A 288,358-nucleotide genomic window follows, 5' to 3' on the forward strand; every position below is an offset into this window, starting at 1 on the left:
CCTCCCTAGCTTCATCTTCCCGCCCCCAGCCTGTCCTGTGTCCCAGGTAATTCCGAGCCACCCGAGAGGGCGGCGGCTAATCCCACGCTGCTTCACAGCCACCCACGGTTCTCCTCCTGGTCGTCCCCGTCTGTTTCCGGTGGGCCTACACACCTTCACGACCCGGCATGGTGCCACCTCCCACGTGCTGTCGTTCCAGGGTGATGGCCGTGGGCCTCCTGGGGCGCCTGTCCAAGGAACGGGCTTGTGCCTCCACGGCACCCCTTAGTATGGAACAGGTCACTCGTTGAAGGCTCTGGCCTCTCTACATTGGGAGTTCTTGAGGCTAAAGGATCCTTTCTTTTTTGTTCCCAGCATCTAGCACAGTGCCAGGGACATAACCAACACTCGATGTTTGTTGCCTAATGGAACACAATCCCACTTGAACTTCCCTACACCTAGTAGAAATAGACATATTATTATCTTATTTATGGAGGTGAAAACAAAGGCTTGCAGAAGTTCCCTGGCCAAGGAGCTCAGCGTTAAGCCTTCTTCCTTCTAAGGTCACACACAGGACTTTCAGCTACATTATGAGGGTTAAATTAAATGGCTTTCTTTTTTTTTTAAGGAGTGTTCTATAGCTGTGAGTTCTGTTTGAAGAACAAGGGAACAAGTAGTTCTCACTCTGAAGCTGTGGAGCAATAGTTACACACTTGGGAATGGTCCTTGAAGGATGACGATTGTTTTTGAACCTTCCCTTTGCATAAAGTTGAGTTGGTACCATTAGCTGGGAAATAATTACAGAGCACTCAGCCCTCAAGAGTATTTATTTATTTTTTTTTAAATCAATCCTTTACAGGAAGCTGGTTTTCACCCAGGTAACTGCTGCAAAATATTTATCCACGACAGAGAAACATTCCTCAGCCAATCGGAGGCATCTCTGTTGTGTGACTTCAATTGCCTCAGTCCCCTTTACTACACCCACCGTGTAATTACCTTCGGTGTGAAATACATCCTGTTTCTACTTGCTCAAACACTCCAGCTGACATTTTCTCTGACTTTCCAGAGCTCTGCTGGGAAGTCTCAGTCAGACAGGTAAAAAGGAGGTCTGACTGGCTAAGCCCCAAACCTCTGCCTCAGAGCATGTTGGGACACAGCCAAACTTATAACCTTCCCTGAAGATACATGCACACCTCATCTGAGGAGGTCTCTTGGTCCTTGAGGGAAATGGTCACTGAAGGAGGAGGTGGCTCCAATTGAGGCACAGAAAATAACTCCCTGGGGTTCTCACATGTGCCGGTCCTCCGGGTGATCCTGGTTCACCTCTTCCCAAAAACAGACCTGAAAATGAGCAAAAACTGTCAGAACATTTAGGTGGAGCCTTACATGGCGCTAGTGGTCAAGAATCCGCCTGCAATGCGGGAGACCTGGCTTTGATCCAGGTCTGTCTGATTCCAAAGCCTATAATGCCACATTGGGTTTCATTGTACATTGACCTGTCAGGAGGGCTTCCCAGGTGGCATTACTGCTAAAGAACCTGCCCGCCAATCCCTGAGATGGGAAGATCCCCTGGAGAAGGAAGTGGCAACCCACTCCAGTATTCTTGCCTGGAGAATCCCATGGACAGAGGAACCTGGCGGGCTACGGTCCATGAGATCACAGAGTCAGACTGAGTGACTACCACTTTCACTTTAACAGTGATGAACCCCAAAATCTTTGATAAGCTAATTTTCTCTCCTTTGGCACTATCATGAGTAGGTTAGGTGTTCTAAATAGCCAGCATCACTTCCCTGTTCTGTCTCTCTGTAGTGGCATGTCCTGGAGCAGTTTATTCAACTCATCAAGGTTGCTTCACCATTTGTCATACACATCTTGCATTTTGTATTTGAGGATGATAGTACACACAATACCTCACAGCTACTGTGAAGGTTAAATAATACAGGGCATGTAAAGTACAGAGCACAGATGTCTGGCACAGAACCGGCCAGTCACCAAATATTATTTCTCTGTCCCCTTCATCCCTGGAAGCAGTAGACAGGATCCCTAAGGACCTGCTCAGAGAACAATGGCTTAATCTCCATGAAGGAACCTTGAAGACTGGCAATCAGGGAAGCTGCAAATTGATTCCCCCAAGGGCCAGGCAGGAGTTGTAAATAAATGTGGGAGGAGGGGCATGACAAATAAAAGAAAGCCTGACCATCCAGAGGACCTCCTAGGATTATCAGAATACATAGGATCTGGTCCAGTGTTACCAGAGCTTTGATTTTTTTTTTTTAAAGGGAAGCAAGAAATCAAGGTATTTATTTGAGAGTTCCCAGTTTCTAAAAGTTGAGTCAGTTACAATAAATCAGATAGTTATTAACACAAATAGGTAACCAAAGAGCCCTTACCTGTGTCTGCGTTACCTCATCTAATCCTAACAATTCTATAGTGTAGGTGTTAAGGTCACGTCTTTGCAGATGAGAAAAATGTGGCTTTAAGATGTTTTCCCAAATCATCTATTTGTTAAGAGGTGGAGTTGAGATCAGCTAAGTACCTCAAGTCCAGTTTCCTTAACGCTACACAAGGTCTAATTTATAATTGGACTTGAAGAATCCAGGGAGAATTGTAACCAACAAATTATTGCCACCATGTCTTGTGGGCACAGATTCTTAAGAAACATTGCTTTTTTTTTTCTTTTTCTTTTTTTTTTAATGTGGGCCATTTATTTTTACCTTCTGAGCTAGAGGGAAGTCCTAACGTGGACCATTTTTTAAAATAGTAAATTGTTACAATATTGCTTCTGTTTTACGTTTTGGTTTTGTTTTTGGCTGCTAGGCATGTGCGATCTTAGTTATCTGACCAGGAATCGAACCTTCATTGGAAGGCGAAGTCAACTATTGGGGCACCAGGGGAGTCCCAAGAAATATTGCTTTTATCCGGAAGCAGGAAATCTTCCTCCAAGGCCCTATGGCTGGAGGCATTTTCTACTCTACGAACTCATCAGGCTCCTAAATGTCCCCAACCAATTAACAGAGAGAAACCTACACTTAAGAAAATTGGGGTCAATATTTGTTATGGTCTTGCAGTCCTGCAGACTAACAGGATGTGGGAACAAAGACAGTCATCAGCCTCAGGACAGGACACACCTCCCACACAGGCTGCGGGCCACACCCTAGCCTGCCGCCACCTCTCCATCTGATGCAAACACTGAGGTGATGATGGAGGGCGGATAGCGTGATAACAAAGCCTGGGAGGCCGAGACTTGTGGGGCCGTGGTTACAGGCCATTCAGATGAGCCCTGATGCTTGTCGGAAGTAAAACCTCACCAATAAATTAAAACAACAGTTACCATTTCCCATTCATCAGATTTATAAAATTTGAAAAGTTGACCGATACCAAGTGTTATTGAAGACGTGGGGCAATGGAAATTCTCACATATGGCTGACAGGAGTAGAAACCAACCCAAACACTGGAGAACGTTCGGCAATATGGAAAACGCAGATGGCCTGTGACCCAGTTAACCATTCTAGGTGTACACACTAAAGGAAACGTCCCTTATGTGCAGAAGGACATTGACTATAACATTCTGTGTGTGGGTGTGCCTAGGTGCTCAGTCGTGTCTGACTCTTTGTGACCCCTTTAGAGTATATATAGTGCACTTCCCAGGCTCCTCTGTCCACAGGATTTTTCAAGCAAGAATACTGGAGTGGGTTGCCATTTCCTACTCCAGGGGATCTTCCTGGTCCAGGAATTGAACCCAAGTCTCCTGTGTCTCCTACACAGCAGGCAGATTCTTTACCTGCTGGGCCTTTGGAAAAGCCCTAACATTCTATATAATAGCCAAAAATAGGGAAATTGATAGATTTTGTGGTATAGTCATACTATGAAACAATAAGCAGAAGTTGAAATGAATGAACTGGATTCATACAAACCAACATGGCACACGGTGACATCTTTGGAACATAATGTGAAGGAAACAAAGACATTCATAGGATGATAAATATAACACGCCACCATCTCTGCAAATGTTTTAAATATATATTATTATGTTAAGTAGGGCAAACAAAGAGACACACTAAATTCATGATGGCAGCAACTGACATCTAAGGAAGGAGGGAATGGAACAATGGGACTGGGAAGGGGAACAGAAGGGATTTTGGCTTCTCTGAAGCACGTATGGTATAACGTGGACATCTGCTGCGTCTGGCTAGTGGGCACCGGGTGTGTGTTATGTTCTCTGTTGTTTCTGACTTGCAAACTTTTCCTCCACAATAAAAATGGCATCATGAAGAGGCACTGCCCTGGGACGCTGCCTGCCTCAGCCCCTTGGCTGTGGCACCCAGGAGTCTCACCACCGTCGCGTCTCTGGAGTGGCCTTCTCTCCACTGAGGGCAGAACATGCAGTCCATCTATAGGAAGAGACCTCAGCAAATTGGTGTCTTGGATCTAATCTAATTCTGGGGCCAGACATCCAGTGCAAGTCAAAGGTAACTCATGATTTTAAAAGCAGGATGGGGCTTCCCTGGTGGTCCAGAGGTTAAGACTGTGTTTCCACTGCAGAGGGCACGAGTTCAGTCTCTGATCTGGGAACTGAGATCCCACGTGCCATGCAGTGCAGCCAAAACAAGAACAGAATAAATAAATAAAGGGAGGATTGCTTAGGGGGATACAATATTGCCAGCCAAACATTTCCTAGCCTTAAATTGCCAAGAGAACAAATGAAGCATGCATGGTAAGTCGCTTTAATCGTGCCCAACTCTTCGTGACCCTATGAATTGTGGCTGGCCAGGCTTCTCTTTCTGTGCGATACTCCAGGCAAGAACACGGGAGTGGGTTGCCATTCCCTCCTCCAGGGGGTCTTCTGAACCCAGGGATTGAACCCGTGTCTCATGTTTCCTGCATTGGCAGGAGGGGTCTTTACCAGTAGCGCCACCAAGGTCAAGGTACAATGAAACCTAATGTGGCATTATAGGCTTTGGAATCAGACAGACCTGGATCATAATTCCAGCATCACTATTTATCAGTTGTGGGTCATTTTGCAGAGTAACCTGTCTGCATCTCAGCCTGCTTATCTGTGAAAATGGGCAAAAGAATACTTGCCTCTTGGGTCTGTTGAAAGAATTAAATGAATAAAGAAGGCACATCCTTGTTCATTCCTTGGATACAGTAGACACTCAGAACATTACCATATTTCATCAACTCTGTCATACAGTTTCTCTTGATTTAAAAGTTCTGAAAGCAGGGCCTGCTTTCAATCGTTAATATCTTAAAATTATAATTGGTGGTATTTAGTGTTATTTCTTACAGGAAACAACATAAAGACACGTCTTGGAAGCAATGGGATCTTAGAGTCTATTAAATATGACGATTCCTGATCTTCCTCTTTCAAATAGTAACTGTGTGTAAATCAAGATATATCAGTTAACATTATTAGGCTATTTCTGAATATATCTTGTCAAACCTAAAGGAAAGCACTGATAAGAACTTACCTCATTCTAATCCATCATCTTAGTCTCCTTAGGAACAAGATGGGGCTCCCTCCTGTATCCCCCAGATCAATCAGTGTACCTCCAATGCACTTTCTCTTTGTCCTGCAGGGCTGCTGGGAGAGAGAGAGGCATTTCAGAAGAAATTATTAAGTGCACAGTAACAGCTGTAAATAAGCTCCAAGCTCATCTCCTTAATAAACAACAGAACTCTTTGCTGAGCATTTCTAAAAGATAAGAGGAAGTTTGGAACCAGTAAAAAATGTGATAGGGAAAAGGTGTAAATCCCAGGAAAAAGTATTATATCTAATAAGAGGATATTTTATAGTTTAAATTTTTCAAAGATTTTTCATCTATTTTTTTAAAGTAATCATCACAACCACTTCATGATTTAAGAGAATAAATATTATTATGTTATCCTTGTTTTACAAGTCAGACAAATGAGGCTTGGGAATAAGTGGTGGGTTGAGATCGTATAGCTGAAGGAAATAGAAGAACCTAAATATTTGAATTTTCAATCTAACCTCCCTCTTTTAATTTTTAAACCATTTTTTAAAAAATTGAAGTATAGTTAACCCACAATGTTGTGTCAGTTTCATGTGAACAACAGAGTGACTCAGCTATATATATATCTGTTTGTATGTGGGTATACATTATACACACACACCTATTCTTTTTCAGATTCCCCTCCATTACAGGTTATTACAAGATAGTGAATATAGCTCCCTCTGCTCTACAGCGGGTCCTTGTTATTTCTTTTTTTATACACTGTAGTGTGTGTGTGTGTATTCAGTTCCTAAGTCATGTCCGACACTTTGCAACCCCATAGACTATAGCCCCCAGGGGATTTTCCAATCAAGAATACTGGAGAGGGTTGTCATTTCTTACTCCAGGGGATCTTCCCAACCCAGGGGTCAAACCCATGTCTCTTGGGTCTCCTGCATTGGCAGGCAGATTCTTTACCACTGTGCCACCTGGGAAGCCCTACATAGGTAGTGTGTATATGTTAATCCCAAACTCCTAACTTATCCCTCACCTCCACCTTGCCCCTTTGGTAATTGTAAATTTGTTCTCTATATCTGTGAGTCTGTTCCCCTTTTTTGCAAATAAATTCATTTGTATCATATTTTAGATTCCACATAAAAGTGATATCATATGATATTTGTCTTTTCTTCTTGGTTCCTCTAACGGTGACCTGGAAGAAATCACAAGATTTTATTTTGTAGTCTGTTACAACAAGCTGGCATGCCAGATCATTTATTAGATTTCTTGCTCATCTGATCACTGTTTGAAACTATTTCATTAAAAAAAAATACCAGCAACTCAATTATCTTTTTCTTTCTTTCCATCTTATGAACCCATATAATCATTTTTTAAAAAAGAACATTTGACATTTTGTCATGATAGCAAAAGCCAATGTATTCACTGCCATCATATCCCAGCCTGGCAATTTGCCCGTGTCTTCTGGCATATTCTGATGAAATTACTGCTCAACTTACAGTGTACTTCCTCACAGCCCTGAAAGAATTCCCCTACCCATTAATCTGTAGTTGCATTCATCCAAGATGTCAGCTTGATAGCTTATTTTCCATCCTGTCTAACTCACTAGTAACACGATCTGGGAACCAACACATCGAAATGGAAATTCCTCCTAGAAAATGCAGCCATAGACACGTGTGAAGCTTATCATATGGTAGATTTTTTTTTAATACAGTTCAGAAGGATTAGGATATACATAATCAAGAATGCATCTGTGTTTTTATTTTCAAACCAGGAAAGTGAGATCACAGAGTTCTTTGATGTGTGATTTTGATCTTCAGAAAGTTTGTTATTACGACCCATTGCTGATCAATCATCCACTTTTCCACGTGCTGGAAGGACACAAGATGGATTTGTTTTCTATGAAAACTCCAGCCAAAACAGCTGGTTAATAATCATAATATTCTCTTAGAGCAAAGGACATTGTCTCCAGCTCTTCTGGCTGAACCTCAGTATGTTTGAAACAGCACATCCTGTTGACGACTTGGACCCAGAGGGTGAAGGAGTGGGGGAAGAGTCAAGGAGAACTATGAGAATGTAAATATGGGTAACTAAGGATGGAGCCTGCCACCCCCAGTAGTAGAGTTGAAGAGCAGCCAAGGTTTGGGGAGATATTAGGGTTGTGGTTATATATTCCATTTTAGGCAGAGATTTCAGTGATGATAAATTATCCAAGTGGAAACACCTTGCAAACTGGAGAAAAAAGATAAGAACAAAATACAAAACTGGGGCTAAGACTGGAATTTATCTTCATTCAGTAATGACATCTCACTATGGAAAAATAACACCTCGTTATAACTACATGATAATCAATGTCATCCACATGCTTCTTACCACGTGTCTGTGGTTTAGTCACTAAGTCGTGTCCAACTCTATTGCCACTCCGAGGACTGTAACCACCAGGCACCTCTGTTCACGAAGCGAATACTGAAATGGGTTGCCATTTCCTTCTCCAGGGGATCTTCCCAACCCAGGGATTGAACCCGTGTCTCCTGCATTGGCAGGCAGATTCTTTACCATTGAGCTACAAAGGAAGCCCTACCCTGTGTCTACAAATACATTCATTGTTGAAGTCTTAGAACAAGCCTGCAAAGTGGGTTTCATAATCATTGCCATTTTTTCAGATCCAGAATCTGAGACAGGGTTTAAGAGACATGGCCAAGGTTCTCACCCAGGTGAGCTGGTCCCCGAGGCCACATCCCTAACCACCCTAACATCTCCCAACATAGCATTACAGATCAAAATGCACCTGGACATCCTAGCCCATGCGTAATCCTCATGGCAACCCTACAAAGGAAGTACTGTTATGTTTATTTTTACAGATGAGCACACCAAGGTCTTTCTGGGTGGTAAAGTTCCAGAACTCAACCCCATGTCTTCTGACTCCTAATGCAGTATTCTTTCTGCTCCACCACAGCTGCCCCGAAAGCTCACGAGCCCCTGCTTTAGGTAGCATGGACTGTGGACAGAAGAAAGGAAAACCCCACACATGTTGAGGAGAAAAGAAGGGTAGGTGATGATAAAGAATGAGAACTCAGAAAAACAGAAGTCCAGAGAGCTCACATCAGATATTGTTCCTTCTAGGAACAGTCTCACCAAATTAAGGTTGACCACCTTCTGTGGGCAAAATGCTGTTTGGTGCTTAAAGAAAGCTAGCTCCAGGGCAGATGCAATGGTAAACACTTTAGAGAAGACCTGATTCTTGTCTTTGATGAGTTTATAATCCTATTAGAGAGTAAATCAGATATTAAACACAGACAATGGATGGCCCCCATCAGATGAATGAGACCGAAAAGCACCTGAGGGTTGCAGAGGAGGCAAAAGCTATAGGTCAAATTGTCAGCTGACACTTCCTGAGGGAAGATGGTGCCTGAGCATTCTAGGAGAATCATTTTGTGCTCTTGTTCTTATTATTTTTAAGCACATCTGCACATTTATCTTGATCTTCTGGAGCAAGATGGGAGAAAACGAGTTCAAATCCTTTCCTCCTTCCTACCTTTCTTCAAAAACTAAAAAATGATGACAACTTCTCTAACCAGAACACTGAGATGGCTTACTTGAGCACCTGCTTCAGTTCTAGTAGCTATCCTGTGCTGCGCTAAGTCACTTTAGTCGTGTCTGACTCTTTGCGACCCTATGGGCTGTAGCCTGCCAGGCTCCTCTGTTTACCTGGGCCAAGAAAATAGGTGTTATTTACACTCTCACCCCAAAGGCATTGGAAAGTGCTCTGAATATGCCGAAGGATCCACCCTCTAGCTGTTAACTAGGTCAACAGTCCCTTGAGGAAACAATCTCCCTTTTAGAAATCAGCTAGTTCTGCCTATAGTTAAAGAAACATAAACCATCTGATTTCCTGATTCCTAGAAGCAACTAACCCAGTATGAGCATTAGTAAAAGTAAAGGAACCTAAAAAATCTGATATTTAACCATGAACCCCAAGTTGTAAATCTCTGCAAGTCCAGCTGTGTCACAACAGAAGTCTAAAATAAACTCTAGAAATTTAACAAGCCCGCTTCCTCTTGATGTGGCATCCCATTTCTGCTGTTGAGTTGGATTTCTAGACATTGAGTCAATTAAAGGGAATTACATGAGGCACATAGAATAGGCAGATGTGTAAAGATAAGAGGCCAGAGGAGAGGCAAATGGGGTGCTTGTGTTTAATGGGTACGTATGGAGTTTTGATTTGGGAGGATGAGAATGTTCTGGAGATGAATAGTGGTGATGGTCATACAGCAGTGTGAATGTACTTAATGCCTCAGAACTGTGAGTTTTAAAATGGTGAGTTTTATGTTCTATATATTTTATCACAGTTTTAACAAAGGAATATGGGGGACCTGTTTTAAAACACATTATTGTCATTTGCAGCAAGATGGATGGACCTGGAGATTATCATACTAAGTGAAGTAAGTCAGACAGAGAAAAACAAATGTATGATATCACTTAAATGTGGAATATAAAATATGATACAAGTGAACTTATTTACAAAACAGAAACAGACTCACAGACATAGAAAACAAACATGGTTACCAAAGGGGAAGGTGGGAGAATAAATTAGGAGTAGGGAATTAGCAGATACAAACTACTATATATAAAAGAGATAAACAACAAGGTCCTGCTGCATAGCACAGGGAACTATATAAAATATCTTGTAATAACCTATAATGGAAAAGAATCTGAAAAAGAATATATATGCAGGTACATAACTGAATCACTTCTGTACACCAAAAACTAACACAACATGGCAAATCCACTATAATTCAATTTCTTTAATGTTCTTTAAAAAAATGAAGAATTAAAATCTTCTAGGAGCAATGACCAGGGCAATTGTCAACTTTTAATGACAAGCCAGTTTCTAGTAAGCTATTTGAAAAGTACCATGAAAGAAGGGAAAGGAGAAAAGAAAGCTTTTAAAGAGGATACAAAGGAATGTCAGACTCTTTGCTACGAGCCATAGTATGAGTAATTCAGGTGAACTGTGGTTGTTTCCTGGATTATTTGAGGGAAGACTCAGTCCACCAGATGGTTCGTTCCACAATCTGATAGAAGTGTGCTGGGGTTTTGAGCCAACTGTTATCCATTTAAGGATGCTAAGACTTCAAAACTGTGTTTCAGTTCCTAAAGAAGCAAATTCATAGAGACAGAAATAGAATAGAGGTTACCAAGGGCTGGGGAAAGGGTGGGGGAGCTTAGTGGGTATAGAGTTTCCATTTGGGATGATGAGAAAATTCTAGAAACAGTGGTGATATTTAATGCCACTTTAAAATGGTTAACATTTATGCTATGTATTAAATAAAATGTCTTTACATTATATGTTCAGTTTTACATATTTTCTATCACACACACACAAAACCTAGAACATCTCCAACACTTGAAATAAAAATGAAAAAAAGAAAGTGAACCCTAAGGGAAATAGCTGGTAGACACTAGCAGCGGGAGGGGAATGACACCGCTGGGCTGCGCTAAGTCGCTTGTCGTGTCCCACTTTTTGTCACCCTATGGACTGGGAATGACACTACATTTCACCAAATGGGCTGCTGCGGTCACGAGGCAGCATTTAGCCAGACTCTACAGACAGCTATCCCAGGTCTTTGGCTGGTGAGGTCTTATTCAGCCAGAAGTTTTCCAAATGGCCCATCCCTCTTTCTCTGGCCTCCTCTCCCCTTCCTCCCCCTCCTTCTAAACTATTCAGAGCTCTAACCGGTCATTTTCTTCCTTTTATATTGGCAACCGCCTACATTGGCTAAACAAAATACACAGGATGGAGGGGGTGGGTGAGGCGGAAGCACACTTCAGAGTTAGGAAAACAAATAGCCAAGGAAGCAGGAGAGACCACAGTTCGACTGAGACAAGTTCAGCTGTGGAAAGAAGTGTCAGACGAGGCAATTGTTTCCAGATCTCAACAGGCAGAGAGCTACCCACCCCATTTATAGGAGTGAGTTCACGTGGTGTGCAGTCAGAGTCAAGGAAACGGAGGGAGAGAAACAAAGAGGGGAGTCAGGTCCCTTTTCATTAAGTTGTCACTGAGGAAGCCAGCTCTGTAATAAGGCTTGCTGGGTACTGATTAGACTCTGTGGGTTTGGACAGGAGAGGAAGAATACAACACCAGTCATGACATGACACCTTATCCCTGACTCTCGCTGGAGCAGAACCAAGAGTTGGACCAAACTAAGCTCAGAAGCCACAGAGCCACACAGCTGCAACAGGCCACCCGGGTGTGAGCATCTCAGGAAGGATGAAGGGAGCTGGGGAGACTGGGATCATGGGAAGGCAAAGAGGCTCCTCCTTGGCACTCAGGTTTTGCTATAGTTGGAGTTCATTAAGGCCTTGTTTTCTCAATCAGACTAGTAGACCCGCAGAATGAACTAGATGAATTGCTTGTTAGTAGAGGTTTCCCTTGTGGTAGATAACAGTACGAAAATTCAAGGACTTCCTATTGCATGGAGTCTAAATGTTGAATGTGCATTCAAGCAATACCATTCCAATACAGGACAACTTTACCCATTCCAAGTCCACGGGCCTGAATGTCCATGCCATTGACGTGTCTACGGTACAATAGAACACGGTGGAAAATGCTGAAGAGAAAGAGGAAACAGATCATGCAAATATGAACCAAGAGAACACACTCATGGAATATCAAATATGGCAAAGAAAAAGCACAGAAAAGAAGCACCATGGCACTAAACGAACAATAACAACAACAAAAGATAACGTCTGGATGGAATGAATTGTGATAATGTCCCAGAGAACTGGGCTCACCAGGAAAAGAGGGAACTTTTGTTATTAAAACAGCAATGCTAATATTAACCAGAATGAATCTGAAAGAAGAATATTTCTGTTCCTTCAGAGCAAAGGAACAAAAATCCCTCAGTCGAACCAATCATGTTTCCATTCCTTCTAGATTGTGTTCTTTTCACTGCCAAAGTCTTGTGTATGATTTCTACTCATGAATGATATTTGTGCATGTGTGTGCTCAGTCAGTCATGTCCGACTTTTTTCAACCCCATGGACTGCAGCCCGCCAGGCTCCTCTGTCCATGGAATTTTCCAGGCAAGAATACTGGAACAGGTTACTATTTCTTTTTCCAGGGGATCTTCTCGACCCAGGGACTGAACATGAGTCTCCTGCATTGGCAGACAGATTTTATACCACAGAGCCACCTGGGAAGCATTAGCTGAGTTAAAATGATGGAACGTATTTTAACTGTATGTCCTACACAGTACCAAAGTGATAGAGAAAGCAAAAAAAAAAAAAAAAAAATGAGCCCCCCTCTCTCTCCACACTCACACACACTCAAATTCATTGAGTACAGGTTTTGCATATGAAAATGATCGCTCTCAGTTACCAAGCAACCGTCTGGATGAGTTTTTCTCTTTTGACATTTGTTTTGCATCACCTTTATTTTTTTATTTTTTATTTTTTTTGCATCACCTTTAAAGGAGGAGTTGGACTGAATAGCTCTCAAGGTCCTTTTCAACCCTGAGGTCCCCTGAGTCTGTGCAGGAGGTGGGCTCAGGGATTTTCAGTGGGGAGCTCTGACAACACAGAGAGGGGCTGGCAACCCCCTCAGGTTCAGCAACCTGAACCCTTACCCGGTGCCACCACTGGTATATAAGTGACAACCCTCTGGCAAAATCACGTCTGTCACGGTGGGCCATGCTGGTGCCAAGGAGACAGCTGGGAATAGAAGCCGTGTATGCTCCAGGTTTTCTCAATTCTATAAGAATGCCATGCAAATAAAATTTCAAGACACACTCCTATAATTCAAAATGATAGGTACACCCGTATTTTCATAGCAGCACTATTCACAATAGCCAAGACATAGAAACAACCTAAACGTCCAGCAAAGATGGATGTATAAGGAAGATGGGGTTCATGTATACAATGGGATACCACTCAGCTATAAAGAAGAAAGCAAGCAGGCCATTTGCAGCCACACGAATGGACTGGGAGATGGTCACACTCAGTGAAGTGAGTCAGAAAGACAAACACCATATTATATCAAGTACATTTGGAACCCAAAACGTGACACAAATGAATTTATCTACAAAACAGACTCGCAGATGTAGAGAACAGACTTGTGTTTGCCAAGGGGGAGGGGGCAAGGGGAAGGGATGGACTGGGAGTTTGGGATTAGCCGATGCAAACTGTTATATACAGAATGAATAAGCGAGATCCTACTGTATAGCACAGGGAACTATACTCAATATCCTGTGACAAACCATAATGGGAAAGAATATGAAAAAGAACATATTGAATATATATAACTGAATCACTTGGCTATACAGCAGAAATCAACAAAACACTGCATTAATAAATCAACTAGGGACTTCCCTGGTGGACCAGTGATTAAGAATTTATCTTGCAATGCCAAAGACTTGGGTTCAATTCCTGGTCAGGGAACTAAGATCCCACATGCCATGGAGCAACTAATCTGTATGATGCAACTACTGAGCCCACGTGCTCCGGAGCCTGCATGGTACAACTAAGACACTCTGCAGCCGATAAGTAAATAAACTATACTTCAGTAAAATAATTTTTTTAAAAAAGGTACATTCCTACCACGGGCCCCTCTTCCCCACTTCTAACCAGATTGTTGACCCCAAGGTCCTTTATTTCTGGGAATTTTGTCACAGTCACCATCTGTGTGCTAGCTTCTCAGCTGTAAACCTGGGATAATGATGATGTTGACCTATCTCCCAGTAGTGGTGTGGGGGTTGGCTGATCAAGCTTGGTAAAATATCTTAGAAAATAGACAAAAGAACAGGACTTACTTCCCAGGAAGAATTCAGCCTACTGGATGCGGTGACACCTGTCACTCTGTGGCGGTATTTCATCCTTCTTGGACAAAGGGTTCTGGATTAAAAGGCGGGCTTGAACTACACACCCTCCCAATATTATGCTCAGAGGAATTCCTGGGAATCAGTCTGGTGAGGAGGCTTGCCAACTGCTCTGAATCACTTCCTTTCTTCCCATAGATTGGCTCTTTCCTGATTTCTGCTTCTAGGTGAAAAGGGTGTGCGTGTGGGTGTGGGAGTGACACCATGGCTCTGGTCCAGGCGTGTATCTCCACGTGACATGAGGGGGCTGATGCTTCTAGGTGACCGGGAGGGGCTCCCTTCAAATCTTCCTCTTCCTTTCCCTTACCTATTTTTTCCTCATCCCAGCTCAGATTTCACTGTGATATTCAACAGCCTTGGGGCAGCCCCTGCCTAGGACACAGTTCCACCCAGACGAATGTGGAAACCAGAATGGCCCAGAGCTTTCCACATACAAAGTCACCCGGGGATGTTGTGTGATTCAAACGCTACTGTGGTTTTGGTGCAAACAGTTTCATGTGAACGTCTGAGCTTTCTGCAGATGGTTTACTAATCCATACCCATATCATTGCCAATAAGCTCTTTATGAAATCCTTTTAAAGTATATTAGATGTGACAAGTTTCTAGAAGCCGGGATCCTTGGTTGAATGTGCTGACGTTCAGAAAGGCCGAGAGCATTCTTCATCATCTGCAAAGCTCCTTTGAAGCATTTGTGTGATGACATTATTGAAAGGACTGAATTTTGAAAAAAAAAAAAACTTCAACGTGACACATAAAAATAACAACTATAATGAGGAGTGAGTGATCCGGACCAGTAAAACATGTATATTATTCTAAATGGTGATATAACTTTGAATTTAAATCAAAGGAAACTAACGTAAGCAATGAAAACAGGGGCTTACTGTTATCTATAGATGGCTGGGTTTCAGCTTGGAGTATGAACTTGCTCTGCATATCTAACACAAGTTGACATGTATTCTGAATGAATGAAATACAAACTATATAATACACTACATAGATATTCATTGTAATTAATATCCAAATCTCCCAAATTCCTTCTGTATTCACTGTTTTTTCATTCAGTATTCACTTAATCTGTCATCAGACACCCTCTGGGGATACCATAATGAACATCCATGGTCTGTGTCTTGAAGGAGCTCACAGTCTATTAAAAGCAATTTCTGTACAATCAGGATTGTTCATAAATATAAGTCCTTTATCTCTAAATTGTTTAGAGCTCTGTACTAGATATAAACATGTCTTGGTACAGTGAAGCTTAAAAAGCAGAATAATATTATTTTTAAAACATTTAAATTTTTTGCTAATTCTCTATTGTTAGGAAGGTAGACTCTAAGGAAATCCAGAAATGGTCAGGAATATTGCCCATCTGTCCATTTTCTCCTCTAGTCCCTATTGTGACTCACCGACTAGGAAAGTACTAACCTTGATGGAGACAACAAAGCTGACTGCAGAGTGGACAAATTCATGACCGTGGCCTCCTTACAGCACTCACTCTCACTAGGAAAGTCTATAAAGAAACAAAAAGAAGCAATGCCACTCACCCAGAGTGCTTGCCCAGTGCCATATAACTAAGAAAAAAATACCCTGAACCCATTCGCATACATTATGGAGGAAGTATACAAATTGATACAATGTCTCTGAAGGATAATTTGATAATCTCCATGCACTTTTCAACACATAACTTTTGGCCCAGTAATCACACTTCTGGGAAGTCCTCCAACAAATATATGCACGCATTTTTGCAAAAATATATAGGCAAAAAAAAATTAAAAAAATATATAGGCAAAGCTATTTATTGATTTTTGTAGCAATAAACTGGAAACAATCTAAATATCTATCAATAGGAGACTGGTTAAATCAATTATGGTTTCTTCACACCTGAAATATCATGCAACCATGTTAAAAGAATGATATACGCTTAGATATAATGATGTGAATCAATCTCCATGATACATCAAGTGAAAAAAAAATAATAAAATAAAGTACAGATCATGTTGACTAGCAGGATACTACTTGAGATTTTTTAAGGGGGAATTAAGAGGATTTTGTAAATAGTTTATTTAAAAATATTATACATAAATAAGCATATATAATACATGTACACATTTTAAAATGTATTATGCATACATACTTGAATATGCATAGACAGGTAGAAATTGTTTTGAACTTATTGGAGTCAAAGGCGAGAAAGTCTGACTTTTCTCTATATCCCTTCAATGTGGTAATGCTTGGATTTTTTTTTAGGTTTTTGAAATAATTTAAAAGAAAAAATGACCAAGAAAGATTCTGTCTCTTAATGCAATGGCTCTTTGGGTTCATCTGGGCCTACAACGTTCAGCACTGTTTAAGAACCTCAAGTAGACTCCGAACTATGTGAGGGCGATGACCATGGCTCATTGTCTTGACCTTCCTTAGACAAGATGCTTAACTTCTATAAACCAATTTCCTTAGTGATCTATGGAGGTATTAGCAGAGGCTGACATTTACCAAGTAATGACCATGGATCTATGCTCTGCGTTTAATGTTCTTAACATGAATAATTTCGTCTAATCTCAAAAGAACTCTAATAAGCATTACTGCTATATCCCCGCTTTATAGATGAGGAGAGAGACTTATATCACCCAACTAATAAGTGAAGGGGCCAGGATTTGTCTGTTTCCGGGATCCACGTACTTAAGAGGGTTGTGTAAGAAGCGAGAAAGCGCGGGTAAAGCAGTTAGCAGTGTCTGGCCCTCAGGAAGTGCTTAGGAAATGTTAGGTATCACTGATGTTATTTCTTCCCTACCAGGAAACTCTTCCAGCCATTAAAAACATGCACCCAACTGAACAGAAACAAGGTGGCTTTGTGCTAAATCACAGTTGAGATTTTAGCAGGGCACGGGCAGGAGTGTGACACACGGCACGGCTTGACTGTTCAAACGTGTGGCGACACTTCGCGTCCCTGCAGCCCGGGGTGCACTGCCGTGGGAGGTCTTCAGGGAAATGCTGTGATGGGGTACTGTCCCTCGCCCCGCGGGATAGGATGGTTTTACTGCTATTAATAACCGCTGTGAGCAGGCAATTACAGGCTGGAGATGGGTAATCACATCTTCCATTTTAAAGCTTAATCTGATCACCTGTAGGGTCAAGGAATGACAGTTATCATAATGTTTAAAGTCTGTCTTGTGCCGTCACGTAGAGACCAAAGATCAAGGCTTGTCTGGAACATAGTTTATTCTTGTTCTGCAGTATGCGTGTGTGTGTGTGTGTGTGTGTGTGTGTGCACGTGTGTGATTTATTTCAGAGCATGTAGAGGCTACTCCAAATCTCTCAAACCTGCACGCTGGCTCCCACTCAGATTTGCCTAGTAAATGTTCCTTCCGAGAAAACAGGAAGCCAAGAGGCCTCCTTGCTGCTTTCAACCCCGCCACAACTCCCTCTGCAATTCCAAGGCCTTTGCTCATTTGTGAAATGAGGGCAGTCTCCCAATGTTTGCTCTCTGTCTCTGCCATAAAACTTAGCGCTTTCTAAAGGCAGAAACTCTTGTATCAGTCATTGAATCCTCAGTGTCTAAAATAGTGTCTGGCACATAGTAGACACTCAATAAACATGAAACAAATGACTGAGTTCTCCTCCAGTTACAACGTGATATAATTCTATAAAGTCATAATTGAAGGCGTTGATTCTAACACGTGCAGCAGACAGTGATGACTGTCAGTTCTATTTTTCTCTGCCTACTGTTGACACATCATGAACATTCTTATCAGAACTTAACATGTGCAAAGGAGATGACGCTGAGATTTGCCAACTTTGCCTCTTCTCCAGCAGTATTGGAAACGGTTTGGAGGAAGAAGAAACCGAAAATATTAATTTAAAGCATCAGCGATCTGCTAGTTTTCCTTATGTAGGGGGTACCTGTCACCCTCATTCAGTATCAAGAACTGGCCACTACAGCACCTGCCATTAAGATCTCTATGCCCAGGTCCCCTTGATGAGTTAGGCTGAGGGGAGGCCACTAGTTGTCAATGTCTGAAAACTTCAAGTGAGATGGCCATCATTCCAGATCTGGAAAGGGAAATGACCAACGGGGACATTCTGGGGTTTTGTCTGTTTTCACATGCATTCAGCAGGGTTTTTGGTTGTGATTGTTCTTGTTTAGTTGCTAAGTCATGTCCAACTCTTTTGCTAGCCCATGGACTAGCCTATCCTCTGTCCATGGGATTCTCCAGGCAAGAATACTGGAGTGAGTTGCCATTTCCTTCTCCAGGGGATCTTCCCAACTCAGGGATCAAACTCACTTCCCCTGCCTGGCAGGCAGATTCTTTGCCACTGAGCCACCTGGGAAGCCCTCTTGATTGTGAACAACACATATAAACTCTGGCCAATGGAAGCAGGAGAAGAATTTACTGTAAGGATTGAAGAATACGTGAGATACCACCATTGGGCTCACCACCACCGTAACCATCACCCTCTCCACTAGACACTGCTGGTGTCTTGGACCTCACCACCAAGGCGAAGTGGAACCTATCCCATTGTTCTTGCACTATCTGCTCAAGCTTTAAAGTTCCAAACAGCAGCATCGCTTGGCCAAGCCTGGTCACACACCCTACTGGGCTCCCATAGTGGGAGAGAAGGTCCTGAGGGTTACACAGTGAGGAGTCCCCTCAAAAGACACAAGGTTTGCATGTTGCTCACAGAAAAATGACAGGTGTCCAGTACATCCCAGCTCAATAGGGTCACATCTGTAAGCTTTGATTATTTGTTGTTACTTAGTCACTAAGTCGAGTCTGACTCTTTTGTGACCCCATGGATTGTAGCCCACCAGGCTCCTCTGTCCATGGGATTTTCCAGGCAAGAATACTGGAGTGGGTTGCCATTTCCTTTTTCAAGGGAATCTTCCTAGATCAGGGGTGGAACCCGTGTCTCCTGCATTGGCACGTGGGTTCTTTACCTGAGACAGCAGGGAAGCTGCAGCTTTGACTATACATGGTTCATAAAGATGGGTAAAACCCAGTCTCTCCAGTACAAAACCCCGTGCCCCACATGGGGCAAACTTAGGATTAACGGTCACAGGCTTGTGATGAATTCTTGCTCTAAAGGTTGAAAAACTTACCAACCCAAATCCAATTTTAATCAGTTAACAGCTTCCTGCTTCTTTACCCAAGGGAATTTTAGAAGTTGCAGTTGAGCACTACATACTACCGGTGTGACATAAAATTCCTGCCACCAGCACGATTAACCCAAAGGAACTTTCTCCTCTTGATCGAGTTTCCATTCCCCTCCTCAATCCTCCCACCTCATAAAAGCACGATGACTCCAGGCCTCACTCCTTCTTAGCACAGTGGTTACTCTTGAACTCCAAGGATGCAGCTTCAGACATCGGACCCTGCTCCCCAGCAGAACGGCTTCTGGCATGAGCCAGCTCGATCTCTGGAGTATGGAGGCTGTGGGGCCAAGGTTGCTTCCCCAGTGGCTCAGCGGTAAAGAATCGGCCCACAATGCAGGGGACGCAGGAGACGTGAGTTCGATCCCAGGGTCAGGATGATCCCCTGGAGGAGGGCATGGCAACCCACTTCAGTATTCTTGCCTGGAGAATCCCATGGACAGAGGAGTCTAGCAGGTTGCAGTCCACGGGGTCGCAATGAGTCGGACACAAACGAAGCAACTGAGCATGCATGCATGCATGTGGGGCTAAGGAGAGGAAGGGACAAGACCCATGGTGGAAGGGAAAACTCTTCTTAGTAAATAATGGCAATCCTCAGGACTTCCCTGGCAGTCTGGTGGTTAAGACTTCACCTTCCAATGCAGCGAGCTGTGGGTTTGATCCCTGGTGGGGCAGCTAAGATCCCACATGCTTCAGGGCCAAAAAACAAAACATAAAACTGAAACAGTATTTAACAAACCCAATAAAGACTTTAAAAATGGTCCATATTTAAAAATATTTTTTAAAAAACAATAATGGTGATTCTCTAGGTCTAATAAAGGTCTGAGACTTATAGAGGGCAAAGAGGGAGTGGGCAGATATAGTGGAAGTCACAGTAGTAGTGGTGCTAGAGAAGACTCTTGAGAGTCCCTTGGACAGCAAGATCAAACCAGTCAATCCCAAAGGAAATCAGTCCTGAATATTCATTTGAAGGACTGATGCTGAAGCTCCAATATTTTGGCCACCTGACGCAAAGAACTGACTCCTTGCAAAAGACCCTGAAGCTGGGAAAGACTGAGAGCAGTAGGGAAAGGGGAGACAGAGGATGAGACGGTTGGCTGGCATCACCGACTCAATGGACATGGGTTTGAGCAAGCTCCAGGAGTTGGTGATGGACAGGGAGGCCTGGTGTTCATGGGGTCGCAGAGTCAAACACGACTTAGCGACAGAACAGCAAGAGCAGGAGACTACCTCACCCCAAAAGAAAGCAGTAACTCCACTGAAGCCATGAAAGGTACAACAGCTTCAACTCTAGCAATCTATTCCATACATATATACATGTGTCCTGCACAAGTACATAAAGATACATGCACAGGGATGTTCACTAAAGCATTGTTGGCAAACACACACATGTACACAAAATAACTGGAAATATCGGTCCACCTATCAGTTCAGTTCAGTTCACTCAGTCGTGTCTGACTCTTTGGACTGCAGCACACCAGGCTTCCCTCTCCTTCACTAACTCCTGAAGTTTACTCAAACTCATGCCCATCGAGTCGGTAATGCCATCCAACCATCTCATCCTCTGTCATCCCCATCTCTTCCCGCCTTCAATCTTTCCCAGCATCAGGGTCTTTTCCAATGAGTCAGTTCTTTGCATCAGGTGGCCAACTATTGGAGTTTCAGCTTCAACATTAATCCTTCCAATGAATATTCAGGACTGATTTCCTTTAGGATGGACTGGTTGGATCTCCTTGCAGTCCAAGGGACTCTCAAGAGTCTTCTCCAACACCACAGTTCAAAAGCATCAGTTCTTCAGCGCTCAGCTTTCTTTATAGTCCAACTCTCACGTCCATACATGACCACTGTAAAAACCATAGCCTTGACTAGATGGACCTTTGTTGGCAAAGTAATGCCCACCTATAGTTCAATATATTACTATATAACCATAAATATGGAAGACTGTGTACCTATTAGAAAAAGAAGGGATATAAAAGTAAATGTGATCATATTGCAATAAACTGAGAAAAGCAAGTGGCAGAACAGTTGGCATATGTTGGCTTGTTTTTTAAAAGGGAATATATAAGAAGACTTCTATAGGAGTAAAAACTACTAGAAGGGTAACCTAGAAACAATGGGAATCAGTGGGGAGGGCAGGGAATGAGACCTTTGCTTTATCACTTTATATCCTATTTCTGTTTGAATGTTTGCTGTGAGTATACCGTCTATAATTAAACTAACTTAAAATATTGTGAAATGAAGCATAGCAAGAACAAAAGAGTAAAACTGGTCAGTGTCAAGCAGGCACGCATGCGTGCTTAGTCGCTCCCGTAATGTCCCACTCTTTGTGATCCTGTGGACTGTAGCCCGCCAGACTCCTCTGTCCATGGGATTCTCCAAGCAAGAACACTGGAGCGGGTTGCCATGCCCTCCTCCAGGGGATCTTCCCAACCATGGGATTCAATCCATATCTCTTGCGTTGGCAGGTGGGTTCTTTACCACTAGCACCACCTGGGAGGCCCCATATCAAGCAGGAGTCATGGGTCAAAAACCAATTTTTTTCCTAAGCAAGGCAGCACACCTGAGCCTGATGGAAGGCAGATCTCTGACCTGAGGAACGCTTTTCTGCTCACAGGCCCAAATGGAAAACCACCTCTGTCTGCATCTTTCCCTTCATGTTTCTCGGAGCCAGGTCTGTGCCCAGCTCAGGCGGGGTCCTATCTTTTCTCCTCTCCAGGTATGTGGATGAGATCGGAGGAAGGCGAGTCACGGAGAGGCCGGCCCTGGACCTCACAGCCAGATCCAGCAAGTGTGACTGAGCGGGAGAAGGCCTCTCACCCTTCCCGCCAAGAGTCTTATTTGCAAAGCGGAAACAGAGACACACACGTAGAGAAGAAACGTATGGACACCAAGGGGGAACCGCAAGGGGGTGGGAGGAACTGTGAGCTTGGAATTGACACATATGCGCTACTGATGCTATGAATAAAATAGGGAACTAATGAGGGCCTACTCAGCGCTCAGGGAACTCTACTCAGAGCTCTGTGTGACTTAAGTGGGAAGGAAATCCAAAAGGGAGGGTATGCATGTATCCATGCAGTTGATTCATTTTGCTGTATAGTAGAAATGAACACGATACTGCAAAGCAGCTATTGTTGTTCAGTGGCTAGGTCATGTCCAACTCTGTGACCCCATGGACTGCAGCATGCCAGGCTTCCCTGTCCTTCACTATCTCCCGGCATTTGTTTAGACTCATGTCCACTCATCCAGTGGTGCCATCCAACCATCTCATTCTCTGTCGCCCCCTTCTCCTCCTGCCTTCAATCTTTCCCAGCATCAGGGTCTTTTCCAAGAAGTCAGCTCTTTGCATCACCTGGCAACTATACTCAAAAAAAATTAATTCTTTTAAAAAGAAAGAACTCAATTGTTATTAAAAGCGCAGTATTAGGGTTGGGCCTACTTGGTTTGTGGTCCTTTAATAATGGTGGCGGTGGGTAATGGTTAAGCCAATGGAAACTAGTGTGGAAACTCAACTCTTCTTCAGAGTAGAAAAAGAATGACCAGACTTTACTAATGGTGCTAGACAACTTCTTGCTTCTTCTTGGTTACCCAAAGCTGCCCCTAAACTGTCCATATTACCGTTTGATTGACAAGAAATGGGGAGGGACATGAGGCTGAGCTCAGCCCAGTAGCCCCTGCCAGTTATGAGGGCACAAAGGGCCCCCCAAAGAGAGAAGGAGCCCTCCCTCACCTCCCCTGGACAGAGGGGAACCTCACTCCATAGAACCCGGTGGAAACCCAGTCACAGATGCCCCAAAGGGAAGGACTGGGGTGCATGAGCCAAAGCTGGTCTAACTCTTCTTCCCACCACTCCCCCCAGCCCCAGAACTTCTGGGCTGAGGTTCCCCCTCTTCTGGTCTTCTAGGGGCTACCTCCAATCCATCCAGCACGTGGGAAAGTGAAGGACTGGACCCCTCTCCCCGCCCTGTCCCCACAGTAGACAATCTGTAGGGCCTGGTATCAACGGTTTTGAGTCAGGAACGTTCCATTTGTACCCTTGAACCGCAGGGAAGCCCCCAGTCCAGATGCTCCTGGAGGGTTGGGGTGGGGAGCTGAGGCAGGGGGTGGGGGCGGATGGAATTCTCTAGAGGGGATGCAATTTGCCCCTGGTGGCCCAAGTTACCCACATCCGGGCGGTGACCACCAAACTCCGCCTGGGCAGCAAGCCTAAGTCTTTCCTCCACTTTTCACTCAGATGCGGCGCTGTCCGTCTTCCGAGTAACCCGGTAACCGCCCAGGCAGGAAGGCCTCTCTCCGCTCCATCCTCACACCCGCTTCCCATCCCCGGGAAGATCAGGTCCTTTCTGCAGCACTACAGAAAGCTCCTGCGGCGCCCTTCCGTGCGCAAGCCCGTCCCCAGACCCTCGAAGGGGAGGCTCCTTCCCACGGTCCCCCAAAAGAGCGGGCCCAGCCCCGTATTCCCTCGTTCAACTTGTGTTTTGAGGACCACGGGCCGCCGCCTCCAGCCCTGCCGTTGGCCAGCGGGCAGCAGTGCCGGGGAGACTGCGCGACCCCAGCTCGAAGCGCAGCCGTCCCAACCCTTTCCCCGGGGCCTCGGTGGGTCCCGGGCCGGGGAGCCCCCGCCCGCTGTGAGCGCACAAAGCCCGCCGCCGCCGGAACCCTGGGCCTCGCCGCGTTCGGCCGCTGGATCCGATTCCCCCGGGGTCCCCCGACCGGAGCCGCTCCGCGCGCTGCGCTCCGGCCGCCGGGTGCGCAGAGGACGCGCCGCAGCGCCCGCCTCGGGGCTGCGCTGGTTAGGTAGCTGGGGGGACCGGAAGGATGGCGAGGAAGTAGGAGAGGGTTTCCTGAGATGAAAGATTACTTCCGTCCGGGCTCTGGCCTCTCTCTGGAGCCAGCTCGTTGGGGGTTGGGGAGAGGGGTACCCGGGGCTCGGGGGCCGCGCCTTGCCACCTGCAGCGCCCGGGGCGGGCGGGACAAGCTCGGCCCTGTCGGGGGGCTCACGCGGGGGGCATCCTTGCAGGTGGGAGTCGAGAGCGTTTCCTGGCGCCCGAGCCATGGTGGCCAAACAGCGGATCCGGATGGCCAACGAGAAGCACAGCAAAAACATCACCCAGAGGGGGAACGTAGCCAAAACCCTGGTAAGGCGGGGGCGGCTTGGACCCGGCGGCGAGTGGCCGGGCCGGGGCGGGGCGGGTGTAGGACTGCGGGCGCGGGGCTGACCCCCGCCTCCTCCGCTCCCCGGGCCGCCCCTCCCGCGGGGTCCGGCACCCCGGGGGCGCTGAGGAATGCGCTCCCCCACGCCGGGGCGCGGACTTGGGCTCGCGTGGGCGGAGAGGGCCCTGGTTGGCCGTGGCCCCTCTGGGAGTGGCTGCCACGGAGGCGCAGAAGGGCCTCCCCAGGAGAGAACTGAGTCTTTGTCTCTGGGAAAGATCAAAGTCACATCCTTAAGGGAAGAGTTAAACCCACTGCTTGACACAAGGGACAGGAACCTAGTAGGTGCGAGATCGTTTGTTGAATGAATGAATGAATGAATGGGTAAATTGAGGCCGTTTGCCATCTCTCCCTCCTAGGCTTCACCCCTGCCCGCCCTCCCCAGCAAACACATCCTGATAAGGTTTTTCTTCCTGCCTTTTGTAATGCTCTCCTTGTGTATATTGGGAATTCAAAGTGCGATTCAGCCTGTATTTCCTTCCATCTTCCCTTCTTGCCTTTTCTCCAGGGGCTTGGAGGCCAAATTCTAAAAGCAGCATTCCTCTTACTCATTTTGTGAATTCAGGTTCATCTTGATAATATGTTCCAGAATTTCAGAAACTAGTTTATTGCTAGGCATTCTACGCCTCCAAAACTGTAGATTAAAGCTTTATAACAATGTTTAAGTACAATCTGTGCCTTATGCACAGTGGGCTGTGTGTGTTTGTGTGTGTGGTGTTCCTTTGTTTTCAGTAAAACAAATGATCTTCAGCAGAAATTGCCAGGCCTGTATTTCTGGACATTCGGTGGCAGGCCTCAGATGAGTTGTTGGGTAGTGTTTGTCTCCAAGTGCATGAGCAAAGACACTTGGAATCTATCAATATTATCTCAGACACTTCAGTGGAAGTTTAGCTGAAGCTTGGAGTTTGGCTGGAAGAGTCTGCTGACTTGATGAGGCAATTGCTTCTAGCCAAAGAGACAATGCTGGTTTGATTCACTGAGCAAAAAGCTAGATTTGCAGTCACTAGACCAGAATTCTTGCAGAACCAAGCAGTACTATGTCAGAGAAGCCTTAGGATCAACGCTGGATCTTTTTACACAGCTACAGGCTTAAGTAGGCTTCTCTGGTGGCTCAGATAGTCAAGAATCCTCCCGCAATGCGGGAGATCCAGGTTTGGTCCCTGGGTTGGGAAGATCCCCTGGAGAAGGGCATGACAACCCACTCCAGTATTCTTGCCTGGAGAATCCCCATGGACAGAGGAGCCTGGCAGGCTACACATCATGGGGTCGAAAAGAGTCAGACTCGGCTGAAGTGACTAAGCGCAGCACAGCTACAGGCTTACTTTGTGCTGGAAATGCTCTCATTTGGGAGCTAGATCATTTAGTTGTTGTTGGGCCACAAAATGGCAACATGCCATTGAATTGAAACTATTTTTCACAAAGATCTGTGTTTTTCGTATTTTTACTCGGGGAAAAAAGAAATCTTACTGTCCAAATTGATGCTGAAAAACAATTTTTAAGGATATTAAAGCATTCAGTGTTTATATCCGTAGAAGATCAAGTCTTCCAAGGATGATATACAGGCTAGCTAATTTACTGAAAATTTCTAGCTGTGTGGTTCTTTTTAATGAACTAAAAAAAAAATCAGACTTCACTTGTTAATTCTCTCCAGTTGACAGCTTGTCTGACTGCAAAAGTAACAACAGAACAGAAACTTTTGCAGAGCTGTGTTATCCATTTGTTGTTATTAGGTCGCTCAGTCAGGTCCACTCTGTCACAACCCGGTGGACTTAGCCCCCCAGGCTCCTCTGTCCATGGAACTTCCCAGGCAAGAATACCAGAGTGGGTAGTCATTCCTTTCTCCAGGGGATCTTCCTGACCCAGGGATCGAACCCATGTCTCCTTCCCTGACAGGCAGATTCTTTACCACTGAGCCACCAGGGAAGTCTGTGTTATCTGTTAGGCTTGGTAAAGTCAGCATCTGCCACCTTGAGCTTTTCAAGACCACTTGAGAACATTTGGGACCTGAAAAAAAAAAAAAAATGATTGTCTCCAAAGTAAGAAAAGACAATGGAGCAATTAGAGAAAAAACTGTTTAAATATCTAAGAAATGTAGTCAACTTGACTGCAGTTCAACTCAATTCAACTTTCAGAAATATTTTCAAATAAAGTTTAATGTGTGTTGTGAGTAGATTTTTAATAGGTTCTGGTATACCATGGAGCAGGCCCTTCAAAAGTGCCTGGCACCTACGAGGGTATGTAAATTGTCCTACTAACTTTGTAATGAAAGATTTCTAAACCAAGCCACAAGGTATGTTTCTTTTCCCTTGGTTAGAAAGGCTTTTTTGGTTAACTTTATTGTACATGGATCAGCATCCAAAAAGAAAAATGAAATTCTCTTTCAGAAAAACAAAATGAAACACTTTAAATCCTAAATCTCATTTTCCTAATTACAGATCAAACATGATTATACTTAGAAAGAAGTAACTTGCAAGGGGTAACTTGTTCAGAATGAAATGCAGACACATGAATAGATTCTAAAGGAAAATCCAGATTAGTCATTTAGAAATAAACTCCTTTAATTGTATACAGGTATTTCATTATTGGTGTACAGCTATGGAGTGAATCAATATTGTTCTCCCAGATAACAGAGTAATGGGATGATCATTTCATAATTATACAGTAGTAACTTCTTCAGAATAAAGGGGCAATTTACATTTCAGAGTTCTCCTGCTGGTATCTTATCACAGGGAAACACATTCTGCAACAAAGTGAAAGTGTTAGTCACTCAGTCGTGTCCAACTCTTGTGACCCCGTGGACTGTAGCCCGCCAGGCTCCTCTATCTATGGGATTCTCCAGGTGAGAATACTGGAGTGGGTTGCCATATCCTCCTCCAGGGGATCTTCCTGACCCAGGGATTGAACTCAGGTCTCCTGCATTGCAGGCAGATTCTTTAGTGTCTGAGCCTCCAGGGAGGCCCATTTTGGGGCCCAGGGACTGTCAAACTCCTACTGGAAATGAACCATGTCATTTGCACAATTCTACTGTTTTTTTTCTTTTTTTAAAAAAAATCCCAGCAATAGATTCAGGCTTGAGTGAATTGTCCCGACAGATTTGTGCTGGGCAATGTTTCCAAAAATGAAGTAACTCAAAGCTCTCAGAAAAGGATATATTGGAATAGAGGGTTTTTTTTTTTTTTTTTCCCCCTGTGCTGCAAGTCATGTGTGATCCTAGTTCCCCTACCAGGGATCGAACCCATGTCCCTTTCACTGGCAGCATGGAGTCTTAACAGCTGGACCACCGGGAATTCAAATCTTTAGAAAAATGGTATAGATGAACTTATTTGCAAAGCAGAAGTAGAAACACATATAGAGAACAAACGTATGGATACCAAGGGAGGAGTGGGGAATGGGATGGATTTGGAAAGTGGGATTAATACATTGGGTTTGATCCCTGGGTTGGGAAGATCCCCTGGAGGAGGGAATGGCAACCCACTCCAGTATTCTTGCCTGGAAAATTCCATAGACAGAGGAGCCTGGCCGGCTTCGGTCTATGGGCTTGCAAGAGTCAGACGCTACTGAGAGACTAATACTTTCACTTTCATGCGTAAAATAGATAGCTAATGAGAACAGGCTGTATAGCACAGGGAACTGGGAAGGAAATCCAAAGAAGAGGATACACACACACCACACACACACACACGTGGCTGATTCGCTTTGCTGTACGGCAGAAGCTAACACAAGATTTTAAAGCAACTGTCCTCCAGTTTAAAATATATATATATACATATATAGGTATTATGACCAACCAAGTTCTTGAGCTCTGAAAGCCCCCAAGTACAATTGATTCACTGTGAAAGGTCATCAAAAAGATTTCTGTGGTATATGCTCCAAGTTCTGCATCCTGATAATTTGAGTGGAGTTTCCGCAAAGGAAAAATAAAGGACTCCATTTGGTATCTGCCCTAGACCAATAATCCCATTTACAGCCTCCTGAATTCACTTGTTGACTTTGCTGGAGATAGAACTAAATGGTTTTTTTTTTTAAATATAGCATTAGTGGGATGACAACAACAGAATTTGTTTCTGGTCAACTGGGACAAATGATTAGGAAGTTGGTGAAGGGGGGAGGAGTAAATGTTACATTCTGTTCAAATAACTATTTATTTGCTCTCATCTTGACTTAAGTCTTAAGTGCCAAAGAATGACAGTGAAAACGCTGATTAAAGAGTTATTCTGTGCAATTATTTGACTGATTTTGTCCTTGTTCTAGTCAGAAGAAACCATCTATCCCTTTTCAGTGTGATTTGCTATCATACAAGTGTTGGTAGATACAAGTTTCTCAAAGTCAGAGAAGTGAGTTGTTTTGATCCTTAGTCAGATCCTATCTGCCCCTGACACTAATGTATACTTCTCTAGTAAGAGAAATCCTGGAATAACCCTATCACCAATTTGGAAGAATTAGTAAAAGAGCCAATATCTTTTCTAGATCCTTCTTTACTCTAGGTGACCTACAAAGTAGCGAAAGTGAAAGTGTTAGTTGCTGAGTCATGTCCAACTCTTTGCAACCCTATGGTCTGTAGCCTGTCAGGCTCCTCTGTCCGTGGGATTTCCCAGGCAAGAATACTAGAATGGGTAGCCATTCCCTTCTCCAAGGGATCTTCCTGACCCAGGGATTGAACCTGGGTCTCCTCCATTGCAGGTGGATTCTTTACCCCGTCTGAACCACCAGGGAAGCCCCTAGGTGACCTAAGACGTCATATTTAGTGAAACTTGCATGCTTATTCATTCTTTGATGAACATTTATCAAGCATCATCTATATTTAAGTTCTGGATCAGGCATTGGTATGCACTGATACATGAAAGAGACACAGTACCTGCCCTTGTGGGGCTTACAGTCTAGTGGAGAGACAGACATTAAGCAAAGCATCACAAGAATAAACATCGCAATACAAATCATGCTAAGTGCTATCTAGAAAAAGTAGTTGGTGATAAAAGTGCCAAGGGAGCTCAACAGAAGTAGAAGAGAGAACGTTCTCTAAGAATGGAACAAGTAAGCTGAGAACCAGAGAATTGTTGCCTTATCTATGATAAAATAAGTTTGTTTTGTTTTAATCTATGTTGACTACAGCCTATTTTTGGTTCATGCCAGTGAGGAAATATTTAGTGAGTTCTTTCTTTTTTTCACTCTACCTTCTCCCTTAGCATTTGAGAAATTCTCCACTTTCAGATGCCTCTCTCAGAAAATATTGGTTTTCCATTGATTGATTGGATTGTAAGGACCAAGCCCTATCGGCACACAGACCCAGAGGGGTTGCAGAGGGACTTTCTGTTCTTTTGGTTTGAGATGAGCAAGAGGTTCGCAGGACTCATCTGTGTGGGAACCACAGGCCCCTTGTGCTTCCCAGAGAAGTAGAGATTTCTCCAAAGAGTCAGCTTCACTGAGAATTAGGAGGTTTTTTACAAAATGCTGCTCCTCTCACCTCCATATGTGGTTGCTTTCTACTGTTCCCTGGATTTGCACTGCAGTGACTTCCCAGGTTTCTAGCACTTAAAATTTTTTTCTTTTTTTAAACCATCATTTTTTATTTTTTAAAGAGTTGTCTTTATTTTTTTGGCCATACCACGAGACGCATGGGATCTCAATTCCCCAACCAGAGATAGAACCCCTGCTTCCCATGTGGCTCAGTGGTAAAGAATCCACCTGCCAATGCAGGAGACACAGGAGACCCGGGTTCCATCCCTGGGGTGGGAAGATCCCCTGGAGAAGGAAATGGCAACCCACTGCAGTATTCTTGCCTGGGAAATTCCATGGACAGAGGAGCCTGGTGGTTACAGTCCGTAGGGTCGCAAAGAGTCAGACACGACTGAGCTTATAAGCACCCATGCTTTGAAAGGTAGAGTCTTACCCACTTGATCTCGGGGGAAGTCCTGGCACTTGGAAAGTTTTGAGAAAATAGCTGTGCTTTGTGACTCAGCTTGGAAGCCACAGATGCAGGAATTTGAGGGGAGACTGTTGGAGGCAAAACCCCTGGCTCTGTAATGAGGCAAATCTAAACTTGAATCCCAGCTCTTGCTGAAGTTAACAAAGCATGAGCCTCAGTTTCTCCGCTACAGAAGGGGGGTGAAAAGACTGACCTCGTGTGGAGTTGTGAGCGCTGGAAATGGTGAATATCGGCTGCTTCCTAGAGTGCCTGGTATGAAGTGTGCTTTCAGCCAACAGAAACAATGATTAGTAATGGCATTTTTTGGCTCCCAAACCACTGTACTGATTTATATATTATACCTCATCTGTCTCCAGATTATTTAAGAACCACCAAGTTCATTGAGTTACAGGGATGTAAATAAGGTTGTTGATGAGTTTTTCCAAACCAGTCTTGATTCTTTAAATTGACTTTGTTCATCTAGATCTCTGGTGGCTCAGACAGTAGAAAATCTGCCTACAATGTGGGTAACGCAGGTTCAGTCCCTGGGTCTGGAAGATCCCCTGGAGAAGGCAGTGGCTACCCACCCCAGTATTCTTGCCTGAAGAATCCCATGGACAGAGGTGCCTGGTGGGCTACAGTCCACAGGGTCAAGAAGAGTCGGACATTACAGAGTGACTCACACTTTCACTTTCATCTAGATCTGCGTTAAGACTGGATCTGTCTTGTTCACAGATGGGTCCCCAGCCTCTAGGACAGTGTCTAGCTGTACTCAATAAATGTTTCTTGAATGAATGAACCTCATCTTACTTTCTCCCACTCACTTTCAGAGGCCACAAGAAGAGAAATATCCTGTGGGACCATGGCTGTTGGCACTGTTCGTTTTTGTTGTCTGCGGCTCAGGTATGGGCTTCTCACTGTCCTTACTATCCCATGGTCTCCTCTGTCCCATAAAAACACATGTTTTATCCACAAGGTAAATATGCCAAAAATATATTGGTCTGGGATTCAAGTTAATCGCTGCCTGAAGCCTTCCTCTTAATGGGTTTTGATTTCGTTTTCATTCCAGCAAACCAAATAGGAATAGAGACAGAACTGATATGTTATCAAATCATAATCATAAAGTGATTACACTGAGCAATTAAATTGGCTGGCTACACTTCAGAGTTCAGTTAAAGCTTTCTCTGAAGACCTGACCTAAAAAAGGGCATTTGGAACAGAAAGTGGAGCACCTATCTGCCTGAGATAAATTCATGTTCCAGAAAGAGGGAGGGGCCTTATGTCTTAAGAGAAGCTCTGCAGAGATGCTAGGGAGAACGGAACCTTGGACCTGAGCCTCACGGTATAATCACCTGATGCCAGAAGGTGGCAAGTTCAGAGAATGGTCTTTATACCCACATTCAAACACATGCCTTCCCTGGTGGCTCAGCAGTAAAGAATCTGCCTGCAACGCAGGAGACCCAGGTTCAGTCCCTGGGTGGGAAAGATCCTCTGGAGGAGAAAACGACAACTCACGCCAGTATTCTTGCCTAGAAAATCCCGTGGACAGAGGAACCTGGTGGGCTAGTCTATGGGATCGCAAAGAATTAGACACAACTATGCAAGCATGCACACATAAAGCTTCGTGAACATTTCTATTGTAATTTCATTGTTGGTTATAAGCCGGTTTTCTACAGAGTAGCCAGAAAGTCTGGAAGCATAAAAGAACATCTATAATAAATGGCTTACTGATGTTAAGTGATAATGTGCCATACGGTTAGTGATATTACATGATATATTCAGTGTGTTGCCCTGCATTAGCAATGCATAGTTCAGAGCACTGGTGAAAATTGCAATGAATATGGTGCACCAATGCGGCATTTCCCTCACTGCCTGTATTCTGTGACATGTTACCTCACATGATCTGCCTCTGATTTTCCCCCCAAAGCAAAGCAAACCAAAAAAAGAAAAACACATGCTGTTAGCATGCCACAGAAAAATCAAGGAGAAAAATCCATCTATATAAAAACTTATCTATGTTTTCAGGTTTTATAGTCAACCAGGGATTGAACCTTGAGCCTTTTATCTAATTATCTTTCTCTCTCAGCTTTATGGGTTCTTGAAAAAATATTATTCCTCCAAGTCACTGATTAAAGTCTAGCCTTGGAGAAGCCCACAGAACATGATTAGAGACAAATCCCCTCAGGCTGATTTTGAACCTCTCAGCAAGACTCCTGCAAACAGTCCCAGTGACGTGAGGGTCCCCAGTGTGCCTGGCACTGGGCAGGCTTTGGAAATAGAAACTCCTCCAGGAGGCAGCAGGCCGTGGGAAGGCAGATAAGGAAGCTGTCCGTTGCAGCCCAGGGGATGAGCACTGTGATAGCAGAACGTGCAGAGGGCTTGGCAAGCGCGGATAAGGGACTGAGCCCGTTCCGGCTGCTTTAGCAAAACACTATAGACTGGGTGGCTTAGGAATAGAAGTTTATTGCTCATGGTTCAGGAGCCTGGAAGTCAGAATAGGGTACCAACATAGTCAGGTGAGAGCCCTGTGCCCAAACACAGACTTCTCCCTGTATCCTCACATGACATCCTCACGCGGCAGACGGGGCTTGGGAGCTCGGTGCGGTCTCCTGTATAAGAGCTCTGATCCCATTGATGGGGCTTCCCTGGTAGCTCAGTGATAAGAACCCACCTGCCAAAGCAGGAGACCCAGGTTCCATCTCTAGGTCAGGTAGATCCCCTGGAGGAGGAAATGGCAACCCACTCCAGTATTCTTGCCTGGGAAATCCCAAGGACAGAGGAGCCTGGAGGGCTGCAGTTCATGGGGGTCTCAAAAGAGTCAGACATGGCTGAGCAACTACATGAAACAACAGATCTCATTTATGAGACCTCCACCCTCAGGACCTAAGCACCTCCCCAAGTCCCTACCTTCTACCACCATCACATTGGGTACTAGGATTCCAACGTGGGCATCAGATTGTGGATCGGGGCTCCTAAATCATACTGAGCAGAAGAGAAACTTTCCCAGAGGAGCTGCCATTTGAGCTGAGTTTTGAAGGACAAACAGCCAGACAAAGAGAAGGTTATTCCGCATGAGGGAGCACCGTGTGACAAAGGCTTGGAGACCTGAGATAATACCCCAGGCTCAAGAATGGCCAAAGCCCAATCAGAGGGATCTCTGAGCCTCGGTCATCATACAGCCTGTGTTGTTAGGAACTAAATAGATACAGAGCTGTTTTTTTGTTGTTTGTTTGTTTGTTTGTGCTTTTTGTGCTTCAAGATGCACGGTAACTGAGCCCTTTCTGGCCTGTGCCCTTAGGTAGCATATAGGGGAGTGTTCCTGCTTAGTCGCTTAGTCACGCCTGAGTCTTGCGACTCCGTGGACTGTAGCCCACCAGCCTCCTCTGTCCATGGGATTCTCCAGGCAAGAATACTGGAGTGGGTTGCCATGCCCTCCTCCAGGGGATATTCCTGACCCAGGGATTGAACCTGGGTCTCCTGCACTGCAGGCCAATTCTTTACACTATGAGCCATCAGGGAAGCCCATGTAAGGGAGAGGGCAACCCAATCGTCTGGCTTATTTTTCTCCAACCTGTGCTAGTGTTCAATACCCATCCTTTTCAAAGGGATTTAAAACCTTCTTTACATCTTAGTTAAAATTTTGCCAGGCTTATTGGTTCACAGAGTAGGAACTGTATCTCCCCCTCCTGCGTGAGAACATTGGGACGTTTGCTGGCAGTAATCTTTTGGAAACTTCCCAGTCTCCATTAGTTTTTTCAGGGATCAAGTACATTGTCTCTGCTGTCCTATCTGTTGGTTCGTCCAGGGGCCTGAAATGGGAGCCTGTAGGGCCTGGAGATTTGGACTTAAAATGATTCAGAGGACATACCAGTCAGGGCGTGCCACATCCCCTGCCCACATTCCTGAGGCTCTTCTAAGGATGCCTCTTTATTTATTTATCTTTTTAAATACTTTCACCATGCCACATGGTATGCAAGATCTTAGTTCCCTGGCCAGGGGTCGAACCTGTGCCCCACGCATTGAAAGCACAGAGTCTTTACCACTGGACTGCCAGGGAAGTGCTATAAGGATGCTTCTTTACCTCTTCCTAGTTAAGACCACTGGCTTCCATGGAAAGGCTAGACAGCAAACAGGGAGTTGTGTCATCTCAACTTCATTCTCTGTTAACATGCTGTTGTGATCCAAGCAAAGAACCTCATCCCTTTTTTAATCATAGCTAAAAATAATGTCCCTTTTAACATTTTCTTTTCGGATTTCTTTTGCCAACTTTAGCTTTTTTTTTTTTTTGCAAGCTTCATTTCAGGCCTCAGCACTGTTCTCACAGAAATGTGTCACTCTTCTCAATTCGTCCTTGGTACTGTGCCGTTCCTTCTATCTTTGTCTGTGTCCTTTTCTAAACCAAACATGTCATGAGAAACACAATAGCTCCTTTAGCTCTGTCCCTGTTGCCATCTCTCTGGGATTAGTCACGATTCAGTTCCTCTTGCAGCTCCCACTTTCCCTCCAAGTCCCTCCCTGTCTAGAGTCACAGGCCATAGGCACCTACCTGTCTTTTTTCTCCTTGATTTTATTAAAGTAGAGTTGATTTTACAACATTGTGTTAATTTCTGCCTTACAGCTAAGTGATTTGGTGATCTACCTACCTTTTCTCTATGTTTAAAAGAATTTGAGGGAGAGGACATATGTATACCTATGGCTGATTCATGTTGATGTATAGCAGAAACCATCACAACATTGTAAAGTAATTATCCTCCAATTAAAAATTAAATTAAATTTTAAAAAATGCAATTTCCTCAAACCTAGCCCTTCTCTTTATCAGTTCCTTTGCTTTACATCATGAGCCTCCTCAGCGCCTGGATGGCTGAAGCCCCTCATCACTGCTCTCTCTCACCTCTGTTCAGTTTTGCAAAAGCGAAAGTGTTAGTCACTCAGTCGGGTCCGACTCTTTGCAACCCCATGGACTGTAGCCTGCCTGTCCACGGGGATTCTCCAGGCAAGAATACAGGAGTGGGTTGCTATGCCCTCCTCCAGGGGATCTTCCCAACCCAGGGGTCGGACTCGGGTCTCCTGCATTGTGGGCAGGTACTTTACCGTCTTCACCATACTTTGCCGTTCTAGCACAACGTAATAAAGACCCCTCACATCCCACGTCCTGCTGTCCTGCTGTCCGTCTGTGACGTGCGAGGCAGCCCTCTCACCCCGCCTCGCCTGTCACGCTCACACAGAATACCCTGGCGTTTCCGGTGGGGTGTCCATACCCCTGCAGACACGCCGCTTCCTGTCCCTGTCCAGCGGGCCCCTTTCCCGTGGACAGGATATACCATAGGCCAGCCTTAAGTTTCCTTTCACCAAGTCCCGGGGATATTGAGGAGGCCATTCGCCCTCTCTGAGTTCATATAATTAGTTATTCATATTTTGTAAAATTTTTCTGGCTACGCAGTCTCTTCAATTGCAGTGCACAGGCTTCTCTAGTTGTGGCGAGAGGACTCAGTCGTTTTGCAAGCTTAGTTGCCCTGAGGCACGTGGGCTCCTAATTCCCTGACCAAGTATCCAACCCGAGTCCCCTACATTAGAAGGGGTCTTAACCACTGAACCACCAGGGAAGTCCCTGGATTTTTATACAGAGACGAAAAGTGTGATCTAATTCTCTTACTTTCATTGCCTTACTCTGTTAATTCACTTTTCTGACTGATGGTTGGGCAAAGGGCTCTTTTTAGGAATAGTGTCACATAGAAAACAAACTTAACAGCTACCAAAGGGGGATGAAGAGGGGGAAGGGATAAATTAAGAATTGGGGATTAACAGATATTATTATACATAAATTATAAACAACAAAGACCTACCATATAGCATGGGAAACTATACTCAACATCTTTGTAATAACATATAATGGAAAAGAATCTGAAAAAGAATATATATATATATATATATATATATGTTTGTATCACTGAGTCACTTTGCTATATGGCAGCCCACTCCAGTATTGTTGCTTGCCTGGAGAATCCCACGGACAGAGGAGCCTGATGGGCTCCCCTCCATAGGGTCGCCAAGAGTCAGACAGGACTGAAGTAACTTACATACACACACAGATATATCTGTGTCACTGAATCACTTTGCTATATGGCAGCCCACTCCAGTATTCTTGCTTGCCTGGAGAATACCACGGACAGAGGAGCCTGGTGGGCTCCCATCCATAGGGTCGCCAAGAGTCAGACAGGACTGAAGTGGCTTACAGACACACAGACATATCTGTGTCACTGAATCACTTCGCTGTACACCTGAAACATTATAAATCAACTGCACTTCAATTTAAAAAGTCACAGCAATACTGTCAGTGTACCGGGGTAAATAAATACTCAGGTCAGAAGTCATACGCAATGCCCGTTTTATTTGTTTTCCTAGTATCTTCTGGGAAAGAATGAAGACTGGTAAAAATATTGACACTTAAGTAAATGCTCACTTGCTGGTCACCCTTACTCCATTTTATGTGGGAAAACAAGTTAACAAACCTCCAAGAGGTTCCGGGACCCCTCATCGCGGGGAGTGACATGTCACAGCACAGTCTTGACCCCTCCCTCCTCAGCTTCTTTCCTGTGGCCTTCCTCATTCTCCACACATGCCTTTCGTGCCAGCGGTGCTGGGCGTTGACAATAGTCAGATGATGAAAAGGACGGGAGAGGAGCCAGGGGAGCAGTGAGGATGCAAAGCCCAGGCACCCAGAGAGTCCCCTGGTGCAGAAACATGCGCCCAGGGAATGCCCACTCCTCACCACGGAGGCCCCCGGGGGTCCCAGTCCAGCCCGAATCCATGGTTGTAACCAGTCAGAGGACGTTACCTAGCACACCTCACTTCAGAGGAAGGAAATTTCCACTTTCCAGGATTGCAAAAGATCTCTCCAGCAAGACACTTCTTTGAAAACTGACCAACTGGCTGTAAAAGGAAAAGAGGCTTCTGAGGGGAGGTTCGTTTGGGGTGCTGCCAGATGTGGGTTCAGAGCCTGGGTTCGCTATCCGCTGAAAACCCTTGGACCAGTTCCTCACTCTGTATTGATTTCCTTATGAATTAAACAGGGGTGGGAAGAGCCCTTCTGGAGGTTGTCCAGGCACTGAACGGCTCCCGGGATGTATGTGCTGGCCCGCAGCACGCTTGAAACCTGCGGCCTCAGCCACTGCCACCTCCGTCCCCAGGACCCTCGTGGGAAGTCGTGGCACCATGGGTGGGCCTTACGTGCCAGGGCGGTTTAGTCTCCCATCGCCCCCCTCCCCCATCCTCCCAGGCCGTGCCTCTCCTTGGCCGTTACGCAGCCACTCACGGTGGTCTGAACCTTCCAGAGAGCCGTAGACCCCACCTCTTCACTCCAAGGAGGAGGGGACGCTGTCTCGGTGATAACACTCCCAGTGTGTGAGACTTACGTTCCCACGAGAAAGCATCAGAGCCTTTTAGACAGACCCAGGCAGGAAAAAGGAGCCACCCACAGGCAGACTGAAATCCGTGAACAGGGGTTTGTACTTTAAAGTTGAATATCAGAAGTGACCGGTGAGTTTCTTCCCTTTGCTTGTGTGTGTGCTCAGCCACTCAGTCGTGTCCTACTCTTTGCAATCCCAGGGACTGTAGCCTGCCAGGCTCCACCATCCATGGGGATTTCCAGGCAAGAATACTGGAGTGGGCTGCCATTTCCTCCTCCAGGGGATCTTCCTGACCCTGGGTTTTTATTTTCTTAAAGCAACCAAAATACACCCCTGTTCTGTTATTTAAAAAAAAAAAAAAAAAAAAAGTTTCCCTTGTGAGATACAAGAGCTCACGGGAACAGCGTGTTCTTTTGAGACATGGAATTGTCCACATAGGCCATCTCAGGGCCGTGTCTTACTTGGTCAGGTATAGTTTGGAAACTAGCCTTATTGTTGTTAATATTACATACCTTCCATCAGAAATCGATAACCTATCTCTTAGTCACATCCCTCTTCTGAGTCCCTTCAGATGATTATTTCAAATGGGCCAGAAACTTTTCTTGTTCAAGTCTTGACCCGAAATTTTTCCTGGGGCCTTTTTAACTGGGTTGCATTTGTCTTTGTTCAATCTCCTAGACCTCTAGACAGACACTGAAGTCCCAAGGCTTTCAACAGCCCTCTTTTAGAGACTCGGCTGTTTTATTCTCTCCCATTTTTATTAAAAAAAAAAAAAAAATCATCTTCCATTTCTGCAGGCCGGGGGTCCTCTTTCCAGATAAGCAGCTCGTCCCGACTCTCAGTCCCGTTTTCAAAACCCTGCCTCTTTAGGGAACTGTCTGGTAGCTTCTGTCTTTATCTTGAGACTCAGAGATGAGCGTGACCCGGAGTGTCTGTCTGAGGCGGCAGAGATGCCGTCACACAGATATGCCGAGCGCTATCTGCTCCAGACACTTGCTGTCTGCGGTGCTTCCCTGGACCATTGACGACGTCCACACGCCGTTTGTGCCCACAGTTCTTGCCCTGGGCTTCCTCTCTCCCTTTTGTCTTGGGCTCTTTCAAGAGCCTCGTGGAGGAGGGTTCCAAGCCACCCTGGAGCTGTGTGGGGAGCCCGCTGCCGTGGGTCAGTAACGCCTGACCTGAACGCAGCAGTGACATCGGGGAGATCAGCCCCTGATGTCCGTTCTGCAGTGTTCACTGGACAGCCGTCTTGAGCAGTTTTAAAGCAGTTTTTAGTGTGCAAGTTCCGCACGTCTTTTGCTAAGTTTATGCCTAAGCATCAGCGTTTCTGTTTTTGGCGTGATTGTGCATGGAGTTGTTTTCTTGCCTGCTTGCTTTCTCTGGCTGTGTCTTAGTTGCGTCGTTCGGGACCTTTCCTGGTGCCGTGTGGGCTCAATAGTTGTGGTTCACGGGCTCAGCTGCCCTGCAGCACGTGGGGTCTTAGTTCCCCGACCAGGGATCAAACCCGCGTCCCCTGCCCTGAAAGGCAGATTCTCAACCACTGCACCACCAGGGAAGTCCCTGTCTTCCGCACTTTTTCCCCCCTTTTGAGTCTTTTATTTTTTATATACCTAGGATCTTTCCATAAGTGTTACTGTCTTCAGCACTTTTAACTGTCCTCTTGAACTATAATTTTCACCTGGACCTGGGAAAATGAGGTCTTTTTCCTCACAGGCTAGCTGACCAGACAGTTTGGTAGTTCAGTCGGTGGTTCTATGTTCCTTGGGACCCTGTGGTGTCATTCACCTCTCCGGGGCCCTGGTGTGTCCCTGGACCTGGGCAGGAAGCAGCAAGCTAAGAGCAGCGAAGAGCAGAGTCTGTCCTCTCCCCTCACTGAGGTTTCAGCCAGGTCGCTGGAGCCGCCGTTTTCTCCCCCGTTGTGCTTACGCCTCTCAGAAGGAAACTTACACGCCAGCCAGCCCCGCTTCCTTCCCTCAGACTAATTCTCTCATCTGTCCCTCATTTCAATTTCATTTCTCTCTCTCTCTCTCTGGCTGAACCTGATACTCACTTCCTAATTAGAGATTATGCGCATTTTCGTGGTTCTTGAAGCCTGGGTTTTCTTGAAACTGATGAGTTTATATCCCCCATCAAAGGGAAACCTCGAGGGTAATAGGATTAACCAGTGACTTATTTCCTTCCTAATTTTCTATATTTTCCAATTCTGTCAATGAGCATATATTACTTGTATAATCAGAAAAAAATAAGTGTATTTTGAGGACAAAATGTCTAGACTCTTGGTTTTAGCCTTTTCTTGCTTTCTGGTTTTTTTTTAAGCAGTAGACCTCTTTGTTCAAATCTTAAAGGGAAACAAATGAGAGAAAAGCTCTTCTCACTGAGGCAGGATCTTCAGTGAGATCCTGTGTATGTGTGTGTATGTGTATGTGTTTATGCCTCTGTGTGTGTTTACGTCTGTGTCTGTGTATATTTGCACGTGTCTGTATGTGTGTTCATGTGTATGTGTGTGTCTGTGTGTGGGCTTGTCTATGTGTATTTGTGTGTCTCTGTGTATTTGCATATGTGTGTTTGTGGGTTTATGCGTGTGTCTCTGTGTGTTTGTATGTGTCTGCCTGTTTCGTGTGTATGTGTGTGCGTGTCTGACTATGTGCATGTCTGTGTGTGTGTGTGTGTGTGTGTGGTGTTTAGGGGATACCTCCTGTGTTGCTGGATATTCTGATTTTTTTTCATCCCCAGAAGGGAATACACATCTGGACCCTCTTTGCACATCACATGGGAAATGATGTCTGGCCCAGCGCTGGCCTCTGTGATTACAGAGTTAATGCCTTTCCCACAGAGCCTGCACCATCAGTTGTGAGTAGCTGCACTGCTTCTGGGCAGGAACATTCCCTTTGTCTGGCAGTTAACAGACTGTACTTTTCTCCTGTCTCCTGCAGGCACTCTGCCTGCCCGGGTGGAACGGAGTAGAGATAATGTATCACAGGCAGGGCCGTTTTCTCAGGACAGCCTATTCAGAACAGATAGGAAGAGTGATTCCCTGAGTTGTTCTTGGCTGGGCTTGAAGTCTCCTGTCTTCCCAGCCTCGTTTCAGGTGGTCCAGTAGTCTCCCTTTATGAATACACCTCTCCACTTCTGGAAGCGCCAATACCCCTTCCCTCCCTGGGACTGGTTGTTCTGTTAAGGACGGTGTGGAGGAGAGAAAGGACCAAGTCCTGCATGTGCCAGCTCCAGCGCCTCCTTGGGTTGGAAACATGCTCTGCCATCTACTAACTCGGTGGCCTTGTCCGAGCTACTCACATATATACCCACTCTAAGCCTCAGTTCTCCCACTGTTAAAAGCGATAAGAGTCTATCTAAAAACTCCTCAGATCCTCATGAAAATGAATCCTGGGGATTATTAAATGAGACAGTGTGTGCAACATGTTTAGTTGAGTCCTGGTAGTGGTTTTACAGATGTTTGTTGTTATTGTCATTTGCCCTTAGTCGTGCTGTGTCCCCACCTCTCAACACTCCGGGCAAGGTTCAAACCAAGTTTCTGAGTGTTTACAAGGAAAGAAAGATAACGCTGTGACTCTTGTGAAGGTGAGAAAATTTGTAGTGGGGGAGCACAACTCTGTGATATTGGGGAAGTCAGGAGCCCCAGTTCCTACCTGGACAGGTAGAGCTCAGGGTTTGCCAGCCAGAAGTCGGTGGTGTCATCTCTGCAGGGGCAGCTAGAGCTAGAGCCTCTTCTCTCCTTCTAGAAAGAACTCTTTGAAGACTAGTCCATGGGGTGAGCAGGATCTATTCATACAACTATTTTGACTACTGTTTCTTGAGTACTTACTATAATGCCAGGCCCTACATTTTTATTTTATTTTCTTATCACACAGTCCCTACAAAGAAGCTATGGTACTCATTTCTCCGAATCACAAAACAGGTCCGTAGAGGAAATCAGCCAGCGTCCCATAGTTAAAAAGAGAGCTAGTTCCCAAAACTAAACTCCAAACCCATCTGCCTTTATCACCCTACATCCTTTTCTCTTATCATTTCCCCCAAACGACCATGGAGCAGAAGTTTTCCACCAACTACAGGCATTTAGCATATGACTGGGTATTGAAAAGAACTCCTGTTAAAACATCTCTTACTTTCCCTGCCAGAAAAGGTGCACAGTTCAGAGTTCCAGTTGGACAGACTCTCTGGGTTTGTTCCCAGGTGGGTAAAGCCCTGACCCAGCCATGGGCTGTTTCTTGACTGGGCCACGAGGCTTCTCCGTCACCTTGCTCTTTCCTGGACAGTTGCTTCAGGATAGATTTGAATTCACCATGTTTGCAGGTTGACCACATAAACACTGGCCTTTCCTGAAGACTACCTGAACTATCTTGAAATTGTGATACCCAGAGGGTGTCACAGCCCCAAGACTGGAAAGTGGGATGTTTGAGGAGCTGAACCGCCCCGGAGAATCCCTTCTGTTTCACCACAAAAGAAAGCTTGAGGACGTGCGTCTGCTCTGGAACTCCTGCCTCAGGATCTGAGATGAACAGTCTGGAAAAAGATGTCTCATCACCCATTGGCTCCCTCAAGGTGATCTTCACACCTCCCTTGTCTGTGCTTCCTTCTTCCCCATGCCCTTTGGGTCCTCTGGGTTTCTTTATGGGTTCCTTCTCAGAAGAACGCTTCTATTGTCTGTCATTTTACTTTAGAGAGCGCGCACCCCATTCTTTGCTAATATGATCCCTTCTTCTAACATCATCCTCCTGCCCTCACCTGTCCCAGGCTTCCCTCTCTTTCCCCTCTGGGAAATGGCATCTTGCCTTTGACCTTCTTTGTGCTGATTCTTTCAAAGAAAGAACCACCTCATGATGTCTTGTCTTCTAACCATTTCTGCTTGTCTTTTGTGGGACCCATACTTTTCCTACTGGTGCTTTAATTTTCTAAATTTTTTAAGTGAAAAAGAATAAAAGTTGTGTGATTTCTAAAGTTGACTTATCCTCCTAAAGGGGATTCCCTCTGGCCTCTCTTGATCTCTCTTCTCAGCAACTTCCTTGATCTCTCTTATCGTCAACCACTTGCTTTCAATAAACATCATTTTTGGAAGCCCCCATTGTCTGGTAGGGTTCCAGCTTTCCGACAGTCTCCTAGGGGATCCACTTGTGTCATGCCTGTGTTCTTCAGCCATTTGCAGTTATCTGGGGTCAGTCAGTCCCCAGGAGGAGAGTGGATTGGGCTGGCACAGCCCCCAACCTTAAGGAAGTTTATGTTCTTATGACTTGACTTCCCCTCAAGGACTAAGCTCTTGGACCAATTGAATTTCAAGGTTGCCATATGATGCTGATTCTTTTGGTTGGCAGAGTAATCAATTGAAGTTTTTAAATGCATTTTCCTCCATGCTGTTTGCAATTTTTCATCTTTTGGTTCTTCAATAAATTTGTACTGAGGACCTACTATGTTCCTGGTGCTGAGCTTAGACCCAGGGGTTGATCTGGGAGCAAAGTCATCCCTGCTCTCCTAGAGCCTGTGGTCGAGTGGGGAAGAAGGATGAGTCAGTCAAATAATTATGTTGAAATGTGTAAAATTTCAGCCATGAATATGTTTGAAGGAGAGGCACATAGGGCTGTGAAAGCATGTACCAGCAGACCTCAGAGATATTGCAGGTTTGGGTCCAGGCCACTCAAGTAAAGTGAATATCTCAATAAAGCAAGTCATATCAGTTTTTTAGTTTCCCAATGCATATAAAAGTTATATTTGCACTATACTGTAGCCTATTAAGAATCCAATAACATTACACCTTTTAAAAAAGTGTACATATGTTAATTTAAAAATATATTTTTTTATTGGTGAAAAACACTATTCATCATCTGAGCCTTTCAGCAAGCCACAATCTTTTTTGTAACAGTAATATCAAAGATTACTGATCACAGATCACCATAGCCAGTATAATAATAATGAAAAAGTTTGAAATGTAAGAATTATCAAAATGTGACACAGAGGAAAGAAATGAGCAAAGGCTGTTGGAAAAATGGCACCCTTAGACTTCAGCCATACAGGATTGCCACAAATTTGTAAAAAAAAAACAAAAAAAAAAAACAATAAAACAAAGTGTGCCTGTAATGCAAAGGGATGGTGTGTTCTGGGTAAGTGGCTCTCCAAGCATGGTCCCTGGACCATCAGCCTCAGCATAAACTAGGATCTTGTTAGAAATATACATTCTCAGTTCCCACCACAGACCCACTGGATTAGAAACTCTAGGAACGGGGTTCAGCTCCTGTTTTCAGACACGTTCAGGACACTGTGATACACAAGTTAGAGAACTCTTGCTCCAGATGGTCAAAGTCAGCTTCTCTGAAGCAATAACTTCTGAATTACGAAGAAAAACTAGGCAATAGGGTAGGATGGGGAAAGTCTTTCAGACAGAAAGAATGGCATGTGTAGAAGTCCGATCGTGAGATCAGGGAGCTCCTGAAAACAGGAAGATGTGCCATAAAGGAAGAAGAGAATGGAGAAGGTGAGTATGGACAAGATGCCCGGGGCCAGGAAATGCTGGTCATTTGCAAGGGATTGGGCAATAGAGAGCTTCTGGTACACTCGGAACTCAAGGATGGTGTGATCTTACTTATTGGGCAATACAAAGCCTCTGGTATGCTAGGAACTCAAGGATGGCATGATCTCACTTGCTTTTATCTAAGGAATAATTCTAGCTACAGTGTAGAGAAAGGATTGAAGAGGAGCAAGAGTAGACCTGCTGGAGATTGTCCCAGGAATCAGAGGAAAGCTGATGGCGGTTTCTGGAAGGAGGAATGAAAGACACAGATTCACAAGATTATTAGGTAATGCCCACAGGTCTCGGTCGTCAACTAGACATGTCCAAGAATGAGTCTGGTGTTTTGGGATTACGTGCAAGATGGAGGAGGATGCCAAGCTTGGCAGTGGGAAGAGACCATGAGGCATTCCTATTGTGTTTGATGAGCCTTTGAGCCACCTGTGTGCAGGTATCAATTAGATGGTAGAAGGTGTGGGTCTGGAGCTCCTAGGAGAGGTCAGGGCTGACAGCACATCTTGGTGAGTCATTGAAAACTAAGCAACCATTGATAAGATCACCCAGGAGAAGGAATGTAATGAAGAGAAGCAAGCCAGAATACATACTGGGGAACTTCAGCATTCTTGTTGACTGGTCAGGAAGAGTCGGGATGACCCCCATACACCTGGTTTAGTGTAAAGAGTAGAGAGAAGGAAGAAGACTGGAAGCCAGGAGAATCGTGTGTCACAGAAGCCAAGGGAGAGTTCCCAGGAGGGAGCGCTCAGTGACGGTGAAGAGCATACGGCAAGAGGCGGCTGAAGGATGCTTGTGGCTTAGGTGACTTGGAAGGTCATTTGTGGTTTTAGCAAGAGTTATTTCAGTGGAGTGCAAGAGAGCAGAAGCTAGAGTGCAGTGGAATAAGAAATTAAAGGTAAGGAAATGGATAAAGTGAGGACTACAGACAACTTTTTGGAAATGGTTGTAAAGAGGAGGGTATCGGTGGATGGAAGATGTGGAGTCAAGAAGATTGTCCTGGTTTGTTTGATTTTTGAGTTGCAAGTGCTTCTCACATGTTAAACCCTAAGGACTTCATTGAAAGGGAACAGTTGAATAAAAGAGATGGAGCCAACCGAGGTTAACAAGAACCAAGATCCTAAACAGATAGGAGAGCACAGAGGCTCTCGGATTCTGGAGTCCTCACTCTAGCCTGGATTGTTTCTGAACCTCTGTGACCTTCCCAAGGCCGGATCCTCTGACCTTGAATGCCCGCCACCCCTCCCTTTCTTGGCATTCTCCTCCTGCTGACTTGCCTGCCCACAGCCCCTTTCCTGCAGCCCACTCAATTGTTTTGTCTGCTTTGTTCACCCACTGTTAAGTTATTAACTTGTCAGGGTCTAGACTCCCCACTTCCTTTCCCACTTTGAACCCACTCTTGGCTCCCTTCCCGTTCACTGCCTCGGAAAGTCAGCACTAGGGAGGCCTGGATTGCTTGGCGGGTCATTACTGGCGTGCACACAGAAATACAGTTAATATAATTGGTATAAGATGGTAAAGCCTTTTTAAAGACCTTGATGCAACTGAAAAAAAATCATAAAATACAACCATCTCTCCATTATCTTAGCAGTGGAGGCAAATGGTGAACTTAAAGTAGACTTTATTCAAAGTAATTTCTCCAAGAGGACTCTATTTTAAAGGGTCACCTATAAACATATTAAAGACCATCAGATTTTACATGTTAATTCATGAATTCAATAAGGGTCAAAAATGACCTTTCCTTAGTTTTTAAAGCAGACACAGATAGGTAAGTTTTAATATAAGTGTTGCTACTCTGAGGCAAGCAAACTTTGTCTAAGATTCTTGAGAGAAATTTGCAGCAGTTCCTTAGAATTGAGTGGTTTTATCATTACCCAGCACTTTCGAAATCATGGAATAGCTTAAATGGGATCGGATGGACTAAGACACAGACTGTTTCCTAGTCATCGGCCTACATACTGCTGAAAATGATTTGTTGTCTAAGAATAAATATCACAGAGAAACAATATTTTGGAGCATCTATTCTGAACATCTTTTATTTATGTCATCATAGTCATTCCTTGCAGTACATATTATCTACAGTTTTATAAATTAGAGAAATCAGGGCTCAGAACTATTTAGTGAATTCCAAAAATTCATACTCTGGCAGGTGGTAAATAGCCCTTGAGCTCTGGTCTTCATGGGCATACCTAGAGAAGCTGCAACCATCATTGTAGTAATAGTAACTACATAGTTACCAATAACTCCCATGCACCAAAACCTTGATATGTGAGGAACCTCATCTATATCATATGTTTAATCCCTATATTAACACAGGAAGCAACATGGTCCTCATTTCACAGCAGAGGCGACGAGTGTGAAGAGGTTAAATTATTCATATAGTCACACAGCTGGTCAGTGAAGAGTGGAGAGTCAAACCCAGTTCCCTCTGACCCTAACACTCTCTTCTAAAGTTAAGCCCATTTGTCCAAATTAGGGATATTTTCCTGATCCCAAGAACAAAGCCTGAGGCATGGTGGATGTAAATATTTTTTTCCTAATGTACTTGAATACACAGCTGCCTGCTAGGACTCCTATGTGAAGCCAGAACACAGAATGTTTATTTAATTTTTATTCCTTGTTAGCTTTGCTAGAGGAAGATGGAAATGTCCATATTCCAGCAAGCTTATACATTTGGGTGAGTACTTCCTCATCCATCTAGCAACTTATCCTGTCAAAAGTCACCCCAAAATCATAATAAGCCAAGAAAACCTCTGAGCACAGCCAGGGTTAAATATCACGACTTGTTGAATTAACTCCTTTATCTAGAAAAGAGTCCAACCTTCACATACAACCAATTGACTCTAGTTTTACACATAGTTCTACCAGTTTTCGTTTTTGACTTAGTCTGCAGGTCATAATAATAGAAGAGGGCCCACTGCAGACTGGTGTAGTAACACCAGAGATGTGACCAGACACAAGAACCCTTGAGTCCAAATAACCACTAAGAAGCATAAAGGAGAGCCCAAGATGTGTAGTTGACTGGAGGTATTTGGGGATCAGATCGAACACTGTGCATCTGCTATAACAACATCACAGCAGAGCCTTATCAGTTATCACTTCTTATTATGGTCACACTGAACATTCATGAAAACCTAATATTAAATCACGCTGGATGTATATCCAATTTAGGAAAGTCATGATGATGTACACAGTGATCTTTTTTTTTTAGTTTATAAAAAACCAACTACAGGGACTTCCCTGGCAGTCCAGTGGTTAAGACTATGCCTTCCATTGCAGGGGCTGTGGGTTCAATCCCTGTTCGGGCAGCAAAGATCCCATGTGCCTCGTGGCCAAAAATCCAAAACATGAAACAGAAACAATACTTTAACAGATTCAATAAAGACTTTAAAAATAGTCCACATCAAAAACAAAAAAATCATAAAAAAATAAAACCCGACACCCAACTTCATTCGTGCTTAATCTACCCTTCAAATCTAGCTGTCCAAGAAAAAGCCCCTGTGAATTATCTTTGGGTCCCCAAACACAGTGCCCGGCCCATGGCATATGCTCACTAACGTTAGATGATAAAAATCTCAAGCCGTTTGGTTTTTGAAGGTTCTGAGTAGCCCCTTTCACTCTCGTTACTTAGGATACAGCATTCCTGGGTGTATTCCAGGAAGACTTTATGAAGGGGAGAGGGGTAAGCCCCTGAAATGACCTCTGCTTGTTCTGTGTTCACAGATGATTACAGGGTACCCAGATGCTCCTAAAAAAAAAAAAAGAAAAAAAAAATCATTCCGTACATGTTCATTGCTGTTATCATCATGATTGTCTTCATCTCGATGGACCCATATTGTATATTTTACATCTGGGGAAGGTGTGAAAAAGAAGTTGGATGGACCTTCCTCTCCTGGGAACTATCAGGAGATAATTAAACTATTACTATAACTATAATTATAGTTTAAACTAACATTTAAACTCTTTAGGCCAAACCAGACTGGGAACTATCCAATCAGCTCTAACCCAAATAAGGAGGGGATGGGCCCCAGCAATTGTTTGTTGGACATTCAGGCTACCCACCCCTTCAGTTTATCAGGAAGGTGTTAGTTCCACTTAGTGAGGACAGCACCCTGAATAAATCAGTGCAGCTCTTGGTGTATTTCAAGTTGAATTTCAGAAAGTTCCAGGCCGCCTGAAGATGCACTTGTATCAAAGGTTATCCACAGCCAGGGGGGCCCACCTCCACATGTCTGCTCCCAGCACCTGGCCTTCCTTCCAGTTCAAGGGCAGCTTCTTTTCCAGGTCACAGCCGTTGGGAAGAGGCAGCGTCGATGACCTGTTAAATGAGTGCCCCGCCCGCACGCAAGCCCTGCTCCCCACTCCCCAGCAGCATGAGAACCTTCTGGGGATGGGGGCCAAATCTCTCAGCATCTGAGGGCTTGCTGGCCTCCACTCTCGGTGGAATTAGCAGGAGTTATCCATAAATCCCCGCGGCATCCATCAGCAGACAGAGCAAGACTGCCTTTTTAAAGAAGTTCACTGACCTCTTGTTAACTTAACTCCTTGTTAGGAAATCTCTAATCAGCTGTGTGCTAACAGGCCCAAGGCCCCGGGTCAGCAGAAGTGGGGCTGGCGTGGGGTTGGGTTTCCAGCTGTGTGCTGTCGGGGTCTGAGCAGACTGTTTTGTTTTCCTCGTCCAGCTATCTTCCAGATCATTCAGAGCATCAGAATGGGCATGTGACCCGGCCCTGGGGGTTTGACACCGCCCCCTCCCGCGGGAGGGTGGAGGACCACTTCAGCTCTTAGCCGGCTATCTGTGGGAAGCCAGCAAGTCAACCAGAAGAGGAAAAAAAAAACAACAACAACAAAGGCTCCCTCAGCTGTTCCTTGATCACTTCATCGTGGACGTCAGACCAAATTGCTTTCTCACAGGACATCTCGGTACATCCGTGTTCTTGAGCGGAAAGGACATTTTGCTTTGCAGTTGGCAGGATGGGGAGCTTTCCGGCGTCTGCAGCAGTGCTGTCTGTCTGGATTCGCCCTGGGTTTCACTGATGTCTGCATGTGGGCCCTCATGATCACTGCTTTACTTTCTATGGATACAGTCTCTGCTCCATTGGGAATTGCTTTTACAAATAAATGTCTTTGTTCAACCTTATCTCCCATGCGGCTTCCAGTGAGAAAACCGAAGTCAAGGGGTCAAGATAGCTCGGGAGGAGGATGGGTAGGGTGGGGGACTTAATTATGTAACAGGGGAAGGTCAGGGAATCTGTGGCCCTGGAACCAGGGCTAGATTTACCCACCCTCAAGGTCTACACCTGAAAGGAAGACCTGGGCAGTTCTTAAGGACTTAGGGTTTTCCACACATTTGACAATTTGCAGAGGGGATATTTGGACCTGGCCCCTGATTGGGACTTCTAATTTTGCCTAAAGAGATCACAGATGCCCAGATCACCTGCAGGATAAAAGAGGCTCACCATGAAACTTTAAACAGGCCTTTGCTCTTTTTTTTTAAATTCCATTTTTGCTTTCTTAGTCATTTATTTCATCCCTTAATAATTAGGTATGTTAGTCACTTAGTCACTCTTTGCAACACCGTGGCCCATAGCCCACCAGGCTCCTCTGTTCATGGAATTCTCCAGGCAAGAATACTGGACTGGTTAAGCTATTTCCTTCTCCAAGGGATCTTCCTGACCCAGGGATCAAATAAGGGTTTCCCACATTGCAGGTGGATTCTTTATCATCTGAGCCATCAGAAAAGCCCTAGTAATTGTGAGAGTTTTAAAAACGAAAATGGAGGAAACAGTTAGGACCTCTAGTTACCACTTAAGGGGCTTTGTTATAAGTGGCCCTTCAGAATAGAGGGCGGGGGCTTTTGGTCCACAAGAGTCCTTCACCCCAGACCTTTTAGTGATGTTCTTGAAAACTTTCTTTTCTCCCATCCTCCGAGTTCCCCTCCTTCCTCTTTGTTTCCTACTGAGGAGAGGGTGGCAGGGCTGTTCTGAAATTAGCGGCTGCAGGGACAGGCTACCATCCTTGTGCCCACCTCCACCCCCACCCTAAGCCCTCCGGAGCTGGCCAAAGACATTCCCCCCCACTTGAGGGCTGCACTCGGTAGGTGCTCTACTAGTGTGCTCCTTCATTATCTGGGCTCTGTCTGGCCACCCTCTTCTTGGTGACTAAGATCAGTGTGAGATCAGACCCCATGGCTTCCTGCCAAGAAGCCAGCCGAAGGCCAGGCCCCTTGTTGTAAGGTTTCCCTGGTCTGCGCTCCCGTTTACACCCTCGCTGACTCCCACGGGGCCTAGACTTGATCTAAGAGCCTTCCTCTTCCCCCGCTTAATGCCAACAAAAGCACAGCCATTAGACATCGTGAAAAGCCATGGCTGGGTCTGAGCTTTGAGGTTTATCCTTTACAGGAAAGAGTCTTTTCCCCCCCTCATTTGGTCTTTCCCACAACAGTAGTAATCAATAGGGTGGTTATCCCCATTTCAAGGAAATGGAAACTGAAATTTGGCCAGACTGGGCTCTAGGTAAACCCAGCTGTTGCCAGGTGACAGGTGTGGTGGGCTGAGTCGTCTGCCATCCGTAAAACTTCCTGTGGTGGAGTTATCTCCCCAGGCTATGCAATCGTCCACAAATTGGCTTTCTGTTAGTTTCCAGGTAATCTCCCAGAAGTTCTCATATATGACAGTCTGCCCGCCCTGGTGACTTCTTCCATGAGCCCTCTACTCATGGAGACCAGAGCTGCCCTAAGTAAGTTAGGGTCACGGCTGTACAAGGGAGATTTCTGAACATTTTTTGCCATGACCCATGGTAGGGACCTCCCTGGTGGCCCAGTGATTAAGAAATCACCACCTTCCAATGCAGAAGACGTGGGTTCAATCCAAGGTTTAGGAACTAAGATCCCACATGCCACGGGGCAACTAAGCCCATAAAGCAACTACTGAGCCCTCGCATTCTAGAATCCATGCTCCTGCAGCAAGAGAAGCCCTCATATCAAAACTAGAGAGTGCCTGCTCACTGCAATGAAGACCCAGTGCAGCCTAAATAAGTAAAATAGCAGAAAAAAAGAAACATATGGCAACTGGATATACAACACACCTACTAAAGCAATTATCACGGAACAACACTTATCCTTAACACATATGATGCACTCTGGTTTTTTCCCAGTCTTTTTTTAAAAAGCTGGTTGCACCCTCATTAAAGGACTTTATAAACCATGAGTAGATTGCAACCTACAATGTGAAAAACACTGCTCTTCAGGAGAAAATCAAGCCCTTCATGGGAAACAGAGAAGCAGGGCTTGTGAGGTGAGAAAGTCAGAATCCTGAATCATGATGAGAACCTGACCACTCATCTCGGTCACCGCCAAGCAGCACCTCCAGGAGCACATTAAGCAGCAGCTTTGGGGATTTAAGGTACAGAGCCTACAGAGAAAGAACTGGCACGTCCTGAATCCATTGAAACATTGGGACAAAAACACCAGATTCTGCTTGTCAGCATTCACTTGCTGTGCATCACAGTTATTGTGGGGTGGGCTTGGGTGGGGGATGGGGTATTTTTAAAAGCAATATCCAGATGATTTCAATGCTGCCCATCCACTCATTTAGCCTTTGGGAACCAATTCACCAGCAGACTTAGTTTAATTAAATCAAATGGGGACTCAGAGGCAATATTCCCAAACCTAACACAGCATCAACTTTGATTCATGAGAAGGCCTCCCTCCTCTGACACTGGAAGCATCTGGGACCCTACGCAGAGTTCAGTGACCCTAGGACACTGTGTCTTATTTCGCTCCAGGTCCTGCGCATCTCTGTCATTAAGAAGAACACAGACAGGGGCACAGGGTGCTTATGACTTGACCCTCAAAAGCTCTGTAAGAGGGAATCCATCTGCAGCGGAAATGCGAAGGGCTCTTTCCAGATTCTGGCTCTTTCCAGATTCTCGCCTCCCAGGGCATCACGACAGATCAAACACTGTTTCTGGGAAGGCCGTGCACAGAGAGTGTGCTCATAGCTTCAGAGGGGACGAACGCACACAGAGAGACATGTGGGCTGCACAGGGCTGGAAGAGAGTTCTCATCCCTTCCAGACATGAGAGCGTCCTGACGTAACAGCCTGCGGTTACTCCACCCTGGATTACGTTTGCTTTGGAGGCAAAATATCATTTGAGTGATCTCCTTTATCATACACAACTCATCATCAGGCTTCAGCTGCAAATTGTGAAGACATAGCAGTAAGTCTCAGCTCCTTTCTTTGAAATCATCCAGTCCTCAGGCTTCCATCTGCCACCTGTGGGTCTGCCTTCCTCCCTGGGGGTCTGCAGACTTTCTCGGCAGAGGCCAGAGAGTAAATATTTTAGTCTTTGTGGGCCATACAGCCTTGAGACTACTCAGCTACAGTTTTGTAGCTTGGAAGCAGCCATAGGTAACACATATATGAATGGACAGGCTTTGTTTCAATAAAACTTTATTTAACAAGCCGGTGAGTCCTGCCAATCCCTGCTCTTGAGTGGCAGTTCTCAGATTGTCATGTAGAGATGTGAAAGTTGGACCATAAAGAAGGCTGAGTGTTGAAGAATTGATGCTTTTGATTTACGGTGCTGGAGAAAACTCGAGAATTCCCTGGACTGCAAGATCAAACTAGTCAATTCTAAAGGAAATCAACCCTGAATATTCATTGGAAGGACTGATGCTGAAGCTGAAGCTCCCATCATTTGGCCACCTGATGCAAACAGCCAACTCACTGGAAAAAAGGCTTGGAAAGATTTAAGGCAAAAAGTAGAATGGGGCAACAGAGGATGGGATGGTTAGATAGCATCACTGACTCAGTGGACATGAATATGAGCAAATTTCAGGAGATAGTGGAGGACAGAGGAGCCTGACGTGCTACAGTCCATGGGGTACTAAAGAGTCAGACACAGCTCAGCAACTGAACAACAACAAATCTCAGATTGCCCTCATCCCCTGGAACACTGGATTATGTTGGGAGGTTTTGCATATCCACAAGCCCATTGCTCTTGACAGAAGGCAGACTCTCCTAAGAAGGAATTTAGAATTTAAATAATAAAAGTAATATAGGCAATTGATCTGCCTTGGTAGAGCTGTGAGGGAATCTCTCAGGATAAATAGAAAGGATATTAATTCTATCAGTGCCAAGGTATGAGCGGAAAGTTGGAGTGATAGGGTGAGACCTTGAAGGCAAAGCCAAATTTAAGGTGGAGCCGGGGAGTCAGCTCTTTCTGAGAAGTAACTGGAGATTCTCAGCTTTGAATGTTCAAAACAGAGGCACAGACTATGTTACAACATCTCGAAAGTCCCCAAGATAGAAGCCGGTACACAGAGACTTCTAGGTTATCTCACTGTGACAGATACAAACTTTAAATATTGCATTAGGAGAACAAAGAGACCTGAGCAGAGCTTCATAGAGCTCTAGAAGAGAATTCCAAATGAATAGTTTAAAAATTGGCCCTGGGGACTTCCCTGGTGGTCCAGTGGTTAAGACTCCTTGCTTCCAATGCAGGGGACACAGGTTGGATACCTGGTCAGAGAACTAAGATCCCACAGGCTGCTTGATGTGGTCAAAAAATAAATTTAAAAAAAAAAAAAAACACACAAACATTGGTTGGTCCTAAGATGTTTATAACTCATCCATTACTTCTTGATGGGAGCAAGATGGAGATCAACTATGGGGGAGACAAATATGTTACTACTAAGAAGAAAGTCCAGGATTTCCCTGGTGGTCCAGTGGTAAAGAATCTGCTCCCTTGTCCAGGAAGATGCCACATGCCTTGGGGTGACTGAGCCCTCCCGCCAAAACTACCCCAACTAGAGAGTCACCGCTACTCTCTGCAACTAGAGAAAGCCTGCACGAAGACCCCACTCAGTTAAAAATAAATAAATAAATAAAATCTGGAGGAAAAAAACAAAACAGAAGAAGAAAGATCCAGAAAGAAATGAGCACTTGGAGTCATCACCCCAAATTTGCTGAAAAACATTCTCTTTGATTTTCTTTTTTTTTTTTTCCAATTTTTAATTGGAGGATAATTGTTTCACAATGCAGTGTTGGCTTCTGCCACACAAAAAGAATCAGCTGTAAGTAGACATATGTCCCCTCACTGTTGAACCTCCCACCAACCCCCACCCTATCCCACCCCTCCAGGCTGGCAGAGTGCCACGCTGAGCTCCCTGTGTTACGCAGCCACTTCCCGTTAGCTATCTGTTTCACATCTGGTGATGTGTGTGTTTCCCCCACACCCTCAATTCCTCAATTCCTCCCACCCTCTTCTTCCCGCCCCCCAACTCCCGCTCTGTCCACAAGTCCATTCTCTACATCTGTGTCTTCATTCCTGCCCTTCAAATAGGTTCATCAGTACCATTTTGTGTATATATATATATATGTAATTAATAGACAATATTTGCTTTTCCCTTTTGCCATGAAGCATTCTCAAGTGTTTAATAGTCTTGCACACATGTTTGTTGTCACTGTGCTATTTCAGTCTCCCCATAAGGTAGGTTAGACTCATGACTAACACATACGGCTTAATGTGGGCCAGGTCCTCTTCTGGTATCTATGAGTATCTGTTCATTGAAGGTTCACAAAATGCCCCTCGGATGGAAGCTATAATTATCCCTGTCTTACCCATGAAGTGAAAAAGCTGGCTTAAAACTCAATATTCAAAAGACTAAGATCATGGCATCCAGTCCCATCACTTCATGACAAATACATGGGGAAACAATGAAAACAGTGACAGATTTATTTCTTTGGGATCCAAAATCACTGCAGATGGTGACTACAGGCATGAAATTATAAAGATGCTTGCTCCTTGGAAGAAAAGCTATGACCAACCTAGACAGCATATTAAAAAGCAGAGACATTACTTTGCTGACAAAGGTCCTTCTAGTCAAAGCTATGGTTTTTCCAGTAGTCATGTATGGATGTGAGAGTTGGACCATAAAGAAAGCTGAGTGCAGAAGAATCGATGCTTTTAAACTGTAGTGTTGGAGAAGACTCTTGACAGTCCCTTGGACTGCAAGGAGATCCAACCAGTCCATCCTAAAAGAAATCAGTCATGAATATTCTTTGGAAGGACTGATGCTGAAGCTGAAACTCCAATACTTTGGTCACCTGATGTTAAGAACTGATTTATTAGAAAAGACCCTGATGCTGGGAAAGATTGAAGGCAGGAGGAGAAGGGGACGACAGAGGATGAGATGGTTGGATGGCATCACTGACTCAATGACCATTAGTTTGAGCAAGCTCCGGGAGTTGGTGAGGGACAGGGAGGCCTGGCGTGCTGCAGCCCAAGCTGTCTCAAAGAGTCAGACACGACTGAGCAACTGGACTGAACTGAACTGAACCCATGAAGAAACAGAACAGAAGGTTTGAAACACTTGCCAGAAGTCACGCTGCAACTAAACGGATGAGCTGGACTGCAGACCCAAGCAGGCCAGCCCTTCATCTGCACTCTTCACCACTACACTGACCTTAACCACCACCTGATTCTGCACCACAGGAATGGCTGACTTTGTTCTGATTTTCAATACAAAAAAAAATCTGTATTGAAAATTTGGTGCTCAATATTGTTCATGTGCATCAACATGTTCATGATGTGGAAGGAAATGGCAACCCACTGACTGAGCATATATGTTCATGAGGGGCTTCCCTGGTGGCTCGGTGGTAAAGAATCTGCCTGCAATGCAGGAGATGTGAGTTAGATCCTTGGGTTGGGAAGATCCCCTAGAGAAGGGAATGGTAAACCACTCCAGTATTCTTGCCTGGAGAACCCCATGGACAGAGGAGCCTGGCGGGCTACAGTCCAAGGGGTCGCAAAGAGTCAGACAACAACTCAGCAACTAAACACCAACGGATGTGTTCATGAAATGAATGAATAAATAAGTCAGCGAACAATAGCTTCTTGGTGAGGGCACAGTTCCAGTGAGGCTGGAGCTGTGGAAGGCAGAGCTGAACCATAGAAAGAGCCCAGGACCAGAAATCAGGCCCCCGAGTTCTGGCTTCTGTTCATCACTTTGTTCTCTGGTTTGATTTCCTCCTTCATCCGTTTGAAGATCTCCTGCCCTCCCACATCACAGGGCTGTTGTGGGAAGCAAATGATATGATGTATGTGACACTGCTTTGAAAAAACTGTAGAATGCTATACAAATTATATATATAATTATATATACGTGTACGATTATATGTAATTATTGTTGGCAATCATATAATACTATAAGAGTAATTGCTACTCAGGACAGGTGGAGACTGTACAGAGAAACGCTGCTACGTTTTCAAAATCCTACCTCTGCCAGGGCCCTATCTGAGAACAACATGCTCCAACAGCAAGAATGCCCAGAAGGGGAAGTGTGGAATGGGTCAACACAACCCATCCAGGCTGTTGAAGAAAGAATTCAAGATGTATATGCTATTGTCTTTGCCCCTGTTTCCTCTATTACTACTGTTGCGCATAGTAATTCCTGTTGTTTTAGGCAAGATTCTAAATTCATATATAGAAGACAACTATATCTGTGGAGGGGTTGACCTGCTGCTTCTTTCCTTCTCATTATGCTTGTTATCCTCAAACCTCCTAATATGTTAGAATGGAGACTGGACACGCAATTAATTCCCATAGCACTTGAGATTCCAAACAGACGGAGAATGGCGGGGTGTGGGGGGGAGATGGAGGGAGGGGAGGAGGAAGGGAGAGAGGGAGGGAGGGAGGAGGAGGAAAGGACTCTCCTGACATTTTAGTGAGTTACTTTGTCATTCACACAGTATCTCCACATCTGTTGTGCCTGGGCCAGGTCACAGGGTCTCGCATGTGACCCCCTTCCACACACTCAATCTCCACTCTCAGAACCACATCCCGCAGGGGTATGTTTCTAAGGAGGGATGGTAGAAATTTGTCCAGGTTTCCCTGGTGGCTCAAACGGTAAAGAATCTGCCTGCAATGCAGGAGACCCGGGTTCGACCCCTGGGTTGGGAAGATCCCCTGGAGGAGGGCATGGCAACCCACTCCAGTATTCTTGCCTGGAGAATCCCATGGACAGAGGAGCCTGGTGGGCTGCAGTCTATAGGGTCACAAAGAGTCAGACACGACTGAGCAACTAACACACACAAGACCTGTATTATTTCTACAGGAGAAAGGGGCTTAATTTTTTCTCCTATTTTTCCTCTGACTAGTGTTTGTATAAACCATTATTCAGACTGGATAAGCTGCAGTTTGGGAAGGGACAAGCTAGAGTAAAATAAAGATACATTTCTGGTGACAAGGTGTGAATAGGACTGTCAGGGAGCCAGACACACATAGAAGAAGCATTCTTGGTCCCATGGACAAGGGGAATGTGTCTTGGGAACCCAGGAAGAGCAGAGAGTGGGGCGGGTTGGGGGCTGCCGTCTCTTGCTAGTCTCACAGGCTCCTAAAAGCTCCAGGGTACAAAGTCACCTTGGGCATTCTCGATGCCCTTCCTTTCACTCAGAGGCTGGACACACCATCTAATTTTCCACCTGAGGATGCCAGGTGGCTGCTGAAATACAGTGGCATCCACTACAAGGGAGACACGAAGCTCCGGGAGTTGGTGATGGACAGGGAAGCCTGGAGTGCTGCGGTCCATGGGGTCACAAAGAGTCGGACACGACTGAGCGACTGAACTGAACTGATGAGGGGGACCCAGAAAGTATCTACATGTTAGACATACATCCACAAAACTGGCATTGTTGCTCTCTTCTGAAATGTGATTTGGGAGAATGAAAGAAAGGAGAAAGGTTGATGACATTGATCCGTGGTCTGCATGTGGGAAAATGTGAGCTCTTTGCATAGGAGGAAAGCACTTTATTTATTCCCTGCCTTTAGGGCAGGAGATCCTAGTTGGGTGTTTCTATTTTAGAGCAAATACTGCGAATAGGCAAAGGATGGCAGAGAAGCAGAAAGACTCCCCCATGAATTAAGGGCACTCGCTGTCAGAAGTCACCAAACCTGTATTTCCAGAGCCATCTCTGCAGCTCTGGGTCTCCCAGATTGGGCCTGGGCCGCAGCCCTGAAAGGACTGGGCTTGGCTCCCACTCCTTTCAATCTCAGTGAAACCCATACGGTGTCTCTCCCTGTTTTCTAATATTAGCGCTATTACCTGAGATCAACATTTATTTGTGTTGGAAAAGGTTCCTGCTGCTATCCAACCTGGCGGGGCTCCCAGGGGGCCAAGGAAGGGAAAAGTCGCTGATGTAATAACTCAGCTTGGGTTTTGTTACCCGTGGCAACGGAGACTGGAGGAAGCTGGCGCATGGCCTGGCTGCCCGGCGTTACTGCACAGGGAGGCCGGGCTCAGGCCTCGGAGGACCAGCCTTGAAAATAGCCTTGAATCTTGGGCTTTTCCCTAGGAAGCGCCCCTTGACAACACATCCCCAGTGGATGCCGGGCTGTCTCCTTATGCCTTGGTCTCAGTCTCTCTCTCAAAGGAGCAGCAATTTCTACTCTCTAACAAGATGATGTATTCTCTGCCCTGGCTTTCGGGTATTTCATAGCATTGCCTCTGCATGCTCCTCCGGCCGTGCCCCCAGCATCTCGCCCTCAGTCCTGCCCTGGGCTGCACCCCGACCTCCTCCCGGGCCAGGCAGCCCTTGCATTCTCTCACCAGGGAAGTCCCTGCCCTTTCCCCTCTCCCTAGATGCTGCTCACTGATCTGCCTGCTGCCTGAGGAAAGTGAAAGTGTTAGTCGCTCAGTCAAGTCCCACTCTTTGTGACCCCCTGGGCTGTGTCCGTGAGGTTTCACAGGCAAGAATACTGGAGTGGGTTGCCATTCCCTTCTCCAGGGGATCTTCCCAACCCAGAGATCAAACTCGGGTCTGCTGCATTGCAGGCAGATTCCTTACCACTGAGCCACTAGGGAAGTCAGTTAAATGAGGTACCTAGAATTGTCAGATTCCTAGAGACAGAAAGTACAGTGATGGTTCTCAGGGGCTGCGGAGCAGACGAAAACAGAGCATTGTTTAATGCATATAGAGTTTCTGTTTTGCAAGATGGAAAGTGCTCTGGAGATGGATGGTGGGGATGGTTGCACAACTGTGAATATACTTAATGCCACTGAACTGGACACTTAAAAATGGTTAAGAGACTATATTTTGAGTGATATATATTTTACCACAATTAAAAACAAGTTTTAAAATCCTTGAGCCTATTGGTTTTAAAATGGTGGCCAAGGTGTGGTGTGGACTGGAGGGCAGTTTTCCCTTAGTATTTCCTTGGCTCAAATCCACTCAGTTCTCTTCTCAAATAGCCCTCACTGATACCACTAAAATGGTGCTCCCATGTGTGCGTGTGCACGCGAACACACACACACACACACACACACACACACACACACACACACACACTGCCTGGCACACACCTTAGCTGGATTTATGGAGAATCTCCATTCTCCATTACCAACATTTTGTATGCTGGTATCTATGCATGCATGCATGCTCAATCACTTCAGTCACGTCCAACTCTTTGCGACCTCATGGACTATAGCCCACCAAGTTTCTCTGTCCATGGGATTCTCCAGGCAAGGATACAGGAGTGGGTTGCCATGCCCTCCTCCAGGGGATCTTCCTGACCCAGGGATCGAACCTGCATCTCCTGCATCTTCTGCATCGCAGGCAGATTCTTTACCAGCGAGACACTGGGGAAGCCCACTGGTATCTATACACTGGCTTATTTGTTTCTTTTCTGATTCCCCTGCCAGGATATCGGCTCCACCAGGACAGGGACCCTGTCCACTGTTCTCTCCCCCATGCCCAACATATCCTAGGCGCTGGGAGGAATTTTTAGAAAGAATGAAGACAAACAAATATATGACAGTTAACCTGTATCACAGGGCAAGCCTCTACTTTGGAGCCCACATCTGGGCTTATCTTCTTGGCATTTTTCTCTCTCAAGAACTTTGAAGGGAGGTGATGTCCAGCGCAAGATGGGGTTTGAGGATTTGATACCAAATCACAGCTAAGTAACATCTCTTACCATCTTCCACTCTTCCAAGTTGGCGTTACAGTTCAGAAACCAAGAGAATGACAGATGGTGAATTGGGAGGGGAGAGTCAATTTTAGAGAACATAAAACTTAGTTTTTAAAATAGAATCATACAATTTTTGAGGTGGAGGGGACCACAGACTTGGGCTGGGTTTGAAACAGGAAGACAATATCCAATTGCAAGTGGATGGCATGGCCTGCTGACTACCAGCCCCAGATGGCCCAGGACTGGCTGGTGGCACCTTCTTAGTCAAGCTTTACATATGACCAGGCCACTAAGATGGGCTTCCCCGATGGCTTGGCAGGTAAAGAATCTGCCTGCCAGTGCAGAAGACATAGAGTTTGATCTCTGGGTTGAAAAAAAATCCCCTGGAGGAGGAAATGGCAACCCACTCCAGTATTCTTGCCTGAAAAATCCCATGATTTTTCAAAGGAGCTGGAGGGTTACAGTCCACGGGGTCGAAAAGAGTGGGACACAACTAAGCCCAGCATAAGCCACTAAGATGTGCTTTTGCTGAGAAGGAGACGGAGGTGCTGATGGCAGCAGGTGACAGAGGAGAGGTGCAGGGTCCCCTAGACAGGCCTACAGGGTTAGCTTTCCTCTTCACCTTTCTCAAGCTCCCAGGCCTGTGGTCCCCACACTGACTTTATGAACACAATGCTTAACATCGCTCACACATATCAGGCTGTTATAAGAGCTCTCATCCACTCCTTCCTCCAAATTAGTCTCAACATTAAAATGCTAACTTTGAGTAAGAATTCTATGAAAAACAGAAGATAAAATGGAAGTTTTGTTTGATTTTTCAAAGCAATGAAGCCAATTCTCACGAAATGCATTGCCCCTATGACACTATTACATTGTCCACTGTGCCTTAGAATTCTCCCTCTGGAATCCCAGAGTCTCCAGCAGGGAGTAAAGGCTAAATGCTACTGGGATAGTGCTTCTTAAGCCGTGGTTACAACCATTTGGGGGAAACAAAAGACAATTTAGCAGACCATAACGAGTCGATCCTAAAGAATATTCATTGGAAGAACTGATGTTGAAGCTGAAGCGCCAATATTTTGGCAATCTGAGGTAAAGAACCAACTCACTGAAAAAGATCCGGAAGCTGGGAAAGATTGAGGGCAGGAGGAGAAGGGGGCAACAGAGGATGAGATGGTTGGATGGCATCACCGACTCAATAGACATGAGTTTGAGCAAACTCCGGGAGATAGTGAAGGACAGGGAAGCCTGGCGTGCTGCAGTCCATGGGGTCACAAAGAGTCAGACACAACTGAGTGACTGAACAACAGCAAATGAGAATTTGAACTTGAAACAGGAAAGAATTAAATGGAAAATACCACAGTGCATTGCAAATCATGAAAGTAAGCATTGCTTCACAAAACTCACTCAGCTATATAAAAATACATATGTGTCCACTGCACTGCAATCTGAGCTGAGTTTCTGAGTCCTGACCAAAAAATATTTGAAACGTATTCCCCTGATCCATTTTCAATATGGAACTCAACCCTCCTAGATCTAGCCAATGCTCAATCATTCCTTAATTCCTGAATTTATTAAGTGCCCATGGTGTGGAAGGCTCAGTGCGGGTCCTGGGGAAACAAAGATGAATAGAGCACTGTGTTAGGCCTGGTCTGGCAGGAACCAGGTGGCACGCTTTAATTGGGTAATATGAGGAGAGTTTAATAAAGGAGCTATTTATCTGGTGTGGAAAGGGTATAGGGAAACCTAAAGAGATAGTGCAGAACCCGGGGCTGTGAACAGCAGAGCAAGGAGCCAGAGGGACAAATATCTCAGCCTCTCTCCCCCTCATCTCCTGCTGGGAGATCCCTAGGCCAAACTAGCCCCAGAGGCTCAGTGATACAGTCCAGATGGGCAGCGGGGTGAAGAGGGTGATGAGTGAACATGGAGAGTAGACAGAAGATGACCAGTACAAACAAAATCCCTGCTCTCTCGGAATTTACATCTGATGAGCAAGAAGGTTATACAACCCAGAAAACCATAGTGATACAACCCGTGCTGAGAGTGGTGTTCATGAGGACTTCTGAATGCACTTGGGAAGAAGCACTTGATTCTTCAAAGAAGGTGAGGGAGGGCTTGGAAGAGAGTAGACATGGTGGTCCATCTCCCCTGCATCCCTTCCTTTCGGAACTCCTCCTCTGCTACGGTTCTGGGTCCCAGACACTATGCCCCGCCCCTCTCTGTTGCAGGAACCAATCAGAGTAAGGCCCCATACCCTGATCACAGTGATTGGCTCAAGGAAGGTTTTAAAGCCCAGGCCCTCAGAGTTTCCGCAGGGTGGGGTCTTCAGCTGAAAAGGAAAACGGTCTTTTGCCTCTGAAATCAGGATGCTGGGCGGTTATAAAGTTAAAACTATCTGCTGCCGTCTCACCCTTCTCCTCAGTAAATGTAAATATTCAATTGGGGGGAAAATTGAGTCAGGGCAGAGAATCTTCTTACTGGAAAATATTTTATATTATGGGTTACTTTATATTCAGGCATTTATTATATTCATGATACTTTCTCTTGTTGTTTGTGAGCTAGAGTTGAGTTTCTGTCTCAGCTCACTGTGGAGGTGAGACCAGATGTACAAAAGTGGAAGATGAGAAAGTACATGGCCTATTGGAAGACCTGTTGGGCCTGTGGCCTGGCCAGAGCTGAGGGTGCTTGTGACTTGGAGAAAATAGGATATAGCTAACAGTGGGCTTGAGTCAGGTGCTGAGTGCAGGCGTGTTTATTAGGAATTTTCAGCAGGGAGTGGCACAAACTGCTGTGCATTTTGGAAAGCTCGCCCTGACAGTCAGGTGGAATATGTAGAGGTGAGCAGGCCCAGAGGGTGGGGGCTGCTGCAGGGCCTCAGGAGACACAGGGACTCCGGAACTCAGCTGGGGACACTGGGGAACACAGAGCAATGCCAGGATCCAAGAGGGGCTGAGGGAGGTGAAATAGTCTCAAGTTAGTATCAAGGTTCCAGTTCGGATGAATAGGGGAATGAAAGCATAAATGGAATCATCATTTGGTTGTTTCCTACATTTCACAACTTTGAAGCTCTTTTCTCTCCTGGCCATCATTTCCTGAATCTATTCTGGGTTTATCCATCTTCTATAGAAGACATGGGGCCCAGAACAGAATTATGAATGCAGCCTTCAGATTTCCTTGGAAGTCATTTCATAGTGATGACTCGCATGGAATATATTACTGTGTAAAATCCCTGAGTTTTTTTTTTTTTTATTGTTTTTTTTTTTTTATTTTAACAGAGGCTCTGGGTCATTTTTTTTTTTTTAATGGGGGAGTGAATAATTTTACAAATAAGTGATCCTTTGTAAGCCATCTAAAGTACAAGCCTATACTATTAAGCTTAGCATGACTTTCCTACATCTGCAAACCATGCCTTTCTAATACTTCTAATTCAGTTTAATTCAAAAACCAAGTATGGTATGAAGATTCTAGGGCAGATATTGTGGGAAATGCATGAAATGGACATATTCTTACTCTTTTCAAATAACTTAGAACCCAATGATTGATATACACACACATATGTATATATAATTTAGATAAGGCACCTATATAAATGTATTGGGTGCTCATTCGCTCAGCCATGTCAGACTCTTTGCAACCCCATGGTCTATAGCCCACTATACTCCTCTGTCCATGGAATTCTTCAGGCAAGAATACTGGAATGGGTGGCCATTTCCTGCTATAGGGGATCTTCCCGATCCAAGGATCAAACTTGCATCTCCTGCATTGACAGGTGGATTCTTTACCACTATGCCACCTGGAAAGTCTATATATGCCTAAGATGAGGCACCTAGATATAAAATGATTAAATATCCAAATATCTTTGGACCAATGTCTACTTGTGAAATGTTAGTGTGGACTGTTGTGGTTCTCTGATTTTTCCATGAAGTTCACCACAGCATCTTCACAGCTCAGCAAGTCTGAAAGGTTTCACTATGTGAACTCATTGCCTGGATAATTCAGATTAGTCACTAGCCTTTCACCTCTGTGACCTTTGTCCTAGAATATGTCCTCTGGGTCTATGGGTTTGTACCATCCTCTGCCTTCTCTTTTCTGGGGTTGATCTTTTGTTTATTTTCAAAAATCTCACTAATTTCTACAGATCCACCTTCCAAGGGGTGGTCATAGAAAGCAGGCTCCCTAAAATGCCCTCTGCAGGTTTTCTGTAAACTACCTTCAGCTCACTCTTCTCCCCTTGCCTTCCCTCCCTTGCAGGAAACTCCCACATCAGTTCTTATCATCTGAGATTCCTACTGGAACCACTACCATCAGCCTCTTTCCATTTTTGGTAGATCACCACTTACTCAGTCCAGCCAACCAGGCTGTGAGTCATGCCACCAGGGTGTCCCCCACACCACAGGACATCCTCTTTCTGAAGATCCATGGGGGAGCCTGACACACAGATCTCAGGACTGTGCAACGTTTAGCAGATCCATTCATTCTACTGATAATTACTAAGCATCTACTGTGTACCCAGTACTCTGGAGGGAGGGAGCCAAGGGGAAGGAGATGGGTTACCAAGAGAAGACAGACCAGCAAGTACAGCGAAGAGGTGCAGGACTCTTGGGGAGCAGACAGAAACACTCTCACCAGCCTTGGGGTCAGGGAAAGCTTCCTAGAGGAAGAGACGGTGAGCTAAGCCCAGAAAGAAAGAATACAAGAGCAGGAACATGGCTGGCCCAAGAAAGAGTGAAGGTGGGCTGCTCTTTGCCATAGGATGTGAGCGGCTGTTGTGAGCAGAGGAAGATGTGAGGTGATGAAGTGCCTGGCTTCTAAGGGCAGTGGGAGACCACTGAAAAATTCTAACCAGAAGTGATATAATCAGGCTGATCATATTTTTTGCTTTCTTTGACAGCTTAGAAGCTCAGAACTGAATTTGCTGCCTACTGCTAGCAACTACAAAAGGCCATCCATGTGCCATTGGAGATTAATTTACCTTTCTCTCATCTTATTATCCCTTTGCTTCCATGTCTTTATTTATTAGCTTCTGTTATACTCTATACAGGCTTCCCAGCTGATACTAGTGGTAAAGAACCTGCCTGCCAATGCAGGAGACATAAGAGGTGTGGGTTCAATCCCTGGGTTGGAAAGATCCCCTGGAGGAGGGCATGGCAACCCACTCCAGTATTTTTGCCTGGAGGAGAATCCCATGGACAGAGGAGCTTGGTGGGCTGCAGTCCATAGGGTTGCAGAGAGTCGGACATGACTGAAGTGGATTAGCACAGCACACACATACTGTATGCATCTCTGCAAATCCCATCAAAAATCAAGGGAAAAACCCATGCTGAGGCAGTTACTCTCATAACACCCCTTGAGTAAAGTGTCTGTATCCCCATCTTACGGAGAATCTTGAAGAGACTGAGGAATTTACCTGTGATCTTAGCATCATTTCATTCATTATTGAGACTTGTTCACTATCTCACTTGCCCGACAGATTTTAAATGCAATGGAGGCAGAGATAGTGTCTGATATGGTCGTGGGGGGTGGTGTCCACCTCCAGCACATACAGGGGCCCCAGCCTGAGTTGCTCCCCTCCCAGCTGGGGCAGCAGGATTCCCAGACCCCCAACCACTGTCCTCTCCCCAACTGCTTTGGCATCCTGCCTGCTGTGGATAACCCCTCCCACCACATATAGATGTTTTTAAAGAAGATCCACCACTTAACTTTCAAGTACATCAAGTAACTTGTTGTTTAGTCTGAGTTGTGTCCTACTCTTTTGTGACCCCATGGATCACACATAGCCCACCAGGCTTCTCTGTCCATGGGGTTTCCCAGGCAAGAATACTGGAGGGGGCTGCCGTTTCCTCCTCCAATATCAAGTAACTACAATAGACAAATAGCTGGCTGCCTTTAGACCTAGACTTTTGGGACTGGAAGAAACTTGAGCGACGATTATCATCTGAGTGACTCATTTTACAGTAACTCGGATTCAGAGAGAGTGGATGTCTCCCCAAGGTCACCCTGCTGGTTAACAGCAAGTCTGGGATCAACCGCAGTTCCCACGCACCTTAAAAATGCCATCTATGGTATTTACAGTATCACTTTGTTCTTCTTGCAATATAAAGAGTAAAGGTTTAATTTGGCTCACTCATAAAACTAAATGGTTTGATATATTTAGAAGGCCCGATGAGAACTTGTGTTTAAAAGATTTTAAACCACAGCCCCGTGATTTGTTCTGACCAGTATCCTGACTCAGAGACACAGAAACTGGTGAAGTAAGAAAACATCCTTACGTGCTCAGGGCCACGCTGTCCTCAGCCTCACAGCGCTCTCACCCTGAGCCGTCTCATCCATTCACAAGGCTTCAACCACCTCTTAATATGTGAGGGGTCCCAGGCAGTCCTGACACAGTAGCTGCCACGCCTTGGGTGTGTCTGTGTGTTGCATGCATGCACGTGCGGCAGGCATTGTTCTAAGCACAATATATAGGTTATACCATCACATTCATACCACTACCCAATCCAGTGGACAGAAGAGGAAGGCAAGGCCTGAGAGGGAAAGGACTTGCCCAGGGTCACAGGTGGCAGCCCCAGAGGCCCCTTCACCGGCTCTGTAGCTGGTCTCATTGATCAGGACAAGACTGTGCGAAGCTCAACTCTGGTCCAGGGTCCTCCACTCTCCTGAACTCCAAATTCCAACCAACAGCTGTGCCCAGGATCCCCCATCAGGCACCCCAGAACTCGCTCAAAACTGAGCCCAGCTTCCTGTGGCCAAACACGTGGGTGACCCGGCAACAGGCCCCGGCCCTCCCTTCTCCCCTCGGCTTCCTTCTCCCTCCATCTGCTACCTGCCCATGTTTTTCTAGACGGTTCTTGGATCCGCCCCTCCTCCCAGGGTCCTGGGTGGGCTCAGTGCCACAGCATCAGTCCCAGCCCAGGCCTGCCCCCCCAGCCAGCCCTCCCCATGGGCGTCACTCAGGCTTTCTGAAGGCCAGTCTGAGTACATCGGGTTGGGCCCCAGCCCTTGGTGGCCCTGAATGTGACCACGCTTCTCCCTGCCAATCAGCCGGCCGCCTCTGAGGCGAGCAGCCTGACTCCGGCCGAACTACCTGGTTCCGGGCCAGGCAGTCTTGCCTCACACCTCTCTGCTCCTGCTTCCTTGGAATCCCCTCTTCTCTCCTCCCTGCCCTTCTGGTAGAGCTGGTCACTTCCTCCTTTGCTCCAAGGCAGCCCCTCTGGCTGAGGCTTACTCGGTCCTTTTCTAGGTTCCACCCACTGACTTTCCTGTCTCTCCTCTCAGGCGGCAGGGGCTTGTATTTGGCACTCAAGGCTGCGTGGAACCTGGAGAGGGTACACAGGTAGAGAAGGTCTCTTTAGATGTACGTGGATGGATGGATCAGGGGAAGGAATGAGTGGCATAAAGCCTGCCAATCAGCGTCGCATGTCAACCAGTTCACTCCCGCCGGGCCACAGCCCGGCCCGCCCCCCACAGACCCCACATGGGTTCCTTGTCACTGTGCTCACATCAACGCTCCCCACCACAGCCTCATCCTCTGACACCCTCTCACCTCCCGGCAGGCCCTCAGTGAGGCCCCCGTCAGCCCAGGACCAGAATCTCTCCCCTCAGTGCTCCTCATCCGCACTGTAAGGGCCTCCCTTAACCAAACTGGGAAGAATGTTTGGAATCTACCCGCACGGCAACAGGCCCCACGGTCCTGGAGGGAGCATGGATGGTTTGCTCTTGCTGACGTGAGCACTCGGCAAATATTTGTGGACCAAAGCCATGAACTATACGATGATAATCATAAAAAGGGACTATAAATATTTGTTACAAGGGAGATGCAATCAACCTCTGAAAGAAAATGCTTGTAAAGGCAAAGCATCACAGATGTTCAGACATTTCCAGAAGCCTAAAGTTTTGCAGAAGGAGTGTGTGTTCCTTGGCCAGAGTCGATTCGGTCCCTGTCTCTTCGAGGTGAGAAGAGAAAGTGAGGGCTCGGGAGTAAGGAGGGATCCACTGAGTCCGGTGGCCCCTAAGCCCCTGAGACACTCAGCACTCCCAGCCCACGTGTCCGTTTGCCAGTATCATGTTCACTTGTGGGCAGCCGAGGCAGCGTAGACCCTGTCTACCCGTCAGCATCACTGCTTCCTGGTGAGGGGACCTCAAGGGGATGGTCATGATGCCACCTCCCTGCCAGAGAGTCCCACCTTGATGATGAGATTGGCAAATACATCAGTTTTCCTTTCCCTTCTTTCCCCCCATTCCTTTCCTTTCCTTCTCTCTCTCTCTCTCTTTTTTAAAGTTATCCTCGTTGAATTCACACTGTTAGGAGATGTTGAGTTCCGATTTTGTCGAGAAATGCTTTTTGAAATAAGTGCGGTGGTCATTAAAACAAACAAACTAGAAAGAATTAATCTATTCCCTTTCAAAGACTGTAAAATCACAAACAAAAAACAAAGCTAAAAGCTTGCTCTGAGAAGGGATCGCTAAGCACTAAGCAGATCCAAGGCATAGGAAAGGATTAAGAGGCCTGGGAGAAGAAGCTAAGATTTGGGTCCTCTGGGTAAACGAAACCTTCTGTTTTATAGTCCCAGAATTACCAAAGATGAAGTCCTCCCAAATTTTTTCTTATCACTCTTTCCCATTTATTCATTCGTTCAATAGGCATTTATCTAACTTCTACAAAGTACCAGGCAAACGGGAAAAACACAGCACCTATTCAGAGCATCCCTGACCCCAGCAGGTAAGAGGAGGCGGGCTGGGCAGACACAAGGAATCAAGGCTCGGAGGAAACGCGGGTTCCAAGGCTTCCCTGGTGGCTCAGCGGCAAAGAATCCGCTTGCCAGTGTAGGAGACATGGGTTCGTTCCCTGGTCTGGGAAGATCCCATGAGTCTCGGAGCTTGTGCTCTAAAGCGGCAACTGTGAGCAGCACTCCAGAGCCCAGGAGCCGCAGCTACTGAACCCATGTGCTGCTATAACTGGAACCCACGCACCCGAGAGCCCATGCTCCCCAACACGAGAAACCCCTGCCGTGAAAAGCCCAAGCACCAAAACCAGAAAGTAGCCCCCGCTCGCCACCACTAGAGAAAAGCCCGAGCAGCCATGAACACCCAGCACAGCCAGAAATAAACAAATAATTCTGAAAAAGAGAAAACACAGCTTCCAGCTGTTGATTGCTTTGAAATCCATGGCGGCTCCTCCCTAAGGTAGAGATTCCATCAGAGTCATTCAGAGGCCCCCGCCCAGCCTTGCTCTTCTCACTCCTTGACTCCCCATCCACTCTGTCAAAATCCTGCCTGCCGCAATATTCCTGACTCTGCAAGCCCCTTCCAAGCTAAAGGTAATCACTCCTCCCCCAACGCTCTCTCCAGTGGATTTTAGCACTGTCACTTTTTATTTGCGTTATTTACGAGTCCACCTCGCCTCCAGGGTCCTGGCCCTCAGCCCGTGGTGTCTGGCGGCTGGCGGTGCCATGGAGCCGGTCCCGGAGCCCAGGGGTCCACTCCCGAGTGCCCATTCTTAGCTGAGGGAGGGATGCAACTTACTCCCTGCTCCCCTGGCCAATGTGCACTAGCCAGACCTCCGAGGGGCAAGGCTGTAACATGTGCTACCCCGTTGCTCTCTGACCTTTCCTCCCAACTCCCCCACCATTCAAAACATGATTTCCAAGAAGCACTGGCTTTTGCAGCCTGAGGGCGGCCTTGGAACACAGCTTGCTTTCTGGCCGGGTGTCTGACACATCCTTTCCACTAGTCTACCTCATCCTGAGACTCAGTCAAGTTGTTCCTTCTGGAAGCTTTTCGTGATACTCATCAACCACCCACTTCAACAACCCAGGCACACATGACTCCTCCTTCTGTCCCTCGGTATCCTGTGTGCTTCATTCCAACAGCCGTCGGCATCCCCTCCCTGGCTAGAAGCTCCTTAGAGGCAAATACCAGGTCGTATTCATATCTGTGGCCCCAGCATCTAAAAAGCAATACTCATTTGTTGAATGAAAAAGTGGACGAATGAATGAATGAATGAATGCCCCTCCTCTCTTCCTCTTTCACCAAGTTTTCCCTTTCCTTTGCAATTACATTTTGGTCCAGGGCTGTTTTGGCCACTAACTCTGTGATCATGGAGAAGTCACTTCATGTCTCTGGGACTCAGTGTCCCCTCTGGAAGTGGAAAGGGGTGGAGTAGAGCCAGAGGCTATGTAGAAACCCCCCTCCCCTCGATCCTATTGTGTGCCTCGATCCTCGATCTATTGTGTGACTCTGTAGGCGTCAGCACTGCTGGGTTAGAAGAAACTTCTGAGGCCATGCTCTCTGCCCTGAGATTCCTCCCAGGAACTGTGTTATCTAGTTGGTCATGTTGTCCTCTCAACTCTATAGCTTTCATGTCTTCAAATCCCTTACACCTGCCCCCGAAGGTCTTCCCTGGTGGCTCAGATGGTACAGAATCTGCAATGTGGGCAAACCAGGTTTGATCCCTGGGTTGTGAGGATTCCCTGGAGAAGGGAATGGCGACCTACTTCAGTACTCTCACCTAGAGAATTCCATGGAAGAGGAGCCTGGCAGGCTACAGTCCAGGGAGTCACAAAGAGTCAGACACAACTGAGCAACGAACACTCACCCAGCCCCTTCCACAGGTTGAATCCCTTCTCCATTTTCTCCCACGTGGACTCAAAGTCACTGCCCCCAGGACCTCCTGTCTCGTTCAAGCCCATCTTCTGCACAGCCCCAGACCACCAGCCCCAGAGCCTGGGACGCATGCCACTTGATCTGGGGGCAGAGGCTTCTTCAGAAGCCTGCAAGGTCTAGATTTCCTGTTGGAACCCAAAGTCCTCAACATCGACAGTTCCCTTCCACAAGGCTGTGTGATTCTACCTCCCGTGTTTTTCTCAAACTCCCAGGATCTGCTGTTTGTACTTTCTGTTCAAACACCCTCTTCCTAAGCCACAGGGGACAAATTTGGCTAGCAGGAGGGACATTCAGCTTCTCAACACCTGCGAATCCATCTGTATTTGCCTCTACCTTCACTCTTTCCTGCCCCTTTTCTGAGAAGACCTGATTCCTCCACCTGTGTTGTGGTCCAGACCAAACCTGACTCCATATTGGATCTGTTCCTTTAGCTCTAAACTTTGTGCTCTGTTGCCTGTGCTTAGTCAGGCTGGTTCTGCACATTTTGTCCAAAAGATGTTGCTGATAGCCCGAAATACACACGACAGCCCATTCTCAAGGCTCTGACCTTTAAAGGTATAACATTTTTCCATTCATACAGAGATAAGAAGTTGCAGAACAGAGAATACCATTTGTCTTGTTGGAGGTTTATAGGAACACGGTGACCAGACTTACATGGACAAGTGCAAGAACAAGGATTCAGGCACCAAGAAGTTTGCAATAAACAGCCACAACCCCTTCCCTTTTAGTATAAAAGAAGCCTGACTTCTAACTCAGTAGTATGGTTCCTTGGACAGTAGATCACCATCTCCTCCATCTGCTGGCTTTCCGAATAAAGTCGCCATTCCTTGCCCCAACGACTCATCTCTCGATTCACTGATCTGTGTGGGCAGCAGTACAGGCTTGGACTCGTTCACAAAAGGGCTCTCAACTCACTCTCTTCAGCTGCCATGGACAAGGTGGGCTACATGCTATAATGACTCCCCTAACCCCCTACGACGTCTGGGGCTCAGCACAGTTTGCAGCCCTCCCCACGCCCTCACCACCCTCCCCCTCCTCTTGGGGGTGCATGCTGGGCCACGCCTACAGGTGTCACACATCCCTTCTGCTCGCCATCCATGGGCAACGCAGGGTGCATGTTACAGCAGGGAGGTGGGAAGGTAGTCTGGCTGTGCCCCGAAAGAAGAGAAAAACGTGGGCATGATGAGAACAAGAATCTCCACCAGCCAGCCCCCAGATCACCCCCAGTCCCGGCCCTGAGGTGGGGCTGGCTAGAGGAAACCTCCACTTGGATTCCCTACAAGTTCCCCACTCTGCACATCCAAAACTGAACTGTTAGGTTCCCAGACTGGTTCTGCCTTCCTATTACCATCCCAGGGGTGGTGCGATCACTCACCCTTCCAATTTCCTGAACCAGAGGCTCCCACACTCTTCCCCCACCCCACCCTGACTAGTGTCTACGTCCTGGTGTGTTTCTTAGACTTCTCTCCTGCACCCAATCTATTTCAACAGTTCAATAACAGATTTCTCTGTGTACAGTCCATCCCTCCTCGATTTTTTTCTAAAATGTGTTTCTTGCTGCTCTTGCTTAGCGTGATTATGGGACCCTGCAGGTGTGAGCCCACCCTCTCCTGCCTCACATCCCACCAGCCTGCGCTTCAGTTATAGGAAACCAGCCTGAAGTTGCCATTCCTCTCAACATGTTCACAAGATGCCTCCAACACTGCTGCCTGCACCCTCTCGGCAACCTATCCTATTAATAGAAGGCACAGCTCAAGGATCACATTCCCAGGGAGCCTTCAAGGTCCTCCCCAGTGGAGCTGAGCACCACCTCCACGTAGATTATAGTTGGTCATTCACAGAATGGACTCAACCGTGTGGACCAGTTAAACAGTGTCCTTCATCTACAGTACAAGTGAAATTTTTACATGCTAATAAACTCAATTTGAAACCTTGGAGGTGGTTCTTTCTTCCTTCCTTCCTTCCTTTCTCTTTCTTTCTTTTCCTCCCTTCCATCCTTTATTGTGAGACAGATTTACCACTCCTATAGAATTTTGAGAATTCAAAGTATACAGCAATAATTATTTCTTCCAAAATTCAAAGTATACCACAATAATTATTCCTATGGGGAAAAAGAAAGTAAGCAGAAGTCCAAATTGTTGACAAGGAAACAGAGGAAAGGTCTGTACTAGTTGGGGACCCTCTAGTTTTCCAGGTGGTGCTAGTGGTAAAGAATCCACCTGCCAATACAGGAGATGCAAGAGATGTGGGTTAGATCCCTGGGTCGGGAAGATCCTCTGGAGAAGGAAATGACAACCCATTCCAGGATTCTTGCCTGGAGAATTCCATGGACAGAGGAGCCTGGCAGGTTACAGTCCATGGGGTGGCAGAGTTGGACACGACTGAGCACACACACACACGCAGTCTGCACAGGAAACATAACTTAAACCAGCTGCGGAGAATAACGCAACCTCTGGGGATATAGACTTGTCTTCAGATCTAGTTGAATGCAGGGTTCAAATGAGGTCACAAAGATTCACGTGTTGGCCCAGCGCTCTTTAAGCTGCCTCTCATCTGGATCTGTATAGTGGCTCCTGCCAGTGTCCAGAGCTTTCCGCTCAGGGCTGTGGCACTTCTGAGCATTTCATTTTCAAATGGTCACCCCTAGCAGACAGAGGCCAGGGCCAGATTCTGAGTCCTTTGAGGGCTAAAGTCCACTCTGACTTACTAGATTGGGTCATGGTGACCAGGGGAAGGCAGATGTGGAGTGGAGAGGGCAGATGTCAAGCAAGACCATTTCTGTGGCCACCTTGGGGCTTCCCAAAGGAAGGATAAAGAATGAGTGCTGGGCAGCCAACAGCAGACAGTATTCCAACACCTCTTCCCAAAACAAGCATGGCGTGAGACCAAAATATCCTCTGCAAACTTGTGTCTCTTTCCTCCCTCACTCACCCCCCAGACAAAATTCATTTTCCCCACATCTTTGTTCCGTGAGCCTTCTGAATACATTGGTATTGAAGGAGATAGTCTCTCCTGTTATAATAATTCTTAATATGATCTGTCTTTGTCACCGGACTGAGGCATCTCCAAAGTGGAAGTATTTTCATTTTTGTACCCACAGGATGGGTGGGGGGACTCCTAATGTTGGCACATCATGGGTGCCTAATAAACAGGGTGTGTTTTAGGAGTGAATGAATAGTAGCATCCTCTATAGGATCATTTCATTCTCCAGTGATGGCTGGGTCAAGAGGTGGTGACACTGGTGTGGGAAAGGTAGCCCTCCCATCTATGCTGTGGCTCATCTGGTGCCACGCTGGACGGGGGAAGGGGCATCTACTTGCTTTGGTACTGTACGTGCACCTGCGTGCGTGTGTGTGCTAAGTCACTTCACTTGTGACCAGTGACCAACTCTTTGCGATCCTACGGGCTGTAGCCTGCCAGGCTCCTCTGTCCTTGGGGATTCTCCAGGCAAGAATACTGAAGTGGGTTGCCGTGCCCTGCTCCAAGGGATCTCCCCACCCAGGGATCGAACCCAGTCTCTTAATGATCTCCTGCATTGGCAGGGGGGTTCTTTATCAATAGCGCCACCTGGGAAGCCCACATTCACCTATGAATCCTCAATTCATACCTGCTCTTCCCTTTGTGGTATAAAATTCCCTTCCAAGAACATAGAATTCCATTGGGTTTTACTAGCCAAGCAGCTTGACAAGGTGGGAAGAGTTTGGGGGCAGTGTGTTGTGTATTATTGTTTTCTGGAGGAAACAGGATTCACAGGCCAGCCCTGACCTGGGCCACCAGCACACCCCAAACACACTGAGGGAAGGACAGATGCTAGCACTGGGGCAGCCAGGGGGCCCAGACATGCTTGACAGGCTGGGGCTGCCCATCTTTGGAAGCGGCCAACATGGAGGCTAAGAGCACTGACCTTGGTATCAGATGCCCCTGGTTTGCCTGACACTTATCGCCTCTATTACACTTGACTTGGCCATTTATTTCTGCTCTGTTCTGTAATGTGGGCTGATACCTTTCTCAGAGGGCAGGTGCAAAGAATAAATGAGATACCATATCTCAAGTGCTTAGCACACAGTCGGCTCAGTACCATGTAGTAATAATGATAACAAATGGGTTCCATTTTCCTTTCCCCAAAAGGAGGCTGAAGGCTTTCATGCTGTGGCCCAGTTCAATCATTTCACATCCGTGAAGGAAGGAGCATAACTCTGCTCCTTTCCAACAGCTTGGATATCTAGGAAGCAAAATAAAACCCAAGAGAGAATAGAACAAGTTCTCTTTTTTTTCTTCTTTAAGAGTTAACATGATATGAAGTTTAAAAACAGGGTTAAGTAAATGGGCTTCCCTGGTGGCTCAGACGGTTAAGAATCCACCTGCAGTGCAGGAGACTCAGGTTTGATCCCTGGGTCAGAAGATCCCCTAGAGAAGGGAATGGCAACCCACTCCAGTATTCTTGCCTGGAGAATTCCATTGATGGAGGACCCTGGGGGGCTGCAGTCCATGGGGTTGCAAAGAGTTGGACACAACTGAGTGATTGAACCCTTTGACTTTGATTTTTCTCAATTTCTGTACCTTTTCTTCTCTTTCCTTTTTATTGAAAAACTGGACTCATTCTTTCCTGAGTCAACCTTTTTCTTGAAAGCCTCTATCAAACATGGCAAAGAACCACAGGTTACTAACTTTCTGACCCTTCAGAAATACAGGCTCCCTGGGCACCTGGGTGGTTATGAGCACCAATTTTACAAAACACGTTGCCACTTCCAGTATGGATCTCAACCTCTCAAACCTCCAAAGGTTTTATCACCGGCCACCGTCAATGCCACAGTCAACATTTCTGTTCTGACGGCAACACCCCAGTTCAGCATCATTTCTATGTTAGCCTTGGGTCAGCCCCCGAGACAAGCAGATTCTCAGATGTCTGAAGGCTGACACATTCCAGCTTACGGAACTGTGCTGGCTGGTTCCCGATTAATGGGGGAGGACACTCGGTCATTCACACACCCAGGCTGACAGAGGCTCTGTCACACCCAAGGGCCCCAGGTCTTCCCCACTGGGTCAGTGGAACAAGCATGGCAGATTGTGTTTTTGTTTTTTTATTTTATGGCGCATCACGCAGGATCTTAGTGCCCCGACTAGGGATCGGACCTGTACTCCCTGCTGTGGAAGTGGAATCTTAACCACTGGACCACCAGGGAAGTCCTCAGATTGGTTTTCTTATGGCCGAGTGTTCATCACTTCAGCTCTCTATCTGTTGGCTAAAACTGAGTTCCAGGTTGCACCGACTTTCAAAGGGCTGGGAGGTATGATTCAGCTGTATGTCCAAGTAGAAGAGGAAACGGTTTCTAGGGAGACCAACTTCTCCCAGCTTGTCTGGGACTTTCCTGCTTGTAGCACTGAAAGTCCCACTTCCAGGAATCACCCTCAATTCCCCAGCAAACCAGGACAGTGGGCCGGTCTGCCTCCACTTCTCTCTCCCCTTAAGGGGAGAAACACAGATTTCTGCTTTCTTGGTCTCCTAGTCTGCACTGACTACAGACCACTACCCGGACACGCTTGAGTATGCCTGACACAATAGGGCAGATTGTTTGGTTGAAATACAAGTTATTCCTGGCACTTTGAAGCAGGTGTGATATAACCCTGTAGTACACACATCCACAAACATCTTTGTCCTGAAATGAGTCAGTTGTAAACTGTAGTGGAGGGGTCATACTCCCCTGAGGAATCGCTACCGATTTAACAACAGTTCCTAAAAGAACTCCCAGAAATATTTTTGCTGAAGGATTCATCTGAAAGAGGAGTGATTCAGGTATTTTGTCACATAAGGCAAATTTCTCCAGAAAACAAAGTACCTCATTTTTCTAACAGGTAATATTTGGCCTGCCCTTTAGGGCTGAGACTCTGTACTCCTTTCTAATATAAAGAACAAGCCACAGGGGACTTCCCTGGCGGTACAGCGGTTGAGACTTCATCCCTTAATGCAGGGGGTGAGAATTTGATCCCTGGTCAGGGAGCTAAGACCCCCATATGTTTCATGGCCAAAACACCAAAACATAAAACAGAAGCGATATTAACAAATTCAATAAAGACTTTCAAAAATGGTCCACATTGGGAAAAAAAAAAAAAAAGCCAGGAGGGTACTCGGGAAAGGATCTTAGAAGAAATTCACACATAGCTTCCCAGACAGCTTGTGACCATTTTTTCCACTCAAAAGAGAAGTTTTCTGTTTTGTTTTGTGCTGAAGGGATGAGCTGCCATTTAGGAGTAGGAGTCTGGTTCTTGCAGATCTAGAAAGTGGGGAGCGGAGACTCACAGTCTGCGGGCCAGATCAGCAGAGTAGCTGTGCTTTTGTTTGGTCTGCACGATGTCTAAAATCAGGAATTTTCAGACGGAGCCTGGATTTCTGGATCTTGAAAAATGTGAAGATCTGGTAACACAGAGCTTGAGTTCCCACACAGCACCACTTGCAGAGTTGAGCAGCACAGGCTTCATGTGTGTGTGGATGGAGCTTACTCTCGAGGCCACGGTCATCCTATTGTCTGGCCTCACTTCACTCAAGGGATTTCTCTTTCATACCCTACAGACATCTGGGTCCAAAACACCGGAATTAAAGCACAGATTTATGCTGTAATAGTGCAGTAATTTTTGCACACTTTAAAATGGCCGCTAAACCTTTAGAACAGCTGTTGATAAAGCCGGATTACCGACCCCAGTGACTGGCCTGCCTGACCATCCATAGCACTGTTTTACCTAGAACTTCTTTCCATAAGGAAATCAATCATGTAAGATATACATTCCACCTGTAATTGTGTATTTACTACTACCAACATGACTTTCAAACAATTCCCAATAAATTCTTTCTAATCAAATAGCTGCCTTAAGTATAATCTCTTAGATATAGAAGGAATGGTATACTTCTGTCCATATTCCAAGAAAAGGCATTTTTTTAGTGCATTTTTGTAATAAAATTTTAATAGCCACCACTACTATCCCAATGTTAAATAAAAGTTATTAGAAAATAAAGTGAAAGTCACTCAGTCATGTCCAACTCTTTGTGACCCCATGGACTATACAGTCCATGGAATTACCCTAACCTTAATCTAACCCTAACCCTAAATTCTCCAGGCCAGAATACTGGAGTAGGTAGCCTTTCCCTTCTCCAGCGGATCTTCCCAACCCAGGAATCAAACCGGGGTCTCCTGCCTTGCAGGCAGATTCTTTACCAACTGAGCGATCAGGGAAGCTCAGAAAATAAAACTGCCACACCTTTATTCCTGCAAAAAAATACAAAATTAAATAAACATATACATATACAAATAAACATAAACAAGAGGATGAATGACTCAAAAATAAGAGAGAGGCTAACATTTCTTGAACCATTTGCTTTGAATCAATATCTGTGTTTACAGCGTTCCCTTACCAAAAAAAAAAAAAACCTATAGAGATGGCATGTCCCCATTTTAGCATGAGGAAACAGACCAGTATGTAAAGGAACTTGCCAACATCACCTTGCTAGTAACCGGGAAAGTAAGGATTAACACCAAATTAATTTAGCCCATGAAGTTAAACAAATAAACAAAACGGCACACTCTCCTCCCAAAAGTTCCAATGAAATAAAGTCACTGGAAAAAGCGGAGGACTGTAGCATCTTGCGGCAGGACAGCATCTTCGTAATCTGATCCAGCTCCATATTTTACTGATGAGAAAGTGGGTAGAAGTTCCCATTGAAAAGGTCGAAGAGCTAGTTTCTGCAGGACCAGGCCTGGCAGGCAGAACTCTTCATCTCTGCTCCGTGGCAGGCGCTCTTATCTAAGGGGGAGGAAATTTAACCTTCTCTGCCTCCATTTCTAATCTTTGGGCCATGATTGCTATTAGAAAGGTTGTGAAGTTGATGGCCAAAGGCTGCCAGGCCCCTGGTAGCTTCAGCAACTCATTTTACATAAAAGTAAGGGCAGAGCAGTGTTTGTGGAAATTAAGTTTTCATTTCTAATCTGTTATGTGTGTGTTAGTCGCTCAGTTGTGTCTGACTCTTTGCGATCCCAAAGACTGCAGCTTGCCGGGCTCCTCTGTCCACAGAATTCTCCAGGCAAGAATACTGGATTTGGTAGTCATTCCCTTCTTCAGAGGATCTTCCCAAACCAGGGATCAAACCCAGGTCTCCCACATTGCAGGCAAATTCTTTACCCATTTCAGTTATAATGAACATTTATACATTTCTTCTATCAATTTAAAATTGATCCTGGCATTATGTATTTATCACATAACGAAAAATAAATTTTTGTTTTTAAACTATGCAAAAAAAGAGCAGAATTAATGAGTTATAAGCATTGTGAATTTCAAACAGAAAGCATTCATTAAAATCACATAAAATTCCTTGTCTCTCCTTCCCTGAATGGTGGTTTCTCCTGCTGCAATTGATGATATCGGGCACACCCAAGGCTGAACAACATTCCATCCCCCTTAAAAAATCTCTCCCGCCCCAGAGAAACTAAGTATGATATAATCAATTATATAACAACCCACAGGCCAACAAAGGCCTAATCAGGTCTGTAAGCAGATCGTAAAAATGCCCTTTAAAATTACTTAAAATATGTTTAGTAATAACTAAAATGAGCATGCATGAAGAAACATCTTTGGATTTTAATAATTCATTCTTATTTCACGTACAACATTCAGCTCCCAAAACATCATGGGAGTCTCCCATCTTTAATAAAAAAGGCCCCCAATTCCATTAAATAATGAAGAAAGTTCTGCCTTAATGATACATTGACATGAATTTTTTCAAATTTCCCACAATTATGACCTTTGCTATTGAAGAACTTCATTAAAAATATAAAAGATGAAATGGTTAAGGGTTTAGAATCAGCATAGCTTTCTTTTTAAAGGAAATGGGATTACTACATGAGTATCCCTTTGACAAAGTTATTAATATATAACCTTCACGTGAGTATGACAAGGATTGTTTTAAGCCCTCTCCAAATTTCCCCAAACCATCTTCATGGCCACCGCCACCTCCCACGGCAGTTGGCAGTTCAGTGCTTCAGTAGGAGCCAGGTCGCCCAGTGGGTCACTTTGAGCTCCATCACACATGCACCCAGTCCAGTTCTTTCCAGGAAACTCTGAGGTTCCCTCCATCCACCCATCAATCTCCCATCAGTTCTACATTAGAGAAGGATTCAGAAAAGTTGAGTCCTGTCCTGCAAGGGCCTGAGAAAATCTCAAGAGCTGAGGAACGCTGCGTCTCTCTAGTGGAGGGATAGTTACTGAGGTGGTGGGGCAGACCACAGGGCTGAAAACTCACCCTGTTCATCTCTGCTCACCGGCATGGCTTACAACAGAATGGGACCCCGCAGGTTCACTTCTCAGGTGCCAACTTGCTTTAGGATTCCATGTTTAGAACTTTGACTTATTTTAGTCTTAAGGAAACAAGTGGGAGGGGACTCCCTTGTTCATCTGGTCCTTCCCCAAACTCAGTATAAAGGAAACCACTGGAATTATCCTATCTTTTGTTTGGGCGTCCCTAGGAGCTGGGAACTCAATCCACAGTAGGAAAGGCATCCATTCTCAGAGTTCTTCAAGCGGAAATCAGATTCTCTCTCTAAGCCCCATCTTCTGATCCTAGAGCTGCTTGTTGGGATTATACACAGAGTAAGGTTCATTCCCCTCAGCTGGTAAACACTAGAAGATTAAGACTTCCATGGACTCCTAGAGTTTTAAAGCCACAGAGGCTTTCTTTCTTTCAGTACCCTCCCATCAGCTGTGAGTGGGGAAAGCCACTTGTCCAGATCATACAACCAGTCTGAAGAACCAAGCTCTTGCCTCCTTGTCTCTTCCCTTACTACCTGAAAGAATGCAATGTTAGATTCCTTATACTTCTCCAATCAAACCATGAGCATCACTACTTTGCCCAACCCTTTCACCCCCCCTTCAGAATTTCACCAAATTGTTTGAACTTTGCCTGGAAATAGTTGTGCAAATGACTACCATTACGTTAACACTGTAACATAGAAACACTTATTTATCAACATTTTGTATGCTTTATTGAAAGTTGACAAGTGCAACAGTTAAATACAGTGACACCTTACAACTGTGTAGAGAACATGCACAGAAACATATGCAGATAACTACTATACAGGTAATATGCAGAAACCCCTACTGGGAAATCCATTAGCTACAACTCCGCATTTTTCAAAGTATTCAACCAGTTCAATCAAAGGATTTCAGTGAACAGGGAGTGACTTCAAGATACTCAGCAGCTAAAAGATTGCAGATTACACAAAGTGACTAACTGTGCCAAATTCTTAAAATCTCTTTAGGGAGGTGTGTTTTGCTTCATGGGTTTTTCATGGAGATCGCTATAGAAAAGACAATCCACACCTCTTCAGACAGCCAATGAAACATCTAAATTGCAATCTGTACAACCTAAATAGTAGTTATAGTCCTCTATTGTACAAAATAGTTACACTACATACACAAATATACAATAAGCAAAACAACCTTCATGGTAAGAGAGCTTAGGTCCCAGCTACCTGTCACCATTTAGTCACGCTAATAGTTTTGTGTCATCCACTGTTTCGGAAAGAGGCACAATTTTTTTTTTTTAATGGAGTCTGGTGACAGTCGTCGTTTGTACAATGAACTGTGTTTTCCCCTCATCTTAGGTGAGACTAAGCTTCACTCTTGACCTTCACCTCCCTTTCCAGTTCCTCTCGGGGGAGGAGAGGAAAGTCCAGTGGCAAGCTCCTCTGCTTCGGAACCCCATGGAGTACACTACCATGCAAGCAGGAAGAACTCTTGGAGATGGGGAGGGTGGGGAGCAGGGGCGGGGGGTGGAAAGGCACAACAGCTCCTCAGAATGAATGAAACCATTTCTCACGATTCTGCCAAGCTGCATGAGGTCCCAGTATATCCATGCTAATTCTCTGATTAACCTTTAACTCACCCAACTAAGAAATTTCTTCAAGCCGAAAGCATGAGTGTTTTAATACTGGAAAAAAGAGAAAACGGCATGTGTCAGTCTCACATCTCTTTTGCAGCGAGCAATGAAATGGGTGGCGGTGGGGGCGGACCCCTCCCCTAGTACATCTTCTCAGGTCTCTTCAGTTCAGACCACAGCAGCCAGTTCTTCGGGGGCCGGGATGGCTACGCGGTTGGTCCTGAGCCCTGGGACGCTGGCTGGGCTGGGGGCTGTGTGGTCCCCTGTGGCTGTGTGGTGGCAGGGGGCGAGCCAGTCTGCAGCTGGGCCTGGAACTGGGCAAGCTGCTCGGGACTGGCCAGTGTCTTCAGCAGATTGTTCTCCTGCTCCAGCTGGGAATTTTTCTCTATGAGTTCCTTGATCTGTTCCTTGAGGACCTCCACTTCCTCTCTAACTGCATACATCAAATGGCTTTTCACCAGATCCTGAAAGGGAGAGAAGGAAGGAGGGGGGGGGGGGGGGGGGAAGGTTTAACGTTCTATTGACTGTTTCCCGGACTCTGAATTGTTAAAACATTTTGCATGTCTCTCCCTAAAGACGACATATCCTGCCTTTAGAGGTTCATTTAACAGGCTCCAGGGGAAAACGACGGAATACCACCTTAACTGTACTTCAGTTTAACGTATAAGTGATCAAGGTTTTGCTTTCCTTGCAGCCGTTGGCCAGAAATGCCTACGCTCAGGTTTCCTATTCGAGATGGCAAAACGCAGCCGGGCTCCAGCTCGGTGCAGAAAGAAGCCGGGCTCAGAGATGTCCAGCCCCGGAGCAACGGGAGCCACGACCCCGCCCCCAAGCCCCTCCCTCCGCCCGCCGGACCGCCTCCCTCAGCACCGGCTGCAGCCAGTTCCTACAGAGCGTGTTGCCGCATTTTCCTTCCCCCCACCCCCCCCCCCCCTTTTCGTGATTAAGCTGACATCACAGAAACCTGGGCAGCCGTCGCAGCCAATGGGCGCTCGAGTTATTTATAGCTCCGAATTAAAGGTTCGGAGTTTGCCTAGCAACAGTGGGCAGAGAATCCCGTGAGAAGAGCCACAGGCGCTGCTCCAATAACAAAGAACGGCCAAGGCGGAAATAAAAAAATAGCAGAAATCCAGGAGCAGGCTGAGACGGCGAAACTTTTCTCCGGCTCTTCATTGTGCAGGAGCCTCCACAACTGGGGATCCGTTTGGCCCCGTGTAGGAGGCTCCTTCCCAAGACCCCCACTTCTGGGGCCCTCCCCGCTCCCGGCACCGCGGTAAACCTTACGATCCCTAGGAAAGCCACATCACTAGCGATGTGCCCGAGACCGAAGGACACGCTGGGTCAGCGCTTTCCCAGCAATTCCCCAGCAAAAAACGGGCAGGCACCTCCGCCAAAATCTTGACGGTTGTTTGAAATCGGTCCTGGAAAGAACATCGAATACCCGCAGGGTCCCTTTCTCTCTCCTTAGCAGCCCTGGTATGTGGCTTCATGCTGGCAGAATGGAGACAGTGCCGGTATTTCTAAATGTATGGAGAGCAGTCATCGTCTTCTACGGATGCGCTCCGTTCATCCCAAGATACCCTGCATTTTGTACTGTGCCCACATTTAGTACAAACGATTTTTAAAACAGTACATACCATAGCTTGCTCGATTTTGTTGTCAATAGCTACCACGCTTGCACCAGATGAGCTGAAAAAGAAAAGGGAAAAAAAAAAATCAATAAATGGGATCTTTTTTCTATCCCAGACAAAAAGAATTCCCCAATTCTGTGGTGTTACTAACATCATTTTCTGAACATTCTTTAATGCTATGTAATATATCACCCTCCAGAAAACACCAGCCACTCTCTTCCTAACGAATATCCAGACATTTCCCTATTTAAGTGAGCCACAAAGGCTAAATTACATAATGTGGTAAATCCCTGTGCTCTGGCCAGACCTGCAAAAACAAGGCTATTCGGAACATTTCAAAAAGCAACATCCATGTCACCGTAGCCTCTCAGCAATGGACAAAGGAATTCGCCGGGCTATCTTTCACCTGCATTATTACAAGGATCTCACGAGTAAATTTTTAAAAGTATCCCAGCCGACATTTACCTATTGTCAAGTCTCACAGAGGCGTTTTCGGTCCCGAGCAAGGATGACAAGAAAGAAATTGAAAAATGTCTCAGTTGGTAAACTCCTAGATCCATCGCCACTGGTCTACACCATTGGGATTTCATGCAATTGCAGCCAAAAACACCCTCGCAGGAAAAAAAAAAAAAAAGAGGGAATACTAGCCGCCTTGTTGGGGCTAGATAAAAATCTTCCAGCTTTACGCTGCTCAGGGAGAAACCGAAAACGGCAGCACTAATTGAAAGAAGCCTGGCTTCTGGGGCTTGGAGGTTCCGGGAAGACGCAGCTCCCACGGCTGTGCGGAGAAGGCTCCCTGGTCAGCAGCCGGGCTCCACTAGGCTCTAGCCTAGGGCGCCCCGTCTCCGTGCAAAATATATGCAGGGAAGAGCCGCGCCGATTGGCCAGCGTGCCGCTGGATCCGCCCCCTCTCCTCTTCCCCGCCCTCCTCCCGCTGCCCCGCCCCCCTCCCCACTCCCACCCCGCCCCCAGCCTCCCGACCGGCTCCTCGGGTGGGCTGGCCCAGGCCTCGGCCTCAGGGGCTGGGAAGCGGGCCGCAAGGGGCCTCCAAGATAAAGCAAAGACCGAGCAGTGCTCGGGCGGAAAACGCCGAGGGGTCCTGAAAATGCGATTAGGGCTCCGCACGTGCTTACGTTTAAGGGAGTCAGACCCCGTCCCTGGAGCTGCCTGTCCCCGTGGCTGCTGAACGGCGAAAGCTGCTTATTTGCAACCAGAACCCTCTGAGCTACTGGGCATGCCCAGTCCCAGCACTTAAAGACTCGCAGGAGCTGGAGTATCTCGATTTCAATTATCTCGTTCTAACAGGCAGCAGTAATTGGAGGACTTTAAGGGTGGTTTTATTTATAAAGATAACTATACTGTAATAATACTTTTTTCTAAGCTAGTGAATTTTAGAGGAAAAAAATCATATTTCCTTTGAGAGATTCTACCTTTCTATGAATTTATCAATTATGTGTAGAAACAAAAAACAGTACATAGTCACTTGCTACGCACATATAAATTGAAGCCAAAAGGAATCTACCAGATGAAATGAGATCTCAAAAGTTCCCATTGCCATAAACCTTAAAATTGCATTTCCTTCCATGTATAGCTAGGGGAAAAAAAATCCACAGGTTGAATCCTTCCTACATAGATCTATTTTCACTTTAAGTCCCTAAAGCAAGTTTTTAGATGTTAAGTGCAATTTCTATAAGAGTCAGTCCTTTGAGCCTTCTTACATCAGCGGAATTGAGATACTGTAAAGTCTGTATGTCAACCTTATAGCCACACTGACCAAATAATTCCCTTCTCTAAACCAAAATTAAAATATGAGTGTGAAATAGCTTAACCCGTTACATAATTTTCTTCTATTAATTTAAAATATTGCAAGAATGTACTAACTGAGTTTAAAGTTTAATATCCTATAAGTCTAAGGCCTTAAGGTCACTTGATTATTATAGGTTATAAACAGCTTGCAATTCAGTATGTTTAAGAAGGTGCATTTAAGCCTCTACAATACTGCCCTCTAATGGCGTAATCCTATAAAGACAGAAACAAAAAACTACTAAGAAAAGACTTTCAAATAAGCAAATTGTACCATCACAAATAATTCCAACATAAAACTTGACCACAGAACATATATAGGTACGTATTCTATTTACATACACACACACACACAAACCCACATATAGTCTTTCCTCTCTCAAGCATTCTCTCTTAAGCAGAATCCTTTAATTTAGGAAATTTTAAGTTGCTAGTGGAGCCTCTTAGATAGTCTTTGAAGTTGACCCAATGTTGGCAGAGTGTGTTTGGTTTTAGAAACTGTCCAAAATGGTTAGGTGCCAAATCTGGTGAATGTGGAAGCTGATGAAAGGGCAATTAATTCTCTTTGGGGTTAAAAAACCAAGGCAGTATCATTCTTCGTTATTGTAAGGTTTATATTGTTCTCTAAGCTTTAAGGCTTTGCTTTTGAATAACAAATAATATTCAAGTGATATGCCAATAATTTACAAAAATTATATATTATGATACAAACTTATTTTCAAAAGGAAAACAGTAAGTGGAAGCTCAAAAATCACAATTTGGGAAGCAGATATGTGGTCTGTATGTCTATGAATCTAGGCACAATTATTATTTACATTATAGTTTCTATATATTTTGAAAGTTACAGTTATCATTATGTGATTAAGTCATTTACAAATTTAAATGGAATGTCAACTGCACAGGAAAAAGTAGAGCATCACTTAAATTGTAAAAAGAGCTTAAAAAAACCAAAACTCTAAGATCATATATAGAAAAGAATTTTAAATTCCCACTGGTTTAAGAAGATTAATAAATTAACTGAATTTTATTTATTCATGATGTTCTTGAAAATAGAAAGTTACAAGTTGGTCATGTTTTCATTTCATTCATTCCAACTGATCATTCAAGTATTAAGCTATAGAAGCCAATATCCAAATTGCAGTCTGTTTACCCCCATATCTCTACAGTGGGACTTTATGATCATCACCAACACTTTGCTATTTTAGATACACTTGCAAGAAACATCCTTGCACATATACCCTTGAACATCTGTAATATATTTCTGGAGAATCTGCTGGGTAAAAAGATAATTAGAAATCTATTTCTTTTCTTATCTTTTCCATAAATGTGCTAGGTTCCTTTAAGATAGATTTTCTTTTTAACTAGAAAAAAAATTTTAACCTCTATGAATGTTATAGCCTTTGTTAGATTTGTTAAGTTTGATTTTCATTTCTTTTTTTAACTTCTTATTTTGTACACACACACACACACGATTAATGATGGTGTGATAGTTTCAGGTGAATAGCAAAGGGACTCAGCCATTCATAGACAAGTATCCACTCTCCCTGGGGGAAAGAATGGGGGGAAGGGATAGTTAGGGAGTTTGGGATGGACATGTATACACAGATATATTTAAAATGTATAACCTACAAGGAACTACTGTATAGAGCTTGGAACTCTGCTCAATGTTATGTGGTAGCTTGGATAAGATAGATTTTAAATTGAAAACTGAAAAGACATAATTTCAAAAAGAAGACAACGAGATTACAGATCTCTACAGAGGAGAGTCCATGGGTCAGGAATGTCTGAGGCCCAAGGGACTAAAATTACTTTCCAGCTATTAAAGTTTCTTCCATTTGCAAAATAGAACATCTGTGAGTTTAGTGCCCAGAGTTTAACCAAGGACAGGATAAGCACTCGCATGCCTTCAGGAGAGACCCCTGAAGGCATGGATGATACTAGTCCCCTTCAGACACTAGGCAGAGGTCAAGAGGTCTCACTCCAGTGGGGAATCTGGATCATAGGAAAAAGCCCGAACCTTTAAGGCTGGGTGGTTATTTGTTGTTGATTTTGTTGTTCTGTTCTGTTTTGCCTAAGTGTCTTTTTACCTGGATTCCAATTCAATCACTTCTGCATATTAGTAGCACGTATGCTAATTCAGTGACATGTGCTCTTCTCCCAAACTTGATAGTTTGTAGGTAAAGACCTTGATGCTGGGAAAGACTGAGGGCAAGAGGAGAAGGGGGAGGCAGAGGATGAGATGGCTGGATGGCATCACTGACTCAACGGACATGAGTTTGAGTGAGCTCTGGGAGATGATGAAGGACAGGGAAGCCTGGCGCTGAAGTCCATGGGGTCACAGAGTTTGAGCAACTGAACAAGAGCAACACAATACAGGCACAGTTGGTGACCCACCACTCAAACAGGATAACCTGTTTGTCCCTCTGTCCAAACTCCTTGCAAATCTAAACTGACCGCCGCAGAAGAGGCCAAAGCACGGAACCCCACGCTTGACCGAGCCACTGTTGTCCAGGGGCTGCTCGCTGCCTTCCCTCTGTAGTCCACTCTCACTAGATGCTTGGGGGTTGTCTTACCAGGTTTAGCAAATGAAACTACAGGACTCCAAATTAAAGCTGAATTGCAAATAAACCACGAATAATGTTTTAGTGTTTGGGTCCTGCACACTGTTGGAACAAGAAAGAATGTAAAAAAAAAAAAAAAATCAAGAAAAATTTAACCATACTTTAAATTTCCTTGATTTCCACTGAAAAGATGGAAGATAAAGTAGAGAAAATCTTCCCCAAAATAACAGAACAAAAGAAACAGAGAAAGAAACATGGGATACAAGACACTAAACGGATCCATCGAGGAGGCAGTCCAAGAGCAAAACAGAATGAATTCCAAAGACAGAAAACAGAGGGATAGCAATTACCAAAGAAATAATTTAAGAATACGTCCAGAACTGAAGGATGCAAGTCTCCTGATCATATGAGATGACCAAATGGCTACCACCATCAATGAAAAGAGCCCTACACCAAAGCCCGTCATGACAAAACTAATGATCACATGGGACAGAGAAAATCCTAAAAGCTCCTGCGCAGAAAAAAGCAAGGTACAAACACAGATAACAGTATCAGAATGGTTGTTGTGGCCACTGGGAAACAATGGGGAAACTGCTTATAAAATTCTGAGAGAGAAAAGTTTTTTACTTCGTCAAATCATTTAAATGTAAATGTATCAGGAGAACATTTTCAGACATTTTAGACACCAAAATGGAGAAGCAAATCAGGGAAAGGGGTTTAAAGCAAGAGGAATAAGTTCTAGAGATCAGCAGTACAACCTTGCACTGGAAATCAATACTACGATGTTGAAAATGTAAAACTTTGAGAGTGTGGGTCTCAGGCTAAGCCTTCTTACCACAATAAGATAAAAATTAAAAAAACATAAGAAATACATTCTCCCAGAAAGAAAAGATGGCATGAGAAGCATGAACCAGGAACTCAAATGGTGGAGAGAAGGAAGGGAATCAACAGGATAACAGGGGCCGTTCCCGGCTGTCCAGTGGCTAGGATTTCATGCTTCTACTGCGGGGGGCATGGGTTCGGTCCATGGTGCAGGCACTAAGATGCTGCATGATGCACTGAAAAAAACCCAAAAGAAGATGATGGGGAAGGAAATCTGGGGATGGCAGGTGCTAATAAGCAAACCTTAGCAGCAACGGGTATGTAATCGTGGGGGGAAGTGAGAGCCTTTGGGAGGCAGCGCTTCGGTGCAAGTAAACAGAGACATGACCTAATAGATCTAAGCATTTGTGCAGGGCAGGGGCTAAAGCCAGGTATGAACCGGATCTAATGAAACAACTAGGTAAGTTCAAAAGCAGTTTTACAGTTTTGCAGAAATCAAAAGTAAATGAAAAGAAAAGAATGTTCATAGATAAAACTTGACTATAATAATTCTTAAAATTGTTTTACTGGTTTAACTTTAAAAAGTTAAGGTTACTGGCAAGGTTGTGGGAAGAAGAAATGCATGGTAGGAAAAGAATAATGTCTGTTAAGAATGGTATAAAAGTGCTAAATCCTCCTCTACTATGGCTTGATTATATAATACCTACAATTGACAGAGCAAGAAATATCAGTATAAATATATTATTACATGGACATGTGTGGGTAAATATGAGAAATTAGAAGTGGCTGCCTGCTAAGGCATAAATTCATGGACTGAAAAAGGAAATTGATAACTTTTTTTCTATTCACTCTATTTTTAGGTATGTACAGGTATTGCTTTGATTAAAAAATATTTTTAAGAGGGAGAATGGGGTCCTCAAGGGGCTCCTCTGCTCCCAGGTTTCAGTCGAGTACTTAGCACAAGTGAGGAAACTGCCTGAGGCTCAGTGAGGCCACCCAAAAGAAGCAGCAGAACAATTTTTGGAACTCACACAGGGTTGGTGTTACCACCAGCCTGGGTAAAAAAGAAAAAAAAAAAAAAACCAAACTTGTAAACACAGGATGCCAGGTATTTAGAAGGATAGTGCCAAAGTGATGATGAAAAGTTAGTTCCAGACTGACTGGTGTTTGGTCTTGTGTAAAACAGTTTAAAAGGAAGCCTTGACATATATCCAAATAAAACTACGTGTCCATCAAAAGATGAATGGATAAAGACAATGTGGTACATGTATACAATGGAATACTACTCCACTATAAAAAAAGAATGGGATAATGCCATTGCAGCAACATGGATGCAACTAGAGTTTACCGTTCTAAGAGAAGTAAGTCAGAAAGAGAAGGACATATACCATGTGATATCACTTATATGTGCAATCTAAAATACAAGATAAACGACTTCTATTTCTGTGGTGGTTGCCAAGGGGAAACGGGGTTGGGAGAGGGTAAGGGTAGGAATTTGGGGTTAGCAGATGCAAACTATCATATATAGAAAGGGTAAACAAAAAGGTCCGACTGACGGCACAGGGAACTATATTCATATTCTGTGATAAACCATAACGGAAAAGAATATGAAAAAGAATGTGTATGTGTATAACTGAGTAACTTTGCTGACAGCAATAATTAACACAGTGCTGTAATTCAACTATACTTCAATAAAAATATATAAATATAAAAGGAAGCTCTGAAAAGATCAAACTGTTTCCAAGTAAATTAATTTTTTCTCAAAACAAGGCTCAGGGATATTAAATAAAATACGGCTAGCAACCAATAATTCACAATGTCTGGCATCCAATGAAAAGTACCAGGCATACAAACAAGCAGGGAGATATGACTCATGATGGGGAGGAAAATCGATCAATCAAAATGACCCAGATATGACAAAGATGATATAATTCGTAGACCAGGACACTGAAATTATTATAATCTTGCTTTATATGTTCAAGAAAGTACAGGTAAACATTAGCATATTAAGTGCAGAAAACCCAGTTTATGAGGATGAAACATATGATTTGGGAAAAAAGATAGGCTGATGGGATTAACAGCAGATTAAAGAGGGCAGAAATATTAGTGATATATTAGCAATAGAAACTAACCAAAACAAAACAGAGAAAAAAAAGTTATTATTGCTCTGTATCACTGAACCGTGGAGCAATTTCAAACAACCAAATAAATCTCTAGTGAAGTCCCTGAAGAAGAGAAGAGGGGAAGGGAGGGAAAAAATATTTGAGGCAATTATGGCAATTTTCTCCAGATTTTATTGAAAAAAAAAAACAAAAAACAGATCCAAGAAGTTAAACCTCAAGCAAGAGAACTATGAAGAAAACTGCAGCAAGGTATATCATCATCAAATAGCTTAAAACCAGCGATAAAGAGACCACCCTAAAAGCTGCCCAGAGAAAGAACTAGATCACACACAGAGCAACAAGGATGAGACTGGAAGCAGGCTTCAGGCTGACAGAAGAGTGTGGCAGTGTCTTTCAAGCCCTGAGAGGAAATTCTGAAGAGTCTATCAACTTACAAGTCTGCCCCAGTGAAAATATCTGTCAAAAATAAAGATGAGGGACTTCCCTGGTGGTCCAGTGCCTGAGACCCCGTGCAGGGGCCTGGGTTCAATCCCTAGTCAGGGGACTAGATCTTACACGCTGCAACGAAAGGTCCTGCATGCTACAATCGAGACCTGGCACAGCCAAATAAATAAATATTTTAAAAAAGAAAAAAAATGAGGATGAAATTCTTCTTAAGAAAGCTGGAAGGATTCAATCACTGGCAGTGATAAGAAATTTATCACTATAAGAAATTTTGCACAAAAGAATGAAGAGCGCCTGAAATGGGAACTATGTAGTTAAACACAAAAATATTTCCCTTAACTATTATTTCTCTTAAAAAAAAAAACTATTATATCTCTTTTAAATTAATAACAGTATATGAGTGAAGAGGGGCTATATCATACAATGAAGTAAAATGTATGACAAAGTAGAACATAGGCCAGGAGGGGAGAAGGAATGGATACTGCTGTACAGTTCTTAGATTACTAACAAGTAGATGTGATAAGTTAAAGATGGATTCTACAAACTCTAAAGTAATACCTGAAATAACAATACAAAGAGTTATAGCTATTAATAATAAGCCAATAAAGAAGATAAAATGGAATCATTAGAGAAAATACAATCTAAAAGAAGTACAAAGAAAGAAAAGAGGGATAAACAACAAAAAGCAAACTGTAAGACAGTACACGTAAACCAACTGTAGCAATAATCACATTAAATGTATGTTAAACACATTAATTAAAGGTAGAGGTTGTTAGATTAAATGAAAAAGCAAGACACAACTACTGGTGCATTTAAGAAATAATCCTTTAAATATAAAGGTATAAATGAGCAACATAAGAGGATGAAAGAAGATCCTCTATGTTAAAATAATCGAATGCTGAATGCTGAAGAGGCTATATTTTTCAGACCAAGTAGACTGCAAATCTAAATCATTTCCTAATGAATAAAAGGATCAGTTTATCAAGAGGTCATAAAAATCCTAAGTGTTTGTACACTGATAACAGAGCTTCAAACTATATTAAGCAAAAACTGATAGAACTGTAAGGAGAAATTTAAAAAATCCAAAACTGTAGTTGTCAACAATCCTCAGTAACACTTGAATAACTCTGTCAAGCACTTGACCTAGTTGGTTTTTGTAGAACATTCCATCCAGTAGCAGCAGAATACACATTCATTTCAAGCACACATGGCATTTTTACCAGGAGAGACCATATTCTGAGCCACAAAACAAATCTCAATAAATTTAAAAGAATTCAAATCATACAAAGCATGTTCTATATACACATTGGAATTGAATTAGAAATGAATGACAGAAAATTATTTTGAAAATCTCCAAATATTTGGAAATAACACGTACCTAAATAACCTACAGAGGTCAAATAAAAGGGAAACTGGGAAATATTTTGAACTGAGAAAAAAATAAAATAAAACATAGCATATTACATTTACTTTAACAAATATAACAATTTAGATATAATGAACAAATGCCTAGAAAAACAAAAGCTACCAAAACTCACTCCAGGAGAAACAGGTAACCTAAATGGTTTTTTTAAAAAATTAATTTGTAATTTAAAATCTTCCTATGCCAAAACCCTCAGGCCCAGATGGTTTCACTGGTAACCATTTAAGGAAGAAATAATATTGATTCTATATGAACTCTCTTCCAGAAAACTAAAGAGGAGAAAATACTTCCCAACTTATTCTACAAGGCCAGCATGACCCTGATACTAAAATCAGGCAATGACATTATAAAAAAAAAAAAAAAGAAGAAGATAACTGCAGACCAATAGCCCTACTGAACGAGATACTAAAATTCTTTAAAAAGTTTTGGCAACTTGAAACCAGTTATATAATCAGGACCAAATGGCATTTATTCTGAGAAGGTAAGGTAAACATCTGAAAATCAATATGATTCACTGTATGATTTAGTCAACAGACTAAAGAAAAATTACAGGGTCTTCACAATAGAGGCAGGAAACAGCAATCTGACAAAATTCAACATCCATTCATTATAAAAAAAAAAAAAAACCTCTCAGCAAAATAGGAATTGAAGTTCTTCAACCTAATAAAAACCGTGCAGTTCACATCACACTTAACAATATAAGAATGAATGGTTTCCTCCTAAGATCGGAAAAAAAGGCAAGAATGTCCAGTCTCGGCAATTTCAATATCACACTGAAGGTAATAGTAATAGGCAGGAAATAAGGCAAAAAAAAAAAAAAAAAAAAGAAGGAAGGAAGGACGAACAAAAGAATGGATATCCAGATTAAAAAGAAAAAAATAAAACTATCCTATTAACAGATAATATGATTGTCTATGGGGCTTTTCAGATGGCGCTAGTGGTGAAGAACCTGCCTGCCAATGCAGGAGACATAAGAGACTCGAGTTTGAACTCTGGGTCAGGAAGATCCCCTGGAAGAGGGCATGGCAACCCACTCTAGTATTCTTGCCTAGAGAATCCCATGGACAGAGGAGCCTGGTGGGCTACACAGTCCATAGGGTAGCAAAGAGTTGGACACGACTGAGGCAACTTAGCACAAGATTGCCTATATAGAAAATCCCTAAGAATGCACAAAAAAAAACTACAGGAACTTAACAATAAGCGTGTTGACTAAGTCACGGGATATAAGTTCAATCAGAAAAATCAATTGTATTCCTACGTATTAGCATAAACAATTAAACGCTGATATTTTTTAAATTCCATTTTACAGTATCATAAAAACACGTGCTGCTGCTGCTGCTAAGTCCTGTCGGTCGTGTCCGATGCTGTGCAAGCCTGTAGACGGCAGCCCACCAGGCTCCCCCGTCCCTGGGGTTCTCCAGGCAAGAATACTGGAGTGGGTTGCCATCTCCTTCTCCAGTGCATGAAAGTGAAAAGTGAAAGTGAAGTCGCTCAGTTGTGTCCGACTCCTCACGACCCCATGGACTGTAGCCCACCAGGCTCCTCCATCCATGGGATTTCCCAAGCAAGAGTACTGGAGTGGGTTGCCATTGCCTTCTCCAAAAAACACGTGAAATAACAAAATATGTATAAAATCTGTATGCTGAAAACTAAGAAATGCTGACAAAAGAAATCCTAGAGAATCAAATAAATGGTGAGATAAACTGTGTTCACCAACTGAAAGACTCAACATGGCTAACACGTCAATTACCCCTCCCCACAATAATATATAGATTCAACATAATCCCAATCAAAATTCCAGCAAGACTTCTTATAAAAAAATGATAAAGTGATTCTAAAATTTATATGTAAAAGTAAAAGAACTAGAATGAGCCAAACAATATTAAGAAAAGTGCTGAAGGACTCCCACTCAAGACTTTCTATAAAGTTACTCTCGTCAGGATAGTATGGTATTGGCAAAAGGACAGATATTCAGAGCAATGGAATAGGACAGAAAGGTTAAGAGATAGTCCCATGCATATAAGGAAACTGATTTGACAAAGATATAAAACTGACTCCATGCAGAAAGATAATATTTTCAAAAACAGTACTGAAACAACTAGATGGCATATAAAAAAACAAAACCCAATTGGACCCATTCCTCCCCACCATATGAAATATCAACTTAAAATGGATCACAGACTTAAATGTAAAATCCCAAACTATAATTCCTTGGGACTTTGGGTTAGGCAGATTTCTTACATACGGCAAGAAGCACCATCCATAAAAGAGAAAAAAAAAAATCAATAAACTAGACTTTTTTAACATGAAGAATTTTGGTTCTTAAAGACACTGTTGCAAGAATGAAAATACAAACTATAGACTGTAATTAAATATTGCCAGTCACACATCTGATAAAGGACCTATATCCAGATATAAAAAGAATTCTTAAAAATCAATAGGGAAACAACCCAATTTTTTAAAAAATGGACAACACTTTATCAAAGAAGATAAAGAAGATTGGTAAATAGCACATGAAAAAATGTTAAACATCATTAATCATTACAGAAATGCAAACTAAAACCATAATGAGATACAGCAACATAATTCCCTTCTTCAGGGGATCGTCCAGACCCAGGGATCGAACCCAGGTCTCCTGCATTGCGGGCAGATTCTTTATCATCTGAGCCACCAGGGAAGCCCCAGTGAGATACCACAGTGGGGAAATCTTTTAAAAATTTAACCTAAAAATATCAACTGCTGATGAGGCTGCAGAACAGTAATGCTCATGTATTGATGACAGGAATGCAAAATGGTACAGTGTGCAAAACAGTTCAGGAGTTGCTGATAAAGTTAGACTCACTCTCCATAAAACCCAGTAATCCCAGTCTAAGTTAGTGAGTGCATGCTAAGTCACTTTAGTCATGTCCGACTCCTTGTGACCATATGGACAGAGACGCCTACCGGGCTACAGTCCGCCAGGCTTTTCTCTCCATGGGATTCTCCAGGCAGGAATACTGAAGACGGTTGCCATGCCCTCCTCCAGGGGATGTTCCCAACCCAGAGATCAAACCTACATCTCCTGCGGCTCTTTGCATTGCAAGCCACCAGGGAAGCCCTTTATCATAATCACTCAAAAGTGGAAACAACCCAAATGTTATTCAACTGCAGAATGGATAAACAAATCATGGTACACCTATACCATGGAATACTACTCAGTCATAACAAGAGATTAAGTACTGATACACATAGGAACACGAATGAATCTCAAACATATTACGGTTAAGTGAAAGAAACCAGAAAAGGCAAACCTATAGGGACAACAAACAAACCAACCAACCAGATCAGAAGTTGCCAGAGCCTTGGGGTGAGAGAGGAGAGGTTTCTGTAGAAGATGGAACTGTTTCATTTCTTGATTGTGGTGATGGTATGACCACTGTGTGTGTTTGTCAAAACTTGTAGAACTGTGTACTAAAGAAACTTTACTGTATGTAAATCACACTTTTAAAAAATGAAAGAAAAGAGTGGCTGCGTCTACGTAGCAGGTGAGAGGATAAAAAAAAGGAACAGTTAATATTTTTTTTCTATTAATTCTACTTGATCTTTATAAATGCCTGTGTATTTTTTATTGTGGTAAAACACAAATAACCTAAACTTTATCAACTTAACCATCTTAGGTGTACAGTTTGGTAGTGTTAAGAGTATATACCTTGTTGTAAAACAGATCTCTACAACTTTTTCTTCTAGCAAGTCTGAAACCATGCATATTATATAATTCACCACACCCACCCCCCAACCCCGGCCCCAGTAATCGTCATGCTACTGTTTCTGTGAATTTACTTCTCTAGTTACCTATGCATGTATTTTGATTTAAAAATATTTTAAGTGAAAGCAGAGAGTAAAAAAAAAGCTATTAAAAAGTTATAATACAAGGACTTAATACTTTCATTGACCAGACCTAAAAAAATGTCTATTTCAGAACTAACTGCTCTATAATTATTTGAAATGTATTACTGGGTTTGAATTTTAAACTACAATTTTGTTTTGTCTTAAAGCTATCAAATTTGTTGGTAATTAACCTGCAGAAGAACAAAGGTATATTGATACTACAGGTTTCCTAAATCCCATATAAGAATTAGAAGACTCAACAAATTACTTGCTCAGAGGAAGAATTTCAAAAATCCTAACAAAATACTAGCAAATTTAAATTAACCTTTTATTTATTTATATACACACATATAAGGCTCTCTATAAATATATTTTTCCTGTATCTTTCTGTGTATTTTCTCTCTAAATATATACAATTACTTTTAAATTATTTTAAAGTTCTAGAAGCAATCTCTGGCTCTTCTATACCTGTCTGCACATGCCTCTCTCTATATATATTTTTGCTTTATTTAGTATAACTATCTTTTTAAGATTTTTTGATGTGGATCATTCTTAAAGTCTTTATTGAATTTGTTACAACACTGCTTCTGTTCTGCGTCTTGGTTTTTAGGCACGTGGGATCTTAGCCCCCTGACCAGGAACTGAACCTGCACCCTCTGCACGGGAAGGCCTGTATTGGAAGGTGAAATCTTAACCACTGGACCACCAAGGAAGTCCCTAACATAACTATTAATTCCAAAATAACGCTGTTATGCTGAAAGAGTCAATAGGATTCAAATGATTAACAATCTCTTTTCTCCTTTTTATTGTAATGAAAATAACCTCCTCAAAGCTACAGTTCTTCATAAATCACTGCTTTTGCTAAATTGTGGTAGATTACGAAAATCAGAAGCCATGGGCAAAATGGGCATCACGGAATTTGAAATAAAAAAATACAAAACATCTGAAGAAGCGAAAAGTTACCCTGATTATGATTTGCTATATCAAGAACCTTGTGCAAGTCTATCAGAAATGAATACTATTTCTATTTTACCTTTGCACAGCTATGGAAAACAGATGCTTCAGGCTCTTCTTTAACTTTTTAAAAGTAACTATAGTAAAGTTGCAGGATATAAAATTAACACACAGAAATCCCTTGCATTCCTATATACTAACAATGAAAAAACAGAAAGAGAAATTAAGGAAACAATACCATTCACCATTGCAACAAAAAGAATAAAATACTTAGGAGTATATCTACCTAAAGAAACAAAGGACCTATACATAGAAAACTATAAAACACTGATGAAAGAAATCAAAGAGGACACAAACAGATGGAGAAACATACCGTGTTCATGGATTGGAAGAATTAATATTGTCAAAATGGCTATTCTACCCAAAGCAGTCTATAGATTCAATGCAATCCCTATCAAGCTACCAACGGTATTTTTCACAGAACTAGACCAAATAATTTCACAATTTGTATGGAAATACAAAAAACCTCGAATAGCCAAAGTAATCTTGAGAAAGAAGAATGGAACTGGAGGAATCAACCTGCCTGACTTCAGACTCTACTACAAAGCCACAGTCATCAAGACAGTATGGTACTGGCACAAAGACAGAAATATAGATCAATGGAACAGAATAGAAAGCCCAGAGATAAATCCACGAACCTATGGACACCTTATCTTTGACAAAGGAGGCAAGGATATACAATGGAAAAAAGACAACCTCTTTAACAAGTGGTGCTGGGAAAACTGGTCAACCACTTGTAAAAGAATGAAGCTAGAACACTTTCTAACACCATACACAAAAATAAACTCAAAATGGATTAAAGATCTAAATGTAAGACCAGAAACTATAAAACTCCTAGAGGAGAACATAGGCAAAACACTCTCCGACATAAATCACAGCAAGATCCTCTATGACCCACCTCCCAGAATATTGGAAATAAAAGCAAAACTAAACAAATGGGACCTAATGAAACTTAAAAGCTTTTGCACTACAAAGGAAACTATAAGTAAGGTGAAAAGACAGCCCTCAGATTGGGAGAAAATAATAGCAAATGAAGAAACAGACAAAGGATTAATCTCAAAAATATACAAGCAACTCCTGCAGCTCAATTCCAGAAAAATAAATGACCCAATCAAAAAATGGGCCAAAGAACTAAACAGACATTTCTCCAAAGAAGACATACAGATGGCTAACAAACACATGAAAAGATGCTCAACATCACTCATTATTAGAGAAATGCAAATCAAAACCACAATGAGGTACCATTACACGCCAGTCAGGATGGCTGCTATCCAAAAGTCTACAAGCAATAAATGCTGGAGAGGGTGTGGAGAAAAGGGAACCCTCTTACACTGTTGGTGGGAATGCAAACTAGTACAGCCGCTATGGAAAACAGTGTGGAGATTTCTTAAAAAACTGGAATTAGAACTGCCATATGACCCAGCAATCCCACTTCTGGGCATACACACTGAGGAAACCAGATCTGAAAGAGACACGTGCACCCCAATGTTCATCGCAGCACTGTTTATAATAGCCAGGACATGGAAGCAACCTAGATGCCCATCAGCAGATGAATGGATAAGGAAGCTGTGGTACATATACACCATGGAATATTACTCAGCCGTTAAAAAGAATTCATTTGAACCAGTCCTAATGAGATGGATGAAGCTGGAGCCCATTATACAGAGTGAAGTAAGCCAGAAAGATAAAGAACATTATAGCATACTGACACATGTATATGGAATTTAGAAAGGTGATAACGATAACCCTATATGCAGAACAGAAAAAGAGACACAGAAATACAGAACAGACTTTTGAACTCTCTGGGAGAATGTGAGGGTGGGATATTTCAAAAGAACAGCATGTATACCATCTATGGTGAAACAGATCACCAGCCCAGGTGGGATGCACGAGACAAGTGCTCCGGCCTGGTGCACTGGGAAAACCCAGAGGAATCGGGTGGAGAGGGAGGTGGGAGGGGGGATCGGGATTGGGAATACATGTAAATCCATGGCTGATTCATAGCAATGTATGACAAAACCCACTGGAAAAAAAAAAATAATAAAAATTAAAAAAATTTAAAAAAAAAAAAAAAAAATTTTATCATAAAAGTAACTAGCTACTTTAAGCTATTTTTTTTCATGTTAATTTCCCTAAGATAACAACAATGATAAGTAGTAGAGAAAGAAGATTCAGTGGGGAGTATAATTAACCATTGTTCTGTACACAGAGAACCCCGCAGGGCCATTAGAGTTGGTCCTTGGTGATCCTGAAACAAGTAGATGAAGCTCAGCTGAGCAGTTTTATTTACAAAGGTGAAGATAAATACTAGAGGATTACATAGCTCCTGACTTTCAAATGCAGTACAGACTTAGGTAAACATTAGCGATTGGAAAAGATAATTCTGTGCTAGGGACACTATGTGTTTAATAAATACCTTCTGCTTTGATCAAGGGACGTACTTCCATAATATGGTCTCTCACATTCCAGCTCTGGGACTCCATTGGGCCTGAGGGTTTCTTTTACTGGTCTCTGCAAAATTTTAGAGCTGAAATGGCCCTTGGAGATCATCTAGCTCTAATTTCCTTCTTCTGTAGGTTTAGAAAGTGAAGTTCAAAGACACTGCGTGCTTTGTACAGTGTTCATCTCATCTACTGTGGGATGCGGCAGAGACCACCTTCTGACTCAATATGGTGTCCTCTAGATCAGGAATCCCAGATTTACACATAGAGAGCTAAGGAGTATTCACCTAGAGGGATAGATGGGGCGGGGCAGGAGGAAGGCCCACGAGGGAGGGAATATATGCATACGGACGGCTAATTCACTTTGATGTACAGTGGAAACTAACACAGCACTGTAAAGCAATGTACTTCAACAAAAATAAATTTAAAAAATTTAAAAGCTAAACAAGACAAACATGCAAATGTATAGTACGGGAGATAGTGATAATACTGAGGAGAAAAAGAATGGAAGCGGGAACATCCAAGATTAGAGAAGATAAATTTCAGATAAAGTCATCAGGAAAGCCCTCCATGAGAAAGTGACTCTTGAGTAAAAACCTGAAGGAAATGAAGGAATCAGTCATGGAAGAGCATATCAAAGAGACAGAAAAGGAAGAGGCAATGCTCTCCTGATATTCATGAGTCCATACAAAGTCAAACCATCATGAAGCATCATGGGGATATGTGGTGAGCAGTATACAATGCAAGGGATGGCCCTGCCTTTCTTGGTACTCCGAAAGACTCCCTTCTTCTCTGGCAGAACAGTGACTGAAATCAGCATTATGATACACAGTGCATTTAAGAAGCACTGTTGAGCATTTAATAGCAATACAGCCACAGGTATTACATACCATTTGGTATGCTCCTAAACTAGTTTCTTCAAAGATTAGTTAGGGGCACTTTTCATCTTTCAATAAAAACTCAAAAACTTTTCCTGCCTGGAACTATACACAAGTGATGTCCTTTTGTAGAATCATCTGCCTATAAAGTTCCAGCACTAGAAATACAATGACAGCTCTCTTCTCTGAATCTTAGTTTAGATAGTTTCATGAAGCCATGAGAATCTCACAGGGTTTATTTTCTTCAGCTACAAAGCTGTTCAAAGCTACTTTCAAGTGAATATGGTAGACTGAATACAGTCAATTATATTATATTATATATATAATATATATCATATATATATATATCATATATATATAATATATATATATTATATTATAATACAGTCAATTATATTTGTTGCTGCCAACAAACCACTGAAGAGATAGAGAATCTAGTTTTAAACACAGAAGGATAGAGTAAATTTGAGAGATGTCGATTTCAACAGCCTGGAAAAAAGATGGTAATTCATCAAGCTGAAACCAAAGCAAGACATACAGAAGCAAGACAAAGCAAGAAGGTAGCTGATATGCACTGAAGAATCCAATACTTCTAAAGTGCAGGCTTCTCAAAGTACAAGGTACAGGGAAAATGAGACTCTGTAGAGAAAAACAGACCCTTACCTATCCTTACCAACTGAATAACTGAGCAAGGCCTCAGTTCAGTCAGTTCAGTTCAGTCGCTCAGTCCTGTCCGACTCTTTTCAACCCCATGAACAGCAGCACACCAGGCCTCCCTGTCCATCATCAACTCCCGAAGTTTACTCAACTCATGTCCATCGACTCGGTGATGCCATCCAGCCATCTCATCCTCTGTCATCCCCTTCTCCTCCTGCCCCCAATCCCTCCCAGCATCAGGGTCTTTTCCAATAAGTCAACTCTTCGCATGAGGTGGCCAAAGTATTGGGAGTTTCAGCTTCAGCATCAGTCCTTCCAATGAACACCCAGGACTGATCTCCTTTAGGATGGACTGGTTGGATCCCTTGCAGTCCAAGGGACTCTCAAGAGTCTTCTCCAACACCACAGTTCAAAAGCATTAATTCTTCGAGCAAGACCTAACTACCCTCTAATAGAACCACCACCCAAAGAGAAAGGAACCTGGGGGAAAAACAGGGAATGAAAAAGATTTAAAGATGCTAAAAGACTACATGGATAAAATAATGGAGATGGAAAGGGGCGGAGGAGAAAACAACAAAACACTATAAAAACTCATGGAAACTGAAAAACTACTATTATAAAAGCACAAGTGAAAATTTCCTAGAATGAATGAAAAGTAAAGCTGAAGAAATATCTCAGAACCAGAACAAATACCAAAAAGGGAAAAACAGGAAAGAAGAGAAAAAATAACAGTGTATTATTTTTTTAAAAGCTGGATTGCTTTCTTTTCTATTCTTATGTTTTGGCCACGCCACACAGTATGCGGTATCTTCGTTCCCTAACCAGGGATCAAACCTGTGCTGCCCTCCCCACTCCCCCATCGAAAGTGAGGAGTCTTAACCACTGGACCACCAGGGAAGTTCCAGGACAGCAGTTTAGAAGGACTAACATCTGCAGCAAATATTCAATAAAAACTCAAAATTTTTGCAAACAGAACAGAGAATATGGAGGAGAAGAAAGCATCATAAAATAATGCAAGAAAATTTCCTAGAGCTACAGATCATGCTTTTTTAAATTAAGAGACTATCAAGCACAATCTGTTCTGTTATAAAGCATATTGGGAAAACACAAATTGTTCCAACATAGCCTATGCATTAGAGAACAACTTGAGCATAATTCATATTTCACATTTTGCTTAGGCTTATGTGTTCAAGCAATATTAGCTGAACACAGGAAACTGCATCCAGCTAGATTAGGCTGCCTGGAAAAACAAACACACACACATCTCAAGTATATTATCAGCCACTCATAGTTTGATATCCTACAAGATTGTTTGCTATTCTTTTGCAAATCTTAACTTTTCTAACTTTTCTATATTAAAGAAAAAAAAAGCACTCATTCAAATCCCAAACATGTCTAACAACCCTAGTTTAAAAATACCAAGCAGTAGGTTGGGATTAACTGATACACACCACTATATACAAAGTAGATAAACAACAAGGACCTACTGCATAGCACAGGCAACTATATTCAATATCCTATAATAACCTATAATGGAAAAGAATCTGAAAAAGACTCTAGTGTATATATACGTGTATGTGTATATATATATATATATGTATGTATAAATGAACCAGTTTGCCGTACACCTGAAACTAACACAACTTTGTAAATCAGCTATACTGCAATTTTTAAAAAATATCAAGCAGTGCATGAAAAAGGAAAAATTTTTAACTAATGAGGAAGAAGCTAAGAATAGGATGTTTTGAAAGACATGAGAGAGTACGTGATATCTCCAGAGCAACAAGCATAAGAGAATCCACATTGTGGACCACCAAAGAACACCTGAACATAAAAGAAACATCTATAGCTACAGCAACTTCAAGTGATGTGAAGCCAGTAAGAACAAGCTCTTAATAAACAGAAGAAATGGAAATCTTCCTGATTTCCAAACAAAACAAAAAAACCAAGAACAACCTTTTTCACAATCAAAGAGAAAGCACTATCTCTACACAAAGATCTTAAATGGAAATCACTAGATGCTGCAGAAGTTGCTTCTTATATTAACAGTGCCACTAATGACTAGTAGTCTCAAAAATCTCTATAATTTTAAAGTTTCCAGCTGTCATTCTCTGTGAAGCAGAGAAAACTGCTAAAGAATTTCCAGCAATGATATACAAGTTAATGGAAAAAGGAGTTTATATATATGTATATGTGTGTATATAATCAAATTTCCAATTCTGATGAAATAGGTATTTATTGTAAGTGCATACATTTGACCTAAGTCTAAGAACTATGGCTACTGACACTGTTTTATATTATTGGATGGACTTAGAAAACTAAGTTTCCAATGATATTCAAGTCTGTTTATATCAAAATAGAAGAATTCTAGGATCCAATTCCAATTCTCAAATGAATTAGTGAAGACTGATTATTCCCAAGTCACCAGATTCTATCAAATATGAGCCTCCTTATGTTTCTAAGGTTCTGATATCAATGAAAATTCTCCTCATTCTCTTAATAGCATACACAATTCTATTCTTTTTAATTGACATTTTTTTATTGAAGGATAATCTTTACTGAATTTTGCTGTTTTCTGCCAAATCTCAACATGAATCAGCCATAGGCATGCATACATCCCCTCCCTGCTGAACCTCCCTCCCATCTCCCTCCCCACCCCACCCCTCTAGGTTGATGCAGAGCCCCTGCTTGAGTTTCCTGAGCCAGACAGCAAATTCCCATTGGCTATCTAGTTTACATATGGTAATATGAGTTTCCACGTTACTCTTTCCACACATCTCACCCTCTCCTCTTATGGCCTAAGAGAGAGATGCCAAAATGATGCTGACTTAGCCTTTTTAATTCCAATTAAAGTTATCACCTTCAAAAAACCCTTAAAAGCAACTATGATGTTATTTTAGTCCTTTGACTTCAGATATGTTATTGTAAAATTTCAGATCTATTTATTCCTTGATCGGTAATGTCTTTTTAATGTTGCTTTAAAGATTTTATACTTTGGAATTTGTTGTTGTTGAGTTGCTAAGTTGGCCGATTCTTTGCGACCTCATGGACTGTAGCACACCAGGCTCCTCTGTCTTCTACTGTCTCTTGGAGTTTGCTTAAGTTCATATCCATTGAATCAGTGATGCTATCTAACTCTGCTTTGGAATTCAGTTTAGTTCAGTTCAGACACTCAGTCGTGTACAACTCTTTAAGACCCCATGGACTGCTGCTAGGCTTCCCTGTTCATCACCAACTCCTGGAGCTTGCTCAAACTCATGTCCATTGAGTCAGTGATGCCATCCAACCATCTCATCCTCTGTCGTCCCCTTCTCTTCTTGCCTTCAATCTTTCCCAGCATCAGGGTCTTTTCCAATGAGTCAATTCTTCACATCAGGTGGCCAAAGGATTGGAGTTTCAGCTTCAGCATCAGTCCATCCAATGAATATTCAGGACTGATTTCCTTTAGGATGGACTGGTTGGATCTCCTTGCAGTCCAAGGAACTCTCAACGGTATTCTTCAACACCACAGTTCAAAAGCATCAATTCTTCGGTGCTCAGCTTTCTTTACAGTCCAACTCCCACATCCATACATGACCACTGGAAAAACCATAGCTTTGACTAGACAGACCTTTGTTGGCAAAGCAATGTCTCTGCTTTTTAATATGCTGTCTTGGTTGGTCATAGCTTTTCTTCCAAGGAGCAAGTGTCTTTTAATTTCATGGCTGCAGTTACCATCTGCAGTGATTTTGGAGCCCAAGAAAATTCAAATTTTCAAAAATCATTTCTTTCTATATACAATGGGGAGATAACACAAGGAAAGAACCTAGCATTTCTCACATCAATCAGGTTAATCAAGCAATTAAAGTCATGACCTCTTGCTCTCAACTACTTGGTTCAGACATAACTAGAGTTAATCAAAAGGTCAGGAAATTTCTCCACTTACTTTTTAAAACAGAAAGTTGCCTGAGAAAAGCCTAATTAATAAATAGTATTGTTATAGATTATACCCAAAAGAAATTTTTTCAACTATGAGAATCCCTAACACATTAAAATTATCCCAAGAACCAATTCATAATAGTCATCTAAAAAAGACTTCATTAAGTTGTTAAAAGGACAGCTAAAGTTTTGCTTTAATCTCTGTGATATGATGAAGCACTTCCCAGGTGACTCAGTGGTAAAGAATCTGCCTACCAATGCAGGAGATACACAAGATTAGGGTTTGATCCCTGGGTCGGGAAGATCCCCTGGAGGTGGGAATGGCAACCCACTCCAGTATTCTCGCCTGGAAAATCCCATGGACAGAGGAGCTTGGCAGGTTACAGTCCATGGGGTCGCAAAGAGTCGGATGTGCCTGAGCATGCACATATGATGAATTAGTTCAGAGAATGATTCCCAATACTTTTGTTTAATATCTTTAGAGAATTGTCTCTTTTTTCCCTCACCTATTTACTTGATGTCCCAAACTATGTTCCAGTCCTAATAGCCTCCTTCATGGAGCCCAGAAATAAACCCACACATATATAGTCAGTTAATCTACAATAAAGGATGTAAGAATATACAATGGGGATAAGACAGCAGCCTCTTCAGTAAGTGGTGTTGGGAAAACTGGACGACTACATGTGACCATCTTCTCATACTACATACAAAAATAAATCCAAATGGATTAAAGACTTATATATATATATATATATATATATATATATATAAAAGATCTGAAGCCATAAAACTCCTAGAAGAAAATATCAGTAGTACAATCTTTGAAATCAGTCTTAGCAATATTATTTTGGAACTATCTCCTCAGGTGAGGGCAACAAAAGCAAAACTAAACAAATGGAGGTACATCAAACTAAAAACCTTTTGCATAGCGAAGAAACTATCAGCAAAACAAAAAGGCAACTTGAGATGACATGTGCAAACGACACATCCAATAAGGGGTTAATATCCAAACCATATCAAGAGCTCATACAATTGAGTATCAAAAAACAACTCAACTGAAAGATGGGCAGAGGGCCTGAACAGGCATTTTTCCAAAGCAAGTATACAGCTGGACAACAGGCATATGGAAAGATGCTCAACATCACTAATCACCGGAGAAATGCAAATCAAAACCACAAGGGGATATCACCTCACACCTGTCAAAATGCTTTCATCAAAAGGACAAGAAATAACAACTGGCAAAGATCTGGAGAAAAAGAAAGCCTTGTGCACTGTTGTTGGGAATGTAAATGGGTACAGTCACTATGGAAAATATTATGAAGGTTTCTCAAAAAATTAAAAATAGAACTACCGAACAATCCAGAGTACCGTCCGGGTATTTATCTGAAGAAAGTGAGAATACTAACTCAAAAAGAAATATGTACCTGTGTTCACAGCAACATCATCTACAATAGCCAAGATACGGAAGCAATCTTAGTGCCCACCGACAGATGAACAGATAAAGAAAATGTGACACACACACGGCGTGGGGGGGGGGGGCGGTATTACTCAGCCATAAGAAAGAAAAAAAATCTTGCCCTCTGTAACAACATGTATAGATCTGGAGGTTATTAAGCTTAGTGCAATAAGACAGAGAAGTACTGTATGTTTTTACTTATACAGAGAATCTAAAAACCAAAATAAATGAACAAATATAACAAAATTAATTCACATATACAGAAAACAAACTAGTGGCTGTGGGCAGCTGGAGGGTGGTGAAGGGATGGGGATAGAAAAAATAGGAGAAGGGGTTTTAAAAGGTACCAAATACCAGTTTAAAAATAAATAAGTCACAGGAATGTAATGTATAGAACAAGGAATATAGTCAACAATATTATAACTTTGTATGGTGTGTAACCTGTAAAAATGCCAAATTACTATGTGTATACTAAAAACTAATATTATAAGTCAACTATATTTCAATTAGAAAAAGATGGCAAATGTGTCAGGAAATATTTAAATACTGTTTACTTATCTGTGAAAAGTAAAGCTTCTATTAAAATACATAATGTATAAAAATTAAGTTAATGTACATAACTATAAATAAGATTTTAGATGTATGTTGTACACATTGAATGCTTAAGAAATTTGAAAAATAATCCAAATTATGTCACTCTTCAATAAAAAGATCCACTTAATAATTTTAGTCCATATCCCTGCTAATCTTAATTCTGAAAAAACAAAAACAAAATTCTGAAAAAACAAAAAACAAAATTGATTCTATAATTCTCAAGCGTTGATCAAAGGGTTCAATTTTACTTGACAAAGTAACAAAACTAGACATCATCATCTATGTATAAACATAAGGAAGAAAGTATAAATAACTATAAAAATTATGTATGATTTCCTAAAATTATGATATTTCAGTTTAAAAGTCCATGGAAATTTCTTTGGAGCTTCCCTGTAGCTCACTGGTAAAGAATCTGTCTGCCAATGCAGGAGACACGGGTTGGATTCCTGGGTCAGGAAGATCCCCTGGAGAAGGAAATGGCAACCCACTCCAGCATTCTCGTCTGGGAAATTCCATGGACAAAGGAGCCTGGTAGGCTACAGTCCATGGGGTCACAAAACACCCGGACACGTCATAGCAATTCAACAATAACAGTAACCTAACATCTATAAATCACATTCAACTACTTGACATACTCACAGACTTCTCACGTACCTGTATTAATCTTCATTCTACCCAGAATTACAGAAACAGTATCTTTGGCTAAACTGCAGTACTCTTGACTCTGAACTAGAAGTTCAGCTGGGTGACCAGCCCAAGGGTTTAACACTATGCACTTGAACTCAGAGATGGGTCAGTGGGAATTCAGATTAACTATTGAATTTCATATGGAAGTTGATGTAGAGAGACTACTTCTTTCTTTGAAGATGGCCTTTTGAAAGAAATGTCTAAATCCTTAAATGTGTGGTATTTCATTCAAGGATTTCATTTAAAAAATTATATTTGCAAATTTACATTCATTTGCTCTCAAGATTATAATAAAAAGAGAAAAAGTTTCAAAGATTCCTTACCTGAAGTCCAATCACAGTAATTGTCAAAGGGCAATGCCAGGAAAGTAGATCAATTCATGAAAGAAAAATGAAAAGAAAAATCAGTCATTTTCTGTACTGTTGACTGTACCCATAATTGAGTTATTTTTAAATGTATGTACATGGCTTACATTTTCATATGTTCAGGTATATAGTGGCAAATTTTAAATGCCTAACTATGTACATAGAAAGTACTCAATGTCTGCTGAATTGAATTTTAGAGAAAATTATGTATAACTATTACATTTTATAATCTCGTGTTTAGAAACAAAAGAAACTAAGGAGTTATAGATACCACAAATAATAGAAACTAAACAACATGAAAGTACTAAGTGAACAAAGATACAGACTGTACCTATTTTACAATGACAACTATCAACACGAATGCGTCTATGTGGTACCCAGCCTTCAAGATGGCCTCCAGTGATCATCCCATCTTGATACTCACACCCTTGTTCAGCCCCCTTCCACAGTGAAGAGTGCTGACCTGGGAAAAATACTACAAACAAAGGTGTGTGATCTCTAAGACTCTCTGATCACTCTCTCTGGGAAAAGCCAGCTGTCATGTCATGAAGACCCTCACGTAGCCCTGTGCAGAAAAGGTCCACATGGCAAGGAACTAAGAGACATCGGCTAACATCCAATATTGACCAGAGTGCACCATCTTGACAGTGGATCCTCTAGCCCAGTGTTAAACCTTCAGATGACTGTAGCCTTGACTGATATCTTGACCATGACCTCCTGAGAGACCCAGAGCCAGAACCATCCAGTTAAGCTATTCCTGACCCTCAGAAACTGAGCAGATAATAAATATTTATTATTGGCTTAAGCCACTAAATTTTAGGGTAATTTGTTACAGCAACAGAAAACTGATAGAATGTATATTTCAAAAGGTCCTGTAATGACAACAACAATAATAGGAGTCCTAGAGTGTGACTGCAGTAGAAGAGGGTCAAGGATGATGTCTTCCTCAGCTTCCCAAACTTTCCGTAAGGCTGTCACTTTCATTGTTCCATCTTTTCAAAGTATATATGCAATGCTCCCATCTCTGACTGCTCCCACCACTTTCATTAGAGAAGTTCAAGCCGTTCATCCATTCAGCAAATGTCGCCCAGGATGGGAAGTCCGAACAGCCAGCACAGTCAGTCAATTACAACCTTTAGCAAGAAAATGAAGAGCTCCAGGGACTTCCCAGGTGGCCCAGTGGTAAAGAATCCACCTGCTAATGCAGAAGACGTGGGTTTGATCCCTGGAAGAGCTCCTGGAGGAGGAAACAGCAGCCCACTCCGGTATTCCTGCCTGAAGAACCCCACAGACGGAGGAGCCTGGAGGGCTGCAGTCCACGGTGTGGCAGAGTCAGACACGACCAAGCAACTGAGCAGGCACACAAAGAGCCCCAGGCCCTGCTGCTGCATTTAACAAAACTTCAAAGCAAGTGCTTCCCCAGGAGAGCCACCCCCCCACCTCTGTGCAGCTTTCAGCTTCTGCCAAGGAAGCTGCCTCTTGCACCCCACCCCACCGCAGCCTGCCTAGCTTAGAGCTCCATCTCCTTCTGTGTTATCTTAGCACCCGCTGCCTCTGCGCTAATTAAAATGTTGCTGGCATTTCATCCTACTTGTGTGTGTGTGTGCCTTTAATATCTACCATGAGAAGTTTCAGCTCTTGAGCTGGCACCAAATTTTTGTTTTCTCGGTACTCTAGTTACAAAAGTTGCCTAAGTGTTGAGTGATCGGCTTGACTCGGTTTTCTCCAGAAGCTGCCTTATTTTGGCATGCAATTTTGCAAAGTGGGGTCTTTAGAAACATCCACGTCATAGCATAGAAGAAATGCCTGCACTGTTAAGGACAGTTCTTACAGCTCTAAAGGACTTGGATCTAATATGGGAATAGCAAGTGTGAAGGCCTGAAGCACAGAGAAAGGAAAACAAGGACAGCCCACCAGGAAAAACACAGGCTTCGCTTCAGGAAGCTTTCTCTTCACCATCTCAAATTCTCTGCCAGACAGGAGAGCTGTTTTCACTTCACATGGCTGAGGCATTTCTTTGTCTAACACAACTGTGCCAGGCATGGTGGGGTGGGGTCTGCCTGTGATGAGACAGACTAATTCAGTGCTTCTCAACCTTGGCTGAAGCTTAGACTCAAGTGGGAGGCTTTTCACAAATACAGAGCCTCAGGTCCATCCTGATTTAATTGGCCCTGTATGAATCCTGAGCATTGGTAGGTTTTAAAAGTTCCTTGCAAACTCATGGACTGTGGCCTACCAGGTTCCTCCGTCCATGGGATTCTCTAGGCAAGGATATTGGAGTGGGTTTCCATTTCCTTCTCCAGGAGATTGTCCCGACCCAGGGATTGAACCCTGGCCTCCCGCATTGTAGGCAGACACTTTACCGTCTGAGCTACCAGGGAAGTCCTAAAAGTTCCCCAGGTAATATCAAATGAGGCATGGGCTAAGAACCACTAGATCAGAGTAAGACACCAGCAACAATCAGAAGATTGCAGAAAAGGTATTAGGAGTTTTTTTTTTTTTTTTAACCAAAAACAAACCTGATATTATTTGATATAACTCAAAAAACTCTGCAGTTGTTAAGTGGGTTTCCCTGGTGGCTCAGACGGTAAAGAGTCCAGCTGCAATGCAGAGACCCGGGTTTGATCCCTGAGTTGGGAAGATCCTCTGGAGAAGGGAATGGCAAGCTGCTCCAGTATTCTCAGTCAGTAAGATTCTATACTCATTTTCTCCAACAAAGTGTACAAGGACTTCCCTGGTGGTCCAGTGGTTAAGACTCTCTGCTTCTACTGCAGAGAGCGCAGGTTCAATCCCTGGTTGGGGAACTAGGATCCTGCATGCTACACGGTGCAGCCAAAAAAAAAGGGGGGGGGGGGTACAAAGGAATTTCTGAGGGCACAGATAGGGCTGGAAACAAGCAGAGCTGGGGAGTGAGGGCTGAGACCAGGGAGCCCTAATCCTTGTTTCCGGGTGAGGCAGCAGGGAGGGCTGGCAACTACGGCTAGGATCCTCAATTCCATTGAGAGACCAAGGGGTGAGGAATAGTGGTGGGGGTGCTTGGAGGAATTTCCAGAGGGATTTAGATAAGCTATTCAACAGAGTTCCTGACGGAGCACATGGACACTGTCTCACATTCCATTTAAAAACTTGGCCATCTTTGGAGTGTCAAAAGAAAAAGAAGAAAATGGATAGAGACATTTAAATACAGTCCTATTACCTGGAGGTAGAAAAGCAGGTGGCAACAAGTTTTCAAACTTGGAGATTAGAGCTGCAGGAAGTTCTAAAAACACAGATTCTTGAGCCCAAAGTCAAAGGTATGAATTAGAATTTTCAGAAGTCAGAAATGATAAATTAAAAACAGCCACGGCTGTTTTTCAGCATTTACAATGTCCCAGGAAATCTAAGCATTTTGTATGTATCATTGGATTTAGTACCTGTAACAACCCTAAATAGTTAACTGGGACATAGAGAAGTTAAGGAACTTGCCCATGAAAAGTGAAACTGAAAGTTGCTCAGTCGTGTGTGACTCTTTATGACCCCATGGACTATAGAGTCCATGGAATTCTCCAGGCCAGAATGCAGGAGTGGGTAGCCTTTCCCTTCTCCAGGGGATCTTCCCATCCCAGGGATCGAACCCAGGTCTCCCGCACTGCAGGTGGATTCTTTACCAGCTGAGCCACAAGGGAAGCCCAAGAATACTTGAATGGGTAGCTGTTTCCTTCTCCAGGAGATTTTCCCAACCCAGGGATCGAACTCAGGTCCCCCACACTGCAGGCTAATTCTGTACCAGCTGAACCACCAGGAAAGTCAAAGAATACTGGAGTAGGTAGCCTGTCCCTTCTCCAGGGGATCTTCCTGACCTAGGAATTGAACTGGGGTCTCCTGCACTGCAGGTGGATTCTTTACCAGCTGAGCCACCAGGGAAGCCTAACTTGCCCATGGTCAAGGGTGGATCCAGGCTTCACACCTGTAGGGATGCATAGAGCCTATACTTATAACCACGACATTCTGCATCCTTTAAAACATCCTCTCCCTCTCCAATGAACCAGTGGTTTTGAGGTTGCTGGATTTTTGAGAACTGCTGTACTATAATCTTTTAGTGTCACTTTTAGCGTATCATTCTGTGAAATCAGGCTCAACATCAACTGTCTTCCATTATTGGACTTTAAATCAAGTAGCATTATCTTCTTTATGACGAAGAATTTGCAATACATTAATGTACAGAAATAGTTCTCCTGCAGAAAGATGGGCTTGTGCCTAAGACTTCTGTCTGACAAAAACAGAAATTTTATACAACATAAGCAATTTGCTGTCTTGTCCATTCCTCCCTGCTAACGTCTCTGCCTTTAATTCTTTTTCTATTTCTATTACCAACACCCTAATCCAGACCCATATCTTAAGATTTCTGGATTATTGCCGTATTATCCCCACTGGTCAATCTGGCTCTAATCGCCATCCACCTGGATCCAGGCAAATCCATCCTGTATACTGCCTCCAGGCTAATATTCTTAATTTTAACTTTCTTGCCTGTCACTCATTCAATTACAGGCTCTTTAATGATTACACACTGCTTATAGGATAAAATCCCAACCTTTAGCTTGGCAGTCAAAGTCTGTAGGTCACTGCTCTAACTCATCACTTTTTTTTTAAACACAACATTATAAAGCAATTATCTTCCAATTAATAAATAAAAAATAAAATGTTCTCTATATAATAGACTTGAAAAAATTTTTTAAAAATTTAACTGCAATGCATTTTTAGTCCAAAATTCCCTCACCAAAACAAAAATTAAATCTATCTTAAAACTACATTTAAAAGGAGGATACTACTTAAGCTGTGGGCTGATACTTTTAATGAGACTGTACCTTGGAGTTAAATGTTCAGACTTGGTGCCACTTCACACATGCTGCCTTTGCTCACACTTCTTCAATTTTTGGCAGAATGTGTAGCAGAATGTTCCTAACACTGCTAACCTCTTGCATCTTTCTGGTAATCTCAAAATTAGAGTTAATTCCACTCCAGCCTGTACAGTTACACAAAAACTGCCCTTGGGTAACAGGGCGGGTTCTGGCTATTTCTTAAGAGCATGAATCTTTTATATAATCCACAAAACCAGTTTGCAAATCTTGAAGATCACTTTTACTTAAAAACATATAATACCTTACCAGGAGGAAAGCATGTACAAGCTTAAACTACAAGCTAGGGAAGTTTATCCATATATTTAGTCATGAAACTCCTACTTTCTCTTCTACTACAGGTTAAAAACAGTTGTGTCATTGAGGAGAACTGAGAAGAAAGGATCGAGGGTTTATGCGCTAACTATTTCAGGTAGAGCTAACTTAATGGTCATTTCCAGGGGCTTCTCTGCAGCCCTTTCAAAGTTTTCTCATTAACTCAGAAGGCAGGTCAAGGAACATTCCAGAAAGCCAGAGAAATAAATGGGTGCTGAAGGAAGCTACATCCTCTTCTTCAATGAGCTTCATCACCAGAGCTCAACAGTCCTTTCTCCAAGCTCATGGGAGGTTAAATGGATTTGTTCAGAAATTTGGTCCCATGAATTCTACCCATATCTTTTCAAAGATTACAAAAAATATGCAAATAATTAGTGAAGGAAACAAATACAAAAGAAAACCCATTTTTATTAGGCCAAACCTCTGCTGTAATAGATTCGTGGGAACAACTGGAAGTATGTGGGAGGGGAGAGAAAGGTTCTGGCAAAAAATGCAGCCTCCAAGATACTGAAGATTTTATTACCCAACACTTGTACCACCAGTAAAGGCACAAACGGCCTTGAAACAGCTCTAGGACCACAGCAGAAGAACAGTCACCATGGAAATACATCCATCTCTAAGTATATAATTAGAGATGTCTTTTATAATCAGTATTTATTTCTTTTATACAAATTATGTACAACTCAGAATTTAAAATATTGTCACAGGTAATACTTCTGAAAGTTGCTCCACAAGCAGTTATATTAGTTTCTAATGTTCCTCATAACTACAGAATCCTAGTCCTCACGGTCTGGGGTTGCTTTACCAAAGCGGTCTTTGATGAAGACTTTTTAAGGCTCATAGTTTATTTTCTTTCCTCCACTCCGCTCTCCACCCTACTCCTGGGGAAAAGGCAACAGCTGTCTTCATTTCTGTTTAATTTTGCAGAAAGCAATTATGTTCTACTACACCAGAGTCTGGCACTCGACATGATTGACTTCACTTCGTTTGGAAAAAATGTAGATATGCAGAAAAGCAAGCTAACGCAAACAGCCCAAGTTTTTACAGCACTGCGTTCTAGCGTTTCTGCCGGGCCAAGTCCTCATTCCTCACACACCACCTTTATCTCGCACTTCATCTTAATCGCAATCCAGTAACTGGTATTCAAATGGCTTATTGATAAAGGCTAAATTATATTTTTCTGCTTAAGAATTCAGGAAAACAGGGAATGTACTTTAAAGCTTTTCCATTAGAAAAGTTAAAATTTAAAAGTTCTGGTATATAAAATGCTTAACAGTTAACCACATGGAAAACACTAATCTCAGATAACCAAGAATTTGCAGGCCATCAGAGCAAAAAGAATCTACGAAAACACAATCCTGCCACCTTGTGGTACCTATTCAATAGACCTTCACCACTTCATACTTTAAAAGAAACTGTGACTTAAAAATGTGCTTATTTAGAAAAATATTCATCAGGATACTGTAAGACTTATTTTAAAACCTTAAATACTGATATTAAGGTTCATAAAATTTATGAAAATGTATTAAATTGTCAACATCTGATTTAATGAAGTTGTTTCTAAGGTCAAAACTAGATTGTTCTCTTCAAATACAAGATGTAGAAATTCAACTGTGAGCACCTGGAGCTCCCAACAAATTCATCACATCAATTAGGGATCACACTTTCCTTTCTGGTAATCAAATAACCATCCTGTTAAATACATGGAACCACAAATTTTTATTGCCCACTAGATAGCATTGTTTGATCAACTTTAAACAATGAAGTAGGCATAAATGAAGTATGGTAAATTGCCATAGTACCTTAACTACATACATTTTCTAATTCTTAAATTATTCAAACTCCCTAATGAGTCTAAATAATTATGAAGTTTCTTAACATCATGTTGACATACAAAGACTAGTTTTAAAATAGTGGATAAAAATATAGAACCCCTGACATTTTCAGAGCACCATCTGTATTAATTCCCTTTAAGAAAATTATTCAGTGAAGATTAAGTCACTTCTGAACTATAAAGGATTGGAAGTTTATTCTGTGAAAATATGACCATCAATTACAATCAGGTTGCACTAAATTAAATAAATTTATTTAAATAAATTTAAATAAAAATTTAAATTATTTTTAATAATTTTAAAAATATTATTTAAGTAACAGCTCAACTGTAATTTAGTTTACTGTAATAAGTTAACATTTATTGAGAGTTTCCTATAAATCTGTGCTATGTACTTCACCTTACCTCTCTCATATAATAATCATGTTAACTTTGTGAAGGAGGTAACCATTCTTATCCCCCTAAGATACTAAGAAGGTCATTGAGGCTTAGAGATCAAATAATCTGTCCCAAGTGACAGAGCCTGTCTACTTCCTGTTTCCAAGCCCCATATCCAATAGAATAGATATTTACATAGTTAAAGTAGAATATCTGCTTTAAATGTTCTGAAAAGATAATGAGTATCTTTTTGGTTTTTGTTTTTCTGGTAATGATGACTTTAAATAGTATTTATGTTTCCTTTTAACTATTAAAACTTTCAGGAGAGAAGGCAAACAGACTGTTACCTTTTTCAGTTCTGCAGCATCATTTGAATTTACTTCTTTAACAACAAACTGGTCATCTCTTTTATCCTCACAGCCCCAGAACTGTGCCTTCTCTTTTTTTCATATAAACCAGCAGTTTCTATTTTGTATGCTGGTATCAAATTTAAAGCCACTGGTATTATCTGATTTCCCTCTCCATCCAACAAATATCTGAGACCCTGCTGTGTATGCCAGGTACTGAGGAGGAGACATGAAAATGCAGTCTTTACCATCAAAAAATTACCGTTTAGTGGGAGAGGCAAGGAGACAGTGTTAATGATAAATATTTCAAGACCAGTGTGTAGAGAGAATAATGGAATTTAGGAAGAATGGCAGCTATTTTAGCTTTGAGGTATCTACTTTTGTCCACTCCTCCCATCCTCAAAGTCATTCTCCAGATAAGCTTCACATTTAATTGCACAGCTTTGCTAATTGTTTCTTTTTATAACAGAAAGTTTTGTAGTATGTTAATAGAAAAAAGCACAAAATAACAAGTTGTATCAGGGACAATGATTATGCAGATAAATGTTTTCACAATCTTTTTATCTTTTCTGTTAAAGTTAAAATGTCCAAACAACCCATTGAATGGCTACAGGATACCAGTATTATATATAAATTCCATAAGCAAATTTAAAAAAAATAGAAGATTAAAGAAAATTAAAGAAAGGTTTTTTTGAATTTGCTTCAAATTCCTTTTAACCAAGCGCCACTTTTTAAAGTTCTATCACAGTCCTTTTTTTCATTGTTTCCTCTGTTAGTTTTCTGGATAAAATAAATAACTTTTCTTAATTTTCTCCCTAAATTTTCCTAAAATTGGACATAAATTTCTCTAGAAATGCTTCTTCACTGACACCAGGTCAACTATCAGATTTTAAATTGCCAATGAAGTATGATATCAGTTAAATACATATACGTATATAAGTGTATATATCATACTATACACTTTAATTATGTATTTTTAATGTTTATATATAGAATTGTGTTTTTGTTACAATCACATACAAATAACATGTGAGATAATTTTTTATCTTTCAAAAAAAAAATTTTATGTTTCATCATATGCACTGTAGATGAATTTGAAGATGACTTTTCCCTTCTAATTTCTTATATCATCCAGATTTCTTATTAAAGAAATTTCTAATTAAATCATGAATAAGTCTATTACTTTATAAGAAAATTTATTTATGCTAACTCATTCAACAAATATTTATTAGGCATACTTTATTTGTACTACATACATATAAAATGTACAAACTCAGCAGCTGAAAGACTAGAACTGAGTCTGACTGGTAACGATCTCTTGACTTCAATTTCTTTACTTGTAAAATAAGGATAAGAGTATTTGTTTTACCTCCCTTATAAGTTATTCTAAGGATCCAAAAGAGACAATACATGCAGAAACATTTATAAAGTATTATTTTTAAAGCCAAATCAGAGAAGCAAGTGATATGACAAAACAAGTGGGCAAATAAGATCACTTAATGTTATAATTGAGATGAAATTCATCCTATATATCTAAAATATTTTCAATTAACCATTAACTTCAGTGAACTATTCATTTGTAAATCATTAGTGTTATTTGGTTTAACAAAAGTATGCATTTTTTTAAAAATCATCATAAGCCAGTTCTAAAAAAAAATTACATCATAACAACTCTTGGCCATTTGTTTAATCAATAACTAAAATCTAAGTTATTTCAGTGATTTAAAAAAAACCAGCTTTCCATTTGTATATATTGTTATGAAAACAAATATTTGACCATTAGCAGTCAGATCATGACTCTATCATAAAGTTTACACATACCTCAGGAATCCATAAATCAAACAGAAATTAGAATTTCAAAAACTGGATTCATATGTTTTTCACTAAAAATAACTAGAAAAAATTGCCATCATATGTAAGTTAATTTAGGCAAAAAGATTATTTCTCCTTTAAGATTCAAGGATTTCCATTTATGATATGCAGAAAATTTCCCTTTGCAATTTCAGCTCTGATGTATAACTTTTCTTCAAACTTAGTACTGATGAAATCTACAGATTTAATTTTAAAAGATTTAAAAGTTTCTTTGTCCATTATCTTTTTGATTCACCTCTCTTTAAATAAAATTAACCATAATCTGTGTCTTTCTTTGGTAAAGTAGTGAAAGTGAAAGTGTTAGTCGCTCAGTTGTGTCGGACTCTTGCGATCCCATGGACTTGCCCACCAGGCTCCTCTGTCTATGGAATTCTTAAGACAAGAATACTGGGGAGGGTAGCCATTCCCTTCTCCCGGAGATCTTCCCAACCCAGGGACCGAACCCAACTCTCCTGCATTGCAGACAGATTCTTTACCATCTGAATCACCTAAGCCAATTGCAAAATTCCTGTAACTATTTTCTCCAATTTGAAGCTAGTGAACAACTTTTTTTTTGAAACTTACTTTTAAAATTAGAATTCTCAATTTTAAAAGTTAATACCAACTACTCTGAAGTACTTTAAATTTATGTAGAAACTATACAATTGGATGAGGATTTTTGCCAGCATTCAAATCAGTTTAAGTTACAGAAACAGTAGAGACAGTGTGTGTGTATACACACACACACACATATACATACATATACTCATAAAATATACATAATATACAACATATATTTAAATTAAGCTAGAATTCACCAGCTCTAAGAGGCATTCACAACAATTCTGAGCAACTCAAAAGAACCATGCAACTGACTTACATATAAATCTAAAGATCTTTAATTTCAAAACATACTATAAAGTACAGCTAACATTATTTTTAAGTAGCTAAATGAAGGGATATTGACATTTTCTGATAGAAAAGCTCAATATAAAGTCCTAAATCATCTACAATTTTAAGTCAATTCATTAGTGCTCTACCTGGGGAATCAAATAAATTAAAAAGGTGTTATGCAACTAAGCTTTTAAAGATCTTAATCTAAAAAATGGACATTACAGAATTCATCTCAGTTAACAAGAGAAGGAAAAAATTATTTCCTTGATAATCTCCAAATAATCTTCCAAGTGGTTTTAAATATATATATATATCTTTTAAAATGTTCCAACCAGGACATAAAAATGGCTGAACTGAACCTTATTTCACCCTCCAAATCGGGTATTTAAAAGTCAACTCCCTTTCAAGGTAATAAAGAATAGGGCCACTGGGGGCGGGGGGGCAATTCTTTACACAGTTATTTGACGGCAGCTGAGTACTCACAGCAGGTCTACCACCAGACTACAGAAAAGTTTCCTGGTACACACACCACGGGGTTTCCTCGGGCCTCGCCTTCCACTCGGGCCCAACTGACGCTGCTGGTGGGCCCAGCGCTTCAGGAAGTGTCCCGAGTTCCACCCCTCCCTCCAGGCAGTTTCTATTTAAAGGGGCAGTGACCCAATTTCTTCAGGATGACCCGGCTTCCCAGAGAACAGTAACACTATGCTCTGCTTCGAGGATTTGAAAGGGCATAGGAGATTTTCTTCAGGTTTTCTTAGAGTGTAACAAGTCAATGCCATATGGCTCCTGCGGGTCTTCTAGATCCAAAAATCAGGAGTATCTAGTGCGGGGGCTTTCCAACTTTCGAAACATGTTGGGGGGTGGGGGCAGCAATGAAGACTCAAGAATAGAAGGAAGATTTGAGGAAGAAAAAAGATGAAGGGAGGGATGAAGATAGGAGAGAAGAAGTTGGGGAGGGAGGGAGGAAGAGAAAAAGGTGGGGAGGAAGGGAGAGAGAGAAGGATCAGAGGAGGGAAGAAGAAGAAGGTGAGGGAAGAGAGGAACATTCAAGAGGCTTCGCAAAGCAAAACTGGAACAAGCACACGCGGAGGGCTCTGGGAGAGAGGCAGAGACTTCCTGCCCAGCAGCTGCTCAGTTCCCGAGAGGGCCCCTGGTACTTCTACAACTTACCTCAAGGACAGTCTACTCTAGTCTTACAAATTCACCATTCTACTGGAGCAGACGTGGGGACGGGGTGGGAAATACAACCCTACATTTGTTTTTCTCCCACACAACGCTACTTTGGAAGTAGAAAAGGACTGAGAAAATCAAAATGAAAGGATGTGATCATCAGCAAAAGCTGGATGGTATCAATTATAGAACACAAAATAACCAGTAAATGTCCAAGTTGGAGCTTTCGAAAAATAGATTAAACTTTAGAAAATTCAACATTTGTAATAAAAAATACAAAGCAAAGGGATCAACATCACAGATTTTCTATTAAATTATGAGATTAAAATGAATATAGTATATCTCAAAACTCGTAGGATGTAACCAAAGTAACAGTCTTGAACATTAGAATAAATACTAAAGTAATAATGAGGCTTTACCACAGAGGAGAAAACTTGGCAAAATCAACCCAAAGAAAGTAAAAGAAAGGAGCTAACAAAGGTAATAGCAAAAGCAATTAAAACAGAAAACATATATGAGAAGATCAACACGGCCAAAAATTGGCCCTGTGGAAAAGATTAAAATGTCAAACCCCCAGTATGATTAAGGAAAAAAGAGAAGGCAGAAATAAGCAATATCAAGGAAGAAAAAGGAGGACAGCCATCATTTAAAAATACAGAATAGGCAAATTGCTAGAAAAACATTATTTACTGGAACACACTGAAGAGATAGGAAATCTGAACAGCCCAATATTGCCACTAAATAAAATTAAATCAACAGTGAAAAACCTTTTTATAAATAAAACTCCCAGGCTAGACAGCTTCACCATCAAGTCCTAGATATCATTCAGTGACCCAGCCCTGGGCGGTTCCTGCAACCGCCAAGAAAGGATCAGCAACAAAAACCACCAAAAGAGGCACTCCCCCATGAACAGAACAGAACCTCAGTGGGTGGCCCAAAAAGATGGAGAAAATTAAAATTAGTGCCATGTGGTTGACACTAGATAAGCCACAGGAGTCCATGTGAGAAACTCTGTTGGAGAAGGGGGCATCAGTGGATGAAGGCATAGATTATACAATCATCACCAACTATGATTCTAACAAGACATGTTAAAATTCTAAGGGATATGGAGTCACTAAAAAAAGTTGAAATGTCACTGCTGACAGAATACATAAATTAGGTATCCTTCAAGATCTATTTAACTTTCTACTTCAGCAGTTACATAAACTATAAACAAACTACAGAACTGGTGCAGTTTATTTCTAGGAATACAAGTACAGAAAAAAAAAATACACTCAAAATATTATAGAACAGAATGGTTAGTTCTAAATCTGTCCAAAACACGCATTATTTGTCACTTGAAATAAATTTTGAATAAATGATGAAATGATCCTCCTTTTTTTGGTTACCAAGTAATAAACGGTACAATTGACAAAAACAGGGAGAAAGTGAAGTGAAAGTTGCTCCCAAGTCATGTCTCTTTGCAACCCCATGAACTACACAGCCCAAGGAATTCTCCAGGCCAGAATACTGGAGTGGGTAGCCTTTCCCTTCTCAAGGGGGTCTTCCCAACCCAGGGATCGAACCCAGGTCTTTTGCATTGCAGGCAGATTCTTTACCAGCTGAGCCACCAGGGAAGCCCCCCAAAACAGGGATGATGTGCCCTATTTTTAAAAATGAAAGTGATGAAAATTATTCATTAGCCACATGATCTGACCCCTGAAATAATCAAGAATAAATTATCTTAATCTTTCATATTGAAAGCACAGCTTATTGAATCAAATTTTATGACTAATTTCAATATTTAGTAATTACAATTTACCTTAAAAATCATTCCTTTTTACATTTTCTTAAACATAAAGGTTTTATTAAGAAAAGACTATTGCAGTTATTGATTAAAAATTTTAAGACTGTTATAATACTTATAATACTTAGATCTACCTAGACAGAATATATTTAACAGTAAAATACCACAACTGTAAAAAAATAAGAATTCATTACATTTTTTTAAGAACACACCTTTTTATAATGGCTCCCTTTCATCTCAAGCACATCATGTCTGTGTGAAATGCATGCCTTGCCCTGTTCACCCTGTTCCTAGTTAATGATACTGATCAATCTCTGGACTTCATCTCAAGTTCCTTCCCGAAGTGAGTCTTTTCCTAACACTTAGACCAGGTGAGGTCTCCCTGTGAAATGCTCTCATAGACCTGAATCAGTTCAGTTCAGTCGCTCAGTCGTGTCCGACTCTTTGCAACCCCGTGAACCGCAGCACGCCAGGCCTCCCTGTCCATCACCAACACCAGCTTGCTCAAACTCACATCCATTGAGTTGGTGATGCCATCCAGCCACCTCATCCTCTGTCGTCCCCTTCTCCTCCTGCCCTCAGTCCTTCCCAGCAATACACATGAATACCGGTGCTTTATAGAATTTAGTCACCTGTATAACTGAAGATGGGACAGCATGGCACACCTGTGTGCTCTACTCACAGAGGACATGGAACACAGGTGCTTTTCTCACTATTGGACCTCCAGCATTTAGCACTGGCAGGAGTCAGATGTGTGTGAAGCAGAGGGAAGAGGGAACTATGGAGAACATAGCAAGCATCATTCCTATTTTTAAATAAAGCCCTTATATAAAAAGTAAAAGAATTTCAACAGGTTCTTTGTGTAAGCTGGAACCAAACTTAAGGTTGGAATTACTTTAAGTTGCTTAAAAATCACAACATTCCCTCAGAGATGCCAGAAATTTCCAGAAGTCTTAAGTTTGAGGAAATTTTAAAATTTGCATTTTAAATTTACATGTAAAATTACATTTCACATGTCTGGCACAGGAAAAATTATGTAAAAAATAATTTATGTACAAGCTGGATTTAGATAAGGCAGAGGAACCAGAGGTCAAATTACCAACATCTGCTGGATCATACAGAAAGTTACGGAATTCCAGAAAAACATCTACTTCTGCTTTATGGACTATGCGAAAGCCTTAGACTGTGTGGATCACAACAAACAGCGGAAAATTCATGAGATGGGAATACCAGACCACCTTACCTGCCTCCTGATAAATCCGTATGCAGATCAAGAAACAACAATTAGAACTGGACATGGAACAACAGACTGGTTCCAAATTGGGAAAGGAGTTTATTAAGGCTGTATACTGTCACCTTGCTTATTTAACTTATATGCAGAGTACATCATGCGAAATGCCAGGCTGGATAAATCACAAGCTGGAATCAAGACTGCTGGGAGAAATATACAAAACTCAGATATGCAGATAATACCACCAATATGGCAGAAAGCAAAGAGGAACTAAAGAGCCTCTTGATGAAAGTGAAAGAAGAGAGTGAAAAAGCTGGCCTGAAACTCAACATTCAAAAAACGAAGATCATGACATCTGGCGAAAATAAGGGGAAAAAGTGGAAACAGTGGCAGATTTTCTTTTCTTGGGCTCCAAAATCACTGTGGACAGTGACTGCAGCCATGAAATTAAAAGACACCTGCTACTTGGAAGAAAAGCTACGACAAACCTAGTGTATTAAAAAGCAGAAACATTTTGGCTACAAAGATCTGTAGAGTCAAAGCTGTATTTCCAGTAGTCATATATCGGTGTAAGAACAGCTGGACCATAAAGAAAGCAGAGCACCAAAGAATTGATGCTTTCTAATTGTGGTGCTGGAGAAGACTTGAGAGTCCCTTGGACTGCAAGGAGACCCAACCAGTCAATTCTAAAGGAGATCAATCCTGAATATTCATTGGAAGGGCTGATGCTGAAGCTCCAATACTTTGGCCCCTGATGAGAAGAGCTGACTCATTGGAAAAGACTCTGATACTGGGGAAGATTGAGGGCAGGAGGAGAAGGGGACAACAGAGGATGAGATGGTTAGATGGCATCATCGATTCAATGGACATGAGTTTGAGCAAACTCCGGGAGATAGTAAAGGACAAGGAAGCCTGGTGTGCTGCAGTCCAGGGAGTCACAAAGAGTCGGACACAACTTAGCGACTGAAAAACAACAACAAAAGAAAATAATAAAAATAACACATAGACCATGATATTAGCACTACTGAGGAACCAGTGCCCACACACTGTCCTCAGCACTTTACACGCGCAGTATCTCATGTAATCCCCATAAGGACTCTGTGCTGTGCTAAATCGCTTCAGTCGGGTCTGACTCTCTGTGACCCCGTGGACTGTAGCCCACCAGGCTGCTCTGTCCATGGGATTCTCCAGGAAAGAGCACTGGAGTGGGTTGCCTTTTCCTTCTCCAGGGCGTCTTCCCGACCCAAGGATCAAATCTGCGTCTCTTATGTCTCCTGCAATGGCAGGCGGGTTCTTTACCGTCAGCTCCACCTGGGAAGCCCGTCAGAACTTTACCATTTTATAGGCAGGAAAACTGAGGCACAGAAAGACCAGGAAACATGCCCAAATTCATAGGCCTAAGCAGATAATTTTTTGAGTAAGGTTTAGCATCTGACTCAAAAAGCCACTACTCACAGGAAACAGGCTCTGTTCCTTAGATCTCGGGCTTCCCAGATGGTGCAGTGGTAAAGAATATGCCTGCCAATACAGAAAACCAGGAGACATGGGTTCGATCCCTGGGTCGGGAAGATCCCCTGGAGGAGGAAATGACAAACCATTCCAGTATTCTTGCCTGGAAAAATCCCATGGATACAAGAGCCTGATGGGCTACAGTCCATGGGCTCACAAAGAATCGTACACGACTGAGCGACTAAACAACCACCACCTTAGACCTTGTTTGAGAATTACTGACTCTTTTATCATACAGTTCTTAAAATCTGATCATCAGGCTTTCTGGGCTTCAGGAGATTAAAAAAAAATAAATGAAATGGGCAAATGGTTACCAGTTATACACAGTATCAAGAAGAGGTAACTTTTCTGTCTTGTTAGGCTGAGAGGTAAGTAGTCGCATCCATAAAGACAAGTCATGGCCCTGGATCTGAGCCTGAGTCATCATCAAACAGTAACCATCTCAGAAGGTTAAAATAAGATTAGGCATCTAAAAGTTTGTTTCAGTTAGCCCAATACTTCTCTTATGTCAAACACTAGAACCATTGGAAAACCTACATGAATAAGTTGTAACCGTTTAGAATTTGGAACGTGCCATCTTCTCATGCTATTTATTTAGAACTGAAGTGGAAAAAGTTTACACCTCCAAGGTTGGCTCTGAAAGGATAATGGGGAGAGTCTACTGTAAAAATGACAACAAATGGGAAGTACAGTATACATTTCACAAAAATGTAACTACTGAACCAACCACCACTGGAGAGCATCTAAAGAACAAAAATAATACTGAGAAATATTAAATGAGAAGAACTGGATAATAACATAAGACTCATAGGGAGTTTGAACTTCATTTTTTTAAACTGAAGGAATCAGAGGTGTGCAAGTTCTAGAAGGTATTGATAACATATAAACAACTCTTTTAAATTGAGAAACTACAAAAGAAAACAAGCTTAAAGTATTTCACTTTAATATAATCTTAATATTCTTTAATATAACATTTGATCAAGATTAAAAGACTTATTATTTTATGGTACGTTAGTGTTCTTTAGTAGGGCTTCCCTGGTGGCTCAGCTGGTAAAGAATCCGCCTGCAATGCAGGAGACCCGGGTTTGATTCCTGGGTCAGGAAGAACCCCTGGGGAAGAGACAGGCCACCTACTCCAGTATTCTTGGGCTTCCCTGGTGGCTTAGCTGGTAAAGAATTTGCCTGCAATGCAGGAGACCTGGGTTCTTTGGTATAGTATAGGGTGATGCTATTAAATATTCCTTGGGATTTAGGGATTGTATTTAGGATTTAGGAATGTATTTCTACGTATAAAAATATCATGTGAAAATATGATAGGGACTTGGGACATAAAGATTCTAGTGAAATAAATAGACATTGACCAAATAACTGTAACAAAGTAAATTCCACTGCAGATGCTAAGGAAAGATACTAAAGCAGGAGTTATCCCAGGGCTGGCTGGTTGCATACGATAAGAGAGGCAGCAGCTGAGTTTAGGATGATTAGGGGTTTGGCTCATACACAGAGTGTATCTTGGTCCTTTAACTGGCAGAATACGGGAGGAGCAGACCATCTGAAGGGGGTGATAACTGAGGGGCGCAGCCTGGATGGGACACAAGGAGACGTGCTCACAGGGAGCCTGAGGCCCCTCGAGCGCAGCTCCAGAATTTCTACAGAGGAGTACGTCAGCAGCAGAAAGGGTTAGAGACACTTCTGAGGCTGTTTTCACACCAAACACACTACTTGTCCGTGCTTCCGTGGTTTTCAGTTGCTTGTCTCACACGGATTGTATGTTTATGCAGGGAAGCTTTCGTGCACTGACAGGTGGTGGAGGGTCTCATGGGCTAAAGCCCACAGCCCTCTGTCCCCTGCACTACCAGAGGTTGACCTAGGATCCCACAGATAAAATTCAAGTGGAGGCAGCCGATCATCACATCTGGGCAAGGTCCCCGCAGTGCAAAGAAAATCTGCAGAGGAAGAGGAAGCGAAGGGCAACGACAGAACCTAAGGAAAGACCAACAGTTAAGAGGGCTGGGCGAGGAAAAATTTTTAAATAAATAAATGAGACTCAAAAAGAGAAGGTCAAGAGAGGAGAACTAGGAACCAAGGGAGGAGAATATCAGACAATGATGACAAAGACAAGAGACTGAAGGAGGTAAGACTGAAAAGTGTTTCTCGGACTCGAGACTTGACAGTTAGGAAGTCACTGGTCACGTGTGCGAACGACAGTCTCAGGAACCTGGGCTGCGAGGGGGTGAGGAAGAGGGAAGAGTCAACCCACAGCCACATGGATGAATGGGGATCAGGAAGACACGGTCTGGCTTGCTGATACACACAAGTTGCCAGTAAAGAGGAAAAGATGCAAGATAACAAGGGGTGATGTACTGATTGCAGCATTACAAAGTGAAGACCCAGAGGACACAGGAGGGAATTAGTTGTTTACAATTATGCACAGAAATTTAAACTAGAGTGTGATAAGAACACTGGTTTCAGCTGACGTTACTATTGTGATGCATAGGCTTTCGTTCATTTGTTCATGTATTTACAAGCATGTACCAAGTATAGCTGAACACACACACACACACACACACACACACACTCACTATGTTTTCAGTGTTCATCAGTTACCACCACATACAACCCCTGCCCTACCTTGAAGACTTGGTCCATAATGCTGCTAAATAACATGCAATTGGTTAAGTATTTCCATTAATCCATGAGTGGATTTTATCTTCTTTATGTCCTCTTAGAATATTCAAGGGGCGATAATTACTAAAACAATGGCGGTAGATGAAGGTGACAGTGACGATAATGGTGACAATGACAATAATGGGAAGGGGGCAGGGAAGCTGGGTCCAGCAGAAAAAGTATTCCTCCTTTCAATCCCCCCCAAATATTTCCTGTATAATTTATTTAACAATCATGTACACATATTACATTATTCAAATTAAAAAGGAAACGCTCATATATTTAGATCCTATGTCAATTAGACACCTCAAAGCTGTCACAAATTCTTTGTATCCCCTCAAACTCCATGTCTCTCAAACATAAAGATGCTTAATCTCTTATTTTAGCATAAATAATGCAAAGCAAAATTAGAGAAATAGGTGCATGTTAGTAAACTTGTAGTAGGTTGTTTTTGAAAGGGAGAATAAACATTTATTGTCTGCTAGTCCACAAATAGGAAATGAATAACGGCTCCATATATACACTGTATCATTTAATCCTCATAACACCCTCTCCCCATTTTTCAGATGAAGAAACTGAGTTTTTTAGAGAGGTTAAATAGTTTACTGCAGGTTACACTGCTAGTAACTGAAGGTCCAGGACCAGAGATCCAAAAGGCCTTGTTACTTTCCACCCAACCACACATCATCCTCCATTATAAATGATGTGCAGAAACAGTAAACATTTTGAACATCTGTATTCTTAGGCGGCAAGTTTTATTCAAACATTATAGGTTTTTTTAAAAGGTATTAGTTACTAAGATAAAAAACATATTTGTTGAAAATTATATTTAAGTATATAATCAGTGATAAAAATATTAATGACAAATAATTATAACAACTAGTATTTATTATTATAAGGTGCCATAAGCTATGCTTAGGGCTTTAGAAGGTATATCTTATTTATGCTCTACAATAATCTCAAGAGATAGGTACTGTTACTGTTATTCTCATTTACAAATGAGAAATTTGAGGCTCAGAGAAGTTAAGGTTAACGGTCTCAAGATCATAAGTGGCAAAGTAAATAGTGTTACAGGAACCTATCTTTGTGATGTCCTTTCCAGTAACAAATTAAACTCCAAGAAAATTAATATATTATTTAAACACAGCTTTTCCTCTAAATGACAAAGACACTCAACACTGTGCTATGCAGATTTGGACATTCATTATAAAACAAGCAACATATGGAAATACAGTTCTCCATGGACAGTCCTACAACTACAAATGGCGCGTTCAATTTAAAATCTGAGTTTTAATCCTTCAGTCTTTTCATAGCAATGGCCAATCAATCAGTAAACTTTAAATAAACCAAAGATGCTATATGGAAAGCTAGCATAACCAGCTAGTTTCCTTTTAAAATCCTTTAACTGTTAAGAATATTATAGGAAATTTGCTACTGCTACTTTGATGAGAATTATGAGCAAGATCTTCAAAAACTGGTCAACTCTGAACATAGAATATCACCTAAATATTCCCAAACACCCAGAGTTTACAGAGTGGTCAACTAAGTGAGGATACCCACAGTAATGGGCAGGACTTAATAGGTAGGGGCTGGGAAAAATCCAAGTATACACAAAGAGATTATTCTTACTCAACAGTAGATGGCGCTAACACATCATAGTCTTTGTTTTTTTTTTTTTTTTTAATAGCGGTCCATTCCCTTCTAGAAGAATACTTTTATATAGACAACCCAGATTATCTTAAATTAAGTATAATTATATATAATTTAATTTCTAATCTAATTATTTAAACCTGAACACATAAGTATCTTATACACAAATCTGGACAGTTTTTTAAAATGTATTGCTTTAATATACGATTAAAATTTACAAAACTTGTTAACAAATTTAACAGATACACTGTCACAAAATTTGAAAAACTGGGAAAAAAAAATAACATATAAAATAAACTCAAAAATAGTATGTGAATGTTTTGAGGTTAGAGTAGCCAGAAAGTTTGAAACTATTTTTACAGTCAACCAACCATAGGAATGTTCAAACAGCCCTCTAAAACCTCTAGTATTTACCATCATCAGTTTTCCTATCTCTTCACAAAATCCTTTAAAACTTTGCAGAATATTCTAACTTCCTTGACAGGAAAGGGAATATAGTTCTTCCCCACCCCTTCACATACTAGCCTACCTTTTATACATCATGATACGAGACAACAGAGGATGAGATGGTTGGATGGCATCACCAACTCAATGGACATGAGTTTGAGCAAACTCCAGAAGATAGTGAAGGACAAGGAAGCCTAGAATGCTGTAGTCCAAGGAGTCACAAAGAGTTAGACACAACTGAGCAACTGAACAGTAACAGTGCCAACCCAATGGTAAGTAATGTCTCCGAATGCTGGGCAAACATAGGTATGTAAAAAGTTATTTTAATTAGCCTGGAAGAGATAAAATGCACAGTTACTTATTATTACCTGTCATGTTAGTCAAGAATGGGAGCTGGGATAGGGGAAGACAGGGAATGACAGAAATTATTATAAGTATAAATGATGCTCATGATAAATATATTAAATGATTTGTGGCATAAGATAGCAGTCTCAAATCCTACAAGTAAATCTAGTTATACACCTTGATGCAACACAAAACAGCACAGCACTATTTTTAGTTGAGGGGCTCTGGCACATGCAACATCAAGCTACACAGGTGGCTATTCAGTCTACCTACTGATTTGCATTAAGACGATTGATTATCGTAGGATGTCTTAAGTGAGACCAGAATTGTAGACAATACCTGAGTGCTTGTGCCTTGGCTCCTAGTCCCAACATTTACATACTATGATACCTCAGGAAGTCATTTAAATAATTTTCAAACTCAATTTCCTCATTTATAAAATGGAAGTAGATAAATCCCATTTATAATGGGAGTATAAAATGGGATTATAATGAGAACTAAAAAATAAAAGCCAGGTAGAATATACAGCATAAGAGACAAACAAAGATCCAGAGAACATACGATTACATTTTCCTTCTATCATATTACAGAAACAGTAAAGAGCAGACAGAAATAATAGTAAAATCACTTCATCAAGGCAACAATCAGAAGACAAGGTTTTAAAACACTGAAATGCAGACAACCTGCCCTCTTATCAGCAAAAACTAATAAAGTTTGAGTTTCTGAAAAATTGGCACATAGTATAAGCAAATAAAACCTCAAAGTCATAAATAGTACTAGTATAACTAGTGACTCCAGCTACAAACCTAAGGGCAGTCACCATACGTATGTGTACAGAAATTTCTATTAGTCATATTTCAATCTTTAAATGTATAGCAATCCTGTATACAACCTAATGCCAACTGTGTACCTAGTTATTAAGAGACTTTTTAGTAAGATTATTTTTATTGAACCCACACATATTAAATATTAGATTTTTTATTACATTTTTCATTAGAAAGACATTTCAAAAACATCCTACTATTGCAGAAAGAACAAATGACTAGGATAACTCTTAACCTAGAATTGGGTACCCAAGACCTTTCAAAAATTAGAGTTAAATAAAATCCATTTCAGATAAACATAAAACAAAAATTTGTCACCATTTAACATTCACTAAAGAAACTCCCCAAAAATATTCCTTTAGGGAAAAGAAAAATGCTCCCTTTAAAAGGTCTGAGTTACAAAAAGGAATAGTAAGCAAAGAAGCTGGTAGACATGTACATAATACTAAACAAACACTGACTACTGTAATAATAAATAACATTTATTTAACATTTAGGTAATAAATAATAATGTCAATGTTTACATAAATAATAATGTCAAATTTATGGAACTTTTAAAAAATGAAGTTAAAATGGTCAATAACAACATCTGACTAGTATAAACTAAAAGAATGTAAGTAGAATATATAACTCTCAAACCAGAATGGGGGGGGGGGGGTGGGAAACCTCTCCCCACACACATCAAAATCCTACCATACAGTATTTACAAGAGACACAGCAAAATATAAGGGCATGGAAATACTACAAGATGGAAAGTGGAAAAAAGAGATCATTGGCAATATCAACTCAAGAAAGCCGGAATGACCTTATTAAAATAAGACAAAATAGATCTAAGCAAAAGGCATCGTTAGGGATAAAAAGAATCTAGACATAACAGCTTCAATGCACCAGAAATGCATAAGAATTCTCATCTTGTATTCACTGAATACACATAAATCTATAAAGCAAAAATTGATAGAATCATAAGGGAGAATGTGTCAAATCCCCTCTCTTTACAATATTTAGATCAAGCAGACAAAATTAGTTAAGTTATTAAACATCTAAAAAAGCAATTAAATAACTTGACTCAATGGACACAAAGAAAATTCCCAACTTCACAGTTTAAGAATACACGTCTTCTACAAGCATCCATGGAATATCTACATAAACTGTTCATGTGCTAAACCATAAGGCAAGACTAAACAAATTTCAAAGAATCTGTATCTACCAAGTTTGTAGATCACTAGGCATAATTCATTTATACATAATTTGCTAACAAAAATGATAAAAATGTAAAAACACCCACATTTTAAAGCACTCCTAGATCAATCATTTCTGCGTCAAAAACAGAATATAGTGACAATTTAAAACACTTAGAATGGGGACTTCCCTGGTGGTCCAGTGGTTAAGACTCTATGCGCCCAGTGCAGGAGGCCTGGGTTCATCTTTGGTCAGGAAACTAGATCTCATATGCCACAGCTAAGACCCAGCATGGCCAGATAAATAAAAACAACTCAAATGAAAAGAAAACGTAGACTTGTAAGATATGCTGCCAAAGTAATAACCTGGAAGAAATTTTATAGCCTTAAATGCTTACAACGTTAAAGAAGAAACCCTGAAAATGAAGAGCTAAAATTTCAACTTAATAGAATAGGATCTAGAATAAGCCTAAAGGCAGAGAGAAACAGACAATGAATATAAAACAAACATTCATAAAACTTTAAAATAAGATACAATTCTTACACGTTTGGTTCTTTGAAAGGCTAATAAAACAGGTCCGTGGACATAGGAGCCTGGTAGGCTACAATCCATGGGGTTGCAAGGAGTCAGACACAACTGAGTGACTATCACTCCCTCACTGAAAACATTAATGAAGAAAATGGGATACAAATATAAACAGCATGAGGAATTAAAGGATATAATCAAAAATTAAAATATATTAGAGTATTATGAAATTTGAGGCAACACTCAGAAACATCCGACCTAGAACCTTTTACATGTAAATTTCTATCAAGCAGCCAAGGTACAGAAGATGATACTCTTACAAAATAAATCTAGTAGTGAATAAAAAGTTATCATGACCAAGTTGGGCTTATTCCAGCAATAAAAGACTGGCTAATCATTAGAAAATCTTAAAATTTTATTTATCACCTTAAAAAATTAAAAGAAAAGATTATCTCAAGAGATTAAAAAGATTGACAAAATTTAATAAAACTTAGTAACTAAAAATGTTAAGAAAGCTTCTTTAACCACATATAAGGTATCTATGCAGACCTACAGACCATATCCTTAACAGTGAAATGTCAGAGGCATCTGTTTCTAAGTTAGGAACACGTCTGCCAATATTAGCACTCTACTAGAAAATCTAGTCCTGTATTCACCAGCACAGTAGCCACTAGCCACATGCAACTATGAGCACCTGAAATATGGCTAATCCAAATGGAGACGTGCTGTAAATGTTAAACATATACTAGTTTATGAAGATTTAGTAACTCCAGGAAGTTAAATATCGCATTAATAACTTTTATACTGATTACATTCTGAAATAACAATATTATATTAAATAAAGCGTATTATTCAGATTAGTTGCACCTGTTTCTTTACATTTTTAATGTGACTACTACAAAACCTGTATCTATTAGAATGGCTATCAGCAAAAAAGGCAAGATACAACATATTGGCAAAGATGTCTAGAAAAGGGAACGCTTGTGCATTTTGGTAGGAATGTAAATTGGTGTAGCCACTGTGGCAAACAGTATAGAGATTACCCAAAAAATTAAAAATACAGCTACCATATGACCCAGCCATTCTACTTCTAGGTATTTAAAAACACGAAATCAAAAAGATACCTGCACCTCTATGTTATTTGGATTTACGACAAAGACAGATTTGCAAAGAAGAAAAAGGATGGTCTTTTCAAATATTAGTGCTGAGGTAATTAGCTGCTCCTATATGGAAAAACGTACTCTTAATCTCTATCATGAACCATATTTTTTTAAAAAATCGAATAACTGTTAAACAGTTTCTAGAAAATAACATAGGAGAATATCTTGGTGATAAGCAAAAATTTCTTAAACAGAACACAAAAGCATTAATTATAAAGGGAAAAATAAACAAACTGAACTACATCAAAATTGGGAAAGACATCAATAAAAGAATGAAGACAGACTGCATTGTGAGAGGAGATATTCATAATACATCAAAGAGCTTATTTCAGGAATATTTAAAGAACTCCTAAAATCAATAAAGAAAAAGATAGCTTAATAGAAAAAAATAGACAAGAGACTTAAACAGATATTTTACAAAATAATATATCCCAAAAGCATGTCTGTCTGCTTTTCTATCTATGCTCAATCTCATTGTTCATAAGGGAAATGCAATTTGAAACCACAGCGAGGTAACACTACATACCTACCACGGTGGCTAAAATTAGAAAGACTGATGAACAGATTTAAATGAGGTGGATGGAGTTAGAAGCAAATAGAGCACTCATACATAGCTGGTAGATGTGCAAACAGGAAACTTGGTAATATCTACTAGAGATGAACATACACAAACCAACCAGCAATTTTATTCCTGGGACTACCCCCAACAGAAATGCAAACATATGTGCACCAAAATGATATACATGGGCATGTTTATAGCCAAATAGTCATGAAAGTCTCCAAATAAAAACTATCTAAAGTCTATCAATAGAAAAATACAATGTCATATACTCATACAATGAAATACTACATAGTTACCACAATGAGCAAATTTCTGTTAAACTCAACAAGGATGAATCTCACAAATACAACCGGAAGTAAATGTATATATAGCATACAACTTCACTTATATAAAGTTTGAAATGGACAAAAGTAACTGACACTAGATTAGTATCTTTACCTGGATGAATAAGGGTAGTAATTAGGAGGTAGGTTGAAAGGGGATTCTAGAATGCTGGTAATGTACTCAACTTCAAACCACAATGAATTGTATTAGCAAAACTGAAAAGGTCTGTAATATCAAATTACAATCGGTGAGCTTTTTATGCACAGCTGGTGGGACAGCAAATTGGAACAATAGTTGTGGAAAGTCCCTTTAGAAGTTGAACACATGTCTCTTCCATGACTGGGCCACTCCATTCCAGCTGGAAATAGTACACAGGTCTGGGCACATGTGTAAAAAAATGTTCACAACATCCCTGTCCACGCTGACAAAACAACAAAGACAAAAACAAAACACAACTGGAAACAACCCTAGCTGCTGAGCAAGAGAAGACTATATAAACTGTGGGCTTTCACACATCTAAGTTTCATGTATTCATGAAAATGACCAATGCACAGTTATACACAGAACATGGATACTCTTAAAACACACTGAGTGAAACACATAATCCAGACAAGACTCCCCACAGGATTCCGTTTTTTATCAGTTCAGTTCAATCACTCTGTCATGTCCAACTCTTTGCGACCCCATGGACTGTAGCCTACCAGGCTCCTCCATCCATGGGATTTTCCAGGCAATAGTACTGGAGTGGGTTGCTATTTCCTTCTCCAGGGGATCTTCCCGACCCAGGGATCGAACCCAGGTCTCCCATATTGTAGACGCTTTATCATCTCAGCCACCAGGGAAGTCCATTTTTTATGGCTCCTAAACAAACAAAACTAACACCACATTGTTTAGGCATAGTCCCTATCTAGATAAGCTGATGTGGGATCTATTTTGATGTAAAACACAGGGGGAAGTGGATGCTGGGGGGAGGGGGAAGGGATGAAAAACAGTTTCAAAGATACTCTAATGTTTTATTCCCTGGTGGCTCAGCAGTAAAGAATCTGCCTACCATGCAGAAGTGGGTTCAATCCCCGGGTCAGGAAGATCCCCTGGCAACCCATTCCAGTATTCTTGCCTGGAGAATCCCATGGACAGAAGAGCCTGGTGGGCAACAGTCCATGGGGTTGCAAAGAGTTGGACACAACTTAGTAGATTCACAGCTGTTTATTTCATAATTAGCTTAAATGTTATGTAATTCTTTTACATGACTCCCAGATCCAATGACCAAAAGAACTCCTTAAAATATGAAAATATGAGTTCCATTTCATTTCCCTTGAAAACTGCTCAAGAGATATACTCTCACCGGGTAGCTATCTACATCCAATAACTCTCAGGTAGTCTTCACCTCTCCCATCAAATATATTCCTCAAAAGGCCACCTGTGGTTGTAACAGTAGCAAATATAGCAAAGTAGGTGGCTCCAAAGGCACGTCCCTCCAAGAACCATGCTCCAAAATGAGCAAAACGAACAGAATCAACTTTGTAGGAGTTCTGGAAAGTAGTCAAAGGTTTGTAAGCAACCAAGCAAATAGTGAATCATAAGCGGAAGCACAAAAATGGTAGATACGCTTGACAGCATTCCTACTTGCCCACCAACTCCCTGGCTCTGCTGCAGTCTTGATGACGGTAGCCTTCATTCACAGTGTGGGACGCTGGTCCCTGGTTGCATCGGGAGCACAGCAGACCTTGTTCTCAAAGAATCCTGTCTGTGTTGACCTATCTGCAGACAGCCTAAAAGACTGACTGACATTCACTCAGTCCAGGTGGAAAAGTAGCTAAGTAGAGGGCATGCCTAGAAAACACTAAAGGCAAGAGAACAACCCTCTGTCACCTGGTGCAAAAAGATTACAGGGAAGGTGCACAAAAGATACGCTGACAGCCTGGGGAGAGAGATCCTATGGAAAATCAGTACACTGGAAAGGTACCATATACACTGGGAAATTAGAAAGTCGACATGCACGCCTGGGACAGGATGTGAGAAGACCCTGAAATGTTACCCTTGGCTGATCTTCAGGTTCAGTGCATGAGGAAATGAAGGCTAAGGGAGAACTATAAATAGCCTAGCTCAGCTTTAAAGGCTGTCCCAATCCAGGGCCAGTCTACAAAGAGTGGGATACTTGGGGTTATTTGGCAAGGGAGGAGGGGGTGGGGGTTCCAGACATTCAAGGCAATCTCTGCCAAAACACTAGCTGACCTCAAACGAATGGAACAGACACTTCAGAGATCACCTACAGCAAAGACACAAAAATAAACCCATATAACTCTCACCAACTGATTTTAGAAAGGGGTGTCTTCTTCAAGAGGGGAAGGATAGTCTTCAACAAATGGTGCTGGTACATTGAATACTGACATGCAAATGAATAAAGCTAGACTTCTACTCATACCATCGACAAATTCAAAATAGACCAATGATCAAAATATCAGAGTTGAAACTAAAAAATTTCTGGAGCAAAACACAGAATAAAATGTCATGACCTTGGGTTTGGCAATGGATTCTTAGATATAACACACTGAAAAGCACAACCAACAACAATAACAAAAATAGGTAAGTGGGACTTGGTCAAAATTAAAACCTTTGTGGATCAAAGAACATGATCAAGAATGTGAAAAGATAGCCTACCGAATGGGAGAAAATACTTGTGACTAATACTATCCAATAAGGGTCTAGTATATATTGAACAGACCTTTGGGGTATATACCTAAGAGTGGAATTAAGACATACTGATGGTTAATAAGCACATGAAAGATGTTTAACATCTTTTAGTCACTGAAAGAAAGAAAGTGAAAGTGAAGTCACTCAGTCCTGTCCGACTCTTTGCGACCCCATGGACAGTAGCCTGCACCAGGCTCCTCTGTCCATGGGATTTTCTAGGCAAGAGTACTGGAGTGGGTTGCCATTTCCTTCTCCAGGGAATCTTTCCGACCCAAGGATGAAACCCAGGTCTCCTGCATTGTAGACAGACGCTTTACCGTCTGAGCCACCAGGGAAGTCCATTTTAGTCACTAGGAAAATGCAAATCAAAACCACAGTAAGGTACCACTTCACACCCACTAGGAGGACTATAATTAAAAGTATAGAAAATAAGTCTTGGTGAGGATGTAGAGAAATTAGAACACGTGTACCTTGCTGGTGGGAATGTGAAGTGGAGTAGCAACTGTGGAAAATGGTTGGGTGGTTTCTCAAAACCTTAAAAGAAAAAGCACATGACCCAGCAATCCCACTCTTAGGTACACATCCAAAAGAGTTGAAGACATGTACTCAAATACTTACACACCGATGTTCACTAATGTGCACTATTCACAAGAGCCAAAATGTAGAAACAATCAAATATTCAGGAATAGATGAATAGACAAAATGTGGTACAGACACCCCAGGGACACAATTCAGCCATAAAAATAGTACTGATTCATGCTATAACATGGGTGAGCCTGGAAATCCTTATATCAAGTGAAAGTAGCCAAACAAAAGAGGTCACATGTCATATGATGCCATTCATATGAAATACAACAGGTAAATCCACAGAAACAGAAAGCAGATTGGTGGTTGCTGGGGCCTGGGAGCAGAGGCCAATGGCAAGCACTGCTCACTAGGTATGAAGTTTTCTTTTGGGGTGATAAAAATGTTTTAGAATGACAAATTATACAACACAGTGAATGTACTTAATATCACATTTCAGCGGTAAATAGTTTGTTTTAAAATAGTTAAAGCACTGTTCACCACAACTCACCTCTTCTCTAAACTGCTGCCAGGTCCATCTTTCCAAAATGCAAATCTAATCATGTAATTTTTCTACTCCCAATCCTCCCGTAGTTTCCCTAAAGGTTTTAGGACAGAGTGAAGGTCCTTATCTAGCACAACAGGTCTTCCCTAGTGTAGCCCCTCCCAGTCAGGCACGACTGAGTGACTGAACAGCAGCCTAGCCCTCCGGCCTCACCTCCTGCAGCTCCTTGCCTTCTGTTGGTGGTGGTGGTGTTCAGCTGCTAGTCACTAGTCTATCCAATTCTTCGATACCCTATAGACTACAGCATGCAAGGCTTCCCTGCCCTTCACCATCTCTCGGAGTTTACTCAGATTCACGTCCACTGATTCAGTATGTTACCTAACCATCTCATTCTCTGCCACCCCCTTCTCCTTCTGCCTTCGGTCTTTCCCAGCATCAGGGTCTCTTCCAGTGAGTCAGCTCTTTGTATCAGGTGGCCAAAGTACAGGAGCTTCAACTTCAGCATCAGTCCTTGCCTTTCCCAATTACACTCTTCCTATTTTAAAGACCTGTGTTGCTGAAGGGGTCTGTCCTTTTCTAACTGGGAAATCCTTTCCCAAGTAACTTCCCTCAAAATTCAACTAAATGTCTCATCCTCTAGAAAGGGTTATTTCACAGCATATTTTTCAAGCATTTATCAGAGCACTTACCTCTTACCTACTTTCCTATAGACCAGATAACCCTCAACCAGACCCTGAGGGCAGGGGCCATGACTGTATGATATTTATATCCCAGGTACCTCGCTTAGCGAATGCTCATGCATTTAGTCCTTTACTTGGTCAGTCAAACAGAAAATAATTCACAGCTTTGCTCACCCTTTGCTACTTGGTCATTAGGTCTTCATGGCTGTCCAGTATCTGAGGGAATAATTAGCAACTTGTTTGTGCAATGTTTCTGCCTCGTAATCCATCCTCAAACTAATTAAAACAAGAGCTTCTGACCTGATTAATGCATTTAATACATGAAGAAATATTTTCTAATCCTCCTTATTAAAAAAAAAAAAAAACTGCTCTAAGTCAATCTAAGGAAATGTAAATCTTTTTCTTATTAAATAAGGCCACAGTCAAGGTAAAATCCCTTAATTAGTTCTGAGATGAAAAACCCAAATATAAAAATCTAACTAACGGAACGGTTCTCTCCCTCACTGGAAATCCAGTTCGGCTTGGGCCTGTGGAGTTGGACGTAGGTTTCACTCATCCAGCATCACTAGCTAACAGCTCCCCGGGCACACTGCCACACTCTTAGCCTCAGCAAATCATCTGGATGCCATTAGATACTATGCTAGAAACTAAATGCTCACATAGTGTTTTCCAAAGAAAGTATTTTCTTTTTATTTGTTTCTGCTGAAAACACTTTTGATATCTAAGACTGTTTCAACAATCTGAATTTGAAGGTACCCAGGGAAGCCCAAGGTAAGCAGGGCTGTACCTCTAGACTGCCTTGATAATTAGGTATAAACTGATATTCTGAAATAGCTATAATTTACAAATGCTTCCCAAAAAATAGTACTTGCATGACAAACTACAGTTCTGTGTTTTCATTGGTAATGGGGTTAGTTTTACTCTAACTCTTCTAATTCAATCGAATTCTGTCCACTTAACATTTACAGATTTCCAACCCTGGAAAGAATGAAACACTGCCATTAGCTAACTTACTTTCTTATGATCAAGACTGATTTTACCTAGAACTATTTCTGCTGACCCAAAACATGTTCCCTGTTTTCATCATTTTATAAAATCCCAGAAAAAACTTTGGGCAAATATTTTCTCAATGCCAACAAGTCTTGTGTTTTGCCTAATTAACTCATTTCTTTTACATCGTACAGAGTTGGAATTAGAAATTACTATTTCCATCTTTAGATAGGCAGCTAGAAAGCCCTCAGCTAATTTATGCCCTACTTCTAGACTTCCATGTATGTTGTCTGGGTCATATTTTCATTCTGAGCCCCATCTTATTCTTTTTTAATGTATATACTTTCAATGTATACTTTTATAATTCTGTCATGCTGGATATATTTTTGTAAACTTCTTTAACTCCTTATGGAATATACTGTTAGAAAAACTTTACATACACACTTGACTAATTATCAGCCAGTCTGCTTCTGGGCTTCCAAATGTTATAGGAGCCAGACTTAATCATACTTATTTCACAGCTTTTCGGCAACCCACATACACATTCTTGTTTGATTATACATCCATACTCCACATAAACCATTCTATATTTTGTTTTTCATTCTTTTGGAGCCATTGCAATTTATCTCACTATCAACAAGCAACATCTCTACCTAAATTTCAGAGGTGATAGAGACAATCAACTAAATTCCCTCACTGTCCTCCTCAGACTGCATCTTAAAATGTCTAATTATAATCTCAACCAAAAGAAAGAAGATGCTTCCCTCTGGGTTCTTAATGCTAAAACCTACTCAGCATTTCCCTATGGCCTTACTTTATCACATATACTTAACGGTGTCTCCTATGCCGGCTTCTTCCTTTGCCAGAAAAGTTTTATTAAACAACTCACCCTCTGCCATTGTTTTGTTTTAGGCAGGACCAGTGGTTCCTGCAGTGAGAACCCGGAAGGGTTAAGGATACGGAACTAGAAGCAGCGGGGTGGGGACCCAGCCGTGCGGAGCAATGGAAAATCGAGCAGGACAAGATAAAACCCTGACAGGCAACGGTAATAAGAAGGCAGGAGGTTAGTCTCAGGGAGCTTCAGTATCATTTAAGAGAGGCCTCGGCAGAAGGGACACTGCAAATGTCACACAGCAGAGACAGTCAGCCCCTGAGTTCCACGAAGAGGCCGAGTTATCAAACTCCTCTGCAAAGAGAAATAAAAGTAGCCCAGGTACACAAAGGGGGTTGATGGCAGGGACTGATCACTGGAGCAAAGCAGTACACTGACTATACATACTGCTACCTGATAAAGAGTTAAAGCAGCACCAGCCATCCGAACTGCTGAATCCTCCGTGTTGAGCTGGACCTCTTTAAATCCTCCCTAAGGTCAGACTTGCTCCCAGAGGCTCAGGTGGGGAAGGGGTGCGCGTATTAGAGGGAGTCAAGTGGAACAGGTGAAAGAAAATGATCAGAGATGTGACATGCCGGATGAAATATAAGAAGAGGAGCTCTGAATGTGGGATGACCAGTCTAGTGTAGTAAAACCAACAAACTTCTGAACACGCATATTAACTGTATCAAAGTCAGATGAATTTACAAACATACCGAAACTCTGTGTGGGGGTGGAGGGGAGAAGAGTGAGTGGCACACGCATGGTGGGGAGAACTCCATTGAAATGACACTCTCCCGGGGTTATCAATGATCTTTATACTCAACAGCCAACTGTACTTAACCTACCTAAAGTTGTGCTCCAACAGCCCTCTAGCAGATCAAATGAAAATCTCTCTCTGATTTGTCTTTATATGCAACAAAAAATATATGGAACCACCCCCAAAAAAGGTGTGTCAATTTACCTTTTTGGTATATGGTTATTTTCCATTTGCCATCTCTTGCTCACTGAAAACTTTTCTCTCATAGTTTCAATATGATACTTATAAATTTATATGGCTGACTCAACTAAATGCTTATTAAGAAGCATTTTTTTTTTTAATACACAATCCTCCTTTCAAATGCTCCATGCTTTTCTGACTGATAACTAAGTTGCTGATTTTTCCAAGTCCCATCTTGGTTCCAAAGACACAAGTAATTGGATACTTATTTGAGATGGAAAACACTTTCAGATAACCTTTAACTTCTCTCAGCCTGAAAAACCCTTTACCTCTAATTAAATCCTCTCTTTTCCTTTTCAGAGTCTAACAACAATGATAGTTAACACTTTCAAGCCCTGTTCCATATGACTGATTGCTCATTTAATCCTCTACCAGGGTTCCTTACTGGAAGCACTGTACACAGAAAATTATCTGATGCCTATTTTCTCAAATCTCCCAACAGTGGTTCAAAACTAGCGCCATTTCAGATGTGTAGGAGACAAATCAATACATAAATAGATGACTGAGGTCATTATTGCTGAATTTTCCCAAGAAATTCCTGTTTAGAAAGCCCATAAGTCAACAATCCCAGTAGGTAAGCTATATTATTGTCCCCATTTGACAGACGAGGAAGTGAGGCAGAAGCTGCATTACTTGACCAAGGTCACATTGCTAGTGAAATAAGCGGAGGAAGCAGGATTCAGATCCAGAGTCCTTACTACTTCAGTAACTCCAAATCTACAGCTCTGAATCCACTGAGCTCTCCCTTCATATATGGTGTTGTTTAGTCACTAAGTCATGTCTGACTCTACGACCCCATGGACTCTCTGTCCATGGGATTTTCCAGGCAAGAATACCGGAGTGGGTTGCCATCTCATCCTCCAGGGGATCTTCCCGACTCAGGGATTAAACCTACATCTCCTGCATTGGTAGATAAGTTCTTTACCACTGAGCCACCATGGAATCTCTCCCTTCATATGTAAGCAATACCTTATGAACTAATCCTTAATGATGTACTATTTTTATAGTTATTTTACAAACATACATACTTATCACAACAAAACTGCAAGCTGTTTAAAATAGGGACCACAACAAACTTCCCTTGTATTCTTACAGCCTCAGGCTCCTGAAAAAAGTCAGCTAAGCGTAGATTTACTGATATAAGCCTCACTCGAGCCAAAGTATAGTCATCAGTCATCAGAGATACACTGCCTCTTGAGAAACCTGTGTGCAGGTCAGGAAGCAACAGTTAGAACTAGACATGGAACAACAGACTGGTTCCAAACAGGAAAAGGAGTACATCAAGGCTGTATATTGTCACCCTGCTTATTTAACTTATATGCAGAGTACATCATGAGAAACGCTGGGCTGGAAGAAGCCCAAGCTGGAATCAAGACTGCCGGGAGAAATATCAACAACCTCAGATATGCAGATGACACCACCCTCATGGCAGAAAGTGAAGAGGAACTAAAAAGTCTCTTGATGAAAGTGAAAGAGGAGAGTGAAAAAGTTGTCTTAAAGCTCAACATTCAGAAAATTAAGATCATGGCATCTGGTCCATCACCTCATGGCAAATAGATGGGGAAACAGTGGACACAGTGTCAGACTTTATTTTTTTGGACTCCAAAATCACTGCAGATGGTGACTGCAGCCGGGAAATTAAAAGATGCTTACTCCTTGGAAGGAAAGTTATGACCAACCTAGATAGCATATTAAAAAGCAGAGACATTACTTTGCCAACAAAGGTCTGTCTAGTCAAGGCTATGGTTTTTCCAGTGGCCATGTATGGATGTGAGAGTTAGACTGTGAAGAAAGCTCAGAGCTGAAGAATTGATGATTTTGAACTATGTGGTGTTGGAGAGATGCTTGAGAGTCCCTTAGACTGCAAGGAGATCCAACCAGTCCATCCTAAAGGAGATCAGTCCTGGGTGTTCACTGGAAGGACTGATGCTGAAGCTGAAACTCCAATACTTTGGCCACTTCATGAGAAGAGTTGACTCACTGGAAAAGACCGTGATGCTGGGAGGGATTGGGGGCAGGAGGAGAAGGGGACGACAGAGGATGAGATGGCTGGATGGCATCACCGACTCGATAGACATGGGTTTGGGTGGACTCTGGGAGTTGCTGATGGACAGGTAGGCCTGGCGTGCTGCAATTCATGGGGTCACAAAGAGTCGGACATGACTGAGCGACTGAACTGAACTGAATATGTACATACTGAACATAATGAAATTTGAAGATAAAAATATGGGGAAAATGCACACAACACAGACATATCTACAATCAATCATTTTTAAGTTATCACATAATTACTAATATGAAGGTTGCTTTTTCATCAATTTTACTTTCTAGTTCCGTCAGACAGCTTCTAATGTACCCACACAAATACCCTGAGTACATAGGAAAAACAGAGGGCAGGCAGGTGATGTAGTACATGATGAAGGATTCTAGAAATCTGCCGGGGCCCTATTTAGGGATATATAAATCTAGACTAAAGTTAACATGGCAGAAGAGAAAGGAAAATAAATGATTCCCACCAAACTCCAGGATGCCAACATAAATACCTTTGAATTTTCAAACTGCCATTGCTACTAAGTTTGTAAATGAGCTAATACTTCCCCAAGAATTTTCATTTTTGGTGGGGGAGGAGAAGGTATAATCTAGAATATAAAAATCAGTATTTTCAACTCCAAAGCAGAGAGAGAGAGAGACTTTACAGCATAAACCCTCAGGGTTTCAACACAACGGTTATAAAGACAAATGAAACAGAAACACAGGGTAAGACTTGGCTAGTGGATGAATAAGGCATTCTCCAGCTGATGAATGTTTCATTACAATTACCTGATACCTTTCCTCCTTTTACTTAAATACTGATCCATTACAAAACCTAGTTTTACAGATTCTTGAGTATATTTATGTTTTACTTGGACTAGAAATACTTAGAACACTTAAACATTAAAAATTATTTCAAATAAATTCATGACAAAATTAGGAGACATTAACTGAATCCATCTTAACAGCATATTAACATAAAAAGATGGAAATTTAGTCTTTTACTCTGTTAAATATGCAAGATAATATATGTAGATTTGACTATAAAATGATGATTAGTTTATGTGAATTTGAGATCCAGGGTTACATGGCATTTCAAGTGGCTCTTTTGCTATTACTTCAAGACCCTTGTTAAACCACAGGAAAAAAGCTACTTTATCACCAAATGGAATGAAATATTTTAATCTGAGGCAAATAATTTTACTTTCTTGGGGTATTTAGACAGGTTTCTATTTACTGGTGAAAATTCAATTTTTCTTATCTTGGAGCCAGAAAAAATTAAGCCCATATTTAATGGGTATTTTTTCCCTTTTTCCCATCAGAACCAAACATTACTCTGTGTTTTACCCGCAGTCTAGTCTTAGAGCTTTTAAAGTTCCTATTAAAAGTCTCAAGCTGATTGATAAAAGCAACCTCAATGAAATGTCCAATGATAATGTTTACTTTTTCTTTAAAACCATATAAATAAAACTACTACATGATACACCTTCACATATTTAAGCCTGAAACATCATTACCCCAATTTACAATCAACATACAAGACCAACAGCAAATACTAGCCCTGGCCATCTCTTATTCAATTCAGTCCTCAAAAACACTATTAAATATATGTTGGAAAAGCCAAATGCATACATAAAAAATGTCAGGATGGAGTCTAAAATTGTATGTAACCAGCCAAGTTCTACTCTGGGGTGCTCTCACTTAGAAGGCTGTCTCTGTTGCAGGCTAACTGTTGTCCAAAATGACTCTTAGCTGTTGTTGCTGCTTTTTAACTTAAAACCCCAAAGTTTATGTCTTAAGAGTTTTAGTGTTCCATGGTTCACTAGTTCATCATCTTTGTATGATTTTGTTTAAAATCTATTTTTTAAAAGTACATAGTTGGTTTACTTTCCAAACCATGTAATTAAACAAGGAAACCATATACTTTGGTGCTAAACCATCCCAGAAAAACTCTGTGACCTCACACTATGACTGCTGAAACTCCCCTGGCACAAATTTAAAGAACCTTATTTCAAAAAAAAAAAAGTAGCTGTTATTGGACAACTAGATCTTTCAATAAATTTAAATTTCATTCCATAAGTAATTTACTGAATGCCTACTAAGTATAAGGTATCTTGATAGTTTCCATGGGGCATTCCAAATAAGAACAAGACATCCCCGACCCTTAGGGAGCTGATGGAATAGGATAAATCTTTTGGAAACACGTACTAATAGAAACTATCTATATGGTACTAGGCCGTGTTTTAAACATGTATTAAGTTGCTTATTAATCACATCAGCCCTGTGAGCCAGGTACTATGACTGCTCCCAATTTACAGATGAGAAAAATGAAGCTCAGAGAGGTAAGGTGTAGAACTAGTAAGAGGTGGAACTGGGATGAGAATGCAGGCAGTGCAGCTCCAGAGTCCATTCTTTTAACCACTCTGCCCATGATGACTCAAAAAAATAATTAAGACAGGTTGTGGATGAGTGATAATTTTTTTAAAAGTACAAGACACACATATATGGATTGAGCTTCCAAAAGATCACATCCAAATGGGTAGAACTCAAAATGTGGTCCCAGGACACGTAAGCCTCAGGGGAAGAGTGGAGTGGGAATTCTTGGTAAAAAGGACGCATATGAATAAGCATATGCATTGATGCTTTTGAACTGTGGTGCTGGAGAAGACTCTTGAGAGTCTCTTGGACTGCAAGGAGATCAAACCAGTCAATCCTAAAGGAAATCAACCCTGAATAGTCATTGGAAGGACTGATGCTGAAGCTCTAATACTTTGGCCACCTGATGCAAAGAACTGACTCACTGGAAAAGACCCTGACGCTGTTGAAGGCAAGAGGAGAAAGGAGCGACAGAGGATGAAATGGTTGGATAACATCACTAACTCAATGGACATGAAGTTTAGCAAACTCCGGCAGACAGTGAAGGACAGGGAAGCCTGCAGTGCTGCAGTCCATGGGGTCACAGAGAGTCAGACATGACTTAAGTGACTGAACAACAACGAATAAGCAAGGGGTTATGTTAAGGTGATATTTTAAAAGTATGAGTGAGTAGTCAGCTAGAAGAAAACAACAGGAAGCCACTAAAGATGTCTGAACTGGGTATTGGGAGGGGATGTTTCAGTGAGATTAATCCTATAACTAGGAAGGAGGTGGGGAGGCTTGGAGGCTGGGTAGTCAGTAAGGCATCTCCCACAAATAGTCCAAAAAAGTGATAACAGCCAAGAGTATGGGGGTGATAATAGCGGTGGAAAGAAAAAGAACAAAAAGCAAGATGTTACAGAATAAGAAATTCCAAAACCAGCTAACACAGAGTGTCCATTATGAACCAGGCACTGGGGATTCAGGAGCAAGCTCAAGGGAGGCAGGAGAAAGTGGAATCAAGGTGACTAAGCTTTGGAGTCTGGCCGATGGGAACTCCAGGGTGATGGTTAAGAGAGGCTCTAAGCTCATGAGAAGGAACACATACAGGATACAAGGCAATTGTTCAACAGCACAGGACAGGGCAATGGGAAAGAGATCAAGGTTGAAGACAAGGATTTGGCATCATCTGCAGTATTTAGAGTTTAAGAACTGTCACAGATGTTCCAGGAGTAAGTTGACAGAAAGGAATAGAACTAAGGAGAAAGCTTTTACATATCTCTATATGGCTTATGGGAGGGGGGGTAAATAGCCAAGAAATGAGATTTTAAAAGTAAGGAGTAAACCAGAGAAGTACAATGTCAAAATAAGAAAGATTCAAAAGAAATGGAAGACCAAGTTTAGAGAAGTCCAAAAAGGCAAGGAGTCAGAGGACTATTGTACTGAGGAACTAAGCATCTGGAGTCCTTGCAAAATTTTACAAAGTAAATATCTCACATAGGGACAGGGGATTAAGAGGCACAAACTACTATGTATAAAATAAACTACTACAATATACTGTACAACACAGGGAATATAGTCAATATTTTACAGCAACTATAAATGGAACATAAGCTTAAAAAATGTGATCACTATATTGTACACCTGAAGCTTATATAATATTATACATCAACTATACATCAAAAAAAAGTAAAAATGTATTGCTTTTTAAAGCCTACAAGGTCTAATCAGGTGTGTATTGATGTTATTGGGCTTCCCTGGTGGCTCATTGGTAAAGAATCTGCCTGCCAATGCAGGAGACACAGGTTTGATGCCTGCACTGGGAAGATCCCCTGGAGGAGGAAATGGCAACCCACTCCAGTATTCTTGCCCGTAGAATCCCATGGACAGAGGAGCCTGGCAGGCTACAGACCACGGGGTCACACAGAGTTGGATACGACAGAGCAACTACAAAACAGCAATTGATGTTATCCCCCTAAAGCCAACATGAGAAACTTAAAAGTTCACAAAATACTATAGAACTATAATTCCTCACACTAGAGGAGACAACAGTATGCTGAAAACAGATAAAGCCACAGTGTAAACAATACATAGCTTCTTGTCATGTCAATCTCCCTCAGTGTTTGCTAATCTGAAATACGGTTTCATATAACAAAGCTGTAGTATAGAGTGAACTTGAATATTCACAAGACGTCACAGAAATTTCACACTTGCCTCAAGTTCCTTCAAGTTTGTTTCTCCAATTCTCCCATAGGGGAAGGTATAAGATGCTATAAAAGCACATGCTGCTGCTGCTGCTAAGTCACTTCAGTCGTGTCCGACTCTGTGCGACCCCATAGACGGCAACCCACCAGGCTCCCCCATCCCTGGGATTCTCCAGGCAAGAACACTAGAGTGGGTTGCCATTTCCTTCTCCAATGCATGAAAGTGAAAAGTGAAAGTGAAGTCGCTCAGTCGTGTCCGACTCTTAGCGACCCCATGGACTGCAGCCTACCAGGCTCCTCCATCCATGGGATTTTCCAGGCAAGAGTACTGGAGTTGGGTGCCATTGTCTTCTCCGATAAAAGCACATAAGAGGGACCTTTTTCCAGTCTTAAGGAATTAGAAGCAAATACACAGAGGAATTACATGACCTGAGACTCCAAAATAATAAATGCCAAAAATGTGCATAAAACTCAAATTTCATCGATACTCTGAAGTTATAATGGATTTGGAAGGAATTAAACTAAAAGCGTGATGTTGACAAAACGTTGCTTGCAGTTAAGGAGAAAGTGACAAATGTTTTGGTTTTATTTTAGTACTACTAATGACTATAAGTCCTACCTCCTGTTCTTCATGTATAAAATAGGCACGTGAATTTATCTTTCTGAATTCACTAACTCCTACATAATTAAAGTTCATTTAACCTCACTGGGATGTTCAAAGATAGCTGATAGCAAACTTCTGAGATTCACAGGCAAACTATATTTAGCCTGGGGTTAGTTAGCTTAATTAAAGCATGATACTAATGAACCCATTGCTCTGATGTTTATAATACATCCTGGTAAGCCTCACTTTTCCATGGACTAAACCTGCCAAGTTATCTTCAGATGTGCTGCAGATGGTCACAACGTGGATTTAGTTTTAAAGAGAGAGAGACTGAAAGAAGGGAAGTAAGGCAGGGTAAGACTGCCACCTGGACTACACACCCCACACCCCAACACAATCTCCCTGTTTCTACTCTTCTAGAATCCCTTTTTTGCCGCCCAGTAGCCAGTATGATCTTTTATAAAACACACAAAGACTGTGTTGCTCACTCCACTCCAGCTTCACTTGGCCTCCTTCAGCAGAGTTCCATCCTCAGCGCAACAGGAACCTAACTCCTCGGGGGCCCACAGTGCCTGGCCCCTGCATCTCACACCTCGGGCTCCTCACGCCCAGCTACCAAGCTGCCCTCCTGGCCACTAAGAACATCAAGTTCCTTCCCCATCTGAGCCTCTGTACTTCCTGTGCCTTTTGCCAAAACATGGAGACACACAGCCCTAAGTGTCTAGCTGAAAAGAACAAACTATGGAATTATCTCATGAGGTTCCATGTGATAAGCAGAAAGTGGCAGATTGAGCATCAGTCTAATCAGGATAAAGGAAGTTTACGGAAAATTGAAATTCATGTTAATCAGCCATATTCACTGAATGATGGACTTTAAATTACTAGTAGTAACCAAGACTCAATATAAACTAGAAATCTCAGCTTCTGTACCTAAACAGTACACTTCCACACCCAGAGAAGTCATCAAATTTCCACAACATTTTGATAAAAACAGTAACCAAAAGGATGGTTCACTAACAATAAGAATGCTGCAGGCAACACCAGTGAGATTTTTAAGCCAACATTACTATGCTAGCAGAGTAATTAAAATTACCAAGAGGGCAGGATGACAGTGATTCACAATATAAGTGTACTCAGTACTACTCAATTGAACACTTAAAAATGGTTAAGATAGTCAATTTAAATAATGTGTAGTGATGTTATTATGTAATGTATGTAATATTTAATGAAATATTACAATTTCAAAGGGGGGTGGTCAGGAGTAGGAAAGTATCAATATATCTTTAAGGCTAAAAAGTCTGGAACTCCTTTCTGTGAGAAGTCATAAAAGCTAAGAAGGTTATGATCTAAGTCTATTAAATCACAACAGATCAAGTAAGAATATGCAATTGCTCACTAAATTAATTACCAGAACTAAAAGGGGGGAAAAAGAAGATAATTGAAAAAAAGAGATGTAACTGTACTTTTAACATGTTATCTTCATTAGTCAAAGTTCACATTAAAACAAATCAAATTAGAAAATTTAAAAAAAAATTAAAACAAGAGTAATCTGTGCAAGGGGAATGAATATACTCATGGGTTGCTAGTCAAAATATAGTAGAGGCTCTTTGGGCTCCAACAATCTAAAAACTCAACCCAGAATTACACTGTCTGACTACTATGCTTCCTTCTGGTCAGGGATAAATGAACTGTTTATACACACAAATATACATGTGTGTGCATGTGTCTGTATGCTTACACAAATACATGTATATTAATATAATTATAGATCCAGAATGTATGTAAAATACACACCTTTTAGTCTTTAGAGGTAACAACTGAAATGGAAGCAAATTTGCAAAACTTAATTCATCCTATGCCATGGCCCATTTCACTAACTAACATTTATTTTCTTAAACAGTGTGCACTGATCTACAAGCATTACATTCAAAAAAATCAAGAGCGATGGTCACATCATTGCATATCACAAAAAAATTAAACTATTGCCTACTCACTAAAATGTCAAGTAAAAATTGGAGAAAGTGAGCAGTGAGCATAAATTAGAAAATTTTTCAGAAGACTTGATTATCCCTTATAATTTCTAAGACATATCAATAACAGAAAATAAGCACTGAATTTCACACTGAAAATCTGCAGGAACATTAAAATCTATCTTAAATGTGTAGGATCTATCAGAACCTAAGCATATTCTCCATCCTAATGCTGTTACTTTCTTTAAATGTCTACCAGTTAAATCAATCTCAAGAATATTTTAGCACCTTCAAAAATAATTTTAACAAAAAATGAAGTTAAATATCCCAAAGAAAGGGATTCCCAGGTAGTTCAGTGGTAAAGAATCTGCCTGCAAGGCAGGAGACAAGGGTTTGATCCCTGGGTCGGGAAGATCTCCTGGAAGACAAAACGGCAATCCTCTCCAGTACTCCTGCCTGGGAAATCCCATGGACAGATGAGCCTGGTGGGCATCTGTTCATGGGTTCATGGGGTCGCAAAGAGTCGGACATGACTGAGCATCCCAAAAGAAAACAAATATCCTCCTTCAAAGTGGAGGTAAACAAATTATATGTTAATTCACAGAGAGTATTTCTAAACAAAATTGTCCCACCCCGTCCCAAGGACAAAGTTAAAAACAGATTGCTTATTTAATTCACGGACAGTCCTAATTATAACATCTAACTATCAACATATCATGGACATAATATTATTACTTTCATCAAACTTTGCTTTAATATTTATCTAAGACTGTACAATGGTCTAATTAGAAAGATTTCAACCACCTTGGCAATGAAAAGCTAAGGTGACGGGAATAATCGTGGACTGTCAAATAAGGCCAAAATTTATTTTAATGGACATGCAAACTATCTGAATTTTAAAGGACTATGAGAGAGAAAAATCCCAATTTTTAAAACCATACTTTAAACCAGTAAACTCCAGAAGAGAGTATAAAAGATGATCTATTTGGTGCAGGAAGAAAAAAGTTTTTAATTTTCTAAGTCAGACATTGAGCTGTGCTGATATTTCACATACAGACTGACACTGGTGATCCCGGTCTATCCTTTGGTTAGATGGTCTCATCAACTAGTGTTCAAGTTGTGTTCCCGTTACGGTTTCCTCAGGGGTATTAATAGTTCCACAAAGGTGTAGGAATTTTCAGTAGCGCTTTTATTTGATCACTTTCAAAGCTTCACATTTTACTGTAGTTTATGGGCATTTGATTAATTGAGTTATATTAACTAAGTAACCCACACCAAATAAAGAAATGGCTTTAAAATATTCCTGCAAAGGAATATAGGACTAGGATGATAATCAATAACACGTGCATGCACGCTAAGTCACTTTAGTCACGTCCAATCCTTTGTGACCCAGTAGACTGTAGCCCGCCCGGCTCTTCTGTCCATGGGAGTCTCCAGGCAAGAATACTAGAGCGGGGCTGTGCCCCCCTCCGGGGGATCTTCCCAACCCAGGAACTGAACCCCACATCTCTTACATCTCTGGCATTGGCAGGTGTATTCTTTACCACCTGTGCCACCTGGGAAGCCCACTGATAACCCAAACAGGTAAATAAAAGGAAAATGGCAGAGCTGAATAACTCTCTAAGCAAGAACATCCTATTAACCACAACAGTTGACAAATGCATCATGCTAATCAGATCTACAAAAAAAGAACCCTGCAAAACTATTCATTTGAAATATAGATTTATGTCCCTTACCAAATAATCACAGTCCTAAATATATATTGTGCTTAGATAATTAATGAGAATACGAAGCCATCACTGTTCACAAGACATCTAAAATTTTAAAAATCCAGAACCAAGACACATATCTGTATTTTTTCAAGATATGTTTAAAGCCATGCAAATACTCAATCCAGTTGGCTCAACATTTTACAACAGTCACTAAATATCCCTAACAAGTAGTTATGTTACATTAGGAAAATACTTTGCTCTACGGCAAAACTGACTGAATTTTAAAAATAAAAGTCTAGTGACAAATTAAAACGCAATCCTCAATCAATAAATATTGTCAGAAGGGTTATAAGAAAGATTGTGTAATATCTGAAGAAAGAAGCACTGGTGCAAATGATGTAGTCCAAAAAGGTTGGATAGAAGATAAAAAGAAGACACATTTCTTACATGGCTCAGCCTGTGGTGTTTGCTAGATTCTGTTTCCAAAATAAAACACTGTGTTTGTGTATATGATGAATTAAAGAAAAATTTTACTGGCGAAGATGTAATCTCAACCGCAAATTTCTTCTTTTATAATTGCAACTTCCGATGGAGCAGCTGCTTTAGCTAGAAAAGGGATTTGCAGATAAATCAGAGACATCAACTCATGTGAAAATCAATGAGTCATCCAGTCACAGGCAAGTTATTACAGCAAAGAAGTTGAAATTATAAGTTTGCACTAAATGCTCCAGGATATCAATGCTGTTAATTTCATTAAAAAAAATTATTTAAAGTAGAAAGATCATTTGTTGTTGTTGTTTAGTCACTAAGTCGTGTCTGATTCTTTTGCGAGCCCATTGACTGTAACCCGCCAGGCTCCTCTGTCCATTCGATTTCCCAGGCAAAAATACTGGAGTGGGTTGCCATTTCCTACTCAAGGGGTTTCTTCCCAACCCAAGGACCAAACCCACGTCTCCTGCATTGGCACGCAGATTCTTCACCACTGAGCCACCAGTGAAGCCCAGAAGAATCATAAGGGTATTTTCAATGAGACAGAGAACAGAAAAAAATCCTTTTTCCTCTATTTGGCTTGCTAGCTAGCTATTGTAAAAAAAACTTAGAACTGTTGAACTTAAAAGATGGGCTATGGGTTTTTCTTTTATGAAAAGAAAAGCATTCACAATTGCTGAGCTTTCCTGTGATGACAAGAGATTAATAAGCCACCAAACAGAAATCTTCAGTACAAACACACTGAACCCGTACCTTTGATGTGAAAACGTTTCAACAGTTCATGAGAGAATGATTGCTTTCTAGGAATAACTTCTATGGGAATTTTAAAGATGGATGTCTCAAAACAGCTCTGTCATTGTGTGATCAGTACTAAAAATGTTGAGAGAGGTAATTTTTAAAAACCTCTCATTTAAAAGCTTGGAACCATAATATTTAACCACTTTCAAAACCTTCCAGAAGAACATCAGGTTTCTAATCGATTTCTTAAAATGATGGAAATTAAAATCCATTCCATCAGGTGCAAGGTCAGACTACTAGGGACCAGCCAAGTATCACCAAAACCTCTGCATAACTGCTGGATGATATTAAAATCTTAGTATCATGATTTAGGAATTACTGTCAAATCAATCGATGTATCTCTGTGAATCATCTCTGACAGCCATTTTATAAGTGTCAAAATAATGACCATCAAATCATTCATATTGCTGTCAAAGTAAACAAGATTTTTAAAAAATTATGAAGCATGTTATAGATGGATGCTCAGAAACATCCTCACCATTTTGTGATTTGTATTGAAATGTTCAGAGTCATCTTAAAAATCTCTCATATCTGCACATTGAATATGTACTTAAATTAAGGCTGAAAGAAAACTTAAGAGCTTAAAAAGAACTTTTGATTTATAGAGGTGAAGAATAAAACTCTAATATACATGACAAATTTCATCCCCCTTTTCCTTTCTTAGAAGCCAAACTCAGATAGAAAATATAGGCCAAAAGTATAGCCAAAAAACAGTATCCAATTTTTCACTGAGAAATTATGAAACAGAATTTACATATAAATATCTCCATTCCTAGTGGAGTTTTCATGTCACAACAATTCACTATATTTCCCAAGAATGTAAGAGGTGTTAAATCCTTTGGATAACCCCCTCTTCATTATAGTATCCCGACTTATTTAGTAGACTGAGAAATATCTAAATTGTGAATACTGATACAGGCCTATTAGAAACTCTATTATAGGGAGATAAATATATTTAAACAAAGGTTTCAGAATTTAGAGTACTTAATTAGAAAACATACACAAAATGTGTCTTCAAATAGTCCTACATCCACCACCAACACAAAGAGTTCAGAGAACAAAGACGACTGCTAGGAGATGATTATTGGTTTGTTTTGTCTTTAATGCACTGAACTGTGCAACTAAAATATCAAAGTTCTGGTTCATGTGAAAAGTGGAAACAAAGCTGCTCATTTTTAAAACCCTGATAGCCGTCACAGGATTGTTTTCAATGACTTTTTAAAAGACAATATTGGAAAATACAAGAGTTCATTATTAAGTCTCATTTTCCATTAATAAAAGGCTTTATATTTAGAAAAGTAGAATGTCCCAACTTAAAAACAGTAATACTTAAAATGTTTTAATTTACTCATGAAAAAATGACTAGGTCCTTATCATTAAAGCTAGAAATTTTAGAAAGCATTTAATAAGCTACTTAATACAGATATATTTTAATTAATGATAGTAGTAACTGATTTTAATTCATAAATATGAAGATTATTCTATACTTTCAAAGAACTACTATAAACAATTTTGAAAATAAAGAAATGCAGTTCCATTCTTAGCAAAGAAATGTGTTTATAAATTTTTAAGATGTCAGTGTTGGTGTTATTCATTCAGTCATGTCAGACTTTGTGACCTCATGGACTGCAGGCCTCCAGCTTCCCCTGTCCATGGAATTCTCCAGGCAAGAATACTGGAGGGGGTAGCCATTCCCTTCTCCAGGGGCTCTTCCTGACCTAGGAATTGAACCCAGGTCTCCAGCACTGTAGGCAGATTCTTTACCATCTGAGCCATCAGGGACACGGAGAGGTAATTAGTTCCCTATTATTTCAGACATATGCACTTTCTTATAAGTACTTCAGTAAGAAGAAAAAAAAAAAGGTTCTGTACTTTGCTGTACTTTTTGTTCTACAAAAGAACATCTTACTACCAACTTGATGTTAAAGGAATAAATTGTTGTCCTGCAACATACTTTGGCACCACTTGATTTTCAGAGTAAAAATGTATGCTAAGCTCACGACACAAAGCTGTTCTTAACATTGAGTTAATTCAAGCAAGAAAAACAAGAAGAATATAATGTACATTATTTCAAAACAATGACTCACAGTTAATGAGTATTTCAAGTGATTGCAAAAGCCTGAAGTGATTAGTTTATTCCAACTACCAAATGCCAGGCTACCAGGAGTGCTGATTATTCAGCATCTAGCAAAGCAAGGCCCCCAAAATTACAAAAAGTTTCTTTGGATAGATTTTTAAATTTAAAACTTTTAAGTTTTTTAGATTTTTAAATTTAAACTCCTTTGAGAAATAATACAATGTCAAATGACAAACTGAGTTTTTTCTATTATAAATCTCTCTAATATAAAGCATAAACTGAGTCAAGACAAAAATTAAGTCTGTTATAGCAACTATCCTCTTGGACCCCTAATAGAACAACCCTCTTGGGCCCCCTAATAGAACAGTGCAGAGAACCTCATGAACTAAGGAATGGAGACAGAAATGCTGACAGTTGGTACCTTCCAATAAGAAACAAAAGTATGAGAGAAAAGGAAAGGGTAAGTTAATGAAATGAAGAGCTAGACAAAGACTCATCTCACATCACCCTAAAGTTAAAAAGTAATTCTTGTTCTTGAACTTAAATTATGACTAAGTATCCCTTCCCAGAGATGATCACAAGGCAGCATCAATTGGGAGTTCAGGAAGTCGCCAAAGCTGCACTTAAAAGACAAATCAAAACCAGCTTGAATATTTTATTTCCAAAGTTAGAAACAAATCTAATTTCTCTGTTTCAGAAGGCCTCAAGAATGGAACTATGATTAAATGCCAATTATTTTCATATAGTATCAAGAATCTAGAAATAAACTCTAGGATATTTTTCTTAAATAACATTCTTTTATTATCTAAGAAAGGCAGGGGGCTGGGAGAAAATGTAATAGTTCAAGCTAATTTTATAGAAAATTCTTTCAATAACATTATTGTGAGCTTATCTTTCATTATTTTCCTTCCTTTTTTAAATTTTTTACTCCTCAGTGAAAGAAAAATAAAGGTAGCATCTCAAGATCTGATGAACTGAAGGGTATAAGTCAGTTACTGGGCTGAGTAAGTGCCCACAAATGGTAAGCAAAACCAAACACAATCCTTGGTCTCTTAGGGGTTTTTAACTGGAGGGAGAGGTGGGATACAGAAATATAAGACTCCGACCACTGATATGATATGAACATGGCATTATGATAGCAAAGAGGATGGTGATCTAACCTGGTCAAGAACATCAGAGGTATTCCTGAAGCAAGGTAATGACCACAGAGTGAAGGCAAAAAAAGATGAGGGAGAGGCAGAGTATAAAAAAAATGAATAAATAAAAAGGGGCCAAGCATGAGTGGAGAGGTTAACAGGAACTTGGTCTGTTGGAGTTTCACAAATCATAGTAAGGATTTTGTCTCTAACCTACCCAAGGATTCGAACTAAAAACTGAAAGCTGATTGTTTTAATTAAAGATATAATATCAATAAAACTCCTATGTTGAGAACCATCACTCTGGCCACACTGTGGAAAGCGAACTCGACTAGCACAAAGCTGTATACAAGGAGACCAGTCAGAACTGTTACAGTGCAAGCTGGGAAACAAGACTGAGGACACTGGGAACAGAGAAACGGGTTGCTGAGATTTCAGGCACGAACGTCAACAAGGGAGGGTGACAGATGGGGTAAAGGGATGTGTGAGGAATACACACAAAACGTCATCTAGGTTTCCGGCCTGTGTAAGTGGATGCACGGCGGTGCTAGTCACTAAAGGAGGAATGCTAAGGGAGATCACATTTGAGGGGAGACAGATGGAAAATTCACAAAATGTGTCTGAAGTGCCCTTGGGACACAAAGACAGGGAAAGAGATGCCAAGTAGGTCATTCTGTCTCTAAAGCTGGACCAGTATTACTGAACTTGAATCATCAGTATAAAGGTAATTAAATGACCAAGGATCCAGCCTCAGAAACTCTCAATATGTAAAACAAAGCCTGGAAAAGAATGGGTCTGCAAATCAGACTCTGAACCAGCCAGAAAGATAGGAGGAATTCAGAATGTTAGAATGTTCAGAATCCGAATGTTAGAAAAGGGTCAATTGTGCTGAATGCTGAGCGCACACGTGGCAAGGGATGGAAAAGGTCCAGTTGATTTGGTGATAAGGTCACTGATCACCTCAGTGGTATCATTTCGATGAAGTTAAGAGGTAGAACAAGCTTGGAGTAGACAGAGAAATGAGTGGCATTGAAAGAAATGGAGAGAACGTTACAGAGAGTAAGTCTGCATACACAGAGGAAGAGGTGGGGCAGCATCTGCAGTTACTTATTTTTTTAATCGGAGACTTGAATGTGTGGGTATGCATACAAGAAAGATTTGTTTGAAAGGAAGAAATATGAGATGGAATTTAAGTCCTAAGACACCTAAGAAAGCAGAGATGACTGGATGCAGAGCATAGGTGGAGGAGAAAGGATGGGTGCTGAGAAGGTTAAGATTTATGTCTGGCATCAGAATGAAGTCCAAAGAAAAAGTGGGAACGGAATTGTCTGTTGAGAAAGCTGCATATTACTCAGGGTACTCTAACATCATAAAATGTTAATGACAGAATAAGCACTTCTTCTTTATCTGGCACATGAAAAAATGCTTTACATAAGTATGCATCTATTCAGCCCTCATCACAACCCCATGCAGCGTTCATTAGCTTCTTCACAGAGGAGGAGACTGAGGCCCGCGGGGGTTAAACTTGCCCAGGTGAACGGCCGCACTGGGCGCTCAAGTCCAACACTCACCCTTCAGGCCATGCTCAGCCAGCAGGCTGGACCATCTCTTGGCGGGCTTGAGACTGTCCCGAAAGCACCCGTGCTGTCAGGACCAGTAGATGATTTCTGGAACACTGGACATCCTAAGTCTCATACTGCCAGGGTCAAAGTTATGTTCACCCCGCATTATCAAATATTTAACTCACTTACGGCCAAGGCAATGAGGATTCATAAATAAGCCTGGGCGGTAAGATTTCTGCAATCAGTAGTTCACACTACTGAGAAAGAAACCGAAAGTTTTTTTTTTTTAACATCTTCTATTGCTTATTTTCCAGAACTGTAACAATGGTCCAACAGCACTGAAGTGGCACTGCGATTCACCTATTTCTATGTGGATCTCCCTCACTGGATGTGGACATCTCAAAAGCTGCCTACATCTTCCTCACTGCAGTATCTGTTCAGGGCCTACTGTGTGATAGCTACTCTGCCAAGTGCTAAGAAACAGTATGAACAACAGACATGACCTCTGGAAGCCAGGCAATATATAAACAGATAAACTATATTTTAAATTGAGAAAAAGACTAGGAAGGAATTGATATCAAAGAATGAAGGTTAAGAAGCAGAACGGGATGTTTAGATCTAGTGACTAGAGACAGCATCTCTGAAAAAGCAAACACTGAAGCTGAGACCTACAGTCAGAGGAAGGGGCATTCCAGTCACTGGGAATCCCCTAGAGAATAAGCAATTTAGAGACTTCATGAAATAAACCAAAGGTTGCCTAGAGAGCAGGAATTAGAGCAAAGCTGGAGGCAAGATCACAGGCCATGATAAAAGAATTTGGATTTTATAGTTTTAATGAAGAAAAGCAACTGAGTCTTCAACAGGAAACAGATACGGATGGATGTAATAAATCCTGTTCTATGAAGAACACAGGAGTCAAGGTGACCAGAGAGGACTACTGCAAGAGTCCAGGTAAGGGACAGCCTGGAGTAGAGGTTGGTAGATGGAAAGAGTGAGAAGCTGGACAGGCTTGAGACAGATTTAGGAGGGAAATCTGATCTTTGAAAAAGGAACCAAAGCAATTCAAAGGTGAAAGGACAGTCTTCTCAAAAGCTGGTGCTAGAAAAAATAAACATCCACATTGGGGAAAAAATAGATCAATCTAAAAACACTGGCCTTATCTAAATACCAAAGAGGATATAAAGATGGAAAATAAGCATGTGAAAAGATGCTCAATATCATGCCATTAGGGGACGGCAAATTAAAACAATGAGATACCACCACACATCTATGACCTTTTTCACTAGTCTACAATGTAAGTCAGGATACCTATAATGAAGAGGAGGTTATCCTAAAGGATTTAACACCTCTTACATTCTTGGGAAATATAGTGACATGAAAACTCCACCAAAAGTAGAGATATTTAAACTCTGTTTCATAATTTCTCGGTGAAAAACTAGATACTATTTTTTGGCTCTGCTTTTGGGCTGTATTTTATTTTCTACTTGACAAAGACGTAAAACAACAGGAATTCTCCCTTACTGCTGGTAGGAATGCAAAATGGTACAGCTACTCTGGAATAATGTGTTGGTTTCCTACAAACCTAAACAGAGGCTTACCGTTTAAGATCCAGCAGTTGCACTACTAGGTATTTTTCCAAGTGTGTTGCAAATGTATGTCCTCAGAACACCTGCACACAAATGTTTATAATAGCTTTCTTTACTCGTAAGTCCCTAACACAGGAAGCAACCAAGATGTCCTTCAAAAGGTGAAGAACAAACTGTGGCAGACCTATACAGTATTAAAAAGAAATATGCTATCAAGCCACAAAAAGGTAAGGACAAGCCTTAACTGCATATGGCTGAGTGAAAGAAACCAGCGGGAAATGCTACAAGATTCCAACTATATGACCTTCTAGGAAAGACAAACCTTGAGAGACAGTAAAAATATCAGCAGGGACTGTGGTGGTGATAAGATACCCTAATGATGGATAGGTGAAATTACACATTTAGCAAAATCTATAGCACTGCTGACACAAAGAGTAAATCCTTATGTAAACTCTGGACTTCAATGCATCAAAACTGGTTCAAACTACAACAAATATACCAAACTAATGCAAGCAAAGGAAACTAGGGAGGGGAAATTAATATAGAAGCTCTGTATTTTTTGGTCAATTTTTCTATAAATATAAAACTGCTGTAAAAAGAAGAAAAAACAAAGTTTTTTTAAAAAATCCCCAAACAAACAACTGAACTAACAATAACAGATTGCATATGGGAGGTAAGGGAGACCACTCCATTGTTTTTGATGTGAGATGAACATCCTTCTTTACTGAAATGAAGAAGACACAGAGAAAAAATAGCCTGGGGTTAGACTTTTTTTTTCTTAATGTAGTTTAATCCACCTGATAACCAAGTGGGTATCAAGACCGGAGCTTTAAGGAGGTTGCTGGGCAAGAGATAACCATTAGGGGAGTTTAAAAAAAAGAAAAAGCATTAAGTCATGGGAATGGATGAAGTCATCTAAGTGCAAAGGAAGAAGAGGCTAAAAGAAAAACTCAAGGACTGAGAAGGGCATTTCAGAAGATAGGTTCAACTACAATGAATTCTGCTAAGAGGTCAGAAGGTACAAGTAAGCATTGAGTAGACCTGCTATTGCCACAGAACCTGAGAGACTTTGATAAGTGCAGTCACATGATGTTAGATGCAAAGGCCACAAAGGGATAGACTAAGAAATAAATAAAATTTGAGAAGTTATAACAATGAGTAGATAATTCTTGGTAATAAAAGTGAGTAGAGACTGTAGTCGAAGTTAGAGGGTGAGGGAAAAGGTCAAGATGGCTTCCTTAAGATGACATATGAAAGCATAACTAGATGGTAATACGAATGATCCAGCAGAGAGGGAGACTGGCTCAGAGAGAAAATACCAAAGCCATAAAGTCTTTGACAAGACACAAGAGATAGATCCAGGCTCCGGAGAACAAGGGGGAAAAGCCTTTGAAAAGACGGGTATGGGGTAGAAGCATCTTATCTTCAGCACTTGAGAGATGCATAAAATTTAGTAAGTGGATGCTCAAAAGAATTAAATGAATCAAATTAAAGAAGTGAAATGATTTAGAAGGCTCCTGGCAAAGCATATGTAAATGCTAGGACCCTAGGCTAGAATTATATCAGAGAAGGCAGAAATAGAGTGTAAGGCAAAACACATTTTAGAAGGACAAAGGCAATAAACAGAAAAGTTACAAACAAGATAGATATAAATCCAACTAAAGAACATTGCTTTAAATGTAAATGGTTGAAATATACCAATTAAAAGACAGAGACTGTCAAATGAATTGGAGGAAAAAAAAAAAGACCCAACTATATATTGTAAGAAACGTTCACAGTAAATATAAAGATACAGGAGATTTAAAGTAAGAGGATAAGAAAGATATACCATAACATTAATTAAAAGAACATGAGAATAACCACATACATTTCAGGAAAATCAGACTTCAGAACAAGGAAAAGTTACCAGGGATAAAGGACATTACACAACGATGAAGGAGTCAATTCTCTATGAAGACATGACAACCCTTAGTATGTATTTGTTTAACAAAAGAGCATCAATATACGTGAGTCAAAAACTGACAGCTGAAATGAGAAACTGATGAATAGACTAACATACTGAAAGACTTCAATGCTGCTCTACCAGTAAGTGACACTCAGCAGGCTGAAAATCAGTAAAGAGAGTTGAACCGAACAGCACCATCAATCAGCTGGATCTAACTGACATCTAAAGACTACTTCTACTTCATCTAACAGCAGCAAAATACACCTTCTCAAGCTCACATGGAGAATTTACCAAGATTAAAGGCCAAAATACATACCACAAAATTTTAAAACAGAAAGCATACTGACCATGCTCTTGGATCACAATAGAACTAAACTAAAAATTAGTAAGATACCAAATATTTAGAGATAGACGAAAATCCCCAAAATGGAGATTAAACAACACTTCTAAATAATACATTGGTTTTAAAAGTCTCAAGAGAAATCTTTAAATATTTCAAACTTAAGAAAGTGAAAATACAATTTATCAAAATTCTGGAATACAGCAAAAACAGTGCTGAGAAAGAAGAGCAATATAAACCTAAGGCAAGCAGAAGAAGAGAAATAAAAATTAGAGAAGTCAATGAAACTGAAAACAATAAAACAGAGAAAAATCCACAAAACCAAGGTTTGGTAATTTTATCAATAAAACTGATAAATCTCTAGCCAGGCTAACAAGTAAAAAGAAAGAAGACACAAGTCACTAATAACACAAATGAAAGAGGAGCCATTACTACTGACCCCACGGACATTAAAGGGTAGTAAGGAATATTATGAACTCTTATCTCCACAAATTTGTTAACTTAGATTAAGTGAACTTAAAAGACATAATCTACCAAAACTTACAAGGAACAAACTGGAAAGGTTTATATCTATTGAAAGAAACTGAATTAACAGTTAATAACCCTCCCAAGCAGAAAGCACAAAGCCCAGATGGTTTCACTGATGAATTCTACCAAATGTTTAATAAAATAACACCAATTCTCTACAATTTCCTTCAGAAAGTAGAAACAAAGAGAACAATTCCTTCCTCATTCTATGAAGCAAGTAGAATATCAAAGTCAAAGACATTACAAAAAAGAAAATTACAGTCCAGTGTTTCATTAACCTTGATACAAGAATACTTGACAAAATATTAACAAACTGAATGCAATAACATGTAAAAAGAATTATACACCATGGCCAAGCTCCATTTAACCCACATGTGTAAAGCTGATTTAGTATTCAAAAATCAATTATAAACACTAGAGAAAATCATATGATCATATCAATAAATACAAAGCATTTGACAAAAGGCAACATCAACCCATGATTTTAAAAAAATACACAACACTCAAACAAAAAACCTGAGGAACCAGAACTAGAGGGGAACTTCCATAATGTGAAAAATATCTACAAAAAACCTACACCTAACATCATGCTTATTGGTAAGAAACCAGATGCCTTCCACCCAATATCATGAATAAGACAAGGAAGTCCCCTCTCACCATCCTTATTCAACTTTGTACTTGCAAGTCCTAACCAGTGCAATAAGCAAAGGAAATGAAAGGTATAAAGACTAAGAAGGAAACCATAAAACTGTCTTTGTCTGCAGCTGCCAGACAAAGCTCCTAAAGAAAGAAAGAAAAAGCACCTGTAACTAGTAAGCAACTATAAAAAGGTTGCAAGATAAAGGTAAAGTTAACTGTTTTCCTATATATCAGGAATGAACAACTGGAGTTAAAGATACACCATTTGCATCAGCACCAAAAAAAAAAAAAAAATACTTAGGTATAAATTTAACAAAATATATACAGGATCTATGTGAGGAAAAAACTACAAAATGTTGATAAAAAAATCAAAGATCTAAATAAATGGGAGACTAATTACATGATCATAGATGGTTAGACGTCAGGTCTTCCCAACTTAATCTTTAGATCTGATGCAATCCCAATAAAAACCCTAGTTAAGTCATTTTGTGGACAAACTGATTCTAAAATCTATATGAAAGACCTAGTTTCAGTTTCAGTGAAAGACCTAGAAAATTAGAAAACTGACAACCAATTTTGAGATGAACTGAAAAATCTACAGTATTCAACACAGTGTAGTATCAGCAGAAAAGACAGGTCAATGAAATGGGATAAAGGGCCCAGAAACAGACCCATACAAATATAGTCAAGTGATCTTTGAAAAAGGAGCAAAGAAAATACAAAGGAAAAAGGACAGTCTTTTCTTAAACTTTTACCTTACACCTTTCACAAAAGTTAATAACTGTGATCCAAAATGGATCACAGGCCTACATCAAAACTGTAAAACTTCCTGAAGGTAACATACAAAAAAAATGTAGGTGACCATGGGTTTAACAGTGACAGTGAGTTTTTAAAAGATGCAACATCAAAAGCACACACTCCATTAGAGGAAAAAAAACTGATGTGGAATTGATTAAAGTTTAAAACTTTTGCTCTCTAGGAGACAAGGATAAGATAATGAAGACAAGTCACAGAAGAAGAGAAAATGCTTGCAAAACACTTCTCTGGTAAAGTAGTGCTATCTGAAACATACAAAGGACTTTTAAAACTCAACAAAAGGAAAAACTTCTTAAATGGGCAAAAGATCTGAAAGGAGACCTCACAGAAAAGGATATACAGATGATAAATAGTATCATTAGAGAATTGCAAAAATAAAACAAGAAGCAGCCACTATACACCTATCAGAGGGACTACAATCCAAAACACAACCACCACCATATGCTGGCAAGGATGCAGAACAGGAACTCTGGTTCATCGCTGGTGGGAAGGCAAAATGGTACAGCCACTGTGGAAGTAAGACAGCTGGGCAGTTTCTTACAATGCTGAGCACAGTCTTACCGTAAGATCCAGCAATTGCACTGCTGGGTGTTTTTCCAAATGAGTTGAAATCGTCCGTCCTCAAAAAACCTACACACCAATGTTTACAGCAGTTTTGCTCTTAAGTGCCAAAAACTGGAGGCAATCAGGATGTCCTTCAAAGATGAGTGGATAAACACACAGTGGTAGATTTATATGATGGAATACCATTCAGTAATAAAAAGAAGTACATTAACAAGTCACAAAGAGACATTGTACATTGCTAACTGAAAGAAGCCAGTCTGAGGTGGTTAGAGGTAAAACTACAGAAAGAAGAAAAAGATCTGTGATTGCCGGGGTGGGAGGGAAGAGAGGGATGAATATAGGAATATCATGTGTAGGTTGGTGAAACTTTTCTGTATGATACTATGATACATGACATTATGTATATGAGGAAACTTGCAGAACTGTATGACAGGAGTGAACCCTAAACTGTGCCTTTCACTTAATAATGAGGTATCGATATCAGTTCATGAATTATAAAATACACCACATAAGATGTCAATAGAGCAAACTACGATAAGCAAAATTGTATATGGGGAGGAGGGAGGTATTCTGAACTTTCTGGTGAATTTTTCTGTAAAGACTAAAATTACTCTCAATTTTAAAATGCATACTAAGTAAAATATCCCTTTTAAACATGAAATTTTCCTAAGAATATCCATTCTTTTTGGCAAAGATGTCTGACAATCAACAATATGATAGAATTCTTTAGATTTTGACAAATTTTCTTTTAAATGCTAGTTTTGTTACTTATTTATTATGTGCCCTTGGGCAGATATTGTGATTTCTGAGTTTTGGCATCTTTGGGTGTAAAATAAAAAATTACCTAAAAGGTCAACTGGATTTAATCACGTAAATATATGTAATTCACCTAGCAAAAGTTGCACAAAATAGGCACATAAATCGTTCTTTTCTTTCTTGCTCATTTGTCCCCAAATTCTTTTTAACTCAGGTAAGGTAGAACACACCCTGAGTATTTCTCAAAAATAGGTAACACATACCCTAAAGGTACATGCAACCAACCATTAAACAAATCATTAGGCTACTCATACCGTAAAGGTATTAAATACATGTCTTCCTGAAGCTCAGTTTAGAGGGGAAGGGGGGGAAGCTGTTTAACTGGTAGCTTAAAACACTGTTATACCAAAACAACGTTGCTGAAGTATGGCACGAAATTTCAAGAGGCAACAGGAAACTGCTTGCACAAGAATTTTGGCCACACAGGCTTCCAGGGCACTTCTCCACCATCTTCAGCCGTTTGGGGTATATCTCAAATTTTTCCACTGAGGCACTGCCTTTCACTTCCAGTTTTAATTATGTTACTAAACACAAGTTGATTTTCGTCTCAATGTCAGTCCTGTGTCAACAATTTAGCTCCAAAGGGCCTGCTTCCCCTTAAATTACTAAAGGACAATCTGAAAAATAACATTTTGCATTAAGAATTAATGCTTTTGAATTGTGGTGCTGGAGAAGACTCTTCAGAGTTCCTTGGACTGCAAGGAGATCCAACTAGTCAATCCTAAAGGAAATCAACCCTGAATATCCACTGGAAGGACTGATGCTGAAGCTCCAATACTTTGACCACCTGATGCAAAAAGCAAGGAAAAGATGTTGATGTTGGGAGAGATTGAGGGCAAAAGGAGAAGGGGGCGGCAGAGGATGAGATGGCTAGATATCATAACTGACTCAATGGACTTGAGTTTGAGCAAACTCTGGGAGATAGTGGAGGCGAGGTGGAGGATGCTGAGAGCCTGGGGGTGCTCAGTCCATGTGGTCACAAAGAGTGAGACATGACTTAGCGACTGAACAACAACAATAAAAACTATTTAATACAGAATTTATAGCTCTGTCAGAATTAAGCAAGCAATAACTGAAATGAAGATTACACTTCTTTGATTGCTTTCTCAAGGTCTTGGCTTGACTTGGAGTCATTTTCTTTTCCACTGAACTGCGCATGTTAGTCTGGAAGGCACTGCCCTGATTTTTTTTAAAAACAAAATTTGCGTATCAATATGAAACTCTTTTGTCCAAGAGAATCTCGTAACATTAAGCACCTGACTGGATAAATATGTAAGGATAAACAAAGCAGTGAGTGTCACAAGGTCAAACAGAGGCTGAGCACACCTGTGCTGTCTAGTGTCACACCTTAAGAAAAATAATATACTGAAGCATGTTCAGAGATCTACAAAACTCTTAAGGATTTCAAAACCATGCTACCTAAGAGCAAGAAATGGAAGTAGGCTTAGTAGGGGGAAAAAAAACAAACTGCATTTGAAATTGATGCAGTATGAGAGCCATCTTAAATCACCTGAAGGCTATGGTACTTGAAGGGAATCAGACTTGCTCGATGTTCCCAGAACTAGGACTAACATGAGGCAGCAATAAAGTACAGGATAAGTATAGATATCAGAGCCTTCAAGAGACTCAAATCCTACAACACACCTTTAATCAACTATGTGATATTAGAAATACACGTGATATTCTCAGACATTAATCTTGTACATAAGATGAAGGTTCTAACTTGGCTAATTCCTAAGGTAATCTTCAAATAAAAAAATGACATGGAAGCATATTCTGGATCAGCATCTTACCATCAGAGCATCCTGAACATGGAATGAGCTATCTCACTGAAGTCATGAGTGCTATCACTAGTTCATAGCAACAAAATCATGTGCTCTGTATAAAGGAAAAAGCACAACAGATAGCACAGTATTTTAAGTAAAAGCCTAATGTCCACAAGCTGGTATTCTTATAAAAAGAATTAAAAAGACAGGATGGAAGATTATTGTTTTTTATGTTGTCATCTACTGAGTAAATTATAACAACATAATTTTAGGGGAAAAAATCCTAAATCATATTTCTAGCTCATCTATACTGAATATTACATTTTCCTTTGTTTCTAGATATACTGATTATGATGCTAACATTTGATTCTTTGAACCCACTTAATATACCTTATGGAATAACCTTATAAATATCTTGTCTGAACAATTTTGTATATACTAGCCAACAGTACTGAAAGTGAATGTTTAAAACTCAAATTAACTTCTAAAACCAAAGTTAAAATTACTCAGTACAGCTACAGTTTTCTATATTTTAGGTTTCGTTTAATAAAAATAAGCATACACAACCAACAACCAGGGAATAACCTCATAAAATATATACTCAACTTTCCATGTAAAGTACAGTATTTTAACAGTGCTCAGTGCATAAGAAATACTAAATTAAGTATGGATCATAAACATTAAGAGAACAAGGGTTAAAAAAAAAGAGCAAGGGTAGGAGATGCCTGGAATACAGTAGGCCAGGTACAGAGAGTACAATGTAGATAGACATATGTTCCTAAGTTCACTCCAAACAAATTTGTGGTTTACCCATTGCTCTTCTCTGGGACAAATTTAAAGAAAAATTCTTTCCGTAATTCTACATCTGTCTGAAAATCCAAGGATATCTGTTGTAGGTCACTTTATCACCAGATGTTACACTGAAAATATTCTAAACATTTTCTACCTACATGCCATACCTTACCTCTTGAGTAGAGATCACTTTGATCACAATTCCTGAAAACTCCGATGCACACTTCAAAGTTCCCTAGCATGTTTTTCTGTTTTTGTCTTTTTTTACTGCAGTAATCTGATTACCTTAGATGTACATTTAAGTGGGAAAAACCTTTAAAGAGCACCTATGTGCTTATTTTGGAAATACAAATATTCCACATTTCAAGACTAAGTTAATGTGAACTTTTTAAAATGGGAAATAAAAATATCTGAATTTTAAAAAATCAAGAAATTGCTTAGGACATCTAGGCACTGACATTTTGCTCAAGTGTTTGAATACAGCAAAATCAAGTAAGATTTATGGATATATTTATCATATATATATGTCAGTACTTGTAGTCACACTTCTTATTGACATTTATCTCCTTTAAAACAGAAGTTATTAAAAAAAAAACTTTCTTTACTCAAATTTAAAAAAACTATTTTATTCTAGAGCTAGTCCTATGAATCATAGTGAAACAATAAGCTTAGTTCTTATACCGCAAACATAAAGCCATGTTCAATATTCATAACTGTTTTTATTTTGAGGCTACTGATAGTGTAGGGAAGAGTTCATGTAATGAAAATTATTTTTAAAACTCTCACTTCACCACTCTTTTTACAATATGTTTGAAATTTCCAGTGCAATGCTTTCATTTAACACTCCCTGCCCTACATCTTTTAAATACATATAGTTAAGGCTTCTAAATTCTTTTGTACTCAAGGAAACAGTCTCCCATCTTTCACAGAAATACATTTTGTCTGTGAATCTTTTAATAGCTTTAATTCTAAAAACAAAATTTTATCCACAGTATTTTTACTCATCTTTTCCAAACTTACTAGACTAATAAAGCCAAGAACTTTAGCTCCTCTCCCACACTGTAAATACAATAGCTATTCTAAATCATAATTTCCTTTTATAATTCTTTTTTTCAGAGTATAATTTCTTTAGAGAGCCAAATTAGATCATTTTAATCCACAAGCTGTCATTAACTAAACTTATTTGTCACCTAGGACCCCACCATAAAGTTTTTTAATTTCAGCAGTCTGCTTACAAATTTTCATCAAATCAAAAGAGAGATCTCCTCTTGTTTCTAGCAGACTGCATAAAAAGGTAAGTTGTTCTAATGGCTCTAATTAAGTTTATGTAGATATAAAGACAAGAATCATGAAAACCAAATTTTATCCTTTCGCATGTTCTCTTGGTAAGGTTAAAAGAAAGAGACTCTGTAAGTTAAGATTTCCCCTTCTACAATTACTTGTTCAAGCAGAACATCAAAATGTAAAATACTTTCTCCTATTATAACAGCACCCACTAATTGAACAGTTCTCCAATAAGTCACTATTCTCAAATATTCTTTTTCTGACTAGAAGAAATGTCTTCTGTATGCAATTAGGTAAGGGTCTACGTTTATCAAGATCTCACTTTAAAAAAGACTTGAGCATATTACTCCTGATATTTTCAATATTAACTCAAGAGTTTTAATGGTTTGCAAAATTGACATACGAAAATGGCATCTAAAAAAATCCAATTCTGGAAACAAAGCTAAGGTGAAGTTAATCAGTAAAGTGCAAAAACAAGACTAAATAGATCACCTATTTCCTTAATTTGGCACTGTGTGACCCAATGAAAAGTCATTTCAATTCAACAGTTTAAATAATTTTTTTCTCAAAAAAGTTTAACACATACAAGGATAGAATATATATTCAGAAATACTTAAGAGGAAGACACATAAAATTAAAATACATTTTAAAATACTGTTATAGTTTCCATTTTCTACTCCTGAAAGAAAAATAAGCCATTTATCAGTAAGTGCATTTTTTTCATGGAGAAAATATTTATTAGTTTTTCAAATGATCACATAATACAAATGTTACACAATTAGTCATTCTAGAAAAAAGTTACCTTATATTAATATTCATAAAATAAACACTGAAAAATATAGGATTGCATATTGTGACATGAAATATTTTAAAATTTGAAAGAAAATCAAAATAAAAGTTTAAACAAATCAGTTCACATTAATATACATGAAGTTTCACTTTTAAATAGCTTTCAGTGGCATGAGATGAATAGAAATGCACTTACATTTCTTTTGCACACTTTAAGGAACAAAGCTAAAATTTAATCAAAGCATGAGATGAATGGGATTAAGAGACTAAATCATTTCTCTTCAAAACTGAAACAAAAGGCCATAAACTGGCCTTCAGTTCCCTGAGTTCCTTCTAAAATGTTGAGTAGTTATTTTTTAATTTATATGTGTTTGTAAAAACTATCTTATTAACTTTTAACAAAAGCAAATCAAGAGTAAAAAGTTGTAATTGTTTATGGGAATTCAGAGCTCTCCCGGGAAATTTTAGCTCAAATTGATCTTCTAAACTTACTTTTAAGTACCATACATACAAAAGTTTATGTATAATTAATGAGGGGAAAACGGGTCCCACACATAGCCAACAAAGACTAAAGGCCAGGTTATAACCTAGCAAGTGTGGTTTCTAAAACCTCTTAAGATTCCTAAAACATTTAGATGCTTCCACAGTGTTATCTCTAGAATTTCTATTCTTAAAATGTAAACCAAATAAGACAAACTGGCAGCATGGCATAACTTTAAAAAACTTCTTTAGTAGCTTTCAACTGACTAGTTTAATAGATACTAAAAAGAGAAATAAAACATTTTGATAGCTACTTCCATCAATTTATCAAATCCATAGTTTGGATAACTTTCTTGCAACACTTAATTCACACACAGAGGCTTATTCTACTACTACTACTTGCCTTTGCTCTATAAAATAACTCTCTGTTTCAGGATCATTCAACTTTAGAATGCCTGCAAATGCAGAACAATACCTCAAGTTTAACAGGTATTTACTTTAAAAGACTTAACTTAGAAGGTGCCTCTACTTCTATACTGGAATCTGCTGATTCGACAAGAATAAGGCTCAAGACTAGGAAAAAATAAACCGAAAAAGTACATCCTAATATTAAAAGTAATTTAGGAATAATTAAGATTTTCACCCTTTACTTCCTAGTTCTTTTCAGTGTTGGGCAACAAAAGACAAGTTTCATTAAGTTTTCTGGGTCTCCGAGACTACCAGAAAGTCTGCCTGCTTCCTTAAGGTGATTTTCAATCCCACAAATCTTTTAAGTGAAACAGATAGAGAGCTGCTTTTTTAAAGAAAGGAGTCTCTCATGCTTCCTCTAGTTCAGTCTTCTGAATAGAAAGGAATAGTTTCATGGTCATGTAAAGTTCCAATCTGAGAAAATTACGTCATTATCTGAGCCTTTCCATTTCCAGATCAAGAGTACACCAGAGAGAATTCTTAAAGTTTGTCAATGACAAGGTCAGGTGGCTCTCTCATCCTTGTGTCTTCTAGACATAGTGCGTGGCTCCGTTCACCACTGCCTTCCAAACTGCAGTTGCTGCATGTGTGACAGATATCATCCATGAAGGCTCTGCTAGAGGAGTTCCTTTGGCTGAAGGAGGATGTTTACCAGTTGAAAGAAATCTGGGCAATTAGAGAACAAATAAACCAGTCTCCCATTATCAAGATACCTGGAGTCACAGAAGGAATCCACCAAGGAAAAAATGAAAACTTGCCAAAGGCACCAAAGTTCACGTTCTACCCACTGTAGATGATAAGAACTTCCTGAAATCAAATCCTACCCTTGGCATCAAAGATACTAACAGAAAACTGTATTAATGCCATGGGGAAAATCTAGGACAAGGTTCTTTTGCCACAGATAACATTATTCCTAGGGACTGGAAAACTACTTGTGAGTATATTTAACAAAGCTTTCAGGGATAGTATCTCCTGAAACATATTCATTCGTATGTATCGTATTAAAGAATGAAGCCTAGATTTGACAGTAAAACCATAATGGTACTATCATTGCATCTTGTTAAAGATCTACCTGATATGAAGTCCTAAAGTTCAACATAGGAGAATAGACCAAAAAGTTCTCACTAATAGGGCAGGATAACACCTGGACATCAGATGGTGTAAATTAGGAAAATTCAGATGTCCAGTTTGCCCGAAGACAAAATACAGAAACTTCTTAAATACTGGAATATAAAAGAGCACTGAGAAGTACACTAACACCAGTAAAGGTTAAAATGGGCAAATATTTCCTTTTAAAAATTCCTGTGGACTACACAGGCATTCACCAAATCAGTGCCCCCAAATCAGCCACTGCTTTAATTATCTGGAGAGAAAATTAACTACATCTTAAGTCTCTTTTCTGAAAGGGCACTAGTTAGCATTCTTAGAAAAACAAACAGATTGCAGCCCCACTTGGTTCTTCTATGAACCCAAGGAGTAAACAACAGAATTACATGGGCAATGGAAGGACACTCCAGTCTATAAATAAACCCAAGTAAATAATGGAAAGCACCCACTTGTTTATTACCCTTTCCCAACTCTCTCCAGAAGCTGGATATTCTGCCTCCAAAGGTTCAGTGGAGAAAGTGGACCCCTGACGTCAAAAGCTCTCCGTGGTCTTGGCTGTATCTGTGGTTCTAGGATCACTCCTTGCACCTCTGGTAGGAGAGAAGCACTGAAATAGAGAGCTGAATATAGATTTAAGAAAAAACTCTTATTAAGAAATTACATTCTCTGATCATTTGAGCTTGTAATGACTTATCCTCGGGACAAAAAGGAGCCACCTCTGCGCACACATTCTTCAGTGCCTTCTTAATTTGAATTTTAGAAGTCTTTCACCACGAATGATTAATTACTCAGTAACTATTAAGAAGGGAACTAGCTCGGTCTAAGTCATAACACAGTGTGTGACAAACCACTCAACTTCAAGTGGAAGACCAAATATAAAAATGATAAATTAGGACTGGTAAACAAGATCATAAGTGTCTTAAAGGGACATGCAAAGGCACTTGACCTCAGATATATTAAAGGAGGAGTCCCAATTAATTCTGCTGTCAAAGAGAAGACGATGGATTGAAAAGCAGAAATAGAATAATCAAGCATATTAACAGGAATACCACTAAACCTTAAGAAGCGGAATTTGTTCTCAGTTTTTTAATTCTTCAGTAATTTAAAGAATTAATCAGACTACAGTCCCTTATTATAGCAGTATAAAAATAAACCTGAATTTTATCAAGCTATGCCTACTGTCACTGAGAAAGATTTATTCTTCAAGCACTCATCTTTAAAAGTGGGAGGGCAGAATAGTGGACATAGGCAATACGGACTAAAAATCCTTTTCAAACATGATCATTTGGTTTGGGGTCAAGAAGGACCAGGAAATAATCATTAATGGCTTCAATGCAGAAATTAAAGCAGTTAAGATATACCCAAATAATAGATGATGATAAAGATACTGGAAAATAGTTCACTTTATTATAGAAATAAGGTGAACAAGAGAAGGAAGTTCAAAGCACATAGTATCTGATCAAGGAAAAGCTGAAAGGAGAATAAGATAGGCAGATATATATAATATTTAAAGTTAGAGGGACTGCAGGATAAATTTAACAGTGGAAAACAGACCAACTGTATTTTGTGGTACAGAATGATACACCCCTATTAAATTTCAGATCTTATTCTAAGTAGAAAGGTGCTGTATGCTCCTGCTGTATGGAACATGGGCAGTCACTGTCCGACTTCAGGGACATGTTATATTTGGGGATAAATTAAGAAAAAAGGCTATCAAATAATTTCTCTCTCTCTCACCCCAACTGGTTATCACAAGGGTTCCTTACCTGTTAGTGGAACGAGGACTGCGCTCTCTTGTTCTCTATCAATCAACCCACAAAGGTTATAGGTTCAGCACTAAGAAGGTAGCAACCAACCAAAGTTAGTTTTAATGCCTTCACTTCCTCCTGGCTCTGCCAGCCAGTTTGGAAAAATGCCAACAGCTGAAAAGGAATGGTTATTCCATTACCTAACAACAATTAGAGTAAGGAAAAAATTTTTAAGCCTGAAGATGAAGGAATGAGGTAATATAACCCTTTAGTACCTTAGGAATATATTCAATTCTCTACAAGTGAGAAATGAAAATGGTTCAGACTTAGAAAACCTATAAATTTAACCATCAAATCTATAATTTCCAAATTTTAAAGAAATGAAAAAAGAAGTAAAAGGAAGTCAAGGGGGTGAAACTGTCATCTAACAAGAGATATCAAATAAATAACTACAACAGTATTTTATGAGTGTATGTGGCAGCTATTTTTTCATTTCAAATTTCCAATAGATTTTAAATCCCAAGGTCTTTAAACAGTATTTTACAGTAAAATCACATTAGGAGGAACGTGAGGGATAACAAGAGGAAAAGAGCACAAAAAGAAAAGCTCTGAATATTCAATCTCTCAAGAAAACAAAATCTAAATAGGTATTTTCAAGGGTCAAAAATCACAAATAGATTAGCAAAGTATTCCACAGCTGGAGTTCTTAAGGAGTGGCTCTTTAACAGATGAGAAAGGCTTAAAACTGATACATCAGAGCTATCTCATTTGTTTTCAGTGGACCTATACTGTGGAAACAGGTATGACAAAAGCACTTTTAAAATTATTAATCAACCTCTACCCTTTTCTAATCAATTTTCTTGACAAATTCTTTTTCATACCTAATAATATTTCAATATAAATCATGAAAATTTAAAGACTCTCAAATGAATGAGAGCTAAGTAAAACTTAACTAAGATACAGTTTAAAATATATTCAGAAACTATCAAGATATGACTTTCCAAATTTCCTAGTTTTTCTTCATTTTATAAATACTAATCAGTAGCACAGTGATATATCTGATTGAAAATACAGACAAAAAGGGAGCATTCCATTATGGAAAAAAATTACTCAGTAATTTAAATTTAGAAGCCCACTTCACTTTGAAAATGAGAAACAACTCCCAAGAAATCATTATCTTGCTCAGATTAATAATGGTCTAAATTTACAGTTTCTCCTTAAGTAGGAGCTCCAAATCCTTGATTTACCAGGCCCCACAGAATATATAAATTAAAAAGGCAACAAACTTAGTATAAAAAAACCCAATGTCCTTGGGTTAAGTTATGTAAGTTAAATAAGAGAGCTGGCTGGAGAAATAGACCCACTTATGAAATTCTCCCAAGTCAGATTACTTTCAAGATATCACTTCTCTATTTTTCCTTAAGTATGCCAAAACTTGTGGATTCAACATATTCATACTCAAAAATGAACTAAACAGATTTCCTTAAATAGGAATTATTTGAATCACTGAGGAGAACTGTATCTCTCTTGCTTCAGGAGTTAATTTATGAAGACTATGGATTGATAATCACTTACACAGAAAAATGTAAAGGCACTTTCAAAATGAGACCATTATTCAAACAAGAAAGAATAGCCTTTGCAAGACTACTACTGATTGAGGCTCACAAGAAAGACACAGTAAGACCTAACGTAATTCTGTTTTAACAGACAGCATTCTTCGATGTGATGTTTCAAGAGGGAAAAAAGAAATTACTCCGCTTCAGGATTTACAGTTCAACCAGTAAAGAAGAAATTACAAACCAAAGCTAAGAAAATCAGCAATGCTGAAATGCAACAGAAGAACTTAAACAAGGAAGCCGAAGGTCTATTCATCTATCATTTTAGTTTTTTCCATTATTAAAGTTTAAAGATTCTTACTGAATATTAAGTTACATTCAAATCAGAAACAATCTAAGTATTTTATATATAAATACCACTCTTAAGAAACTCTCCTGAAATGTACAAACTATTTGCAATATTTGTTCTCAATACTAAATTACTAAATAAGCATATAACATTTATTAGGTCTAACCATTTCTAATATCAATGAAAAGAGAAAGATTCACCAATCATTTTTAAGCAATGAAATGGAAGGTAACACATTTCTACGAAGACTATGATTTCTATTCTCTTGTGTTACAGAAGACTAATTTGAAGTCTAAATTAGAAATTTACAGACAATTCATAAAACAAAACATCTTAAGAGTCATATGGTGGCTCAGATGGTAAAGCGTCTACCTACAATGCGGGAGACCCAGGTTCAATCCCTGGGTTGGGAAGATCCCCTGGAGAAGGAAATGGCAACCCACTCCAGTACTCTTGCCTGGAAAATCCCATGGACAGAGTAGCCTGGTAGGCTACAGTCCATGGGGTTGCAAAGAGTCGGACATGATTGAGAGACTTCACTTTCACTCTAAACTGGGAACATGACACAGAAATATCTTCTTCTTATCTTTTATCATTAATTCTTACTAGTTCTAAGGCACTTCTGCAAAGAATAAGAATTTCCCACAAATCCCTTCAAATGTCCAGATCAGGCCCAACTGGCATTAAGAAGAAAATGAAAGAACATCCTTAAGAGAAGCAGTGAGTCTGCAACTCCAGCCCCTATACACACTTGAGTTAAATAAATTCAGTAAAGGTTTTACAAATGAATGAAGCCCACTGGTCAAAAAACAAGAAGTTAAGGAGAACTTTGTCAAGCGGCTGATGTCTAAAGTTAAGCTTTCTTATCCTAAAGGAAATAAAAATCATCATAAGTATTAGTTTCATGGAGTCTCTTTTTTTTGGCGGGGGCGGGGGGGGGGAAGAGGTGTCCATCAGCATCTAGGGTTAATTTCTACGTAAAACTTCACAGGTTTCACCTGAAACTTCACAGGTATTATCCTGAGGTGACACAAATTTTAGCTAAATTACAAGACCCATTATAAATTTTCTAATGTTCTTTTGCAGACCAAAAATTAGTAAGAAAACAAACTGGATATTGCCAAAACACCCAATTTCACTTTTAAATTTTAAAAAGTGAGAGATCTTGTCAAAAAAGCAAACAGACAAACAAAGCCCAGCTTCCTTAGAATTAGTTAGCCACAGTATTGTGTTGTATCTGGAGGAAAAGGCTGTATCCCCCATCCAAGTACTAAGGATGCCCGACCCTGCTTAGCTTCCAAGAAAAGGTTATAGCTAAACCACAACCCTGTATATATTATCAAACAGGATACACCTTATAAATACTAAAATAAGGAAGAAAGCCTGGAAATTAAGGAACATAGAGCACGGAAAGCAATAACCTAAAAGAGAAGAAAATATAATGAGAAGGAAAGAAACCTACTAGATTATTTTAAGAATCTAACCAAATTCCAAGATTTATCAATATATTTTTTTCTTCATCCTTTTGGAAAAGATACTAATCCCAAAATTTGGGGCTCAAGTTACTCTATTAGGTTTAAATATTAAGTATTTGTTAAAAGAGAGAAAAGCAATAGCTAATCCAACTGTGCCTTCAGGTTCTACTAACTATAAGATAGGGAAGTAAAAAAGGTAAAAAAAAAAGAAAAAAGAAAATATGCAACACATTTTTAGAGCGGTTAATGTACTATAGAATGAAAGATAAAAGGCAATCCTAAAAATATATATCAACTATAAAAAAGTCAAATTCAGAATCAAGCTGCATTTAAAAAGGCAACTTCAGGGTCAAGACAACTAAACACAGAAACATTTAAATTTACCACTGCCTCCTTTAAATGAAAAAGGCTTCTATATTTCAAAAACAGAAAACCTTAGTGAAAGTAATTTTATGTTAAAATTAATGGAATATGATGAGAAACAATATTGACACAGTATTAAAATATCTCCCACAAAACACTTATTATTTACACAGGAAAAAAGTAAATTAATAGTGTAGAAATCAGACAGACACTTCCTTAACCAAATTAACTTTTATCACCACCGGTAACAGGACATGTACCTCCTGATGCAATGTACTGATAAGGACATAACATCACTTCAGTGGAATCTTTTCCAAAAATGCTTAATTCTCAATCTGATTAGGAAAGAACATCAGACACACGAGTTAAAAAATAGCCTAACTAGCTAGTACTCTTCAAAAATGCCACAGTTACAAAAGGCAAAGAGAATGAAGAACCAGCCCAGACTGAAGAAGATTAAACAGACATGACAATTAAATACACTGTGAAATTCTAGATAGGATCCTGGACCAAAACAAGGTCATTTAATGGACTATAATCAAAATGCAAATAAACTTACAGATGGTTAGTATTAACTCCTGATTTCTACATTTGTTCTACAAATATTAGCAAAAGCTGGATGAATTCTATGTACTAATTTCTGCAACTTTTGGTAGACCTAAGTTTGCTTTAAAATAAAAATATAAAATAAAACAAAAGGTTCTGAATAATTTGACATAAAGTGCACTCCAATCTTTCTTTAAAAACTAACTCTAGTAGAAATAACAGCATTAATGTTCTGTACTAACATCAGAAAACTAATCAGATGGTGATAGTCTTGCTTAGGCTTTTAATTTTTTTGATAAATAGTTCTATACAAAGAACTCTGATTTGGAAGAAATCAGAGATTAAAAAAATCTTCTCTTCTATAAACAGAGAAACTGAATTATATTTATATTAAACTAGCATGGAAATGAACTTTGGACTAAAGCAAGCATATAGGAGTAATTGGCTAAAAAACAAAAAGTCTTCAGATTTTAAATTAACATGTGTAAATTTTTATTCCTGCATAATAAAAAATGCAAGGAACAAAAATTTGTGCTCATTTTCTTAAAAATCTCCATAAGAAAGTATAGTGCCATAAATATCCCTCTTACAATTTTTTTCCTAAAAATCAAATTGTAAAATTCTCAATTAATAAACCTTCACTTGAAAAATCAATTACAAGTAAATATTCATAACCTGTTTGTTTTTTTAACACTTATGGAGAGCTTAGTATACAGCAATATAGTATGCGTTTTATATATATGGCCTCACTCAACCTCACAACTCAATGACATACAATACAATCATCACAAGTTTACTGAGAATATACTAAGGCACAAAGCAGTAAAGTTAACTCATCTAAGATCACAAATCTAGTAAGTTGTAGACTAGGACATTTTGTCTCCAAGATCCTGAGTTTTAACTAATTTTATACTTCTCCAAATTATATTATTTTGATTAGCAATATTTGTTTTTAAAACACTTACAATGTGATAAAATGCTAGAATAAATGCTTTAAGTAGAACTGAAATGTTCTCCTTCTATTTGTTTTGCCATTTCTACCAACCCAGGAAAGTCTGGCAAGGCAAAAAGACATAGAAATAAAGTATAGCAAAACTCAGTATCAGCACCATAAATAACCGAAACAGATGTTTCTACAGAACCTGAAAGGCCTATATCTAAAAGTCTGCTGGAAAAAAAAAAAAAAAAAAGTCTGCTGAAATGGTAACTCGAAATTCTTCTCATCTTGAAAGGATCTTCAAAAAAGCACAATGCAAATTTTAATTTCTAGTTTACATGTCACATGTATCTATTAACCTGCCTAACAAATATATAGGACAGTCTCTTAAATAAAAATCTCATAAAAAGTTCAATGAGTTTAATTATCTTAATGTACTTTAAACCTTGTATTTAATGCATTAAATATAAACATTAAATTAATAAACATTATATTAAGTCATCACTTCTGTTATGAGCAGTGTAAGAATGATGATCTAGCAGTAACAATTGGATTTTATTCTCTATTAAATCAGAGCTCAATTCTGCTACTTAGAGAACAGTCTTTTGTTTGTTAGCATATATAATATTCTGTATGGCTGTAGTAGCTGTCCTAAATTTTAATGTATTTTTAAAATTATTTACAGATGGCTTTATTTCTACTCAAATTCTTCTGTATATAAAAACAAGATCAAAAGAAGGTCATTCCCTTCCTCATTCCAATGAAATCTAATAAAAATCAATATAATATCTCCTTGTGAGTATGATATGAGAAGCACTCAGTAGTTTATACAAGAACAAGATGCTTTCAAATTCCTTATCAACAAAGCGGGTAAGGTTTTTTAAAAGACTGAAGAATTACTTAATTATAAATAACACCTTTAATCTACTCTAGTCTTATATAACTTGTCTGGACATTGAGCCTGCAGTGACAAAAAGAAGTCATAGATGGCATCCTGAACTTCAAGGCTCATGTCAGTCAGTAAGCCATCAGAAATTAAGAAAGCCCAAGTTTGCCAAATACTCATGAGGTATTTAATACCTACACAGTAATGAAACTACAAACCCGGAAAATAAAGAATGCGTAAGCTGATATGCTATACTAAATTTACATTCTGGAAAAAAAAAAAAAAAACACATTAATCCTGTTATTTTACCAACCAGTCACAGCTTTCACAGACAATCCTACTTTCCAAACATTTTGGAAATAAGATTTTATAGACACAATCCAGGTTGTGAAAATGAAAATACTGCCAAAAAAGAAAATGGTGAAATGGTATGAAAGGAAAAGAACATCATCACCATCAAATCAACTTTAGAAATATGATTTGACATAAAAGAGATACATGAAGTTTAGTTAATACCATGTGGGCTATCCACATAACTTTCTAAAGGCCATCACAGATCTTGGATTAAGGCCTTGTAAGTGCCACTATTACCACAACTCAAGTTTTCAATTTTGTCAGTGAGAAAATAACAAATGTGGATATAACTTCTTCAAGAAATAAAATTCTTATATACTCCTTCACATGTTTAAATAAGGCACTTCTTTAAATTTTATTCAGAATACCAGATTATAGTGTTTGAGTTGGAAAATCTTTTTCCATTCTTCCTTCAAAATTTGAATCAAGTCTCTGATAAATACAGCTAGTACTTTAAAAATTCTGACTTCCTGCTGTTTTATGGTGGTCTATCATCAAAAAAGCCAGAAATACCTTAATCTACCAATACATCTTCAAGAACATCTCCAATATCCATTCTTTTCACCACTTTGATCAACCTTTTAGTCTCCAAAAGACTTCCATTATTCTCAGAATCTGACATCCTTTTTGGTACCACTTTCTTATTCCACTGCTGAAATAAATGTTTAACACATGAAATAGATAAATGGGAGTGCAAATGTTTAATCAAATGTTTAATTGGGTCCTTTACTTAGTTAGCAATGTGAAGTTTTAACTCTAAAGCATAAGAAAAACAAAGTAAAGTAAGTAAAATGTCCTATGTTTTACTAACTGAAGCACAGAACGAATTCTGATTAGCGTCCCTATCTCTGAGTTTATGGAGTTAACTAGTTCTTTCTCTCCTATTTACAGATTTCCCCTAGGAATATGCTAACTCATATGAGGCCCATCCCTAAGGTCTGCAAACCATTTACAATGACAGGGCCAATTAAATGAGGCTGCAAATATAAGAGTGCTGTACTTCTCACAATATGTTCTTCGACTTCTGCCAGATGGTATATATACTTGGTATATACTTTCACATGACAACAATTATACTTTTATTTCTAATATAAATCAAATACTTAAGGGAAAACAGGGTGGTATAGCAGAAAAAGAACCGCTCGCGTAGAATAATAAATGAAGGGATGGGATGCACTTGAAGCCTGCCATCACTTAGCTATACGACCCAGAATATTCCTCACATGTAAAATGAAACAGATCAACATTTCCCAAAGTATGTTCCAAAAAACACAGGGTCTATAAGACACTAATAGGTGCTATATGCTCAAATGAGTTGGAGTCAAGAAATAAAACTGTCTTCCTTCTGCAGAATTTCTCAGTCTTCGATAAATTAAAATACAATGTCAGTCTCCAAGATGTTTATAGCAAAAAGCATTCTCCCCCAAATTCCAGGGCTCTAGAACATTTTTCTTTTTACTTCAAGAACCAGCATTCCCAAAACATTAGTTTTGAAACTTTTAAACTAGATTTCAAAATCCAGTTCAACGAATCTCTGAAACTTAGAAACCAGGTACTGACTCATTATCTTATTTAAAATAAACTGATTAATTCCATTCATTCTAAGCAGATAAGTCTTCAATTCCATATGGGACTGAGTATGGAACAGATGGTCTTCAGGGCATTACGCCTGTCTAAAACAATCTTTACAGCAAAAAAGTTTCAGAACCATTTGATTAGGGAAATGGTTTCATTTTTGGAGTATCAACAATCTGCTACATGACACTACATTCCTTCTACATATTCCCTGCCCCCATTAAGAGGGAAGTGTGCTTTTAACAACTTTTATTTCCATGAGTTCCAGAATTCTGAAGCACTTCTCCAATAGTCAAGCTACAGTCCAAGCATCCTGGGATTCAGCAAAAGAATTAATCGCAATGCTTTCATTATATGTAATAAATTCACTTTTCTCTTATGTATCTGGAATGGTGATATTAGATATACATTGTTCTTAAGAGAACTGAGAAGGTATTCACTCCTCCTGCATGCATTAATTCTCTAATGGAGCTCCAGGTGAGAAAGGCTACCACCAAAAATATCACAAAGGTGCAGCATCACTTGTTTCTAAGGCTGTAGTATGGAGAAAGTCTCTAAACACGTAGACAAGTTTGTAATTTCAATTTACAGTAGGTAGGAAAGGAATCATTCTTGTTTGGCACAGAAAGAGTAGCAGCTACCGTTTACCGAACAAAGAAGTGAACTTCCTGCACTACATTATCTCCTTTACCCTCCCATTAACAGTGCAAGGGTGGCTGGCACTCCCACTTAACAGGTAAAAATATTGGGCTTACAGGTACATTTACAAAGGTCAGACAATGAAGAGATAGCATAAACAAGATTAGACACCTGATCTGAGGCCAAGGATAATGCTCATTAAACTCCACCTCATTATGCTCTATGCTCATTAGTCTACAGCCTAGATTAATCAACCTGTGTGAACAGAAAAGCTGTCATGCACATCACACACAGAATAACTAAGCATAATTTAACGTGGAATAATTCAGAAGACATACAAGATTTTAGGATATTTCTTCAGGGTACAAGACAAAACTGTTTAAGACCAAAATCATGTCTTTTCCCCTTTGCATCCTTGGTATGTTTGCTCAGTGTAAACATACGTGTATAACAAGCATTTAATAAATATTTCTTATATAAATAAATCATCACAAATATCAAGAAAGAACAGAAATATGATAAATATAATCAAGAAAGAACAGAAATATGATAAATATAAAAAGCCTTCTGGGCTAACAGACAATTGCTTAAATTGCTTAGATAATTTTTCTAAAACACTTTATACAGCTATCACCAGATCCTCCTCTTGCCTGACCATCCCTTTTATTGGCCTTTCTATTTGTTTTTACCCCCCTTTTCATGTTTGGAACCTCTACCTCAACCATTCGTATTAACTGCATTTGTATTAATTGCATTTAAGTCACATATTCATAACACAATCAGGTTTTTGTTAAGCCGATGTGTTCACTTTTTTTTTTTTTTTTTTGCGTATGGATCAATTTCTTAATAAGCTAACTGAAGCTATTGGCAGATTCTCATGAGCTAAGAATCTGAATGTAGTTAAGAGACATACCTAAACTTTTATATAAAGAAAAAACAAAGTGAGTCTCTTAGCCTATCCATTTCAGAAGGGTAACCTCACTGATAATTTTCTCTTTTTCAATGTGATTGCCTCAAGAATTGGGAAGAATGGCAAATTTAGGCTCTTGAAAGCATATCAATAAGCAAAATGTCTAGAAATGCAACCAACTGTACAAGATGTGAAAATTACTGACTTTTAGCAGCTTTGGCTATTTCATATTACTGGAAAGTGAAATTATGGAACATGTGAATAAGATTTGTACTATGTTACTATTAAATTATAAATTACTACTATATCCTTTAAGATATATCTTTACTGTTAACTATGATTTAAAAAAATTCCAATTGTTTTCTATAGTTCCACTGTTTATAAGTGAATCAGGAAAATATAAAAATTAAGGAAAGCAGCTTTATTATAAGACCTTTGAATTAAAAGAATAACTAATGCAACTGTCTAAGATTTAAAAATAATACTCTTCTAGGTTAATAAGCAAAAATGATAGGTAAATCTTGCTTTTCAACTTAATATAAAAATGTTCACATAAATTAGTAATTTTTTATTCCAATAATAATCATGCAATGTGAAAATAAGCTGTCACTGTACAAAATTAAAGATCTGAGTCACAATGTGCTATTATGATTGAATTGATGAGAGTTTTCTATTTTGAAAAGTACTATAATTTGATCACGTGAAACAAACAAAAAATAATCCAAAGTATCAAGAGCTTATAAGCTTGTATTTAAAGCTCAATGAGATCAATACAAGGCTACCAATCTGATCTATTAAAATGTTTGTCATAAAACTATCTCTATATCAGTTTATTTTTTAGAAATTGGATTCCACTTAATTTTCTAATTAAAGGCTTATTCTTTAGCAAAAACTTGGAAAACTTAACTAATTTTGAGTAGAAAATGCTTTTAAATGTATTAAGAAAAAAAGAACGAAATTAAGATTTAGAAGATCATCATTTGGAACACCAGTCACTGTACACTCGATAATGAAGAACCAACAGGAAGTTTTCAAGGCCAAAGAGCTCCATACTCATATGCTAAAGACTGCTTTTTTTGTGGCCTGCATTTGTGCTTTTTTTCAAATTTTAAACTTTTTATTAGTGAAAGTGAAGTCACACAGTCGTGTCCAACTCTTTGTGACTCCATGGACTGCAGGCCACCAGGTTCCTCCGTCCATGGGATTCTCCAGGCAAGAGTACTGGAGTAGGTTGCCATTTCCTTCTCCAGGGGATCTTCCCAACCCAGGGATCGAACCCAGGTCTCCTGCACTGCAGGCGGACTCTTTATCATCTAAGCCACCAGGGAAGCCCTTTTATTAGCATAGCTAATTAACAATGTTGTGGTAGTTTCCAGTGAACAGCAAAGGGATTCAGCCATATATATACATGAATCCATTCTCTTCCAAACACCCCTCCCATCCAGGCTGGCACATCACATTGAGTTCCATGTGCTATACAATAGGTCCTTGTTGGTTATCCATTTTAAATACAGCAGTGTGTACAAGACCTTCCCAAACTCCCTATCTCTCTCTTCCCCCAGGCAATCATAAGCTCCTTTTCTAAGTCTGGGTCTCTTTGTTTTGTAAATAAGTTCATTTGTATCAATTCTTTTTAGATTCCAGGTATAAGGGATGTCATAGGATATTTCTCCTTCTCTGACTTACTTCACTCATTATGACACTCCCTAGGTCCAAAGTAGTATCAAGTATCAATACTACTGGCCCTCCCCATCTGTGGATCCCACATCCTCGGATTCAACCAACCAGAGAATGGCTGAATCCATGGACGTGGAACCCACAAATACGGAGAGCCAGAGTGGTATAAGCTCTGGAATCAAATCACCTAATGGAATACTAGCTCCATCACTTGGTAGTTACGTCACCAACTTCCTTGACAATATTTTACCAATAGTAGTATGTCAGCCAATAATATAGTGAAATAAATTTTAGAATTATCTGTCATACAATCCTCAGGTCCCCTATGAATTTATCATCAACCTTATACAAATTTACAAAAAAAAGTTAAAGAAGTTGCTACTTTCAATATTATTTACCTTCAGTAAATATTAAACATCCTTGATTCTGGGGTTTCCTAGGTGGCTCTAGTGGTAATGAACCCACCTGCCAATGCCAGAGACATGGGTTTGATCCCTGGATGGGGAGACTCCCTGGAGGAGGAAACGGCAACCCACTCCAATAATTCTTGCCTAGAGAATCCCATGGAGAGAGGGGCCTGGCAGGCTACAGCCCTCAGGGTCGCAGAGCTGGACACGACTGAAGCAGCTGAGCACACAGGCAAGTGCGCTTGCTCCTGAAAGGACTGGGACGAGGGGTGTGCGCGCGCACGGCTCACCCACACTGCTGCAGGGCAGGAACAAGGCGCCTCAGTGAGGCAGTATCCGCCACTGAAAAGTAAGTTTTAAAAAAGGACTGGGGTGAAGTTTAATATTTGGTTTATTACTATGGGATTCAAGAATGGAGGCAGAAAACTAGTTAAGATACGTAGCTTGGACTCAACCTGCACCTCCTCATTCTAGATCTACCCTTCCTCCCTGTAATCTCAAAACAGGTAAATTCCTAATAAGATATATATCCAGTTGTACAAACATAAATCCTGATGTCACATAGGAGAATAACTGGTAGATAATGTTTGATAGATTCCAAAAGAAGAGAATAACACAATGAAACTGAAGAACAGCTTGGAAATTGGTGAAATCCCTTATTTTAAGATTCTATGATATCATGGAATATCCACCAAAGACAAAAGATAAGGTTCTGTGCTTGACTCTGGAAGAGAAGTTAAGATCAACTGTAAGTGATCAAGCCTTTTAAAACAGGACGAGAAGGAAAGACTCAGACATGTGACGGCTCATTAGCACCTGATCAGCAGACACCACTGGAGCCAAAACCAGAGATTTCCTCAATTCACCTCATCACCTTGAACCCCAAACAATACAGTTGAAGAAACAAAAATCAACCAAAAAAGGTTAACTACAAAGTAGCATTTTTTCCAAAATAAATGTAATAAGGTAAGTTTCACTGAATCAGTTCAGTTGCTCAGTCGTGTCTGACTCTTTGTGACCCTATGGACTGCGGACACCAGGCTTCCCTGTCCATCACCAACTCCTGGAGTTTACTCAAACTCATGTCCATCGAGTCAATGATGCCATCCAACCATCTCCTCCTCTGTTGTCCCCTTTTCTCCTCCCGCCTTGAATCTTTCCCAGCATCAGGGTCTTTTCCAAAGAGTCAGTTCTTCACATCAGGTGCCCAAAGTATTGGGAGTTTCAGTCTGAGCATCACTCCTTCCAATACCATCTCTCGTAAGTAAATTTTAAAACAGGAGAGTATTTCCCTCAATAAAGAATCTTAGTCATTGTTGAAAATACCACAATAAAAAGGATACAACCAAGAAAACAAAACTACATTAAAAGCATAAGCAATATTTCCTTATGAAAGTAGTTGGATTATCCATTTCTAAAAAAGAGATTTATAACATCCAAAATGAGAAATCAGCTTTGATGCAATTATTTGATTCACTGCATTGAAAAGATAATAAAAATATTTCAAAGAAAAAACTGAGGGGGGAATATTATAACAAAATATCCAAATAAGTAGGTATCTACACAATACCTTAAACTGATAGGTAACTGACATGTCATTTATTCATCAGTAACTGACATGCCATTTATTCATCAATAATTTCACTAATATAAATATTATACAAAAATATATACAGTATATGATATATATATTATATAAATTAATATAAAATATAAAAATCATTGATAATTACTTAAATCTTAGCATGTATTAGGGACTTTTTAGTACTGAAAATATTCTCTGTAATATCTGTCTGTAGAGGCCTAACATTTATTTATAACACATTATGAATTTCTTACAGAAGACTCTTACTAGGAAAATGTGAAGCACTTCCCTTATTTGAGAATGGGGAAAAAAAGCAACATAAAGCAGTATATTAATTAGTCCACGGTTAAAATGATACAATGGTGGCAGATACAACTAAAAATACCATCTCTTTATACTTATCCATAGCTCAGTAATTAACACCATTTGGGATTCATTCAGGTTCATGCTTCCTTAAAATAATTTACAAAACATAACCTAACTTCCAACTAGTAAACATTCAATACCGTATCAAACTTCTCTGGGGTTTTATTAAAATTCCCAACTCCGACTTTGCTGTCAGGTTATGAACTGCTACTTTCTTACTGTCATCCTACATGCCTAAGAGTCCCATTTTCCCCTTCCCCTCCCCTCATCTCCTTTAAGATGATACAGCTAGAAAAAGTCCAAAAAAGGACCAGAGATATTATGCAAAAAGAGGAAACAAACAAAACAAAAAAACCCACATAGCTTTATTTTGTGACGGCAATTTCAAGCAGTTTCGGAAGCCAGAGCTGTGTTCTGAAGGATTAAGTTACCCACTCTGGATAAGTGGAGTGTTACCCTGTGTGGACTGGGTCCTTACCTTCTTAGCTTTCCTAATGAGGCCAAGGTCACTGGTTCAAACCATTATCTCAGATTGCAACCACAAAGAGAATGTGCCTCCATCTTCACCAGTGATGGAAAGGGAATTACTGAACTTCTCATACCCCATTAAGAAAGGAAGCAACGAGACAGCCAAAGTAAGGATGTGTTTCCTAAAACATAGCACTGATCACGCCACTACATACACACAAGAAGGGCCCTCCATTCCAAGTCCAATTAAGTCTAAACTTGGCAATCCTGCCTTTAAGGTTTTTCAAAGTTACCCTCATCTGCCATGTTCTTGTATACAGACACTATCTCCTACCAACTTAGACTATGTCTTGTGTTCTTTTCTATAAAACACTCTCCATACCTTGAACCTTTTGGGGATGTTTTCTCTGCTAATGTGACATATTACAATCCCCACAGCTATCAAACTTCTCTCAAAAGCATGTGATCTTTACCTTCTGTCTCTCACTACTGCTTTAATAGTATCTCTCATGATACACCATATTCTACCTTGTCATACTTTTCCCATTTACTGACTTTCTATCTCAAGTCATTCCCTAAAATGTTTCCAGAAACTTGAAAAAATAGATGTAAATATTACAAGATAAAATAAATTATAAATGGGTGAAAAACCTGACACAAAGAACCAAAAACAGGAGAAGAGTAATATATATTGAATCTGTTACCTGTTATCTCTTCCTTTAATATATGTGTGTGTGTGTGTGTGTGTGTGTATACTTACTCTTAAATTCAACTGCAGGCTCTCCTTAAGGATATAAATCAGTGCTATGTATACACACAGTAAATTACATCCTTTCAAATACCCAGGAGATTCTGTAATCTAAGGGCAATTTCAAAGCATCCTTTTAAAAAAGCATATTCCTTTGTATGTGTACCCACACATATATGTGTATATTCTCAAATTTTTGAAATGGCAAACAAAAATGAAAAAAGGCACCAACATATAAAGGAATAAGTTTTGAGGCACTTTAGATGTCAATAAAACAATCAAATTATAATTACTGTCAATGATAGCCTTAATGTTTTTCTCATTTTAAATAAATCTATACCATTTCCTTTTGGTAGAGACCTAGGAGTGCTCAGGGGATAGGAAGAAATAATTCCATCTCCTTCCAGTACCTGGAAGAAACTGGCAATGGACTCTGGTTAGTACGCAAAGAAAGCACCTATGATCAATAATGTAAAGAACCCATCCTAAATATTTAGTTCACAGTTACTTGGATTTCCTTTCACTACTAAATATATTTAGGACACATCTGCTTTGGATTACAGACACAGATAAAACCTATAGAGACATTAAACTGCCAAAATCATACCTGAAGGTTAGAACCACTTATTCTTCAGACTTTTAAAACTGCAGCTATAAATCAATAGCTTTTCTGGAAAATCAGGGTTGTCGTTTTCCTTTTTGACATAAAAGAAATGAAACATTGTTTTGAGGGAGAAGCTAGAAAAGTGAATGCAGTATTTTCATAAGTTGAGAAATTTGCTAACCAAAGGATTCCTGAACTGAATCATCTTACAATGAAAACCACAATCCCCCTAATTTCCTCCATTCGTTAAATAATAATAGAAAAACAAAACTTCCTAACTTGTCCTTCCTATTCCAAGTATATCCCCACTTCAATCCAAATTACAAATTCCTTTTATACTAATTTTCCTTGAACATCAGTTAACAAGTGTTGAAGGCAAAATCACTCCCTAATTTAATCTTCAGTCACTTCCTATCACCACCTTAGACATCTATTAAGAGCAACTGTTGCCTAACTGGTGCCCAGAATATTTTCTTTATTTCATGCCATTTTCATTATTAGCATTCTCCTGCCTGAAACATTCTCCTTCAACTCAAGATTTCTGAAAAGTCAGTTCAAACAACAATTGCTTTCCTAACCTACCAAAGGTCAATTATATCCCACTTGTAAACTCTGAATGTAGTATCCTTTGTCATTTGGGAGGCTGGCATTCCCGTTAAAGCCTAAGAAACATTTTGTAGCACTGTGTCAGGAATTCACATAGCCTCTTTGAACTTGTTCCTCTACCTATATGCCAAAAGTTGAATGTGATCAAGATTTCCAGCTCAAAATTTCTGATTTTTCAACTTCATATTTCATTCTATTTAAAACTATTATTTCAGTTCAATTCAGTCCAATCAGTTGTGTCGGACTCTGTGCCCCATGGACTGCAGCTCGCCAGGCCTCCCTGTCTATCACCAACTCCCGGAGCTTGCTCAAACTCATCGTCTATCAAGTCCATGATGCCACCCAACCATCTCATCCTCTGTCATCCCCTTCTCCTCCTGCCTACAATCTTTCCCAGCATCAGGGTTTTTTCTAATGAGTCAGTTCTTCACATCATGTGGACAAAGTATTGGAGTTTCAGCTTCAGCATCAGTCCTTCCAATGAATATTCAGGACAGATTTCCTCTAGGATGGACTGTTTGGATCTCCATGCAGTCCAAGGGACTCTCAAGAGTCTTCTCCAACACCACAGTTCAAAGGTATCAATTCTTGTGGCACTCAGCTTTCTTTATGGTCCAACTCGCACATCTATACATGACTAGTGGAAAAACCATAGCTTTGACTAGACCGACCTTTGTTGGCAAAATATGTCTCTGCTTTTTAATATGCTGTCTAGGTTGGTCATAGCTTTCCTTCCAAGGAGCAAGTGTCTTTTTTAATTTCATGGCTGCAGTCACCATCTGCAGTGATTTTGGAGCCCCCAAAAATAAAGTCTCTTCATTGTTTCCACTGTTTCTCCATTTTTTGCCATGGAGTGATGGGACCAGATGCCATGATCTTAAGTGTTTTGAATGTTGAGTTTTAAGCCAGCTTTTTCACTCTCTTCTTTCACTTTCATCAAGAGGCTTAATTCTTCTTCACTTTCTGCCATAAGAGTGGTATCATCTGCATATCTGAGGTTATTGGTATTTCTCCTAGCAATCTTGATTCCAGCTTGTGCTTCATCCAGCCCTGCATTTTGCATGATATACTCTACATAGAAGTTAAATAAGCAGGGTGACAATATACAGCCTTGTACTCTGTTCCCAATTGGGAGCCAGTCTGTTGTTCCATGTCTGGTTCTAACTATTGCTTCTTGACCTGCATACACATTTCTCAGGAGGTAGGTAAGGTGGTCTGGTATTCCCATCTCTTGAAGAATTTTCCACGGTTTGTTGTGATCTACACAGTCAAAGGCTTTGGCGTAATCAATAAAGCAGAAGCAGATGTTTTTCTGGAATTCTCTTGCTTTTTTGATGATCCAACAGATGCTGGCAATTTGATCTCTGGTTCCTATTCCTTTTCTAAATCCAGCTTGAACATCTGAAAGTTCATGGTTCACATACTATTGAAGCCTGGCTTGGAGAATTTTGAGCATTACTTTGTTAGCATGTGAGATGAGTGCAATTGTATGGTAGCTTGAACATTCTTCGGCATTGCCCTTCTTTGGGATTGAAACGGACTGACCTTTTCCAGTTCTGTGGCCACTGCTGAGTTTTCCAAATTTGCTGGCATATTGAGTGCAGCACTTTAACAGCATCATCTTTTAGGATTTGAAATTGTTCTTCAGCTCTTATAATTTCCCCATGTATACGTAGCATACACTGCTTGAGAACAAGAACCATGATAGATTACATCTTTGCCCACAGCACTACTAGATATAATGATTTACACCTAGTGTGTGCTTAGTCACTCAATCGAGTCTGTCTCTTTGTTATCCCATGGACTGCAGCCCACCAGGCTCCCACTGTCCATGGGATTCTCCAGGCAAAAATACTGCAGTGGGTAGCCATTCCCTTCTCCAGGGTATCTTTCCAACCCAGGGATCGAACCTGGGTTTCCTGCATTGCAGGCAGATTCTTTACCGTCCAAGCCACCAGGGAAGCCCTTACAGCGAGTACCTACTCAATAAATACACCCATATGGTAGGCCAGTGAGGGGCAAACCATTTACTATAACAGGGACAGTAACGTATCTGAGAAGAACTGAGCCTTACTCCTGTCTATCAAAACAGCTACGCAATCATGGTAACAGGATAGCGAAGTATTTGGCAGTAATTATATGGCTTTCCTGGACAATTGTGGGGGTTGTTTCTGCCACATGTCTGCACTCACATATTCAACAAATATTTCAGAACACGTGATGAGCCAGGTTCTACTGTAGAGCAGTAGAAATACAGAGGTAAAAATAGATGGGTAACATCTTTGCTCTCAAGGTGCTCACATTCTATAACACAACCACAGGAGTAGCAGCCCCACCCAAACTTCCAAGACCAAAAGGAGTACCTACGGCTCTGAGGAAATAAGGAGCATCTACAGTTCTCAGTGCCTTCCACTGCATGTAAGCTGAGTGAGGAAACACCACCAGAACACCGTGGTTTGGATTGTATGCTACAGAGACAGTGGAGCACAAAAGTCATTAAGAGCACCAACTCCAGACTCAGTCTGCCTGGAGCTATGTCCCAGCTCCCACTTACTAGCCAGGTGACCTTGAATAAATTATTTATTCTATCCCTCAATTTCCTTATCTGCAAAATGTGGGTAACAAAGGTTGTTCGGAGAATTCACAAGTTGATAACATGGAAAGCGCTTAGAATTTGCAGAAAACAAGTACTATAATTTTTGCCTACTCCTACTATGACTATTACTACTACTACTATTATTAAATTGTTGCAATCTGTCCATGAACAAGCTAAAAACAGCATATATGATACATAGTAGGAACTCAGTATTTTATTACTTACGGAAGGAATAAATGAACCCAAGATTCAGTGTCTTCCTCTGTGAAAACTGAACAACTTTAAGACTGCTATGACTCAAGAGCACATAATCTATCTCAAATGGTTTTATTAAACCCTTGCCCCACAAAAAGAATACAAGAGTAAGGTTTTATTACTGTCACCACTAGAAATACATCATACCCATATGATAGCAAAAATGTAATGCTAGATATTATTTCAACTGTACATCTATATGTTGTTTGACTAACTAGTCAATATACGGGGCTTGCTGACATGGAGATATACACTAACCCTAATAACCAAAGAAATTAGGTAAGTAGGACAGCTGAGAGAGAATGAAGTCTCATCAACAGTGAGCAATTTTATAATCAATCCATCTACAATGACTCAAAAAGAGAATTCTCAGCCACATACACTAAGCACCAGGAGCCCCTCGCCTAGGCAGTGATTCAGTATTATAAAAATACCTCGGAGAAGGGAATGGCAGCCCACTCCAGTATTCTTGCCTGGGAAATCCCATGGACAGAGGAGCCTGGTGGGCTACAGTCCATGGAGTTGCAAAGAGTCGGATACGACTTAGCAACTGAACAAGTGTAGAAAAAAGAGAAAAAAAAAAGAAGACAAAAAAAAAAATACCTGGGCTGCCTGGAAAAACAAGATGCTACTGCATCTGTCTTATCCCCAGGAAGCTCAGAGCACCCTTTACTCTATGGGTCCATGGATGGGAAAAGGCAATACCACTCACCATGATCTAATCCTTAATAAAATCAAGCCACAGCAAATCTTCTCCCCAGTCAATACAAGTACAGTTTTAAGCCACGCAGCCAGGTTTAACACTGGTATGTCTACAAAAGGATATGAAAACCTTTAAAGACTCTCAAAACTAGACTCTGATGATCATTACAACAGATTCTGTATTTTCCTTCTGTTTTTAATAACCCCAACCTTAAAAGGCCTCATCTCTTAATACTTCTTTACTCCCATTTAATATCCATATATAATCAATTAAATTTATTGCTAATTCTAATCACTGCTATGTCTTTTTCATGGTTCTTTGCCCTTAATAGAAACCATAACTTGCTAGTTTAGTAACAAGTAACTACAGTGACCATAAGCAAAACAGAGTGGTTAGGAATTTTAAACAAGTAATTAACTCAATGCTTACTACACTAACAAAGGAAACTCTTAATACAAACAAGTGGCATTTTGCCAGTTAAATGTTTATATTTTAAACAGCTGAAACTGCAAAGAACTTTCAAGGTAATACTTGGATCATTTATGCTAAATCATTTATGTTAAAGAGCTGAACCAATCAAAAGGAGATAAAGAAAAATACTGACACAATTTAGAAATAAATGGGTTTAAGGTGCAAAACTCGTCATAAACATACATAAACAAAACATTATGTGCAAAAATAAACAAGAGATGCTTATTAAAAGCAGCAAGTAAGCATTTCTTTTTTGCTCATGAACACAGCAAAAAGTAATCAATAATTCTCAATCAACTCTCTGTCAGTCAACCCTACTAAAGGAGAAAATAGTGTTATCACATGATGTATAAAGAACTTATTTACCTTTCAAATATGTCATAATAGTGTTTTTAAAAAGAAGTTGTCCTTATGCCAACATTAAATTTTTTTTCTTCACTTATTCATTAAGCAGATTTTTACTGAGTACCTACTGTCAGATACCAACATATACTTTGTATATATAGTAGAGAACCAAAAACCTCTGTTTGTGAAGCTTAAAATCAAACAGATAATCACACACACACATTAATTACAAGCTGTACTAAGCACTATGAAGTAACAAGGTGATCTTAAACAATGTTAACAAAGAACCTAAGTTTAGACTAGTGTATCAGAGAAGGCCTCTCAAGGTGACAGTGAGGCTTTAGGGAGGAAAGGAGGAAAGATGACATAGAACACGTTCTGGCTAAAAGAATAGCCCAAGCCAAAGCCTGGAGGAGACAGCAAGAAGGCATGACAACCTGAGGATCTGAAAGGAAGCAGATGGGACTCAAAAAATGAGGGGAAGTAGCATATGAAGCCAGAAGGGAGCAAAAGCAAGATGTAATCACCTTAAAAGACATGGAAAGGCTTTAGGGATTTGGGACAAGTGACTGACTGAAACAGATTTCCATTTTAAGAATATCATTCTGACTACAAGACATAAAATCAGAGAAAGGCAAGAATGTATGCAGAAAGTTGGTGAAGAAGCAACTGCAATACTTTTAAGAGTTGAGTATGTTATCTTAGGCTAGAGTTGTGGCAACAGAGATAGTGAAAGAAAAGATAAATTCAAGATATATTTAGGAAGTAATGGTCAGAATGTAGAGGGTGAGGAAAAGGAAACTATCAAGAAATGACTCAGGCTCCTAAAGTGAAAAACTAGAATGAGAAATAACATTTATTAAAATGAGGATAACTAATAAAGAAATTTGAGAGGTCAAGTAATGAGGAGGTTAAGGTTATGATCTGTTGAGACTGAGAGGCTGTGAGAACACAAGTAGTGATAACATGAAGGCAAAGGACCACATCAGTCTAAAGCTAAGGAGAGAAGTGTGGTCTAGCGATATGCATTCAGAAGTTGAGAGCATACAGATCGTATCTGAAGCCACAGAACAGCCAACTACCTAGGGGAAAGGGAGAAGATGGGAAGAGGACACAAATCCAAAGAACTCCAACGATGACTCTGACAGAAGAGCTGAACTGAAAGTAAAAGAGAGTGGGTGCTTCAAGGAAGGAAAACAAAGCTCAACTAGACCTAATGAGGCTGAAAGGTCCAGTAAGATTTTCAGGTCTAGCTGATAGGTAAGGAAGAAGTGAAGGGTTGGGGAGAGCGGGACCTTTGGAAAAATGTCAACCTGGAATCCAAAACTCAATATAGACAGATCATTCTTTTAAAATAATATAAACATCCTTTATCATTTTTCCCCTCATGTCATTTCTTTTAATAAGCCACTAAAGCATATTCGTACCGTGACATAGTGAACCCTAAAGACACAGTGACACAGCAAAAATCAACCACCATGGTTCAGATAATGCTGTACCAGAACAGGGCATGCTCTGCAGTTTCATATTTTTAAATTGAAGTTTCTAAACAAGAAATAAAATCTATCTGCTTTGCAATACTGAAGCCAATGTTACAAAGACAGAATTTAGGAAATTAAAATGGTTTTCCTGAAAAGATAATTTTCATACAATTTTCCCACCAAAATGTTAAAACTAATTCATCTAACATTTGTCTGTCTACTGTATTTTCCAGGTACATCACTCTTATGACTCTGCCCACTTTTTTCGTCATCAAAGGGTCATAGGTAAACATTGATATGTTCTAGGGCAATCCCATCATGTGTACTAAGACACAAATCAATGAAGCCTGCCTTCTTTCAGGTTTTCAGCCACTCTAACACTCCTTAGGGGCTTACCTCATGTTGGCTTTATGAGCAGTAGAAACAGCACCAGATTCTGAATTGGAAAAACGACTTTTAATCCTTACTCTGCTTTACTGTTATGTGTGTAACCTTACAACAACTCACTCGGTTTCTCTAATAAACCAAATAAGCTTCTGTTTATGCACCAGTAAATTGGAAAAAACTTAATGCACAAAGTTGTTTAGTGATTAAATGTGATAATAAGTATTAACTGAATCTAATCCTAACATTTTAAATCACTTCTGTGAACTGAAATACCAAGTTATATGCCATTCTTATTTCTGCTGAATATAAGCCAAGCAATTCCACTCAAAATTTATGTACTAATTACAGATCAAATCTTGGAGCATGAATCATTAAAATTAGCATCCTTCTTCATATTTAATAACATAGCATTCTACAACTGAAATAGATGTGTAATGTTAAACACATTTATTTTACACTCCTTTCCTAAAACCTCACAAAAATGACAGAAAAGGAATTTTTAAGATATAAAAGCCATGAGCCCACAAAAATTGAGAGAATGGGTGAAAAGACAATAGCAACAAAAATTTGGAAGCTGGAAAACAGATGGTTGAGTGACAAATGACTTAGCAAACACTAGGAAATCAAATCTTTAGCAAACAGTGGGGAAAGCCAAGAACAAACCCAATTTAAACTGTAAAATCCCCAAAAGACTCAGGAATTGGCAGTACCACATACATCTGAAGTGGGATGTGGGGGAGAGAGAGTGCTAAAATAAGAAAAGATTGTTTAAAAGTCTGTTTAAGAAGCAACCATCCCCACAGATACTAACCACCCCTCCCCAACCCCAACAAAAAACTGAAAATATATTGTCTCGTGAATATAAAACACAAGATCCTGGGACTGAGAAAATGAGGCACAGCAATATGCAGGAGAACATACTGAAAACAAGCTGAGTGAGTGAAGAAACACGTATGGGGATGCCCGGACAGGTTACCATAGAGTGAAGCTGACAAAACCTCTCAGAATTTCAAATCAGCATTCAACTCCCCTACTCTCACACACAACCACCATCTAAGAAAAGGCTGTAACACAAAAGATAAAGACCAAACAAATAAAAACTAAGAGAGTAAAAATGGAGGACACAGATCACACATGGAGAAGAAACCTTAATGAATAAAAAAACACTTTTATACTAAGCTAAGACAAAGTATGATTGCTACTAGAATAGGATAGATACTATTCAAAAGGACCAAAGACAAAAGCTCTTGGAAATTAAATATATGATAATAGATGAAAACTCAACAGCAGTAGAGCAAAAAGAAAAAGATGGAAAATAGGAAAGAAAATATGAGAAAATTAGAAAATTGGTCAAGAAGGTCTATTATCTCAATAAAAGGAATTTGAGAAAGAAAAGAGAAATTGGAAGAAATAACCAACAACCTCACTCAAGAAAAAGTCCCAAAACTAAAAGGAGTTTCCAGACTGAAAGGGCACACCAAGTATTCAGCACCCTGAATGAAAAGAAATCCAAATAAGGAACCCTCACTGTTAAATTTCAGAACACTAAAAACAGACACATTCTTAAAAGCTTTCAGAGATTTAAAAAATGAGGGAAGGGAAGAAAAGAGAATAAACAAGAGGATGGGGGTAAAAAGGAAAAACAAAACCCACACAGGTCACATGTAATATCTGTAAGACATCAGAATGGCTTTAAACTTCTCAAAAGCAATATGGAAGCTAGAAAGCTATGGAGCAAAATTATAAAATAATACAATTTCCAATCCAATATCCTTTACCTAACTGTATAAGGGTAATATAAAGCCATTTTAAAATATCAAGCAAGCCAAGAAAGAATATGACATGGGTCACCAGAAAAGAGAGATCCAACCACAGAAGACACTGAAAGGAACCTCACAATATTAGTAAGTCTAAAAGGCAATTAGTCCAGAATGAAGATTAGAGAAATATGAGACTTCCTCAGAAAGATAAAAGTGGTAACAATACCTGATAGGTCTGAACATCTCCAGGGACATTTGATGAAACGCTGAGTCAGTGATTACTACAGAGAAAACTAAAGCGGCAGGGAGGCGGGAGGCGTGGAGACAATGAATTCCAGCCAGATCAGCCTATGGAAAAGCTAACAGTTAACAAGTCACATTGAGAACTGCTTATCAGCTCTTTAGTCTCCCACATTTAAGTACACCCAGAAGATCAAGAATTGCCAGACATCTGAGGAGAGGCTCTATCACAAAAGGTTAAGCCCAAAACCCACAAAAATGGGAAGAAAGGCAACTTGGAGGAAACAGATGATGATGGATGAAAACTTGGGGTGAGGGAACCCACTACTAACATTTGTATATGTTAAACAATATACAGAAATATATATACAGGTATACCATACATACTAGATAGCTGGGATAGGAGGAGGAAGGCAAGTGCAGGACATTAGACAGGCTAGGAAAAGTTATATTTTACAAGAAAACTGAATAATCGACAATGATGCAATCATAACTATTAAGATGAAGGGGGAAACCAGGAGGAAGAAGGACCAGCTGAGTAGATCATGACAAAGTTAATCTTCATTTTCTACCCAGGAAGTTACTAAAGCCAAAAACAAAAGCAAGGAGTATTTTTATCTAAACATACAAAGCAAACCTAAAGAAAATCAACTTTGAATATTCATTGGAAGGACTAATGCTGAAGCTCCAAGATTTTGGCCACCTGATGCAAAGGGCCGACTCATTGGAAAAGACCCTGATGCTGGGAAAAATCGAAGAAAAAAGGAAAAGGGCGCAGCAGAGGATGAGATGGTTAGACAGCATCACTGACTCAATGGACCTTACTTTGAGCAAACTCTGGGAGACAGTGAAGGACAGGGAAGTCTGACATGCTATAGTCCATGGGGTCGCAGAGAGTTGGACACGACTTAGCAACCAAACAGTAATGTAGAGCATATGAGTCAGAGACATTTCAAAGGACTTTCCAAATTCGTTTCACTCTTTCAAAATCTATGCGGTAGATATTATTCTCCCCACTTTATTTTTTCTCCCCACTTTTTAAAGTGAGCAAACTGAGGCACAGAGAGGTTAAGTAGCTGGTGAACAACAGAGGTTGGCTCAGACCTAAGCAGTCCACGCTCCTAACCACCTGGCTGCATTGTACATCAAGTAGTAATACAGGCAGTTATTTAGAGACTAGGAGATAAATATCACAATCATCATCTACAAGAGGTGAAAGTGATTGCTTCCAGGGAAATAAAGAGGGCAATAAGCTTTTGTTTGTTTTGATAAGCATGTAAACTATTTGGCTCTTTAAACTGGGCAGGTACAACATAAATAAAAATTAGATCTTATAATTTAGTATTTCACAGTTAAAGTATTTTATCTGATGCAACCATCCTACGAAGCTGGCAAAAATGAGCATTACTCCTATTTGATAAGAAAACTCGAATTCCTCATTAATAAATATTGAGGAACTACTCTATATACAGGTACTATATTTAGAAGATAAATATCAATTTACCTCAAGGTATGAAAAGGTAAAAGAGGTACACAAAGTATTTTCATTCTTTTCATTTTGTTGCATTAAATTATATGATCCTGCATCTCCAACAGTTATGCTTAAAGTAAGAGACAATACAAATTTTAAATCATACAAAAGGCAGAGAAAGGTCTGCTCATTAATTCTTTCAAAAAACACTCAGCTCTTGCCCTTGAAGAATTCACGGTCTTATGGGGAAAATGGGTAAACGTAATTTTAATTGAATGTGCACAGTGCCTTAAGGAAAACATTTCTTGAAGAGAATGATACAGAGGGAACATCTGAGCTGAGTCTTGAAGGATGAATGCAAGTTTGACCAATTTCACAGAAGAGGCTGTATTAACAATCACGAAACACTGAAAACATCAGTGTGAAATACCTGCATCTTCCCTGTGCTATTAACAGTAAGTTCAAATTAAAGGCTAACCTAAGACATTATGTGTTTTGTTTGTTAGCCACCCAGTCGTGTCCAACTCTTTGCAACCCCGTGGACTGTAGCCCACCAGGCTCCTCTGTCCATGGAATTCTCTAGGCAAGAAAACGGGAGTGGGTAGCCATTCACTTCTCCAGGGGATCTCCCCAACCCAGGATCAAACTCAGGACTCTTGCACTGCAGGCAGATTCTTTACCATCTGAGCCACCAGGGAAGCCCAACATAAAACATTAAGACCTTTTTAATGAGAATGATTTTTTTTTTTTAAAAGATCATACATAATCTTAAGGCCTGATCCATGTTTCTAGTCTTTACCGTCTCTGTCAGTAGCCAACACCAGTAGACACATATGTTACCAACATTTTAAAATTTACAGTGTTGCAATATTATTTCAAAAGATGACTAAAGAACAGCCAATCTTCATTTATCCTACCACCTAAAAGTTTTATTGCTAATGTGTTTTCTAAGTCATAACACTGACATTACAATGTACTCCTTTTCTCCCATAAGATCCATAGGTGAAGCCCAGAAAACACAAACGACAAAGAAACTAACATGGGAAGAAAAAAGTAAAAACAATTTTTTAAATCATTATCACTTAAAAATTTTTTTCCAAACTACAGTAATAATCTGCAGTAAAATGCCAAGAAAATATTATACAAATTTACCAGATCTGACCTTTACAGCTATTTTAAGGGTCATTTTGATATTACAGAATTTAAAGGATGTTAACAAAAGCTCAAATATGTGGTTAATTCAAAACAAGTACAGTCAACTCAAGTTACTGTACACCAATATTTAATCATATTTCTCAGTATCTGTTTTACCCCTTTAATTTCAAACCTTTCTACATAATTTGCCCCTAATTAGTCCTCATCTCAGTTGCTATATGGAAAAAATGATTTTGTTCTAATATCTTAAACTGGGACTCTAGCTCTACAGTTAAAAACCGAGTTGTAAGTAGCAAAATCTGACTTTAATCGTCTGGAACACCACGTTATGGAAGGCTCTATCATGCCCTACCACCAGGAGGAGAAAACAAAAAGGAAAAAGTTATGCCAGGAGACCACAATGGTAATTAGTAAAAATCATGGCAGGTTTGAATTCAAAGTATGTGGTTTTTATTTATGTATCCACCCATCTTTTACTTCTCTAAATTTAGCATCCACATAATATACCTGTTCTTATAAGGGGTTTTACTCAGATCACACTCATTAGATTTAGAAAACACGAATATCTGAGCTAAGTTAATTATTTAAAATTATAGATGTGTATTAGCATTATTTGATAAAGTTAAAGGTTTAGCAATAATTATAACACAACTATTAAGGAAACCACCTCCTAGAAGAGGTCTCTCTTTTAAAAAGTAGAGACTTGTATACATGATATGGAATACATGTGGCTAGATAACAAGGTTCCATATATGACTTAGAAAAATAAGAATCGTCAAAGGCAAGAATTTAAATTATTTTAATTAACCATGCCTTTACCTTATATCTTTTAAGTAATTAAAAAAAAAAAAGAAAGCCTCACTGAAACATTTGGCCTTTGTGTTTCTACAATGGCAATTCTTTTCAAATATGATCAATTTTTCCAAAGTGAAAATCACAGATATACATTTAGAATGTAAATGTTCCAACTGGCTTAATAAACGTTTAATCACAAAAATCTCCAATACTAAAATATTTAAGTATCTTTCACATTTATTCAAAGTTCCACAGTGAAAATGAATAGCCTCTGTCAAAACTCCTTGATCAAAACTATTACTTTGATCAAGGTTAGTAAGACTGGCAAATCTGTGAAAAGAACATTCCTTTAAAAATCGACTTAATTTAAAGCCGTGTAGTATCATGAGAGATTTCACAACTCTTCCAGCTAGCCAGCTTCAAAGACATAATTTGATTCAATAAATGTGATCACCATATTATTACCAATCCTATTAAGAAAACAATGGTCTAGTAATGTATTCTAGGCTTTCTGTATTTCTCTGGTCACAGAAGAGAACAAGTGGAGTAGATTAGCAGGAGAACAAAGTCAGTTCAACCCTCCAAGACATTCTCTTTCTTTACTCTTTAAAACAGCTACCATCTTGATCTACTATGCAAAAGGAAAAACATACTGCATCCTACTGTCAAAGATAAATTGGGCTGTTTTTAAGAGTGTATGCCCCTCCTCCCCCACAAAACACTTTTTAACATTCCCATTTCTTTACTGTTCAGATAAAACAGCCATTAAGTTAAGTACACAAAAGTCGGTCAGTTAGTTTGAGAGCAACCTGTATAACCCAGCTTAGGTCACCTTTCCTATAATATCTGACTAGGAAAAGCAGTAACATGATCTTTTTCAGACTAATAGCAAACACAGTAGAACTTTGGGTTATCCAGTCCAGTGAAGGAGAAACAAATGTGGGAACCACAACCTCCCCTCCTGCCCCCAAGAGATGATCATAACGATTTTAATAAGTCAAAAGAAGAGATGAACTATTAAGCTGGGTTAGCAAAAATTAAGCTTCTGTTCATAATTAATTCTAAAAAACCATCTCGTAAATAACAAAACCGCTTGGGGCTCCCATACCTACTCTTAATGTTCAAAAACTATTCTGTCAAGTATTATTTACGTTTTACTTAGACCACTACCTAAGCATTTTGAAACCATCCCATCACACTCCTGCTCTAGAAAAACTTACCAGAAAAATGCTCGTTCACCTCTAAAGAGGAAAAAAGTAGATAATGCCTTTAGACTAACCCTGTGCACATGCAGTGACTAAACAGAGGAACTCTGAATCTGTTGAATGCCTGCAGAAACATGGCATGAGCTTACCTCTCGTCCTCGCCATCCACCAAGGGTGTCGTCAGCGGTAGCACCTTCAACGGGAAAAGAGAAGCAGAGGCTGCAAGGCTGCTGCTACTGCCATCTGAAACTGCTGACACTCCCCCACTGTCACCACTGATGGTCTGAGGTAAGCCAACTAAGGAGGGTTCCGCTGGGCGCCTGGCATCTTCGATTTGGCTTCCAATTGCCTGAGCTAACGATTGTGCGGAGAATTGAACAGAACTGAGTGGTAGCTGTTGTGCCAAGGGCAAATTTATATTAGATGCTAGCAAGGGAGGCTGACTGACACTTTGAACCAAATTACCATTCTGAGTGGCGGGGGCTTGTGCTATATTCTGTGACGGAACCAAGTTTGTCGGGGCAGAAGGCAGTCCAGAAGGACCAGCTGAACTAACCTGATTCGTAACAGAAATACTACTAGCAGAGGGCAAAGGACTAACTGCAGGCAACTGCTTCGAAACCACTCCTGGAGCTACCGACTCGACCCCCTGTGGCTGGGGAGGCGCAGGTAACAGGGTACTCTGGGGTGCAATGACCAGTTGTTGAGGAAGGCTTGAAGCGCTGGGCTGAACTCCCTGATGAAGGATCGCAGCTGGAGCAGGTGGCACTATCTGTGAAGCCGGAGGAGCACCTTGCTGGATAACTGAAGGTGTGACTTGGGTAGAAGGCTGCTGCAGTGCCGATGGTAGGCTTGTCTGTTGACCAATATTTGCAATTTGACTGCCGGGAGGTACAGCAGCTACCGCCGTGTGAGCCTTGCCAACAGGTTGGCCAGCTGCCCCTGCAGGTTGTGCTTGGACTGCCGCGGGCTGCACTGGGAGCTGGATGCTCTGTGGCTGAGCCATAGGAATCACCGTGGCTCCCAGGGCCACCCCTGCAGAAGTGGGCTGTCCAGAGGACACCGCTGTTTGGAGAAGCGGTGAGGGCTGAACATACTCGGAGGCTGGGTTCGGAGTCACTGATGTACCGTGGCTTGGGGCCATCGGAGGGGCCACAGCTGGCGCCGGCTGGCCATATTGTACCTGTTGGGGTGGCGCGCCTGGCAGGGGAGCTTGCACTGGGGGGGCCGCCTGGGAATACGGCAGTTGGGGTTGAGCCAGGCTGGCGATGGAAGGCTGCTGACCTAAAGCCGAAGTGACGCCCACCACGCCAACAGGTGACGGCTGGATACCGGCTTGCAGAGGTACTGGTTGAAGACCTGGCTTCGGCTGATAGCCCAGTTCTTGAGACGGTAACTGTACCTGCGAGATCTGCGACTGAGAAATACTCTGAGGGATGCTAACTGCTGAAATGCCCTGTGGAGCGGCGCCACTGAAGTCCATCTGCGGAAGGGCCACCCCTGGAAGGGTCGGGGGATGCTGTGGCTGCACCGGCGGGGCCGCCAGGGTGCCCATCTCTCCGCTGCCCACACTCTCCGTGTAGTGACTCAGTGTGCTGACGCTGCTGCTCACGGAGCTCCCACTCGTGCTCTCCCTCTCGGAAGTCGCTTCGGTCGGGTTTTGTCTTACACTTTCCACCACCTTATTTACCACCACCCCTTCGGTGGCGGGTATGGCGGCGTTTTCTTTTTCATAGAACTCAGTGCAAGTCCATCGACCTTTTTTGAAAGGCTCAGAAGTAGAATCTAACTTCACGACTCTGAACCTGGACGTGTTAACGGCTGGCTGTTGCTGCTGACTCGAAACGGACCCCACAGTCATGCCCGCAGCTGCACTGGCAGCGCTGTTAAGGGCCGCGGAGGAAGCAATCGTACCATTGCCCATGCCACTCAATATATTCACATTAACCCCGCTGCTCACTGCAGGCCCGACACTCACACTAGCAGCACTGGGGATACTGCTCACACTTATATTAGCGTTACCAAGCATGCTGCTGGTCACAGCAGGATTAAAACTACCCACAGCAGTGATGTTAACGTTATTCATTGTATTCGTGCCTGTCACAGAATTTATACCTAGGCTGCCGGTAGTACTCGGAGCACGTATACTAGTCATGACAGATGCCGGCGAGCCACTCGATGATACAGCAGAAGTTGGTGCAACTGGCATAACACCGTCAGAGCTTCCCGCGGCCGAGAGTTTTCTGGACCCTGGGCTTGAGGGTGGCCCTCCAGGTATGGATGTACTGACCACACCGGCATGGGATGGGTGGTGGGGCCCGTGGTGCAGGTGGTGGCCATGAATGGGATGGTGGTGATGGAGGGGGTGTGGATGAGCATTCCCATTGATCACAACGTTCTGTTGTGGAAGGTGAGGCAAATGAGGCTGAGATAGGTGGGGCTGGTTGGGAGAGACCGCCCCAGGTGTCTCGGCTTCCTGGAAGTTATTTAGAGTCTCTTCCGAGGAGCTGCGTTCAGGCTCCCCTAAGTCCGTGGCCCTGGAAAGCGACACATCAAGGATCTCGGAGGACGACAGATCTTCCGTGTGAGACTCATCCAGGTCGTCGTAGCTCTCCGTGTCCTCTGCGATGCTGTTGTTCGAGCTGATGCTAGCGGAGATCTGAGCCGGGGTCACGCTCGTAATCTGGAAGCCACTTTTCTTTTTCATCTGCGTTCCGCCTGGCGCAAGAGGCTGTGCCTGCAGCTGAGCCTGCGAAAGGAGGTTCAGGCTTTGTGGAGGCGGAGGCTGTGGTCCCGACAGAGAAGATGCTGCAGGAGGCGGCGGCTGGAGCAGCGACGGAGGCGGAAAATCCTCAGCAGATGGGGCACTACTACCGACGCCGGTACCTGCTGCACCGAGAGCGGAGGCGCTGCCCCCGCCGCTGCCCCTTCTAGGGAACATTGCCGGGTGCGCCATCTTCCTAGCACTCATGTCTGCAGCGGCCGCGGCCGCCGTGGACTCGGGCGGCTGGTGCATTGTGTTGGGTACCGGGGCGGGGGGCGGAGAAGGCGAGTGCAATTTCCTTCTGCACCGTAATCTTTGTATTCAAGACGCCGAGGAGGAAAACGGGAGCTGACGCTCCGCCCGGCGCGATTCCCCCACCTCCTCCTCCTCCTCCGCCGCAGGCGCCGGCGGTTCCTGCCTTCGAGGGCGAGCTTCGGGAAGGGAGGATGGACGAGGGTGAACGGGAAGGCCGGGGACCCGAAGGGGGGGACCCCTTCAGTCCTTCGCCATCCACTTTCCCCTCTGGCCTCACACCCCCTTTATACTCCGCTTCACGTGGGGTGCGGGGCGGGAGGGAGGGCGTGGGCAGGGGAGCGGGGAGGCGAGGGGAAGGGGGTGGGAAAAGCCAAGAAATGCCCACCTTCTCCGGACAACTCCGGAGCCACCTCCGCCCCTCCTCCCGCCGGCGGCGGCGGCGGCCGCTGCAAAAAGCCTCCCGGTCGCCCTGCACGAAGGCGGCGCCGAGCGAGTGTCGCCTTCCCCTCGCCGCCCCCCAGCGCCGCCGCGACTGCCGGCGGCGAGCCCCGAGCTCAGTCAGTGTCGCTCAAACCTCCACTCCCGGCCCCGCCGGCCCGGCTCGGGCCTCCTCCCCCCACGGCCCCGCGGACCCTTTCAAACCCCCTGGGCTCGCGGCGGCTGCTGCTGCTGCTCCGTGAGGAAACGCTGGCCGCGGCTGGGGCCGGCGCGGCGAGGCTCGGGCGGCGGGGCGCCCGGTACGGTGAGCCCAGCAACGGGGCGCGGGCGGGCGCGCAGAGACGCCGGGTCCTCGCGGAGCACGGCCGGGGCGCGGCGGCGGCAGTGGCAGCGGGAGCCCAGGGACCGCTCCATCACTGGCAGCCATGGAGCCCGAGCATTTTCCTCCCTCCGGGCAGGCGCCTCAGCTCGGCACACGTCCTCGGGGAGAAAGGGGCCGGCGCCCGAGCCTCCCCGGAGGGCGGCGGGACGTGCGCTGAGGAGCGCCGGCGGTGGTGCGAGCCGCTTCGTCCTCGTCCTCCGCAGCCGGTTGGTCCTCTCACCCCCGCTGCTCCCGCGGTCCGGGCGGGAGGGGGCCGCAAGCGGCGGCGACTCCTCTCTCGGCGGCGTTGGTGGCCAGACGGGGCTGGTGCAGCGACTGCAGCCGACGCCGTTCAAAGGAACGAGAGGTGGGGTTTGGTCGGTGTCGGCGAACGGGGCGGGTGAGTGGGTGGGTGCCGAGGGAGGGCGGCGGGCGAGGAGGGGTCTGTGGTGGTTGTTACTAGTGCTCCTCTCCGGCTCCGCCGTATCCCCCGGTCTCTCGCGGCATCGGGAGAGGAGGGACCAGCGCCCGAGCGCAGGAGGAGGAGGAGGGGCGACCGCGGGCGAGAGGAGGCGGAGGCGGCGGCAGCGGCGGCGGCGGCGGCGGCGGGGGGGAGGGGGCCGGCTGAGGAGAAGGAGGGAAGATGGCGTCTGCGCATGCGCCCCGGCGCCGCAGACATAAAGCCAGGTCTGGCGGTAGAAGGAGGCGGCGGGTCTTCGGGCCTCGCCGAGCGCTCCGGCGGAAACTGCCGAAGGCTGACTGAGGCGCCGGCCGTGGGGGGGAGGGGTTGGGGAATTTCGGCCGCGGGGGAGCGAATCCGGGTCGGCCCGATGGGGGGTGGGGCGGGGCGCGGGGCGCGCGCCGGTTAGGCGTGTCCGCTCCTTTTTCCACACGCGGCCGGCGCGCGCGCGGGCACGCGGCGGGCTGAGGGGCCGGCGGAGGCAGCTCGGGCCCCGGGGCTCCGGTGACGCCGCCCCGGGCGGTGTGCCCCCCCCCCCCCCAGCCCCCGCCTGCGGAATGGGTAATGAGGCTTTTCTCCGCAGCAGCAGCATCACGAGTTTCAGTTCCCAGGAGTCCGCCGCCGCCACGACATGAGTCAGGCGTTCCTCCTCGGCGCGCGGCGGGGCCCTCCTCCCCGCCTCGCCGCACCTGGGCTCGCCCCCCGGCCCGCGCCGCCCTCGCCGGCTACTAGGGCACCCCCGAGCCGCGGGGTCCGCGGAAGGCCGGTGGCTCCTCGCGAGCGGCGCCCCCTTTTGTGCGGCGCGGTGGCAGCTGCCAAGCGGTCCCCTCGACCCCTTCGACGGGCAGGGGCGAGCGAGCCGGCAGATGTTGCTGCTGTTTGCAGTCAACGGCCGGAGGGAGCTCATCTCCAGAAAGGGAGCGCTTGCAATCCGTCGTTACCTGGAGGGAAGCAGCCCGGCCCAGTTTTAAAAAAAAAAAACAAAACAAAACTGACCTCAACAGGTGGAGCTAATCGCCCACAGGGATCGCTTTCCCTGTAATTGTCCAGGCGGTAGGCCGCATAGGTTTTGACTTGAAAGACAAAGTGGCCTGGTCATGGTGGCAACGCGAGGACAATGATCAATGAAGACCACCTTTGGGGATTAGAAAAAGAACTATCTGCAGTTCCAGTTTGGAAAAAAAAAACACCTGCATAGTTCTACAGAAGCAGGGTTAGGTTTGATTGGAGGCAAGTTAACTGGAAGTTGCTGCTCTTGCCATTTATTACACGTCAAAACATTCTAGCCCTAAGCATTTTTGACCACTAAACAAAAATGCACTTCCCACCTAGGAACCAAGAAAACAAAAAATGCAGTATAGGAAACCTCAGTAATGTTTGTTTTTTTCAACTTAGTGTTGAGGGACTAAACGTTTATGGTCAGACCTCTGATTCACTAAATCTCACAGACCAGATCTATAGTCCTGTTTCAGGAGCTTTTAAAAACATAAATGGCAGGGTTTGAAAGATGCATAATAGTAGATTCAGCATGTTTCCTTTTAGCTTTCTCTAAACTTTCCCCCTCTTTCTATCCCCTAAAAGGTTAGGAACCTCACTATTCTATTCCAGTATAGAGAAGCACATGCTCAACATCCCTGTGTAACCTGTATCAGTTTTGATATATTATTGTTTTTTCTATGCTCTCCTTCACCAAACTCAAGTAGGACTACATGTTTTTAACGTGGAGTTCTAGGCTCAGTACAAAGTGCATGCCTGCTCAGCGGCAGCAGACTGCGATCCCATGGACTGTAGCCTGTCAGGCTCCTCTGTCCATGGAATTTTCCAGGCCAGACTACTGGAGTGGGTTGCCATTTCCTTCTGCAGGGGATCTTCCCCACCCAGGGATCAAACCCCAAGCCTCCTGCATTGGCAGGCAGATTCTTTACCACTGTGCCATCCAGAGGACCCGGGTACAAAGTAGGTGGTCACAAATACTGAAAGGGAGATGGTAGTAAAAATCAAAATCATTTGAGAACTTCAGACTTGTTTTATGATATTCATGAATTGATAGGTGAACAATTGGATTTTTTACATAACTGTGGCCATTTTTTTTTTTACATAACTATGGCCATTGAAGGCGGGAGGAGAAGGGGATGACAGAGGATGAGATGGTTGGATGGCGTCACTGACTCAATGGACATGAGTCTGAGTAAACTCTGAGAGTTTGTAATGGACAGGGAGGCCTGGTGTGCTGCAGTTCATAAGGTCACAAAGAGTCGGACACAACTGAGCAACTGAACTGGCTCACTGACTGATGGCCATTTACAAAAATAATTTCGGTTTTAAGGCTACAACAGCCTTTGCTGTAGGAGATACACACAATTAATGGCCGCCATTCATTGCTGAAATGCAAATGTGACATGCTTTTTAAATAGTTTTTGAACAGAAAATAGGAAGTAAGTATCCTAAAAAATTGAAAGTGCAGTGGAATGTAGTGGGGCTAAGTGTGTCTCTGAGCTACTATGTGAAAGAAAATACAGCCCCTCAAATGTTGATTTTTAGGTCAAAGTTTTAAATTACCCCCAAACAACAACTTAACACGCCTGGGGCCACCTAAATACCCACCATGATTGTGCTGATAAGGTTTGAAGCAGAAGAAACACATATAATCAAGTCTTCCAAAGTTGGACAGAATGACTCATTGAGATAACCCTGTAAAAGCAGATATTTCTAATAACCAGTAATAATGAATATTGTTATTTTTGTGCTGTTTTGATGTTGGGGGTGGGTGGGTGGATTATTTCTTTTAAAAGAGACTTGTTTTCATTTTTCCAGGGTAACAGTAAGACCTAAGAAAATATGGTCTTTCGAAACATGTTTCACTTTTATCTGCTGTTTCACCTTCAAATTCCTGGTGAGGCAGCCTCAAGTCCCACAGAGATATGACGAGCAAGTCTGCAAATATGGAAAACTTGAGTTTGAGAAACGTCTCTCTCTCTCTCTCCAGTTGCCAGCATTTCTATGATACGTTAATATGAGTCCCTAAAAACAAACAGAATCCCTTAAACCAACCTGGTGGTGTTACTGTGTTCCCACGTTTCAGTTTGAAAAGTCTGGATGTTTTTGTACATTATTATCAAATGCCCCCTCCTGTGTGGAATGAAGTCATTAACTCCTTTGAATCCAGTACTTGGACTTATCCTTTGTCTTTTGAAAGCCTATATTTCACCTATTTACATTCTGAAGGTATAGTTCTGAATTACTCTCTATTGTCCATATTAATCCCAGGTGCAGTGTTCACCTAAATCTCATTATGGTGACATTGCAAACCAGCATGTAAATTTCACTATGTCAGGAGTTTTTAGTGGGCTCCTCAGGTGGTGCTAGTGGTAAAGAACATGCCTGCCAATGCAGGTGATTGGATTCGATACCTGGGTTGGGAAGATCCCCTGGAGGAGGGCATGGCAACCCACTCCAGTATTCCTGCCTGGAGAATCCCAGAATTTTTTCTACCATAAAATGGAAAATTTCCTGACCATTATAACTTAATTTACCTGTTTGTGAGAACTGTGAAATAGATGGGCATTTAAAACCAAGTAAGGGACTTTCTTGCACTGAAATTGCAGAGCCCTCACGCCCTAGAGCCTGTGGTCCTCAACAAGAGAAGCCGCCACGATGAGAAGCCTGCACACCACAGGAAAGAGTAGACCCCTCTCACAACTAGAGAAAGCCCGAACAAAGCAACGAAGACCCAGCGCAGCCAAAAATATTAAAAGAAATTAAGTTAAAAAATAAAACCAAGCAGGGATTTCCCTGGCAGTCCAGTGGTTGAGACTTCACCTTCCAGTGCAGGGGGTGCAGGTTCGATTCCTGGTCAGAGAACTAAGAGCCCACCTGCAGGGAAACTTATATGCTGCATGCACAGCCAAAAAAAAAAGTTTAATAAAATAAAACCAAGTAATTCTCCAAAAGTAATGCCCTTGAGGAACAGGAAGAGAATACTTGCGCTCAGAATGGCTGTGAGTGCAAAGATAAATACGAAAGAGAAACAGGTGCAGAAAATACACCATTGATCCACTTCACCAATTATTCTGGCTAACTAGGGCTTCAGTCATGCTGTAGTTATGTGTAACTTTTAAATATCATCTTTAAAAAGTCAAATTTTTTAAATAATGAGTTATAAACATGAAAAAAGTCATACATTTTTACATATGAAATTTATGCACGGGGATATTACAGCATGTTTATTAAATCAGTTTGCTCTCTAGAAAATTGTTAATGAGACCAGGAGTCATATGTGCTCTCTGACTTTTGTAAATTGCACAAAATACTTATTTTGAAACTTTTCATTCACATTTCACTGAGTATAGCTTAACTTATAACTGATTCAATTTTGTAGTACATGTTAAACTTTTAATATAAATATGTTTCTGGTCAGCTAAACAATGTTGTATCCTCAAAGGAGACATGATTATTTAAAAAAAAAAAAGCATAGAAATTTGAATTTATGGTTCAGCGGGCACACTGATATACATTAGCTTGTTAAATTCTACCCTTTGAGGGAGAAGGCTTTATCATTCTCATTTTAGAAGTAAGTGATCACAGAGAGATTAAATAACTTGTCCAAGGTTTATGCCTAAATCTGGTTACTCGGGTCCCTCCTCATTGCAGGTTCCATGCCTCTGTGCTGAGGATTTTCCTGCAAACACAGTATGACCTCTAGAGACTAGTATTTTTCAAAGCTCTTTTGGAAATTAATGAGTGTTCTTTTAATGCTTCTGAATGCCAAGGAAGATAATTCAGCACACACACTAATTGCACACAGCATTTCTTCTACATGAAGGGGATGAAAGACTTCTTCCCTGTTTGAAGCAACATAAATGTTACAGACGCTTCCACAGTCCGTCTTCTCTGAGGAATGTGTTAATTTGGAGAATTTCCTCACAATTAAAAAAAAACAAACCATTTCTAACTTCTGCTACAGAACTAAGTAACATTAAAAAAAGAAATAATTTGTTAACTTAGTTGTTTTTTTTCCTAAGTTTATAATCAACCTTCCAGATCTCCCCAGATGATAGCTAATATTTATTTAATGCCTACACACATTTTCTAACTGCTCTAAGTGTTTTATCTTTGATTCTCACAACTGTATAATGTTCAAGCTGTAATTACCCCATTTCACAAATAAGGAAAACGGGGTGCAGAGAGTTTGTGGTCTTAAAATTTAGCAGTTGGTAAGGCTAAGATACAAATCCCTGCAGTGTAACCTTCTCTTCCTTCAGGGCTGCGTCTGAGACACATTGTTAAATCAGGTTTCTGCCAATTCTAGCTCCCAAGTTAAATTTCCACAGAATACTCATGTTTTAATTTGTCCAAAGACTCTGGGAACACCATTTTCTCCTGATGCAGAAACATTCTAGGAAAGAATGTACATTTTAGAATCTCTACTACGGCTGCGTAGGAATTGGACATAAATGAACAGAACCACGGCTTGATAAGTTGGATGATCCTTCACTGATCAAAAACAGATGTCAAATGCTTGGGGGGGGGAGGCATTAATCACACATAATTGGGGAACACTGTCTATGCAGGACAAGATAAATGTTTTCCCATCCTAGCAATTAGTGTTCATTGAATATGAGAGCCTGTAAAATAGAGACAATAATAACCTAGTCTTTCCAACACGTTCTAAGGACCAATTTGTATTTGTACATGTTTTTGAATATTTGAGTTATTGAAATAAGCAAATTCATTATTTTTCTTTGTGTTACAATTCTGAGAAGACCTCTGTCCTTCCACCATATGTGAACCAAAACCAGGTCAAGAAGTACAAACAGATCATGGCAGCCAATATTTCTTTGTATTTAAAGATTAGGTCCACAAACACAGGTCTATTTCAAGTCTCAGAGCTCAAGGGAAAAAGAATGGCTGTTGAAGTCATTCCTCAGTGTGGAATTTTCCTTTGGTCATTCATTTTCTCCTACTCTGAGTTATCTTTCAGGAGAAAAACGAGAAAATAGTTTTCAGTAACTTATACTTAAATTGACATTCCCAGTTAATTTCATTGTGGAAGAAAACAGGAAATCAGTAGTCATAAAGGCTAAAGTCTTTCCTGATTTTTATACCTTTGATGGAAAATAAAAGAAAATCTTGGATACGTGCAAGCTAAATTAGAATCAGAAGCACAAGATAAAATCCTTTTAAGTGTATGACCACCAACTGTTAAATGCAACTGTTTTCATAAGGTGTTTACAAAACCTTCCCATGTGAGTGATATAATTAGAACAATTAAAGGGGAAAGGTTGGAATGTCAGAGAAATGTATGAGATGGGATTTAGAGAAAAGAGCCTAACAAAAGTGATTTAATACATGCAGTGTATACACACTTGTCAAATTCAAGAAAATTAAATGTATAGCTGATTCAGCCCCTTCACAGAGTTAAACATAAAGTTAATTGCAAGGATGCCAGCAAAGCTTTCCATCAAAAACTAGAAGTGAAGGTTCAGGTGCTTTCTTGCTCCAGTTATTTATAGACAGGAATGGGATTGTGCCATAGTGCCAACTCAGTGGTTTAACTTTTATGTTTTAAAGAGTTTCTAAACACCCCCTTTATCCAAGGCATAAGTAACACAAAAAAAATTGTTGTTGGATTACACTTTTATCAATATACATTTTGATTAAAATGGGATAATACTGTTTCACCCCAGTGTTGATCCTAAATTACTTAATAAAAGAAAAACAGCATTTTGAAAAGAATACTTCCAGTGAAAGCATCTTGAAAAAGGATGTACGTTCTCTTTATTCTTGTCAAGCATGTGATAGGAACTCAATAAGAACTTGTAAAGAATTTCTTAGATTCCACATTTTGCAGTAATATTGTCAACATAATTTATCACATGAACTTTCACTAGTGAACTTTTCACAGGATGTTTCTGCAGAACATCAGGTTCAGAAATTATGGCAGTAAGAAACAAGCTCACTATTAAAATTTCAGTCAAAGGCATCCAATGGTATTACATTTCCTTCTCTGTTCTTTACTTGATCTCTGTAAAATTCTCCTTGCCCAAACTAAACTTAAAGACAATTTGCTGACTACTCTTTTTCATGGAACATCATGCCCAAAGCATTTTTTTTTTTTTTTGTAAGAAGCAAAGTTCAGTGAAAATGGTAAGAAGATACAAGTTGAATCTGCATCTCCTTTTCTGATAGCTTTGCATTTGTTTGGGGACAGAGCATCGTGTTAAATACTGTTGAGAACTGACATCCTTAGCCTCTGTGGATTCTGGAAATTCATTCCGTACAACATGGCTTCAGGATATGGAGAATTCAGGTGCTTCTTCCTCTCAGAACTACTATCTAAGAAACTCAACTTGGCATGACTCATCACAGAGCTCACACAAAGACTACAATGAATAATTTCAGATAAAATGATTAATTTTTAAAGCTTACTTAACACATCTAAAAAACTTACTACCTGTTCATTGGTCAAAACTTCCATTTTGGGGACTTCCCTGGTGGTCTAGTTGTTAAGAATCTGCCTTGTAATGCCGCAGATTGGATTCATCCCTGGTCGGGAAACTAAGATCCCACATGCCACGGAGCAACTAAACCCATGCAATTACTGAGGCCATGCACCACAACTAGAGAGTCCATATGCCGCAACGAAATATCCAGCACGATGCAATGAAGATCCTGTGTGCCGTGACTGACCCAATGCAGCCAAATTAACAAATAATAAAATAGTTTAAAAAAAAAAAAAAAAAACCACCGTCCATTCTGAAGTATTAATACCAAATGAGGGTTCAGCTATTATTTTTGCATTTGTCCCCATATGAAACACTTTTTCCTTTTATTTATGATTGTGAAGAGTAGCATGGCATACAACTCCCAAAATATGCTGCTTTGGTTATTAATATTTTGTGATGTAGGCGCTTAACAAACAGCAAGTGCAGGGAGAGGCTTTCTCTGAACTCCCCGTATCTGCCTAAAGACAGATCCTCCAGAAGGAATTCCATTGTCAAAAATCCCCTCCCTGGGAGTTTCTTTAATTCATTAACCAGGGAGGATGGACTCATCACAGGAGGAGAGTGGAAGTCAGCACCACACTCAGACAAAGTTCTTCACAAGCTATCATACTTCCAATGTGTTCTTCTAAGAGTCCACTCATCTCTCCTAGAAGTCACTGACTCTGCCTTAAGACATCTACATCCCCCCTACCCTTTCCTAGTAAGATGATATTTAATCCTGAATTTTAAGCCACCTGGGAGAGAAAAGGGAAACTCTGCTTAGAACTAGGAATAGGAAATAATAAGATTGACTCAAGTTCAGTATTATTAATTGAATATCTACTACCTGTTTTTTAAGGAGACAAAATTGCCTAGGCAGTGCTCTTTTATGTATCAATGAGGGCACAAAAGAAGGCCAACCTTACCATGGACCCTCACCTCCAGCTCAAAGGTGTATTTATATAACTTTACTGTAAACAGAGAGCAAATAGAAAGCAGCAGGAGAACAATTTGGTTCATGTTTCACCAAAGATATTTTTCCTCAAGGTTGAAGGTAATCAGAGACTTCTAAGTCATTGCAAGCATGTCTTAATCCAGCAATTACATGTAGGCACCATATGAATCTTTGGAAATTAGATAAAAAGAATTCTAATGTAAAACAATAGCAACATTATAGTTTAGAAACCATGATGCCTCACCGATGCATACATCTGCTGGGGAATGAACATATGGTAGTGCCCAGTACAGATGTAAAAAAACCCTGCAATTATGGCTCTTTAGTATGATAATTGATTCTGAGTAAATGTATGAGTTTTGTTGCTCGTCTTAATTTTCAGTTGTTGGGTTTTTGCTTTTGTTCATTTTTTAATGGCAGACGTTCCGGAGGCAAAAAGCCTGTATGTTCCTGGTGTAACTAAATCTAGCAATATTACTAGTAAGATCAGGGAAACATACTAAACTTAGCAGAAAGCGGAGACAATAACAACATCCAAAAGGGTTCTTTGAGGCTGCTTATCTGACAAATGTCATGATAGCCAACAGCCAAGAACAGAAGAAAACTATGTATGTATCTTATATGTTTAACATTAATTGATTTTATTCTATGGCAGCCCATTATCTCTATGGTGACAGAACATTCCATAAGTAGAAAAACTAGAAAGGGGGATTATGTTTAAATAAAAGCAATGTTATCAACCTCACCTTTAAAGCGTTGAAATGAAGTTTTTCGTTCCTTTTTATGGCTAATATTCCACTGTGCATAAGTACTGTATCTTCCTTATCCATTCATCTATCAGTGGACATGTAGGTTGCTAAAATGAAAATTTTAAAACATGAACTTGAGTCCCATTTTCAACAGGGAAATGGGACGAGAGCAGAACCTGAAGTCTATTGCACAGATTAAAGTGTATTTTAATCAGTATTTCAGGGACAGTCACCGCCTGATTATCTGCATATGCTTGTCCCCTGGGCAGTTTGCATTCCTCAACCATCTCAAACCTCCAGTCAACTCCATTGGGTTCCCCCATCCCCACACCACAATGTGAGGGATGGCAAATCATTTACAATTTGGTCTAGACCAAAAGAGAAAAAGTCTAGGCATGTAACTATTGAGGTGGATGTCTAAGTCTACTATACTTTTTCTACTATTTTGGAAGAATTCCGTCATTGCTTTCTTCTAATAGCAAAGATAATAAAAAGCTGACCGCTTTTGTTTCAATGAGGTCACTCAGCTCACAAACATTTATTAAGGACTTGCCTAAATTGTAAGTCATTTTTAGTGTGGAACAGAAAAGGCATGTTTGTGCCTACATACCTTATAACAGAATATTCTAGAATGATTATAATATACATTTCAGTCAACTCTATCACACTTATACAGCCAGCAGAAATATGACATAATCAGGTTATCAAAAAGTAAGAGGGGGAAAAAAGAAAAAAAAGTAATAGAGTGAGTCGTGGAGCAAGAACTTATTTAAGGGTACTGAGATCAGAATTCTTGACCAGATTCTGATCAGAATCAGGTACATACAGAATTCTTCAAAGGCTGCATGAAAATAGAAATAACACAATTCCTTGGTGCCTATAGGTGGTTGGAAAGCACCTGGGAGAGGTCTCTGGAAGAGTAAGCAGATCTTTTTGTCTCTAAGGGACCCACCTTTGTCTCTGAATTGGCTGCCTAATTTTTATTTGGGATGAGGAGAGTAGGTAGACAGGAAGTCACGTCTTCTTCAAAGAAAGAGGAAGCCCAGACATACAGAACCTAAATTCCTGAACATCATTTTCTATCATTACTGTCTTCTGCTGAAACCTAAGCTGATTTCCTAATGGCAATAACCCTGATACAGAGCTGAGTGGTCTGAATGACAGATACAGTCAGAACTATATTATGGAGAGTCTGCCATCCAAAGTACATTAGGGGGACTTCCCTGGTGGTCCAGTGGTTAAGAATCTGCCTTCCAATGCAGGGGACAAAAGTTCAATCTCTGGTCCAGAAAGATTCCACTTGCCTCGGGGGAACTAAACCCACATGCTTCAACTACTGAAGCCCCCGCACCCTAGAGCCGGTGCTCCAAAATAAGAGAAGCCACCCAGCAGGAGGCCTGCGGGCCCCAACTAGAGAATGCCCAAGTGCAGCCACGAAGACCTAGAGCGGCCAGAAAAAAAAGAGTCCGCTGTGTGTGATTATCCACTGTTCTTTATCCACTCACCTGTTTACGGACATTTAAGCTACTTATACCTCTTGGCTATTGTGAACAGTGCTGTAATGAACATGAGTATGCAAATATATCTTTGAGATCCTGCTTTGAATTCTTTTGGATATATGACCAGAAATGGGGTTGCTAGATCGTATGGCGATTCTATTTTTAATTTGTGGAGTGAGTCGCCATATTGTTTTCCATAGTAGCTCTACCTCTGATGACAAGGTATTTTTCATACATTTTTGCGCATGATTTGTTAGTAGTCAGTTCAGAAAGTTTGCATCTGAATTCGTAAATGAGATTGGCCCATTACTTTCTTTCCATAAATTGCCTTGTCTGGATTATTCCCCAAAACCAGCCTTTGGTTTTATTGATCATCTATATTTCTATTCTTTTCTACTGTTTCCTTAATTTCCATAGTTAATTTCATTATTTTCCTTTTCTACTTTGTTTAACCCTAGTTTTATGAATTGAGCATGTAGCTCAAGCTGTCTTATATTTTAAATAAATTCATTTACACATCGCATTTCATTCCAATTACTATTACCTTTCTGATTACCCCCACGTTTTGATATGTTGTTGTACATATAAAAATGTTATCATTTCCATTGCGATTTCCCCTTGAGTCCATGAGTTCTGTAGAAGAATTTTTTTTTCCAGTTTGTAACCTCCAAATTCTGTTTTATAAGTAAAGAAACTAAAGTCCTGAAAAATTAAATGTCCTGCCCAAAATTGTATCACTAATGCCTGAGCTGAAAACAAAATCTCCTGATTAAGACTCCACTTTGCTTTTCCAATTTATTAATTCATATTCTTTACTCTATCAGAAAGCTTCTTGAAATTAAGCCAACATCTGTAACTCATATTACAACTAGAATTCTACTTTTTTATTAGCCTCATCCATTATACATTTTTAAAATATTTGCCTAAGCCTTTTTCTAAATATATTTAGACAATTTTCTTACCTTCTCATCCAGCCAGGATTTTTTAATTTCTAGCCACATCATTTGGCATAGTGCTTGGCACAATGTTAGACTTTGAATAAAAAGTTTATTTAGGGAACGTTTGTTTAATGAATGTTTAAAGAGTAGTATTAGTGCCATATATGAGCTTTATTAAACATCAAATGACAAGGATGGAAGGATACTTTCCAGCTTACCATAACACAAGTCCAGTGAATTTATAATAAAGCTGAAACAAAAAACAAGAAGCCAGAATCACTGTTGAAGTGAACTACAATTCCATGGTCAAAAAAGGGACAGTAGAAATATATGAAAATATAAAAAATAAAGTATAAATGACAGTAACCAACTTTCATGAAACATCTGTGAGAAATAGATTTTATTACCTCTACTATATAAATAGGGAAATGGAGCTGCAGACAGTTTGGATGACTTGCCCAGGTGATATCGCTACAAGTGACAACTTCGCATTGGAATGCAGTTGTCTCCAGAGCCCATCCTCTTAGCAGTAAACCACAATCTTCTCCAAGTTCTTTATCTGAGCTCTTTCCTCCCAGCTGTAGCCCAGGTTCAGCCCACCTCCTTGGCTGTAATTGGGAAGTGAGAGAGAGCTCTGAAGCAAAGGGAAAGGCTCGTAGTATCAGCATCAGTCTCCAGTGAACACAAGATATTTTGTAAGAGGTTAAATATTACCACTTTTTTTAAATTTTATTTTATTTTATTTTTTGTCCTTGAGAATACTCTGGTGAGGGCCAGGGGAAGGAATTGGACAGTTCTGCTGTTAACATCAATTCAATTCAGTTCAGTCCCTCAGTCGTGTCTGACCCTTTGAGAACCCACAGCCTGCAGCACACCAGGCTTCCCTGCCCATCACCAACTCCCAGAGCTTGCTCAAACTCATGTCCATTGAGTCGGTGATGCCATCCAACCATCTCATCCTGTATCATCCCATTCTTCTTCTGCCTTCAACCTTTCCCAGCTTCGGGGTCTTTTCCAATGAGTCAGTTCTTCACATCAGGTGACCAAAGTATTGGAGTTTCAGCTTCAACATCAGTCCTTACAAAGAATATTCAGTACTGATTTCCTTTAGAATTGACTGGTTTGATCTCCTTGCAGTCCAAGGGACTCTCAAGAGTCTTCTCCAGCACCGCAGTTCAAAAGCATCAATTCTTTGGCACTCAGCTTTCCTTATGGTCCAACTCTCACATCTATACATGACTACTGGAAAAACAATAGCTTTGACTGGACAGACCTTTGTTGACAAAGTAATGTCTCACCTTTTGAATATGCTGCCTAGGTTTGTCATAGCTTTTCTTCCAAGGAACAAGTGTCTTTTAATTTCATGTCTGCAATCACCATCAGCAGTGATTTTGGAGCCCAAGAAAATAAAGTCTGTCACTGTTTCCACCTTCTCCCCATCTATTTGTCATGAAGTGCTGGGACTGGATGCCATGATCTTAGTTTTTTGAATGTTGAGTTTTAAGCCAACTTTTTCACTCTCCTCTTTCACCTTCATCAAGAGGCTCTTCAGTTTCTCTTCACTTTCTGCCATAAGGGTGGTGTCATCTGCATAACTGAGGTTGTTGATATTTCTCCTGGCAATCTTGACTCCAGCTTGTGCTTCATCCAGCCTGGCCTTTTGCATGATGTACTCTGCATAGATGTTAAATATGCAGGGTGACAACATACAGCCTTGATGTACTCTTTTCCCATTTTGGAACCAGTCAATTGTTCCACGTCAGGTTCTAACTGTTGCTTCTTGACCTGTATACGGATTTCTCAGGAGGCAGGTAAGGTGGTCTGATATTCCCATCTCTTTAAGAACTTTCTATTAACATACTGCTATTAACATACTATCCACCTTTTTTCCCTAAGTCCTCATAAAGCTCACATAGGGAATCTCATGTCAGAAGTTGCAGTGCTCTGTTAAAAATATCTTACTCAGGACTTCCCTGGTGGTTCAGTGATTAGGAATCCACCTGCCAATGCAGGAGACATGGGTTCAATCCCTAGTCCCTGAAGATCCCACAGGCATGGAGCTACTAAGCCCGTGCACCACAACTATTGAAGCCCCTGAGCCTACAGCCAGTGCTCCACAACAAGAAAAGCCACTGAAATGAGAAGTCTGTGCACTGCAACGAGAGTGGCCCCTGCTCACCACAACTAGAGAAAGCCCACGCAGCAACAAAGACCCAGCACAGCCAAAAATAAACAAATATACTAGTCAACTAAAAAAAAAAAAAGAATACCATATGCACAAATAATGAGATCCTTTTTGCATATTTTCTCTAGGCATCTTTTTAAAATGTAGGCATTTCCCTTTCATTATTTACTGTATGCGTGCTAAGTCACTTCAGTTCTGTCCAACTCTTTGTGACCCTGTGGCCTGTAGCCCACCTGGCTCCTCGGTCCTTGGGATTCTCCAGGCAAGAATCCTGGAGTGGATGCCATGCCCTCCTCCAGGAGATCCTCCCAACCCAGGGATTGAACCCACATCTCTATGTCTCTCCATTAGCAGGCAGGTTCTTTACCACTAGCACCACCTGGAAAGCCATTATTATTGAATACAACTACCTAAATTAACCTTAACCAATATAATTTGGTGCTGCACAATACCAATTATTTTCTTGATAGTATTGCAGAGGAAGGGGGACACCTTCCAGGGCCCAAAACTGGGCTCTTGTCTAACACTCAGAAATGTATTGTCCGAGGAGACACATATGCTGATGAGCAAGAGATTTCATTAGGAAGGGGCGCCCAGGTGGAGAGCAGTCAGGTAAGGGAACCCAGGAGGACCGCTCTGCCATGTGGCTTGCAGTCTCGGGTTTTATGGTGATGGGTCAGTTTCCAGGTTGTCTGTAGCCAATCATTCTGACTCAGAGTCCTTCCTGGTGGGGCATGCATCACTCAGCCAAGATGGATGCCAGAGAGAAGGATTCTGGGAGGTGATTGGGCACGTGGTGTCTCCTTTTCACCTTTCCTGAACTCTCCCTATGACCAGTGTGTTCTCTTGGCAAAACTTTATTAGACTTTGCCCTGCTTCATTCTGTACTCCAAGGCCAAATTTGCCTGTTACTCCAGGTGTTTCTTGACTTCCTACTTTTGCATTCCAGTCCCCTATAATGAAAATGACATCTCCTTTGGGTGTTAGTTCTAAAAGGTCTTGTAGGTCTTCATAGAATCATTCAACTTCAGCTTCTTCAGCATTACTGGTCAGGGCATAGACTTGGATTACTGTGATATTGAAGGGTTTGCCTTGGAAATGAACAGAGATCATTCTGTCGTTTTTGAGGTTGCATCCAAGTACTGCATTTCAGACTCTTTTGTTGACTATGATGACTACTCCATTTCTTCTAAGGGATTCTTGCCCACAGTAGTAGATATAATGGTCATCTGAGTTAACTTCACTCATTCCAGTCCATTTTAGTTTGCTGATTCCTAAAATGTTGATGTCCACTCTTGCCATCTCCTGTTTGACCACTTCCAATTTGCCTTGATTCATGGACCTAACATTCCAGGTTCCTATGCAATATTGCTCTTTACAGCATCAGACTTTACTTCCATCATCAGTCACATCCACAACTGGGTGTTGTTGCTTTGGCTCCATCTCTTCATACTTTCTGGAGTTTTTTCTCCACTGATCTCCAGTCGCATATTGAGCACCTACCGACCTGGGGAGTTCATTTTTCAGTGTTCTATCTTTTTGCCTTTTCATACTGTTCATGGAGCTCTCAAGGCAAGAACACTGAAGTGGTTTGCCATTCCCTTCTCCAGTGTACCAGGTTTTGTGAGAACTCTCCACCATGACCCATCTGTCTCGGGTGGCCCTACAGGGCATGGCTCATAGTTTCACTGAGTTAGACAAGGCTGTGGTCCATGTGATCAAATTGGTTAGTTTTCTGTGATTGTGGTTTTCAGTCTGCCTTATGATGGAGAAGGATAAAAGGCTTATGGAAGCTTCCTGATGGGGGGGACTGACTAAGGGGGAAACTGGGTCTTGTTCTGATGGATGAGGCCATGCTCAGTAAATCTTTAATCCAATTATCTGCTGATGAATGGGGCTGTGTTCCCTCCCTGATATTTCAGTTCAATTCAGTTCAGTCCCTCAGTCATGTCCGACTCTTTGCGACCCCATGAATCGCATCACGCCAGGCCTCCCTGTCTATCACCAACTCCCGGAGTTTACTCAAACTCATGTCCATCGAGTCAGTGATGCCATCCAGCCATCTCATCCTCTGTCGTCCCCTTCTCCTCCTGCCCCCAATCCCTCCCAGCATCAGGGTCTTTTCCAATGAGTCAACTCTTCGCAGGAGGTGGCCAAAGTATTGGAGTTTCAGCTTCTGCATCCGTCCTTCCAAAGAACACCCAGGGATGATCTCCTTGGTTGGATCTCCTTGCAGTCCAAGGGACTCTCAAGAGTCTTCTCCAACACCACAGTTCTAAAGCATCAATTTTTCGGCACTCAGCTTTCTTCCAGTCCAACTCTCAGATCCATACATGACCACTGGAAAAACCATAGCCTTGACTAGACAGACCTTTGTTGGCAAAGTAATGTTTCTGCTTTTTAATATGCTATCTAGGTTGGTCATAACTTTCCTTCCAAGGAGTAAGCATCTTTTAATTTCATGGCTGCAATCACCATCTGCAGTGATTTTGGAGCCCAGAAAAATAAAGTCAGTCACTGTTTCCACTGTTTCCCCATCTGTGTGCCATGAAGTGATGAGACCAGATGCCATGATCTTAGTTTTCTGAATGTTGAGCTTTAAGCCAACTTTTTCACTCTCCTCTTTCACTTTCATCAAGAGGCTCTTTAGTTCTTCTTCACTTTCTGCCATAAGGGTGGTGTCATCTGCATATCTGAGGTTATTGATATTTCTCCCAGCAATCTTAATTCCAGTTTATGCTTCCTCCAGCCCAGCATTTCTCATGATGTACTCTGCATATAAGTTAAATAAGCAGGGTGACAATATACAGCCTTGACATATTCCTTTTCTTATTTGGAACCAGTCTGCTATTCCATGTCCAGTTCTAACTGTTGCTTCCTGATCTGCATACAGGTTTCTCAAGAGGCAGGTCAGGTGGTCTGGTATTCCCATCTCCTTCAGAATTTTCCACAGTTTATTGTGATCCACACAGACAAAGGCGTTGGCATAGTCAATAAAGCAGAAATAGATGTTTTTCTGGAACTCTCTTGCTTTTTCGATGATCCATCGGATATTGGCAATTTGATCTCCGGTTCCTCTGCCTTTTCTAAAGCCAGCTTAAACATCTGGAAGTTCATGGTTCATGTATTGCTGAAGCCTGGCTTGGAGAATTTTAAGCATTGCTTTACTAGCATGTGAGATGAGTGCAACTGTGTGGTAGTTTGAGCGTTCTTTGGCATTGCCTTTCTGTGGGATTGGAATGAAAACTGACCTTTTCCAGTCCTGTGGCCACTTCTCCTTTTTCCTGGGTCCTGGTGCACAAGGTTCTATCTGTGCCCTCCAAGAGTCTGTCTCCCCAGGCCTGTGTAAGTTCTGGCAGCTCTATGGTGGAGTTAATGGTGACCTCCTCCAAGAGTGCTTATGCCATACCCAGGTCTGCTGCACCCAAAGCCCCTACCCCTGCAGCAGTCTACTGCTGACCCCTACCTCTGTAGGAGACACTCAAACACAGTTCTGTCTCAGTCTCTGTGGAGTCTCTGGGTCCTGAGGGCACAAAGTTTGAGCCCTCTGAGCATCTCTGAGCGCTTGCTCCTTGGAAGAAAAGTTATGACCAACCTAGACAGCATATTAAAAAGCAGAGACATTATGTTGCCAACAAAAATCCATCTAGTCCAAGCTATGGCTTTTCCAGTAGTCAGGTATGGATGTGACAGTTGGACTATAAAGTGAGCTGAGTGCTGAAGAACTGATGCCTTTGAACTGTGGTGTTGGAGAAGACTCATGAGAGTCCCTTGGACTGCAAGGAGATCCAACCAGTCCCTCCTGAAGGAGATCAGTCCTGGGTGTTCATTGGAAGGACTGATGCTAAAGCTGAAACTCCAGTACTTTGGTCACCTGATGTGAAGAACTGACTCATTCAAAAAGACCCTGATGCTGGGAAAGATTGAAGGCGGGAGGAGAAGGGGACGGCAGAGGATGAGATGGTTGGATGGCATCACCGACTCAATGGACATGAGTTTGAGTAGGCTCTGGGAGTTTGTGATGGACAGGGAGGCCTGGCGTGCTGCAGTCCATGGGGTTGCAAAGAGTTGGACACAACTGAGCGACTGAACTGAACTGAACTCTCCCTGTTGGTGATGGCTTGTTAGTTCCGTATTCCTTACCAGGACTTCCGGTGGTAAAATGACTCATGCAAATGGTTACGAGGATGCCTGGCCAGGGTGGGCCATTTCAGTCTGTGTTCATCCCCTAACAATAGTATTACTGAAAGCTCAGCCTCTTTGTGCATCAGAGCAAATCAATTCCTGGATACAGAGTTTTGGGTGAAGTAGAAAAGAACAGCTTTACTACTTTGCCAGGCAAAGGGAGACACATCAGGCTCCTACCTCAAAAAACTATGTGTCCCAACCTGGGAGGATTTGAGGATGGGTTTTATAACAGTGATTCATAAGTGGAGCCTCTGACAAGATTAGTGTGTGAGCAAGGCTGAAGCTGAAGCTCCACTTTGGCCACCTGATACGAAGAGCCAACTCATTGGAAAAGACCCTGATGCTGGAAAAGATTGAAGGCAGGAGGAGGAGAGGATGACAGAGGATGCAAGGGTTGGATGGCATCACTGACTCAATGGACATGAATTTGAGCAAGCTCCAGGAGATGGTGATGGACAGGGAAGCCTGTTGTGCTGCATGCAGCCCACGGGATTGCCAAGAGTTGGACATGACTGAGCGACTGAACAAGGGCTTGCACTCCCTTAATCTTGTCTCAGGTGGGGGTCTCCCAATCTTGATGAACTTCTCTAGTCCCTTTAATCTTGTCTCAGGTGGTTTCTTGGCTGCTCCTCCCCTAATTAGCAACTGTTAGAAGCTGCCCTTTGGAACTTAGGGAAAGCCATAGAGGCTGGAGTCTTGCCCACAAGAAATGGGAGAAGGAAAAGCTTCAGTGCCTGGGAGCCCCACAGGGCCCTGCTCAGTTTCAATATTTATACATTATGCCTTTGCTATCTTTTCATTATTTTATATGTTGATCAAAGTAACGTCATTCTTATTTTACTAGTTTCTAATTTTTTTCTTGAACATTTTTCCCCTTTAGGATTTGAAAATTAGTAATAGAAACGATCATTCTTTCATCTTCAACTTTTAGATTGTTTACTTTTTCCCCTTTGGCTTTGTGGTATCTCCTTGATCTCTATAATCATTATTTTTTATGCACTAGATGTGTGTGGTGATTACAAAGAATGCTTTATGACACAGAGAAAGGCTCACAATAAAATAAGATAAAATAAAGCAGGACTCAAAATTGCAAGTACAGGGATTTCCTGGTTAAGAATCCGCCTTGCAATGCAGGGCAATGTGTGTTCAATCCCTGGCTGGGGAACTAAGATCTCACATGGCTGCAGAAAAACTAAGCCTGAGTGCCACAGCTAGTGAGCTTGAGCCACAAGGAAGATCCTGTGTGTAGCAACTAAGTCCCAATGTAGCCAAATAAATAAATAAAATATTAAGAAGAATTCTAAGTACAGTGGGAACCCAGACGACTATTTAAACATTTTTTGTTTTACACTATCCCAAAATATTGACAGACATCACTCTGGGTAGTGAGATTATGAATAATTGTTGTTTTTTTTTTTTTAAAGAAAGGATTTCTGTGTATTTTTTATGTTTTCTGCAAAACATATATGTTTTATGTATTTATCTGAATCAGAGCCAAAAGTTGGAAGTGAAGCCAAAGGGATGATTTTGTTGAAGAGTTCCCACAGCTGCTAACGGTTGTCCATCCGCAAGAAGACTTCCCTTACAGCCCTGTCTTGAGGCACCTGTTTCTGGTTTTCTGGTGGGCAGCTGGTAGGTTTGTGTAGAGAGCATGAGTGTGGGAGCTTGTGTGTGTAGGGGGGCACCAGGGGGTACACAGTAATCCAAGGGAGAGGTCTGACAGTCTGATTTCTCCTGGGAGGTACCAGAGCTCTCTTAGTCTATGGTTAAAAGCAGTGCTATTTAGAATAGAATGGAAATGACATCTGGATCCACATGGAAGCTATCTGGTCCAGGTCACTGTCCATCTTAGATTCATTTTCCCAAACAAGGTTATTTGAGCAAGTTCTGGTCTTTTAAATCAGATTGGTAGTGTAATATTAGATATATTTTTCAGCCTCACTTTGCTTAATTTTCCCAAACATTAAGAGCTAAATAATAATATAATTATTTAGCAGAATATCTGCTGCTATCTCATTAAAGTGTCCTGAGGATTTAGTAATAAATGTCTCCTGTACACTTTTTTTGGCTACTTCATAGGCCACAGTAGCTCTTTATAACAAATTAAGTTGCAAAGACATATAGGTTAGAAAGAAGTGTGTGTGTGTGTGTGTGTGTGTGTGTGTGTGTGTGTGTAATATGCTTTCCTTTTTCTTTTACCTTTCCAGGCTTTATTCCATTATTCTTCCTTCTGGGAAATGAGACAGGATGACTGAAGTCCTGTCGTGTCCAAAGGTTTGTTTAATGACTGCCCCATGTGAAAATATGCAGTGTTAACTGAGAAGCATGACTGATGTGACTGTGGAGGCCCATCAGACTGACTCATTTATCAAATACTAAAGAGTTGTTTCATAGATTGGCTTTTCTAGTCATTTTTCAATAGAATTAAAGCCTGAGCAATTATAAGAAAAACAAAGAACTCTTAGGGTTGTTTTTTTTTCTTGGATAGGGTCATCTAACCATTTGGGAGCCCTGACATAATAATCTGTGATTTTCCCCCCAAGCTCATTTTTGTCACACAGAGCAAAAATATGTGAATGAACATAAAACAACAACAAATTCCCATGTCAAATAAACATAAAGGAAAGACATTTTCAAGGGACTATTTTATGAGAGTTAATATATAGAGTGCAATTCTTGTCGATTGATCATATTCCATTTTATTCAGCCTCAGGCTTCTGGTGAGCTTTTGGGTTAACAGACAGGAAATGAGATGATACAATTCTGATAATATATCATTCTTGTATGAACCACCTCATCATTATGTCTAAACTGGCAATCTCTTTAGTTGAGTTGGGCACAACTTATGGCTCCATGCACCAATTACAAGGATATAAAATTAATATAATGGTTCCTCCCTGGTGGTCCAGGGGCTAAGACTCTGTGCTTCCAATGCAGGGGGCCTAGGTGCAATTCCTAGTCAGGGAACCAGATCCCACAAGTTGGAACTAAGAGTTTTCATGCCACAGCTAAAGATCCCACATGCCACAAGGAAGATCGAAGACCCAGTGCAGCCAAATACATAAATATATATTTTTTAATAAAAAATAATATAAAATTAATGGAAGATATTTCATATGTGAGGTGGAGAAAGTAAAAAAAAGTGAAAGTGTTAGTTGCTCAGTTGTGTCTGACTCGGCAACCCCGTGGACTATATAGCTCACCAGGCTCCTCTGTCCATAGGATTTCCCAGGAAAGAATACTGGAGTGGGTTGCCATTTTCCTTCTCCACGGAATCTTCCCAACCCAGGGATCAAACCCTGGTCTCCTGCACTTCAGACAGATTCTCTACCTTCTGAGCCACTGAGGGGAGAGTAAGGACTGATGAAATAACAAGGTAATAGTTCGGGTCTACAACGTGTAGTCCTTTGCGTTTGTACTCATCACATCTGACGTTTCCACATTGCTAACATGTGTGCCTTTCATGTGTGTAGTTTGAGGAGGGAGGGATGTGGTTCTGTGCTACTGTAGGCATGGGAGGTTGCATTCTAATCACCAAGCTATGACCCAATAAAACCAGCGTCTCACACAGGATCAGGACGGAGTTCTAATTCAGCCTTCTGTCTTGAATTGCTCACCCATCAACTCAGAGCTGCTGTATCTGAGCTGTTTTGAAAGTCTGGTGTGCTCACCAGAAACTGGCAGCAAGCCATTTTCTATGGAGATGTTTGTTTGGTGTTTAAAACATGCAAAACTTAGCATCTTTGGTAAAGTAGAAGAATAACAGTTTCTTATTCATAAATAATGATACTTTTCTGGACAAAAAAAAGTCAATAAAAAACCTGGTTTGAAACTAGACTTTTTTCCAGTATGAATAAGAGTTCAATTATTTTTCTCACTCAAGCTTTGAGCTTGCGTCTCTCTTTTCAGGCAGTTTTGTGTCTCATTTCTTGTACAGATTTCTATTGCCTTCATGGCTTTCACAGAGAATTTAATCCTTGGCAGTGAAAAGAAAGAATCCCAGGGGGCAACTGGGGGGAGGTGGGAGGGACTAGCTAAGTTGAAGGAGTTCAATTTGAATTGAAAAATCCTTTAGTCATGCCAACGATGTGAAATCATCAAAGACACAAAGATCTTACCCAGTAAAAACAGAGGTAAACCTTGACCTTGCAGGAAGCACATTCTCTTTTCGTTGCTCAAAATTGTGATGTCAATCTTGCAGTAGGTTATCCTTGAAAGAGAATATTACTCTCACCTTTTAGAAACCCTTTGCTACTTTACAGTGTGATTATATGTGCTTCTAGAGAGCTTCGATGATTGAATACAAATTTGCACATCTTTTTCAGGTTTAAGCTAAAATTGTTTTCCGCAGTATCTACTGATTCAGGATGTGAAAATATATTCTCAGGGGATCTCACTCAGATCTTATTTTCCACATGTATTTTCACCTATCTTCTTCCTCGACTGTACCAGGTAGAGTTCTTTGGTTGCAAGCAACAGTAATTGCCTCTGGTAAATCTAAGCAAGAAAGGAATTTATTGGGATTTCCCTGGTGGTCCAGTGGTTAAGACTCCATGCTGCCAATGCAGGGGGCATGGGTTCGACCCCTGGGCAGGGAAGTTCCATATGCTGAGTAGCAAGGTCAAAAAAAAAAAAGGAAAGAAAGAAAGAAATTTATCGGGCAAAGTCAGAAAGCTCAAAGGGGATGAAGAGAGAAGACTGAAGATCCAGTGTCGGAAGGGACTGAACCAAGCAGCTCATGAGTCTCCGCAACATGAAAGTCTCAACAGCTGCATTTAGAAGCAATGATTCAGATTCCAAAGAGAGAGGGTTTGACTGGTTTAACTAGGGTCAACTCTTCTCTCCTTGGTTGGGGGAAGGCACCCCGCTTCTGAACAATTGTCCCACCAGATGGTATCCGAATGGGAGGATGTAATCACAAACGGTAAATGGAGGATGCTATTACTGAAAGAACATGGACTGAAAGCTAAAAGAAATAAACCCAAAATAACAACAACAGCAAAAAAAAACAAATGAGTACCATTCCCTCCCCTTTCCATTCTACTCTTTTTCTTCTCCTTATGTATGTTTTCCTCTCTTCATTTCTCCTTTATCTTCTCTGTCTTTCTTGTCTCTTCCTTTTCCTTGCCCTTTAAAACTTGTTATCTTGGCTGGAACTTTTGCCATTGCTCTTGCTTCTTTACCAGAGACCCTAACATAAAAATTGTATCACCCCCCTAAGTGGGAAGGAAATCCAATATACATATACATGTATATGTATATATCCCCTCTTTTTCTGATTTCTTAAATGAACAATGCAAAGAAGTAGAGTTAAAAGAATGGGAAGACTAGAGATGTCTTCAAGAAATTTGGACGTATCAAGGGAACATTAAAAAGTCAGGCATGATAGAGGACAGAAACAGTAAGGACCTAACAGAAGCAGAAGAAATTAAGAAGAATACACAGAACTCTACCAAAACAAAAAAAAATCTTAATGACTTGGGTAACCATGATAGTGTGGTCACTCACCTAGAGCCAGCCATCCTGGATTATGAAGTCAAATGGACCCTAGGAAGCATTACTACAAACAAAGCTAGTGGAGGTGATAGAATTCCAGCTGAGCTATTTCAAATCCTAAAAGATGATGCCATTAAAGTACTTCACTCAATATGCCAGCAAATTTGGAAAACTCAGCAGTGGCCACAGTACTAGAAAAGGTCAGTTTTCATTCCAATCCCAAAGAAGGGCAATGCCAAAGAATGTTCAAACTACTGAACAATTGTGTTCATTTCGCATGCTAATAAGGTTATGCTCAAAATCCTTCAATCTAAGTTTCAGCAATGCATGAACCAAAAACTTCCAGGTGTACAAGCTGGGTTTAGCAAAGGCAGAAGACCGGAGATCAAATAATCAACATTCGTTTGATCAAAGAAAAGGCAAGGAAATTGACAGTGTGAATCACAACAAACTGTGGGAAATTCTTAAAGAGATGGGAATACCAGACCACCTTACCTGTCTCCTGAAAAAGTTGTATGCAGGTCAAAAAGCAACAGTTAGAACCAGACGTGGAACAACAGACTAGCTCCAAATTGGGAAAAGATTACCTCAAGGCTGTATATTGTCACCCTGCTTATTTAACTTATATGCAGAGTACATCATGCAAAATGCCAGGCTGGATGAAGCACAAGCTGGAATCAAGATTGCCAGGAGAACTATCAACAACCTCAAATATGCAGATGACACTATTCTAATGGCCGAAATTGAAGAGCAACTAAAGAGCCTCTTGAAGAGGTGAAAGAGGAGAGTGAAAAAACTGGCTTAAAACTAAGCCATCATTCAAAAAACTAAGATGATGGCATCCAGTCCCATCACTTCACAGCAAATAGAAGAAGAAAAATTGGGAGCAGTGACAGATTTTGTTTTCTTGGGCTCCGAAATCATGGTGGATGGTGACTGCAGCCATGAAATTAAAAGACTCCTTGGAAGAAAAGCTTTGACAAAACTAGATACTGTGTTAAAAAATAGAAACATCACTTTGCCAACAAAGGTCTGCACAGTCAAAGCTATGTTTTTTCCACTAGTCATGTACAGATATTGAGACCTGGACCATAAAGAAGGCTGGGTATCAAAGAATAGATGCTTTTGAATTGTGGTGTTGGAGAAGACTCTTGCGAATCCCTTGGACTGCAGGAATATCAGATGAGTCAATCCTAAAGGAAGTCAGTCCTGAATTTTCAATGGAAGGACTGATGCTGATGCTCCAATGCTTTGGCCACCTGATGCGAAGAGCCACATCATTGGAAACGACCCCGATGCTGGGAAAGATTGAGGGCAAGAGAAGGGGACAACAGAGCATGAGATGATTAGATTGCCTGATGGACTCAATGAGCATGTATTTGAGCAAACTCTGAGAGATAGTGAAGGACAAGGATGCCAGGCATGCTGCAGTCCATGGGGTTGTAAAGAGTCAGACACAACATAGTGACTGAACAACAATAACAACACCTCAAGGAGGGGAACTCTTCAGCATTTTCTGTAAAAAAAATCTATAGCATCTGCCTTTAAAAATAAACTTCTCTTTACCTTCTATGGAATTTGGAAGAAAGGATAAGTGCTTCTTCAAAGATCTACTTTATTATTCTTCCACAAGTTTTCTAAGATTTTTTTTAATATATGCTGATTGCAAATGTTCTCTTTGGCCTCAGTAAATGCAGTCAAAACTAAGTGGCTGCATTTTAAAGACAAACTGGTTATACACACACACACACACACACACACACACATACATATGTAATGTGCAACATTAAAAGATTTTTTATTTATTTGGTGTGCCAGGTCTTATTTTCAGCACATGGACTCTTTAGTCGCACATGCAGTCTCAGTTGCAGCCTGTGATTATCTACTTCCCTGACGAGGGATTGAACCCAGGCCCCCTGCATTGGGAGTGCAGAGTATTAGCCACTGGATAACCAGGCAAGTTCCCAAAATGGTTATATTTTAAATTGTCTCAATAAATGTTTCTAATTATATAAGATTATCAAATTATATGACTTAAAGGACAGTATGTAAAATTATAATTATTTTTGGCCTAATTATGAATGAATTTTGCCTCAAACTGAAAAGTAATGATCTTATTGCTTCATAACAAATAGTAAAAATAATTTTTGTCTAAGCAAATAAGCTGAAGGGAGACATGTTTTTTTATTTTACTTTATATGTGATGTTACACCTATAAAAAGTTAAGTAAGTGATATTTTCCCTCATATGATGAAATAGAATATAATGCCTATCAACCTCTTCAAGGAATCAGATTTCCCTAAGAGGCATAATAGTATGAACTGAGCTCTGAGGAAACACAGAAAAGCTTCTAAATTCAGAAACAGTCAGGAGAGTTTCTTTTTTATTGCCTCTGTCCACTTTTACTGTCTGAAGTCATTATTCCTTTTTTTTTTGTCCATTTCTGGAAAGCAGGAAAAAACAGTGCTTCCTAGTAGCCCCTTAGGGAGACTTGGTTTAATTAAAGTCTGAAAAGCATATTTGAAAATGAGAAATATTAAACCAGAAATAATTTGTGAAGTGTTTTACCCCAATCTGTGTATGACATGTAGTTGGAAAAAAAGAGGGGGGGGGGTGGAGTAGAATAAGAAAAGTAAAGAAATTGGGAAAATATTAAACCTAGTGGTCAATTATCAACCACAATCAGCAATAGGAGTTCCCTGGGCACCACTCAGTGGGAAAGGGTATGAGGCCTTGTTAGCCATTAGACTGTTGTTCTGGAAAATTCAAATTAAACGTTCTTATAGACATTGTTATGGAAAAAGCACATGGTCATCACGTGTAATTGACTGAGTCCTGCAGGGACAGCAGCAAAACCATCATGAACAAAAAGCTTTTGCACCCAAGTCATGTGCAAGACGACATTCCATGCCAGTCAAGGCAAACTTATGTCACCTGCTCCATTTCTGGAAATACCTATTTCCTCTTATCCTCTTCTGTAGGAGAGGCTACAAACTATTTCTTTGAAATCTGTATCTTGTGTTATTGTCATTTCATTTTTGTTTTCTCTTTGATTTTCTCATTGTTTTCCATTCTACACTGGAAATTAAGCCTCAGAATTAATTTATCAAGCATAATATTCATTAGTGAGATTACCACTTGAGAGCAGCCCAGTTTTTCAATATACCCACCAATCTGTTAATTGAAAAGTTGGCAACCATAGTGTTTGAAGCCATTGTAGTTTTGAATCCAAGGAAGATGTCATTATCTGATGAAATTTTGGAAGCAAAACGGGTTGCTATTCCTTCCATGTTTAATCACTGGTATCCAGCGCATACTAGAGGGTCCCAGAGACTTGGTTCATGGGTACTTTTCTGGACTTGACCTTCTTGTTTTAAGAACAGTCCCATCCTGTAGTTGGCAACTTTGCCTTGGCAACATATCTTGTCCATCGTCTAAGACTCTGTTTCCATGAGATTTAGCAGGCACATATGTTTCTTTTTATTTATTTATTTTTGGCTGCACTGGATCTTCATTGCAGCATGCAGGCTCAGTAGTTATGACACACAGACTTAGTCGCCCTATGGCATGTAGGATCTTAGTTTCCTGACCAGAGATCAAACCCATATCCCCTAGATTGAAAGGCAGATTCTTAACCACAGGAACACCAGGGAAGTCCCCATGTATGTTTAAATTAACACAGATATTAATAAGCAAGAATGTATTTAGAAATTAAGGGCAGTCATGAGTTAAAATTCAGTTTATAAGAGATTATCTAAAATAGAGATTCAGTGGTGCTCTGATTGTTCCTCAGGTGTCCTAAGCAATAGTATTTGGCTTGGAAGAGAAGGCATAGGAATGATACAGAGAAGATGAAACTAAAGTGTACATTTTGGAAGTCCTTGGCTCATCTAAATGTCTTCTACTTTATCTTTCCTTCAAGCTAAGGGAATCAGAGTTTTCAAAACCTAACCTGAGAGTTTCAGATTTTTTATTTTACATGAAAATATTCTCATCTCTCACTTCCTTACCAAAAAACCTAACACAGCTGGCAAGAAACAACCTTTCACAAATTATTTACCCTTTAAGAAGAGAGAATATTCCTAGTCCATACAAATATATGCCTGATTTATCCTCATATGCCTCAGGGACATTGATAAAGTGTCAGCAAATATCAATAAAATATTGTTGGTGAAGACAATAAATGATGAAATGTTGATGAATTTGCATAAGCTTCTGGATAGTCTATCTGAATTCAACTTAGAATGATGGTTAGAAAGAAGATAATATTATGCATCTTCTTACTTTAAATCTGCAAAAGAAAGTTTCACAAAATGATTTATGCGATCATAAAATTTGAAATCTTGTGACCATTTAAAGCAATGAAGAACAATGAACAATATTCCCATATTATAATGCTGTTTATTTCCTGTATACAGCAGCAACCAAAAGTCTCTAAGAAAGTACTTAAACGTCATCAGAAATGACTTGTTGTGTTAGTGTTAGTTGCTCAGTCATGTCCGACTCATTGTGACCCCATGGACTATAGCCTGCCAGGCTCCTTTGTCCTTGGGATTCTCCAGGCAAGATTACTGGAGTGGGTTGCCATTTCTTAGTGAGTCTCATAAAAACGCAATTTTCATTTCTGTTCAAGGAACAGTTCTGTCTATGACTATGAATTTAAAAATGATTGTGAAGTGGACAGAAGAGTATGATTTACTAAAGTCAAATAGCATTATTTTCATTGGCTTAATCTTTATTTTTTTTAATGAAGTCTCTCTCTCTCTAATGAAATAATTGACTCTAATATTAATAAATTAGACTAGTTTAGAAAACTAGAAGCATTCCATTTAAATTGTGCCACAGGAAAGGGAAAAGAATCTCCCTGGTTTACAAAATAAATTGCTCCTTGATTCCCTGGAAAACATGAAGCTAGAAATAGGCAGTGTCAGGGGCAGCCAGAATCGGTTTGTCACAGAAACACAAAAATCCTGGCTTATATTTCTAGTTACAGCATTGACCTATCTCCCAAGAATCTCACCCTGCCTGACTCCCTGTCTCAATCGAATAGGGTTATTTCCACTTGTTCAGATGTAGTGGTTTAAGCTTAAGTCCTGGAAGCACCAAAACAGGAACCATGGCAACCTTGAGCAATGACAAGATTAACATGTCTCAAACAAAAATGGAGCTCCTTCTTTCAGCTTTTAGCCCCTAGAGGAAATATTTACATCTTGGATTTCCACCCTATGAATGCAAATATTGTCCAGTTATTTACAGGGTGTAATACATTTCTCTTCCATTGTTATTTCAACCAAAATAGGTTGTGGAATAGGAAAACACACAATTGCATGAGCAAGAGCAAGGAGGCAGAAACGAGTGTGGTGTGTTTCCCAAAGGATGAACACTGCAGGCCACACTTAGAATTTGCATAGAGTTTGTCTTGAAGAGTATTACAACTGGAGGCTGGAAAAGCAGATGGGAGAGATTATTCATACAAAGAGCCTTTGAATATCAGCCTGATAATGGCTAAAAAATCAGCCAAAGTTTATGCAACACACTAAGTGTAGCAATCGTAGTGCTTAGACTTCACATGGGTTATTTCATTCATAGTTCACAAGCAGGGCTGTGAATCAGTAAGTTTGTACCGTTACCATGAGAACAATTGTTGTTGTTGTGTAGTCTCTAAGTCGTTTCATGTCCAGTTCTTTTGCAACCCCATGGACTATAGCCCACCAGGCTCCTCTGTCCATGGGATTTCCCAGGCAAGAATATTGGAGCAGATTGTCATTTTCTTTTCCAGGGGATCTTCCTGACCCATGGATCGAACTCCTGCTTGGCAGGTGGATTCTTTACTACAGAGCCACCTGGGAAGCCCGTGAGAACTATTACCATCCCCTTTTCACAGAATTTGGAGAACTTAGAAAACTTGCCCAAGGTTACATAGCTGGTGAGTGGCAAAACTAGTAAGGGGAATCCAGGATTCTGACTCCATAGCCAGGAGTTTGGGTTTTATGCTATTCTGGAAAATTTTTTCCTAAGTTTTTGTTTTTGTTAAAATTGTATGTGTAGGACAAGGATCAAACTGTTCTACAAAGCTTATTATGAAAAACAATAATCTTTTCCTTGTTTCCACCATTAATTTTTTCCTCCCAGAGACAAGCCTTTTAACTTTCTGTTGTTTTTTTTTTTTTTAAATGTATTTATCTTTAAATCTAAAGATAAATAACCTTACTGGGATGCTATGGAAATAAATACCATTACTTGATTTTCCAGTATTGCTTATTATCTGTGTTTCTATTTATTATACAAGATAAGGGTTTAGCTCTTTCCCCACTTCTTGGCCTGCACTGCAAATATAAATCCTCTAAACAAATATGTCATTTGGTTAAACAATGTTTAATATTTACATTATTTTAACTAGGTAAATACTGTTTATAATTGAACCGAGTAGTTCTCAGTGACATGATTACTTTTACTTTCTTCAACAACCTCTTGGTTTTCCTGGATTTGATAATTTCTTGGTTTGTTTTTTATTTTATTGCTTAGTTTTCTGTCTCCAAATTGTTCCAAGAGGTGTAACTCTCCTTTTAATATGTTCAAACATACCAAGTGCCCAATCAATTTCTTTTTTTTTTAATTTTTAAGAAAAATTTTTGCCATGCTGGGTCTTCACTGTGTCAAGTGGGCTTGTGTTATAGAGCACAGGCTCCAGAGTGCTAAGGCTCAGTCACTGCTGAGTGAGGGCTTAGTTGCCCCATGGTTGCAAAGAGTTGGACACAACCAAGCGCACACACACATATGTGGGACCTTAGTTTCCAGACCAGAGATCAAACCTGTATCCCCTGTACTGGAAGGCAGATTCTTAAACACTGGAGCACCAGGGAAGTCCCGCCAATTAACTTCTTATTCTTGGAGCCATTTCTCCCAGACCTTTTGATCTTATTCAGTTTGGCCTGACTACTCCCTCTGTGTTCTGAGATCTCCCCTCACCATGTCCCTGAGTATTCTTTTCCCCTCTCTCTTTCCTTACATTCCTTGATTCCTGAATTTTATTTCCTCCTCTTTATTTACTTCTTTATTTAGGAGGAATATATCCTTCACTCTTTGCTGAGAAAAAATGGTTGGGAAGTGAATTTTTGGAGAACTCTCACTTCTGGAAATATCGTCCTTGCACCCTTTAGTTCGCTAGGTTTGGTTGGGAAAAGAATGCCAGGTCATTCTTTAATACCAGAAAAATATTATTTTTCTGTTAGAGTTTTGAAGGCATTGTTCCATTGCTCTCTGCTGATGCTGTTGAGAAGTCTGAAGTCAGCCTGATTTTTGATCATGTGTATGTAATCTAGCCCTCCTTCTCACCCAGGCTTTACTCCCTGTTTTCTTCAATTTCATGATGAGGTAGCTTCATGTAGATATGGATTTAACCCCTGAGCAGAACTGGGTAAACCTTTTCAATCTGGAAACTCATGACCTTTAATGCTTGGAAACTTTTTCGAATTGTTTCTTTGATATTTTCCCCTCCTCTATTTTCTCTGTTCTCTCTTTCTGAAAACCTCATTTAGGTATCAGTTCCCCCAAACTGATCTCTCTCTTTCCCTTATCTGTTTTCCATCTTTTTGTCATTTTGTTTTACTTTCTTGGAGATTTCCTTATCTTTATCTTATAAACCTCTTACCAAGTTTTTCATTTATGTTATAATTTTTGTAATTTCTAAGAGCTTCTTTTTGATCTCTGAAGTCATTTTTTTCTCCAGTAGCTTCTTTCTTGTTTCATGATTGACTTGTCTTCTGTTATCTTCCCCAAATATATTCATGATAGTTTCTAAATTTTTTCCTTCTGCCTGACTTGTTTTTATTTCCACAAATGACTTTGCTCAGATGTCTACTGATTCTTGGTTGACTGTTCTTTCTTTAGCATGGGACATTTAGAAAGGGTGACTAAGAGGCCTCTTCCATAAGTGGGCCTTGTCAATGGTGGGCTTTGGTGTTGGGCCCATCTGGATGGAAAGTTGCTTCAGGGAATGTGAGGACTGTTTCATGTGTCAATTTGCCTAGCGTATAGTGCCCAGTTGTTTGATCAAGCACTATTCTAGACATGATGTGAAGATATTTTGTAGGTGTGAGTAACATCTCACAGTTGACTTTAAAGTCATCTCAGTTGACTTTAACGGAGATTACTCTCAATCATGTGGATGGACCTCATCCAATCAGTTGAAGCCCTTAAGAGCAAAAAAACAGGTTTCCCAAGAAAAGTGATTCTTCTTCAAGATTGTAACAAAGAAATCCTGCCTCATTTTCTAGCCTGTTGACCTGCCCTATAGATGTTGGATTTTTTGGTCCCCATAATTTCATGAGTCAATTTATTAAGAAATCTCTTAATAAATATACTATAAATAATAAAAAATAAATAATAAAAATAAATAATTATCTCTTAATAAAAATAAATAAATCTCTTAATGCAAATATACCTATATCCTATTGATTCTGTGTTTCCCTGGAGATGCTTGACTGGCACAAGGAGCCCCTGTTGTCTGTATATTTAGACTTTTCCTCTTGGCTTAGTCAGATTTATTTAAAAAATTTTTTTTTTAATTTATTTTGCTGCACTGGGTCTTGTCACAGTCACAGCCCTCTTGATCTGCAGTCTTCATTGTGGCATAGGGGATCTAGTTCCCTGACCAGGGATCAAACCCAGGACCCCTGAAATGAGCAGGGAGTCTTAAGCCACTAGACCACCAGGGAGGTCCCCAGATTTCTTTAAAAAGCCTCTTGTGGTCTCTTGACTAAAAAAGATAGCCTGGGGGGTGGGGAGGAGCCAAGATGGCGTAGGAATAGGATGGGGAGACCACTTTCTCCCCTACAAATTCATCGAAAGAACATTGGAACGCTGAGCAAACTTCACAAAACAACTTCTGACCGCTAGCAGAAGACATCAGGCGCCCAGAAAAACAGCCCATCATCTTTGAAAGAAAGTAGGACAAAATATAAAAGATAAAAAGAGAGACAAAAGAGCTAGGGACAGAGACCCGTCCTGGAAAGGGAGTCATAACAGAGGAAGTTTCCAAACACCAGGAAACCCTCACACGGGTGGGTCTGGGGGAAGTTTTCGAATCTCGGAGGGCAACCTAACTGGGAGGAAAAATAAATAAAACTCACAGATTACATGCCTAAAAGCAACTGCCAGCAGAAAAGTACCCCAGACGCCCGCATCCGCCACCAGCAAGTGGGGGCGGAACAGAGAGGAGCGGGCGGCTTGCTTAGGATAAGAACCGGGCCTGAATGCCCTGAGGGAAATCGGAGGGAGCTAACATGAGATAGCAACTTAAACTGTGGGACAGCAAGAGAGAGAGAGAAAATTAACCGGCCGAACACACTGCCGGCCATTCGCAGAACAAAGGGACTGAGCAATTCCAGAGAAGAGCTAGCAGACCGGCCCATCCCCGCCAGAGGCAGGAAGCAGGGGGGAGGGGAAAGGGGCAAACTTGGCCCCAGAGACAGCACCCCTACCAAACTGCAAACAGGCTTCCAGTTTCTAACCAAAGACTTCCTGAGATTCTGGATGGTCGACATCCACCGGGAGGGTCGCGGCTAGAGGGTAGCTCCCGAGAATAGACACAAGCCGCACGCACCTGACCAGCGCGCGGAAACTGAGGCTGGGACCGTGGAGGGGAGAAGGCGCACCGCACCCGGGGAGAGGGCACCTGTCAAGCTCCTGGCTGCCTGAGCTGCTCGGGCAGGGAAGGCACAAAACTCAGGCCTAACCGAATCTGCGCTTTTGTGGAGTACCTGAAAACTGGAACCGCATGCAACACAGGGCCCGCTCCATATAGAGCAGCCGGGAGCCTGAGCAGTGTAGACGGGGAGAGCACACACCCGTGAGTGGGGCAAACCCAGTGTGGCCGGAACACGGTGAGTGCTCCCCACACACAGCGATATCTGCCTGCAGCGCCCCGCCCTCCCCGCAGCACGACTGAACCAGCTAACCTAAATAAGAGACCACCTCCGCCCGCCTGTGTCAGGGCAGAAATTAGACACTGAAGAGACCGACAAACAGAAGCCAAATAAACAAAGGGAACCGCTTCAGAAGTGACCCATGCAACAGACTAAAATTCCTGTAGGTAACACCGACTACAACGGAAGGGGCCTATAGATATCGAGAAGTGTAAACTGGAATGAGGAGATATCTGAAACTGAACTGAACCCACACTGACTGCAACAGCTCCAGAGAAATTCCTAGATATATTTTTACTTTTCTTTTTTTAATTAAAAAAAAAATTGTTTTTCTTTTCTTTTCTTTTTTTTATTTTTTCTCTTTTATTTTCTTTTAAAATTCCCTATTACTCCCCCATTACTCCTTAACTTTCATTTTCATATATGTTTACTATTTTTTTTAATTAGGAAAAAAATTTTTTTTCCTGTTTTATTTTTTTCTCTTATTTTGTTTTAAAGTCCTCTATTACTCCTCTATTAGTCCTTAATTTTCATTTTCATTTCACTAGAACCTTGCAAAAAAAAAAAAAAGGAGAAGCCATATTTTTAAAACTGAACTTCATATATATTTCTAAAATGTTTTATGTTTTTGTTTTTAATATTGTATTTTAAGAGTCTAACCTCTACTCTAGATTTTTACTCTTTGTTTTTCAGTATTTGATATCAATTTTGGACATTTAAGAATCCAATATTCAGTACCCATTTTTACTCAGGAGTGTGTTGATTACTCTCTCCCACTTTTGACTCTCCTTTTTCTCCCCCAGATCACCCCTATTTCCTCCCTCCCCCTTCTCTTCCCAATCCAATTCTGTGAATCTCTGTGGGTGCCTGGGCTACGGAGAACACTTTGGGAACAGAGAACTGCGTAGATCTCTGTCTCTCCTCTTGAGTCCCCCTTTTTCTCCTCCTGCTCATCTCTATCTCCTTCCTCCCTCTCCTCTTCTTCATGTAACTCTGTGAACCTCCCTGGGTGTCCCTCACGGTGGAGAATCTTTTCACCATTAACCTAGAAGTTTTATTATCAGTGCTGTATAGTTGGAGAAGTCTTGAGACTACTGGAAGAATAAAACTGAAATCCAAAGGCAGGAGACTTAAGCCCAAAACCTGAGAACACCAGAAAACTCCTGACTACACGGAACATTAAGTAATAAGAGACCATCCAAAAGCCTCCATGCCTACACTGAAACCAACCACCACCCAAGAGCCAGTAAGTTCCAGAGCAAGACATACCATGCAAATTCTCCAGCAACGCAGGAACATAGTCCCAAGTGTCAACATACAGGCGGCCCAAAGTCACACCTAACACATAGACCCATCTCAAAACTCATTACTGGACACTCCATTGCACTCCAGAGAGAAGAAATCCAGTTCCACGCACCAGAACACTGACACGAGGTTCCCTAACCAGGAAACCTTGACAAGCCAATCGTCCAACCCCCCCCACTGGGTGAAACCTCCACCTTAAAAAGGAACCACAGACCACCAGAATATAGAAAGCCCACTCCAGACACAGCAGTCTAAACAGGATGAAACGGCAGAGAAATGCCCAACAGGTAAAGGAATATGAAAAATGTCCACCAAGTCAAACAAAAGAAGAGGAGATAGGGAATCTACCTGAAGAAGAATTTAGAAAAATGATAATAAAAATGATCCAAAATCTTGAAAGCAAAATGGAGTTACAGAAAAATAGCCTGGAGATAAAGATTGAGAAGATGCAAGAAATGTTTAATAAGGACCTAGAAGAAATAAAAAAGAGTCAATTAAAAATGAATAATGCAATAAATGAGATCCAAACCACTCTGGAGGGAACCAAGAGTAGAATAACGGAGACCAAAGATAGGATAAGTGAGATAGAAGATAAAATGGTGGAGATAAATGAAGCACAGAGGAAAAAAGAATCAAAAGAAATGAGGACAACCTCAGGGACCTTTGGGACAATATGAAACACCCCAACATTCGAATCACAGGAGTCCCAAAAGAAGAAGACAGAAAGGCCATGAGAAAATACTTGAGAAGATAATAGCTGAAAACTTCCCTAAAATGGGGAAGGAAATAGCCACCCAAGTCCAAGAAACCCAGAGAGTCCCAAACAGGATAAACCCTAGGTGAAACACCCGAAGACACATATTAATCAAATTAACAAAGATCAAACACAAAGAACAAATATTAAAAGCAGCAAGGGAGAAACAACAAATAACACACAAAGGGATTCCCATAAGGATAACACCTGATCTATCAATAGAAACCCTCCAGGCCAGAAGGGAATGGCAGGACGTACTGAAAGTAATGAAAGAGAATAACCTACAACCTAGATTACTGTACCCAGCAAGGATCTCATTCAGATATGAAGGAGAATTCAAAAGCTTTACAGACAAGCAAAAGCTGAGAGAATTCAGCACCACCAAACCAGCTCTTCAACAAATGCTAAAGGATCTTCTCTAGACAGGAAACACAGAAAGGTTGTATAAACGCAAACCCAAAACAACAAAGTAAATGGCAACAGGACCATACCTATCAATAATTACCTTAAATGTAAATGGGTTGAAAGCCCCAACCAAAAGACAAAGACTGGCTGAATGGATACAAAAACAAGACCCCTATAAGTGCTGTCTACAAGAGACCCACCTCAAAGCAAGGGACACATACAGACTAAAAGTGAAGGGCTGGAAAAAATATTTCACGCAAACGGAGTCAAAAGAAAGCAGGAGTTGCAATACTCATATCAGATAAAATAGACTTTAAAATAAAGGCTGTGAAAAGAGACAAAGAAGGACACTACATAATGATCAAAGGATCAATCCAAGAAGAAGATATAACAATGATAAATATATAGGCACCCAACATAGGAGCACCACAATATGTAAGGCAAATGCTAACGAGTATGAAAGAGGAAATTAATAGTAACACAATAATAGTGGGAGACTTTAATACCCCACTCACACCTATGGATAGATCAACTAAACAGAAAATTAACAAGGAAACACAAACTTTAAATGACACAATAGACCAGCTAGATCTAATTGGTATCTATAGGACATTTCACCCCAAAACAATCAACTTCACCTTTTTCTCAAGTGCACACGGAACCTTCTCCAGAATAGATCACATCCTTGGCCATAAATCTAGCCTTGGTAAATTCAAAAAAATTGAAATCATTTAGTCATCTTTTCTGACCACAGTGCAGTAAGATTAGATCTCAATTACAGGAAAAAAATTGGAGGCTAAATAACACGCTTCTGAATAACCAACAAATCATAGAAGAAATCGAAAAAGAAATCAAAATTTGCATAGAAACGAATGAAAATGAAAACACAACAACCCAAAACCTATGGGACACTGTAAAAGCACTGCTAAGGGGAAGGTTCATAGCATTACAGGCTTACCTCAAGAAACAAGAAAAAAATCAAATAAATAACCTAACACTACACCTAAAGAAACTAGAGAAGGAAGAAATGAAGAACCCCAGGGTTAGTAGAAGGAAAGAAATCTTAAAAATTAGGGCAGAAATAAATGCAAAAGAAACTAAAGAGACGATAGCAAAAAATCAACAAAGCTGAAAGCTGGTTTTTTGAAAAGATAAACAAAATTGACAAACCATTAGCAAGACTCATTAAGAAACAAAGGGAGAAGAACCAAATTAACAAAATTAGAAATGAAAATGGAGAGATCACAACAGACAACACTGAAACACAAAGGATCATAAGAGACTACTACCAGCAGCTCTATGCCAATAAAATGGACAACTTGGAAGAAATGGACAAATTCTTAGAAAAGTATAACTTTCCAAAACTGAACCAGAAAGAAATAGAAGATCTAACAGACCCATCACAAGCAAGGAAATCGAAACTGTGATCAGAAATCTTCCAGGAAACAAAAGCCCAGGACCAGATGGCTTCACAGCTGAATTCTACCAAAAATTTAGAGAAGAGCTAACACCTATCTTATTCAAACTCCTCCAGAAAATTGCAGAAGAAGGTAAACTTCCAAACTCATTCCATGAGGCCACCATCACCCTAATTCCAAAACCAGACAAAGATGCCACAAAAAAAGAAAACTACAGGCCAATCTCACTGATGAACATAGATGCAAAAATCCTTAACAAACTTCTAGCAAACAGAATCCAACAACATATTAAAAAAATCATACATCATGACCAAGTGGGCTTTATCCCAGGAATGCAAGGATTCTTTAATATCCACAAGTCAATCAATGTAATACACCACATTAACAAATTGAAAGATAAAAACCATATGATTATCTCAATAGATGCAGAGAAAGCCTTTGACAAAATTCAGCATCCATTTATGATTAAAACTCTCCAGAAAGCAGGAACAGAAGGAACATACCTCAACATAATAAAAGCTATATATGACAAACCCACAGCAAGCATTACCCTCAATGGTGAAAAATTGAAAGCATTTCCCCTGAAATCAGGAACAAGACAAGGGTGCCCACTCTCACCACTACTATTCAACGTAGTTTTGGAAGTTTTGGCCACAGCAATCAGAGCAGAAAAAGAAGTAAAAAGAATCCAGATAAGAAAAGAAGTGAAACTCTCGCTGTTCACAGATGACATGATCCTCTACATAGAAAACCCTAAAGACTCTACCAGAAAATTACTAGAGCTAATCAACGAATATAGTAAAGTTGCAGGATATAAAATTAACACACAGAAATCCCTTGCATTCCTATACACTAACAATGAGAAAACAGAAAGAGAAATTAAGGAAACAATACCATTCACCATTGCAACAAAAAGAATAAAATACTTAGGAGTATATCTACCTAAAGAAACAAAAGACCTATACACAGAAAACTATAAAACACTGATGAAAGAAATCAAAGAGGACACAAACAGATGGAGAAATATACCGTGTTCATGGGTGGGAAGAATCAATATTGTCAAAATGGCTATACTAACCAAAGCAATCTATAGATTCAATGCAATCCCTATCAAGCTACCAATGGTATTTTTCACAGAACTAGAACAAATAATTTCTCAATTTGTATGGAAATACAAAAAACCTCAAATAGCCAAAGTAATCTTGAGAAAGAAGAATGGAACTGGAGGAATCAACCTGCCTGACTTCAGACTCTACTACAAAGCCACAGTCATCAAGACAGTATGGTACTGGCACAAAGACAGAAACATAGATCAATGGAACAGAATAGAAAGCCCAGAGATAAATCCACGAACCTATGGACACCTTATCTTTGACAAAGGAGGCAAGAATATACAATGGAAAAAAGACAACCTCTTTAACAAGTGGTGCTGGGAAAACTGGTCAACCACTTGTAAAAGAATGAAACTAGAACACTCTCTAACACCATACACAAAAGTAAACTCAAAATGGATTAAAGATCTAAATGTAAGACCAGAGACTATAAAACTCCTAGAGGAGAACATAGGCAAAACACTCTCTGACATAAATCACAGCAGGATCCTCTATGACCCACCTCCCAGAACATTGGAAATAAAAGCAAAAATAAACAAATGGGACCTAATTAAACTTAAAAGCTTTTGCACAACAAAGGAAACTATAAGCAAGGTGAAAAGACAGCCCTTAGATTGGGAGAAAATAATAGCAAATGAAGCAACAAAGGATTAATCTCAAAAATATACAAGCAACTCCTAAAGCTCAATTCCAGAAAAATAAATGACCCAATCAAAAAATGGGCCAAAGAACTAAACAGACATTTCTCCAAAGAAGACATACAGATGGCTAACAAACACATGAGAAGATGCTCAACATCACTCATTATCAGAGAAATGCAAATCAAAACCACAATGAGGTACCATTACACACCAGTCAGGATGGCTGCTATCCAAAAGTCTACAAGCAATAAATGCTGGAGAGGGTGTGGAGAAAAGGGAACCCTCTTAACACTGTTGGTGGGAATGCAAACTAGTACAGCCGCTATGGAGAACAGTGTGGAGATTTCTTAAAAAACTGGAAATAGAACTGCCATATGACCCAGCAATCCCACTTCTGGGAATACACACTGAGGAAACCAGATCTGAAAGAGACACGTGCACCCCAATGTTCATCGCAGCACTGTTTATAATAGCCAGGACATGGAAGCAACCTAGATGCCCCTCAGCAGACGAATGGATAAGGAAGCTGTGGTACATATACACTATGGAATATTACTCAGCCATTAAAAAGAATTCATTTGAATCAGTTCTAATGAGATGGATGAAACTGGAGCCCATTATACAGAATGAAGTAAGCCAGAAAGATAAAGACCAATACAGTATACTAACGCATATATATGGAATTTAGAAAGATGGTAACGATAACCCTATATGCAAAACAGAAAAAGAGACACAGATGTACAGAACAGAATTTTGGACTCTGTGGGAGAAGGCGAGGGTGGGATGTTTCGAGAGAACAGCATCGAAACATGTACATTATCAGGGTGAAACTGATCACCAGCCCAGGCTGGATGCATGAGACAAGTGCTCAGGGCTGGTGCACCGGGAAGACCCAGAGGAATTGGGTGGAGAGGGAGGTGGGAGGGGGGATCGGGATGGGGAATACATGTAAATCCATGGCTGATTCATGTCAATGTATGACAAAAACCACTACAATATTGTAAAGTAATTAGCCTCCAACTAATAAAAATAAATGGGGAAAAAAAAAAAAGATAGCCTGGCTACCAGTGGGATAAGAAGGCTGCAGAATTTTTCTTATTCCCCTAAAATAACTTTGTAGTACCTCCAAACTTAAACTATGCCTGTGTGTGCTTAGTCGCTCACTCATGTCCGACTCTTGAGACCCCATAGACTGTAGCCTGCCAGGCCCCATGGGATTCTCCAGGCAAGAATACTGGAGTGGGTTGCCATTTCCTTCCCCAGGGAAACTATGCCTAGTAACTCCCAAATCAGAACCCCTCTGATTTACTCCCTCCAGAGAATAAAACCCTTTTCCTAAAAAGATGTGACCTTCCAATGGAGAGAGAGAGTACATCACCTCCTGAACCTCTGAGGTCATTCGCTTCCAATGTTACATTTAGAAGTTCTTGAATATCTATTCCAAATACCTTTAAACAATCTATAATTTAAGGACTTTCCTGGTGGTCCAGTGGTTAAGAATTTGAATGCTAATGCAGGCAGTACAGGTTTGATCCCTGATCTGGGAAGATTCCGGACAACTAAGTCCATGTGCCACAACTTCTAGAGAGTAGCCTCCTCTGGCCACAACTAGAGAAACCCTGCACACAGTAACAAAGACCCAGCACAGCACCAAATAAATTAACTAATTAATTTAACAAGTTTGATGATTTTTGGCAGAATTTCTGTTACATTTTAGTTGCTCTGAGAAAACACATTTTCTCCTCACTCTCAACACTTCAGTTCAGTCACTCAGTTGTGTCCGACTCTTTGCGACCCCATGAATAACAGTATGCCAGGCCTCCCTGTCCATCACAAACTCCCAGAGTTTACTCAAACTCATGGCCATCGAGTCAGTGATGCCATCCAGCCATCTCATCCTCTGTCGTCCCCTTCTCCTCCTGGTCCCAATCCCTCCCACCATCAGGGTCTTTTCCAATGAGTCAACTCTTCGCATGAGGTGGCCGAAGTATTGGGGTTTCAGCTTCTGCATCCGTCCTTCCAAAGAACACCCAGGACTGATCTCCTTTAGGATGGACTGGTTGGATCTCCTTGCAGTCCAAGGGACTCTGAAGAGTCTTCTCCAACACCATAGTTCAAAAGCATCAATTTTTCAGTGCTCAGCTTTCTTCACAGTCCAACTCTTACATCCATACATGACCACTGGAAAAACCATGGACCTTCGTTGGCAAAGTAATGTCTCTGCTTTTTAATATTCTATCTAGGTTGGTCATAACTTTCCTTCCAAGGAGTAAGCGTCTTTTAATTTCATGGCTGCAGTCACCATCTGCAGTGATTTTGGAGTCCAAAAAAATTAAGTCTGACACTGTTTCTACTATCTCCCCATCTATTTCCCATGAGGTGATGGGACCAGATGCCATGATCTTAGTTTTCTGAATGTTAAGCTTTAAGCCAACTTTTTCACTCTCCTCTTTCACTTTCATCAAGAGGCTTTTTAGTTCCTCTTCACTTTCTGCCATAAGGGTGGTGTCATCTGCATATCTGAGGTTGTTGATATTTCTCCTGGCAATCTTGATTCCAGCTTGTGCTTCCCCCAGCCCAGCATTTCTCATGATGTACTCTGCATATAAGTTAAATAAGGAGGGTGACAATATACAGCCTTGACGTACTTTTCCTGTTTGGAACCAGTCTTTTGTTCCATGTCCAGTTCTAACTGTTGCTTCCTGACCTACATACAGGTTTCTCAAGAGGCAGGTCAGGTGGTCTGGTATTCCCATCTCCTTCAGAATTTTCCACAGTTTATTGTAATCCACACAGTTGAAGTCTTTGGCATAGTCAATAAAGCAGAAATAGATGTTTTTCTGGAAGTCTCTTGCTTTTTCAATGATCCAGCGGATATTGGCAATTTGATCTCTGGTTCCTCTGCATTTTCTAAAACCAGCTTGAACATATGGAAGTTCTCAGTTCACGTATTGCTGAAGCCTGGCTTGGAGAATTTTGAGCATTACTTTACTAGCGTGTGAGATGAGTACAATTGTGTGGTAGTTTGAGCATTCTTTGGGATTGCCTTTCTTAGGGATTAGAATGAAAAATGACCTTTTCCAGTCCTGTGGCCACTGCTGAGTTTTCTAAATTTGCTGGCATATTGAGTGCAGCACTTTCACAGCATTACCTTTCAGGATTTGAAATAGCTCAACTGGAATTCCATCACATCCACTAGCTTTGTTCGTAGTGATGCTTTCTAAGGCTCACTTGACTTCACATTCCAGGATGTCTGGCTCTAGATGAGTGATCACACCACTGTGATTATCTGGGTCGTGAAGATCTTTTTTGTACAGTTCTTCTGTGTATTCTTGCCACCTCTTCTTAATATCTTCTGCTTCTGTTAGGTCCATACCATTTCTGTCCTTTATTGAGCCCATTTTTGCATGAAATGTTCCCTTGGTATCTCTAATTTTCTTGAAGAGATCTCTAGTCTTTCCCATTCTGTAGTTTTCCTCTATTTCTTTGCATTGATCACTGAGGAAGGCTTTCTTATCTCTCCTGGCTATTTTTTGGAACTCTGTATTCAAATGGGAATATTTTTCCTTTTCTCCTTTGCTTTTAGCTTCTCTTCATTTCACAGTTATTTGTAAGGCCTCCTCAGACAACCATTTTGCCTTTTTGCATTTCTTTTCCATGGTCTTGATCCCTGTCTCCTGTACAATGTCATGAACCTCCATTCATAGTTCATCAGGCTCTCTGTCTATCAGATCTAGTCCCTTAAATCTATTTCTCACTTCCACTGTATAAGGGATTTGATTTAGGTCATACCTGAATGGTCTAGTGGTTATCCCCACTTTCTTCAGTTTAAGTCTGAGTTTGGCAATAAGGAGTTCATGATCTGAGCCACAGTTAGCTCCCAGTCTTGTTTTTGCTGACTGTATAGAGCTTCTCCATCTTTGGCTGCAAAGAATATAATCAATCTGATTTCGGTGTTGACCATCTGGTGATGTCCATGTGTAGAGTCCTCTGTTGTGTTGTTGTAGAGTCTTCTGTTGTTGTTGTTGCTATGACCAGTGTGTTCTCTTGGCAAAACTCCATTAGCCTTTGCCCTTCTTCATTCCATACTCCAAGGCCAAATTTGCCTGTTACTCCAGGTGTTTCTTGACTTCCTACTTTTTCATTCCAGTCCCCTATAATGAAAAGGACATCTTTTTTGGGTGTTAGTTCTAAAAGGTCTTGTAGGTCTTCATAGAACCATTCAACTTCAGCTTCTTCAGCGTTACTAGTTGGGGCCTAGGCTTGGATTACCGTGATATTGAAGGGTTTGCCTTGGAAACGAACAGAGATCATTCTGTCATTTTTGAGATTGCATCCAAGTACTGCATTTTGGACTCTTTTGTTGACTATGATGGCTACTCCATTTCTTCTAAGGGATTCCTGCCCACAGTAGTAGATATAAAGGTCATCTGAGTTAAATTCACCCATTCCAGTCCATTTTAGTTCGCTGATTCCTAGAATGTTGACATTCACTCTTGCCATCTCCTGTTTGACCACTTCCAATTTGCCTTGATTCATGGACCTAACATTCCAGGTTCCTATGCAATAGTGCTCTTTACAGCATCAGACCTTGCTTCTATCACCAGTCCCATCCACAACTGGCTATTGTTTTTGCTTTGGCTCCATCCCTTCATTCTTTCTGGAGTTATTTCTCCACTGATCTCCAGTAGCCTATTGGGCACCTACCGACCTGGGGAGTTCCTCTTTCAGTATCCTATCATTTTGCCTTCTCATACTGTTCATGGGGTTCTCAAGGCAAGAATACTGAAGTGGTTTGCCATTCCCTTCTCCAGTGGACCACATTCTTTCAGACCTCTCCAGCATGACCTGACCATCTTGGGTGGCCCCACACGTAATGGCTTAGTTACATTGAGTTAGACAAGACTGTGGTCCTGTGACCAGATTGGCTAGTTTTCTGTGATTATGGTTTCAGTGTGTCTGCCCTCTGATGCCCTCTCACAACACCTACCGTCTTACTTGGGTTTCTCTTACCTTGGACGTGGGGTGTCTCTTCACGGCTGCTCCAGCAAAGCGCAGCCGCTGCTCCTTACCTTGGACGAGGGGTATCTCCTCACGGCCGTCCCTCCCTTTCGGCCCTCCTGCGCCCGCGCAGCAGCTGCTCCTTGGAGGTGGGGTAGCTCCTCTCGGGCGGGGCCTCTGACCTCCCAGGTGGGGTAGTTCCTCTCGGCCGCCGCCCCTGACCTCGGGCGTGGGGAAGCTCCTCTCGGCCGCGGCTCCTGCGCTGTCTCAGCCTGGCGCTCTCGGTTGCTACCCCTGACCTTGGGCGAGGGATAGCTCCTCACGGCCACGCTTCTGTGCCGTCCGAACACTTAGACTATTATAAAAACAGAAGCCAGAAACTGCCCCTTAGACTTCTTCCATGCTTCTTCTTCCTTATTTCCTCTCATAAATTACATGATTCTTTCAGTCATCCTCTCCCAAGTACATGGACTCATCTTTCTTTCTTGTAGTCAGTTGGTCAACAAATTCCTTTCTCTTTTTTCAAAGGTTTTGCTCTTTCTTTTCATTCTCCTTGCCACAACCACATTTTAGACCTTCAACTTTCTCCCTTTGGGATTTTTGTGGGGCCCTCCTAACTCCATGACTTAAGTTTCTGCCCATCTAATTTGTCCTGCATTTTACAGACGATCTGAGCTTCCTTAAAATAATGTTTTTACAATATTGCTCTCCTTGGCAAACTCTCATACTAACTTCTGGTTTAAGATGATGAGTTAAGGGCATTTTACTTCAGTCGCTTTCCCCAACCCCAAAACTGACAGTAAAAGTTTAAAAATAAATGAATTTAAAAGATAGGCATATGTCCACGAAGATAAACATCATCAACATTTTGAAAACCGTTAAGCAGGTGGATGAGCCATAACTGACTCAGGAAATTCATGAAAACTGCACCTGACACCAGCAGTGAAGGAAGTCTAGAAGTGACCTGACATGCCATAATACCTCTAAAATGCCTAGGAACTGGAATCACAGCACCTTGGGCTTTGACAATGAACATGCAGCTGAAAAATGAGTCAGTTGCTTTAAAGTCCACCTAAGAAGCTGCTAGAACCTCAGATCCTCTCCCCAATTCTCCCCTCTATATCCATCCCAGCAGCCTTTCAATCTTGCCAGGACACTGAAAGGCTTTGTTACCCTCTCTTTTCTACACAACAGCATCAAAACATAGGATGTGTTCCCATCTTAGAACACGGCTTCTGGTAATACACATAGTATCTTTCGCCAGAGCTTGGCAAGGGTTTTAGGAATATCAGGAAGAATGCTTCAAGGGAACAACTCACCAGGACAGAGCAGGGCCCTGGTCAACTCCGGCCTGGAAGAGAAGTTCCGTAGACAAGCCATTGTACATAAACTGGCACTGGCTTAACCTTCATGCGGGCACAAGCTGCTTCCAAGGTTCACAGTCGGGCAAGTGGAGTGAGTGGACCAAATGGCCAAGGGTGCATGAGGGGTTGGTTCTTTGGGGGCCAGAACTCCAACCTGTCAGGAGCCACATGACACCTCGAGCTACTTTAGCACCTGGAGTTGGTTGTCATAACGCCCTGTTAACAGGAGTCATCTGGCTGCCAATACAGGAGACCTGGGTTTGATCCTCGGTCTGGGAAGATCCCATGTGCCAAAGAACAACTAAGCCTGTGCTCCTAGAGCCTGTGCTCTGTAACAAGAGAAGCCACTGCAATAAGAAACCCATGCACCGCAAGTAGAGAGTAGCCCCCTCTCTCCACAACTAGAGAAAGCCCATTTGCAACAATGAAGACCTGGTGCAGCCAAAGATAAATAAATAATTAAAAACAAAAACAAAAACAGGAGCCACACTCAGGTGACTAATCTCTAAGGCTCTTCTTTGGCTTCCATTGCAATCTTGCTTTTTGGCTCTTGCATCTGGACTTGGCCTTTCCTGGTGAACATGCCTTCCTGGTCTGTTACGTTTTGCCTTCCCAGCTTCTGTTTCCCAAGCGTGCCAACTGTCCATCCCAAAGTAACCATGACTTACCTCCTTTCTCTTTGCCCCTCTTCATCTTTTTTTTTTTTTTTTTTTTTGACGCATGGGCCATGACAGAAGTCTGCTGAAGTGAAGGGGAGTTGAGGAGGGACTCACTCTTTGTGGCCAAGTGGGTAGAGCTTGAGGAGAACTGGGAAGATGTCCATTAACCCAATGTAGTAGAAAGGAAAAGCGACAGATTTTAAAACATTGCCAAACAGTGTAAGCCTCCAGGCAAAGTCTGACAACTAAATTTGTAGTGGGCTCTAATGAGATGGTTCTTAATTTATCATGTGGGGAAAAGACTGGAGGAAGCAGACAAAATGATCCAGAAAATCCCTTGTATATACAAACATGAAAAAAAGGTCACCAAAATGTTAATGTTATCCCAGAAATGAGATTTCAGGTATTTTGCTTTCTCCTTTATACTTTTATATAGAGTTTACTTTTTTCAATAGGCAGTTATTGTATATAATGAGGAAAATAAGTTATTTCTGTTGAGAGACAGGAAAGAAGAGTCTATTAAAAGAGGAAGAGGGGGAAAAGTGACCCAAGACTTGGATTAGGCACAATGAGTATTTTAAGGCATCAAAGATGGGGGGAAAAAAATGAAAATGGGATGAAGGTAGCCCTGTACACTGAATATGCAATAAAATATCAGCAAGAGAGCTGATAGACTGAAAAAATTGAAAGACTGACTGCCTCAGGCAGGACAGCCAGTAGACTAATAAAGCATTTATGTATACTTTAAAAAAGACTTATTTTTCAGCCATCACTCAACTTTTTGGCCTGACACCTTTGTGCAGTGCACAACCTCCACAAAAAAAGTCTTGATCCATCACCCTGACTGGGGACATGACTGGAATAAAACTGGAATTCTGTGCACAAGGAAGAAGGGAAGAGATACCAGGTAGGTAATTAAGAATTTGCCTTATCTTCAGCACTGGAGTTGCTCGTCTCACTCCTGACCTGTACAAGAACAAAGGAAGGAGTTTGAAGGTCTGCACTGTTCCAGCAATAAATGATTATTGAGTAGGACTATTTTCCTGCCCAACTCTAGGTGCTAGGTTCTGGGAGAAACAACTGCTAATCCCTAGCAGAACTGAAATGGTACAATTACACAATGCCTAACAAAGTGCAAATATTTGTTCAAAAATGAATGAATACAACATCTCTAATGCTACCATTATATAAAACAAGGCAAAAGTATAATAATTACTCCTTATTTTCCCCTTTTTTCTTTTAAAAAATAATTTTACATCCTCATTGAAATCTATCCTTTGCCAGAGTCTAGAGCAGCCGTGTTCAGCAGACCTCTCTGCAGAGATGAACATGTCCTATGTTTGCACTGTCCAATATGGCAGCCAGTCACCATATATGGCTATTGAGTATGTCAGAGGTGGTTACTGCAACTGAGAAACTGAATTTTAAATTTAAATTTAATTTATAATGAATTAAATATCAAATAGTCACATCTAGTGGATACTGACTACTGAAACAGAGAGTTTTAAAGGGCCTGAGTACATATCATGAATTCTGTGGTTTAGTAAAGATAAGTATCTATTGTTAACCCATTTCCTTCACTTCAGTTGATATTGGGGCAAATTGAGATTACCCTAAATCTTTTTCTTCTGATAGTCTCACCAACTATACATTTTTGCTTTTCAAATGAAGTTGGTTTATCAAAGCTTTTCACACTTAGAATTATTTACAGGTGCCAAAAGTAGGTACCACAGATCTGATAAGAAACATGGATTTGATTTATGCATTTTTTGCTTGTTTGAAGTTAACAATAGTTTTTATATGATTACATCAGATTCCACATACAGGCTGTTAGTCCTTGTGTGGTAAAGATTATTTTCCACTTGTAATAAACATACACTCTGCTTTCTCCATCAAGAGTGATACATTTCTCCTGAGTGATCCTTGCTTTTTGCCTTGCACATTAGGCATTTAAGCAGTTACTATCCCGTAATATTTTCAAAATCCTTGTATTGCATTGCTGTCTAAATCTTGTTTGTTTTTTTACTTTTAAATGTATGGATACCTCCTCTTCCAGACTTGAAATCTAAAGGCAAGGTACAAGGGTAAGATACAGTTCATGTTTTGGTGGAAAGAACCCTGGACTTGGAGTCAGGTTATAGATATTTGGACAATCATTTTGAGCCTAAGGTTTGTCATTGGTAAATGGGAATGATAGTACTCATTTCAGTGAACTCTTGTGGGCCTCAAGTAGTGTGTGTAAAGCTCTTGCCAAATGCTGAAGAATGAAGTCACTGCTGGATATTCTGTTTCATTGTGTCCTTCACTACAACACCATAGTGAAAGGTAATGGAACAGTCACTGAATGACCCAATGAATGGATATAGAAAACAGATTATGGTTTTCAATAATTTTGAAAATTCAGATTTAAAAAAAATGTTATGTATTGGTTTATTTATTAGTTGTTTTATTTATTTTTATTTTGGGCTGCTCTGGGTGCCCTGGCTGGGGCAGTAAGATCCCACATGCCACAGGGCATGGCCAAAAATTTAAAAAAATTAGTAAATAAATAAATAAAATGAAAACTAAACTTCATTTTCTAACCTCCAGTGTACCTTACTCCCCTTATTTCTTATTTAATTACCACTTGGCCTGGGGGAGGGGAGAATATACCTTACTGAAGAAAATATTGGTCATATATGCCAAATTAAACTTTCAAATTTAGCCATTTTGAATTATTTTGCATAAATCATTTGTATAATTTGCACAATTATATAAGAATAGCATTCATAGGCTTGGAGCAGTCTCCTTTGTACTACATGCAATTAATAAATCCTTAATAAAATTAATAGTAAAATTAAAGAATATTTCTCACTGGGAGTCAGTCTCTTTTGCTATAGCCATCTTCAATGCAATTATGTATTACATAAAATTTTCTAAAGAGTTTTCACTCCTAGAGTTACATGTACCACAAATAGAATGGAATTAGATCCCCCCCCCAAAAAAATGGAATTAAAAATCATAAAAATCTATGCAATATGAAGTATTCCACTATTCTTTTCTCTAACAAGCCAAGTAGAGATTTATCTCTTATTTTTAAAGATTTTTCTTATCAGGGCCTAAAATACCTTTAGACTAAATCACACCTTTATACAAAGCTATTTACTTTGACGCAGCCTGTGTCCTTGGACTTAAAAATACACACACCTGGATGTAGATTTTCATCTGTTCCTCACTGCTGTTGTTTAGTCACTCAGTGGTGTCTGACTCTTTGTGACCCCATGGACTGTAGCCCGTCAGGCTCCTCTGTCCATGGGGATTCTCCAGGCAGGAATACTGGAGTGGGTTGCCATTCCCTCCTCCAGGGGATCTTCCCTACCCAGGGATTGAACCTGTATCTCCTGAATTGCAGGCAGATTCTCTATCATCTGAGCCACCAGGGAAGCCCCTGGTCCTCATTAAGTGATTGTAATTTTCTGCCTTGACTCTGTAAGCCCTCTCACATCCCTTGCCTCATTTTGACCATCTCCCAGACACCAGCTTCAAAACTGGGAAAGTGAGTGAGTGAAAGTCACTCAGTTGTGTCTGACTCTTTGTGACCCATGGACTGTACAATCCATGGAATTCTCCAGGCCAGAATATTGGAGTGGGTAGCCTTTCCCTTCTCCAGAGGATCTTCCCAACCCAGGGATTGAACCCAGGTCTCCCACATAGTAGGCAGACTTTTTTAACCAGCTGAGCCACAAGGGAAGCCCTCAATTGGGAAAGGAGTATGTCAAAGCTGTATATTGTCACCCTGCTTATTTAACATATATGCAGAATACATCATGCAAAACGCCAGGCTGAATGAAGCACAAGCTGGAATCAAGATTGCCAGGAGAAATATCAACAACCTCAGATATGCAGATGATGCCACCCTTATGACAGAAAACAAAGAGGAACTAAAGAGCCTCTTGATGAAGGTGAAAGAGGAGAGTGAAATTGCTGGCTTAAAACTCAACATTCAAAAAACTAAGATCATGGCATCCAGTTCCATCACTTCATGACAAATAGATGGGGAAGCAATGGAAACAGTGACAGACTTTATTTTCTTGGCCTCCAAAATCACTGTGGTTGGTGACTACAGCCATGAAATTAAAAGACGTTCCTTGGAAGAAAAGCTGTGACAAACCTAGACAGCATATTAAAAACAGAGATGTTACTTTGCCAACAAAGGTCCATCTAGTCAAATCTATGGTTCTTCCAGTAGTCATGTATGAATGTGAGAGTTGGACCATAAAGAAGGCTGAGCGCCAAGGAACTGATGCTTTTGAACTGTGGAGTTGGAGAAGACTCTTGAGAGTCCCTTGGATTGTAAGGAGATCCAACCAGTCCATCCTAAAGGAGATCACTCCTGAATATTCATTGGAAGAACTGATGCTGAAACTGAAGCTCCAGTACTTTGGCCCCCTGATGCAAAGAGCCGAATTATCGGAAAAGAGCCTGATGCTGGGAAAGCTCGAAGGCAGGAGGAGAAGGGATGACAGAGGGCAAGATGGTTGGATGGTATCACTGACTCCATGAACATGAGTTTAAGCAAGCTCCCGGAGATGAAGGACAGGGAAGTCTGGAGTGTTGCAGTCCATGGAGTGGCAAAGAGTTGGATACGACCGAGCGACTGAACAACAACAAAGGATGCCAGGAGCAAAAACTCCAGAAGGAAAATGAGTTTTATTCCGCTTGAGTTCTCTTGTGCTAAGGATCAAAGAAGAGGCTCTTCCCATGTGGGGGCAGGAACCCGTCATCTGTGTTTGTGTTCTAGGAGTGGAGAATGGGGACTTCTTTCTCCCCTTGAGAGAAGCAGAACACTTCTTTTCATTGCTGCCTTCGCTGATGGATTTCTATAGTACCTCCTCCTCAGTGCCCAGAAGGGAGCCATTGACCCCCAAGGGCGATGATGTTCCTTTTGGTTAATGGCTCTGAACTCTGAAAGATTCACCTCTCCTGTAACAACACCTAGATAGCACCCTGTGTCTTTCAATGAAGGAATCCAACGTGCACCTCAATAGCGTAAAGATTATTCTAAGCTAAAAACATCTGAACAAATAGCAGCCACAGAAAGTAACCTTCTCTAAGCTTCTTTTGGTGACTTAGCCAGCACTCTTGAAAAATACAGCTGTCATCAGTTCCCTGTCCAGGAGACTTACAGCCAGAAAGGAGTCTAATCATTATCACTGGGATGAGTAACTGCTTAACAAACTTTATCTGAAACTGTCAGGCTTTCCCTTTGTTCTTCCACAGAACCTCTTTCTCTTCCCTCCCTCTCCCATGTAGTTCATATATACACCTCTCTCTCTCCCTGCTCTGGGAGTCATTTCATTTAAAACCTCCCCTGGATGTAAGTAAGCTTTGTGTTTTCTCCTGACAAGCTGAACTCAAGTTGGAAGAGGAAGTTTTTCCTCCAAATAGCATCATCTCAACTTAATACTTACAACAACCCTACTGTATTCCCGTTTTCCAGGTGAGAAAAACTGAGCCTTGGAGAAGTTAAGAAAGTTTCCAAGGTCACACAGAAATTAAACGGCAGAGGTGGGCTTCAAATGCCGATGACTTGAAAAAAAGAAAAACACGGCCAATTTTCTTGGTGTGTCATGTACCCAAGGCTGGTGGATTGTTAACAGATGGCTGGGTGATGGAGTCTGTTTCCCCATTCCTCCGTAGATGCATGCTGTGATGGCAGAGCTGGACAAGTTGGAGGCAGCAGCTTGGTCCACGACAACTCGACGGAAGGTTTCAGAGGAAGCCCATGTGACATGTAAGAGCCAACCAAACACTGTGCTGTGTTAGTACCTGGGGTTGAACTGCACGGTGAGAAGGAAGAGGGGAGAAAGATTTACATGCAAGCACAGTCATGCACCAACTTAGAGGCCCAGAGGTCTTCCTGAGAGATGGTTCTGGGACCAGTATTTCTCAACCTCATCTAGTCATGGTGCCCAACGCAAAGGAGGTCCTTGGGCACGAACCACTGGGGCTGCTGTACAGTGATCCCTGTGACTCATTAGTAACTCCCTCCCTCAGCTTCTCCCCCAGGAAAATGCGTTAGAATGGACCTCAGTGAGGAAGACATTTTTTAAAGGATAACCCTTAATCCACTCATATTTCTTGAACAATAGTATCCATTGCTACTATGAAAACTCTACCACTTTATTATTAGTAATATGTTTGTGACACACATTTCACAACTGATCTTGACACCCAGGATCATGTTAAATTGACAGAAAACTCTGTTCAGGTGTTCCTGTAACGTCTTATGGAAAAGCCCAGATGAACTTTTCGGCCAATCCAATAGAAAACCGAGAGTTTGGTTTAACTGGGAAAGTGCCCTTTTGTACTAGGGTTAACCCAGTACCCCAAAGGATGATGAGTGGTCCCCAAAGGAGGCAGTTGTGTCTCCTCTCCTCTCTGTGGTCTGAGCTCTCTGGGGATCCTTTCCCAGCTCTTGTTCTTTCCACCTTAACACGCGAAGATGAAGCCTGGCAAAAAGAGGCAACCCTGGCATAGAGCTTTTACCTGCTTCTCTAGTTTTGAATACAGGAGGGAAATTACAATCAACAAATTAAAGTTGTCAAGCTACTGATGTATGACCATGAAACAAAGATCAGATTTCAACAATCAGGAGGGAAACGGGGAAAGTCTTAAATTGAGGAAGGGCTTTTGTAGCCCTCAGGGCTGCCTCTGCAGAGGCAATCAATCATCTGCCCAAACCAACGAATCCATTTTCACAACCTTTTCCTTAAGTTGTCTTTCTCCTACTATGCCTCCTCTCCTACAGGCAAAAGGATGGCAATGGGATCATTTCCTTTAGAAAGTAAACATTCATACAAAGCAAGTATAAAACTGTGTATAAAAATGACATCCTTGGGGACTTCCCTGGTTGTCCAGTGGCTAAGACTCCCCACTCCCAATGCAGGGAGCCTGGGTTTGGTTCCTGCTCGGGGGAACTGGATCCCACATGCTGCAGCTAAGAGTTCACATGCACAACTAAATATATAAATATATTTTAGCCAAATATATATAATATATATATTTCAGCCAAATATATAAATAAATAATTTTTAAAAATAAGTAAAATGATATCTTCTAGGGAAATCATGTTTAGGTATCACAATTAAAAGGTTGATATTTGGTATCATTTGTAGCTGACAGCATCTTCTTGTGGATCAGTTTATCTGATCTACTATAGTTTCTCTTACATTGTCTCACAGAGCATGCGGAGTAAATTTCTTTTTGAAAGAAGGAAAGTGTTCATTTCTACATCCTGGATGGGCTGAGGTGGGGGAAGGATAAATTAGCTGATTAAACTTTCACAAGTCAGTTTACTGAGCAAAATATCTACTGTCCTTCATAGCATTTTGTAGTCATCTCTATTGACATGTCCAGAAATTGAACTCAAAATACCCCAAATTTGGGTGCTTTCCTAAAGTTCTTTGATATCCTTGAAAACTGAAATCGACTCTGCTGTTTCTCAGACTCATCTAGAATTCACTGTACCTGCAGGAGAGGCCCACACTGTTGGCCTTCTCAAGTTTCTCTTTGAAGAGACAAGAAACAATCCCTCCCTGAAGAGAAGTGAGAATGCCTCTGCCTCTCAAGTTAAAAGGAGATGGGAGGTGTGAGGCGAGGTCAGGGGGCACCAGGGCAAAGGCCGTGGCTGAACTTCAAGGCCAGCCAACAGATACGTGTCAATGTCAACTGTACTTGAAAGACAGAAATCCCAGACCTTAAGATCCTCATATTTCAGGGAAGATGAAGAGTTCCTTCTTTGTCTTCAACAAGTCACTGTTTTCATAGCAGCTTGAAACTTCTTTCCCACTAAACTCTTCTTGGCCATGAGCAGCCATGACTGAGTGAATAATTATCTAGTTAAACAGGGACTGGTGAGGACTTCCTTGGTGATCGAGTGGTTGAGAATCCACCTTGCAGTATGGAGGACGTGGGTTCAATCCCTGGTCAGGGAAGAAAGATCCCACATGCCCCGGGGCAACTAAGCCTGCACACGTGCACACCACAACTAGTCTGTGGCCACAAGGAAAGATTCCTCATGGTGCAGTGAAGATCCTGGGCACCACAGCTAAGCCCTGACACAGCTAAATAAATAAATACCAAAAAAAACAAAACCAGGGACTGGTCATCTACTCTGTGATTTTTTTTTTCAGGTGACTTCGTCTAGAAAGGCTTCCTTGCGTTTCCGACAGAGGCCCATCTTCACCTGTCTGAACTCTTGTAGCACTCAGAGCTCAGCTTTAAACTGCACTATGTCACGTGGAGATGATCAGGTCATGAGGTCAGTTTTTCTCTTTTAATTTTTTATTGGAGGAAAACTGCTTTGCAGTGTTGTGCTGGTTTCTGCCATACATCAGCATGAATCAGCCACAGGTCCTCTGCCTCATGAACCCCCTTCCCATCTCCCACCCCATCACACCCCTCTAGGTTGTCACAGAGCACTGCATGGAGCTCCCTGCATCACACGGCACATTCTCATGGCTACATACTTTACACATGGTCATGTTTTTGTTTCTATGCTACTCTCTCGATTCGTCCCACCCTCTCTTTTCCCCGTGGAGGCAGCTTGCTCTGTTGGCAGCGTCATGGGAAGATGGTGGCAATGAGGAGACCAGGGAGACATAAAGTTCTTATAACAGAGAGGGTTGAAGGTCTAAACAAAGGCAGCAGTAACTGACCCACCAACTTAACAGAAATTTCGGACCTAAAAGGCACAGAACTTGGTTACTGGTTGTACATGGAGACGTGAGGGAAAGGAAGGGGGTGACTTGGAAGATGAATGGATGGTAGGACCACACTGAAGAAGGGGGTGTAGAGACTATGAAAAGGATGAGGCCCTCAAAGGAGTTCAGTGTTGGATATGCTCAGTTTGTGGTTCCGTAGGGGGAAGGATGGACACAGAAGACAAGCAGGTGGGGATAAGACTGGAGTTCAAAGACAGGTTAGGGGACTTCTCTGGCAGTCCAGAGGTTAAGACTCCACACTTTCAATGCAGGGGTCACAGGTTTGATCCCTGGTCTGGGAACTAAGATCCCACATGCTGCATGGTGCAGCCAAAAATAAAATAAAAACAAAAAGAAACAAGAATAGGACAGAAATTGGGGACTGGGGCTTGGCAATGATCTGGAAATCTGTACTGCTCAGATTTCCCATCAAGAGAATGGGAACGTAGGCTGGCGGACTGTCCTCCGCCCCTTCACCTTCAGGAGGGACAGTGTTCACACCCACCACTCTCCTGGGGCTGCTCCCAGCCACCAGTGACCGAGCCTGGCCATGGCCTGCAGGCTTCTCTAACACAGGCTTCCTTGGGGCTGTATTGGGAGCTGAGGCTCTTCCTAACCAACCTCTTTCCTTCTTGTTCTTTCATTTCAATGGACTTCAGTCCATCAGCACAAAGGCCCAGGACTCTCCCTCTCTCCTTTATCCCTTACAGGCATTTCTTCCAACAGATTTATTGCACATCTAATTCCATCTGAGTGTGTGCTTCTTGGAGATCCTGCAGTAACCTAGGAGTCATCAATATATGTGCATGCTAAGTCGATTCAGTCGTGTCCGACTCTTTATGACCCCATATACAGCCTGCTAGGCTCCTCTGTCGTGGAATTCTCCAGGCAAGAATACTGGAGTGGGTTGCCACTTCCTTCTCCAATATATAGGTAAGTAATTATTAAAAGAATGGGAGTGAATTAGACATATCTTGGAGAACCTACAGAATGAGGGGTAAAAAAAATCATTGAAATGTTAAAATGAAGGTAAGGGTTACGGAGAATACAAACCTTCAGGTAGTGATAAGAGGGGCTCTGGGGCTAGGCTGCCTGGGTTTGAATAAGGCTGGGAAATGGCAGCCCACTCCAGTATTCTCACCTGGGAAATCCATGGACGGAGGAGCCTAGCAGGCTACAGGCCATGGGGTCGCAAAGAATAGGACATGACTCAGTGACTAAACAAGAACAAAAACAGTGCCCACTTATTATTAGCACGACCCTCTAGGCAGATTGCTTAGCCCTTCTAAGCTCCTCTTTCCTTGTGTGTAAAAGGAGAGGGGGGATATTCATACTTGTTAAAGGTTTGTTGTGAAAGTAGTTAGAAAACTACCTTCATATATTGAGGTCTCTGTAAAAGTTGTTACCCTGTATTGGAATAGAATCTGAATAAAAATGGAAATACATATAACTTAATCACTATGATGTATACCTGAAACTAACACAACATTGTAAATCAACTACCCTCCAATAAAAGTTAAAAAAAAAAAAACCCAAAACTGGTTATTATCAGCAGGCATAATGGATGAGGAGCCCCTCGAGCAGCCAGTAGCATTCAGGAAAAGAAGAGGAAGACTAGAGTCTCGTACCACAACGCCGGGGGAGCAGCAGTTTCAAGAAGGAAAACAGTTTTAAAAGTCAAAAAGAAAAAAAAAAAAAGTCATAAAGAGCCATGAAGAATAAAGTGAAAAAAAAAATACTGGACTTCCCTGGTGGTCCATTCGTTAGGAAGCTACCTGCCAGTGCAGAGGATGCGGTCCGGGAAGATTCCACGTGCCACGGGGCAGCTAAGCCTGCGTTCCACGACTTGAGAAGCCACTGCAATGAGAAGGGCTCATACTACAACTGGAGAGGAGCCCCCCTCTTGTCGCAACTAGAGAAAGCCTGCGTGCAGCCAAAGATACATATTTTTTTAAAGGAACCATTAAAAAAAGATGAAAAAATACTCAGTAGGCTTGGAAATGACTGATGACTTTGATAAGACCAGTCTCTGTGGTGTGGGGAAGACAGAAGTCACAGGAGGAGGGCTTGAGTAGTGAATGGTGGTTGAGAAAGTGAATAGAGGAAGCCATCTTCCAACCTTGGCTTGGCTTTGACGTCAAAGCGAGAGAGACCCATGGACAGAGGGGGCTCAAGAGACCAAGAAGAAAGTCAAGTTTGTTTATATGCAGAAAGTAAAGTGCCCGAGGACAGGAAGAGAAAGTTTTGGATAGCAAGATGTCTTTAGGAACTGTCAAGGAATGGGCTGAGTGATTTTGGGGTTAACTCACAGAAGGTTGAGTTAATCAACAGAAAGGATGGTGATACCCTTGAGACCGCTGAAGTAAGGATGAGGATACATCGGGGAGTGGTATCCCAAGCAATGCCCTCTATCTGTTTTGTCTCTTACGAAGACTCCAAGGTTGCAGCTATTAAAGATGAAGAGTGCAGAGGTGAAGTAGGCAACTTGAAGAAAACACATATTTTCCTCTTCTCCCCTAGCAGTGAAGGAAATCCGAATTTACTGAGCACCTCCCCTGGGTGGGCCCTGGGCTGTGAACTTTCATTTGCTTGCTGTCCTGAATCCCCACCATCATCCTTTGAGGTAGATATCGTTATTACCATTTCACAGATGAGAAAAACTGAGGCTCAAAGAAATGGAGTCATCAGTCTAAGATGTAGATCTAGCGGAGTACTCATTATGTGTTGAATGAATGGACAGCACTTACCATGCCTTTTTTGATCTCTGATGGGCTGTGTACTTGTGTGATGTTTTTGCCAAACAGCCTTTCACTGTTGAGACTATCCTTATGTCGTTAAGTCATGGGTCAGTCATAACCCCCAAAAATGTTGCACTACTGAAAAATGCAAGTGGCTGGACAAGGACATGCATATGCTTTATTTATCCTCAAACAGAAAAGCTACTTAAAAGATTATGACTGATTGGGAAATGAGATTTTGTGGGGCAGAAACATTTGAAGCTGCAGTTACTAGCATTCCCATCAGGGACCTCCCTGGGACACAGAATTGATGCGTGGATTGTTTTTGTTTTGTTGTTAATAATATCTGGATGAAAATGCCTGCCAAAACATTTCACTGGAGGATTTAGGATCTGCTTTCCAAGTCTACAACTGAAGGGCAGCCGCCGATGTCACTGTGCTGGCATTTGCTGCTTCATCTGGTTGAATGAAAAATAACCAGTGTGTCTTCAAGAACACTGTGTGTTCTTGATACTTTTCAGTTAAAGTCTAACTTGTGTTCTTCTTGTAATCTTGCTGGTCAGAAAGACAAGGGTACAAATAATCATTTAAGGCAGTAAGTGAATAGACCACTAGACTCTGAGTTCCTGTGGGAAGTGGGTCTTGTTTCAGTTCCCCAATATTCATTTAGAGGATGAACACCACACTTGGCACACAGTGTGTGCTGAATAAATTCTTGCTGAAATAAACTGAACTACATCCACACACCACAGACAGCAGAGTGGGAGGGGGTCGGCAAACCGTTTCAATCTGTTTCGGTTTTCTTCTAGAGCAGGGCACAGAACTGTCTCACAAAAAGGTGTGTGAATGAACACTCAAATTCGTTATTGAGGTTAGAAAAGAACTGTTAATCCCTGCGAATAATCCAGAGCTGAGGTTGTCTGTCACTGTGGCCAGAGGAGAAAGGGTCATCTTCCTAAATTGTATCCTTTTCCCCCGCCTCTTAAAGTCTTTGGTTTTGTAGCTCTTTGGAGCTGTGGTTCTAATTCCCGGTCTATCCCAGATTTACTGTTTGACCTCAAAATGAGTCACTTAATCTCAGTTAATAGCTTAAGTTTCCCCTTCAGTGAGAGCCAAAGGGCCTTGGCTATAGTTACAGTTAGCAAATATCAAGCCTCAAAAATTGGATATATTTAGTGCCATCCATCATCTGTGTAAGGCTAACGGATATGAATTATGAGTACAAAGCCCCATTTAAACACTCAACTCCTCCCAAATTCCCCCTTGGAGGTTGTTAAGTCACTGTGTCATGTAGGAAGAGGGGAAAGACAAGGAAGCTGGGGATGGTTGCCCCAAACCCAAAGGAGATATCCTGGCAACAGAGGGCAACAGGAAGAAAACTCAGCTCACTTGTCAGGGCAACTGTCATCTCCTGATCAACAACTTGCTGTCCTGGAAAAGAATGAACTAGTCTCTGCTTTTGAAAAATAAATGAAAAAGACAGCTGTTCACTCCAACCTCATGTTAAGTGAGATAAGATGCAAGTTTACAGAATAAGTCAATAATATTGTAATTATTCATGTTTTTCCAGGATTTGCCTCTTGCTTTCTTCAAATCCTAAGTATTCCCCAGGGACTTTAAATAAGCTAAACTTTAAAGATTAGATTTGTGCACTGTTCAATAACAATCTGAAAGAAAGAGGAGTGTGTATCTTATTAAAGAGAGTGATGGATTAAGAAGTGAAGCATAGCCTCCAACTAATAAAAATAAATGAAAAAAAAAAAAAAAGAAATGAAGCAGATCTCTACAGATGACTGAATTTGATTCCATTTTATAGTCCTCTGTATATGTGTACTACATCTGTTCATCGAGATGTGAATGGACCTAGAGTCTGTCATACAGAGTGAAGTAAGTCAGAGAGAGAAAGACGGATATCGTCTATTAATGCATATATATGGAATCTAGAAAAATGATACTGATGAACCTTTTTGCCAGGCAGGTATAGAGACACAGACATATAGAACAGACATTTGGACATAGAGAAGGTAGGTGTGGGCGGGATGAATTGGGAGATTAAGATTGACATATATATACTGCTGCTGCTGCTGCTAAGTCGCTTCAGTTGTGTCCGACTCTGTGCGACCCCATAGACAGCAGCCCACCAGGCTCCCCCGTCCCTGGGATTCTCCAGGCAAGAACACTGGAGTGGGTTGCCATGTCCTTCTCCAATGCATGAAAGAGAAAAGTGAAAGTGAAGTCGCTCAGTCGTGCCCGACTCTTAGCGACCCCATGGACTGCAGCCCACCAGGCTCCTCCATCCACGGGAGTTTCCAGGCAAGAGGACTGGAGTGCGGTGCCATTGCTTTCTCCGATATACATACACTACCGTGTGTAAAATAGAGCACTAGTGGGAACCTGCTGTATAGTGCAGGGAGCTTGGCTCAGCGCTCTGTGACAATTTTAGAGAGGTAGGATGGGGACGTGGGTTGGGAGGAGGCTCAAGAGGGAAGGGATATATGTATACATATAACTGAATCACTTCATTGTATTGCAGAAACTAACACAACATTTTAAAGCAACTATACTCCCTCCCAACCCCCCGCTCCTTGGAAGAAAAGCTATGACCAACCTAGATAGCATATTAAAAAGCAGAGACATTACTTTGCCAACAAAGGTCCATCTAGTCAAGGCTATGGTTTTTCCAGTGGTCATGTATGGATGTGAGACTTGGACTATAAAGAAAGCTAAGCACTGAAGAATTGATGCTTTTGAACTGTGGTGTTAGATAAGACTCTTGAGAGACCCTTGGACTGCAAGGAGATCCAACCAGTCAATCCTAAAGGAAATCAGTCCTGAATATTCATTGGAAGGACTGATGCTAAAGCTGAAACTCCAATACTTTGGCCACCTGATGCAAAAAACTGACTCAGTGGAAAAGACCCTGATGCTGGGCAAGACTGAAGGCAGGAGAAGGCGACGACAGCGGATGATGAGATGGTTGGATGGCATCACCGACTCAATGGACACGAGTTTGAGTACGGTCTGGTTGCTGATGATGGACAGGGAAGCCTGGCGTGCTGCAGTCCATGGGGTGGCAAAGAGTTGGACACAACTGACCGACTGAACTGAACTGAATTGATACTCCGCTCCCCCACCCCCAACTTTTGTTAAAAGTGAAGCAGAAAAAGGAGAAGCTATGATTTCCTCCTGCAAGTGCTGTCCTACATTTCCCAGGGAGGAAACAGATGCACAAAGATGAAAGCCCACATTTCTGTGGGAAAGATCTAGAAGAGCCCTGGTGGATGAGCCACCTCTGCTACAAGAGAACATAGAGCGCTTTACCTAATGGGCGGGCTCAGTTACAGTGGCCATGGTCACCACGCAGCTCATGTTCTCGTAGGGGCACTGATCAGTCTAAAACCTTGAAGACAGTGTATTGCCAAACTCCTCTGTTGAACAGGATCCATGCTGATGGAAGGGTCAGACCTCAAATTTGGCTGCATTCTCTTCTCCTGCTCTGTTCACAAGCACACATTGACCTCTGCAGACACCAGGAAAGTGCCTTTGGTCCCCACTCACCTTACCACTCAGCCAACAGCACCATCTGTGCACTTACTGAGTAACAGCTATAATGGATGGACACTTCAGTCACATATGAAAACCTCTAAAGCTCCATTTTCAAGGGCTGTAAATCTTATATATAACATTCCTGAGTGACTGATGAAATGAGTTCTCCACATAGCAGAACGCTCCAGGAATCTCTGTGATAACATGAGTTTATAAATTTGTTTTCTTGTGACAGTATTTACAAACTCCATGATTTATTGTAGAACTCAATAAATATTCAACATGATAAAGTGCTGAAATTGGAAGTAACAACTCGCACATGGATAGAAGTTGCTATTTCTTAATGTATAGAGGGCAAAATCAAACGTTAATGAGTCTATTTGAAAATAACAATATACTATTTAAAAGAACACGGTATGTATATGTCAATGCTACTCTCTCAATTCGTCCCACCCTCTTATTCAAAATGTTATATTCCATTTGCTTTTTTACACTTTATTTGTGTGTTCTGTGCTTAATGAATGTATTCAGGAAACCCTGAAGTTCATTCCTATGGCATTTTGACCTTAACCCCATTAGAGTTTGAGTATTTCTTTGCTTTATGGAACTACTAGATGTTCCCTGTTTACCTTAAACTTCTATTGTACTGACTTGAAATGAGCCATTTCTCAAGAAACCCTGGTTCTTTTTATTGGAGAGTGGTAATTAGAAAAAAAATCCGAGTGTTAGATTTGCTCATTTCTACCAGGAAGTCATTGTTTTTAGCCCCTTTCAGTGGACAAGGCAAATTAGGAATCTCTTTCAAAAAAAGAGGGAGAGCGACATTATTAGTAGTCATTTTAATTAATTTCTAGTTCATTCCTTCTGTGTTTCATCATGGGAAAAACATATTTAAAATCTTACTTCCTTTTATAAACAAAAGCGAGTACATATATACTTTTGTCCCTTGCCTCATTTTTTCTCTTTATATTATATTGGAAATCACTTCACTCAACCTGTAATGATCTTCCTCAGTCTTTTTAGGTCGATAATCTATTCTACCAGTCTTCTAAGGATGGATTGTTATGTTGTTTCCTAATTTTTCTACCTTGGAATCGCCATATTGAAAAACATTGTACATATGTTGTTTCATATAGATGGAAGTCCATTTTTAGGGTGGATTCCTAGAACTGGCATTGCTGGGTCAGGGGGTAAGGGTGTTGTTAGATGTTCTCAAATTCCCTTCCACAAGGACTGGTAAAATGTTTTGACATGCAATAGTCTACCTTGTCTTTTAGAAATTTTATTCTTATTTTATATTCCCCACATTTTTTTGAATACCCTCAAGGCACAATCTATTTTTTTATCTTCATGTGCTCCACAATACCTAACACAGTGTGTTGTTCATAGAAGGTTCTCAATTAAGTGTCAAATGAGTGAGTAAATGAATGAATAAATGAATTAATGGGCTATTCTTTTCCACCATATCAACATTGTTGACCCACTTGACAAGAACCTTGGGACCTGACTAAGGTAATAGCATTTTTCAACTCCACTGTACATGTTAGCATAGAGGACGTGAAGGATTGATGAAAATGCAAGCAAGCAAGAAGAGGTGGGATGCTAACCTTGAACCTCTGAAATAGCGAACAAAATACATTTGATTAACATCTATAGTGTGCTAGGCAAGGTAGATACAAAGTATATGAAGATATGGCAATGACGTCATGGAACTCAAGTTGTTTACAACTTAGTTATGTCTACAGGATAAGGGATATACACATACACACACAGTCAAGAAAGGGCAGTGGGTCGTGAAGATCAAATGGATGGTGCAGACATTTTAATGCAGTAGGAGTTACGAGGGTGGAAAACAAAATCTACAGCTTGGAATAAGGAAATTGGGACACTGTAGACACATTTCATTGCAGCCTTGAGACTTGATTCCCATGAAGCAGGATTCAAATCGAAAGGGCTGAGGAACAATGGGAATTTATGGTGTGTTCTTCCTTGGTGGCTCAGATGGTAAAGAGTCTCCCTGCAGTGCAGGAGACCCAGGTTCAATCCCTGGGTAGGGAAGATCCCCTGGAGAAGGACATGGCAACCCACTCCAGTATCCTTGCCTGGAAAATCCCATGGATGGAGGAGCCTGGTAGGTTACAGTCCATGGGGTCGCAAAGAGTCGGACATAACTGAGCGACTTCAATTCTTCTTCAAAAAACAGTAAGCAAATCAGTCTGACTGAATCAGGGAGGTTATATAGGAGAACAGTGGGTATTGGAACTTACTGTTTTAGGCCAAATTTGGGGGAAACCATGAATACCCAGTAGAGAAATATGATAGATCATGGTAGCTATAGTTTTAGATGGTAGTAAATTTTCATGCTTTTTTATGACCTTCTATCTTATTTCTTCCTTAAACTCTGGGGAAATATGTCTGGTGAGTCTGTGAAAATAGGGTCAGTACCCTCCCCACCTCCCAAGGACTGAGCAGTGTCAATCAAAGGACCTCAGTGAATAATCTGATGTTGTTTAGTGAATGCTCTATCTTAGGCAGAAGCACTTAGAATCATCATGGGGTAGGGATATGAACTTGGGGAAAGAAGTCCCTACTTCACTGGAATTGCTGAGCTGGGAGGATATGGTGGGGAGCAGTCAGTAGGGGTACTACCCACCTCATGGTGAGAGCCAGCATGCAGAATAAAGCTTATCTGTGATGGACAGAGTGGAATGCTGAAGGGACAGACAGAGGTCTCACCATCCTGAGAACTCCTGCATCCATTCTTGCCTAAATCAAAAGCCTCTCTCTGACTCACAAATTATGTGAAAGCCAAAATTTCTCCTTTCATTTAGCTTGAGATTGATTTCTGACACTTTCATTTGAAAGAAAGTTGACTGACAGAAGAGGTTTGGATTTCATCCCACCGATCAAAGCCTCCCAATTTGGTTTCCTTTGATCACTGGTCCTAGGAAGCCTTCAAAAATGGAATTTTGTGATAAAGCTAGTTTAGGAATATTGCCTTCCAAAACCTCCTTTGTATGGTCATTAACACATTAACATATTAAGTATTCAAAGAAGTCCTCTTGCAAAGTAACTGTGCAGGAAACCTCCCATTTGCCCCTGCTTGTCCCTCCCTGCCTCAGGTATTGTCCCCACCCTGCTGTGTGCCCTGGGAGGAAGACTTGACTTTCTCCATCGGTCAACTCCCTTGCCTTTGGCCTTAGCTGGGATTGACCAGGAAGCTGGGGAGGCAGGAGAGTGAGGTGGGAGTCCTTGTCCCCTGTTCTCTGCCTGGTGACCATGGGCTGCTGTATTCCTCAATTCACGGACACAGGTCCTGTCCAGTGTCCCTTTCCTGGTACAGTAACCTTCGTCTCTCCTTCTCTTCAAGCCTACGGATAGTTTTTATTTTATATTTATTTTTAAAATACTTATTTGGCTACTTCGGTCTCAGTTGCCACACGTGAGAACTTCATTGCGGCGCACAGGCTGTTTGTTGCACGGGCTTCTCTCTAGTTGTGGTGTGGGTTCCAGAGAATTCAGGCTCAGCAGTGATGGTGTGCTGGCTTAGTTGCCCTGAGGCACGTGGGATCTTAGTTCCCGGGCTAGGGGTCGAACCTGTGTCCCCTGCATTGGACGGCAGATTCTTAACCACTGGGCCACCAGGAAAGTCCACCAGGATAGTTAATGACTTCCTACTGGTACCAGCCCTGGACCACTCACTTCTCCTTTATGGCTTCCTCAAACACTGCTCAGTCGTTTACTAAACCTGCCTTAATTTTGCATGTGTCGTCTGTTTTCCACCCGTACCTGAGGACCTGACTGAAATATTAATGTTAATTATTCATTACCTCCTAATTTATTAAACCCATAACTTTTTTTCTAAGTGGAGGAACACCTGCAAGACTGACGAATCACAGATTTTGACCGTATACTTTGGTAAATGCCTTCCTAGGCAAGGGTTTTGGTACAGGATTCTGAAAAGATCCACCAGGGACTTCCTGGTAGTCCAGTGGTTAAGAGTCTGCTTTCCAAGGCAGGGGACTTGGATTCAATCCCTGGTCGGGGAACTAGGATCCCACATGCTGAGGAGCAGCTAAGCCTGACAGCCACAACTACTGAGGCTTCGCATGCAGCGAAAGATCCCGTGGGCCTCAGGTAAGGCCTGACACAGCCAAATAAAGAAATACATACTCAAAAAATTAATAAAGGGAGACCGATAGGGTGAATTTACATGTTGAATTGCAAATTCAAAGAAGCAGCTTCAATTCTGCTGGGGCTTCTCCCACCTTTTCCACTCTTACCCTGGAGCATTCCAGTATAAGAATGTGATTTTCCCACCCAACTGCCACCATCTGATGGCTTTTAGTTAGATCTCAGGCTTTACGACCTTGGTGTACAGCCCCTTCTCTTCCTGGGAACCCCTTTACCTGCTCTTCTTCTATCCAAAGCCCGTTCTTAAAAAAAAACAACAATAAAAAACAACCCACATTGCCATACACCCATGAACATTCCTGAAAGTGATGGAGCTCACTTTCTCACTCACGCGGCCATTGCGGCTTGCTGTATTGCATGACTGCTCACATGTGTGTTGGTGAAGGTCATGTTTTAAACTTTTGCCTTGATAGTTAACTTCTTACAAGTTTGATCTGTGCTTCCTAAGCTAGACTGTAAGCTCCTTGACAACAGGGACAAGATCCCTACACCAAAACACACCCCCGCCTCCTTCTTGTCTCTACTTACCTCAGGGATACATCATTTTTTCACAGCCAGTTAAAATCCCATCATGGTATAAAACATTCCCTGGTCATCCACACCAAAGGGGATTTTCTTAGGCTTCTGAAGGGCTAGCACTCATTATCCACCAGAGAAAACACTCATGCACTCTGACATCTAGTGTCACCTGGAACTATTACTCATGACCGATTATTGATTACTTCTTTGTGTACTTCTTTCTTGGGGCTTTAACAAGTTAAAAAACCCAACTGGAAGGAGGGGACATGTGTTTACCTATCTGATTTACGTTGATGTATGGCAGAAACCAACACACTATTGTAAAGCAATGATCCTCCAATTAAAAATAAATACATTAAATTTAAAACCCCAACTCTTATGGGTTGAACTGCATCCCCCAACCAAGTCCACATGGTGAAGTCCTAGTCCCCAGTCCCTCTAAATATGACCTTACTTGGAAATAAGGTTGTTGCAGATGAAATTAATGAAGATGAAGTCATACTGAAACAGAGTCAGCCCCTATGATCCTTGCTCCCCATGTCCTCAGCCTGCCTTTTGTCTGTGGAAAAACTTTAGCCAAAGAATAAGTTTAACGAGAGAAGTAAGGAACTGCAGAAACAAAGAAAAACAGTCCCACAAGACTAAATGGTAGCTTAGTCACTAGGCAAAGTCAAAGACCTTTAGTTTCCCTTCAAGGGCTCTAGATAAGGTTCTAAGCCACATCCTTTGAGCCGTATCATAGATATTGAAACCCCCACGAGGTGGAAAAAGTTAACTACATGATGACCGGACCATAGTTATGACATAAGGAGCCACAATTCTAAGAACTGACCTCAAAGAAATGGGAACATACCGACCCTGGAACTAAAGACTAACTGTACTTAAAACAACCAAGATGACGTTGATCAGGCCACCAATGACTAATTTCAAGATGATGGTCAGAGCTGACAGTACTGTTTCTGCATGTAACCCTCTTCCTCCATCTATAAAGGCTCTTACCGACTGGCTGTCAGTGGGGGGAGTCAGCCTTTGGGCAGGAATCCATCCTCCTCCCTGGTTGCTGATGCCCAAAATAAACCAAACTTTCCTTTCCACCAACCTTGCATTTTTATTGGCTTCTGAGAGGTGAGCAGCGGGACCCCACCTTCAGTAACAATCCTGGAGTTAGAGTGGACCTCAAATCCAATACAACTAGTATCTTTATTAAAAAATGTGTGTGTTGGGGAGAGAATTTAGACCCAGACACACATGCGGGAAGGATCCCACGTGAAGACCCTAGTTATCCTGGGCTTCCCTGGTGGCTCAGTGGTAAAGAATCCGCCTGCCAGTGTAGGAGACGTGGGTTCAATCTGGTCTGGGAAGATCCGACATGGCATGGAGCAACTAAGCCCGTGAGCCACAACCACTAAGCCTGTGCCCTAGAGCCCGGGAGCCACTACTGCTGGAGCCAGCCTGCCCGAGATCTTGTGTCGCACAAGAGAAGCCATCGCAAGGAGAAGCCATCGCAAGAAGAAGCCCACGCACCGCCACTAGAGAGTAGCCCCTACTCACCGCAACTAGAGAAAAGCTTGTACAGCAATGAAGACCCAGCGCAGTCAAAACAAACAAAAGTATTTTTAAAAAGATTATCGCTATCCTGCCACAAGCCAAGGAATGTCAAAGATGAATAGAAGCCACCAGAAGCTAGGAGAGAGGCATGGAACCGTCTCTCTCACAGTTTCAGAAGAAACCAACCCCGCCAGCATGATTGAGCATAGACTTCTGGCTTCCAGAACGGTGAGACAATCGATCCCTGTCATGTAAGCCAGTCCGTCTATGATGCTTTCTGTGGCCGGCCCTAAATAAATGAGCACAAGCACCTTAGGGACAAGAACCCTCTCTTGGAGCCTCATAGAGTAGGGTTCCAAATACAGATCCATCGCTGGTTACTAATGTCACTTCTGGAAAGTTTGATTTACCTTTCTGAGCTTCAACTTGCTCCTCAGTAATATGGATATAGTAACATTTATTTTGGAAAGTTGCTTGAAGAATTAAAGATGATACATTAAAATGTCAGGCGCAGTGGTTGACACTGTGATAGATAAGCATTAGGTCCTACAATCATAAACCTCTCCTTTTCCAAATGGGGAACTTGGATCCAGACGTGACAAGTGTCTGTCTAAACCCACATAGTTAAATAGCAACAACTTTCCCCGCAGACCCAGATAGGTTCATGCCTAGTCCTATGTATACAATGTCTTGCCTGTCCTTACCTAGGAGAACCATCCGTGTGGTGGCTTTAATTTAGTGGTGTTTTGTTTCTGTTTGTTTGTTTTGCTTACTGCTGTTAAATAGGTGGAGCCTTTGAATTTCAGGAGTGGGACCTCTGAAGTTTTTTCTATCCACAGGTAACTAAGCCATCTCTTAAAGTAAACCATCTCTCCTTTTTTTATTTTTTGGGTACAGAATTAAATTTCTTTGCTTAGGAATGGTATAATTATTTGCTAATGACATTGTAATTAAGAGCACTAATTACTGAGCAGAATATATATGAAGAGGCTACTGGAACATCTCTGCTTTGCGTGCAAAGCATCTCTGTATGCTATTATTAGATGATGCTTGGATTAATTTTAAATCCATATTCCTCCCAAATGCAGAATCCTCAGCTTATGTACGTCTCTTGATGCCTGCGATTCTTATTGCAACTTGTTTCCCTCTCATTTTGAAATGACTGTGAATTCTGCATCAGAATGCTCGATTTCTTCCCAGGTTTATCAGATGAGATGCTTTCTCTCCCTGCCCCCTAGTTATACTTATTCTGGTGGCGTAAGTCAAAATTGATGATGTCTGTTAAACCATGATTTTATTATATAATTGGTCCTCAGTGGTTATGCTTTGTATGCAATAACATGCTGCTCATCCAACTCGATGTCTCTCAACACGTTGAGAAATCAATCATGAGCTGAACAGGTGGAGCCCAGGAAAGGTTATGTCCACTCTATAAAGAGACCGAGGATCTTGTTTCAAATACTGAATGGATCTTGGGGAAACCATTACTTTAAAATGGCAAATTACCTATGAAAAGAGTGAAAAGAAAAAAGCATGAAAGGGTGAGTGAGTTCTGAGATCTCAACAGATTTTTCTGTCGTCTTCCATCATGCCATGACAACCTGCATCGGAGAAATCTCTTATTCCAAAATTGCAAAGGATATTGAAATCTCTCGAAACAGAAATTTGGAAGCCCTTATTTCTGGGATAAAGCTGCCAGGAAATTAAACTAGAATCAACTTTTGACAGATTCTTTTCTTTCCTTTTTTTTTTTTTTTTTTTAATTTTTGAGGATGTAATCACCCTTTTCCTAGCAAACTTTCCCAGGTGTCAGATCCACACACGAGTTTGAAAGCTGAAAGTATGGGGGAAGGAATCTTCAAAGAAAGAAAGGGCTCCTCAGGCTCAGAAGCAGCCCTTGCTATCACAGATCCTCCAAGGAAAGGTAGGAGCTCCCAGGGGCCAACAGCGTTGAATGGAAGTAACCCTGTGTCTTCTCTTTCATCAGCTGGCAATTTCAAAAGCACTTGTCTCTTTCTCCTGGCTTCAAGAATGCCCTCCAGCCAATCCACGCTCATCTTCCATAATCCCAGGATAAAGACCCTTGTTGAGAAGAGCACAGGATGCATGGTGTCCTGCCTCCCGTGTGTTTTCTGTTTTCGATCTCACAATGGGTATCGATGGACTGGTCGTCTGCGTCCCTAAGGACTAGGTAACAGGGCTGGGGACAGAAGTGAGAGGGAGGAAGAGGGTGGAATCTCAGGTCTGACTCTTTGCAACCCCATGGACTGTAACCCACCAGGTTCCTCTGTCTCTATTCATGGGATTCTCCAGGCAAGAATACTAGACTGTGTTTCCATTCCCTTCTCCAGAGGATCTTCTTGACCCAGGGATTGAACCCAAGTCTCCCACATTGCAGGCAGATTCTTTGCCATCTGAGCTACCAGTGAAGCCTCTCTCTTAGCTGCAGAAAATCTTTATTCTTCTCCAGCACCAATTCCAGGCTTGATTTCCATCAATATTAGGGGTCTCCTAGGGGCTTCAGGGAATTCCTAAATCCCTTGAAATCATATTGTGCATGTATGCCTATGTGCATTTGTGGGGAAGAAGTTCAATAGCTCTCATAGAGTCCACTACTAAGAAAAAAAATGAAGAATCACTGCTTCATAAAAAGGTCTCTTAAAAGACACAGAAGTACAGAACAGACTTTTGAACTCTGTGGGAGAAGGTGAGGGTGGGATGTTTTGAAAGAACAGCATGTATATTATCTATGGTGAAACAGATCACCAACCCAGGTGGGATGCATGAGACAAGTGCTCGGGCCTGGTGCACTGGGAAAGACCCAGAGGAATCGGGTGGAGAGGGAGGTGGGAGAGGGGATCGGGATGGGGAATACGTGTAACTGTATGGCTGATTCATATCAGTGTATGACAAAACCCACTGAAATATTGTGAAGTAATTAGCCTCCAACTAATAAAAAAAAAAAAAAGGTCTCTTAAAAAGTGTGAATTTAACCTTAAAGTTATAAATCTGATGTAATAATTAACATGAAAGTTTCTATGAGATAGACTTTATGAGGACATTTCAGTTGAGTGTAACTCTTGAGTATCTGAATTTTAAAGAATAATGTGGAAAGGAAGATATTGCCTTAAATGTTCGGGAACTCCCCTGGGGGTCCAGTGGTTGGGATTCTGCAGGAGCCATGTGCAGGAGCCATGGGTTCGATCCCTGGTCTGGGAGGATTCCACATGCCGTGGGGCAACTAAGCCTGTGTGTCGCAACTACTGCGCCTGAGCACCACAACTACAGAAGCCTGCGCCCACAGCCTGTGTTCCCCAAGAGAAGCTGCTGCCGCGAGAAGCCTGCACACTGCAACTGGAGAGGAGCCCCCTCTCGCCACAATTGGAGAAAGCCCGTGCCTATCGGCGAAGACCCGGCCCAGCCAAAAAATAAAATAAGTGCTTGTCTTAAATGCTCAGGACACTGAATCCTTATAGTGACTTGACATACGACTATAATGATTCACTTCAACAAATATTTCTGGACAGCTAGCTATTTTGGCCATGGAAAACTTGGCAGGACACCATTTCTAACCATCTCAAGGGACTTACTTTCCTTGATAGAACAAATGAGCAAATAACTAATCTACAAACAAGAGGACTAAAACTGCTGCTGTCTAAAATATTAATTGAAATTGGGAAAGACTGGTGAATTGGGGAGTCCTTTTGGTTTGCTTGAGAAATAATGAGAATATGAACTTGTAGAGTGGCAAAGAAAATGAAGAGAGTAGATAAATTACAATTAGACTTGTCTTATTCATTCATTTGTTCTTTCTAACTTTAATTCATCTCTTTCATTGTATCAGATGCTTGTAAGAGATACTCAGCAAAAAGGTGAGTCATGTAGAGTGTCTGCCCTCACAAAGCTCTCTGACCAGTCCTGAGTAGCTCCTCTAATCTAGCAACTCAAATATTAGTCCCACCCCTATGAGAGATGGGCTTCCCTAGTGGTTCAGACGGTAAAGAATCCGCCTGCAATGCAGGAGACCCCAGGTTTGATCCCTGGGTTGAGAAGATCCCTTGGAGAAGGGAATGTCTACCCACTCCAGTATTCTTGCCTGGAGAATTCCATGGACAGAGGAGTCTGGTGGGCTACAATCCATGGGGTCACAGAGTAGGTCACAACTGAGTGACTAACACTTTCCACTTCCTATGAGTGATGACAGCCTTCAGCCAGAACCATTCACTTGACATCCTTTCAAATTCTGTTTCCTAAGCCTACCAACTTCTGGTCACATCTCATTTTCTTGACTATGGTTCCATTTCATTCCCTTGATGGTACTCCAGCTTTCGTCTCTGGCTTCACTTCTTATATTCACTTCTTACTTCCTGTTTGGTGGTAGGCTGATTTCATGTACTTTGGGGAAAGCCTTGCTCAGGCCAGCCAAGCCCTGCAGTCTCAGCAACTTGGCACAATCTTCCTGGCTGCCTCCCTTCCACCCAAAGTGTCCAGACCCAGACATCCCGAGTCCAGCCATAAAGACAGGTGGGTGTAAACTGATGAAGACGCAGTGTCATTGCCCTGTTCTTGTGGGTCGAGTAATATGCTCTTGGGCGCACAGAAAAGGATGCACTCAGCAGAACCTGGTGAGTTCAACAGGGTTCCACATTAATAGGACTACCTCCCAAAAGGAGCATCCGTTGGTTTAAACCAGTACGGATCCCTCCAGATGATTAAATGACTAACTCTTAGAATCATAAAGAATGAAAGCAGGAAGAGGCTTTGGAGATCATCAAATTCAGCCTTGGCATTTTTCACTGTGAAGAAAATGGAGGCACATGATCTTAAGACCCACAGGGAGTTTTTGACAGATTCCTACCTGCCCAACACATTTTTCCAAACAGTGCACAGCTGCATGACAGTTCAATTATAAAAGGGAAGGAAAAATAGATGTGTGTCATTTTGTTTATAAACTGCCCGGAGGGACCACATCATGAACGTATTCCTTCCTTGTGTGATCTGTCAGAGTCCTAGCCCCTGTTGCTGGGAAAGACTGAAAGAAGGAGGAGAAGGGGATGACAGAGGATGGTTGCATGGCATCACTGCCCAATGGACATGAGTTTGAACAAGCTCCAGGAGATGGTGAGGGACAGGGAAGCCTGTCGTGCTGCAGTACTGGTGTGCTGGGGTTGTAAAGAGTCGGACATAACTGAGTGACTGAACAACAGACACTGATGTGTGTCCTTAAGGATTCCCGAGGAAATAGCCACACATGCAAGGATATGTGTGGGTCTGATTAGAGGTGAAGCAGGCAAGGTGAATCTGAGCTGTGCCTATGTATGAAGCAGATAAGATGGAGATGAACTTGCATAACAAACCTGAAGAGATGGAGTCTAAATTCACAACAGGAAGAGTAAGGATCTAATAGTCTAGACATGGGGTCACCAACCTCCGGGATCCAATGCCTGAGGATCTGAGGAGGAGCTGATGTAATGATAATAGAAATGAAGTGCACAATAAATGTGATGCACTTGAATCATCCTGAAACCATCCCCACTCTCTCCCACACCTCCACCCTGGTCCATAGAAAAACTGTCTTCCATGAAACCAGTCCCTGGTACCAAAAAGTTGGAGACCGCTGATCTAGATCCTTCTTACTCAAATTGTGGTCTGGAACTAGCAGCATCAGAACACTTGGGAGCTTTTTGGAAATGCAGCTTCCTGGTCACCTCCTCAGACCCACGGAATCAGAACTCACATTCTAAAGAGATCCCCTGGCGATTTATCCTCAGGCTGAAGTTTGAGAGGCAAACAATGGATCGCTTACTCCGGCTCTTTTCCCTGACTAGTTTAAATTACACAATGTTAGCAGAAATTGACAAGCAGGACAAATAAAATTTCATAGGTACAGGGATGGGGATAGGGATGGATATAAGAAAGCCCAAGAGAGAGTCAAAGCTACATCGCAGCAAGAGTTTTACTTCTTGAGTTGGTATATACCTTTAAACAGCTACTTTCCTCCAAGCTTTAATTAATTGTTTTGCATTGGTTCGCTGTGTTGCAAGAGGACCTGTGTTTGCAATTAAGTGGCTCTGACAGATGGGACAGAATGATTAGGTGTTTCTACCCAAGAGACAAGAAAGTTACCTGTGCCCAAGAGTATATTTCTCCCATATGAGATGTGATTTCTTTTTTTTTTTTTTTTAAGAACATAACAGTGTACTGTTCTTCCTGATGAAATTCCTGGCAAACTGTTCAAGTCTTTTGAAAAAAATCATTTTAAGGAATAAATGTAAAAATGGGATCATGAACAAACAAACAAAAATTGGATGTTAGCCACCATCATTCAGATTGTATTTTCCACTGGTAATTTACACATTTACGGATTCCAGGGAGGGCATGGAGACAGGAGTTCCGATTCTGGATGTCCCTTTGTAAACCTGTACAGTTTAAAACTTCTAAATCCCAATTAGGCTGCTTGAACCAACTGAGATGCCACAAATGCAACCTAGTGGCTTTTCCCATGGGAAGCCAGAGAAGTGGAAAATATTTCAAGCAATTTGGGCATGCTTGCATAACCCTTTTGTGGAAATTCCTGCACTAACAATTTGCAATTAAAGTGAAAGTGAGTAAAAATAGAGTGACCTCTCATTTAAACAATGACTATATTTTGTAGACTCTGGTCTATGAGTGTGCTTTACATCTGACCCAAATGTAATGATCAAAAAACCCCCCAAATCACCCACATTCTACACTACTCACTGTATAGTATACCTATCAGGGAGCAAGTTGCTGGCGTCAACTTAATGATCATTTTTCGATTAGACATAAGATGTGACTGCATAAAAGAAGTAAATCAACAGTCAAGTGGGGGACAAAAAGACACATTCTCCATCCAAATTAAAGTTGTAAACTTATCTGCAACTAAAGTGGTTCTCCCAGTTAGCTTGATGCTTGAAATTCCCATACTTTTGAGTCACTCCCCAATTTAGCATTAACTGCTTGATATCTGAGATTAAAATTAATTTTTTATTCACCCAACTTTAACAAAAGCTTCCTTAGAAAAGTCACTCTGCAACTTGGGAAAAAACATAACATATACAACAAAATAGGTGTATTTCGATACTCGATGCTGTAAGTTATTTGTGCTGTATTCTACCCTTAGCCTGGAAAAAAAACAAAGAGTTCAATGTTAACTGGAATAAGTGTTCAGAATCACTCTGCTAATATCATTATGCCATGATCCTTTCAAATATTTCTGAGATGCCATCAGATAGTTCCAAGCTTGCTCTAAAATTTTGTAAACTCTATGACTAACGTGTAGAGTATTTATATCTTTTTTAAAAATGTGACCAACAACATAGTCTTTAATTTCAAGTTAGCTGCATTGAATGATGCTCATAATTCTTATTTCTCTCTTTGTTTAAGACAGAGGCAAAGAGTATCAGGGGCAGGAACAAAGAGATGAGAAACTGTTGAGTTATGTGCCTTAGAAGCACAGCATTGATCTGGCATTTGTATCTTTACAGAAAACACTAAACAGTGGGTATACTTGCAACTAAGACCACTTGAAGCCATCCATCTAAAAAAAATACAATACATGTGTATTAGGGTGTGTGTCTGTGTGTGCTTAATTGTGTACAATTCTTTTTCAACCCCATGGACTGTAGCCCACTAGGCTCCTCTGTCCCTGGGATTTCCCAGGCAAGAATACTGGAGTGGGTTGCCATTTCCTACTCCAGTATTTATATCATTTGATGACTAAAAATAGCCACCAAAAAAAATTTCCTGGGATTGAATCACCTACATATGCTAGACAATTCAAGCAAAGCTGGGCTGTTTGGAGGAAGAGAGACCGTGTGAGTGAAAGTGATCAGTTGATGAACTGAACTGCAAACTAAAAAGAAGCCATATCGGCCTTCACCCGAGTCCCAGGGACATTCAGCAAGGGGTGAGCATCAAAGGACAAATTGTGAAGGAGGCGGGATTCTTCACTGATGGTTTTGGCAAAGGACATTTGTCAAAGACTTCAACAAGGCGGCAGTGTGAATTCTCTATTTGAAAAAGATTATCTCTGGCCCAGGAGGGAGCGTGGCTACAAGAGAGATCAGTTTGGAGGCTATAGAAATTGGATGAAGCAATGTGAGAGTTTGAACTAAGCATAGTGAAAAAACAGGGAAGAAGTAAAATGGATAAAATGTAGAGTCAGATGGAGTGAGAGTTGGGAGGGGAGCAGGGAACCACAGGGTTGTGGTAAGAGAATTTCCTGTTTTTGGGTGTCCCTGGTGGGGTGGTGGTTCCATTCTCAGAGCTGGGGAACACACACGGAAGGAAGGGAACAAGAAGGACTTCCCTGGTGGTCCAGTGGTTAAGACTCCACACTTCCATTGCAGGGGCACAGGTTTGATCCCTTGTCCAGGAACTAAGATCCTGCATGCACTGACAAAAGTAATGTGCTTTTTATGTGGCTTCGTCTAGTTATATTTTTTCATCTTTTGGACACCTTTGCAAGGTACAGCTTAACAATGAGGAAACTGAGGCTCAGAAAGGTCACGTGCCTGTCTGGAGCCAGCAGAATGTAAGTAGATTTGAACCTAAGCCTGTGGAGCCTCAAAGCCCTTGTTCTTTCTTCCATCATATTCCACCTTATGTCAGGGATCTGTCCTCAGGCAGCAGGCCTTTGCCAATGGAATTAAACAAGCAGGATCCAGGTCTAGGGAGAAAGTCCAAAAAAGGCACGTGAGGCCACAGGGCATCCAGCCCCAGCATCAGCTGCCTCCCAGAGATGTGGGGACCCAGGTCTGATCAGCAGCTGTGACAGGTGGGGGCAAGTGGCAGTGGCCATGAAAAGGTGGCATGTTCTATTTAGGGCTGGTGGAAACTAGTGTAGTATGTACATGGATTAGAGAAATGCCAGGAAGACAGAGAAGGGGAGAGAGAAGAGGTGAGTTATAAATGAAGGATCAAGACCACGGGGAGATGGAGTGTCCTGGAAGGAGTTAAAGATGTAACCTCCTCCAAGACAAGGAGGAGCGACGGATAGGTAAAGACATCGTTCATTTTGACGATAAAGGGGAAGGCAATTGATAAAGTTTTGACAAAACAGCCTCTTTTTTTTTTTTTTTTTTCTGGAGGGGAGTGAAATGTAGAACACTTAAGGAAAATGATAAAAAATGCAAACCAACGTGTCAGGGAATGGTGAAAACAGGGCAGGAGAACATGCATCAGGGAGCTATCAGAGTCAAGAAATGAGTCGCCAGGGAAGAGGTAGCACAATTTCAGTATCTCCCAGCAGCTCAGGGGGGGACACAGGGTGGTAACCACGCCTTAGGTAAGAGAACTCGTAGGGAAATAGGTTATAAAACGAAACCATTAGGTGGGTTAAAAGCATCCGAATTACTCCATTGACTTTACAGACAATGAAACAGATTGCAGGGAAGTTAAGAGCTGTCCCCAAGGTTGCCCAAGATCATCCAGGGTCATCAAGGCAGCAACTGGACTTGAACACAGATCTTCTGGCCCCGCCTCCATGTTCCCACCATATACGCTTCTGCACAACGCATCAATCAGTAAATGAAATTTGTGGCACTAGGGTAAGGAACCTGCCTGCCTGCAGGAGGCATAAGAGACGCAGGTTCCTTCCCTGGGTGGGGAAGATCCCCTGGAGGAGGGAATGGCAACCCACTCCAGTCTTCTTGCCCGGAGAACCCCACGGACAGAGGAGCCTGAAGCGCTTCAGTCCACAGGGTTGCAAAGGGTTGGACACAACTAAAGCAACTTAGCACGCACACACGCACAAGGTGAAAAAAACCCCAAACAAACAAACCCCCTTTTCTTCCTCTTAATTCTTGTTCACAGAAAAATAAAATTATATCCATTTCCTACCTTCAACATTTAAATTTTTCCCTTTCTGGAGTGGTCCCCAGTAACCCGGAGAACAAATGGGGTGTTACAACATGATGAAAAGAAAAATGGTGGAAAGGGACAATGACTTGATTCAGAGGTAGTATAGTCACAATATCAATTTCAAATGTTAAAATTTAACAAATTAAAAAAAAATGCTAACTCAGAAATAGTGCATGGAACCAGATGCATTTAGCTTGAAGAAGAGACAGCTCAGAGAATGTAGCAGCACTTTCTATGGTTTTTGAAGGACTGTGTATGGAAGAGGGACTAGATTTGTCTACATGACCTAAGGAAGTATCGGGTTGGCCAAAAAGTTCTCTTGTGTTTTGGTAAGATCTTGCGGAAAAATTCGAACAAATATTTTGGCCAACCCAATAGTTAGAAACAAGTAATGCAAGTGACAAGAGTTTGAGTTGAAGATAATGAAGTCTAATCCTCTAATAGTCTTGATTCAAAGACAGGATGAGATACTTTTTCAAGTAGTGAGTTCCCCATCACTGAAAGGTGTCAAGTACAGGCTGGACAATAACTAGCCATGGTAAGACTGTTGTAGAGCATCAGCAGGGTAATTTTCTTGCAGCTGGATTTCCCAGTTTGTGAACGAAAGGCCTCCAGGGACAGGCTGGTGAGCAGAGGAGTTATTATAAGAGTCTGAAGCCACAGAGACAAGTTTTGCTTTCGATGGAATGAAAAATATGTCTGGCAAGTAGATATACTATTCTTTTTCAAATTTTGCAGATGATCTTATGATCAGTGGTGGGTTGTTGCTACTTAGTCGCTAAGTCATGTCAGTAGAGTACCAACTGATTATGAATTGTCAATAAATCTATAAAGTCTTTTGCTGCTTTGCATTTTCTCAAAGAACAGATATTAAAAGTACAACCGCTAGTACATGAAGGTCCTTGAAGCTTTTTTATTTTTATCTTTTAAGGTTGAAAGGGGTCCTATTTCTCAAAAAAGGTCAGGAAATACTTCACTGGAGAAATTTAAAAGTCTTTTCCAGTGCAAAGAGTGTGATTTCACAACTCCTAGGGGTTCTGAGGGCCACAGTTGGATTTCGGGGGAAAATTCCCCAAGCCCTAGCAGGTGGTTACATTCAGCTCCCAACACTTTAGCACATGCATGCACACACACACACATAAATATACTCTGAGATACTATCCACAGAACAGTCACCAACCAGCTGTGTCTCATCAAAGAAGTGTTTAGAGACCCATCATTTCCTTGTTCCATAAGCTGACATATCTTTGCTGCTCCAAAGAACAAGGGTGTATTTTTGCCACTGTATGTATTTAGGCAGTCATCCCATTTTTGTCATTTCCAAATATCCTGACACTACCCTTTCTATGCTGCTTTCAATCTTTAAATATCTGGTTCATGTGCTTTTCAATTGCTTTCCTAGTGGAATGTTTTTTGTTGTTGTTTAGAAAGAAGTATTCATGTCTTCACCGCTATCACCATCATAAGCATTTACTAAATGGGGACATTTTCTGTTGCTAAGTAAAGCAGAAAGGTTGAGCCCCAAATCTGCTCTTCTTGAAAAATTATTACATCAGGTAATTGAGAGAAAATATGATTTTCTTACACATTTTTCTTTTTTAATTGAAATAGAGTTGACAAAATAGGAAAATCTGATTTTTGATTCATAATTTTATTTTCTTTCCACAGAAATGATAGTCTTTACTCTCTGAAAGTATTTTTGTAGTATTCATTTATATCTATTTATTTACTTTATTTAGCTGCGTCAGGTCTTATTTAGGGCATGTGGGATCTAGTTTCTTGACCAGGGATCAAACCCAGGCCCCCTGCATTGGGAGTGCAGAGTCTTAGCCACTGGACCACCAGGGAAGTTCTCCTCTGAAAGTATTTAGTGATAGAAGATATTGGGGTTCCCTCCAAGGAAAACAGAGGGGCAGATTCAGTTTTTCTGGGAGCTCCTCACCTCCTCCTTCCATGCTATTCTCTTGTCTCCCTACCCTCCCCCCTACCCAGACACTTGTGGTATTTCAAGCTATTCCATGGTAGGGTCCCTCATGCGGCATTTTTTTTTTTTTTTTTTGCTTATCCTATGTGGGTGGGGCCATGTCTTGCAAAAAACTGGTGAAGTAAGCAGACTCAGCTCCATCCGCACTGTATGCTTTAAGTGGCCAGATCAGACTTCCTGCCTGCAACTCTTTCTTTACTGTCTGAGCCAGCAGGGAAGCCCTCCCTGCCTGCAACTCTTTCAGTACAGATGCTCCAAGATCCGAGCCCTTTACAGACAGGGTCCTATCCCTGGATTCTTTTTCCTTGTCTTCTTTGAAACACCTCTAAAAGAATAGCTCATTGGACTTGCCTGGTGGTCCAGTGGTTATGAATCCACCTGCCAATGCAGGGGACATGGGGACAGGGGTTTGATTCCTGGTTCAGGAAGATCCCATGTGCCTCAGGGCAACTAAACCTGCGCACCACGACTACTGAAGCCCGCCTGCTCTAGAGTCTGCCCCACATCCAGAGAAGCCGCCACAACGGGAAGCCTGCACGCCACAGCTAGAGAGCAGACCCCACTCGCAGCAAGTGGGGAAAGCCCTCACGCAGCAGCAAAGACCCAGTGCAGCCAAAAATAACAAATAAAGAAATATTTAAAAAGAACTTATTCAAGTAAATCTCAAAAATACATTATATATTTGTAGTTGTTTAGTCATTCAATTGTGTCTGACTCTTCGACCTCAAAGACTGTGTAGCCCACCGGGCTCCTTTGTCCATAGAATTTCCTAAGCAAGAATACTGGAGTGGATAGCTATTTCCTGTAACCCTCCCAACAAAGACCCAGTACAGCCAAAAATAATAAATTAATTAAAAAAAAGAATAACTCATTCAAATAAATCTCAAAAATATGTTATATATTAAATATGTTAAAAGAATATGTACTAAATGTATAATATAGTTACTAATAAATATTATGTGAATTATTTATTATTAATATATATTGATATTAACATATTAATGTATTTCTTTAATTAAAATTACAATTTTGCATGATTATAGTCTAGTACTTCTTCAGTAACAGAGGTCCTAGAGACAATGAAAACAAGGTTGACAATATGGTTACCTATTTCTCATCCTGTTTGAGGCTGACGTCTGGAAGTGGCGGGCACCAGGCTAAAAATTATAATCTAGAGCACCAGCATTCTATATGGCACCACCTGAAGTACTGATACAAGTAAACTAAGAAATCCATCAATAGTTCAGCCTCACATCATAAAAGCAGCCATTCAACATCTCAGTTCTGCAAAAAAAGATAGGAATTGCAGAATTCCTAGTAAAACTGGAAAACAGACGTCTCCCCTAACACACAAATGCATAGCACCCAAATTACTTCTTCCTTA

General features: G+C 41.1%; 2 protein-coding genes and 2 long non-coding RNA genes across 19 annotated transcripts; 2 read left to right on the forward strand and 2 right to left on the reverse strand.

Moving 5' to 3' along the window:
* Positions 1-966: 966 nt before the first annotated feature.
* Positions 967-14,329, reverse strand: LOC133049184 (uncharacterized). Its single transcript, XR_009691234.1, has 3 exons — positions 14,258-14,329; positions 5,451-5,563; positions 967-1,320 (listed from the first exon to the last, which is right to left on the reverse strand). It is a non-coding gene; the product is annotated as an uncharacterized LOC133049184 (long non-coding RNA).
* Positions 14,330-23,966: 9,637 nt separating this feature from the next.
* SERP2 (stress associated endoplasmic reticulum protein family member 2) lies at positions 23,967-49,617 on the forward strand. 3 transcript variants are annotated; one of them, XM_061133013.1, is made up of 5 exons: positions 23,967-24,059; positions 24,484-24,601; positions 31,407-31,479; positions 41,463-41,561; positions 42,294-43,391. In XM_061133013.1, the coding sequence occupies exons 2-4, from the start codon at positions 24,518-24,520 to the stop codon at positions 41,516-41,518; spliced, it is 213 nt and encodes a 70-aa protein (XP_060988996.1). In that variant the 5' UTR covers positions 23,967-24,059; positions 24,484-24,517; the 3' UTR covers positions 41,519-41,561; positions 42,294-43,391. The 3 variants fall into 3 exon arrangements, 2 of the variants coding, with proteins under 2 accessions (XP_060988996.1, XP_060988997.1); XR_009691215.1 differs by lacking the exon at positions 23,967-24,059 and adding an exon at positions 49,191-49,617 and having other exon boundaries at positions 24,431-24,601; positions 42,294-42,542; XM_061133014.1 differs by lacking the exons at positions 23,967-24,059; positions 41,463-41,561; positions 42,294-43,391 and adding an exon at positions 49,191-49,617 and having other exon boundaries at positions 24,431-24,601.
* A 31,521-nt stretch (positions 49,618-81,138) lies between these two features.
* Positions 81,139-206,814, reverse strand: TSC22D1 (TSC22 domain family member 1). Of its 14 annotated transcripts, none has more exons than XM_061133121.1 (4): positions 204,016-206,803; positions 203,609-203,652; positions 83,698-83,749; positions 81,139-82,524 (listed from the first exon to the last, which is right to left on the reverse strand). In XM_061133121.1, exons 1-4 carry the CDS (start codon positions 206,473-206,475, stop codon positions 82,267-82,269), a joined length of 2,814 nt encoding a protein of 937 aa, XP_060989104.1. In that variant the 5' UTR covers positions 206,476-206,803; the 3' UTR covers positions 81,139-82,266. The 14 variants fall into 14 exon arrangements, 9 of the variants coding, with proteins under 9 accessions (XP_060989104.1, XP_060989107.1, XP_060989100.1 ...); XM_061133124.1 differs by lacking the exons at positions 203,609-203,652; positions 204,016-206,803 and adding exons at positions 108,347-108,702; positions 119,739-119,853; XM_061133122.1 differs by lacking the exons at positions 81,139-82,524; positions 83,698-83,749 and adding exons at positions 170,655-172,355; positions 173,257-173,403 and having other exon boundaries at positions 204,016-206,814.
* A 21,136-nt stretch (positions 206,815-227,950) lies between these two features.
* On the forward strand, positions 227,951-233,168 carry LOC133049724 (uncharacterized). The gene is made up of 3 exons (XR_009691433.1): positions 227,951-228,009; positions 228,958-229,111; positions 233,050-233,168. It is a non-coding gene; the product is annotated as an uncharacterized LOC133049724 (long non-coding RNA).
* Positions 233,169-288,358: the final 55,190 nt, after the last annotated feature.

This window comes from Dama dama, chromosome 30 (genome assembly GCF_033118175.1).
Source record: "Dama dama isolate Ldn47 chromosome 30, ASM3311817v1, whole genome shotgun sequence".
Taxonomy (NCBI): Eukaryota; Metazoa; Chordata; class Mammalia; order Artiodactyla; family Cervidae; genus Dama; species Dama dama.

Excerpts from the sequence above, each read along its gene's own strand:
- TSC22D1 (XM_061133117.1), bottom strand. The coding sequence starts at position 206,475 with ATGCACCAGCCGCCCGAGTCCACGGCGGCCGCGGCCGCTGCAGACATG. Across the intron at positions 83,750-203,608 it reads GTGGATGGCGAGGACGAGAG|CTCATCTGGTGCAAGCGTGG; the intron begins GTAAGCTCATGC and ends TTTCTTTTTCAG. Across the intron at positions 82,525-83,697 it reads ACAAAATCGAGCAAGCTATG|GATCTGGTGAAAAGCCATTT; the intron begins GTATGTACTGTT and ends TCTCCCTTTCAG.
- SERP2 (XM_061133013.1), top strand. The coding sequence starts at position 24,518 with ATGGTGGCCAAACAGCGGATCCGGATGGCCAACGAGAAGCACAGCAAA. Across the intron at positions 24,602-31,406 it reads GGAACGTAGCCAAAACCCTG|AGGCCACAAGAAGAGAAATA; the intron begins GTAAGGCGGGGG and ends ACTCACTTTCAG. Across the intron at positions 31,480-41,462 it reads TTTTGTTGTCTGCGGCTCAG|TCGTGCTGTGTCCCCACCTC; the intron begins GTATGGGCTTCT and ends ATTTGCCCTTAG.